Source organism: Pristiophorus japonicus, chromosome 14, assembly GCF_044704955.1.
Source record: "Pristiophorus japonicus isolate sPriJap1 chromosome 14, sPriJap1.hap1, whole genome shotgun sequence".
Taxonomy (NCBI): domain Eukaryota; kingdom Metazoa; phylum Chordata; class Chondrichthyes; family Pristiophoridae; genus Pristiophorus; species Pristiophorus japonicus.
Window position 1 is genome coordinate 168,692,223 of NC_091990.1, and position 288,358 is coordinate 168,980,580.

The following is a 288,358-nucleotide window of genomic DNA, read 5'->3' on the forward strand; positions in this document are numbered from 1 at the left end:
CCACTGAGCCATCTGAACAGCTTATTTTCAAGTAGTCACTGTTTGTTCTGATTTCTAACTGTTGAAATATGTCCCAGTTAACTAGCCAGAGTAGATGGACCAAATGGGTTCTCTTATAATGTTTCTTTCAATTTTAAAATCATTTTGGTCAGCTTCTAAAATGTAATGAATAGGTAGTTTGAATAGCTACTAACAAATGACTACTGCCAGTTAACTTCCTGCATCTAACAGTGATTCTAACCTGTGCCATCAACTCTCGAAACTTCCAATTTAAAGCAACAGACAGTGCTTCGGGCATCTGCATTTTTAGTTGTCTGCCCCAAATTTTCAGCAACAATCACGATATTTTTGGGTGTCCAGTTTTCTCGCCTGCTCTTTGGAAGTTGCTGATTCGTGCTGGGATGTGGATCCACAGGCACCCTCGTGCACCTTGCCCAAGTGGCCATTCTTGATGTGTGAGCCCAGACAATTGTGCATCCGGAGACCATTCATCTGTTGGTGAGGCATCACTGATCAGCCTCACACTGTCCTCACCTCATGCTCTCACACACACTTGCACTTGTCATCAAGACTACCTGGATAACAATCCCAACTGCTGTTCCCTTCCCTAGCCAAGGCCACCGAGCTCATTGTAGTGCCACTGCTGCCCTGGACACCAGTTCTTTTGAAAGCCTGCCTTGCTCAATGTCATTTATGACCAATTTCCCTTCCATTTGTTCCAATATTTTAACACCTTTGCTCATAAGCACTAGCATTACTTTGTGACTGCTCTGTTAATGTTTCTATCGGGGGTGGGGAGAAGGGAGGTTGTGTCACAAATGAGTGCCATTCTGATTTGGTGGCTCTCGGTGACATGTCAGTATTGCACGCAGTACAGACAAGTTGAAAAAGGACTTGAGGAAATGAATGCGATGTCAATACTGCATAGCATTATTCTTTTTTAACCTGAGCTATAGTTTACAATTTAGAAAGATTACTAGCAACATGTAGTGGCAGAAAAGCAGAACAGTGGCAATTATTTTCCTTAATTTTCCATGTTCATTATGTATAGCGACATCGTAACAGTGCTTATGCCGATTTCCCCTCTTCAGTATTTCTAGTCAAATTCTAAAACTTCTTTTCGTAGATGTTTATGATAGCAATAGCAAAGTTATGAAATCTTTACAAATGCCTTTATAATGCCACTACACATAGCATAGCAACCAGAGTAATAACCGCGCCCCCCCCCCCCCACCCATAGAATGTTCTGAAAAAATGAGATTACATAAAGAAACGTTTTTAGCAGTAAACTTGAGTGCTGACCATGCTTAACACAAAGTAACAACATATTCCAATATCCAACAACATACAATCCAAAACTGAGGATATCCATGCAGTAAAAGAGTACGCTGGAACCAAGTATCATCTGTCAACACTGCAAAGTGCCTTCTAATATGGTGAGAAGTTGAAATTCACAAACACTGCAATCCTTTTGATTTCCAGGCTAAGTGGAGGATTTGCGCCAAGCAGCGGCCGAATTCTTCGAGAATCATATGTTCTGCGACTGAGAGGGAATGATAAGCTTTCTCTGCCTCTTCTGCCTGGGCCAAGAGGCAGCCACAAGTTGCATCGATGACGTCCCAAGTGACAAAGGTAAAAGGATACCTGTCAATAGTCCAAAACAGTTAACAAAGCAATGGAAGACATGAGCACCTCAGTTTATGCAATCACTCCTTTGATGAAACGTCACAGCAACATAACACGTGCCATCATATCAAGGGTCAGATCTAGGATTGTGGAACTGGGATCCTGTTTATATCATGGAACTTCTTCCAGAAAATATTTACACAAGAGAAATTACTACAAAATTGTGTTCTGGAAAAAAAGGTTTATATCGGGGCGAGCAATAGTAAAAGTACATTATTGCAATGTACAAGCAGACTCAGCTTGATACACTTGTGGCCACTTGACGCAAGTGTCATCAGCGACATGTTGCTTTCTGAAGCGCAGTGTAACTTTCTCCAACAACAGGGTCATGTCCAATAGTAACTGTTTCTTCAAGGTAAAGTGGGCAGAGGGGTCTGTCCAGATTCCCATTGCCTAATATTCAGAAGCCCAAAAATAGACTGGAGAGCGAATTGGTGCAGTAATGATATTACCCACTTTCAGTCTTCGACCATCTTTTTTAAATTTAAAATAAAAATGTTTAAACTAAGAAATAAATGCATTATGTATCCTAAAAAACAATGGCCTGGATTTTGCGGTTGGCGGTGTAACTATGGATTACGCTGCCACTATCCAAACGGAACGCGCACTTACCTGATGGGGACCCTCCTTTGAGAACTTGCTGGCAGATCCTGGTGAAGGGCAGCGTAGGATCCCTGGGTCCCACTGTGTACCAAAGTGTATCTGGGGTCATTTGGGCCAGTGCTCCAATTAGCAAACAGAAGGACTCTCATTATTTATAACATAGATCTTTATGCACATTAAATCCCGGAAGGCTCTAGTAATGGGGGTTTGTTTTTTTCCTTCCCTCCACTTTCTGCACAGATTTTTTTTAAGCTTATGCTCCACATAAATGCAAAAAACACCTCAATGTAGCAATCGCTGCCTTTTCATAGACAAAATCCTAAAATGCTTCAATTTTCGGCCTGATAATAGTTTTTAAAATTACTTGGATTTGTCAGGAAGTATCCCCTTATGCTGTGCAAACAGACATAATGCTTGTTTGCTTTAGCCATAAAATCATCAGGCTAATTGCTGGGTAGTTGGAGGGCAATTAGCCCAACCTGTCAGTGCAAATCATCTGTTAAGTCAAAACTTGACAGATCGCAAGTTCGGGATTTAGCACATGATTTAAGAACATAAGAACATAAGAAATAGGAGCAGGAGTAGGCCATATGGACCCTCGAGCCTGCTCCGCCATTCAATAAGATCATGGCTGATCCGATCATGGACTCAGCTCCACTTCCCTGCCCGCTCCCCATAACCCCTTAATCCCTTATCATTTAAGAAACTGTCTATCTCTGTTTTAAATTTATTCAATGAACCAGCTTCCACAGCTCTCTGAGGCAGTGAATTTCACAGATTTACAACCCTCTGAGAGAAGAAATTTCTCCTCATCTCAGTTTTAAATGGGCAGTCCCTTATTCTAAGATCATGCCTCAAGTTCTAGTCTCCTCCTCTGCATCCACCTTGTCAAGCCCCCTCATAATCTTATACGTTTCGATAAGATCACCTCTCATTCTTCTGAATTCCAATGAGTAGAGGCTCAACCTACTCAACCTTTCCTAAGTCAACCCCCTCATCCCCGTAATTAACCTAGTGAACCTTCTCGGAACTGCCTCCAAAGCAAGTATATCCTTTCGTAAATATGGAAACCTGTAGATATCGTCCAATACTGCACCTTTTGTTTCTCTGCTGGCTCAGTTGGTAAAGTCAGCACATAGCTGAGCTATACAGCCCAAGAAGGCTTTATTTTAAAATTTAGCACTTCAATTTCTGTGGTTAGCATCTTTGCCCCTGGGCTAGGGAGGGCAAATCAGCCAGGATTACTATCCAGAGACACTTGCTAGCAAGTGCCTGTGATATCTTCACAGAGCACAGCACACACAGCTTCCTAACATGGCAGGCAGCTCTCTCGGAAGTCTCCGGAAATCTGCTTATTATTAACCCTGCACTTGCAGTACACAATACGTCCACATCCACAGTGTGGCGCTACAAACATTACAAGCTTACAGACGTTGCACTTCTCTCTCCTTAATGAAAAAGTTATAATAACAAACATCATACATAACTTTCATTTTTATACATAACACAGGATATAAACTTTTATTTTCCATATTTACAAATTTAACTTTACCACTTGTTTTCTGTTTCGAAGAGGTTACCTTCGCTCTCGAACAGAACCTTCCAAACATGGTGTTGATTTCACACTCATTCGAGGCTCATCCTGAGAAACGTTTTCCTTCACGGAATTTCCTTGATTTTCATTTGAACTCACTCTAACTTCAGGCTCTGTTTTCCTGACTCAGACTCAGACTTTCATTCTGATTCTCTCCTGGATTTGTTTCCAGTACATTGGATGTAGGATTTGCTACTGGTATATCAAAACTATCTGATGAGTCAGAACTAATTGAATCATTCCCACCTTCAACTCCTTCCATGTCTGTAGGTAAAATATGATCAATATGAACAAACTTAACCTGTCCATTATCAAACATCTTTACCAAATATGTGCGAGGACCACATATCTTCACCACTCTTCCTGGTAACCACTTTAACCATTTGTGGTGATGGTTCTTCACTCTCACCTTCTAATGTAATTTCACACTTCTCTCTTTTACTCTACCTCCATCATGATTCTCTTTCTGTCTTAATTGTGTCTCTTCTACGGACTGTGCCAAGTTTGGCTTTAACAACGAGAATCTGGTTCGTGGCTGTCGTTTGAAAAACAACTCTGCTGGTGTTCTACCAGTAGTTGTATGAGGAGTATTTCGATATGTAATCAAAAAATTAGCCAATTTGTGATCCAATGACAACTGTCGTTTCCTTGGATTTGGATCTAACATTTGTTTTATGAGGGCACGTTTTACAATTTGTACAGTGCGCTCTGCTGCACCATTCGAAGCAGGGTGGTATGGTGGAACCTTGGTGTGTTTCACACCATTTTTGCTCATGAATTGTGCAAATTCTTCTGAACAAAATTGTGGTCCATTATCTGAAACAATTTCTTCAGGGAGGCCAAATGCAGAAAATAATTTTCGTAAAAGGTCCAATGTTTTACTTGTTGTTAATTTTCCACATTGGAAACACCTCAACCCACTTCGAATGGCTATCAATCACAATGAACAATTGTTGTCCTTCTAACTCAGCAAAATCAATATGTAGCCTTTGCCACACCCTGGGAGGCCATTTCCATGGCTGTAATGGTATTGGTGGTGATTGCTTGCTTACCGATTGACATGTCGTACACTGACTCATGATGTACTCTATATCTTTATCAAGACCTGGCCACCATAAATAATTGCGTGCAAAACTCTTGGTCAAGCACATTCCCAGGTGCTGGTCATGGAGGTATCTTAATAATTTGGACCTGAATTTATTTGGTATAACCACTCTTGCACCCCACATGATACAATCTTTATCTACTGATAATTCATTCCTACGAATGAAGAATGGATGTGTATCTTTGTTTGTTACCTGGTTTGGCCATCCATTTGCAATATACTCATACACCTTTGACATCACTGGGTCACGTTTGGTTGCTCTACCAATCTCTTCAGCTGTGACTGGCAGTTCATCAATGTATGAAAAATAAAACACTTCTTTCCTATCGGTGTAACTTGTGATGGGGAAGGCAATCTAGAAATTGCATCAGCATTACTGTGATCAGCTGATCGTCTGTATTCAATATCATATGTATATGCTAACAAAATCAAAGCCCATCTCTGCATTCGGGCTGCAGCTAATGTTGGAACTGGGGACTTTGGATGGAGGATTGCTGTTAGGGGCTTATGGTCTGTAACGATGGTAAACTTACAACCATACAAGTATTTGTGAAACTTCTTGACCCCAAAAATTAATGCCAAAGCTTCCCTTTCAATTTGTGCATAATTACTCTCACTGGCACTGAGAGTGCGTGAAGCAAAAACAATTGGTCTCTCCTCCCCACTACTTAATACATGAGAGATTACTGTCCCAATTCCATACGGAGAGGCATCACATGCTAGCTTAATCTCCTTAGATATGTCATAGTGAACTAACATGGTGCTCTCTACCAATTTGTTTTTACACTCCTTGAATGCTGTATCGCATTCTTTTGACCACTTCCAATGGACCTGTTTTTTCAAAAGTTCATTCAGTGGATGTAATACTGTAGCCAAATTTGGTAGGAACTTCCCATAATAGTTCAAAAGACCCAAGAATGAATGAAGTTCAGTGACATTCCTGGGAGTGGGTGCATTTCTAATTGCATCCAATTTTTCCATGGTTGGATGTAAACCATCTTTGTCTACTCTGTACCCTAAGTACTCCACTGAGTTTTTAAATAACTCACACTTACAAGCAGACACTCGTACTTTGTGCTTCTCTAGCCGTTTGAGGACTTCATTCAATATGTTATTATGAATTTGCCTATTTGGTGCTGAAATTAGTATGTCATCCAAATAACATACTACCCCTTCAATACCTTGCAAAATCTGGTTCATCACCTCTTGGAATATGGCAGGGGTGGAACACACTCCAAACGGTAGCCTATTAAACTGATATAGGCCTAGATGAGTATTTATAGTCAAACATGACTTGGACTCCTCATCTAGTTCAAGCTGTAAGTAGGCATTTGTAAGATCCAGTTTTGAGAAGATCTGACCACCTGTCAGTGTTGTGAACAAATCTTCTATATTTGGCAATGTATTGGGGACATTACCCTCTAGAACCTGGTTTACGGTTACTTTATAATCACCACACAATCTTACCTTACCATCAGACTTAGGTACAACAACAATGGGTGTAGCCCAGCTACACCGATCTATCTTACAAATAATGTTCTCAGTCTCTAGTCTTTTGAGTTCTTGCTCAACTTTCTCCTTGAGTGCATATGGTATGGAATGTGGCTTGTAGTTAACCGATCTAGCGTCCTTCTGTACCCTGGCACTCGCCTTGAAGCCTAAGATCAGACTGCCTGTTTCACAGAACACCTTCGGATACTTCTTGATAACCTCATCCGTTGATGAAAATCTCGCTTCCACACAGAAAATCTTACTCTAATCCAGCTTCAGTGAGCTCAACCAATTTCTTCCTAGTAAGGCAGACTTGTCTCCTTTCACTACTATTAGAGGCAAGTTCTGAAATTGATCTTTATATTTCACCGGTACGGTGATACGACCTACTACAGGAATTTTCTCTCCCGAGTAGCCTCGCAGCTCTATCTTGGATTTCTCCAGTTGAAAATCACGCAATTTGTCACGATATAGTGACTCCGGTACTACACTCACGGATGCACCCTTGTCAATTTCCATTGGTATCTTGAATCCCGCAACATCTATGTGGATTTTGATGCTTTCCGAATCGCTGTCCGTTAACCTCGTGCTCCTGATGACGTGTAATTCTAACATCTCCTTGTCCTGTTGTTGTTCTTCCAAGCTATGTAGTCTCTTTGGATTTCTACTCATAGCTTTGAACACTGGACTCATAGCTTTGAAAGCTGGTTTACCCTTCAGTCGGCATGCCTTCGCAAGATGCCCAGTCTTTCTACAGAAGAAACACTCTGCCTTCATGTATGGACAACTTTGAGCAATGTGTTGTCCCAGGCACCTATAGCACGACTTCGACGCTCTGGTAGAATTTCCAATTTCTGAGACTTTGGGTCCCCATCGTCTTTTACTTTGAACCTGCAGGTGATTTACCTCGGTTGACTGACGACCGTAATTATTATTTAATTCTCGGGAATATTGTTCGGCCATGCCCATCGACCTCTCTGTCTGACAAGCAAACTCAAAAGTCAAGTCATCCATCGTCAATAACTTCCTTCTGATCACATCATTTTTCACCCCACAAACAAAATAATCCCGTAATGCTAGGTTTTGAAAGTTTCCAAAATTATCGTGCATCGCTAACTTCTTTAATGCTACGATTTAATCACTGATACTTTCATCGGCCTTTTGATTCCGAATCCCTAAAGGATAGCTTTCAGTAATTTCTAATGGTTTTGGGTTATAGTGCTGCTCTAGCTTCGTTAAAATCTCTTTAAGCGTTGTGTCCTTTGGCTTGTCAGGCACAAGCAGATTTACAAGGGTTTCGTATAATATCGGACCTGCCTCCGATAAGAAGATCGCTTTCTTACGTTCCAACACAGCCCTGTTCTAGACTGCATTGTCTGGAACTTCGATTATGTTATTTGCAGTGAAATACATTTCTAGCCGATCCACGTACGCTTTAAAACGTTTCCGGTCATGTCTATATTCTCCCAAATGTCCTAATACACCTGCCATTTTAATCTCTAGCTGTTCACACCATGTGCTGTATTTTACCTCGGATTTTGTAGCTTTTTTCCAAAGACAGAAACTTCCAAAGTCTCTCTGTCAGCTGGCTGAATCCTTCACCAACAAAATTTTAGCTTTAAATCATCTGAAAAATCCCATCTTCCGAAAAATCCCATCTTCCGTCGCCAAATGTGATATATTCACAGAGCACAGCACACACAGCTTCCTAACATGGCAGGCAGCTCTCTCGGAAGTCTCTGGAAATCTGCCGGTTCTGTTTATTATTAACCCTGCACTTGCAGTACACAATATGTCCATATCCACAGTGTGGAGCTACAAACATTACAAGCTTACAGACATTACAGTGCCCATGGCTTGTACATCTGATATTTGCAAGAAGCTTCCCTCTACCCCTTAGTTGAATAGCCTGCTGATGTTCACAATCGAGGCTCAGACATGAAGAATGGGCACAGACCAATGCACTGGTGGGCTGCTATGATCTCTGGAAATGTACCCCAAGAGTGAGAATCTTGGGGATAGATGGGTAGAATATTGGAGTGGGAAAATAATTTTTTTAAAGTTACCTTTCCCTGTTCACTTTCACTTGCTCTCTGCAGTTGAATATTTCAGGAAAGAGTTTAGTCCGAGGCTGACAAAGGCTCATGTCACTATGGTCAGGGATATTCATCAGCGTCCTCCTCTCGGGACTCTCCTCATAATTTCTGCATCCAATACACTTGCAAATAGAGGAGCACATTATTTTTGCCTGACAAAAAAAGGACATCACAATGAATAAAATCAATTATACCCCACTCAATGACCGCTCATGAAATAACAACACAGGAAAGTCCATTATCATTTAATTCCCCACAAATGAAATGGAGAATATTAAACCAGTTCGTTAGACCTCTGAATGTAACTTAATCTTGGAGATTCACAGCACAATCAACAAATTGTTGACTTCAACTTTCCCCGGTGATTTAACACAGGCTGTCAATTAAAGGAGAACTGTTGTCATGATAAGGGGTTTGATAGAATACTAGTTCTTCAAATTGGAAAGAGAGCCATGCATTCTCTTCATTACAAGTCTTTCAAACATGATTTAACAGTGCATTTCAATGTAATTTGCATACTTAAATATTTAGCTACTACACTGGCCTACATGCATGCTAAACTCCAGAAGCAGCATGCTGTAGACAGCTAAGTGATCCCGCAACCAACGGATGAGATCAAAGCTCTGCAGTCCTGCCACATGCAGTTGTGAATGGTGGTGGACAATTAAATAACTAACGGGAGGAGGAGGCACCATGAATATCCACATCCTCAATGATGGGGCAGCCCAGCACGTGAGTGCAAAAGACAAGGCTGAAGTGTTTGCAACCATCTTCAGCCAGAAGTGCTGAGTGGATGATCCATATCGGCCTCCTCCTGAGGTCCCCACCATCACAAAAGCCAGTCTTCAGCCAATTCGATTCACTCCATGTGATATCAAGAAATGGCTGATCGCACTGGATACAGCAAAGACTACGGGCCCCGATAACATCCCGGCTGTTGTGCTGAAGACTTGTGCTTCTGTTGCGTATGCAATAACTCAATAGGCTTAGTACCGCAAACTCAATCAGGTGCGACCTGACTACTTTATTAGTTCTCAAAGTGAGGAATAAACATGGAGGCTTTCTTTATATACAAGGACTGCATGTATGTATCTGTGGCCCAATGACCTCTGATGGTCGCTCCCCCTAGTGGCAGGTAAACCCAGGCATACATACTGTAGTGTATGGAGAAAGAGTCAGACTGAACACTGTGAGCTCAAAGTAAAGTGTGACCTTAGTCTTTTATTGCAGGTCTCCAGAGTGCCTCACCAACCTGTGAAGCCTCCGTAAATACCTGTGCTCCCAAGGGATTATGGGATCCCTTGGGACTCCAGGGGATGAGCCCTCTGGTGGCTGTACAGAGTAAATACAAGTCCACTTTTATAACACATACATTACAGCTTCAGAACTAGCTGCGCCTCTAGCCAAGCTATTCCAGTACAGCTCCAACACTGGCATCAAAGTGGAAGATTGCCTGGGTAAGTCCTGTTCACAAAAAAACAGGACAAATCCAATCCAGCCAATTACCACTCTCAATCATCAGCAAAAGAGATGGAAGGTATCATTGACACTGCTATCAGGTGGCACTTAATCACCAATAACCTGCTCACCGATACTCGGTTTGGGTTCCACCAGGACCACTCTGCTTCAGACCTCATTACATCCTTGGTCCAAACATGGACAAAAGAGCTGAATTCCAGAGGCGAGGTGAGAGGGACTGTCCTTGACATTAAGGCAGCATTTGACTGAGTGTGGCATCAAGGAGCCCAAGTAAAATTGAAGTCAGTGGGAATCAGGGGGAAAACTCTCCACTGGCTGGAGTCATACATAGCACACAGGAAGATGGTTGTGGTTGTTGGAGTCTGTAAATTTCTATGATTTCTATGATCTACAAGATGCACTGCACCAACTCGTCACCTCCCAAACCCGCGACCTCTACCACCTAGAAGGACAAGGGCAGCAGGTGCTTGGAAACACCACCATCTCCAATTTTCCCTCCAAGTCACACACCATCCTGACTTGGAAATATATCGGCCGTTCCTTCATCGTCGCTGGGTCACAATCCTGGAACTCCCTCCCTAACAGCACTGTGGGAGCACCTTCACCACACGGACTGCAGCGGTTCAAGGCGGCGGCTCACCACCATCTTCTCAAGGGGCAATTAAGGATGGGCAATAAATGCCGGCCTTGCCAGCAACACCCACATCCCGTGAATGAATTTTTAAAAAATCATGCATGGAGAAAAGAAATATGAGAACATTACAAAAGCAAAATACTGCTGTTGCTGAAAATCTGAAATAAAAACAGAAAATGCTGTAAACACTCAGCAGGTCAGGCAGCAGAAACAGAGTTAGCATTTCAGGTTGATGACCTTTCATCAGAACTGGAAGATGTTTGTGATGGTTAGTTTTTAAGAATCAGGTAAAAGCGGGGCAGGATATTAACCAAAGGGAAATGCCTGTGATAGGGTAGAGAGCAGGAGTAATTACATGACAAAAGGGATGGTGATATGCAAGGCAAATGGGACAAGTATAAAAACAACAGATTTGTCCAGAGCAGGTGTAAATAGTTACAGCAGAATTGCGGAGGGGGAGGGAAGCATGGTAAATCAGCGAGGGTTGTCGTGGTCCAGGAATATAGCTGAAGTAAAGAATGTAAACTGCAGGGGTGCGGAGCATCCGGACGGCCTTGTACCAATAGAGGATCCCCAGCCCAAGCACCAGCCCACACCTCCTCCAGTGACTCTGGATCAGCCTGCCTCCATTACCAGCACATGCTGTCCAAGAGAAAATCAGAACAGTGGTTGAGGTCGAAAGTTGTTCAACTCAATGCCCTTTTCCCCCACAGTTTTCTCCCCTCCTTCTGAAGGTAATGATTCCTCCTGGGGTAATTCTCCACTCTCACTCAAGTGGCTATTCTTCATGGATGAGGTTAGACGGTGCTTCCTGCTCTTGCGTTAATCTGGAGAGTTTAATGTACTATTTAATTTACTATGCTTCCAGATTCCACCCAGTCCTCACCTTTTATAGTCCACCTCTGATTCTTCCCATGTCTCTCTCCATCTTTGATAATGGGCTTTCCACGGACATGTATTACAAGTCCACACGCTCCCACAACTACCTGAATTCTGCTTTTTCCCATCTTGCTTTCTGTAAATCTCTATCCCTTTCTCTCAGTTTCTCTGTCTCTCAGTGAAGTTTTAAATTTCTCCAATTGTTGGGGAAAAAGTCGGGGTTTAGTTAAAATGCAGCAACTCCATTTCCCAGCCATCCGCAATTTTAACGCTGTTGGCTTTGGTGGCGGATGAGGCCGCCCTGAACTCTGGCAGGAGTCTCATTACTAAATGCAAATTGGATAGAATTTTAAGCTGCTCCTGAGGGGGTTGCCCAGCATTGCTGCCCTGCCAGGTGAAGTTGTCAGGGAGCCAGTGAGGTCACAAAGGTAAGTTTTTTTTTAAACTTTCCTTAGTGGGACCTGGAGGAGCAAGAGTGTTCTTCTAGGCCCCACAAGGAAAGTCTGGGCCTCTCCCTTTGCTTCCCCACACCCACAAGATCATTGCAACGCCTCCCTCCTGGACTTAACTGGCTATCGGCAGCCTTCTGACACTGACAATTTTTGTGCCCCCCCCCCCCGTTGGCCAGCTATCGTTTCCCACCAGAAACATCCAAGCAGCTGATTGGCGGCATTCAAACTCCTGCCATTCGCTCCCGCCAGTTAACCGCTGGGATTTAAAATTGGCCCCTTTGTCACATTTGTTCTGATTACTCTAAACCAATAAGGGAATAAGGGGTTATGGGGAGCGGGCAGGGAAGTGGAGCTGAGTCCATGATCGGATCAGCCATGATCGTATTAAATAGCGGAGCAGGCTCGAGGGGCCGTATGGCCAACTCCTGCTCCTATTTCTTATGTTCTTATGTACTCCGCTTTTTGCACCGGAGTTTATAAAATATTCGGAGGTTTTCTCCCACAGTAGTTAACTGTATTTGCTCTATTTCCCGGGCCTGTGCTCTTTCTCCTGCACCCTCCTCTCACAACAATCACTTGGGAATTTTAATGTGCAAGAGTGCATGGATTTAGGTGCAGGTGAGAGGTTAAAGTTGGCAAAATTGCGAGCTTGTCTGGAAGCCGGCTCAAACCTATCAACTTCCGCGTTTAACTCAGACATGTGAGGCTGCTTGAGCGCATCCTCCTCGGAGAGGCAGGTCGCGTATTAACATATGCTAATTGCTGAACTGGAGCGATATTTCAATACCCCTTTAAGTTTAATGGCGCATCCACAGAGTTTCCGGGTTTCCTGAAACTCGCCAGTGAAACCACTCTAGCCCTCTGGTCTGAACACTGACTTTAATTAATTCAGATTTTCGGTATATTCTCTATTTTCTCGACAGCAGGGAATGGTTGTGATGTGAGATGAGTCTTTCTGCATCTGGGGAAACTAAGACGGTTTGATGTTTGGTGCGGAGACCCTTTGTCAAAACACTGTGCTGGCAGTGGGGTCCTGACCTATTTTGTTTTACCCTATTTTGCGGTTTTAATTTCAAATCGACTGCAATTGCAGTACTTTATTTTTCTCTTTCTCCATTTCCGCCCATTTTCTTGCCCTTTTATTTGGATGAGCCTCTCCCGTTTTATGGCTTTTCATCATCTCACTGATCTTTTATATCATTAGTAGTTTTCTATTAAGCAGTTTGTAGGTCATTCAGCACACCAACTCTCTCACTGTTAAAGCCTCCCTGATAAAGTGCAACATCTCCACTGACACCTGGGAATCCCTGGCCAAAAACCGCCCTTAGTGGAGGAAGTGCATCCGGGAGGGCGCTGAGCACCTCGAGTCTCATCGCCGAGAGCATGCAGAAATCAAGTGCAGGCAGCGGAAGGAGCGTGCGGGAAACCTGTCCCCCCCACCCCTTCCCTCAACGACTATCTGTCCCACCTGTGACAGGGACTGTAGCTCTCGTATTGGACTGTTCAGCCACCTAAGGACTCATGTTTAGAGTGGAAGCAAGTCTTCCTCGATTCGGAGGGACTGCCTATGCTGATGATGATGATCTCTTGCTGTGATTGGTGTAACTGTCGATCCTATCCCCTCAACCCCCCCACCCCCTCTCTGTTTGCCACCCTTGTGCTTGCTTCTCGTTTTGTCTTCAGTTCTGAAAAAGGTTCCAAATACAAAATGTTTAAACCTTCTTTTCTCTTTATGTTAAGTCCTGACTCTAATGTACTGACTTACACGTGACACATGCTGAAGTCAAGGTCACTCAGGACCTGCACCTTTAATTCCAGCTCTCCAGTGCTGCACTTGCCTGAGACCTCCCTTTATATACCTCAGTGGGACAGGTATGGAATGTCTCCTGCAAGTGCACCCCTGGTGATAAGGTATGCTTATTGTTACAGGTCATATCCAATTACAGTCATGCATAGCATGGTAAGATACAGTTATATACAGTAATGTGAGATACATGACATCACCCTCCCCCAAGGTCTTATTGCCTTTATAGATTCAGTCTCTCAGGTGGTCTGCGCTCTCGCGTGGAGCGTCTTTTTGTGGTTCAGTTGTTTGCCTTGGTGCCTGTTTTTCGTTCGGTGTGATTGCTGGTATCTCGCCTGGGCTGTCTGTTGAGACTGCCCTTTCCTCAGGTTGTTCCACCTGTCTGTCCACCAGGTGTGGTGTGAGTTCCACATTGTAGTCTGCCTCTGGTTCTTCAGTATTATCAGTGAATCTACTTTTTACTTGGTCTACATGCCTCCGGCAGGTTTGGCCATTGTCCATTTGTACAACCAGTAGCCTGTTTCCCTCTTTGTCTGTTACTGTCCCTGAAAGCCATTTGGGACCCCGGCCATAGTTTAGCACAAACACTTTGTCTCCTATCTCATTCCACCTCCCCCTCGAATTTCGGTCATGGTACTCAGTTAGCTTTTGACGCTTAGCCTCAACAATTTCATGCATGTCTGGGAGGATTAATGAGAGCCTGGTCTTTAAGGTTCGTTTCATCAATAGTTGCGCGGGGGGAACCCCAGTCAACGAATGCGGACGAGATCTGTATGCCAGCAGCAGTCGCGACAGACGGCTCTGCAGCGTGGGACCTTGGATTCTGAACATGCCTTGTTTAATGATCTGCGCTGCTCGCTCAGCCTGGCAATTGGAGGCTGGCTTGAAAGGTGCCGTCTTAATGTGATTTATTCCATGGTCAACTATAAAATCGTGAAACTCTGCGCTGATGAAGCACGGACCATTATCACTGACCAATATGTCAGGAATGCTGTGCATTGCAAACATGGTTCTAAGGCTCTCCACAGTGGTGGAGGTGGTGCTGAGTTTAAAATGGTGCACTCGATCCATTTTGAAAATGCATCAACGACTACGAGGAACATTTTGCCCATGAATGGGCCCGCATAGTCTACATGCACCCGTGACCACGGTTTGGTGGGCCAGAGCAGGGGCTTAGGGGGGCCTCCCTGGGGGCATTACTGAGTTGGGCACAAAAGGTGCACCGGCGGACTCAGAGCTCCAAGTCCATGTCAATGCCAGGCCACCAGACATGAGATCTGGCTATGGCCTTCATAAGGACGATCCCCGGGTGCTCGCGATGGAGCTCCTGGACAAACGCCTCCCTGCCTCGTAAGGGCATAACTACTCAGCTACCTCACATCAGGCAGTCTGCCTGTCGTGAGAGTTCATGCATGCGTCTAAGGAAGGGTTTGACCTCCTCGGGGCAGGTAACGCGAGCCTCTGCCCAGTCACCGGTTAAAACGCATCTTTTAACTAGAGATAACGTGGGGTCGCTGGTCGTCCAGGCTCTGATTTAGCGAGTCGTCATGGGCGAACCTGTGGATTCAAAGGCATTGATTGCCATGACCATCTCACAGTCCTGTTCGTCGGACCCTTCTGTGGTCGCCAGGGGTAGCCTGCTGAGCGCGTCGGCACAGTTGTCTGTGCCTGGTCTGTGCCTTACCGTGTAGTCGTAAACCGCCAGTATGAGTTCCCACTACTGAATGCGCGCCGAGGCGTTGGCGCTGATTGCCTTGCACTCGGATAGCAGGGACATGAGGGGTTTGTGGTCGGTTTCTAATGCAAACTTGGCCCCAAAAAGGTATTGGTGCACCGTACACACATGTGAGCGCCTCCCTCTCAACCATACCATACCCGCGCTCTGCCCCCGAAAGTGACCTGGAGGCATAAGCAACAGGCTGTAATTTATCTGCATCATTGATGTGCTGTAAAACGCACTCGACCCCGTACGCTGACACATCACATGTAAGAACGAACTTTTTACCTGGGTCAAAAAAGGCTAAAACACTCTTGGAACATAGAAGGTTGCGTGCCTTATTGAAGGCGCGATCTTGGGCGTCCCCCCAAAACCAATCGCACCCCTTTCTGAGTAGCACGTGGAGAGGCTCCAGCAGCATGCTCAAGTTCTGCATAAAGTTCCCAAAGTAATTGAGCTTCTCGAGAAAGGCGCACAGTTCCGAGACATTCCGGGGCCTCGGTGCCAGGCGAATCGCTTCGGTTTTGGATTCGGTTGGGCGGATTCCATCAGCCGCAATCCTTCTGCCGAAAAATTCAACCTCAGGCGTGAGAAACAGACACTTGGATTTCTTAACTCGATCCAATCGACTTAGTACTTCCTCAAGATTGCGGAGATGAGAGTCGGTGTCCCTGCCCATGATGAGTATATCATCTTGAAACACAACCGTCCCTGGGATGGACTTGAGTAGACATGTTGCGCTGGAATATAGCAGCTGCCGACCTGATGCCGAATGGGCATCAATTGTACACAAAAAGGCCTCGATGTGTGTTGATGGTGGTGAGTAGCTTAGACTCTTCAATCAGTTCTTCCGTCATATATGCAGATGTGAGGTCAAGTTTCGAGAAAAGTTTTCTTCCAGCCATCGTGGCAAATAGGTCCTCCGCTCTGGGCAGTGGGTATTGGTCCTGTAGGGAGACTCTGTTTATGGTAGACTTGTAATCCCCACAGATTCACACGGATCCATCAGGCTTCATGACGGGGACGATGGGGCTTGCCCAGTCGCTGAATTCCACGGGAGAAATTATGCCTTCCCGCAGAAGCCGGTCCAGTACATTTTCAATATTTTCCCTCATCACATAAGGCACAGCTCTAGCCTTGTGATGGACCGGTCCGGCATTCTGTGTGATGTAGATTCTAACTTTAGTTCCTTTGAAGGTGCCCACACCTGGCTGAAAGAGATGTTCAAAATGGCTTAGAACTGTTGAGCAGGAGGTCCGTTCCTCTGACGACATGGCGTGAACATCATCCCATTTCCAATTAAGTTCTGCTAGCCAGCTTCTCCCCAATAGGGTGGGAGATCCCCGGGGACAATCCACAGGAAAAGTCTGTGCACCATCCCTTTGTGTGTGACTGAGAGCATGGCGCTGCCAAGGACTGGGACGATTTCTTTAGTATAGGTCCTTAGTTTGGTGTCAATCTTTGTGAGTTTTGGTCTGTTGCTTTTGTGCGGCCACAGCTGTTCAAATTGTTGAACGCTCATGAGGGATTGACTGACCCCCGTGTCCAGTTCCATGTTGACGGGTATCCCGTTGAGTAGAACCCTCATCATAATTGGAGGCGTTTTGGTGTAAGAACAGTGGACATTGATCGTGTTAACACACTGTACCTCGGCGTCTCGTGCACTGTTCCAACTGTCTTCTGGTCCGCTTTCCGATCCTTCCGATTCGTATACCAGCCGAGCTGCTGTTTTTCTGCACATGTGAGCCAGATGCCCTGTATAGTTGCAGTTTCTGCAAACGGCATGCTGAAATCGACACACCCTGGTTGAGTGCCTTCCCCCACCTCTCCAACATAGACCGTTTCCATTGTTTCCGAAGGATGAGCTGCGTCTGGCTGATCTCCCTTGAGCTTCTCTCAATCTGTTGTTGATTGCTCGCATTGTGGGTTGATGAGGTGTGATCGGCCGTTCATGTGGCCCTTGATTTTGATGGCTTCTGGTGCTACTGTCTGCTGTTGAAGGCCTGCTCTCCTGCCTTTGTCTGTGCGTGGGGGTAGCGGTTTGTTTCACAATGTGAACCCCTTGTTCCGATGCCTCGTTGGTTGTCATGCCGAAGTATAGATCAGCCTCGTTTCTTCTTCGCCTGCCAAGAACGTCTGTGCGACCAGTGCTGCTGCCTCTAGAGTCAAGTTCTTAGTCTCTATAAGCTTTCGGAATATGCCTGCGTGGCCTATTCCTTCAATTAAAAAAGTCTCTCAGTACTTCTCTCCTTAGTTCATCGGGCAACTCACATGAACTAGCCAGCCTCCGAAGTTCCGCCATGAAGTCGGGTATGCTTTGGTCCACACAGCGTCTGTAGTTGTAGAACCTGTGTCTGATCATGTGTAGGCTGCTCGCTGGCTTCAGGTGGTCTCTCACCAGTGTGCTCAACTCCTCGAACGACTTGCTTGCTGGTTTCTCGGATGCCAGCAGGTCTTTCATTAAAGCGTATGTTTTCGAGCCACAGCTGGTCAAGAGATGGGCTCTTCGCTTGTCTGCCTTATCGTCGCCCAGCCAGTCTTTGGTCACAAAGCTTTGCTGGAGCCTTTCTATAAAGTCATCCCAATTGTCTCCAGCATTGTATTTCTCATCTGAGCTGTTGGTAGCCATTCTGTGGATTCTGTGATCCCATAACTCGTCGCCACTGTTAAGTCCTGACTCTAATGTATTGACTTACACGAGACACATGCTGAAGTCAAGGTCACTCAGGACCTGCACCTTTAATTCCAGCTCTCCAGTGCTGCACTTGCCTGAGACCTCCCTTTATATACCTCAGTGGGACAGGTTTGGAGTGTCTCCTGCAAGTGCACCCCTGGTGGTAAGGTATGCTTATTGTTACAGGTCATATCCAGTTACAGTCATGTATAGCATGGTAAGATACAGTTATATACAGTAATGTGAGATACATGACACTTTACACATCTATATTTTCTATTTCCATTACTGCCTCTACTTACTTTCTGGGCACTACATCTAGGCTAACGCTCTCTTGTCTTCAGTACTAGGATCTTTAAAAAGTTAGTTATCGGGGGGGGGGAAAGAAAGTTCTACTTTATCTTTCACCCAATCCCTTGTGGTAGCTCACCTCGTAACATTCACAATAATTTTTCAGACATCCTGAGCGTTTGCAGTTGCAGCCCTTGTTATGTCGCAGTTTGATTTCTCCCAGCATCCCTTTGCCTATTTTTGGTCTGAAGGCTTCTGGATTCCGATCCAAACACGCCTGAAACAGCAGGAAGATGTTACTTGTTAGAAACCAAAAAATGTTCTTATCGTTCTTTCACCTGCCTCGTAACCAAATAAATTGCACACAATGCTACCTGCAAGCCAGAAATATATACATGCCAGTTGTCTGCATGTCACACAAACTTCAGTTGTTCTCGAGCAGTGTCCTGTTGTCCCACATTCGTGAAACATTGGTATCATTCTCCACTGCTGCTTCCAGAAATGGACAGCACTGCACACCGTGGGTGTGAATTCTCACCAGATCAGGAATTCACACCCGCGGTGTGCAATGGTCTTCAATGCCCGAGAGCTGCATCAGCAGGAGGTAGGAGCTGGGTGGGATCCAGGGGCATCATGTCTGCTGCTTGGAAACCAGGTATTGACATGAATTATTCTCAGCTGATCGCTACAGTAGCGGCACATTGATTGAGTGTAGACACTAGAGTTCCCGAATATGCTCAAGTTATGGCCAGGGGCACGCACAGCCAGATAGGTGCCACCAGTTATACCCTGGAGCCTGGGGAGTCCTAAGATTTGAATGATATGGGGTCCCTCTCGTGGTGCTATTCTTTGTTCATGGGGTATGTGACAAATTGGTTTGTTTTTGCTTACAATACAGTACTTAACTGCTTTATACATCGGTGCCATGCTGACAAATTTAACTGCAAAGGGAGCAGGGTTGGATGGGTGTAATGGTTACGCCATTTGGAACGGCACAGGCTGAAAAGACCAGCAAGTCTTTACCTTCCTTCTTTATTGTATGTTGGTATTCTATATTACATGTGGGGAAATCTGTTTGTAAAGCCACATTCGGCTCTGGGACCTGGTTTAAATCCTGCCCAGAGTAATCGGATATTAAATAGCCTTAAAGCTAAACAAATTGTTTGAAATAACTGTTAGCTAACATGGCAGGGCAGCTGTGGCCCGTTGCATGCACACCCTGTGCCACATGGGAACTCCGGAACACTTTGCGTGCCCTGGAAAACCACAAATGCAGGAAGTGCCACCAACTGCTCAAGCCCGAGCTCAGAGTTCCAAAGCTTGAGGAGTGGTTGGTATCACGACAGTGCAAATGGCTAACACGTTTTAGGAGGTCGTCACCATAGCTACCGGGAGTTCAGGAAGAGAGGGAGTGGATAACGATCAGGCAAACTAGGAGGAACAGGCAGGCAGTGCGGGAATATCAGTAAGGGTGATGACACCTTGGGGTGGAGTGCAGTCAGAAGCAAATCCACAGCATCATGGGGAGACTCAGCTGCACAGAGGGGTCACAACTGAAATTGTATTAGGGGATTCGAAAGTCAGGGGATAGACAAGCGTTTCTGCAACCACAGGCACGAGTCCTGAATGGTGTGTTGCCTCCCAAAGCAAGCGCTCTACTCGGAACTCCTTCACAGCAAACGAGCCAAAGGTGGGCAGAGGAAACGTTACAAGGACACCCTCAAAGCCTCCCTGATAAAGTGCAACATCCCCACCGACACCTGGGAGTCCCTGGCCAAAGACCGCCCTAAGTGGAGGAAGTGCATCCGGGAGGGCGCTGAGCACCTCGAGTCTCGTCGCCGAGAGCATGCAGAAACCAAGCGCAGGCAGCGGAAAGAGCATGCGGCAAACCAGTCCCACCCACCCTTTCCCTCAACGACTGTCTGTCCCACCTGTGACAGGGACTGTGCTCTCGTATTGGACTGTTCAGCCACCGAAGGAATCATGGAAGCCAGTCTTCCTCGATTCCGAGGGACTGCCTATGATGATGATGATGATGTTGCTTCCCTGGTGATCGGGTAAAAGATATTACTGAACGGATGCAGGATATTCTGCAGAGAGAAGGGGAACAGCCAAAAGTTGCAGTCTGTGTTGGAACCAATGTAGGAAAAGGGTTGAGGTTTTACAGGCAGAGTTTCAGGAGCTAGGAAAAAGAACAGGACCGCAAAGGTGGAGTACTCCCAGTGCCACATGCGAGTGCTTACAGAAACATGAAGGTCGTGCCGGTGAATGTGTGGGTGGAGAAGTGGTGCAGGAGGGAGGGCTTCAGATTCCTGGGGCTTTGGGACCAGTTCTGGGGCAGGAGGTTAACGAGTACCATGGCGGAGGATTTAAATTCATTTGGTTGGGGGAGGGGAACCAGGACATAACAGCCGAGACAAGGTGCATAAAAAACTAGGCAGGAAAAACAGCATCAGAATAAAAAATAGTGTAGAATGAGCAAGAATTAAGCGGTAGGAAAAAGCAAAGCAGGCTAGCATCGTGTTGGAATACATGGGGCCTTCCGAGAAGGCCTAATACCACCGGAATGCGGCGGCCATGCGGCGGTGTCGAATGGCCACCGATTATTAGTCGAATAGCCGCCGCTTGAGAAATTCTCCTCGGTGGTTTATACCGGCGGTTCCCGCTGCTGCCTAACCCTCCTCAATGTGTCATCAAAGCGGGCACCACTGATGTCATGCCCCACAAGCAAAACTGACCGTAGAAAATCTTCCAGCCACCACTCAGTGCCTCCGTCAGTGCACTGTGTTTGCAGAGTGTGTAAAATGGCGGTGTGGCCACCATTAAAAGGGGAGGGCGCACTGCCGCGGCCGTGGCCGCCATCTTTTTTTTTTGCCATCCGACTGCCAGGTCGACCCGACAATTATGCCCCCGGCTTTGGCCGGGCCGCCAACAGGTAGCATGGCATCCTCGCTGATGACTGACAGCGCTGGACACTCCGCCCACCCCCACTTCCGCCCCTCTTATGGCTAAAAACATGATTAAGAAAAGGAAGATAGACTATGAAAGTAAACTAGCACAAAATATAAAACAGATAGAAAACGTTTCTATAGGTATATAAAAAGGAAAAGAGTGGCTAAAGTAAATGTTGGTCCCTTAGAGGATGAGACCGGAGAATTAGTAATGGGGAACATGGAGATGGCAGAAACTCTGAACAAATATTTTGTATCAGTCTTTATGGTAGAGGACACTAACAATATCCCAACAGTGGATAGTCAAGGGGCGATAGAGGGAGAGGAACTTAACACAATCACAATCTCTAAGGAGGTGGTACTCAGAAAGATAATGCGACTAAAGGCAGATAAATCCATTGGACCTGATGGCTTGCATCCTCGGGTCTTAAGAGAAGTAGCGGCAGGGATAGTGGATGCACTGGTTGTAATTTCCCAAAATTCCCTGGATTCTGGGGAGGTCCCAGCAGATTGGAAAACTGCAAATGTAATGTCCCTATTGATATGTCCTTACTATACAGCAAAAAATGCACACGAGGCCCATACTTGAGAGAAGGTCACTCTGTGACCAGTTACCTTTATTACCAAGACCTCAAGTGATCAAGGTGGGTGGAGCTTTCCCTCTTATACCTGGAAGTCCAGGTTAGGAGTGTCTCCCACAAGTTCACCCCTTGTGGTCAATGTTCTCAAGGTGTACAACTTAGGTCAGCTTATACATGGGTTACAATGATAGTTGAATACGTGACATCACCTCCCCCCCAAAGTCTTATTGGGATCACAGGTTAAGTCTCTCTGGTGGTTTACGCTCCCTTGTAGAGCGCCTGAGTTGGGGCTCTGGTTGTTGGGCGCTGGCCTGAGTGTCTGCTGTTTGTGGTGCCTCAGGCCTGTCCAGACTGCCCACAGTGACTGGGCTCTCCTCCACTTGGTTCTGGTGTTCGGTCACCTGTGGTGGAGTAAACTCTACGTCGTGTTCTTCCTCTGCTTCTTCTATGGGGTTGCTGAACCTCCTTTTAGTTTGATCCACGTGTTTGATTTGTCCATTGGTAAGTTTAACTACCAAAACTCTATTCCCCTCATTGGCAATCACAGTGCCTGCAAGCCATTTGGGCCCTGCAGCTTAATTAAGGACAAAAACAGGGTCATTGACATCAATACATCGCGCCCTCGCATTCCTGTCATAGTAGTCACATTGTGACTGACGCCTGCTCTCAATGATTTCTTTCATAGTAGGGTGTATAAGGGATAACCTGGTTTTCATTAGCAGCTCTGCGGGTGGAACCCCTGTGAGCGAGTGTGATCAGGATCTATTGGCCAACAGGAGGTGTGATAAGCGGCTTTGTAGGGAAACCCCTTGGATTCTGAGCATCCCCTGTTTGATTATCTGCACTGCTCGTTCCGCCTGGCCGTTTGAAGCCAGCTTGAACGGTGCCGTTCTGACATGGTTGATTCCATTGCCTGCCATGAAGTCCTGGTTTCAGTGCTTGTGAAGCATGGGCCATTGTCGCTGGCCAAGACATCCGGTAGACCATGGGCGGCGAACATTGCCCGTAGACTTTAACCGTGGCAGAGGATGTGCTTGAATTTAAAATGGCACACTCAATCCATTTGGAGTAGGCGTCTACTACAACCAAAAACATTTTTCCCATGAAAGGACCTGCATAGTCCACATGGATGCGTGACCATGGCTTGGCAGGCCAGGACCAGGGGCTAAGGGGGGCTTCCCTGGGTGCTTTGCCCAGCTGAGCACATGTGTTGCACCTGCGAACACAAAGTTCCAGGTCTGCATCTATCCCTGGCCACCAAACGTGTAACCTGGCAATTGCCTTCATCATGACAATGCCCGGGTGCTCATTGTGAAGTTCTCTGATAAACACCTCTCTGCCCATCTGGGGCATGACTACTCGGTTTCCCCAAAGTAGGCAATCGGCCTGAATCATGAGTTCATCCTTGCGTCTATGAAACGGTTTAAATTCTTCAGGGCATGCCCCGTACGTGGCTGCCCAGTCCCCATTTAGGACACATTTCTTAACTAAAGACAGTAGCGGGTCTTTATTTGTCCAGACTTTAATCTGACGGGCGTCACAGGTGAGGCTTCGCACTCGAAAGCTTCAACAGCCATGACCATCTCAGCATCATGCTCAGTTGCCCCCTCAGTGGTAGCTAGTGGGAGCCTGTTGAGTGCATTGGCGCAGTTTTCAGTGCCCGGTCTGTGCCGAATTGTGTAGTCATAGGCGGCTAACGTAAGTGCCCACCTCTGTATGTGGGCCGATGCGTTTGCATTTATGGCCTTGTTGTCGGTCAAAAGGGACGTTAGTGTTTTTGATCTCTCTCCAGCTCAAATTTCCTACCAAACAGGTATTGGTGCATTTTTTTTACTGCATATACACATGCTAGGGCTTCCTTTTCTACCATCCCGTTGCCCCTTTCTGCCTGGGACAGACTTCTGGAGGCATAAGCTACCGGCCTGTAACTGACCATAGGCATTCGCATGCTGCAACACACACCCGACCCCATAAGACGACACATCGCACGTTAACACAAGGTTCTTACACGGGTCATATAACGTTAACAGTTTGTTGGAGCATAACAAATTGCGTGCTCTATCAAAAGCCCTTTCCTGGCTGTCCCCCCAGACCCAATCACGACCTTTGCGTAGGAGCACGTGTAGCGGCTCTAACAGCGTGCTCAATTTGGGAAGAAAGTTACCAAAATAGTTCAGGAGCCCCAGGAACGAACGCATCTCTGACATATTGTGGGGTCTGTGTGCTCTCTGGATCACTTCCGTTTTGGATGCAGTAGGTCTGATCCCGTCTGCTGCTACCCACCTCCCCAGGAATTCTACCTCTGGAGTTAGAAGACGCACTTCGCCTTTTTCAGTCGCAGCCCTACCCGGTCCAGTCTGCATAGCACCTCCTCCAGGTTGTGGAGGTGTTCTTCAGTATCACAACCTGTGATGAGGATGTCGTCTTGAAAAACCACCGTCCTTGGAATCGACTTGAGGAGGCTTTCCATATTTCGCTGAAAGATCGTGGCGGTCGAACGAATCCCGAAAGGACATCTGTTATACTCAAACAACCCCTTGTGTGTCGTGATGGTGGTCAGCTTCTTCGACTCACTCGCCAGCTCCTGGGTCATGTAAGCTGAGGTCAGGTCCAATTTTGAAAAAAGTTTGCCACCGGACAGCGTCGCAAAGAGGTCCTCTGCTCTCGGTAGCGGGTACTGGTCTTGGAGTGACACCCAATTGATGGTGGCCTTGTAATCGCCACATATCCTGACCGACCCATCCGCCTTGAGCACCGGCACGATTGGGCTCACCCAGTCACTGAATTCGACTGGCGAGATGATGTTTTCCCTCAGCAGGCGGTCCAATTCGCATTCTATCTTTTCCCGCATCACGTACGACACCGCTCTGGCCTTGTGGTGTACTGGCCTGGCGTCCGGGTTTATGTGGATCACTACCTTGGCCCCATGAAAGTGCCGATGCCGGGTTGAAATAATGAGTCAAATTTGTCCAGGACCTGTGAGCATGATACTCACTCCACAGAAGAAATTGCATTGACATCGCCCCATTTCCAGTTCATGACAGCAAGCCAACTCCTCCCCAGTAGTGTGGGACTGTCCCCCGGGACAATCCAGAGTGGCAACCTGTTCTTCGAATCTTTGTGGGTCACGACTACCGTGGCGCTGCCTAGCACCGGAATGATCTCCTTTGTTTGTGTCCGTAGCTGTGCGTCAATCGGCAATAATTTTGGCCTCCTGGCCTTGGATACCCACAACCTTTCAAACTGTTTGATACTCATCAGGGACTGGCTGGCCCCCGTGTCTAGCTCCATTAATACTGGGATACCACTGAGGAACACTTTCATCATTATCGGTGGCGTCCTGGCATGTAAACTGTATATGTGCTCCACATGAACTCGCTGAACTTCAGCTTCCAGCAATTTTCCCCAGTATTCATTTGACCTCGTAGGGCTTACATCAGGCCCGTCCTCCTCGTACATCAACCTGGCTGCAGGCTTCCTGCACATACGCGCCAAGTGACCGCTGACGTTGCACTTTCTGCAGGTATATTGCTGATAGCTGCAAGCTCTGGCTGGGTGTTTGCCACCACACCTCCAGCATGAGCTGGAGGCCCCATTGTTGGAAACAAAAGGTCCATTACCAGTCGATCGTCTCTGACTGTCTCTGTGACTGTCCTTAAGCGCACCATTAACAGGTGTTGATGGCCCCATTACTGGCCGCATTATCCATTGCGATGGCATGAATCGCCGTTCAGCTAGCCATTGTCTCTGTTGAATTCCCCCTTTGGGTTCGACTACATGCTGCGGCATGTCCGGTTGTCCCTGTCTGCCTAGAGAACTGTGTGTCGCGTTAACAATGTTGACTCCCTGGTCGTTTGCCGCATTTGAGCCAAGATTTTTGTCATACATCATTCTGGTCTCTTCCTCCCCTGAGATAAATGTCTGGGCTATCAGAGCCGCCGCTTCCAAGGTCAAGTCTTTGGTCTCAATCAGTTTCCTGAAAACCCCAGCGTGCCCGATGCCCTCAATGAAAAAGTCTCGCAGCATCTCCGCTCTGCATGCATCTGGGAATTTACATAGGCTCGCCAGTCGCCGGAGATCTGCCACGAAGTCTGGAACGCTTTTCCCTTCTCGCCGCCGGTGCGTATAAAACCGGTGTCTTGCCATGTGCATGCTGCTCGCCGGTTTAAGGTGTTCCCCGATCAACTTACTGAACTCTTCGAACGTCTTGTCCGCCAGCTTCTCTGGCGCTAGAAGGTCCTTCATCAGGGAGTACGTCCTGGATCCACAAACCGTCAGGAGATGAGCCCTGTGTTTGTCGGCCGAATCCTGTCCCAACCATTCCTTAGTGACAAAACTTTGCTGTAGTCTCTCAATAAAGTCGTCCCAATCATCACCAACACAGTACCTCTCTTCTGTGCTGCTAGTGGCCATGCTTGCGTCGTTTAATCCCAGTTTTTTGTCGCCAATGATATGTCCTTACTATACAGTATAAATGCACACGAGGCCCATACTTGAGAGAAGGTCACTCTGTGACCAGTAATCTTTATTACCAAGACCTCAAGTGATCAAGGTGGGTGGAGCTTCCCCTTTTATACCTGAAGTCCAGGTTAGGAGTGTCTCCCACAAGTTCACCCCTTGTGGTCAATGCTCTCAAGGTGTACAACTTAGGTCAGCTTATACATAGGTTACAATGATAGTTGAATACATGACACCTATTTAAAAAAGGAGGCAGACAAAAAGTAGGAAACTATAGACCAGTTAGCCTAACATCTGTGGTTGGGAAAATATTGGAGTCCATTATTAAAGAAGCAGTAGCAAGACATTTGGAAAAGCATAATTCGGTCAGGCAGAGTCAGCATGGATTTATGAAGGGGAAGTCTTGTTTGACAAATTTGCTGGAATTCTTTGAGGATGTAACGAAGAGGGTGGATAAAGGGGAACCAATGGATGTGGTGTATTTGGACTTCCAGAAGGCATTTGACAAGGTGCCACATAAAAGGTTACTGCACAAGATAAAAGTTCAAGGGGTTGGGGGTAATATATTAGCATGGATAGAGGACTGGCTAACGAACAGAAAACAGAGAGTCGGGATAAATGGTTCACTCTCTGGTTGGCAACCAGTAACTAGTGGGATGCCGCAGGGGTCAGTGCTGGGACCCCAACTATTTACAATCTATATTAACAACTTGGAAGAAGGGACCGAGTGTAACGTAGCCAAGTTTGTTGACGATACAAAGATGGGAGGAAAAGCCATGTGTGAGGAGGACACAAAAAATCTGCAAAAGAACATAGACAGGCTAAATGAGTGGGCAAAAATTTGGCAGATGGAGTATAATGTTGGAAAGTGTGAGGTCATGCACTTTGGCAGAAAAAAATCAAAGAGCAAGTTATTATTTAAATGGAGAAAGATTGCAAAGTGCTGCAGTACAGCGGGACCTGGGGGTACTTGTGCATGAAACACAAAAAGATAGTAAGCAGGTACAGCAAGTGATCAGGAAGGCCAATGGAATCTTGGCCTTTATTGAAAAGGGAATGGAGTATAAAAGCAGGGAAGTCTTGCTACAACTATATAAGGTATTGGTGAGGCCACACCTGGAATACTGCGTGCAGTTTTGGTTTCCACATCTACGAAAGGATATCCTTTGGAGGCATTTCAGAGAAGGTTCACTAGGTTGATTCCGGGGGTTGACTTATGAGGAAAGGTTGAGTAGGTTGGGCCTCTACTCATTGGAATTCAGAAGAATGAGAGGTGATCTTATCAAAACGTATAAGATTATGAAAGGGCTTGACAAGGTGGATGCAGAGAGGATGTTTCCACTGATAGGGGAGACGAGAACTAGAGGGCACGATCTTAGAATATGGGGCCACCCATTTAAAACTGAGATGAGGAGAAATTTATTTTCTCAGAGGATTGTGGATCTGTCGAATTCGCTGCCTCAGAGAGCTGTGGAAGCTGGGACGTTGAATAAACTTAAGACAGAGATAGGCAGTTTCTTAAGGGGATAAGGGGTTAAGGGGAGCGGGCAGGGAAGTGGACCTGAGTCCATGATCGGATCAGCCATGATCGTATTGAATGGTGGAGCAGGTTCGAGGGGCCGTATGGCCTACTCTTACTCCTATTTCTTATGTTCTTATTTCTTATGATTAATGAGGGACAGCCAGCATGAATTTGTTAAAGGTAAATAGTGTCTGATTAACCTGCAGTAGATGTGTATATGGACTTTCAAAAGGCATTTGATAAAGTATCACATAACAGACTTGTTCAAAAAATAGTACATAGGATTAAAGTGGTAATTTGGGTATGTAATTGGCTAAGGGATAGAAAGCAGAGGACAGTGTTCTTTTTCTGACTGGAGAAAAGTATGCAGTGGGGTCCCCCAGGAACCTAGGACTATATATATACCTCTATATGTTTTTTGACCTGGACTTGGGTATAGGCAGTACAATTTTGAAGTTTGCGGATGAGACAAAGCTAAACAATGTAGTATGTAGTGAGGAAGAGAGTAGCAGAATTCAGGAGGACATAAATAAACTGGTAAAATGGGCAGATGCAATTTAATGCGACGAAGTCTGAAGTAGTGCACAACATGGTGTGGTGGAACAAGGTGGAGAGGCAGTATCATCTAAATGGTACTATTTTGAGGGAGGTGCAAGAGCAGAGAGATAGTCACAAATCGTTGAAGGTGGCAGGGCAAGTTGATAAGGTGGTTAAGAAAGCGTATGGAGTACTTGGCTTTGTAAATAGGGGCACTGAATACAAAAACAAGAAAGTCATGCTAAACCTTTACAAATCTCTGGTTAGGCCTAGTTAGGTGTACAATTCTGGGCATCATACTTTAGGAAGGATGTCAAGGCCTTGGAAAGGCTACAGAGGAGGTTTACTAGGATGATACCAGGGATGAGAGGCTATGGGCCTGAATTTGTGGTCGGAGGCTTCCCGCAGGCGAATGTCTCCAAACCGCAAGAAAAGTACGAACCTACCTGATGATCCCGGAGGTTCGAACACCTGCGTTGTTGGATCTCTACACGTTCGCATGTGTAAAGGCCCACGTGTTCCAGGGCACATGCGGTCGGCAAGGGCCCCGGGACCACGTGGGCCAGACCAACCAATCAAAAATGGGGAGCCCCATTATGCTTACGGGGATTCCATTTACGTATGGAATGGCCATAAGCATGAATAGGAATCCCCTAAAAAATACAATTACACGATCGTTAAATAAAAATAAATCATTACATGATTAACACAATTAATTAAAATACAATTAAATTAAACATTTAAAACAAAAATAAAATGTTTTGAAAAATAAATGTAAATGTTTTAAAGGGGCTAAAAATAACATATTACTAATTTCAAAGTTTTTTTATGTTTAAATAATTTTTAAAAATAATTTTAATATTTATTTAAACTCTTACACTGGTAAAAGGCGGCCATACACCTTCTTGTAGCGGGCGTAAGAGATTCACGGGCACTCACTGGGCAGTAGTTGGGCAAATAACGCAACTCCCCGCCAGCATTTCCCGGGGATGCAGTGGATCTGTCAAGCTGAAACTTGACAGATCGCAAGTTCCAGGTTTTTGCGCGTACGCACGCATGCCGAACCCAGTCACAGGGCCCAGAAACTCTGGGCATGTGTGTATATGGAAAGATTGGAGAAGCTGGGATTGCTCTCCTTCGAGCAGAGAAGCTCAGGGGAGATTTAATAGAGGCGTTCAAAATTATGAGGGGTCTTGATAGAATAGTTGGGGAGAAATGGGTTTCTATTGGCAGGACAGTTAGTAACCAGAGAACACAGATTTAAAATAATTGGCAAAAAAGCCAGGGGAGAGCTGAGAATTTTTCTTTACTCCGTGAGTCATAAGGATCTGTAATGCATTGTCTGAAAGGATTGTGAAAACAGATTCAATAATAACTTCCGGATGGGAATTGGATCTCTACTTAAAAAAGGAAAAAGATGCAGGGCTATGGGGAAAGAGCAGTGGACTGGGTCTAATTGGTAGCTCTTTCAAAATGATGATTTTTTTTTGATAGAACAAGTAAGGAGAAACTATTTCGTCCAGCAAGTGGGTCGATACCAGAGGTTATAGATTTAAAATAATTGGCAAAATAAGTAGAGGGGAGGTGAGGATACATTTTTCACACAAAGATCTGGAACCGACTACCTAAGAGTAGTGGCAACAGATTCCCTAGGAAATGTCAAAAGGCAGTTGAACATGTACTTGAAGAGGACTAATTTACGGGGTTATGGGGAAAAAGCTGGAGTGTGGGACTAGACTGGACAGCACAAACAACACGCCAAATGGACTTCTTCTGTGCTGTAAGGTTATGATAATATTAATTCTATGCTATCCTATACTATTAATAATATAATTCTAAAAGAATAATAAAGAGAGGGAAGATAAATTATGAAAGTAAACTAGCACGAAATATAAAAACTGATAGTAAAAGTTTCTACAGGTACATAAAAAGGAAAAGAGTAGCTAAAGTAAACGTTGGTCTCCCAGAGGATGAGACTTGGGAATTAATAATGGGGAACAGAGAAATGGCAGAGACTTTGAACAAATATTTTGTATTGGTCTTCACGGTAGAAGACACTAAAAACATCCCAATAGTGGATAATCAAGGGGCTATAGGGAGGGAGGAACTTAATACTATCACTCTCGCTAAATAATGGGACTAGAGGCAGACAAGTCCCCTGGACCTGATGGCTTACATCCTAGGGTCTTAAAAGAAGTGGCTGCAGAGATAGTGGATGTATTGGTTGTAATCTACCAAAATTCCTTGGATTCTGGGGAAGTCCCAGTAGAATGGAAAACTGCAAATGTAACGCCCCATTAAAAAAAGGAGGCAGACAGAAAGCAGGAAACTATAGACCTGTTAGCCTAACATCTGTCGTTGGGAAAATGCTGGAGTCCATTAAGGAATCAGTAGCAGGACATTTGGAAAAGCATGATTAATCAAGCAGAGTCAGCATGGTTTTATGAAAGGGAAATCATGTTTGACAAATTTGCTTGAGTTCTTTGAGGATGTAACGAGCAGGGTGGATAAGGGAGAACCAGTGGATGTGGTGTATTTGAATATCCAGAAAGCATTCGATAAAGTGCCACATAAAAGATTACTGCATAAGATAAAAGTTCACGGGGTTGGGGGTAATATATCAGCATGGATAGAGGATTGGCTCGAAAACAGAAAACAGAGAGTTGGGATCAATGAATCATTTTCCGGTTGGCAAACAGTAACTAGTAGGGTGCTGCAGGGATCGGTGCTGGGTCCTCAACTGTTTACAATCTATATTAATGATTTGGATGAATGGACTGAGTGTAATGTAGCCAAGTTTGCTGATGATACAAAGATAGGTGGGAAAGCAAATTGTGAGAAGGACACAAAAAATCTGTAAAGGGATATAGACAGGCGAAGTGAGTGGGCAAAATTTTGGCAGATGGAGTATACTGTGGGAAAATGTGAGGTTATCCACTTTGACAGCAAAAATAGAAAAACAAATTATAATTTAAATGGAGAAAAATTGCAAAGTGCTGAAGTACAGAGGGACTGGGGTCCTTGTGCATGAAACACAAAATGTGAGTATGCAGGTACAGCAAGTAATCAGGAAGGCAAATGGAATGTTGGCCTTTATTGCAAGGGGGATAGAGTATAAAAGCAGAGAAGTCCTGCTACAACTGTACAGGGTATTAGTGAGGCCACACCTAGAGTACTGCGTATAGTTTTGGTCTCCGTATTTAAGGAAGGATATACTTGCATTGGAAGCTGTTCAGAGAAGGTTCACTAGCTTGATTCCGGAGATGACTGGGTTGACTTATGAAAATAGTTGAGTAGGTTGGGCCTATACACATTGGAGTTCAGAAGAATGAGAGGTGATCTTATCAAAACATATAAGATAAGGGGCTCGACTAGGTGGATGCAGAGAGGATATTTCCACTCATAAGGGAAACTAACACTAGAGGGCATAGTCTGAGAATAAGGGGCCACCTATTTAAAACTGAGATGAGGAGGAATTTCCTCTCTCAGGATTGTAAATCTGTGGAATTTGCTGCCCCAGAGATCTGTGGAGGCTGGGTCATTGAATATATTTAAGGCAGAGATAGACAGATTTTTGAGTGATAAGGGAGTAAAGGATTATGGGAAGTGGGTAAGGAAGTGGAGCTGAGGCTATGATCAGATCAGCCATGATCGTATTAAATGGTGGGGCAGGCTCAACGGGCCATATGGCCTACTCCTGCTCCTATTTCTTATGTTCTTTTAATACAAATTTTATCTGTATGCTGGCAGTAGATATAATATGGAAAATAAATTTGGACAGTAATCCAGTTCCTTGTGGGCTTTTGCTCAAAGTCAAAATGGCCTGTGACTCAGCAAATGCTACAAAATGGCCAGTGTAAGGGTGCTCTTCTGAGATTAATGCTGAAGTAAATCTCTGGGGCAGAAATAGGAAGTGCTTTATTCGGCATCTAACTGCCTAATCCACGAACCCTTTATGCGAGTACTGGGTGTCCTAAAAGGAAAATATTTCCTTCCCCAGCACTAACTTCCCTCATATTAATGAGCTCAATAATCACAAAACAATCCTCCTTCCTATCTAAAAGGCAGCATTAGTGTGCAAAATTAAAGCACATGGTATTGGGGGCAATGTATTGACGTGGATAGAGAACTGGTTGGCAGACAGGAAGCAAAGAGTAGGAATAAACGGGCCCTTTTCAGAATGGCAGGCAGTGACTCGTGGGGTTCAGTGCTGGGACCCCAGCTATTTATAATATACATCAATGATTTAGACGAAGGAATTGAAGGTAATATCTCCAAGTTTTCAGATGACACAAAGCTGGGTGGCAGTGTGAGCTGTGAGGAGGATGCTAAGAGGTTGCAGGGTGACTTGGACAGATTAGGTGAGTGGGCAAATGCATGGAAGATGCAGTATAATGTAGATAAATGTGAGGTTATCCACATTGGTGGCAAAGACAGGAAGGCAGAATATTACCTGAATGGTGACAGATTAGGAAAAGTGCAATGAGACCTGGGATTCATGGTACATCAGTCATTGAAAGTTGACATGCAGGTACAGCAGACGGTGAAGGCGGCAAATGGCATGTTGGCCTTCATAGTGAGAGGCTTTCAGTATAAGAGCAGGGAGGTCTAACTGCAGTTGTACAGGGCCTTAGTGAGGTCTCACCTTGAATTTTGTGTACCGTTTTGGTCTCCTAATCTGAGGAAGGACATTCTTGCTATTGAGGGAGTGCAGCGAAGGAGAGATCATAGCTTGATCTCTGATACCACCAAGTTCTAAACTCTACATCAGTTTGGGGTTAATACCGGGTGAAGTGAAATTGGTTCAGTCACCCACCTTGCAGACAAGAGTTATTGTCTCGACTAGAGTGAAATAGGGAAACAATAACATGAAGAGTGTGATTTATACTGTCACATACACAAATAAAAATACACAATACAACCTGATAACATCTTCTGCGTGTCCTCTAGGTGGCAATCTATAGACAAGGAGTTGCTTTTGCCAGCATCAACAATGTCAATATTCACCAGACTGATTCCCAGGATGGCAGGACTGACATATGAGGAGAGACTGGATCAACTAGGCTTATATTCACTGGAATTTAGAAGAATGAGAGGGGACCTCATAGTAGCATATAAAATTCTGACGGGGTTGGTCAGGTTAGATGCAGGAAGAATGTTCCCAATGTTGGGGAAGTCCAGAACCAAGGGTCACAGTCTAAGGATAAGGGCTAGGCCATTTAGGACCGAGATGAGGAGAAACTTTTTCATTCAGAGAATTGCGAACCTGTGGAATTCTCCAGAAAGTTGTTGAGGCAAGTTCGTTAGATATATTCAAAAGGGAGTTTGATGTGCCCCTTACGGCTAAAGGGATCAAGAGGTATGGAGAGAAAGCAGGAATGGGGTACTGATGTTGCATGATCAGCCATGATCATATTGAATGGTGGTGCAGGCTCAAATGGCCGAATGGCCTGCTCCTGCACCTATTTTCTATGTTTCTTTGTTTCTATATTTCTATTATGGCTCAGGAATTTCAGACACCAATGTGCTGTGCCACAGAAGGAGAGATCATAGCTTGATCTCTGATACCACCAAGTTCTAACCTCGACATCAGTTTGGGGTTAATACTGGGTGAAGGGAAATTGGTGCAGTCACCCGCCTTGCAGACAAGAGTTATTACCTAGACTCAAGTGAAATAGGGAAACAATAACAAGAGTGTGATTTATACTGTCACATACACAAATAAAAATACACAATACAACCCGATAACATCTTCTGAGTGTCCTCTAGGTGGCAATCTATAAACAAGGAGTTGCTTTTGCCAATGTCAACAATGTCAATATTTTCACATTACAACATCCGAAATGGAATTCTAACTTTGCCAGCTTTTTTTATGACTCTTCAATTGAACAAATATTTGAAGTAACAAAGGATTTAAGAGGAAGCACATTTTACTGAATTGTTCCATAATTCTAGATGTTATTGAGGGCCCCCTGTTTTATACTCCAGAACCACTCGTCAGAAATGGCTTGGGAGCTGATATTTTGGGATCAAATTTTGCTTCCCACCCCCCCCCCCCTCCCCGTGTGACATGAAGAAGAGGGTCAGATTCAGCAGGAACGCTGCTATTTCATCTGTAATGTAGCTATGAATGACTCCACGAGGCAATGTGTTGTACTCAAACTGTAGTGGTCCTTTATTCCAAACTCCAGAGTGAGGCAGCCGCATGGTGGCTCCCTTTTATACAGCCCCTGCCACCAGGGCAGGAAACCCCGGTCTCCACCAGTTGCACCCTCTGGTGGTGCCAGCATGTATATACACACAGTGTAAACCTCATTGATTAGTACATCAGCTAAACAAGTCTCCATCCTGTGCAACTATAAAGAGAGTATATCTATAGTCTGAATATATAACGGCTGTGTTTCCAGGATTTCCTCCTCTCCCCCCTCCTCCCAACTGCACTCCTCTACTCCCTTCCTGCAAATATCGTGGCCTTAGTGCAGCACCCCTTTTATTGTGATACTATGAAATTCCACTGAAGCACTAGAACACCCTGGAATCGTTCAGGAAACAGTGGAATGATTGAGGGTGGGGAATATTAAGTTCTTTCTGGACGGGCTGAGCCAGATGGACTGAAGCGTTTTTCTCGTCTGTGCTCTTCTCAAGGCCTCTTCATTCACGATGTTATTAGAGCTCAGCTTTATGTTGTCACAGTAAGAGCAGTGCTACACAAAATGTCTGCTCTCAGGTCAGCTCTGAAGTATAACACAAGGTAACAAGTGCTGATTGAGAGACAGTGGTGATTGAGAGCGGTAAATGTATCGGTGCCTCTTTATATAACATCTCAGATTATGGAGCATTTACGCAGAATGTACTCCCCTTTAAACAGGTTATCAAATTTATCACACAGAGCAGTTGCAATGGCCTGAAGGTATATATTTCTTGGCAGTTCAAGTGAAAAGATATTGAGGTCAAACACTATCACACACCACATTCTGGTGTCAGTGAATCAGGATTAGCTAACAAAGATTTTTCTGGCTGAAGCTGAGACAGTGTGACTAAGCTGACATATAAAGCTGGCACAGTCTTACCTTAATAGCTTTAAACCTTTCTGCTTCATGCTCAAAGTTGTTAAAACAGTTAGTGCAGTTGCAGTTACTACAAAATTCTCCATTGGCAAAGCAATCGCAGTACCTGCAGCATAGAGGGGAAACAAAAGGGAAACGAATATACCACAATAGGTAAGGTGTCAGTAAGGTTTACAGGGAAGAACAGTGGAATACAGAACTAATTTTAAAATATACTTTTGTAATATAAGGAGGCATTTTCGTAAACTCTTTAGTTACATCTGTTTTGTCTGGAGATACAATGGTATACTTGTTTTTTGTAGGCTATTTTGTATTTTTCTTCCTTTCTGCTCTTTAGGTTTCTTCTGTATAAACTATTTCCGACCTCAGGAAGTAAACACACAATTTTCTCTTCCTGGTCTGCCAATTGCACTCTGTAATTCTGAAAACCATTACTCTTGTCCAGCTGACTAACAGAAATAGGTGGTGGTGTAAAATGTTATCCAAACATTTGGAATCTTTAATATGTCATGTCAAAAGTTTTCATTAATGGACTCTTCCACACTATAAATATCAGGACACTATCCTCCTGACCTTGATGACATCACTTATAGAATCATAGAAAAATTACGACACTGAAGGAGGCCATTTGGCCCATCGTGTCTGTGCCGATTGAAAAAGAACTACCCAGCCTAAACCCACCTTCCAGCACTACGTCGGTAGCCCTGTATATTACGACTCTTTAAGTGCACATCCAAGTACCTTTTAAATGTGATGAGAATTTCTGCCTCTACCACCCTTTCAGGCAGTGAGTTCCAGACCCCCACCACCCTCTGGGTGAAAAAATGTTTCCTCATCTCCCCTCTAATCCTTCTACCAATTACTTTAAATCTATGCCCCCTGGTTATTGAACCCTCTGCCAAGGGAACTAGGTCCTTCCTATCCACTCTCTCTCTCGGCCCCTCATAATTTTATACACCGCAATTAAATCTCCCCTCAGCCTCCTCTATTTCAAGGAAAACAACCCCAGCCTATTCAATCTTCCCGCATAGCTAAAGATTTCCAGTCCAGGCAACATCCTCGTAAATCTCCTCTGCACCTTTCTAGTGCAATCACATCCTTCCTGTAATATGGTGACTAGAACTGCACACAGTACTCAAGCTGTGGCCTAACTAGTGTTGTATACAATTCTAGCATAACTTCCCTGCTCTTGTATTCTATGCCTCAGCTAATAAAGGAAAGCATTCCGTATGCCTTCTTAACCATCTTATCTACCTGTCTTACTACCTTTAAGGATCTGTGGACATTTACTCCAAGGTCCCTCTGTTCCTCCACATCTTTCAGTATCCTCCAATTTATTGTGTATTCCCTTGCCTTGTTGCCCCTCCCCAAATGCATTACCTCACACTTTTCCGGATTGAATTCCATTTGCCACTTTTCTGGTCCAACTGACCAGTTCATCAATATCTTCCTGCAGTCTGGAGCTTTCCTCCTCACTGTCAACCACACAGCCAATTTTTGTATCATCTGCAAATGTCTCTACCATGCCCCCTACATTTAAGTCTAAATCATTAATTTTTACGACAAAAAGTAAGGAACCGAGTACTGAGCCCTGTAGAACCCCACTGGAAACAGCCTTCCAGTCACAAAAACTCCCCTCAACCATTAACCTTTGCATCCTGCCACTGAGCCAATTTTGGATCCAATTTGCCACTCACCTTTGGATCCCATGGGCTTTTACTTTTTTGATCAGCCTGCCATGTGAGACCTTTTCAAAGCCTTGCTAAAACCCATGTAAACTACATCAAATGCACTGCCCTCATCAACCCTCCTTGTTACCTCCTCAAAGAACTCAATCAAGTTAGTCAGACATGACCTTCCCTTAACAAATCCGTGATGGCTGTCCTTGATTAATCTGTGTCTTTCTAAATGAAGGTTTATACTGTCCCTCAGAATTGATTCCAGTAATTTGCCCACCACTGAGTTTAACTAACTGGCCTGTAATTTCTTGGTTTAATCCTTCCTCCCTTTTTGAACAATGGTACAACATTAGCAGGTCTCCAATCCTCTGGCACAACTCCTGTAGCTAGGGAAGATTGAAAAATGATGGTCAGAGCCTCTGCAATTTCCTCCCTTTCTTCTTTTAGTAGCTGCGGATATACTTCACCTGATCCTGGCAATTTATCTACTTTCAAAGATGATAAACCCCTTAATACTTCCTCTCTTACTATGTTTATCTTGTCCAATATTCCACTATCTTCCTCCCAAACTTCAACATAGGGATCGTTGCCCTCTTTTGTGAAGACAACCGCAAAGTATTCATTTAGTACCTTACCCACATCCTCCTCCTCCACATATAGATCACCATTTTGGTCCCGAATAGGCCCTACCCTTTCCTTAGTTATCCTCTTGCTCTTTATGTAATTGTCAAACATCTTTGGGTTTTCTTTGATTGCCAGTATTTTTTCATGCTCTCTTTTTGATTTCCTAATTTCCTTCTTAATTTCACCCCTGCACTTTCTATACTTTCTGCAGTATTGAGCTCACAATATCTGATATAGGTTTCCTTTTTTGCCTTTTCTTACCCTGTATGTTACCAGGGGGCTCTAAATTTGGCATTTCTACCCTTTTTCTTCCTGACTTCCATGATGTCACTCTTGTGTTCAAACAGCCGGGCAAATTGCTGCTCGACCTCTGCCTCCTGGACAGCCCAGCTCTTTACTGGGTCACCAATTTAACTCTTAATGCAGAGGGAGCAAGATACTTGGCAGCCAATGCTAATCACAGGTCCAAACATGGACATACAATGAATGAGATGCATACATGTGACCACAGCTACATTTACCAACATTCAGCAGGAGTCTCACACATGAGATTGCAATCTGACAGCCTCTCACCTCAAGGTGAGAGCATGCAGAAATTAAGCGCAGGCAGCGGAAAGAGCGTGCGGCAAACCAGTCCCACCCTCCCCTCCCCTCCCCTCAACGACTATCTGTCCCACCTGTGACAGGGACTGTGGTTCCCGTATTGGACTGTTCAGCCACTTAAGGACTCATGTTAAGAGTGGAAGCAATTCTTCCTCGATTCCGAGGGACTGCCTATGATGATGATGGTGATGCTCTCAGGGCCAATAACTCACTTGGTCCTCTTGGTTTCTCTTATTCAAAAATGAGAGAAAACAAAACCAATCGAGGTAAGGCTATCCTAGCATCCTTAGTGCTGGTGAAAAGGCTTGCTAAAAACACTACAGTATTGTTCGATGAACAACACTGAAGGTTTGTTTCTTTGTCATCCATATTTCTGTGCAAAGATTGAGCAACAGCATTTTCCATACACACTTACAGTTTGAGGCACTGGGACTTGGTGCAGTTACAAGGCTTTTTAGACCTTGAGTCTGTTGTCAGTATTGGCAATCTGAAAGAAACAAACCAGATCTCACAATGCGTTTGCTTATTATTTCCACAAACTGAATTGTTCATAGTATATTCAATCAGGAGAGCCATGTAACTGTTTCCATTGTTCGATCTGAGCAGGCAAGGATCCCTGTGAATATGTTCAGTGTGCGATGATACTGGCAATTATCCCAGCGATTGACAGCATCATGACATACAAAAAATACTAATTAAAGAAATTATTCATAATGAAAACATTTTCTTAACTGAATAGATCAAAATAATACTTTAATAACCATAACTAATTTTTTGATTTCTATCAGTTTGCATGATCTTAACCACCAAATCCTTTTTTCGAATTTCTCTCCCTTCCCCTGAAGATGGTGGGGTTGAAATTGCTCCTCTCCTTAAGGCCTGTTATCACCACGCTGCAGAGTGGAGTGGCTGCCGACTTTCCGTGGAATGGCCGCTGTTAGCCCAATTGCCTTTCCGAGGTTTTTCAGCGGTGCCCCGATCTACCCCCCCCGCCCCCGCCAGCGACATTCCCCTTGGAAAATCTTTGGCCCACCCGGTGGTGCCAAAACCTGTTTTTTTCCCGTTGGTCCAGTGAGGCTGTGGCCTTCTGCAATGGCTTTCCTTAAAGGGGAGGGCGCACTGCTGCTGCCGCCATGTTTTTTTTGTCGGTCAGCTGCCATGTCGGCCCAACAAATATACCCCCCCCCTCGGATTTGGCCGGGCCACCAACAGGCAGCCTGGCACCCCCCCCCTCTTGAGCGCCAGGCCACTGGCCTGGCCGAAACCTTCCCTGGTGGCCCAGTGTACTGAAGATTTTAAATCGCGAAGGCTCTCCCCTTTAAGTGAAGGGGAGAGCCATGTTGATATGGCGCCGTGATGACATCATCGTGGCGGTCACTCCAACCCTCAGGTGTTGCCACCGTCACATATCCGCCCCTCTCGTGTCGTCACCGCTCCCATTAAGAGCGACTTCCGGATCCAAATTAAAAAAAACAACAAAGAGCGGAATTTCGCTCAAGAGGCGACCTCAACCACAGCTGTGGTAAAAAGCATTGAACCGGGGTGCGTGCGCCCCGTTTCAGGCGGGGGGGCAATTTCTACCCCGATGACTCTGACTGGATTGTGGCTCCATGGGCAGGTACCAGTATTCCATCACTACCTCATTAAAGTGGTTGTCCTTCATTTGTGGGTGTGGATAGAGACTGTTAGCAGGCTATATTCAACTGGGGAGCACCACAGACTGTCTGCGACATTCACTCGCGTGCAATTTCCAGAACTCGATAGTGATCAGGAGCAGGAATGACGACTGATTTATCCTCTCCTTAGCTTAAGGATACGGAGGTCAATTGTAGCAGCCCAACTGCTGTCACAGCTAGGGTCAGTTAACTCGGCACCAACTGGCCATTGATCCTGGGACCCTCCTGGTCAATATGGTTCATACCACAACACATAAGGATTTTATTCACTGAGCCATCAGGAGAGCAATCACCAGTCAATGATTTTAACTATTATTTCTCTCCCTTGTTCCTCTTGCCTGCAGGTTCTAAGTACAAACTCCAGCCGACTATATTTAAGCAGGGGTCATGCTCCTAGGCCTCCACTGGCCATTAGGAGGTTCACAAGAGTGGGCAGGGGTCACTCTATCTCTGACTTTGTCTCCCTCCCTATTTGGAAACACCTTGCTTTGCAGTGTGTAAAAAATGTGCAAAATAGTGCAATGAAGATTTTGGAAAACGTATTACAATGACTGGGACATGAGGAGTTGACTTTTTAAAATTAATTCCTTTACGTGTTATCTTAATGTAAAGAAGTAGACAGAGAAAAAGAGGGAGACAGAATCAGGGAGATAGAAACATAGGGACTGGAGTAGGCCATTCAGCCCCTCAAACCTATTCCGCCATTCAATTAGATCATGGCTGATCTGTATCATAACGGTTTTTATCATTCATGGGATGTGGGCGTCGCTGTCATAACCACCATTTATTGCCCATCCCTAATTGCCCTTGAGAAGGTGGTGATGAGCCACCTTCTTGAACCGCTGTAGTCCTTGTAGTGAAGATACTCCCACAATGCTGTTAGTGAGGGAGTTCCAGGATTTTGTACCAGCAACGATGAAGGAACGCGATATACTTCCAAGTCAAGATAGTGTGTAACTTGGAGCGGAAGATAGATAGACTAAGTGAGTGGACAATAAGGTGGCAGATAGATGCTTTGTGGTCTCCTAATGGCTTACTGTCCCACCTAGCTTTTTATTGTTAGCAAACTTGGATACATTACACTCGGTCCCTTCAACTAGGTCATTAATATAGATTGTAAATAGCTGAGGCCCCAGCACTGATCCCCACTAGTGACAGCCTGCCAATCTGAAAAAGACCCGTTTATCCCTACTCTGTTTTCTGTCCGTTAACCAATCCTCTATCCATGCTAATATATTACCTCCAATCCCATGAGCCCTTATCTTGTGTAATAATTTTTTATGTGGCACCGTATCGAATGCCTTTTGGAAATCCAAATATACGACATCCATTGGTTTCCCTTTATCTACGCTTCTAGTTATATTCTCAAAAAACTAATACATTTGTCAAACACGATTTCCTTTTCAGAAAACCATGTTACATTAGAACATAAGAAATAGGAGCAGGAGTAGGCCATTTGGCCCCTCGAGCCTGCTCCACCATTTAATAAGATCATGGTTGTTCTGATCTTGGCCTCAACTCCACTTCCCTGCCCGCTCCCCATAACTCTTCACTCCCTTATCATTTAAAAATCTCTCGATCTCCACCTTAAATACATTCAATGACCCAGTCTCCACAGCTCTCTGGGGCAGAGAATTCCACAGATTTACGATCTTCAGAGGAGAAATTCCTCCTCATCTCAGTTCGAAATGGGCGACCCATTATTCTGAAACTAATTCTAGATTCCCCCACGAGGGGAAACATCCTCTGTGGATCTACCCTGTCAAGCCCCTTCTGTTGACTCTGCCTAATCATGTTAGGATTTTCTAAGTGCCCTGATACGACTTCCTTATTAATGGATTCCAGCATTTTACCAACATAGAAACATAGAAACATAGAAAATAGGTGCAGGAGCAGGCCATTCAGCCCTTCTAGCCTGCACTGCCATTCAATGAGTTCATGGCTGAACATGAAACTTCAGTACCCACTTCCTGCTTTCTCGCCATACCCCTTGATCCCCCGAGTAGTAAGGACTTCATCTAACTCCCTTTTGAATATATCTAGTGAATTGGCCTCAACCACTTTCTGTGGTAAAGAATTCCACAGGTTCACCACTCTCTGGGTAAAGAAGTTTCTCCTCATCTCGGTCCTAAATGGCTTACCTCTTATCCTTAGACTGTGACCCCTGGTTCTAGACTTCCCCAACATTGGGAACATTCTTCCTGCATTAAACCTATCTAAACCCGTCAGAATTTTAAACGTTTCTATGAGGTCCCCTCTCATTCTTCTGAACTTCAGTGAATACAAGCCCAGTTGATCCAGTCTTTCTTGATAGGTCAGTCCCACCATCCCGGGAATCAGTCTGGTGAATCTTCGCTGCACTCCCTCAATAGCAAGAATGTCCTTCCTCAAGTTAGGAGACCAAAACTGTACACAATACTCCAGGTGTGGCCTCACCAAGGCCCTGTACAACTGTAGCAATACCTCTCTGCCCCTGTACTCAAATCCCCTCGCTATGAAGGCCAACATGCCATTTGCTTTCTTAACCGCCTACTGTACCTGCATGCCAACCTTCAATGACTGATGTACCATGACACCCAGGTCTCGTTGCACCTTCCCTTTTCCTAATCTGTCACCATTCAGATAATAGTCTGTCTCTCTGTTTTTACCACCAAAGTGGATAACCTCACATTTATCCACATTATACTTCATCTGCCATGCATTTGCCCACTCACCTAACCTATTCAAGTCACTCTGCAGCCTCATAGCATCCTCCTCGCAGCTCACACTGCCACCCAACTTAGTGCCATCCGCAAATTTGGAGATACTACATTTAATCCCCTTGTCTAAATCATTAATGTACAATGTAAACAGCTGGGGCCCCAGCACAGAACCTTGCGGTACCCCACTAGTCACTGCCTGCCATTCTGAAAAGTACCCATTTACTCCTACTCTTTGCTTCCTGTCTGACAACCAGTTCTCAATCCACGTCAGCACACTACCCCCAATGCCATGTGCTTTAACTTTGCACATTAATCTCTTGTGTGGGACCTTGTCGAAAGCCTTCTGAAAGTCCAAATATACCACATCAACTGGTTCTCCTTTGTCCACTTTACTGGAAACATCCTCAAAAAATTCCAGAAGATTTGTCAAGCATGATTTCCCTTTCACAAATCCATGCTGACTTGGACCTATCATGTCACCATTTTCCAAATGCGCTGCTATGACATCCTTAATAATTGATTCCATCATTTTACCCACTACTGAGGTCAGGCTGACCGGTCTATAATTCCCTGTTTTCTCTCTTCCTCCACTCGATAGGAACTGATCCAGAGTCAATGGAATGTTGGAAAATGACTGTCAATGCATCCGCTATTTCCAAGGCCACCTCCTTAAGTACTCTGGGATGCAGTCCATCAGGCCCTGGGGATTTATCGGCCTTCAATCCCATCAATTTCCCCAACACAATTTCCCGACTAATAAAGATTTCCCTCAGTTCCTCCTCCTTACTAGACCCTCTGACTCCTTTTATATCTGGAAGGTTGTTTGTGTCCTCCTTAGTGAATACCAAACCAAAGTACTTGTTCAATTGGTCTGCCATTTCTTTGTTCCCCGTTATGACTTCCCCTGATTCTGACTGCAGGGGACCTACGTTTGTCTTTACTAACCTTTTTCTCTTTACATACCTATAGAAACTTTTGCAATCCGCCTTAATGTTCCCTGCAAGCTTCTTTTTGTACTCCATTTTCCCTGCCCTAATCAAACCCTTTGTCCTCCTCTACTGAGTTCTAAATTTCTCCCAGTCCCCGGGTTCGCTGCTATTTCTGGCCAATTTGTATGCCACTTCCTTGGCTTTAATACTATCCCTGATTTCCTTAGATAGCCACGGTTGAGCCACCTTCCCTTTTTTATTTTTACGCCAGACAGGAATGTACAATTGTTGTAATTCATCCATGCGGTCTCTAAATGTCTGCCATTGCCCATCCACAGTCAACCCCTTAAGTATCCTAGCCAATCTATCTTAGCCAATTCACGCCTCATACCTTCAAAGTTACCCTTCTTTAAGTTCTGGACCATGGTCTCTGAATTAACTGTTTCGACTGATGTCAGGTTAACTGGCCTGTAGTTCCCTGTTTTCTCTCTCCCTCCTTTTTTGAATAGCGGTGTTAGATTTGCTACCTTCCAATCCGTTGGGATTGTTCCAGAATTTCGGGAATTTTGAAAGATCAAAACCAATACATCCACTATCTCTGCAGCCAACTCTTTTAGAACTCGAGGATGTAGTCCGTCAGGTCCAGGAAATTTTTCTCTACTATTATGAATTACATTAAGTTCCTCATCCTCATTTGGCCCTTGATTCCCGACCATTTTAGGAATGCTTTTTGCCAGATATAAAATATTTGTTTCATGTTTCTGCCATTTCCTTATTCCCCATAATAATTTCTCCTGCCTCAGCCGCTAAGGGACAAATATTTATTTTTGCTGCTCTCTTCTTTTTTACATACAGGTGCAGCGTCGAGAATCCAGCGTTCCGGAATCCGTAATGTTCTGAAATCCGGACTCCGGGATGATCGGTAACAGGGCCATCCGGAATCCGGACCTGGTGACCCTCGGGGCCCCGCCACTGGCCCACCCTGACATCCTCGGCAGGAATTCCTCCACGCCCCCCCCTCTGCTTTCTGACGTTCCGAAATCCGGAAATGCCCGAATCTGGGCTCAAGTGTTTCCGGATTTGTGACGTCAGAAAGCAAATCGAAAATCCAGAAAAGCCCGGAATCCGGAACAGCCTCGGTCCCGAAGGTTCTGGATTTTAGGTGCTGTGCCTGTTTTTGTAGAAACTCTTACAATCTGTTTTTATATTTCTTGTTCGTTTTCTCTCAAAGTCTATTTTTTTCCCTTTTTATCAGTTTTTTGGTCATCCTTTGCTGATTCCTGAAACTCGCCCAATCCTCAGGATTACTAATATTATTTCCAACATTCTAAGCTTTTTCTTTCAAACTGATGCAATCTGTAACTTCTTCAATTAGCCATGGATGGATCACTTGTTCTGTGTAGTTTTTGTTTCTCAATGGAATGTATTTTTGTTGGGAATTATGAAATATTTCTTTAAATGCTAGCCACCGCTTATCTATTGCCATACCTTTTAATCTATTTTTCCAATCTACCTTAGTCAACTCGCCCTTCATACCTATGTAATTGGCTTTATTTAAGTTTAAGACTCTAGTTTCGGACTTAGGCAAGTCAAACTCAAACGTAATGTGAAATTCTATTGTATTATGATCACTCTGCCCCAGAGGATCATTTACTATGAGATTGCTAATTAACCCTGTCTCATTACACAGTACAAGATCTATAATAGCCTGTTCCCTGGTTGGTTCCATGATGTATTGTTCAAGGAAACTGTCCCAGATGCATTCCATGAACTCGTCCTCTAGACTACATTTGGCAATTTGATTTGTCTAGTCGATATGAAGATTAAAGTCCCCCACAATTATTGCATTACCTTTGTTACAAGCTCCTACTTCTTGATTAATAATCTGTCCAACGGTATAGCTACTGTTAGGGGGCCTATATAATACTCCCACCAGCGTTTCCTGCCCCTTGTTATTCCTTATCGCCACCCATACTGATTCTACTTCCTGATCTTCCAAGCCGAGATCCTTTCTCTCTACTGTCCTTATGTCATCCTTTATTGTCAGGGCTACCCCACCTCCTTTACCATTCTGCCTGTCTTTTCGAAAAGTCAAGTACCCTGGAACATTTAGTTCCCAACCTTGGTCACCTTGCAACCATGTCTCTGTAATGGCTATTAGATCAAACCCATTTATCTCTATTTGTGCCACTAGTTCATCCATCACATTACTAATGCTTTGTGCATTCAGATAAAGAGCCTTTAATTTAATTTTTCCCTGCTTTGACTTTATTCTCTGCTGCCCTGCTACCATTAAAACTCTTTGTCCCTTCCTGTCACACTCTGCTTATTCTTACCCACATCGCTACACTGCTCTATTGCATTGACCTTTCTCTTTACATATCTAAATTTCCCCTCACCTGACTCATCTAAATGAGACTGTCAGATTAGTGCAATTTTGTACTGTGGGTTCATGTTCATGAGGAACTGGATTGAGATTGCTGAACTTTAATTCACCTAGATTGTAGCAGTTAAACTTTCCAATAAATTGGCAATATTTTTTATATAAAGGCAGTCAGGAACCACCTTATTTTTTTCTCAAATTAAAACTTCAGTACTACTTAGTCCCGCCTAAACAGGTCATAATAAATCTAGACTCAACCTGTATTAGTTTCTTTGTTAAAACACTAAACATGGCCTCTTAATACCTTCTTTAGATGTCAAAGTATTTACTCTTAACATTGCCTTCACAACACTACTAATTTAAGATGCCGCATTACACGAACTTACCTTGTTAGAGATATAGTGGGAGGGATATGGACACGAGCCTCTGAGGCGAGATTGCCATTTTCAGGGATTGGACCACCAGGAGCTTGCTGTAGCTGTTCAAAGCAAGATCAGGTCATTGAAATACAGTGCTAAACATTTTTTAAATTCCATTATTGCATGTATTTTAAACATATTTATATATATATTTTTTAGATCTGCTGAGTTTAATTCAATCTCACTCTGAAGTTGTGGAATTGAGAATAGATTGAGTGAGAGTCTGTAAAAGAAAGCTCCAAAGAAACATATTTTACTGAAGTGTGTAGCCGGGAAAACTAAGGGTAATAGTGCAGCATGGCATGTCCAAGCTCTAACAGGGCTTCACATCTACAATTCCTCAAATGGGAGGTGCTAAGCTTAAAGCAGAAGGGAAGCATTCAAAATAAGAAGCAGAATCACAGGTGTACTACCTAGCACTGAGTAATAGAGTGACATTGCCAGTAACCGGATAGCATTGTATTGCCGTCCTGTGTAACTCAGCAGTTCTCTCAATCAGCAAGTGTGAATTGCAGAAAAGGGTGTCAATTTTCCCCAAAGCATTTTTTCGGCCTGGTTTTTTGGGGCCTAAGTACGCCAAAAAAAATTCTAAGTTACCCCGTTGGATTTCTTCATTTTGGCGTGGCCTAACCCGACCTTTAGTTTTGGGGATGGAGCCTTGATCTGCGCAAAAAGATCAGGCTGCCATGGTAACCAGAGACACAATGCGAGCTGAGGCTGCAAAGTGAGGCATACAGCCAGCTCCCAACACATTAAAAGAATTGAAAAACACATAGCAACAACTTACCTCCAACCCCGCCCGAAGGGCTTGCTGGTCCGGTCCCATTCTCAGTTCTCGGTCCTCTCTCTCTCTCTCTCTCTCTCTCCCTCTGTGGCGAGGTTGGAGGTAAGTTGCTGTTATGTGTTTTTCAATTCTTTCAGTGTGTCCGGGCATCTGCTGCGCCGATTTCCTTACCTGCGCCGATTTCCTTACCTCTCAGGAAGGTTTTTCTGCAGAGGCCACATACGCTGGCCTAAGCAGAACTGGAGTAACTCTCAGCTGGCCAAACTTCCCTAAATGGCCAGAATTGGTGCGGGTGGCTGGTTACGCCCCCTTTGGCTGAAAAAAAAACTGACCTAAAAAAATCGTAACTAACTGAGTTACACTGGTGCAAGTTGATTGGGGAAACTGGAGATTTTCAACTTTGGCCAAAAAGAGCAGCCTGCTCAAAAAAAACGGTGCAAACCACTGGGGGAAATTGAGCCCATAGTAACTGGCCAATGGCTCAGATGGTATATATATGGTGTGGCTACTGAACAACACATAACAATGTCCCACATTCGATCTCTGATTTGTGGTGAATTAGTTGATTTCAGTCAGAGTGGAAGCAGAGGCAGTACAATTGGCCAAAGAACCTGTGAGCTAGGGAGCAGAAAAGATCTGCCAGGTTACCAGCTCTTAATAATTCCTGTTGGAAAATGCATAATAGGTCAGACAAAGCAGGACCAGGCTCCATTGTAAAGTCCTAGCCCCTGACAAGAGTCACTATCCAGGCACAGAGGTGAGGTATCAGAGAGCAGCAGGATCCACAGAACTGTATGTCACCATGAGTCAGAATCCTCAGAAAAGGAGAAAATTGAAGGACTAAAAAAGGAATGAGGAATATTAATATTATTTATATTTGCACCTACTAGTTTACTGAAGTTAAAAGCTGAATTTTTTTTTCACTTTTTAAATGACTAAGAGCAAACCTCTCGCATCGAAAGCTGCTGTTTTAAAATTGCTTTCAAAATGTTTTTTTGTAATAGTTACTGCGCGGCCCCCGGCCTGCGAGCACCATTGGAGCAGGCCGGGGAGCAGAAGGAGCAGCATGGAGGTGTACCACTCCAGGGAGCAGCACGAGCTGGAGCAGGAGAGCAACGGCAGTGAAGAGTGACGTCATCAAGGTCCAGGTCGGTGATTGCAGTGCGGGCAGGTACAGCAGGAGCGGCGAGGTCGGGGCGAAGGAGCGGCGAGGTCGGGGCGAAGGAGCGGCGAGAGACTGTAGAGGGACATGATCGGGACCCAGGAGAGGCGTGAGTTCGTGGCCAGAAGATGCGAGGGCCCAGGGGCAGCACGGGCCAGTCCACACTGCAATATGTGTGCGCACTAGGTCCGTGCAGCAGAGCTGGTCTCCGATAGCCTTGCTACTGGACCAAGACCTAGCTCTGTCAAGCCCGTGTGGTGGCTGGTGTGCAACGGTCACCACACAGTAAAAAAATCCACGCATAGACATCTTCCACCCTTCAAGATTTAGTTCGGACCTGGAATATTAGGTCCATCATTGAAACACCTGTGAACTTTTTGACGTGGAAGCAAGTCATCCTCGATTCGAGGGACTGCCTATGATGACGATGACTGGCTATAATGGCCTAAATCTAGCTGGAGCAGGCATCACGCAGCGTGCATCATTAGTTAGACTTTTTCTTGCACCCTACAGCTCAAAAAGTACGTTACTGGAAGTAAGAGCTAATAAAAGCATGGCGAGGGTAACAGGGCATCTGGGACCATAGTGAACAACAGGACCAAGAGTCTATCGCATTAATTAATGAGATTTAAGAAAAAGAAACATAGGAACAACTGAGAAAGAGGGTTAATTAGAGCCAAACTAGGTACAGAAAGAGAAATAAAGAGAGGGAAGGAAAGATTGGATTATGAGAGAGAGAGAAAAAAAAGAGACAGAAAGGAAAAGTAAGAAAATATTAACATGTTTTAAACTTAAACTACATACAGGAATGAGACTCAATAGTTTAAATTGTTCCTTTTCTGGACCAGAGAAGTTGATTGGCATTGCATTAACAGTTCTCACTAAAAGGGTACTTACGCTGTTAAGTACCAGCTCTAACTTTCTGGGGCAAGTTTAATTCCAGTTTAATGTGCAAATACAGGAAGTTTGTCAAAATAACTCGGGGTGTTGAGAGCGACCTGCCATTTGTGCGAAGCTAACGGCGGAGTGGCGTAAAGCAACCAGCAAGTTCTACCGATTCGCAACTCATGGGGCTAGAAATATGGTTCTCACCAAAATTACAGTTATCGCATCGCTATCGCCATGAGGCCATAAATTCAGGCCTTAATTTGTGCAGCGGTAAAAATCGGCATTGCACGAGGATTTCGGCAACTGCAGTCCAAGGTCGATACCGCGGCGAGTTAGACCCAGGGAGGACGGAAAAACACTTAAAATAAATTGGACAAAACACAAAAAGAAAATTCACAAAATATTTACAAGACACATATCTGGGGAATCGCTGCAAAAGAATTAAAATATAAAAACATTAACTTATCTTTTTTGCAGGTCTTCATACTTACATGAAGGGCTGCAATGCAGCTTTTTCCCTGTCGGCCTTTTTCGCACAAAATACGGATGTGCGCAGAGACAAATTTTTGGCGAAGGCGATATTTCGAGGCTTGCATGGCGGCGGTCCTCTCTCCAGCGGTATTTGAAAAGCACCGCCGCAAAACTTCACCAAATTTTCCGCCGACCGGGTTTTCACCACAAAAGGTGAAATGGCGCCAAAAAGCCGGTTGCAAAATCGCCGAACTTCCAGCCCATGGTGTATCTCTTCGCCTGAACTTGCTGGCTGCTTTGCACATTATCAATGGCGTGCGTTGTGAACATGATATTATTTTCCCCTCAAAATTTGGGCCAGTACTTCACACGCAAGTTGAGAGAACGGTAACATAGTGGTTATGTTACTGGACCAGTAATCCAGAGGCCTGGACTAATGATCCGTAGACATGAGTTCAAATCCCACCACAGCAGCTGGTGAATTTAAATTCAGTTAATTAAATAAATCTGGAATAAAAAGCTAGTGTCAGTTATGGAGATCGTGAAACTACCGGGTTGTCGAAGAAATCCATCTGGCTCACTAATGTCCTTTAGGAAAAGAAATCTGCCGTCCTTGCCTGGCCTGGCCTATATATGACCACAGCAACGTGGTTGACTTTTAACTGCCCTCTGAAAAGGCCTAGCGAGACACTCAGTTGTAGCAAACTGCCACGAGAAATAATAAGAATAAACCATGCGCACTGCAGTGGTTCCACCTTCTCAAGGGTAATTAGGAACGGGCAATAAATGCCGGCCTTGCCAGCGACGCCCACATCCCAGGAACAAATTTTAAAAATACAAATCCAGGCAAGCAATGATTATATTTGCTCCCCTCCTTTCCTGAAGGTGTTGATTTTTGTTCACAATGACCATTCTTCCTGTGTGAGCTTAGACAGTGAAGGATATATTTTGTGATTGGTTCCAGTCTATTTACAAATGTTAATGGGACGTAACCAATCAGAAAAATAAGACCTGCTATGGCAGATTTCTATCCTTTTAGCCCGCTAATGAATGTTCTGGTTAGGTCTTGCACTGACAGCAGAAGCACCCACCAGTTTGATGTTAATGTTTAGATGTTTATGTAATTCCCCAGCTTTCACTAGGAAAATGTTGTGTCAAATTTGCCTGTCACCTCAAACAGACTTTTAAGGGTCACGGATCTTGATTTAAACACAGTGGAAATGTAGGCAGGATCCGTTTATTTGCTGTATTCAGTTGGGTCACTCATTTTACAACCGTATTAAGCTATCCAGAAGTTACCAGAATGCTTGCATATGTGGATTGCTGCAGATAATTGGGGCAGGAATCCGTTTGAACAATGGCATATCCTCCTTGGGTGCCTTGAATCACATTGTGCTATATGTAGGTAGGCAAGTGCTTGTAGGATGTCGTATTTGCTACATGACTTGCGTTATAATTAATTGCTTTAATATTATTGATAATTGCAAAAATAATTATGCATATCACAGTTTATTTCCATTATATTAATATTTCTGGGCTCTGAAATCCGTCTTGCTTACCTGTGTTAGATATTCTGTAGGCACCACAGTGTATGCCAAATTGCCCTTGTTCAGTGCTGGGACCTTTGCAGAGCCAGCCGTTAAATTGGGGAGGTTGGGCCTGATTGATGGAAAGAAAATTGGAGAGGCACACTGCTGAGAGAAAGGCTGGGCCACATTTACTGCTGGACTCTGTCCCTGAGAATTTATTTCCAGAAAAGATCAAGGTGAAGGAAAGTTTATTTCACTTTTAATTATGTACATTGACATGTTTTGACGCACATTGCATAATGATATCTGACTGTCTGGCAAACCATCAAAGTCCACCAAACACTTCAATAAAAACTGTGCTACTTTGATTCAAAAGCCAGTTAATTGACAAATTTAATACATATTTCATTGTTTCCAGCAGGGGTTAAATCACCAATAGAACCAGATGTTCCAGTTCCCATTTGCCACTATTAATTTTTTTTTCAAGTGAGAGCATTTCAAACAAATTGAATTGATCTTTTGGTGAGTTTTGTTTATTCCACTGAATAGAACAGGAAGGTTCTAATATAATACCAAGGAGCTCAAAAATACTACACCTGTGCTGGTATAGTCCTTACTACTAGGGGGATCAAGGGGTATGGCGAGAAAGCAGGAATGGGGTACTGAGGTTGCATGTTCAGCCATGAACTCATTGAATGGCGGTACAGGCTCGAAGGGCCAAATGGCCTACTCCTGCACCTATTTTCTATGTTTCTATGGTAGAACACCAGCACTGCCAACACTGCACGAGTCTGGTTCCAAATCTGGAGTGTAGAGATAGAAAATGAACTAGCCTCAAAAAAGTTTTTACCAAGTTTATGGAAATGTCATCTTTAGAATACAACTGTTCACAGTTAAACATTGTAAATTGTGAGGTTTCTTATCCCAGATTTAATTTCATTACATGTGGGCATGGATAAATTTCACAGGTTTGGGCCTTTTACCTTTGGTTGTTCACTCTCAGTAGCAATGAAAAAGGCTGCTATTAAACCGCACTGCTGGCCTGAGGCCAGTAACTGTTTAGTACAAAGCACAGCCAGCAATGCTCAAGTTATATTGCAAGCTGCACTGTGTTTGCGTGTTTATATGCATTTGCAGGGTTCACCTCACTGGTGGCTATTTTTTAATGTTAGGAGAAAGTGGTTGGAACATTGAAAAGCCTGTGGTAAGTTTGTAAACTGCCCAGGAGGTCCAATGAATGGCCGAACTACTTTTTAAACCCAGATTTTTACCACACTGAAGTTTTACTCCATTCAGCGCCAAGCCCAAATGATGTTAGACGTATTGTGTTCCTAACACAGATGAGACTGCACACAGGGAGGTTAAAGTAACAGTGACCTCAGTTTTTAATAAGACACTCCAGAGTGAGGAACAGGCCTTAGGGGCTGGCTTATATACAGTGCTCCCAAGGGATGCTGGGATCCCTTGCGACTTCAGGGGATGAGCTCCCTGGTGGCGGAACATGGGAGTGCATGCTTTACAGATACACAACATCACTGCCCCCCACGCAAAGCCAAAGTGAAAACTATTTACAAGGTGAGGTGATCGGGAGCCTTTCTTTCCCTGGTGGACCGCCTCGGTACAAATGTCTGTTCTGGTGTGTTGGCTGTGCCCTCGCTGGGCTGGCGTGTTGTTGGCCCTGCAGGGCTGCTAGGTGAGCCTGGCCTTGCTGGGCTGTTGGGCGTGATGGGTTCAATTTCCTGGTCCGGCGTGGTGTCGTTGATCCTTTGGGTGTGTGTTGTGGGTTCGAAAAAGATGGTGTCTGCTGTGGGTTGTTCAGGGCAGTCTGTGAACCGCAGCCTCGTTTGGTCCAGGTGCTTTCTGCAAATTTGTCCATTGTCTAGTTTGACGACAAACACCCTACTTTCTTCTTTAGCTATCACCGTGCCCGCGATCAACTTGGGACCATGTCCATAGTTTAGCACATACACAGGGTCATTCAGATCAATTTCCCGTGACACAGTGGCGCAACCATCGTTTACATTTTGTTGCTGCCGCCTGCTCTCTACCTGATCATGCAGGTTGGGGTGAACCAGCGAGAGTCTGGTTTTAAGTGTCCTTTTCATGAGTAGCTCAGCTGGGGGCGCCCCTGTGAATGAGTGGGGTCTCGTGCGGTAGCTGAGCAGTACTCAGGACAGGTGGATTTGGAGTGAGCCTTCTGTAAACTTGTTTAAGGCTCTGTTTGATGGTTTGTTCTGCCCGCTCCGCCTGCCCATTGGAGGCTGGTTTAAACGGGGCCGAGGTGACATGTTTGATCCCATTGCGGGTCATGAATTCTTTAAATTCGGCACTGGTGAAACATGGCCCGTTGTCACTGACCAGTATGTCAGGCAGGAAATGGGTGGCAAACATGGCCCTCAGGCCTTCAATGGTGGCGGTGGCGGTGCTTCCCGACATTATTTCACATTCAATCCATTTTGAAAAAGCATCCACCACCACCAGGAACATTTTACCAAGAAACAGGCCCGCATTGTCGACATGGATCCTCGACCATGGTCTGGAGGGCCAGGACCACAAACTTAGTGGTGCCTCCCTGGGCGCATTGCCCAACTGAGCACACACGCTGCATTGCCGTACACAGGACTCTAAGTCAGAGTCGATACCGGGCCACCACACGTGGGATCTGGCTATCGCTTTCATCATTACTATACCCGGGTGTGTGCTGTGGAGATCCGAGATGAACGTCTCCCTGCCCTTTTTTGGTAGCACTACGCGGTTGCCCCACAACAGGCAGTCTGCCTGAATGGACAGCTCGTCCTTTCGCCACTGGAATGGCTTAATTGGCTCTTCCATTTCAACGGTAGGTGCTGGCCCTGTTGAAATGCAGTTTTTTACTCGGGAAAACAGAGGATCTTGGCTGGTCCAAGTCCTAATCTGGTGAGCCATGACAGATCATTTATCATTTTTAAACGCTTCCATGACCATCAACAAGTCTGCGGGCTGTGCCACCATCAACAAGTTTGCAGGCTGCGCCATTTCCACCCCCGTGGTGGGCAATGGTAGCCGACTGAGAGCATCTGCACAGTTCTCGGTGCCTGGTCTGTGGCGGATGGTATAGTTATACGCTGATAGCCTGAGTGCCCACCTTTGTATGTGGGCTGAGGCATTAGTATTTATCCCCTTGTTTTCAGCGAACAGGGATGTGAGGGGCTTGTGATTGGTTTCCAGCTCAAATTTGAGGCCAAACAGGTACTGATGCATTTTCTTTACCCCGAACACACACACTAATGCCTCTTTCTCAATCATGCTGTCGACCCTCTCGGCCTTAGACAAGCTCCTGAAAGCATATGCGACAGGTTGCAACTTCCCCGCAACGTTAGCTTGTTGTAATACAAACCTGATTCCGTACGACGACGCATCACATGCTAACACAAGTTTTTTACACGGGTTATACAATACAAGCAGCTTGTTGGAGCATAAAATGTTTCTGGCTTTCTCAAAAGCAATTGCTTGGTTTTTTCCCCATACCCAGTTCTCACCTTTGCGCAATAACACATGTAGGGGCTCTAAAAGGGTGCTTAACCCCGGTAAGATGTACCAAAATAGTTGAGGAGTCCCAGTAACAACCGCAGCTCCATGACGTTCTGTGGCCTGGGCGTGTTCCTGATAACCTCTGTCTTGGCGTCTGTGGGCCGAATACTGTCCGCCGCGATCTTTCTCCCCAACAACTCCACTTCTGTTGCCATGAAGACGCATTTCGACCTCTTCAGCCGCAGCCCAACGCGATCCAGTCGCTGGAGGACCTCCTCCAGGTTTTGTAGTGCTCGGCGGTGTCCCGACCCGTGACCAATATGTCGTCCTGAAAGACTTGAGTAGGCTCTCCATGTTTCTTTGGAAGATTGCTGCAGCCGACCGAATTCCAAACAGGCATCTGTTGTAGATGAACAGTCCCTTCTGCGTGTTGATGCAGGTGAGGCCCTTCGAAGACTCCTCCAGCTCCTGCGTCATGTAGGCCGAAGTCAGGTCGAGCTTGGTGAATGTCTTGCCTCCTGCCAGCGTCACAAATAGGTCGCCTGCCTTAGGTAGCGGGTATTGGTCCTGTAGCGAGAAACGATTAATAGTTACTTTATAATCGCCGCAAATCCTGACCGTGCCATCACTTTTGAGTACTGGAACAATCGGGCTGGCCCACTCGCTGAATTCCACTGGGGAGATGATGCCCTCGCATTGCAGACTGTCCAGCTCGATTTTCATTCTCTCCCTCATCATGTGAGGTACCGCTCGCGCCTTGTGGTGAATGGGTCGTGCCTCTGGGACCAAGTGGATTTGCACTTTTGCCCTGGAAAAGTTTCCAATGCCTGGTTCAAAAAGGGAAGGAAATTTGTTAAGAACCTGGGTACATGAGGCCTCATCGACATGTGATAGTGCTCAGATGTCATCCCAGTTCCAACAGATTTTGCCCAGCCAGCTCCTTCCAAGCAGTGTGGGGCCATCACCCGGGACAATCCAGAATGGCAGTTCGTGCACCGTGACCTCGTAGGTGACCTTGACCATGGTGCTGCCCAGGACAGTAATAAGCTCTTTAGTGTACGTTCTCAGTTTCGTGTGGATGGGACTCAGGGCTAGTCTGAATGCCTTGTTGCACTACAATCTCTCAAACATCTTTTTAATCATGATGGATTAGCTAGCGCCAGTGTCCAGTTCCATGGCTACGGGTAAGCCATTCAATTTTACGTTTAGCATTTCGTCGAAAATGTGTGCACCCCGTGTACTTCAGCATCTGCCTCCTCTCTCTGAGGCTCGAAATTGCTTTGATCCAGCATGGACCGATCTTCCTCTGCCACGTGGTGGTTAGCAGGTTTTGCAGAACTTGCAGCTTGTTTGCAAGCTCGTTGGAGGTGCCCCATTGTTCCACAGCTCTTGTAAACATACCCTTTGAAGCGGAATGAATAGGCTGAATGGAAACCTTCACAACGCCAACAATGTGTGAATTGCCTTGCATTCATCCTTTCTTGCGAACTCTGAGTCATCTGGGTCAACTGAGGACTGCTGGCAGTTGCAGACTCGTGGGTTCTGCCCTGTACATTTCTGCTTGCAAACACAGTTCCAGTTAATTTATGAACATTGCTAGCACTTGTGTGCTGAGAGATTTGTTTGGTGTTATCACTGGTGGACATAAATGCCTGTGCTATCGCAATGGCCTGACTGAGGGTCGGTGTCTCTACAGTCAAAAGTTTTCGTAGGATGTTCTCGCAGCCAATGCCTAGTACAAAAAAGTCTCTGAGCATTTGCTCCAGGTAGCTATCAAACTCACATTGTCCTGCAAGTCGCCTTAGCTCGGCGATGTAGCTTGCCATTTCCTGACCTTCAGATCGCTGGCACGTGTAGAACCGATACCTCGCCATCAGCACGCTCCCCCTCGGGTTAAGATGCTCCCAAACCAGTGTACACAGCTCCTCATACAACTTATCTGTGGGTTTCACCGGAGTCAGAAGATTCTTCATGAGGCTGTAGGTCGGTGTCCCGCAGACTGTGAGGAGGAACGCTCTCCTTTTTGCAGCGCTTCCTTCTCCGTCCAGCTCGTTGGCTACAAAGTACTGGTCTAGCCATTCGACATAGGCTTCCCAGTCCTCACCCTCCGAGAACTTCTCCAGGATGCCCACAGATTGCTGCATCTTTGCGTTGGATTCGTATTCTCTTCGCCAGTTATTGTGTTCCTAACAGAGATGAGGCTGCACACAGGGAGGTTAAAGTAACAGTGACCTCAGTCTTTAATAAGATACTTCAGATTGAGGAACAGGCCTTAGGGGCCGGCTTATATACAGTGCTCCCAAGGGATGCTGGGATCCCTTGGGACTTCAGGGGATGAGCTCCCTGGTGGCGGAACATGGGAGTGCATGCTTTACAGATACACAACAAGATGGATTCTTGGAAAGATCATTGTAGCCTTTCATTGCTTGCCCACTGACACCTGGGAGTCCCTGGCCAAAGACCGCTCTAAGTGGAGGAAGAGCATCCAGGAGAGCGCTGAGCATCTCGAGTCTCGTCGCCGAGAGCATGCAGAAATCAAGCGCAGGCAGCGGAAAGAGCATGCGGCAAACAAGTCCCACCCACCCTTTCCTTCAACGACTCTCTGTCCCACCTGTTACAGGGACTGTGGCTCTCGTATTGGACTGTTTAGCCACCTAAGAACTCATTTTAAGAGTGGAGGCAAGTCTTCCTCGATTCCGAGGGACTGCCTATGATGATGATGATGGGGCTTGAGTCGGTTCCAGATTTCTATCAAAGCGAGAGTGCTCGTGTAACAGCCTAAGTTAGATAGATCCACTTTAGTGTAAATTATACATTATGGGGTATATTTTCAACTTGCTGCCTGGGCATAGAACTGCCATTGTGGGCTGGCCGCCCGTTATTGAAACTGTCTGATTTGCGGAGAGTTTCCATCACCAGTGTTCATCAGCGAGATCTCCACTCAGGTTGAAAATTAAAAATCTATCCAATGCATTTGCAGTGCTGTCTCATTCCGGTGTCTCATAAATTAGGATAAATAGAGTGCTAACCTAAAGGTATTATTTAAAATATCTGGTTATGAATTTCAGCAATAGAATAGTCATCTCATTTAAAACATTTGCATCAGCTACATTTCGCGCTGAGGGCCCCAGAGAATAATGACATTTTTTTCCATATACTGACGGACACAAAGACAGCATTGAGTGGTGCATCAGGTGAGCTCTGTGCGACTATTGGTATCACGTGATGACTCACCCAACAGCTGAGCAGTTGTAAAAGTAGCTGATGAAAAAGCTCATTGCACAGCTGAAATAACAAAGGTGAGCCTGGTGCTGGCGGCCTGCAGATCTGCTGTTCAATCAGCTGTTTTTTCTGAATGCTGATCTTGCCGGGTGGTTCATGAAGTGATACAAAAGGCTCACAGTTCAAGCTGTATCCTTCAATTGAAAATAATAACTGCAGCACTTGCAGAGTTTGTGAATACAGCAAAATAACTTTTTAACATGAATATAACCGGTTTTATATCATTTCTGTGTAACCTGTGTGCCACTGAAGTCAGATACAGAGACGCACGCACATGCACACACGCACACACATACCTTTGTGCTATGTAATAATTTTCATGCTGATTTTTATAGCCCAACATTTGGTGCAAAAAGAGTACCTCGACCTCATTCTGCTTTAGCTGCACAGCTCTACTTATTCACATCTTTGAAAGGGGCTTTCATAATGGAATAATGTTGTGTTTGCTCCACTAGGTCCCGAACTACATCGTGAAGGGTGGAAGATGCCCGTGCGTGAATCTTTTTAACGTGTGGTGGCTGTTGCACACCAGCCACCACACGGGCTTGACAGAGCTAGGTCTTGGTCCAGTAGCAAGGATTACCCAAGACGACTGGAGACCTGCTCTGCTGCACGGACCTAGTGCGCACACATATCGCAGTGTGGGCTGGTCTGTGCTGCCCCTGGGCTCTCGCCTCTCCTGGGCCCCGATCACATCCCTCTACAATCTCTCGCCGCTCCTTCGCCCCTCCTGCTGTGCCTGCCCGCACTGCAATCAGCGACCTGGCTTCGCAGCCGTCGCCCTCCTGCAGCAGCACGTGCTTCCCCCTGCAGTGGTATGCCACCGCACGCTGCTCCCTCCGATGGCCCCGGCCTGCTGATGGTCTTGCAGGCCAGGACCGAAGCACCACAGCACATATGTAAGCACCTACACATGATGCAGTCTATGGGGCCAAAATTTCCCTCTTTCCTTCAGGCCTGTGACCACCACAAATCGGCGGCCACGCTGTGGAGTGAAGTGGCCGCCGACTTTTGGTGGAATGGGCGCCGTTAGCCCTTTAACTGAAGGGGAGAGCCGTGGTGACGCGGCGCCGTGATGACGTCATCGTGGCGGTGACTCCGGCGGAAGTTGGGAGTGGGTGCAGAGTCACCGCCGTGTCTTTGCTGCTCAGGTGTCGTCACCGCCCCCATTTACACCAACTTCCGGATCACAACAAAAAAAAACAAGGAGCGGAATTTTGCGAAAGAGTCGACCTGAACTGCAGCTGCGGTAAAAACCATGGAAATGGGGTGGGGGCGCCCCATTCCAGGCGGGGGGCAGTTTCTACCCCTATGTGTCTTTGCATATATACAGAAGAACAGACTTTCAGTGAAAAACTAGAGTACTGTGCAAGAGGAGTGACTAGTCTGAAAGACAACATTATTAATGTGCCTCACACATGCGGAGAAGGTGAAAATAACAAGGGCCTAAATTAAATAAAAAAACGTTTTTATAATCTGCAATCTTATAGCTAGCTTGAAGAGACTTTAAATTGGTAAGAATATCTCTATTGGTGTCTCTAAATAATAGGATCATCACTAGAGACAGACTCTCAATGGAGACTATTGTATTTACAACCAGTCCCAATTTACCATTTCTAATTTCACCCTCTATACCCACGGCAAAACATCGAGTCGTAACCAAATGCAATTGAGGCTAAATGGCACGGACCATCAGTTTCATTGACAGAATGCCATCTTCCAATTCGAACTCATCATCATAGGCAGTTCCTCGGAATCAAGGAAGACTTGCTTCCACTCTAAAAATGAGTCCTTAGGTGGCTGAACAGTCCAATACGAGAACCACAGTCCCTGTCACAGGTGGGACAGATAGTCGTTGAGGGAAAGGGAGGGTGGGACAGGTTTGCCGCACGCTCTTTCCGCTGCCTGCGCTTGGTTTCTGCAAGCTTTCGGCGATGAGACTCGAGGTGCTCAGCGCCCTCCCGGATGCACTTCCTCCACTTAGGGCGGTCTTTGGCCAGGGACTCCCAGGTGTCAGTTGCACCTTATCAGGGAGGCTTTGAGGATGTCCTTATAACGTTTCCTCTGCCCACCTTTGGCTCGTTTGCCATGAAGCAGTTCCGAGTAGAGCGCTTGCTTTGGGAGTCTCGTGACTGGCATGCAAACAATGTGGCCTGCCCAGCGGAGCTGATTGAGTGTGGTCAGTGCTTCAATGCTGGGGATGTTAGCTTGGTCGAGGACGCTAACGTTGGTGTGTCTGTCCTCCCAGGGGATTTGCAGGATCTTGCGGAGACATCGTTGGTGGTATTTAGAATCCCCAATTCTAACTATTAATTGCGTGATAGCTAATTGACCCGGAATTTCTTTGGAGCTGCTCCTGCTTGCTCCACAGGTGCAATTTCGGTGGAAGTGTGGTGGAAATCCCATTTACACAAGTAAACAGTGGCGGAGTAGGAGCACTTCCTCGTCTCTGACAAAAATTTCTTCAATGCTTTTAGCAGCTACAGTGTGGCTCACTAGTGCTGCCATATCACTCCCTGATACCGCCGTCATGTATCAACAAGCAGCAGTGTGAGGAAATGGGCAAAGTACCAGCATCTTTCAAAGCAGCAGGAATATTATAAATTACATTATCATCAGGGAAGGAGTTGGGAGATTTTACAACAGATGGATGATATTACCAGCTGGGAATACGATACTTCATGTATTTTCATTTGTAAGTAGTTTTGAACCGTCAATTATGTCATGTCTGTACAGACTGCAAGTGAAGACTTGTTTTGCAACTTGCGTAAAGGGAGCAGTTCAGGAGATTTGGCAGATTTTTTTTTTCTTTGAGTGAATTTTATCTTCCTCCAGGTGAAGCATGCTAGTGTGAGTGCATGGAACGTTTTTCCACCCAGTGACAACCTCCACCACTCTGAGGTCTGATGTAGCACAACCAGTCATCGAATAGGCCTCCCTTCACTTTGGTCCAATTGCCTTCCCAGCATCCTCACAAGAGCATCTCCTATTTTACCAGTGTGATCATTTTATACTTCCCACATCAATTGTACTTGCAGTATCTCTGAATCAGCGCTGGGAATTTCCTGAGCAGTTTTCCCGATCGGCTGCCGTAACTTCAACGGAAACCCCGTTTACACATGTATCAGAGTTTCCAACAGTCTTCCACCATCATCATCAGAGGCAGTCCCTTGGAATCGAGGAAGACTTGCTTCCACTCCTGAAGTGAGTTTTTTGTTGGCTGAACAGTCCAATACTTCCACCAACGTTATGACAGCTGACTGGGAGAACCCTCGAGTAAATTCTCAGTTGAAATTTTCAGTTCAATGCCAAATTTGGGTCAGTTTGGAGAGTATGAACTGGATTGATACTGTGCTAACTCATGTTACATACAACTGTGACAATTAGCAATGGCTTTCACCCGATCAGTCTGAGCTGGATTTGAAGCCAGGCACAGGAACAGGAGTAGGCCTTCAAGCTAATCCACCATTCAATGAGATCATGGCTGATCTATATCCTCACTCCATTTACCCGTTGTGGCTCCAAATCCCTTAATCCCCTGACCTAAAATAACGATCTATCTCAGTTTTGCATTTTTCAATTGTACTAGCCTCAACAACTTTATGAGGGAGAGAGTTCCAGACTTTCACTATGCTTTGTGTGAAGAAATGCTTCCTACCTTCTCTCCTGAAGGGCCTAGCTCTGATTTTAAGGTTATGTCCCCTTGTCCTGAACTCCTCTACCAGGGTTAAACATTTCTCTCTATCTCCCCTATCAATTCCTTTCAAAATCCTAAAAACCTCAATCAAATCATCCCTTAACCTTTTATAAAACAGGGAATACTTGCCTAGTTATGTAATTGCTCCTCATAATTTAACCCTTGCAGCCCAGGTAACATTTTGGTGAATCTGCGCTGCACTTTCCAAGAGCAATATATCATTTTCTGAGGGCTGGTGGTCAGAACTGTACACAGTACTCCAGATGTGGTCAAAGCAAGGTTTTGTACAGTTGTAGCAACACTTCTGCCCCTTTATATTTTAGCCCTCTAGATAGAAATGCTAACATTCCATTTGTCTTTTTTGATTAGTTTTTGTACCTGACCACTACATTTTCATGATCTGTGCATCTGGTCCCCTAAATCTCTTTGGACCGCCACTGTTCCTAGCTTTAAATCATTTAAAAATATTCAGATCTGTCCCTTTTTGGTCCAAAATGGATGATTTCACATTTTCCTGCGTTGAAATCCATCTGTCACAGCTTTACCCACTCACTTAATCTGTCAGTGGCTCTTTGTTATGTATTGCCCCGGTTTACATTACTATGGCACCAATCCTTGTGCCATCTGAAAACTTGGATATACGGTTCCCTATTGTGTTATACTGGCCCCTTTCTATTTCTCATCTAAATGCTACCTGGCTGGGAAGTCTAGAACAAGGGCTTACAGTCTCGGGATACGGGGTAGGAAATTTAGGACCGAGATGAGGAGAAATGTTTTCACGCAGAGGGTGGTGAACCTGTGGAATTCTCTACCACAGAAAGCTGTGGAGGCCAAGTCACTGAATATATTTAAGAGGGAGATAGATCGATTTCTAGATACAAAAGGCATCAAAGGGTATGGGGAAAAAGCGGGAATATGGTGTTGAGATAGAGGATCAGTCATGATCATATTGAATGGCAGTGCAGGCTCAAAGGGCCGAATGGCCTACTACTGCTCCTATTTTCTATGTTTCTATGTTTACCCCTCGGCGACATCATCCATAAACACATCAGGTTCCACATGTTGACAACACTCAGCTCTATCTCGCCACCACCTCTCTGGACCCTCCGCTGCCTCTGATTTGTCACACTGCTTCTCCGACATCCAATAGTGGATGAGCAGAAATTTCCTCCAACTAAATATTGAGAAGACTGAAACCATTGTCTTTGGTCCCCGCCACAAACTCCGTTCTCTGGCCACCGTTTCCATCCCTGGCAACTGTCTGAAGCTGAGCCAGACTGTTCACAACCTTAGTGTTGTGCTTGACCCCAAGCTGAGCTTCCGACCACATATCCGCTCCATTACCAACACTGGCTACTTCTACATCCGGAACATCGCCCGACCCCGAACCTGCTTTGCCTCAGCTCATCCGCTGCTGAAACCCTCACCCATGCCTTTTTTAGCTCTAGACTTGACGAATCCAGTGCTCTCCTGGCTGGCCTCCCATATTCCACCCTATGTAAACTTGTGCTCATCCAAAACTCTGCTGTCTGTATCTACTCTACTTGCTCCGTCTCATTCACCCATCACCCCTGTGCTTGCTGACCTACACTGGCCCCCAGTCCAACAACACCTCATCTATGTTTTCAAATCCCTCCAAGGCCTCGCCCCTCTCTATCTCTGTAACTTTCTCCAGCCCTATAAGCCTTCGAAATCTCTGCACTCCTCCAAATTAGGGGGCCGTATTTCACCGTCCCCGAAGGGACAGCTACCGTGGAGTTTGGGCGGTCGACCGGAAAAATCGATGGGCCGTCGCGGTCGGGTACTTTTCCCTCCCCGAGCCATATTCAGCTCGACGGGGGATTTGAGCGGTGTTCACTTCCGCCGGAAACGATGCGGTGAAGCCGCTGTAAAGGAAGGTTTCCAGCGGTGGGCTCTGCAGCGTGCGGGCCGCTGGAAAGGGACTAACACAGCGACATTCACCGAGGGAAAGGTCGAACTTTTCCCGTCAGTGCCCCCGCGAGGTTTCCGATGCGGTGCTCGAACACAACACCACTGGGGCCCTTTGGTCGGTAAAAAGTTTTATTACTTAGTGTTTTTATTTCATTTTCCAGCATCCGCAATATTTATCCCTTGATATAGTTTTATTAATTGTTTTGGCTCCATTAAACCTGCTGAGTGCTGCTCAGAGGTTTGCACATACCCCGGTACTTTTGTACAACTTTCAGGTCTGACTCTTTAGCGGAGGCCTGTGGGCTGCAGAGACCTGCTTGGCAGGGTTCACCCTGAGGATGGGAGGAGTGTTGGGAGGGTGACACCTGGTCAGAAGCAGGAGAAGGCGTCGCCGTCAGCACCGTGCAGACAGGCAGCGGGCAAAGGAGGCAGCAGCCATGATTCGTTCATCCTGCGCCAGACCAGTGTACCAGCCGTCTTCACCGGCCCGAATCGGGGTTGCGGTTGGCTGCTTGGGGACAAGGGATATCCCCTGTCCACTTGGCTGCTCACTCCACTGCGGAACCCCAGGGCAGCGCCAGAGCATGCCGACAATGACGCTCATTGTGGCACCAGGTGCATCATCGAGCAGTGTATCCTTAAGCTGAGGTTCTGGTGCCTGGACTGCTCTGGTGGCACCTTTCAGTACTCTTCTCAATGAGTCTTCATAATCGTCGTGACCTACTGCATGCTGCACAACCTGGCCATCATGAGGGGACAGCCGCTGGAGGTCGAGCCAGCAGTAATACCTGAGGAGGAGGAGGAGGAGGCACAGGAGGAGGAGAAGGAGGAGGAGGAGGAGGCGCAGGACGAGGAGGAGGATCACCGTCGCCCCAGAGCTAGGAAGCGTCGACCCATTGCCACCCTGGAAGGGCCGGGTGCAGACTGGCCAGCACCCTCCTGGGAGGGTGCGTCCTCACATATATAGAGGTGCCCGACACCTCCCCTGCAATCTCCCTCCATGCATTATGTACTGGCGGTCTGCCAGGTCTCCTCACGTCAGGAAACAGTATTCTTCTTGGCTCTCCTTGCACCAGCCATCCTTCCAACCTCCTTCCCCACCCTCCTCAGAGCCTTGTTGCAAACCCTGCTCTTTAAAAAGGCCAGGGAGCAGCTGGCTCATTAGAAACCCTTACCTGCATGCTGAATTTCTTAGAGGGTGATAACACTCCAATTAAGACAGTCACATCGATGAAAAATCCACTTTGGAAGGGTTCGTTAGCATTGGACACCATTTGTTCACTTTGGGAGCTGAATATGGGGGTGGCCCAGCCACGAAAATGTTTTGCCGCTAATGGCCACAAAAGGATAGGGGGAGCACCAGCTTTCCAGCGGCACTGAATTTCGAGCTCGAGGTCTCTTGCACACCCGCAATTTTAATCGCTTCACCATTGACTGCCGTGTTTTCAGCTGCCTTGTCCCTAAGCTATGGAATTCTCTCCCTCAACCTCTCCGCGCCTCTACCTCTCCCTCCTCCTGTAAGATGCTCCTTAAAACCTACCTTCCTGACCAAGCTTTTGATCATCTGTCCTAATATCTCCTTCTGTGGCTCGGTGTCAAAAATGCTTTTACTGATATTGCTCTTGTTAAGCACTCTGGGACGTTTTGCTATGTTAAATCCCCTATATAAATGTAAGTTGTTAAAAAGTCATTAATAAATATAGTTAATATTTGAGGGGCCAGCATAGATCCTTGTGAGACTCCACTATCACTTCCTTCCAATTTGAGTACACACCCATTATCCTTAGTCTCTGTGGTTTACTTGCCTAAAAAATCTCCTAACCAGATGAATAATTCGCCTTTAATTCCTTGAGATTTAATTTTTGCTAACTGTCTCTTATATGGAACCTTATTGAATGCCTTCTGAAATTCTATATAGACCATAGACATTCCCCAGACTACTACTTTAGTTACTTCCTTAAAAAATTCAATTAGTTTCATTAGACATGACCGACCGTTTGCAAATCCATGTTGACTCTCTCTAATCAACTCAAATGTCTCTATTCGTGCTCAGTCAATCTGTCCTTAATTATAGATTCCAATAAATTCACCAACACAGATGTTGGACTAATAGGTCTATAATTTCCTGGTTTCTCTCTCTCCCACCTTTCTTAAGTAATGCACTTACATTTGTAATTTTCCAATTTAAAGGGATAATTCCTGAATTGAAAGCACTTTGGAAGAATATGGCTAAAGAATCTGCAATTTCCTCACCTACTTTCTTTAAAACCCCGGGGTGAAAACCATCAGGTCCTGGGGATTTGTCAATCTTTAGTGCCATTATTTTTTGAATACTGTTTTCTTGCTTAAGTTAACATTGGGGAGTTCCAGTCCTTGATTCATTAGTTTCCCTGTGGTGTGAAGACTGACACGAAGTAATTATTCAACAAGTTTGCCATTTCCTTATTTTCATTAGCCATATTCCCTCCATCGGTTTTTGAAGGGCCCACATTAGCCTTATTGTAGTTTTACCCAGTAACAGTTTTGACCATTTTGCTGTCGTCAGTCTCTGTCTGATTCTGTTAAAGTCAGAATTATCAAAATCTAGAACTGTTTTACATTTTTCCTTATCAAACCTAACATTGAATTCGATCATATTATAATTACTGTTTGATAAACGTTCCCTTACTGTTAGATTATTAACAGTAAGGGAACATTGATTTTCTTCTAATATATTAGTAAAGCTTTTTGTGTTAATCTGGATCTACACAATTCTTTGTATTTTAAATATGCTCTTTCCTTCAGTTTTATTTAATCATTCACCTCTTTTGTCAACCATGGCTGTTTTATATGGTAAGTAGAGCTCTTACTCCATAGGGGTTATGTTTCGCTTAATACTAGTCATTTATTCAGCTAAATTTGTTTTTAAACACCTCCCACTGTTCATCTGTAGTCTTACCCAATAACAGTTTTGACCAGTTTGCTGTCGTCAGTCTCTCTCTGATTCTGTTAAAGTCAGCCGTATCAAAATCTAGAATCATGGGGCTGGACTTTCCACTTAATGGCCAATGTTCCAGCCTTAGCGATGTTTCAGCCTTCAGGATCACTGGAAGATCGCCCATTTTTGGAATCGTTATTTTTCGGCTTTTTTTTTTTGGGGGGGGGGGGGGGGTGGGTGGCGATGCGAAATGGGAAGCAAGGCTTCCCGAGCAACGGCCTTCTGCGCATGCGTTTTTTTTGCAAGCAAGTTTTCCCGCGATTTGGGAGGTCAGGGGTTATCCACACATGCGCAGAAGGCAAAGGGAGGGGGCGAAAGAGAGAAAGAGAGAGAGGATGGAGAGAGAGGAGGAAGGCAGAGTGAGAGAAAGAGATAAAAGAGACACAAAAGATATAAAAAGAGATAAAGATAAGAGAAAATGTCATCATCAGACAGTGAAATTAGTGTGCATGATGTGGAGGGGGGGAGGAGGAGGGCAAAGCCCTTCTCGGATAAGGCGATCTTCTGTGGAAAGTCTAGTCCTTAGTGACTGTTATGTTTCTCCTTTTCAAACCTAACATTGAAATCGATCATATTATGATCACTGCACGATTAATGTTCCCTTACTGTTAGATTATTAAATAAGTCAGGCTCATTATTAAATCTAGTTTGCTGTGATGCCTCTCCACAGTTAAGTATCCCACTATGCTCACTATCTAGATGCATCAGGGGTGAAAGGACAGCGTATCCAACATTTAGAACAACCCAGTCCCCCAAGATTGACCTGGTTTGTCAGGCGATGCCCTCAGAAGTTTGACATTGTTTGCAGATATTTTTATTGTACAGCTTTGAAGCAAATGTTGATACTGAAAATATAATATAGTCAAGAATCTGCTGCACTTTGTAATAGCACCAGCAAGGTAATTCACAGATGACGTGTAACACATTGAACATGTGGCCATAGCAAGGAGACGCCTGGATAAATAGCATTTGTGTCCACAATCCACATGCACAGTTCCCATTTCTAAACTGTGCTAATATGGCACAAGGGGAGGGAGCAGCTTCCAGTTGCATCATCATCATAGGCTCTTCCTTGCAACGAGGATGATTTGCTTCCACGCCGAAAAGGGATGAGTTCAATGAAGGACCTAATATTCCGGATCCTGAACTACATCCTGAAGGGTCGAAGATGCCTGTGCGTGGATTTTTTTAACGTGTGGTGGCCGTTGCACACCAGCCACCACACTGGCTTGACAGAGCTAGGTCTTGGTCCAGTGGCAAGGGTTAACCAAGACGACTGGAGACCTGCTCTGCTGCACGGACCTAGTGCGCACACATATCGCAGTGTGGGCTGGCCCATGCTGCCCCTGGGACCTCGCCTCTTCTGGGCCCCGAACTCACGCCTCTCCTGGGCCCCGATCACATCCCTCTACGAACTCTTGCCGCTCCTTCGTCCCGACCTCGCCGCTCCTGCTGTACCTGCCCGCACTGCAGTCAGCCGCTGCCCTCCTGCAGCAGCGCGCGCTGCTCCCTGCAGTGGTATGCCACTGCACGCTGCTCCCTCCAATGGCCCCGGCCTGCTGATGGTCTTGCAGGCTGGGACCGCGCCGATTTCCAGGCTGGGCCACTGCACGCTGCTCCCTCTAATGGCCCTGGCCAGTTGCACAGTAGCACTGGATGCGGACTTGGAGCAGGCTGCCCATCCACTCTCGACTGAGCACAGTGCATTGTGTGGAAAAACCCAGAGGAGGTAAATGGAATCTCATTAGTAAATAATCACCTCGGCAGAGTACAGAGAGGAAAATGGGTGGGCAGGGTCAGAAGCCTGTAACAAAGCCAGTCCTATTTTCTGTGCATGGATGGGAAAACAAGTTAGCTGTCTTATGAATATGTGCTCCTTCCTCCGTGTACTGACCTCAGACACAATGCCAGCAAGGTGCTACAGGGGTACCTCGGAGTCTCTGGGTTACAGAGGGGGGATAAATCAGTCAGGGTTCCCAGCCATAGCCATAATCCAGTGGAGTTGATTGGGCTTTGCTGTGATGTCTCTCCACAATTGAATATGCGACTATGCTCACTGTCGAGGTGCACACACAGGACTCTCATGAGAGGCGAAGAGAAAAGTGAAAGCCAAAAATAGAACATAAAAGACAACGCTCTGCCGCTAGCCTAATTGCATGTCTGTCTCTGCTCCATCTGCTTGGTTCAATTGCTAATGGCACAGTGATTTCTGGCTTCAGTACAGGGCTTTTGCAGTGTCAGTGCACATAATAGGGACAAATGAATGCAGCAGCTTTCTGGATAACAACCTGACAAAAAAACATCTTAAGGGGCCATCAAGCATTCAAGCAACTTGACAAATTATCAAACCATGTATTGTGAGGTTTGTCATGACAGATTATCTTCCATGACCTATCTTTTTTTCCCTTCCATTCTGAAGATATGGACTTATGAGGGACAATTTTCCAATCTTTCACTGTTGACACGGAGCCTCGCCCACCTGAAATGTATATTGAAAATCTGGGCGCATACTGAGCGTGATTTTGCAATTATCATGATGGGGAAATGTGCCTGAATTTCCAATATGCATTTCTGTTGTATGAGGCTCCCTGCCAACAGTGCAGTCAGCAAATTGTGTGAGAATATGTTGTGGTTTCACAAGTGACAGCAGCCCTCAATACATTGCCCAAGGTCGTATCCTTCATATGTGTGCCCAGACAATGAGTTTCTTCAATACTCTAATAATGCATCTTCAAGAAAGAGGCTGTCTGGACTTTCACAACCTAAAATATCTCTTGCATAAAGCTTCTGAAGTTCTAAGTGACTTGGCAAAGTGAAAAAAATTTTGAGTTCTTGTAAGATTTTTTTAGTTTTGGGCATTTAGTGGACGATTTGCATCTTGCCTATTTTGCCCAGATTTTGTTTTCTGTGGAGCTGCTGTTGCAGCTTTATGATCCAGGTAAAAGTTCCATAAGTTGGTCTAAAATGGTAACCATTTCCAGAAAATAGGTTTGGTAATACACACTGCGATATGTGTGCGCACTCAGTCCGTGCAGCAGAACTGGTCTCCAGTCGTCTTGGGTAACCCTTGCCATTGGACCAAGACCTGGCTGGTGTGCAACGGCCACCCCACGTTAAAAAAATCCACGCACAGGCATCTTCCACCCTTCAGGATATAGTTCGAGATCTGGAATTCTGGGTCCTTCATTGAAACACCTGTGAACTTTTTGACATGGAAGCAAGTCATCCTCGATTCGAGGGACTGCCTCTGATGATGATGATATTCAACAATGGAAAAAATTATAACCAAACTTGATTCTCCTTTCATCCATCCTATGTTGACGTGTATATTCCAACAGGGATCACTGTATTGTAACCGAGTGTGGAAACCAGCTCATTTTGCCATTTATCGCTCAGGATCACTAAGGCCTATTAGAGTGCCCCATCTGTTGTCCAGTTGAGATTAACTAACTCAACATGGAATGGGTATCAAACCGTGGTGCAATACTGGGTGCTGCTTTTACTCAGTAGACAACGGATATTTCACTGGGGCCAAGGGCGCCTAAGATGGAGGCTAGAGTGTGTTCAGCCAATAGCAGCTGCAGAGGTATCCTGGTGAAGTTTGAAAGTGCAATTGTAAACGATTTGAGTGGAGAATTTTCTTCCAGGGTTTTCCGGTTAAATTTTTTCCATACGTTTAACAAACATATATACTTGTGTAGGATCAATTCTCAATGCCTCCTTTCTAGACTGAAAAGCCTACGGCGGTGAAATTCCCTCCCACCAGCGCAGCGTTAAGTGAAGAAAGCGACGGCCGCTGCTCTTCCACCAGCGGGTCCTACGCGCACTCCATTTTTGGCGTTCCGGTAGCGCTACCATTCTAAAGCAGCGCCCTGAAAAGAAATGGCGGAATGATGACGTCAACTGGCGTCCAATGCCAACTTAACATCCGCACTGCGCACTTCGACCTTAGCACTGAGTTCAGCGCTGAGCCCTAAGCCATGCCAGGTAAACCCAGCGTGCAATCAGACTGACAGAGATGTTGTCAGCACCACTTAAAAGGGACACGCACATCTTTCAGGTAAGTTTGCATTTAAACTTTTGGACTGTTTTTATTGTTGATATTATTGAAGTAGTGGCTTACTGCAATAAATGTTAAAAGATTTTTTAAGTGTGTAGCGAGTGCTGCTCGAGGCTTGCAAGGCCTCAGATGGTAAAGGAAGGCCTCCGAAAATACAGAAAATGCTGGAAATACTCAGTAGGTCAGGTAACATCCATGGAGAGAGACACAGAGAGTTTACGTCTCAGGTCGAGATGCTGCCTGACCAGCTGAGTATTTCTAGAATTTTATGCCGTCATTTCAGATTAACAGCATCCGCTCGCAGAGGGAAGAAGCCAAGGAGGAGGAAGCCGAGGAGGAGGAAGCCGAGGAGGAGGAAGCCGAGGAGGAGGAAGCCGAGGAAGAGGAAGCCGAGGAAGAGGAAGCCGAGGAAGAGGAAGCAGAAGGAAGAATGCAACCCAGACAGCCCCTTTTTTGGCCGGAATATCCAGTTGGAATCATCCGCCTGCGGTCTCAGTGACACAATCCCAATTCCCCTTTCAACATTAGTCCCACACCTTTCCTTCCCTTCCCTCCGTTACTAACTATCACAGCGTCCTCTTGGCCATAATACTTGAAATAAAAGCCAGCACAAAGCAAACTTTTCAATCCAACTTCATACATCAATCCATCCAATATGACATCTAGAAAGTAACGCATCACCCTTATGCATTCGCTTAGTGACTGTCTTGTGCGTGCCTTGGCCTAGCCTACCCCAGCATGGCTGGTGGAAGGCTGCTGACTTTCAGTAGGGGACACTGTAAATGGCTTTGCTGTTCGACCTTGAGGAACTGGTGGCTGGGAGTGTCAAAAAATCATCATCACCATCACCATGGAGTTGTGACGATGTACAGAAGACATATCAAGTCGTTGGAGATATATTACCAACGATGTCTCCACAAGATCCTGAAAATCCCCTGGGAGGACAGACGCACCAACATCAATGTCCTTGCACAGGCCAACATCCACAGCATTGAAGCACTAACCACTCTCGATCAGCTTCGCTGGGCAAGCCACATAGTTCGTATGCCAGACAAGAGACTCCCTAAGCAATTGCTCTATGCGGAGCTCCTTCACAGCAAACGAGCCAAAGGTGGGCAGTGGAAACGTTACAAGGACACCCTCAAAGCCTCCCTGGTGAAGTGCGACATCACCACTGACACCTGGGAGACCCTGGCCGAAGACCGCCCGAGGTGGAGAAAGTGCATCCGGGAGGGCGTTGAACTCTTCGAAACTCAACGCTGCGAGCGTGAAGAGGTCAGGCGCAGGCAGCGGAAGGAGCATATGGTAAATCAGTGCCACCCCACCCCCCCCTTCCTCCGACGAATATCTGACCCACCTGTGACAGGGTCTGTGGCCCTCGTATTGGACTGTTCAGCCACGAAATAACTCATTTTAGGAGTGGAAGCAATTCTTCCTCGATTCCGAGGGACTGCCTATGATGATGTGGTGAGGGGAGAGTGGGAAAGCAAGAGGTGCATGCCAGGAGGAGGATAACATACGAGGATACCAGCATTTGTATCCTTTCAGCCCCACCGCTGGCCAAGGGCTCAGCCATGCCTCTGCCAAGAATGGCAACCATCTCCTCCAAAGGGATGAGATGAGGCTAGAAATGGGAGATGTGCCTCGTGATTGGTGCAGATTGTTGATACGTGAGTGATTATGTGGGGGTGGAGCCGTGCTTTGAGCAGGGTGTGAGGCAAGTGACACAGTTGGTAGGAGGGGAAAGCTCTTCAAGATGCATTCGCTGACCTTGACCGCTCATCTGAGGTCATGAAGCTTCTTTGGCCTGGTTGTGGGGCGGGACACTGCTGGCAGTGACGGCCTCGATGATCTGGTCCCACATTGTTCTTTCTGGGGGGCCTTCTGGCCCCTATGGGTAGAGGATCTCTCTTGCATTGTTGACCCCCCCAGCACAAAGCTGGAGTGCTGCATGTGAGACCCTGGCTGCCCCTTTCCTGGCTTGCTGAGCCATTTGTGTTAGTGTTGAAGCACTTTTAACATTTTTTTTTTAGGTGCGGAAGATAATTCAGCTTAAAGAGCTGAAGATGCCATTTGGGATTTATTTTTCATGTTTAAGGGGTTTTTTGAAAGGCCGTAAGAGATGAAAGATACATTTTTTCCTCTTGATTTTAATTAGTTTTGAAAGCATTGCCCCTTTAAATCATAGCCTTTTCAATTGGCCACAATTCATTGCGCACACCATGGAAAGAAGCTGCAATGCCATTCCTGGACGGGAACTTTGGATTGGAAGCCTCCACTAACGCAACCAAGAGTGCATTACACAGTATGTTAGCGCTGCACGACAAATCTCCAGGCCCTAGCATGAATTTCTCTCTGGTACCATTTTCAGCGGCCTTAAACCCGAGGCCACGGTGACACCGGCAGGTTTCTGTCAATGTCCAATTTTTCCCCCTACGTTTTCCCAGTGTTTCCTCATAACTCAGTCATGTGACACTAGGCATCATCCTTATGTCTCATCTCTGTACTGCCTTCAGTGCTTGAATGTCTCTCTCGTTTCTTGGTGACCAAAACTGGATTTAGTACGCAAAGTGAAGTCTAACTAGAGCACTATACATTTTTATCACAACCTCCTCTGAATTATATTGTAGTGTTGCACTGATGTAATTCAATATCCCAATGATTTTACTGTTGGCAGCTATGAAAATGCCATCAAACAGAAGCTTCACCACTCCAGAGACTTGAACACATGAATCTCGGCTGACACTCCAGTGCAATGCTGAGGGAGTGCTGCACTGTCAGAGGTGCCGCCTTTCGGATGAGACGATCAACCAACGTCCTGTCTGCCCTCTCAGGTTGATGTAAAAAAGATCCCATGGCACTATTTCGAAGAAGAGCAAGGGAGTTATCCCCGGTGTCCTGGCCAATATTTATCCCTCAATCAATATAACAAAAACCGATTATCTGGCCATTATCACATTGCTGTTTGTGGGAGCTTGCTGAGCACAAATTAGCTGTTGCCTTTCCCGCATTACAACAGTGACTACATTCCAAAGGTACGTCATTGGCTGTAAAACATTTTGAGACGTTCGGTGGTCATGAAAGTGCAACAGATGGCACTCTTCTGTAATTGGAGATAACTATATTGTAAGGACAATGTAAAGGCATAGGTCCTACGAGTACAAAAACTCATCTGTCGCTACCATTCAAAAATTAGGTAATTTAACAATAACTTTCTAATAAACAAAACAGAATTATTCTGACCTTACCTGTTGTATGTTCAGGCCTGAAGCTTGTGGTGTTGACATAGGTAACACTTTCCCCAGGTAACCAGTTACTTGATTAAAAAAACAATAGTCTGGTTAACAATAAAGCTCTGCCATGCAATAAGCTTTGATATTCAGATATAAGTAGTCACCGACCCACAGATTGTATTGAAACCATGTAGGATATCTCAGTTAGTATCATAAATAGATATTTTGTACTAGTGAGTAATTCAGTATTTCTGCAATAATCCTATACTATGAAATAATACAGCCAAACTACATTCGCACACTTAGAACCTTATTTTCCCTTTTTCCTCTTCCCATCCTGTAGTTCCTTGTGAGGGTCAGGATCCATGGGCCCAACTTTGCCCAACCCCTTTTTTCGGCGCACTTACCTTAAGTGCGTCGGCTTTGCGCGCTGGAAAGGGCGCCGGAAAAAAGGGGCCCCATCCTGGCCGCTCTTCGGAGTCCCCGGAGTCGTGGCGTGGCGTGGAGACTGAAGGGGGGAGGGTGGAGCAACAAGCCAGCGCGGAAAGTACTGCCGGCACCTGCGCGCATGCTCAGTGAGTGCTGCGCGCATGCTCCTCGCCCTCCCAGCATGTGCTGCGGGCTGTGAGCAGGACCCGATGCTCGCAGCCCCTATCCTTGGCCGAAGGGACGCCCGATCTCGCCCCACCCTATCCCCAGCCGAGTGGCCTCCCGCACTGACCAGCCAGCCCGCTGAGTTCCCGGGCCGAGGTAGGACTTCGGTTTTATTTTTTATTTAGTGGTTGTGCTTGAGAGTTTTGATTCGGGGTAGGGGGCGGTGGGGAGAGGAGGAGAGTTTTGGGGAGTGAGGGAGAGAAAGAGTGTTTTGGGGGGGGGGACGGAGAGAGAAAGAGTGTTTCGTATACCAGCATCTCGCTCTCTCTCTCTCTCTCTCTCTGGCAACAGCCCCCCCCCCCGCGACATCGTGACCAGCAGCTCGCATTTCTCCGGTAGGATTTGCTTCAGTTTTATTAGTATTTTAATTGTTTGAGCTTTTCCTTGCAATGCTTGGTGCTTGGTTGTTGAGGTCCCCTCCAGTTCCCTTCTCTCCCCTATCCCTGCCCTAATGTCTGCCGAATGTGCACTGCTTTTCCTTCGCTGCCTCCAATGTTTTTCAGAACTGGCCACATACGCTGACCTAAGTGGATCTGGGGTAAGTTTTAGCTGGCCAAAGTGGCATAAATGGCCAAAACTGGCATAAGTGTCTGGGAACACCCCCTTTTGAAGAAAAAACTGACCAAAAAAAAATCGTACCTAACTGACTTACTCTGGAGCAAATTTTGGGGGGGGAAATGGTATTTTTTAAACTTACACCAGAAAAAACAACTTACTCCAAAAAAATTGATGCAAGACATGGCCAAAATTGGGCCCATTGGGTGTCAGCAGGTTCCAGTACCTTGTCGATAAGGCTCACTTTCATGTGTAAGAATAGACACTGGTTTTTGGGAAGTTATTAGACTCTGAAGGCAATCACAGGTAATCCTGATACTGTCTCCAAGCTGTGAATCTTGACTGCTTTGTTATAGGTTATCAAGCCAGGCAGCTGATCATGATGAGTCACACTGCACACAAATTATTAAGGCCTCTAAATTGGGTGATATTTGTTTGATGGAGGACTTTAATTTTCCAGGCATTCATTGGCACAATGGCAGATCATTTGATGTTGTGGGCAGTGCAGCTGAAAGATTTGTAGAAGTTGTACATGCCTGTTTCCTAACTCAGCATGTTAATGAGAAAACCAGGGTAGTCATAGACTAGATCTAGGGCCCAAGTTTCCACATGATTTGCGCCTGATTTTTAGGAGCAACTGGTGGAGAACGGACTATCTTAGAAATTGCAATTCTCCACATTTTTTTTTCTGCAGTTCTAGTCAGGTAGAACAGTTCTACTTTGGAACAGAATTTTTTCTTCAAAAGGGGGCGTGTCCGGCCACTGACGCCTGATTTGAAAGTTTCCACAGTGAAAACGTACTCCAAACTAAAGTAGAATGGAGCAAGTGAAGATTTTTGTAGAACTGAAAAAATCTGTTCTACACATTAAAAAATCAGGCACAGGTTACAAATTAGGCGTCCAGAACGAGGTGGGGGGGGAAAGGGAACTCATTAAATTCTACAATAAATCCTTATTTATACTTCTACAAATATTATACAAATAAATCAACCTGAATAAACATTTATAAGCAAAGAAAAGATTAAATAAACCATCTTCCTACCTGTGTGAAAGTGCTTCAGGCACGGAGAATTCTGCAAGCGTTCGTTCCCGCGGGGGGAGGGGGAGAAGGGAACAGCCGTTTCGTTCCCGTGGGGGATGGGGGAAGGAGACAGTGAGAAGGCTGCAAGTGCTAATGTGCTTTTATTTTAAAAATGTTCAAAAATTAAACAGCTACAAAGAACTACAAAAATGGCCGAGTGCCAATGTTTTTTTCACACTGAGCATGCGCGAACGCTCCAACGCGCATGCGCAGCGTTGCCGGCAGGAAAAAAAACTAATTTAAATAGTACCCGCCCCCTCCCACTTACAAAATCGGCGCGGGTCTAGGCTCCGCCCCCCCTGGGCGCCACGCCAGGCAGACAAGGAGCTGCAGAACGCTCCAGAATTGCGAGTTTTTTTTTAGGCGCCGTTTTAGGCGCGAAAAACGGGCGCCCAGCTCAGAGGGGCGCCCGTTTTTTATCGTGTGGAAACTTGGGCCCCTAGTGTTTAGTAGCAAACCCATTGCAATATCAGACCTCATGTAGCAGAACATGTGGACAACAGTGACTATAATATTATTAGCTTTCAAAGGGCTAATAGAACAAAAGGTGATGAGAATCTAATGTTAATTCCAGATTTTAACATAGCTAACTTTACTAAAATGATAGGGGGCTTGAATCAATTAGTCAAGCCTACTAGGTGGAGATTCTGAAATAAATGGCATATCTTTAAGAATATATTATTGCACAAAGAAACCATGTATATCGATAAAGTCTTAACAAGAGCACATCAAGAATAAACCAAGGTGGCTGCCTGATCGTGTACAAAGGCAAATTAGATGTAAACAAAATATTTTCATAGATTTAAAAAATATAATTCACAGGAAACCAAAAAGACAAAATAATCAACTATCCTCTTCTCCATTGATCTGATAGCAGATAATAGCAGCTTTTGTTTCCTTTAATTACGCGTAATTAAAGGAAACAAAAGCTGCTATTATCTGCTATCAGATCAATGGAGAAGAGGATAGTTAATTATTTTGCTGAGCTGAGATGGGATTTGGCCAAAGTGGACTGGAAACGGCTACTGGATGGTAAATCAGTGTCAGAGCAGTGGGAGGCATTCAAGGAGGAGATCCTGAGGGTTCAGAGCAAGTATGTTCCCTTAAAAAAAAGACGGGGCTAACAAATCGAGAGCCCCCTGGATGTTAAGGGACATACAGGGTAAGATAAAGAAAAAAAGGGAAGCTTATGACATATACCGAGAACTGCAGAAACTCTGGAGGAGTATAAGAAGTGCAGGGATGAAATTTGAAAAAAGATATTTGAGGAAAGCAAAGAGAGAGCATGAAAAAATGTTGGCAAGTAAAATCAGGGAAAACCCAAAGATGTTTTATAAATACATTCGAGCGATAATTAGAGAAAGAGTGGGGCCTATTGGAGAGCATAAAGAAAATCTGTGTGTGGAGGCGGAAGATGTAGATATGATTCTTAATGAATACTTTGCATCTGTTTTCACAAAAGAGAGGGGCGATGCAGACTTTGCAATGAAGGAGGAGGAGTGTGAAATATTGGACGAGGTAAACATAGTAAGAGAGGAAGTATTAAGGGGTTTAGTAGCTTTGAAAGTGAATAAGTCCACAGGCCCGGATGAAATGTATCCCAGGCTGTTAAGAGAAGCAAAAGAGGAAATAGCAGAGGCTCTGACCATCATTTTCCAATCCTCTCTGGCTACAGGTGCGGTGCCAGAGGACTGGAGGACTGCTAATGGGGTACCTTTGTTTAAAAAGTGATAGACCGAGTAATTACGGCTAGTCAGTCTAAACTCAGTGTGGAAAAATTATTGAAAAAATTCTGAGGAACAGGATAAATCGTCATTTGGAAAGACATGGATTAATCAAGGACAGTCAGCATGGATTTTTTTTAAAGAGAAGGTCGTGTCTGACTAACTTGATTGAATTTTGAGAGGAGGTAGCCAGAAGGGTCGATGAGGGCAGTGCGTATGATGTAGTGTACATGGATTTTTGCAAAGCTTTTGATAAGATCCCACATGGCAGACTGGTCACGAAAGTAAAAGCCCATGGGATCCAGGGCAAAGGGGCAAGTTGAATCCAAAATTGGTTCAATGGCAAGAAGCAAAGAGTAAGGGTTGATGGATGTTTTTGTGACTGGAAGGCTGTATCCAGTGGGGTTCCGCAGGGCTCAGTGCTGGGACTGTTGCTTTTTGTGGTATATATCAATGACTTGGACGTGAATATTGCGGGTATGATTAAAAGGTTTGCAGATGACACCAAAATAGTTTGTGTGGCTGATAATAAAGAAGAAAGCTGTGGACTGCAGGAAGATATCAATGTACTGGTCAGGTGGGCAGAACAGTGGCAAATGGAATTCAATCTGGATAAGTGTGAGGTAATGCATTTGGGGAGGTCTAACAAGGCAAGGGAATACACATTAAATGGTATGACACTGAAAAGTGTGGAGGAACACAGGGACCTTGGAGTGCAGGTCCACAGATCCCTGAAGGTAGCAGGCCAGGTAGATATGATGGTTAATGTTGTGTATCTGTAAAGCATGCACTCCCATGTTCCGCCACCAGGGAGCGCATCCCCTGAAGTCCCAAGGGATCCCAGCATCCCTTGGGAGCACTGTATATAAGCCGGCCCCTAAGGCCTGTTCCCCACTCTAGGGTGTCTTAATAAAGACTGAGGTCACTGTTACTTTAACCTCCCTGTGTGCAGTCTCATCTGTGTTAGGAACACAATAGTTAAGAAGCCATTTGGAATACGTGCCTTTATTAGTTGAGGCATAGAATACAAGAGCAAGGAGGTTATGCTTGAACTGTATAAAACACCGGTTAGGCCACAGCTAGAGTACTGCATGCAGTTCTGCTCACCACATTACAGGAAAGATGTGATTGCACTGGAAAGCTTGCAGAGGAGAAGAATTTTGACTGGACTGCAGAATTTTGGCTATGAGGAAAGATTGAGATACTGGGTGTGTTTTCTTTGGAATAGAGAAGGCAAAGGGGAGACCTTATTGAGGTTTATAAAATTATGAGATGCCTAGATAGAGTGGATAGGAAGGACCTGTTTCCTTTGGCAGAGGGGTCAACAACCAGGGGGCATAGATTTATAGTAATTGGGGGGGAGGTTTAGAGGAGATATGAGGGGAAATTTCTTCACCCAGAGGGTGGGGGTCTGGAACTCACTGCCTGAAAGGGTGGCAGAGGCAGGAACCCTCACCACATTGTAAAAATATTTGGATGTGCACTTAAAGGGCCGTAACCTACAGGGCTACGGACGAGCTGGAAAATGGGATTAGACTGGATAGCTCTTGGTCGGCCGTGCGGACACAATGGGCCGAAATGGCCTCTTTCCGTGCTGTAAATTTCTATGATTCTATGATTCTTTAATAAACACAGTAGAAATGGTAAAGGCTTTTTTGATACGTTAGGAGTCAGAGGTCCATTATACACTGTATTGGGTCATTGAAATATTCCCTGGGACAGATACGCATGGACTCCCAGGACATGGCAGAAGTACTAAATGATTAGAGTACTGGGCAGCATCCACAGGACTATTCAACAGAAAACAAAACATATCATTTTCTCTTGTAAGGACCATGTTGAGGCCTCATTTAGAATACTGTGTCCAGAGGTGGCACAGTCACAAGGTGGCTGTTATTGCAGACTTGAAAAATGCTTAGAGGAAACCGATAAGGGATTAAAGGGTTATGGGGAGCGGGCAGGGAAGTGGACCCGAGTCCATGAGTTGAATCAGCCATGATCGTCTTAAATAGTGGAATGGCCTGCTCCTGCTCTTACTTCTTATGTTCTTATGAATGCCACAAGATTGATTTCTAGCTGAAAACATCCTGGCCCAGAAATTCCTTGCCTTATCACCACGAGTTAGCACCGCAATCCCACAAAAAAAGGAGGCTGCCATTCTAACGCCCTCTCTGTTGCGGGACTCTGCATTCGCCAGTGTAGTGAGAGCCTTAACGTTGCCAACAGCAGAGCTAGCCCTGGAGATGCAAATATTGAGAGCGCGATATCACTCGACGTCCAACTTGGACCTTAGCGTTGAGTTTAGCACTACGTCCTAAGCTCGCTCTGAAAAGCGAGCGTGCAGCAGACTGACAGAGACGCTGTCAGCAATTCCTAATGGGACACACACACCTTTCAAGTATGTTTGCATTTAAGCTTGTGGACTGGATTCGTTTTATTTTATTGAAGTAGTGACTTGGTGCAATACAGTGTGTAGGGAACGCTGCTGGATGCTTGCAAGACTTCAAATGGTAAAAAAAGACCTCTGAGAAAACCAAAAATGCTGGAAATATTCTGCATTTGTGGACAGAGAAACAGAGTTCACATCACAGGTCAAGATGCTGCTTGATTTGCTGTGCATTTCCAGCATTTTCTTCTTTTATTTCTGATTTCCAGCATCCGCTTGCAGAGGGAAGAGGAGGACACAGAAGAGAAGGAAGAAGGAAGGATGCAACCCAGACAGCCCCTTTCTTGCCGAAATATCCGGAATGGAATCTTCCGCCTGCGGTACCAGTGGCCACAACCCCAATTCCCCTTTCAACATTAGTCCCACACCTTATCTTCCCTCTGTTACTGACCATCACAGTGTCCTCTTGGCCACAATGCTGATATAAAAAGGCACCACAAAGCAAACTTTCCAATCTAACTTTATACATCTATCTATCCTATATGATATCAAGAAATCAACTCATCACCCTTTTGCATTCCCCTAGTTAACTGTCGTGTGTGTGCCTTTGCTTATCCTACTGATCCTAATTATCCTACTGATACAGTGGCTGCAGAACGGCTGGTGGAAGGCTACTGACTTTCAGTGGGGGGACACTTCAAATGGCCTTGCTGGTCGACCTTGAGGAGCTGGTGGCTCGGAGTGTCAAATCAAATGATGGTGTTTTTTCTTCTTCAATCTCCTCTCCCTCTTCTTGGTCAACCACTGGCTGGACAGGCTGTATTTCTTGGGTATGTGAAAAGAGGAAGGCACAAGGGTGGAGTTGAGTTGAGAGGAGGGCAGGAAAGCAAGAGGTGCATTCGAGAAGGAGGAGAACATATGAGGATATCAGCATCTTGTCTCCTCTCAGCCCTGCCGCTAGCCAAGTGCTCAGCCATACCCCGGCTAATAATGGCCTGCACCGTCTCCTCTAAGGGGGTGAGGTGAAGCTAGGAATGGAAGGTGTGCCTTGTGTTTGGTAAAGATTGTTAGTAGGTGAGTGATTGGGGGCGGGGGAGTTGTGCATTGAGAAGTGTATGAGGCTTGTGGTGCAGTTGCTAGGAGAAGGCTCTTGAAGATGCATTCACTGACAACCATTGGACTGAGGTCATGAAGCTTCTTTGGCCTGGTTGTGGGGCCGACACTGCTGGCAGTCACGGCCTCGATGATCTGGTCCCACATCGTTCTTTCTGGAGGGCCCTGTGGGTCGAGGACCTCTCTTGCATTGTTGACCCCCAGCACAAAGCCAGAGTGCTGCATGCGAGACCCTGGGTGCTTCTTCCTTGACTTGCTGAGCCATTTGTGTTAGTGCTGAAGCACTTTTAGCATTTTTTTATGTGCGGGAGGCAATTCAGCTTTAAGAGCTGAAGACTCCCATTTGGGAATTCTTTTTTCATGTTAATTTTTTTTCAGAAGGCAGTTAAGTTGTAAGATCTAAAAATTCCTTATTTTTATTTTTTTCATTTCAAAAGCTGTTCCCCTTGAAGGAAGCAATCTGCTTTCTGAAATTACAGCCTTGCTTTAAGAGAAGGCTGTTCTTGCTGCAATGACGCTCCGTCCACGCTACATTGGGGCCTCCTGCCGGGACTAACACCAACTGAATGACTTTGCATTGTTAATTTAGCGCTGGCCTAATGTTAATTAGCCACCAGCCTGCAGTGGCACCGGCAGGTTTTTACTGGTCAGATTTCTAGGCACTTATTTAACCAGATGATCTTTCTACTTTAGAGAAACCTAGACTTGGGGAGGATTTGATCCAGGTCTGTAAAATAATGGAGACAAGATTGTATCCACACGAACAAATAATTTCACATTTATAAATTAAGTATGGGTACTGTCATGTATGTACTTTTGGGATCACTAGCCACTAGATGGTGTCACTGTTGGAGGCCATTGGGCTGCATGCACGTGTGTGCAGCCCAAGTATAAAAGGCCACCCACTTTGTATACTACTCACTTTGGGCCTTAATAAAGCAGAGCTAAGGTTACACCTCTTGGAGTTAAACAGTTATTGCATACACAACAGGTACAACGAGATTAGATGTTAAATGGTTCTTTTCTCAGAGAATAGCAGACATACAGAACAACTTTTAGGCCTGTGTGGTGAGTGCTGATTCACTTTATATCTTCAAAAAAAAAAGCTAGATTTAATTTGGTTTTTCGCTTGTCACATGATTACATGGACCCGTGTGTGTAGGAAATGTTTTAATCATGAAGCATAAGTCATTACAACTATATGGGATAGGCTGGATGGAGCAGCTGGTCTTCTCCTGTATGTCATTTTTTGTATGTTTATATGAAGAGAAGGCACTCGAGATTATGGATGTGGAGATGACAGAGCGAGTGGGGAAAAGCGAGCTTAAGGGCCTTACTTTTCAATCACTCAACTTATTGGCCCTGAAATTGTGACCTCTCCGGGTGCGTACGATCTGTGCACGTGCCCGAAGAAGCCCCGCAAGTTCCGGGTTTAGGCGCTCAAAGTGCATGCACCTGAAACCGCCACTTGCGATCTGTTAAAATGTCTTTGACATAATTGCAGTTGATCTTTGACAGATCGCACGCATCACCGGGAAAAGGGCCTCCATGGGCGGAGAGCCCAGTGAATGTTCTTTAAACTCTGATGCCTGGTAAAAGCAGGCAAAAGCAAGGAAAACCCAAAGATGTTTTATAAATACATAAAGAGCAAGAGGATAACTAAAGAAAGAGTAGGACCGATTAGAGACCAAAAAAGGAGCATGCATGTGAAGGCGGAAGACGTGGGTATGGTTGTTAATGAATACTTTGCGACTGTCTTCACAAAAGAGAGGGACGATGCAGACATTGTAGTTAAGGAGGAGGGGTGAATTATTAGTTGAGATAAACATAGTGAGAAAGGAAGTATTAAGGGGTTTAACTTCTAACTTCTTTGAAAGTAGATAAATCACCAGGCCCGGATGAAATGTGTCCCAGGCTATTAGAGAAGCAAGGGAGGAAATAGAAACATAGAAATTTACAGTGCAGAAGGAGGCCATTCCGGCCCATCGTGTCTGTGCCGGCTGATGAAGAGCCACACAGCCCTTGGTCAGCAGCCCGAAAGGTTACATATAAACCTATGAACAATGGTGGAAAGGCAGGAGAAGCTCTGATCATCATTTTCCAATCCTCTGTAGCTACAGGTGTGGTGCCAGAGGACTGGAGGATTGCTAACATTGTTTAAAAAGGGATAGACCGAGTAATTACAGGCCAGTCAGGTGGTGGGCAAATTAATCGAAAAAATTCCAATAGAAGTAAAAGCCTATGGGATCCAAGTGGCATGTTGGATCTAAAATTGGCTCAGTGGCAGGAAGCAAAGGGTAATAGCCGACGGATGTTTTTGTGACTGGAAGGCTGTTTCCAGTGGGGTTCCGCAGGGCTTTGCGATGTGATCGGGACCCGGGCGAGGTGTGAGTTCGGAGCTCAGAAGAGGCGAGGGCCCAGGGGCAGCACAGGCCAGCCCACACTGCGATATGTGTGCGCACTAGGCCCGTGCAGCAGAGCTGGTCTCCAGTCGTCTTGGATAATCCTCGCCACTGGACCAAGACCTAGCTCTGTCGAGCCCGTGTGGTGGCTGGTGTGCAATGGCCACCACATGTTAAAAAAATCCACGCACAGGCATCTTCCACGCTTCAAGATTTAGTTTGGGATCCGGAATATTAGGTCCTTCATTGAAACACCTGTGAACTTTCTGGCATGGAAGCAAGTCATCCTCGACTCAAGGGACTGCCTATGATGATGATAATGGAGTAGTAGGCCCCTTGCTTTTTGTGGTACATATCAATGATTTCGACTTCAATGTAGGGGGCATGATTAAGAAGTTTGCAGATGATATAAAAATTGGCCATGTGGTTAATAGTGGGCAGAAAAGTGGTAAATTAAGTTCAATCTGGAGAAGTATGAGGTGCATTTGGGGAGGGCTAACAAGGCATGGGAATATACAATAAATGGTAGGACACTGAGAAGTGTAGAGGATCAGAGGGACGTTGGAGTGCATGACCACAGATCCCTGAAGGTAGCAGGACAGGTAGGTAAGGTGGTTAAGATGGCATCCGGGATATTTTCTTTTATTAGCTGAGGCATAGAATACAAGAGTAGGGAGGTTATGCTTGAACTGTATAAAACACTAGCTAGTGCATACAATTCTGGTCACCACATTACAGGAAAGATGTGATTTATGAGGATGTTGCCAGGACTGGAGAATTTTAGCTGTGAGGAAAGATTGAATAGGCTGGGGTTGTTTTCTTTGGAACAAAGGAAGCTAAGGGGAGACTTGATTGAGGTGTATAAAATTATGAGAGGTTGAGATAGCGTGGACAGGAAGGATCTATTTCCCCTAGCAGAGAGGTCAATAACCAGGAAGCATCGATTTAAAGTAATTGGTAGAAAGATTAGAGGGGAGTTGTGGAGAACTTTTTTCACCAAGCTGGTGGGGGTCTGGAACTCACTGCCTGAAAGAGTATTAGAGGCAGAAACCCTCACCACTTTTAAAAAGTACTTGGATATGCACTTGAAGTGCTGTAACCTACAAAGCTACGAACCAGTAGCTACAAAGTGGGATTAGGATGCATAGCTCTTTTTCGACTTTCATTGATATGATGGCCTCCTTCTGTGCCGTAAATTTCTATGATTCTTTGAGTGCAGTGCCAATGGCTAGTTGTGTCGCTCTTCATTTTTGATGGTGAAGAATGTAATGGTGCCCAAGGAAGAAAAGGGAGGTTGTGTTAACTTGCCTGCTCTGGTCAGGCCATTGAACACCTTGTGGCGTTGGTCTGCAAGTTTGAGGAATGAGGGACATCTCCTGCCGTGTGGCGAGTGTTTCTGGCGGAGGAGTTGCGAGAGGTCGTGGCGGAGGTGTGGGAAATGAGGTTTCGGGGCCCAGAAGAGCCGAGGGCCCAGGGGCAGCACGGGCCAGCCCACACTGCGATATGTGTGCGCACTAGGTCCGTGCAGCAGAACAGGTCTCCAGTCGTCCTGGTTAACCTGATGTCACTGGATAAAGGCCTAGCTCGGTCTAGCCCGTGTGGTGGTTGATGTGCAACGGTCACCACACGTTAAAAAAAATCCACACACAGGCATCTTCCACCCCTGGAGTTCAGGACTAGAATAGCGGGTCCTTCATTGAAACATCAGTGAACTCATCCCTTTTGACATGCAAGCAAGTCATCCTCGTTCGAGGGACCGCCTGTGAGGATGATGACATGGTATGAGAGAAATTTACTTGGGGGTCCCTCTGCTCAGTCTCCCTGAGGAGGGTTTGGAGGTCAGTCTCATTGAAATTGTGTGCTCTTTTTATTCCCCTGCATTACCCTTGTGCATTTTGGGTTCTCTGTGCCAGATCCTTCAGTGGAAGATATTCTCGAAAATCACACACGAGCCGTCCTGTGCAGCTAGCTGCTTGAACTGAGTAATCTAAACACTTTCCGACTTTCCTGCTGCTCCCTTGCCAGCTGCTGAATCTTCACCCTGAATTGGCTTTTTCAAAGCTCCACTCTCAATTTCGAGTACCCTCCGCAAAGAAACTCTTCTTACGCAGGATCTGTGCTAAAGAACCAACTGTGGATATTTAAATGAGATGACCCCGCAAATGATAATGGGGTCAGCTGTGCATAGCAGTGGTGGGTACAACTCCAGACTCATTGGTGCAAACCCAGTCCAATTCACCATGTGAAACTGTGGAGCCATCTTCTTTTCCTCTAGGTATCCACCAAGAGGGGGTGTCAAGTGCCACCAACAAGCCCCAACCAAACGTCGAAACTCTTATTATGGCAAACATCAGCATTGGTAATGGTGGAGGAGGTTAATTAGTGAAGTTTCAGGAGGCAGCATTTGGTGAAGTATTGAGCATGTGTTGAGGAGGAGAAGGTGTAGGTCGATTTGAACAAGCTGCAGTCTTCTGGCCGGAGGCTCCTTCAACTTCTGAGCCCAGCGATTCAGAGCTCACCGGACCTGCATTCAGATATAGTTTGGTAGCTCATGGTCAACATTTGATGGGTCTGTTCCCGAACAGACTTCTGACCATGCTGAGAATTTGGTGAATGGCAGGAGTTCGCACCAATTATTGATTTGCTCTCAAGGTGATGCCACATCTGTATCAAAAAGCCACCCAGCTCAAATGAGAACACATGCATGATCAAGTATACAGGTTCAGACACTCAGTACCTATAGTTAGTGCTCACAGTTACAAGGCCATCACCCGATCAAGAACAAGGAGGTAATGGATCATCTCCAAGAAGCATGCAGCTGTGAGACTGGTTAGGTGCAAAGATAACTCCTGGTTTTGTTAAGGATTTTATTCAGGCACTGGTTATTACCCTATGTCAAGTCCCCTTTGTTGTGCTATTAGATTCATTGAAAGCCCTTAGGTATTGCATTTATATGCCTCAAGCCTCTGCACCCAATAATATGGTGTTGCAGCAATGCATCAGACACTTCCAAACACGTTGTCAGTCCCCATGTGTATGATACCGCAATTCCATGTTTGAACCCCTCCAATCAGGTTTCTGCCCCAGCCACAGTACTGAAATGGCCCTTATCAAAGTTACAAATGACATTCTATGTGACTGTGATCGTGGTAGCCTCCTCATCATTCTTAACCTATCTGTAGCCTCTCCACCGTTGTCCAGCTGGGTGGGACTGCACTCGCCTGGTTCCATTCTTATCTATCGAAGCATAGCCAGAGAATCTCCTGCAACGGCTTCTCTTCCCACTCCCGTTCTATTACTTCTGGGGTCCCCCCAGGATCTATCCTTGGCCCCTTTCTATTTCGCATCTACACACTGCCCCTTGGTGACATCACCCGGAAACACAACATCAGGTTCCACTTGTACACTGATGACACTCAGCTCTACCTCACAATCACCTTTCTTGGCCCCTCCACTGTCTCTAATTTGTCACGCTGCTTGTCCGACATCCAGTATTGGATGAGCAGAAATTTTCTCGAACTATATTGTGAAGACTGAAGCCATCTTTGGTCCACGTCACAAACTCCATTCCCTGATCACCATTTCCATTCCTCTCCATGAGCCTTGGTGTGGTGTTTGACCGTGAGATAAGCTTCTGACCACATATCCGCTCCATCACCAAGACTGCCTACTGCCAGCTCCGAAACATCGCCCGACTCCGACCCTGCCTCAGCTGCTGAAACCCTCATTCATGCCTTTGTTACCTCTAGACTTGACTATTCCAATGCTCCCCTGGCTGGTCTCCCATCTTCCACCCTGCATAAACTTGTGCTCATCCAAAACCCTGCTGCCCTTATCTTAACTTGCATCAAGTCTCGTTTAACCATCACCCCTGTGCTTGCTGACCTAACCTGTATCCTGGTCTGACAACACCTCAGTTTTAAAATCCTCATCCTTGTTTTCAAATCCCTCCATGGCCTCTCCCTTCCCTATCTCTGTAAGCTAAACAAGACTTTAAGATCTCTGCGCTCCTTCAATTCTGCATCCTCGATTTTAATCGCTCCATCATTGGCGGCCGTGCTTTCAGCTGCCTTGGGCTTAAGCTCTGGCATTCCCTCCCTAAACCCTCCCGTGCCTCTACACCTCTCTCCTTCTTTCAGATGCTCCTTAAAACCTACCTCTTTGACCAAGCTTTTGGTCATCTATCTGATCTCTCCTTCTGTGTCAAAACTTTTTATTGATAATACTCTTGTTAGCCTTAGGACATTTTGCTATGTTAAGACCCCTATATAAATGCAAGTTGTTTTTGTTGTTATATGGTGCTCTCTTGGATGAGTATAAGAAAATCAAATTACATGGGTTTTATTTGAATCAGCACACTCAATTTGGCAATGTAGAGGTTTATTTATTTATACTGACAGACACTTATTGATAATTTAAATGTACGTTTCTGATGCAAATATCAAAGGATAAACAACACAGTAAATATTGTAGCATAACATTTGCTCATGATACCAGACTGTGTGGCTAGGTGATGCTGAGAGGTTGTAGCCCCGGCCTGGCGTGTCTAGAACTAGGGGGCACAGTCTCAGGATAAGGGGCAGGCTGTTTAAGACAGAGATGAGGAGAAATTTCTTCACTCAGAGGGTTGTGAATCGTTGGAATTCTCTGCCCCAGAGGGCTGTGGATGCTGAGTCTCTGAATATATTCAAGGCTGAGATAGATAGATTTTTGGAGTCCAGGGGAATCAAGGGATATGGAGATCGAGCGGGAAAGTGGAGTTGAGGACGATGATCAGCCATGATCTTATTGAAAGGCGGAGCGAGGTCGAGGGGCCATATGGCCGACTCCTGCTCCTATTTCTTATGTTCTTATGTTCTTGTGACTAGTATAGAAATAGATTACATTCAAACCGATTTGGACCAGTTAATCAAATGGGCTATGAAATAGCTGCTGAACTTCAAAATGTATATAAATATAAGAAGCTGTTCCGTGGAGCATTAAAAAAATCTGTTGGCAAAAGTAGCAAAGGATGACTAAAAAAAAAATAAAGAGAGAGAGAAGATGGATTATGAGAGTAAACTAGCAAGAAATATAAAATCAGTTAGTCAGAGCTTTACAGGTATATAAAAAGGGAAGAGAGTCGCTAAAGTAAATGTTGGTCTCTCAGAGGATGAGACTGGGGAATTAATAATGGGGAACAGGGAAATGGCAGAGACTTTGAACAAATATTTTGTATCGGTCTTCACGGTAGAGGACACTAAAAGCATCCCAATAATAGATAATCAAGAGGCTATAGGGAGGGGGAACTTAAAACAATCATCATTAAAGAAAAAGAACTCGGTAAAATAATGGGACTAAAGGTGGACAAGTCCCCTGGACCCGATGGCCTGCATCCTAGGGTCTTAAAAGAAGTGGCTACAGAGATAGTGGATGCATTGGTTGCAATGTACCAAAATTCCCTGGATTCTGGAGAGATGTCAGCGGACTGGAAAACTGCAAATGTAACGCCCCTATTTAAAAAAGAAGGCAGACAGAGCAGGAAACTATAGATCAGTTAGCCTAACGTCTGTCATTAGGAAAATGCTGGAATCCATTATTAAGGAAGCATTAGCAGGACATTTAGAAAAGCATAATACAGTCAAGCAGAGTCAGCATGGTTTTATAAAAGGGAAATCATGTTTGACAATTTTTCTGGAGTTCTTTGAGGATGAAACCAGTGGATGTGGTGTATTTGGATTTCCAGAAGGCATTCGATAAGGTGCCACATAAAAGGCTACTGCACAAGATAAGACCTCACAGGGTTGGGGGTAATGTATTAGCATGGATAGAGGATTGGCTAACTAACAGAATTGGGATAAATATGTAATTTTCCGGTTGGCAAACGGTAACTAGTGGGGTGCCACAGGGATCGGTGCTGGGGCCTCAACTATTTGCAATCTACATTAATGACTTGGATGAAGGGACCGAGAGTAATTTAGCCAAGTTTGCTGATGATACAAAGATGGGAGGGAAAGCAAGTTGTGAGGTGGATGCAAAGAATCTGCAAAGGGATACACATTAAATGGTATGACACTGAAAAGTGTAGAGGAACAAAGGGACCTTGGAGTGCAGGGCCACAAATCCCTGAAGGTAGCAGGCCAGGTAGATAAGGTGTTAAAAAAGGCATATGGAATACTTGCCTTTATTAGTTGAGGCATAGAATACAAGAGCAAGGAGGTTATGGTTCAAATGTATAAAACACCGGTTCGGCCACAGCTGGAGTACTGTGTGCAGTTCTGATTACCACATTACAGGAAAGGTGTGATTGCACTGGAGAGGGTGCGGAGGAGATTTACAAGAATGTTGCCTGGACTGGAGAATTTTGGCTATGAGGAAAGAATGCAGATGCTGGGTCTGTTTTCTTTGGAACAGAGGAGGCTAAGGGGAGACCTGATTGAGGTGTATAAAATTGTGAGGGGCCTGGATAGAGGGGATAGGACAGACCTGTTTCCTTTGGCAGAGGGGTCAACAACCAGGGGGCCTAAATGTAAAGTAATTGGGGGGAGGTTTAGAGGAGATATGAGGGGAAATTTCTTCACCCAGAGGGTGGTGGGGGTCTGGAACTCACTGCCTGAAAGGGTGATAGAGGCAGAAACCCTCACCGCATTTAAAACATACTTAAATGTGTACTTGAAGGGCCGTAACCTACGGGGCAACGGACCAAGAGCTGGAAAGTGGGATTAGGCTGGATAGTCTTAGTCGGCCGGCGCGGACACGATGGGCCGTAATGCCTGCCTTCCATGCTGTAAATTTCTATGATTCTATGAGACAAGCTAAGTGAGTCGGCAAACATTTGGCAAATGGAGTATAATGTGGGAAAGTGTATCCACTTTGGCAGGAAAAATAAAAAAGCAAATTATTATTTAAATGGAGAGAGATTACAAAATGCTGCAGTACATAAAACACAAAAGGTTAGTATGCAGGTACATCAAGTAATCAGAAAGGCAAATGGAATGTTGGCCTTTATTGCAAGGAGGGTGGAGTATAAAAGCCGGGAAGTCTAGCTACAACTGCACAGGGTATTGGTGAGGCCACACCGAGAGTACTGCATCCAGTTTTGCTCTTCGTATTTAAGGAAGGATATACTTGCATTGGAGGCAGTTCAGAGAAGGTTCACTAGGTTGATTCCGGAGATGAAGGGATTGACATGAAGATAGGTGATCTTATTGAAACATATAAGATACTGAAGGGACTCAACAAGGTAAATGCAGAGAGGATGTTTCTACTCGTGGGGGAAATCTAGAACTAGGGGCCATAGTTACAGAATAAGGGGTCGCCCATTTAGAACTGAGATGAGAGGGCTGTAAATCTGTGTAATTCTCTGCCCCAGAGAGCTGTGGCGGTTGAGTTAATGAATATATTTTGCTGCTTTACATTGGTTGGTAGTGTCAGTCATGGCTCAGTTGATTAAACTGTTGCCTCCGAGTCAGAAGGTTGTGGGTTCAAGTCCCACTCCAGAGACTTGAGCACAAAAATCTAGGCTGACACTCCAGTGCCGTGCTGAGGGAATTGTAGGTGATGTCTTTCGGATGAGCTCTCAAGTGGACATAAAAGATCCAATGGCACTATTGCGAAGAAGAGCAGGGGAGTTATCCCCGAAATCCTGTCCAATATTTATCCCTCAATCATCATCACTAAAACAAATTAGCTGGTCATTATCACATTGCAGTTTGTAGGAGCTGGTTGCACGCAAATTGGTTGCTGCATTTTCTATTGTGTTCCTAACACAGATGAGACTGCACACAGGGAGGTTAAAGTAACAGTGACCTCAGTCTTTATTAAGACACTCCAGAGTGAGGAACAGGCCTTAGGGGCCGGCTTATATACAGTGCTCCCAAGGGATGCCAGGATTCCTTGGGACTTCAGGGAATGTGCTCCCTGGTGGCGGAATATGGGAGTGCATGCTTTACAGATACACAACATCACTCCCCCCCCAAAGGCAAAGTGAAAACTACTTACAAGGTGAGGCGGTCGGGAGCCTTTCTTTCCCTGGTGGACCGCCTCGGTACAAATGTCTGTTCTGGTGTGTTGGCTGTAACCTCGCTGGGCTGGCGTCTTGTTGGCCCTGCAGGGTGCTCGGTGACCCTGGCCTTGCTGGGCTGTTGGGCATGTTGGGTTCGATTTCCTGGTCCGGCGTGGTGTCGTTGATCCTTTGGGTGTGTGTTGTGGGCTCGAAAAAGGTGGTGTCTGCTGTGGGCTGTTCAGGGCAGTCTGTGAACCGCAGTCTCGTTTGGTCCAGGTGCTTTCTGCAAACTTGTCCATTGTCGAGTTTGACTACAAACACCCTACTCCCTTCTTTAGCTATCACCGTGCCCGCGATCCACTTGGGACCATGTCCATAGTTTAGCACATACACAGGGTCATTCAGATCAATTTCCCATGACACAGTGACGCGACCATTGTTTACATTTTGTTGCTGCTGCCTGCTCTCTACCTGATCATGCAGGTTGGGGTGAACCAGAGAGAGTCTGGTTTTAAGTGTCCTTTTCATGAGTAGCTCAGCCGGGGGCACCCCTGTGAGCGAGTGGGGTCTCGTGCGGTAGCTGAGCAGTACTCAGGACAGGTGGGTTTGGAGTGAGCCTTGTGTGACTCGTTTAAGGCTCTGTTTGATGGTTTGTACTGCCCGCTCTGCCTGCCCATTGGAGGCTGGTTTAAACGAGGCCGAGGTGACATGTTTGATCCCATTGCGGGCCATAAATTCTTTAAATTCGGCACTGGTGAAACATGGCCCGTTGTCACTGACCAGTATGTAGGCAGGCCGTGGGTGGCAAACATAGCCCTCAGGCTTTCAATGGTGGCAGTGGCGGTGCTTCCCGACTTTATTTCATATTCAATCCATTTTGAAAAAGCATCCACCACCACCAGGAACATTTTACCGAGAAACGGGCCCGCATAGTCGACATGGATCCTCGACCATGGTCTGGAGGGCCAGGACCACAAACTTAGTGGTGCCTCTCTGGGCGCGTTGCTCAACTGAGCACAGGGGTCACAGTCTGAGGATAAGGGGTAAGCCATTTAGGACCGAGATGAGGAGAAACTTCTTCACCCAGAGAGTGGTGAACCTGTGGAATTCTCTACCACAGAAAGTAGTTGAGGCCAATTCACTAAATATATTCAAAAGGGAGTTAGATGAAGTCCTTACTACTCGGGGGATCAAGGGTTATGGCGAGAAAGCAGGAAGGGGGTACTAAAGTTTCATGTTCAGCCATGAACTCATTGAATGGCGGTGCAGGCTAGAAGGGCTGAATGGCCTGCTCCTGCACCTATTTTCTATGTTTCTATGTTTCTATACGCTGCATTGCCGTACACAGGACTCTAAGTCAGAGTCGATACCGGGCCACCACACGTGGGATCTGGCTATCCTTCTCCGTCCAGCTTGTTGGCTACAAATTACTGTTCTAGCCGTTCGACATAGGCTTCCCAGTCCTCACCCTCCGAGAACTTCTTCAGGATGCCCACAGTTTGCTGCATCTTTGCATTGGATTCATATACTCATCGCCAGTTATTGTGTTCCTAACACAGATGAGACGGCACACAGGGAGGTTAAAGTAACAGTGACCTCAGTCCTGATTAAAACACTCCAGAGTGAGGAACATACCTTAGGTGCCGACTTATATACAGTGCTCCCAAGGGATGCTGGGATCCCTTGGGACTTCAGGGGATGCCTTCCCTGGTGGTGGAATATGGGAGTGCATGCTTTACAGATACACAACATTTTCTACATTACAACAGTGGCTATACTCCAAAAGTACTTCATTGGGTATAAAGCGCTTTGAGATATCCGATGGTGGTGAAAGGCATTATAGAAATGCAAGTCTGTCTTTCTTTGTAATGTAGGAACTTTGGGCCCAAGTTTCCACATGATTCGCACCTGATTTTTAGGAGCAACTGGTGGAGAACGGACTATTTTAGAAATCGCAATTCTCCACATTTTTTTTTCTGCAGTTCTAGTCAGGTAGAACAGTTCTACTTTGGAACAGAATTTTTTCTTCAAAAGGGGGCGTGTCCGGCCACTGACGCCTGATTTGAAAGTTTCCACAGTGAAAACGTACTCCAAACTAAAGTAGAATGGAGCCAGTGAAGATTTTTGTAGAACTGAAAAAACCTGTTCTACACATTAAAAAATCAGGCGCAGGTTACAAATTAGGCGTCCAGAACGAGGGGGGGGGGGGGAGGGGGGGGGGAACTCATTAAATTCGACAATAAATCCTTATTTATACTTCTACAAATATTATACAAATAAATCCAACCTGAATAAACATTTATAAGCCAAGAAAAGATTAAATAAACCATCTTCCTACCTGTGTGAAAGTGCTTCAGCCAGGGAGAATTCTGCAGCCGTTCGTGCCGCTGAGCAGGAGGGGGAAGAGAGAGAGAGAGAGAGAGAGAGAGGGAGGGAGAGGGGGAGAGAGGGGGAGAGAGGGAGAGAGAGAGGGGAGGGAGAGAGAGAGAGAGAGAGGGGAGGGAGGGAGAGAGAGAGAGAGAGGGGAGGGAGAGAGAGAGAGAGAGAGAGGGGGGGGAGGGAGGGAGAGAGAGAGAGAGAGAGAGAGAGAGAGAGAGAGAGAGAGAGAGAGAGGGGGAGGGAGAGAGAGAGAGAGAGTGGGGGGGGGGAGGGGGAGGGGGAGGGAGAGAGAGAGAGAGGGGGAGGGAGGGAGAGAGAGGGGGAGAGGGAGGGAGGGAGAGAGAGGGGGTGGAGGGGGGGGAGAGGGAGAGAGGGGGGGAAGGGAGGGAGGGAGAGAGAGGGGGGGAGGGAGGGAGAGAGAGGGGGAGGGAGGGAGAGAGAGAGAGGGGGGAGGGAGGGAGAGAGAGGGGGAGGGAGGGAGAGAGAGGGGGGGAGGGAGGGAGAGGGGGGGAGGGAGGGAGAGGGAGGGGGGGAGGGAGAGAGAAGGGGGGGAGAGAGAAGGGGGGGGAAGAGAGTGGGGGGCGGGTCGGGGAACAGGAGCGCGGGTCGGGTCAGTCGGCGGGGGGGGGGGGAGCGGGTGTCTGGTCGGCGGGGGCGGGGGCGGGTAGCGGGTGTCGGGGGGGGTAGCGGGTGTCGGGTCGGGTCTGGTCGGCGGGGGGGGGAGCGGGTGTCTGGTCGGCGGGGGGGCGGTGGGGGGAGCGGGTGTCGGGTCGGGTCTGGTCGGCGGGGGCGGAGGGAGCGGGTGTTGGGTCGGGTATGGTCGGGAGTGGGCGTCTGGTCGGCGGGGGGGGGGGGGAAGCGGGTGTCGGGGGGGGGTAGCGGGTGTCGGGTCGGGTCTGGTCGGCGGGGGCGGAGGGAGCGGGTGTTGGGTCGGGTATGGTCAGGAGTGGGCGTCTGGTCGGCGGGGGGTGGGGGGGAAGCGGGTGTCGGGTCGGTGGGGGCGGGAGGGGGGAGCGGGGGTGGGGTCGGGTCTGGTCGGCGGGGGGTGGGGGGAAGCGGGTGTCGGGTCGGTGGGGGCGGGAGGGGGGAGCGGGGGTGGGGTCGGGTCTGGTCGGCGGGGGCAGGGAGCGGGTGTCGGGTCGGTGGGGGCGGGGGGGGGAGCGGGTGTCGGGTCGGGTCTGGTCGGCGGGGTTGGGGGGGGTGGGGGAGCGAGTGTAGGGTCTGGTCGGGGGGGGGAGCAGGAGCTGGCCGTGGGAGGAGCCTTATTCACGCAGCCCCAGTGAGGCCATTGGGCCAGGGCTAGGGGCTGCGTGCTTCGGGCCCCTCCCACACAGTTCGGCGCCTGGAGCTACTGCACTTGCGTGCCGACTGTAGCGCGCATGTGCAGAGGACCCGGCACTGTTTTCAGCGCAGGGACCTGGCTCCGCCCCCCCCCCCCCACTGCTCGTGCTGACTGCGCCGAGTGCCAGAGGACGTGTAAGTAGGTGGAGAATACCGAGGATTTTTTTAGGCGCCGTTTTAGGCGCGAAAAACGGGCGCCCAGCTCGGAGGGGTGCCCGTTTTTTTTCTTGTGGAAACTTGGGCCCTTTATGCTGGACTCATGTTAACTCCAGAGAGTGGAACTATCAAAACTCGGTTCTCTTGCAATTTGAGTTATCCATTCAGATATAATTACTACAAAACTGTTACACAAAAGATGGCAATCATCATCAATGGGGATCAGATTGGAGAGGCTAGGTTCACCTTCCAACATACACATATGTTACCTTACTTTATGCAAATCATCCTTTTACGTTATTGACACTACCTTTGCCTAGGAATGAGGTGACTTGCTCTGCTGTTAGATATCTTCTATTTATTATGTACTGTACCTTCACCTGGATGCATTGCAGTGTTTTCCATTGAACCAGCCAGTGAATTAAACTGGACGCACTGGCCTTTGTTGTCCATCAACTGACCCGGAGGAAGGACATGGACCGCTTTCAGTTGCCCTGGATTTGTACTATTTATGACCAACATCTGAGTATTACCCTTCAGCTGATACAAAACCTACATAATGAAATGGAAAATAAAACTGATCAATATTTTTAGTCATGTCCAAGTGAACAGAAGATTTAAATTCATATCAAAAAAGATAAATACAGATTTGAATGGCTACTGAACCCATCCCTAACTCACTCCACCCAGAAGAACTTACAATCCTTCATCACTACCCTACCTACAAGCCCATTCCTCGTGTTGATCATTCGGTACAAAGAACTTTCTGATATCAGCCCGAAATTTGTATTTTGCCGATTGAAAGTTGCCCTGTTGTCTTGCTGTTATGGTTTAAGACAAAGCGATAAAGTAAATGTTATTCAATTAAATAGTAGAGGTACTTGCAAAAATTCTGATGTTGAAACAAAAAAATGCATATAAATATAGAATAATGGTAGGATTACATAGAAATGATGCAATCAGGAGGTTTAGTATCAGTCACGATGGGACGTGTTCTCTGGTCTAATTGCAGTCATTGTGAGGTTGCTGCTCTTCTCGTGCACCAGTAACACCAAGTATTTAAATGAAGATCCCTGCACGCATTGTGAGTAGGGAGCATCATAGATGGTCCCTCGAATGAGGATGACTTGCTTCCACAGGCATTCACAAATGTTTCAATGAAGACCCAATGTTCCAGTCCTGAACTCCAATTGAGGGGGTGGAAGATGCCTGTGTGTGGATTTTTTTAACGTGTGGTGGCCGTTGCACACCAGCCACCACTCGGGCTCGACAGAGCTAGGTCTTGGTCCAGTGGCAAGGGTTAACCAGGACGACTGAAGACCTGCTCTGCTGCACGGACCTAGTGCGCACACATATCGCAGTGTGGGCTGGGCCCGTGCTGCCCCTGGGCCCTCGCCTCTTCTGGGCCCCGTACCCTCATTCACTGCACTTCCGTCACGATCTCTCGCTGCTCCTCCGCCACAAACATTTGCCGCACCGCCACCTCGATCCCTCACCGCTCCTCCGCCACAAAAATACTCGACGCTCTGCAAATAATTGTTTGCACAAAGTGTAAAGTCCTGTCCCTGCAGTACAGATTCACACGAGGCACATACTGGAGTCAAGGTCACTCAGGACCTGCACCTTTATTACACAGCTCTCGAATGCCACACTTGCCTGAGACCTGTCCTTATATACCTGTCTGGGACAGGTATCCAGGGACAGGCACCCCTGGTGGTAAGGTAAGCTTGTGGTTACAGGTCATCTCTAGTTACAGTCATGTATAGCATGGTAAGATACAGTTATGTACAGTAGTGTGAGATACATGACACAAAGTATTATAGGAACCACAAGGCCAGGAGGAGAAGAGGACACCACGCATGGGCTCCCAGTGCTGGAGAAGCATCCAGCGGCGTGTCAATTTCTTCTGCAGTTTCTGACCTTAACTCCGTCCTGTTAATTTTGTAATCGTCGTACTCGTAATTGTCCTCCGAGTCCGGGCTGGCGGTGAAGGACGAGTGTCCTTCCAGGGAGCAGAACCTGTCCATGTTCTCCTTGACCACCTCGCAGAAGGGCCGCTCCACCCCATCGCAGGTGCAGGTATTGAGCAAGATCCCACTGGAGATAGCCAGCAAGTGGTGGACGGTGCCCTTGCAGCGGCGGCTGTTGAAGAGCTGGCCGCAGCCGGACAGGTTGTCCTTCAGGGCCACACTGGTATCAACAGGCAAGATAAATGGCACCAGCCATTTAAGGACTGCTCATTGCTGCTTTAAAATTGCCTTGGTCTTTGATGTGCACTCAGATATCTTCTGTACAATCTCATCATCATCATAGGCAGTCCCTCGCAATTGAGGAAGACTTGCTTTCACTCCTGAAGTGAGTTCTTTGGTGGCTGAACAGTCCAATACGAGAGCCACAGACCCTGTCACAGGTGGGACAGACACTCGCCAAGGGAAGAGATGGGTGGGACTGGTTTGCCGCACGCTCTTTCCACTGCCTGCGCTTGACCTCTTCACGCTCTCGGCGTTGAGATTCGAACAATCGCACAATCTACCATGCCAACAAGGAAGGAGCAAGATTGTTTTTTGTTGAGAATGTTACTTTGGAAGTCTTGCTGCAATGTGGTCCTGACAAGAAAGGTGCTCGTTGTTGGAGCTAAGGATAGCCTCCAATTCGCACCAATGCGCACAGTAGCAGGGTGGAGGTGGCAGAGCAGTTGCATGCAGTATCATATGTGCATGGAAGATAGCAGCAAATGAGGAAGACATTTTCAGGACTCATGAATATTGCCACGGTGAGTGTTTTGCCACGTTGTCCACTTGTGATATATTGCCTTACACCGAATGCCAACAGTTTACTCGCACCTCGTGCTGAATCACACGCTGAGCAAACACAGTAATCAGGCAACCATTCAGCTGGTTGGTAAATGCACAGGAATGACCATGTTGGTGCAGAGCATAGTGCCCAAGTGGTACAGAAATACATTTTTAATGCTGCAGATAAATATGCAAGTTGGACCACTAACCATGCAGTCAACACAAGCTATTAGCAACATTTTATGTTGATGGATGCTAGATTGCACATATAGGTGACAATTCCTACTCCTTTCGAATTCTAAAATGTGTCCCTTTCATATCTACATGCAGGAGAAAGCTGCATATAACAGGCACAAACAAATGAAGATGGTAGGGGTTCTCATTCCTAAGACCACTGACTTCCTGTGAGCTAGGGCTAGAAATGTAGAAACATAGAAAATAGGTGCAGGAGTAGGCCATTCGGCCCTTCGAGCCAGCATCACCATTCAATAAGATCATGGCTGATCATTCACCTCACTACCCCCTTTCCTGCTTTCTCTCCATACCCCTTTATCCCTTTAGCCGTAAGGGCCATATCTAACTCCCTCTTGAATATATCCAATGAACTGGCATCAACAACTCTCTGTGGTAGAGAATTCCACAGGTTAACAACTCTCTGAGTGAAGAAGTTTCTCTTCATCTCGGTCCTAAATGGCTTACCCCTTATCCTTAGACTGTGACCCCTGCTTCTGGACTGCCCCAACATCGGGAACATTCTTCCTGCATCTAACCTGTCCAGTCCCATCAGAATTTTCTTTGTTTCTATGAGATCCCCTCTCATTCTTCTAAATTCCAGTGAATACAGGCCCAGTCGATCTAGTCTCTCCTCATATGTCAGTTCTGCCATCCCGGGTAGACAGTAGAGAGAGTGGGGAAGGATAGGCTCAGAGGCCTCCTTAAGGTCATGGCTTGTACCATCTTTTGGTTTTTATTCTTACTCACTCGTTCAAATTTTTGCAGTACATTACCACATCTTGGCATGTAAACTGTGTTTAAAGGGATGTCTTCCTGGCAACACCATAAAATATGTTTTTCTTTTGATCCTCTTGGTGCCCATCGCTCACTCTAAAGATCCAGGGCTCCCACTCTGGGGGAGAACTTTGGTTAGTTGCGAGAGGATTCACTCATTGAATGAGTGAGGAGCAAAGCAGGTTGCATTGGAGGAGCATGAAACTGTGCCCAGAGGGCCAACTTCAGTGTTCCTTCAGACACTAAGCCAAGAGCTTCAGATCTCACAGAATTTGCAAACAAATAGAGTTGGGTATTTGAGTTTCAGCATTTCATATATGTCATATCTTCAGAGCACAGTAACACACAACCTGTGAGATGGCTGCAAGTTCCAGAATCACCTGACCTGCTCATCAGGTGACCTGCTTTTTATTAAACAGCACTAGCTGCAGTAATACAGGTGTCCACAGTATGGAGCTACAGACATTACAATATAGATATTTGAGAGTGTGCTAAGAATGCTACAAAGTTGGTGAGCAACAATGGAGGAGTCTGCTACCCGCAGTGCTATATAAACATCTAAATGACCTGCCGATCACAGTGGAGAGGATGGCCAGTCTCCGCCCTACTGCAGTGGGCAGTGCATTCACCGAGGTCCTGGCAGACATACGAGGCAATTTGAACTCACCAATAAGGGGAAAAGGGGCAGGTGAGCATTTGGAGCAGCTCCATTCCCACCGATCTGTGATCTTAACGCCGCTGCTTTTGGTGACACATGAGCCTCCCGCCAGGTGAAGCTGTCGGTAAGCCAACATGGCTGAATAGAGGCAAGTCAAAATCCTCCTCTGAGCCCCTTAAGAAAATTCTGAGCCTTTGCTGCCCCAGGCGCCAACCGCGAGACCCTCGCAACAACCCCACCCAGACTTGCAGTCAGCAGCCTTCTTCTGGACCGTCCAATTTCCTTCCCCCTCCCTGCTGTCACTTTCCGCAGGAAACAGCCACGCAGCTGAGCATCAGCAAATGACTCACATTCCCGCATGGGATTGCTGTCCACTCCTGCCAGCATCCAGCCGGAAGTTACATTCCACCTTATAGTTTCAGTAATGAAACCTCTGAATGGGACTATAGAGATCTTAGATAGCAATATACAGCAGGCTGTTTTGTCTTGATTCAACATGCCGGGAAGTCAGGCTGAGACAAGTATAATGAATGGTTTAGTGACCCCCACAGCTGCCCAGTGGTATGGTCCCTTGTAGATCACTTGACCCCTCCTCTTTTATAGGGGGCACTTGTGAAACTTATGATTTTAAAGCCCCCCAAAAAATACAAAAAAAAAACAAACAACAAAAAAAGGGCATTTGAAAAGTATCTGGAGTGTCCCCCAGATTGGGAGGGGCACTTGATCTAACTGTCTATTTTGTTCCCCCCCCCCCCCTCCCAAAAGAGTTGTAGATCACTTGAGAGGTGGAAGCTGGAGGGACTGGAGTGCATCATCACTCCTGGCAACCACATTTTAATTTGATGTTAATGTCCAAAGTTTAATTTGTTTAAATTGTCGGTTTTAGTGCCCCCCCCACCCCATCTTTAGTCAGGGGGCACTTGTATAATTTGTGTTTTTAGTGCCCTCAAAAAAAAAATAAGGGGGCACTTGTTTGAAAGTGTTTGGAGTGTTCCCCCCCCCCTCCCTCCCTCCCATTTAATCAGGGGGCACTTGATTTAATGATTTAATTGTTCACAACAAAATAGTTGTTGATCACTTGAGGTCCTGAGGGAGTGTTGAGAAGCAGGAAAATAGCCATAAGTTAGCACTAATGATAGTTGTCTTTCAGAGTGATGCCACATCTGTGCTGCACATCTTTCTTTTCACATTATTCCAGATGTGCTAGCTAGATTGCAGGACCAGCACACAACAGAAGTGACATCAGTTGCAGCCACCATATCAGTACATATGCTGCCACCAGTTGCAGCACCATTCATTGTACTAGGGCAAGGAAATACCAGATCCGTCCATCTCCAGTAGGGCTGGGAGATAGCTCCCACACTTCCTCCTCACATACAAGAAACACTCAGTTCAGGAGCCAAAGACACACACTTTACACTTTCACAGGAGGGAAGCAACAGGGTAAGGAATGTTGAGCACAAGTACATCACATACGGGAAATAAAATTGTGTTAACTGGAATTAAAATGTGCTGTGACCATTTGGGATGAGGTTATATGAAATTGTAGTGCAGGAGCGCCATTTTATATAAGGCTGGGGGATACGGTTAGGATAGATTAATTCCATTTTATTGGGCACATCTAAAAATGATTGCACTTTTGGTATAGCCACTTAAGTAAAGATGTCATCAATGAGAGCGTATTTGAATAATTTTCCTGTCTGAATGCGAGCTTCTGTATGCATGGCCTCGGGATCTGGGCCAATGTCTCTTGTTCAATGCGTTGTGACTAGGCTTCTTCTTCCACAGCAGTGTCTCTATGGATGACAAAGTTGTGCAAGAAGCAAGTGACCAGAGATATCTTGAAGACCTTCAAGTTGCTACATTGCAATCTGTTGAGGAATAGAAACCTTTGCATTTATATCTCAATATTCTGCTCCACCATAATCCTGGTGTGCCCAATGATGCCTACCTGATGTTAATTCTTTGGGGATGGATGGGGGCAGGGGGGGGGGGGGGGGGAGGAAGAGTGGCGATGAAGGAAGCAGTAACTTATGCAGCTCAGCGAGTTGATGGCAGTAGGCAAGATCTACTGACCTATAGGCCGGAATTTTAATTTGGAGGCGGGTTGTGAGTGGGCGAGGGGCTAGAGAAGGGGTTTCTCGCAGACCCTGTCAAATTTAACAGCAGGGCCTGATAACATTTCAAAGCTCGCTTTCCCGCCAGCAGCCAGCCAGAGGGAGAGTCCGGCTGGCTACAGGTGGATAGGCTGTGGCATAAACAAGCAGGGTTCAAGGAAAGCATGGAACTCACCATACATTCCTTCTTTAAGTTTCAAAATTAAAGTTTCCAGCCATTTAATCATCGTTCATGCATATTAGGTACAGCGTGTTTAAGAACATGCAAGCAAGCATAAAAGCTTTTCAAAGTGATTCATACTGAAGACATAAAAATTAATCTAAAGAAGTGGAAAATATTGTGCAGCTCTCACTGAGGATAAATAGAATAAAAATCACTTAAAAAATAGTCACAATAAAACACCTGAGAAACAACTTTCTTTCCTACTGCGCCTTAAATGCAGGATCAATTTTCCACATGTTTTGAACCAGTGTAAATTTAGGAAATTTGGTTATTTAGCTTAGGGAGTAGTACCACTTTAATGAGCATGGATTGATACTTGAGGTTGTGTGATCATGAAAGGCATCAGGAGCCTGAATCACTGTATAGCAATCAGGAGTGTAACTCCAGCTGATTTTCCCTCTGCAAAAGACACTGAGGCATTTGCAATGTCCCAGTGGTGCAATCAACTAGCTCAGTGCAGACCATGGATTGAACCGGGGACATTCTAGTGCGTGTAGATCTGTACCACATCAGGCAGTGAATTTACCTTCCGAGTTATTGGTGGGAAGGGGCAGGAAACCTATGCCATGATGAAATACGGTCCACTTAGATTAAAAAAGAAAAATGTTACAAATTATTGCTCACTTATTGTGAAGGTCAGAGCACTAAATCTCGATTGTTTACTTGCTGTCCAAGATCTCTCACTTCAATGCAAATTGACGCCTGCAGTCACAAGTGCTTACTCTCTTTGTACACTCACTCACCTGGCATAAGTTATGGCTGGAAATAGGAAAGTCACATCCAGGTGGATGGAAGGGCTGAAGAACAGCAGTTAATGGTCTTAAGGGTTGCTAAAAAAAATGAAATAAATACAGATATATTAACAGTAATTGGTTCATATGGTTGTCTTTTAAACAATCCCACTAATCAGTTCGAGCATTGCCTAATCTTATAAGTTTATGGAATGTGATCAAGTCCTTAGGGGTCAGGTTTTTCAACCAAAGTTTCCTGGTTTTAATTTATCCCCCTTCCCCCACTGCCAAAAGTTCTCACACAAGTATCCCCTTGAGCAGGGTATTCACATTAATTTGGCTCCAGTTTATCCAACTGCTAAACAGATACCAGCATTAGAAAGTCAACAGGAGTGATGTGTAAATGACTAGCACCTGTCCGCAGGAATTACATACTCCTGGCCCAACTAATGAATGAGAGAAAGTCACACCCCTTATGCCAGCCTTTGATTAAAATCTAGCCGCAGGAAGTTCTGACTTTAATCAGTTAATGAACAACTTGCTAGTAAGGCATTTATTGCCCACCTACTTCAATAAGTGTATTAATCAATAACTAGAATCAGATCAGTTATTATCTATATTTTCCATTGCGTTGCACAAAGACAGTTGTCCAATATAAGTTTTGTTTTATGTGCAATTTGACAATGAAGTTGGGAGAAAGACTTCAAAAACTCATTCCACAGAGTACGCTGTTGCAATTGGCTTAGCAAAATTGAATGTTAACTATTGTCAGTCATCGTAGGCGGTCCCTCGAACGAGGATGACTTGCTTCCATGAGTTCACAGGTGTTTCAATGAAGGACCCGATGTTCCAGTCCTAAACTCCAATTGAGGGGGTGGAAGATGCCTGTGCGTGGATTTTTTTAACGTGTGCCGACCGTTGCACACCAGCCACCACACGGGCTGACAGAGCTAGGTCTTGGTTCAGTGGCAAGGGTTAACCAAGACGACTGGAGACCAGCTCCGCTGCACGGACCTAGTGCACACACGTATCGCAGTGTGGGCTGACCCATGCTGCCCCAGGCCCTCGGCCCTCAGTACAGCATGATCAAAACTCATGATAACAGGAAGTAAAGTTTGTGGACAGGAAGTATACACCCAAGGCAAGATTTTTAATAAAAAATGATTGGTCAGCTGGATTGTTTGTCATTTTGCTAATAATCAATTGATTTTGTACTACTGATTTTAAGTGTGCGATTCACAATGGTAGAAATGAAAGGAAGACATTTATATTGTCTGAGGTACCAAGCTCAGTTACTGTTGGAAGGTGTCATTTGGAAGGGCAGAGGATGGGCAAGAGTCAATGCATGATCTGGTGGAGACGGATCACTGGGGAGAAAAATTAAGGATTTAAAAACCCCAGCTACTTCTAGCTAATCTTTCTCAGTTTTAAGTGGTTCTGGTGGCTTCATTTCCCTGCAACCCCGTTAGGGATATTCTATCAATGGGTGTGCATCTCTACTATTTCAGTCTTACCTCTGTTAATTTATGCTAATAATGATTATTTATTCTTAGTCTTCTTGTCACACTGTGTGCTTTTATATTCCAATAGAAGCAGTAAGTCAAATGCATATTTCATCACCACTGATTCAAGTGACTTTTTTACTTTACTATTCAGGCTGACAGCTTAGTGGAAGAGCTAACACAAAATTATTTGAAAAATTATATATAAATGTCTTTTACACTGGTGCAAAATTAGTAAACTTGACAGTTGAGATTAGCATGGAAGAGCAAGCAAAGTCATTAATGCTGTATTGATTAACTATTAAATAGACAGGATTAATATCTATTTAATACTAAGGATAAGAACACACAAATGGTCAAATGGTATATGGATCATAGTCACCGAGATTACCAAGGGACTGGCACTGTCTCTGAGAGGAGAGCCCTGCTCCATGGAAAGATGATGTGGTGGTGAGATCTGCCTGTTCATTTCATCTGTCAAGGTGTCAGATATTGGACTGTCCTCTTTAGATTCAGTGGCGATGCTTGCTACAGCCTCTCTGATTTCTGCCTAAAATCAGTAATCGGTTACTGTTAACTTCACGTCTCACCAACATCAGTTAGCACATTCATTTTGCATTTCCAGGGCCAACAATTATTTACACCATTTTCATCATTTTTCTAAGTGTCTAACACCACCTATTTCTCATGTAAGGATCTACATTGAAGAGAGTTAGGGCAGAGCAAGCGCAGGAGATGCAACACCTGCCCTTTTACCCCCCTCCCTTCCTACCATCCAGGGCTCCAAACACTCCTTCCAGGTGAAACAGCGATTTACTTGTATTTCATTCAATTTAGTATACTGTATTTGCTGCTCATGATTTAGTATCTACATTGGGGAGACCAAACGCAGATTGGGTGACTGCTTTGCAGAACATTTCCGTTCAGTCCACAATTATGACCCGGGCTTCCGGTCGCTTGTCATTTTAATTCTCTATCCCACTCCTGCTCTGACCTCTCCGTCCTCAGCCTCCTGCACTGTTCCAATAAAGCTCAACGCAAGCTCGAGGACCAGGCCTCATCTGTCTATCAGATACTTTACAGCCTTCTGGACTCAACATCGAGTTCAACAATTTCAAATCATAACCACTGCCCCCATCTTTTCAGACATCAGCTAGTGGTAATGATTCTGCTTCATTTACACCTCCTTGAGACCCATCTTTTGTCTCTTTACTTGTTCCATTAACATTCCCTTTTGCCTCATCATCATCCCTTTTATCATGTATTCTCTCTTGCCTTCCATCCTATCATAGACCTTCCCTGTTGTTCTTTCCTCCCCTCCTCCCTTTCCCTGGCTCTGTACTTGCTTAAAACCTATTACATCTCAAACTTTTTCCAGTTCTGATGGAAGGTCATCGATCTGGCACATTAACTTTCTTTCTCCCTCCACAGATGCTGCCTGAGTATTTCCAGCATTTTCTGTTTTTAATTCTCAATAGATATGGACTCACAAACCCCGCTGAATATACCATTAATTGCATTCTATTTACAATCCCACGCACAGAGACCACACAGTGACTGGTGTGGGAAATGGAAAAATGTCACAGTAATACAGTAGCTGTAACTGAAGCAAGTTGTTGGGGCAGAGTAGAATCAACTTTACTCTGCATCTAACTGTGGTACCTGAACAGAACATAAGAACATAAGAAATAGGAGCGGGAGTAGGCCATTTGGCCCCTCGAGCCTGCTCCGCCATTCAATAAGATCATGGCTGATCTGATCTTGGTCTCAACTCCACTCTCCTGCCCGCCCCCCATAACCCTTGACTTCCTTATCGCTCAATGACCCAGCCTCCACAGCTCTCTGGGGTAGAGAATTCCAAAGATTCACGACCCTCTGAGAGAAGAAATTCCTCCTCATCTCGGTTTTAAATGGGTGACCCCTTATTCTGAAACTATGCCCCCTAGTTCTAGATGCCCCCACGAGGGGAAACAGCCTTTGTGCAGCTAGAGAGCCTGGAGGGGGGAAAAGAGAGAGAGAGAGCCGGGGCGGGGGGGTGCCAAGAGAGACGGGGTTGCGGGGGGGGGAGAGAGACACGGATGTGGGGGATCGGAGGGGAGAGAGGGAACTCAGGGCAGACGGATCACGTTCTTTCAACCCCCTTTACAACCACGCCCGATTTCTCGGAAAACTCAGTGCATGCGTTACAAGGGATTTTGGCTAGGGGAGGGATACGCTTGCACTGGAGTAAGGGACTTCGGCTGGACTTGGTGGCTTTTGGGGAGAGCTTTCCTCTATGGCTTCTGAAGTCAAAATAGATGCATCCATTCTGGAGAAGTCCCAGTGGATTGAAAAACCGCAAATGTAACGCCCCTATTTAAGAAGGGAGGCAGACAGAAAGCAGGAAACTATAGACCAGTTAGCCTAACATCTGTCATTGAGAAAATGCTGGAGTCCATTATTACGGAAGCAGTAGCAGGACATTCTGCCTGCACTAAGGGAACACGTAAAAGGAGCACATTATACATTGAGCAAAATGTACTGAGCCCACTTTCACCACACGTTGCAAGGGTTGATAAAAATTGAGTTGACTGATATAAAAGAACTGTCAGGACATTCCAATATGAGTCAGATTAAGGTAGTTGGAGAGAAAATATTTTGTATTTTTGGGTCTAGATCTGTGACTGGGCCCAATGGGGCTGAGGCATTTTTGGCATAGATATTAACATAAAAACATAAGAAATTGGAACAGGAGTAGGCTGTACGGCCCCTCGAGCCTGCTCCGCCATTCAATAAGATCATGGCTGATCCGATCATGGACTCAGGTCCACTTCCCTGCCCGCTCCCCATAACCCCTTATCATTTAAGAAACTCTCTATTTCTGTCTTAAATTTATTCAATGTCCCAGCTTCCACAGCTCTCTGAGGCAACGAATTGCACAGATTTACAGCCCTCTGAGAGAAGAAATTTCTCCTCATCTCAGTTTTAAATGGGCGGCCCCTTATTCTAAGATCATGCCCTCTAGTTCTAGTCTCCCCCATCAGTGGAAACATCCTCTCTGCATCCACCTTGTCAAGCCCCCTCATAATCTTAAACGTTTCGATAAGATCGCCTCTCATTCTTTTGAATTCCAATGAGTAGAAGCCCAACCTACTCAACCTTTCCTCAATTAACCTAGTGAACCTTTTCTGAACTGCCTCCAAAGCAAGTATATCCTTTTGTAAATATGGAAACCAAAACTGCATGCAGTACTCCAGGTGTGGCCTCACCAATATTCTGTATAGCTGTAGCAAGACTTCCCTGCTTTTATACTCCATCCCCTTTGTAATAAAGATCAAGATACCATTGGCCTTCTTGATCACTTGCTGTACCTGCATACTATCCTTTTGTGTTTCATGCACAAGTACCCCCGGGTCCCGCTGTACAGGCAGCACTTTGCAATCTTTCTCCATTTAAATAATAACTTGCTCTTTGATTTTTTTTCTGCCAAAGTGCATGACCTCACACTTTCCAACATTATACTCCATCTGCCAAATTTTTGCCCACTCACTTAGCCTGTCTATGTCCTTTTGCAGATTTTTTGTTTCCTCCTCACACATTGCTTTTCCTCCCATCTTTGTATCATAAGCAAACGTGGCTGCATTACACTCAGTCCATTCTTCCAAGTCATTAATGTAGATGGTAAATAGTTGGGGTCCCAGCACTGATCCCTGCTGCACCCCACTAGTTACTGGTTGCCAACCAGAGAATGAACCATTTATCCCGACTCTCTGTTCTCTGTTAGTTAGCCAATCCTCTATCCATGCTAATATATTACCCCTAACCCCGTGAACTTTTATCTTGTCCACGGTCTGCAGTAACAAGACTCTGGCAAGCAAGCAACATGCACATATTATATCTCTCTTGTCCTTGGTTGTTTTAAGGAGCCAAGCAGTCATGGTCAAATTGGATAAATATAGTCTCCCAGAAGCCATCTATTTAGTCTTCTTGTCTCTTGAAATAATGGTGGCACTATGAATTGGAATAAAATGAAGGAATGATGAAGTGGTTTCCGAGTCTAGCTGCAGGAGTGTGCAGTGTTCAGTGATGGCCTCCAATAAATGTGTCTGCATGTAAGTATCTTCAGAAATGGCTGGATATTATTGCCAGGTCCAATAAAAGATGGTGCAAGGTAGGTTACAAGTGATTAGTTAAGATGCAAACGGACATGTCTGGCATGCATCCATTGACACTCATCCTCTTCCACAATCTGCACATACAAATGGATTCCCAGAGGGATAACCATTACTCTTATTTAGGCAAAACACAATGAATTATCTCTGGGGAAACCGACACAGATGGTTGATGGGATCCAGCTTTGAGAAACTCGCAATAATTGTTTTTTACAAAGGCAGCTAATTGATGGAAACAAATAAAGCAGCTACTCAGAAGTTCAAAACAAATGAATCCACTAGAAATAGAATAGGAAGGACTAAACATATGGGAAGGCACACATAGCACTTATTTTCTGAGTAGCTGAAGTGTTATTCAAGTGCACCAATGTTATTATAGCATAATTGTCTAATTACCATATTTTTAAGGGCTAAAATGAGGCTAATGCGCAACAAATGTGTAATCTCTACGTACCACAGGTGCTTTTCCATCACATGATAGGAAGAGGAGTAGGCCATTCAGCCCTGCGTTCCGATTTCACCGTTCTATTCGATCATGGCTGATCTGTACCTCAACTTCATTTACCTGCCTTTAATCCACATCCTTGGTACCCTTACTAACAATCTCAGTCTTTAAAATTTCAATTGATTCATTGTCCACAGAGTGGCCTGCACAGAGCGATCTTAAACGGAGTGCTTCTAAACACACTATTAAAGTTAGGAATTTGGAGAGATGGGGAATTTGGACCTGAGGGGGGAGGAGGTATTGCTTTTTGTCTCCAATACTTGTAGTGTTTTGTGTTACAGGCAAATATTTAATTTAATCTACCTATAACTTAAACAAAATCTAGTAATGAATTAATAAACTAAACTATAAGACAAGTTAATGAAATACATATACTTTAATTAATTAAATAACTAAAACAAGGTTAATTAGGGATGGGTATGCAGGTGGTGCACCGCAACAGCAACATGTGGGAGTTTGTGGAGAGCATTGCGATCCCGGATGACCACGTCTGCAGTCAATGTCTGCATCTCAAGAAACTTCAGCTCAGGGATGTTGAACTGGAATCCGTGGTGCAGGCATTGCAGGCATCAGAGAGGGGAAGAGTTATCTAAACATTTTGATCCAGGAGACAGTCACACCCCTTCGGTTAGGTCATGGTACAGGCCTGGTTAGTGGTCAGGGACAGATGACTGCAACTCAGGCAGGTAAGCTGTTGTGTATGGAGAAAGAGTCAGCCTGAACAATGTGAGCTCAAAGTAAAGTGTGACCTTAGTCTTTTATTGCAGGTCTCCAGAGTGCCTCTCCAACCTGTGAAGCCTTCTTCAATATCTGTGCTCCCAAGGGATTATGAGATCCCTTGGGACTCCGGGGAATGAGCCCTCTGGTGGCTGTACAGAGTAAATACAAGTCCACATATATAACAACACGCCCCCCCCGCCGAAGTCAATAGTATAACTATTTGCAATGTGAGTCGATCTGGGGCCCTTCTTGCCCTGGTTGATCGTCTCAGTGTGAAAGCTGGAGTTGTTGAGTCATTTGTTGGGCCCTCGCTGGGCTGCTGTGCAGCTGGCCTTGCTGGGCTGCCTGGTGTGTTGGGCCCTGCAGGGCTGCTGTGGATGATGGGTTTTGCTTCGAGGTCAACCGTGGTGCCGGTTGCCACTGGTGTGTGTGTTGGGGGATCAAAAAAGCTAGGGTCCAAGGTGGGTTGCTCAGGATAGTCCGTGAATCTGAGTTTGATTTGGTCCAAGTGTTTCTGGTGAATGAGTCCATTTGAAAGTTTGACCCGAAACACCCTGCTCCCCTCTTTGGCCACGACAGTGCCAGGAAGCCACTTGGGACCTTGTCCATAATTTAATACAAATACAGGATCATTGACTTCAATCTCGTGTGACACATTTGCGCTATCATGGTATGAACTTTGTTGAAGCCACCTGCTCTCTACCTGTTCATGTAGATTAGGATGAACTAATGAGAGCCTTGTCTTAAGTGCTCTTTTCATGAGCAGTTCAGCAGGTGGGATCCCAGTGAGTGAGTGTGGTCTCGTGCGGTAGCTAAGCAGGACTTGGGATAGGCGAGTCTGCAGTGAGCCTTCAGTTACCCTCTTCAAGCTTTGTTTGATGGTTTGCATTGCTCTCTCTGCCTGACCATTGGACGCTGGTTTAAACGGGGCAGATGTGACATGTTTGATCCCGCTACGGGTCATGAATTCTTTGAACTCAGCACTGGTAAAACATGGCCTGTTGTCACTCACCAGGAGATCGGGTAAGCCGTGTGTGGTAAACATAGCCCGCAAGCTTTCAGTGGTGGCAACGGACGTGCTAGCCGACATTATCTCACATTCAATCCACTTGGAGTACGCGTCTACAACCACAAGGAACATTTTACCCAAGAACGGGCCTGCATAGTCGACGTGTACCCTAGACCACGGTTTGGAGGGCCAAGACCATAAACTTAGCGGCGCCTCTCTGGGTACATTGCTTAACTGCGAGCAACTGAGTTGATGTGGTATATTTGGACTTTCAGAAGGCGTTCGACAAGGTCCCACACAAGAGATTGATGTGCAAAGTTAGAGCACATGGGATTGGGGGTAGTGTACTGACATGGATTGAGAACTGGTTGTCAGACAGGAAGCAAAGAGTAGGAGTAAATGGGTACTTTTCAGAATGGCAGGCAGTGACTAGTGGGGTACCGCAGGGTTCTGTGCTGGGGCCCCAGCTGTTTACACTGTACATTAATGATTTAGATGAGGGGATTGAGTGTAGTATCTCCAAGTTTGCGGATGACACTAAGTTGGGTGGCAGTGTGAGCTGCGAGGAGGATGCTGTGAGGCTGCAGAGCGACTTGGATAGTTTGGGTGAGTGGGCAAATGCATGGCAGATGAAGTATAATGTGGATAAATGTGAGGTTATCCACTTTGGTGGTAAAAACAGAGAGACAGACTATTATCTGAATGGTGACAGATTAGGAAAAGGGGAGGTGCAAAGAGACCTGGGTGTCATGGTACATCAGTCATTGAAGGTTGGCATGCAGGTGCAGCAGGCGGTTAAGAAAGCAAATGGCATGTTGGCCTTCATAGCAAGGGGATTTGAGTACAGGGGCAGGGAGGTGTTGCTACAGTTGTACAGGGCATTGGTGAGGCCACACCTGGAGTATTGTGTACAGTTTTGGTCTCCTAACCTGAGGAAGGACATTCTTGCTATTGAGGGAGTGCAGCGAAGGTTCACCAGACTGATTCCCGGGATGGCGGGACTGACCTATCAAGAAAGACTGGATCAACTGGGCTTGTATTCACTGGAGTTCAGAAGAATGAGAGGGGACCTCATAGAAACATATAAAATTCTGACGGGGTTAGACAGGTTAGATGCAGGAAGAATGTTCCCAATGTTGGGGAAGTCCAGAACCAGGGGTCACAGTCTAAGGATAAGGGGTAAGCCATTTAGGACCGAGATGCGGAGGAACTTCTTCACCCAGAGAGTGGTGAACCTGTGGAATTCTCTACCACAGAAAGTTGTTGAGGCCAATTCACTAAATATATTCAAAAAGGAGTTAGATGAGGTCCTTACTGCTAGGGGGATCAAGGGGTATGGCGAGAAAGCAGGAATGGGGTACTGAAGTTGAATGTTCAGCCATGAACTCATTGAATGGCGGTGCAGGCTAGAAGGGCCGAATGGCCTACTCCTGCACCTATTTTCTATGTTTCTATGTTTCTATTACACCTGTGAATGCAGGACTCTAAGTCCGCATCAATACCAGGCTACCACACGTGGTATCTGGCTATCGCTTTCATCATTACAATGCTTGGGTGGTACTGTGGAGGTCATTGATGAAGGTGTCTCTGCCCTTCTTAGGGACCACTACTCGATTGCCTCACAGAAGGCAGTCTGCCTGTATAGACATTTCATCTTTGCGCCGCTAGAACGGCTTTATCTCTTCCTGCATTTCCACTGGGATACTGGACCAGCTCCCATGAAGCACATAGCTTTTGACTAGAGATAATAAGGGGTCCTGGTTTGTCCAAGTTTTAGTCTGCCGGGTAGTGACGGGTAATTGCTCAAATGCTTCCATAACCATGGCTAAATCTGTGGGTTGTGCCATTTCCACCTCCGTGGTAGGCAATGGCAGCCTACTGAGAGCATCAGCACAGTTTTCTGTGCCTGGCCTGTGGCGGATGGCATAGTTGTGGACAACGTGAACGCCTATCTCTGGATGCGGGCCGATGCGTTGGTATTTATCCCTTTACTCTCGGAAAACAGGGATATAAGTGGCTTATGGTTAGTTTCCAATTCGAATTTTAGCCCAAACAGGTATTGATGCATTTTCTTTACCCCATAGACACACGCTAACGCTTCTTTTACAATCATGTTGTAGGCTCTCTCAGCCTTAGACAGACTCCTGGATGCATAAGCAACTGGTTGCAGTGTCCCGAAATCATTAGCTTGTTGCAATACACACCCGACGCCATATGATGACGCATCACACGCTGATACCAAACGCTTACATGGATCATACAACACAAGCAATTTGTTTGAGCATAACAATTTTCTCGCTTTTACAAAGACATTTTCTTGGCTTTTGCCCCAAACCCATTCGCCCCCTTTTCGTAGTAAGACATGCAGTGGTTCTAGCAGTGTGCTGAGACCCGGTAAGAAGTTACCAAAGTAGTTCAAGAGTCACAGAAATGACCGCAACTCCATCACGTTCTGTGGCCTCCGTGCGTTCTTGATTGCCTCCGTCTTTGCGTTGGTGGGCCTGATGCCATCCACCGCAATCCTCCTTCCCAGGAACTCCACTTCAGGCGCCAGGAAAATGCACTTCGAGCGTTTTAACCTAAGCCCCACGTGGTTGAGTCGACTAAGAACCTCCTCCAGGTTCTGCAGGTGCTCGACTGTGTTCCGACCTGTGACCAAGATGTCATCCTGGAAGACCATGGTTTGCGGGACTGACTTCAGTAAACTTTCCATGTTTCTCTGCAATATCGCTGTCGCTGATCGGATTCCAAAAGTGCATCTGTTATAAACAAAAAGACCTTTGAGCGTGTTGATGCAGGTGAGGGCCTTCGATGATTCCTCCAGTTCCTGCGTCATGTAGGCTGAAGTCAGATCCAGCTTCGTGAATGTCTTTCCTCCCGCCAGCATTGCAAAGAGGTCATCGGCTTTTGGTAGTGGGTATTGGTCCTGCAGGGAGAAACGATTGATAGTTACTTTGTAATCGCCACAGATTCTGACAGACCGTCTCCCTTGAGGACTGGGACAATAGGACTGGCCCACTTGCTGAACTCGATCGGTGAAATGATGCCCTCTCGTTGCAGCCGGTCTAGCTCGATCTCTATCCTTTCTCTCATCATGTACGGTACTGCTCTCGCCTTGTGATGAATGGGTCACACCCCCGGAATTAGGTGGATCTGCACTTTTGCTCCTTGGAATTTCCCGATGCCTGGTTCGAACAGCGAAGGAAATTTGTTTAAGACCTGGGCACACAAAGTGTCGTCAGCGGGCTATAGCGCTCGGACGTCGTCCCAGTTCCAGCGTATCTTTCCCAGCCAGCTCCTGCCGAGCTGCGTGGAACCATCGCCCGGTACCACCCAGAGTGGTAGCTTGTGCACTGCTCCTTCGTAGGAGACCTTTACTGTAGCACTGCCGATTACAGGAATCAGTTCTTTTGTGTAAGTTCTTAGTCTCGTGCGAACTGGAGTTAAGACTGGCCTGGAGGCCTTGTTGCACGACAACCTTTCGAAAGTTTTTTTGCCCATGATGGACTGGCTCGCACCCGTGTATCGTTCCATTGACACCGGGAGTCCATTTAGTTCAACATTCAGCATTATCGGGGGACAATTCATGGTGAATGTGTGCACCCCATGTACCTCTGCCTCCTCTATCTGAGGCTCTGGATCGTAGTGATCCTCCGTGGGTCTGTCCTCCTCTGCAATGTGGTAGTTTGCAGGTTTAACAGGCTTAGCAGCTCGCCTGCACACTCGTGGAGGTGTCCCATTGTTCCACAGCCTTTGCAAACGTATCCTTTGAATCGGCATGAATGGAAACGATCAACCCCGCAGCGCCAATAAGGTGTTAATGGCCTTGCATTCATCACCCTTGATGGTGGACTCTGAGACATCTGCGGACGTGTAGCTGCACGTATGTGTGACCTGCCCTGTACGTTACGATTCAAAAACAACATCACTTTGTTCACAGTACTTGTAGCAGCACTTGTGTGCTGAGAGATTTGCTTTGTATTGTCACTGGTGGCAATGAACGCCTGGGCTATCACTATGGCCTTACTCAAGGTTGGGGTCTCTACAGTCAAAAGCTTGCGAAGTATGGTTTCATGGCCAATGCCAAGTATGAAAAAGTCTCTGAGCATGTGCTCCAAATGTACTTCAAATTCGCAATGTCCTGCAAGGTGTCTTAGCTCAGCGACATAACTCGCCACTTCCTGGCCTGGTGTAGAACCAGTACCTCGCCATCAGAATGCTTTCCTTCGAGTTCAAATGTTCTCGGACCAGTGTGCACAAATCATCGTACGATTTCTCTGTGGGTTTCACTGGAGTAAGCAGATTCTTCATGAGGCCATATGTTGGTGCCCCACAGATGGTGAGGAGGATTGCTCTATGTATGGCAGCGCTCTCTTCCCCATCTAGCTCATTGGCCACGAAGTATTGGTCGAGTCGTTCCACAAAAGTTTCCCAATCATCTCCCTCCGAAAATTTCTCCAGGATGCCCACTGTTCTCTGCATCTTTGGGGTTCGCGATCTGTATCTCGTCGCCAATTGCTGTGTATGGAGAAAGAGTAGACTGAACACTGTGAGCTCAAAGTAAAGTGTGACCTTAGTCTTTTATTGCAGGTCTCCAGAGTGCCTCTGCAACCTATGAAGCCTTCTTAAATACCTGTGCTCCCAAGGGATTATGGGATCCCTTGGAACTCCGGGGAATGAACCTTCTGGTGGCTGTACAGAGTAAATCCAAGTCCATATATATAACATAAGCAGAATCAGGTGAAGTACTGGAGGAGCCTCGGCCTTTGCCCTTATCCAACAGGTATGAGGTTAGTGCCGCCTGTGTGGATTAGGGCAAAGTCTGCAAGGTGGATGAGCAAACTGACCACGGCACCGTGGTACAGGAGGTCATTGAAGTGGGGAGAGTGAAAAGGAATGTTGCGATGGAAGGGGCAATACAGTCAAAGGGATAGATATTGTTCTCTGTAGCTACGACCGGGAGTTCTAAAGGTTGTGTTGCCTGCCCAGTGGCAGGGATATCTCCTTGCGGCTGGAGAAGAATTTGGAGTGGGAGGGGGAGGATCCAGTTGTCGTGATCCACAAAGGAACTAACGATATAGGTAGAACTAGGAATGAGATTCTATTGAGTTTGAGGAGTTGCGGTCTAAATTAAAATGCAGAAACTCAAAGGTAATAATCTCTGGATTATTACCTGAGCCACGCGCCAATTGGCATAGGGATAAGCAGATCCGAGAGTTAAATGTGTGGCTCAAAGAGTGGTGTGGGGGGGAAGGGGATCAGTTCATGGGACACTGGCACCAGTACTGGGGAAAGAGGGAGCTGTTCCGTTAGGACGGGCTCCCCTTAAACCGGACTAGAACCAGTGTCCTGGCAAATCGAATCACTGTAGATTGGGCTTTCAACTAAAAAAGGGTGGATGAGAGATCAGGTGAGGGGAAATGTATAAATATAAAGAGAAAAGTCAAGGCAATGGAGCTTTGTGGCAATTTGGGTAAAGATAAGTATGTGACAGGAAGGGACAGAGAGTTTAAAGGTAATTGTGCATCAGCGAATAAGATGAAAGCAGGGAACAATGGTAAAAGGTTAAAACTAAAGGCTCTTTACCTGAATGCACGAACATTGTAACAAGAGAGACGAATTAGGGACACAAACAGAGATAAATGGGTTTAATCCAAGAGCCATTACAGAAACATGGTTACATGGTGAACAACGTTGGGAACTAAATATTCCAGGGTACTTGACATTTCGAAAAGACAGACAGACTGGAAAAGCATAGATGGGGGGGCTGCGGCAGGTAGCCCAGATGATAAAGGATGACATAAGCACAGTAGTGAGAAAGGATCTTGGCTCGGAAGATAAGAATGTAGAATCAGTATGGATGGAGATAAGAAATAACTATGGGCATAATACACTGGTGGGAGTGGTTTATAGGCACGCAAACAGTAGCTACACCGTTGGACAGAGTATTAATCAAAAAATAATAGGAGCTTATCACAAAGGTAACACAATAATCGTGGGAAGCTTTAATCTTCACATATGCCGGGAAAATCACATTGGCAAAGGTAGTCTGGAAGATGAGTTCATGGACTGCATTTGAGACAGTTTCCTAGAACAATACGTCATTGAACGAACCAGGGAACAGGCTATTTTAGGTCTTGTATTGTGTAATTTGACAGGGTTAATTAGTAATCTCATAGTAAAGGATCATCTGCAGAAGAGTGATCATAATATGATAGACGGCCACATTGGGTTTGAGAGTGAAATACTTTAATCCTAAACTAGAATCTTAAACTTAAATACAGCTAATTACATAGGTTTGAGGGGCGAGTTGGCTAAGGTAGATTGGGAAATTAAATTAAAAGGTATGACGGTAGATAGGCAGTGACGAATACTTAAAGAAATATTCCAAAATTCTCAACGAATATACATTCTATTGAGAAATTAAAAAAACCATGGGAAAAATGATCCATCCGTGGCTATCTAAAGAAGTTAAGGACAGTATTATATTAAAAGAAGAGGCTTATAATGTTGCAAAGAATATTTGTCAGCCTGTGGATTGGAAGAGCTTTAGAAACCAGCAAAGGATAACCAAAAAATTATAAAAAGGGAGGAAATAGTGTTGTGTATCTGTAAAGCATGCACTCCAATGTTCCGCCACCAGGGAGCTCATCCCCTGAAGTCACAAGGGATCCCAGCATCCCTTGGGAGCACTGTATATAAGCCGGCCCCTCAGGCATGTTCCTCACTCTGGAGTGTCTTACTAAAGACTGAGGCCACTGTTACTTTAACCTCCCTGTGTGCAGCCTCATCTGTGTTAGGAACACAATAACTGGTGACGAGAATACGAATCCAACGCAAAGATGCAGCAAACTGTGGGCATCCTGGAGAAGTTCACGGAGGGTGAGGACTGGGAAGCCTATGTCGAATGGCTAGATCAGTACTTTGTAGCCAAGAGCTGGACAGAGAAGGAAGCGCTGCAAAAAGGAGAGTGGTTCTCCTCACAATCTGCGGGGCACCGACCTACAGCCTCATGAAGAATCTTCTGGCTCCGGTGAAACCCACCGATAAGTCGTATGAGGAGCTGTGTACACTGGGTCGGGAGCATCTTAACCCAAGGGAGAGCATGCTGATGGCGAGGTATCAGTTCTACATGTGCCAGCGATCTGAAGGTCAGGAAGTGGCGAGCTACGTTGCCAAGCTAAGGCGACTTGCAGGACAATTCTGAGTTTGATGGCTACCTGGAGCAAATGCTCAGAGACTTTTTTGTACTGGGCATTGGCCACGAGACCATCCTACGAAAACTTTTGACGAGAGACACCGACCCTCAGCAAGGCGTTTATGTCCACCAGTGATGACACCAAACAAATCTCTCAGCACACAAGTGCTTGCAATGTTCATAAATTAACTGGAACTGTGTTTGCGAGCAGAAATGTACAGGGCAGAACCCACAAGTTTGAAACTGCCAGCAGACCTCAGGTGACCCAGATGACTCAGAGTCCCCAACAAACGATGAATGCAAGGCAATTCACACCTTGTTGGAGTTGTGGAGGCTTCCGTTCAGCCTATTCATGCCGCTTCAAAGGGTATGTTTGCAAGAGCTGTGGAACAGTGGGGCACCTCCAACCAGCTTGCAAATGAGCTGCAAGCTCTGCAAAACCTGCTAACCACCACGTGGCAGAGGAAGATCGGTCCATGGTGGATCAAAGCAATTTCGAGCTTCCTATGCTGAAGTACACGGGGTGCACACATTTTCGATGAAATGTCCACCTATAATGCTAAATGTAAAATTGAATGGCTTACCCATAGCCATGGAACTGGACACTGGCGCTAGCCAATCCATCATGAGTAAAAAGATGTTTGAGAGACTGTGGTGCAACAAGGCATTCAGACAAGCCCTGAGCCCCATCCACATGAAACTGAGAAGGTACACCAAAGAGCTTATCACTGTCCTGGGCAGCGCCATGGTCAAGGTCACCTACGAGGGCACGGTGCACGAACTGCCACTCTGGATTGTCCCGGGCGATGGCCCCACACTGTTTGGAAGGAGCTGGCTGGGCAAAATCTGCTGGAACTGGGATGACATCTAAGCGCTATCACATGTCGATGAGGCCTCATGTACCCAGGTTCTGAACAAATTTCCTTCCATTTTTGAGCCAGGCATTGGAAATTTTTCTGGGGCAAAGGTGCGGATCCATTTGGTCCCAGAGGCACGACCCATTCACCACAAGGCATGAGCGGTACCTCACATGATGAGGGAGAGAGTGGAAATCGAGCTGGACAGGTTGCAGCATGAGGGCATCATTTCCCCAGTGGAATTCAGCGTGTGGGCCAGCCCGATTGTTCCAGTACTCAAAAGTGATGGCATGGTCAGGATTTGCGGTGATTATAAAGTAACTATTAATCGTTTCTCGCTACAGGACCAATACCCGCTACCTAAGGCAGACGACCTATTTGCGACGCTGGCAGGAGGCAAGACGCTCACCAAGCTCGACCTGACTTCAGCCTACATGACGCAGGAGCTGGAGGAGTCTTCGAAGGGCCTCACCTGCATCAACACGCACAAGGGACTGTTCGTCTGCAACAGATGCCCGTTTGGAATTCGGTTGGCTGCAGCGATCTTCCAGAGAAACATGGAGCGCCTACTCAAGTCGGTATCAGGCACGGTGGTCTTTCAGGACAACATATTGGTCATGGGTCGGGACACCGCCGAACACCTGCAAGACCTGGAGGAGGTCCTCCAGTGACTGGATCGCGTAGGGCTGCGGCTGAAGAGGCCGAAATGCGTTTTCATGGCAACAGAAGGGGAGTTTTTGGGGAGAAAGATCGCGGCGGACGGCTTTCGGCCCACAGACGCCAAGACAGAGTCTATCAGGAACGCGCCCAGGCCACAGAACGTCACAGAGCTGCAGTCGTTCCTGGGACTCCTCAACTATTTTGGTAACTTCCTACCGGTGCTAAGCACCCTCTCAGAGCCCCTACATGTGTTATTGCGCAAAGGTGAGAACTGGGTATGGGGAAAAAAACAAGTAATTGCTTTTGAGAAAGCCAGAAACATTTTATGCTCCAACAAGCTGCTTGTATTGTATAACCCGTGTAAAAGACTTGTGCTAGCATGTGACGCATCGTCGTACGGAGTCGGGTGTGTATTACAACAAGCTAATGTTGCGGGGAAGTTACAATCTGTCGCCTATGCCTCCAGGAGCTTGTCTAAGGCCGAGAGGGCCTGCAGCATGATTGTGAAAGAGGTATTAGCATATGTGTTCAGGGTAAAGAAAATGCATCAGTACCTGTTTGGCCTCAAATTTGAGCTGGAAACCGATCACAAGCCCCTCACAAGGCGATAAATACTAATGCCTCAGCCCACATACAAAGGTGGGCACACGCGCTATCAGCGTATAACTATACCATCCGCCACAGGCCAGGCACCGAGAACTGTGCGGATGCTCTCAGTCAGCTACCATTGCCCACCACGGGGGTGGAAATGCCGCAGCCTGCAAACTTGTTGATGGTGGCGCAGCCCGCAGACTTGTTGATGGTCATGGAAGCATTTGAAAATGATAAATCACCTGTCACGGACTGCCAGATTAGGACTTGGACCAGCCAAGATCCTCTGCTGTACCTAGTAAAAACTGTGTACTGCATGGGAGTTGGGCTAGCATCCCCGTTGACATGGAAGAGCCAATCAGGCCGTTCCAGTGGCGAAAGGATGAGCTGTCCATTCAGGCAGACTGCCTGTTGTGGGGTAACCGCGCAGTGCTACCCAAAAAGGGCAGGGAGACGTTCATCTCGGATCTCCACGGCACACATCCGGTATAGTAATGATGAAATCGATAGCCAGATCCCACGTGTGGTGGCCCGGTATCGACTCTGACTTCGAGTCCTGTGTACGGCAATGCAGCGTATGTGCTCAGTTGAGCAACGTGCCCAGAGAGGCACCACTAAGTTTGTGGTCCTGGCCCTCCAGACCATGGTCGAGGATCCATGTCGACTATGCGGGCCCGTTTCTCGGTAAAATGTTCCCGGTGGTGGTGGATGCTTTTTCAAAATGGATTGAATGTGAAATAATGTCGGGAAGCACTGCCACCGCCACCATTGAAAGCCTGAGGGCCATGTTTGCCACCCACGGCCTGCCTGACATACTGGTCAGTGACAACGGGCCATGTTTCACCAGTGCCGAATTTAAAGAATTCATGACCCGCAATGGGATCAAACATTTCACCTCGGCCCCGTTTAAACTAGCCTCCAATGGGCAGGCAGAGCGGGCAGTACAACCATCAAACAGAGCCTTAAACGAGTCACAGAAGGCTCACTCCAAACCCGCTTGTCCCGAGTACTGCTCAGCTACCGCACGAGACCCCACTCGCTCACAGGGGTGCCCCCGGCTGAGCTACTCATGAAAAGGACACTTAAAACCAGACTCTCGCTGGTTCACCCCAACCTGCATGATCAGGGAGAGAGCAGGCGGCAGCAACAAAATGTAAACGATGGTTGTGCCACTGTGTCACGGGAAATTGATCTGAATGACCCTGTGTATGTACTAAACTATGGACATGGTCCCAAGTGGATCGCGGGCCTGGTGATAGCTAAAGAAGGGAATAGGTGTTTGTAGTCAAACTAGATAATGGACAAATTTGCAGAAAGCACCTGGACCAAACGAGGCTGCGGTTCACAGACTGCCCTGAACAACCCACAGCAGACACCATCTTTTTTGAGCCCACAACACACATCCAAAGGATCAACGACACCACCCGGACCAGGAAATTGAACCCATCACGCCCAACAGCCCAGCAAGGCCAGGCTCACCTAGCAGCCCTGCATGGCCAACAACACACCAGCCCAGCGAGGGCACAGCCAACACACCAGAACAGACATTTGTACCGAGGCGATCCACCAGGGAAAGAAAGGCTCCCGACTGTCTCACCTTGTAAATAGTTTTCACTTTGACTTTGGTGGGGGGGGGGGGGGGGAGTGATGTTGTGTGTCTGTAAAGCATGCACTCCCCCTCCCATGTTCCCCACCAGGGAGTGCATACCCTGAAGTCCCAAGGGATCCCAGCATCCCTTGGGAGCACTGTATATAAGCCGGCTCCTAAGGCCTGTTTCTCACTCTGGAGTATCTTATTAAAGACTGAGGTCACTGTTACTTTAACCTTCCTGTGTGCAGCCTCATCTGTGTTAGGAACACAATAAATAGAATATTAGTAAACTAGCAGGAAATATAAAAACAGATTACAAGAGCTTCTTCAAGTATGTAAATAAGTAGAGAGTAGCAAAGATAAGTGTTGATCCCTTCGGGGCTGAGACAGGAGAAATGATAATGGGGAATAAGGAAATGGAAGAGACTTTAAACAAATATTTTGCATCTGTCTTCACAGTAGAATAAGCATACCGGAAATAATGGGGAACCAAAGGGCTAATGAGTGCGGGTCGTAAAGTAATTAGTGTCAGTCGAGAAAAAGTACTCAAGAAACTAACGGGACTAAATGCTATCAAATCCCCTGGGCCTGATGCCTACATCCTAAGGTTCTAAAAGAGGTGGCTGCAGAGATGCATTGGTTTTGATCTTTCAAAATTCCCTAGATTCGAGAACATTCCCAGCAGATTGGAATGTAGCAAATGTAACCACGCTATTCAAGAAAGGAGGGAGAGCGAAAATTGGGAACTGCAGGCCAGTTAACCTGACATCAGTCACCGAGGAAATTCTGGAATCCATCATTAAGAAAGTGGTAACAGGCCACGTAGAAAACCATAACATGACTAGGCAGAGTTAACATGGTTTTATGAAAGGGAAATCATGTTTAACAAATTTATTCAGAGTTTTTTTGAGGATATAACTAGCAGGGTAGATAAAGGGGAACCAGTGGATGTAGTATATTTGGATTTCCAAAAGGCATTCAATCAGGTGCCGTGTAAAAGACTGCTACACAAGATAAGGTCTCATGGGGTTGGGGATAATATATTAGCATGGATAGGGGATTGGTTAAAACAGAGAACAGGTCTAAACAGCTCACTTTTTGGTTGGCAGGTTGTAACTAGTGGGTGCTGCAAGGATCAGTGCTTGGGCCTCAGCTATTTACAATCTATATTAATGACTTAGATGAAGGGACCGAGTGCAATGTATCCAAGTTTGCTGACAATACAAGGTTAGGTGGGAAAGTAAGCTGTGAGGAGGACACAAAATGCCTGCAAAGGAATATAGACAGGTTAAGGGAGTGAGCAATAAGGTGGCAGATGGAGTATAATGTGGGGAAGTGTGAGGTTATTCACTTTGGTAGGAAGAATAGAATAACAGAATATTTTTAAAAGCGAGAAACTATTAAATGTTGGGGGCCGATTTTGATCAAGGCCTCCGCTCCCCAAGTGCCGCCGATGGCCACCGAGGTACCGGACAGTACTTTGGGCGGGATATTCATCGCCGAGATCCCTCGAAGGTCGGCGGGTGGCAAATGGATGATAGACGACGACAATCTGGGCAGCAGCGGGCGGGAGGTCTCATTCTCAGCGGCAGAGGCACTTGCCGCCCAAGTGCCGCTGAGGATGGCGTTGGGCCCACAGGGCTGAACAGCTGGAAAAAAAAAATCACCGGTAAAAAATGAAAAAACTATTGGAAGACCTTCAGGGGACCCCATCCAGGTAAGTCGCTGTGGAAAAAAAAAATGTTCACTAACCTTTTTTTCAGGATCTTCATACTGACCATCGGGGACAGACCAGCCTCCAGCCAGCGGTCCACCCCCGTTCTCCCGCCGGCATGAATATGGGAGCTCGGCGGGTGGGAGGTCAGTTGTGCCACTCGGCCGTCCGCTGACGTCAGCGGGCGGTTCCCGGCGACTCTCCCCTCCCGCCCGCTCCAGGACACCTCGAAAGTGGCACTGGGCGGATCGTCCAGAGGAATGTTGGCGGCAGTCGGCAACAGTGGGCGGTGAGTTGATCAATTTTGTCCCCAAGGTGTTCAGAGAGATTTAGGGGCTAGATTTTCAGGTTTGGCGATTTTGGGGCGTCAATCACGGCGGGGCAGTCCTGATAGCGTCTGGAAAAAGTTTGCGACTCCCTCTGTAAAATTCAGCCGAAACTGAGGTTCAATGATCGGGGGCGCTAAATCAGGCGTTACACACCTGTGCATGGCCGCCCAGTCGTAAACCATGGCGCAAAAAATGCTCTGGACTTTGCGCATGCGCAGATGTGCTCAAGGCTTCCCGGGCCCAGGTGAAAGTTTAGGGCACATCGGTTTTGTTTGCGCATGCGCAGCTCCACCGGCCCACTTCGTTCAGAGCATGAGAAATGGGGCAGCTGGAGAGCACGCTCTTCTCTGCAACGGCCGCTGAGGCCCAAGTTCAGGCCATTGAGAGGAGGCGGCCTGCACTGCATCTAGTGGGAGGAAGGAGGTCCGTGCCAAGGGTATTCAAAAAGAGTTGGAGGGGGATAGCCTCGAGGTGTCAGCGCCAGACATGGTGGCTAGAACTGCCACCCAATGCGCAAAGAAGTTTAACGACCTAACGAGGGTCGTCAGGGTGAGTACCCTTAACATTTATGGACCCATGCCATGATTGCAAGATTACTGTCTCACACGATATAAAGTCTTTGATGGAGCTGCTCCTTCTCTACATGTTCCAGGCCATGGTGTGGGTTGTTAAAGCCACGAGAAAGCTGGAGGTTCACTTCACCAGCATGCCCTGTGCATTCAGGCATCGCAGACCCTCTTGTCCCCTAATCATTGTGACCCCTCCTTGCACTCCCCTTCCATTGTTGATAGTCATTGCCCAAACGCAGATTATAATGAACACATTTGCACTTCCAGACAGTGGCAGCTATTCTACTATCGAAGGCACATGTGGCACAAGAGGAGCTGCGCATTTACTCAACACTTCTTTATGCTCTTATTATAGGTCAAGTTAGCGCATAATCGGCGTGAGCACCAGTGGACCAAAGCCGGAGAGCCTAATCTGTCGGACCTCCCGTGGTAGAGCAGTGAGTGTCGGCCCTCATGGGCACCCCAGAGTGGCCGGCAGCGAGGATGAGCCCCCTACGGGTAGTGACAGTATGTGAATGGCTGTTGCGATTGATGTGACTTCCTTGACCCCCTAATATCAAGTATACTAGCCCCTTCACATATAGATGCCACCTTCCTCTTACCCGCCTGCCCTCTCCCCTGCTGCTAGCCACACGTCTGTTGCTTTGTGTTTACAGATGACCAGCCAGAAGTGCAGCAGCCTTCCCATGGGCCGTCGACATCTGGGTCATGGGGGAGATGATGAGGGAAGAGACGACAGTGTGCTCCCTGAGAGAGAGAGACCCCATCAGTCCCACCGAGCGGGGACACAACATCGGCGGGGTGGGGAACGTCTCCTTTGAGGGCTTTGATGAGTCTGAGGTTCCTGGCCCCAGTGGCCTACAGCAACGCCGAGCGGGAGGGGAAGCTCGGAGGGTGAGTCGGCCCAGTAGTCCTGCTCAGAGACAGGCAGATGTGGACCTGGAATTGGTGGCTATGTCCAGGGAGAGCACGTAAATGCACCGCAACCTCATGGGTGCATCGGGTAGGACCTCGCAGACCATCACTTGTTGTGAGTGTGGCGGAAGCAGCCTCAAGCATTGCCCATTCATCTGAAGACTCCAGCCAGCCCATCCTTGGGTGCTCACAGAGGCAGATGGGCTCCAGCAGTGATAGTGGAGTCCCAGAGGGGATGGCGCGTTCCATGGGTGACTCGCCAGCAGTGATCGCATTGCAGGCACAAGCCATGCAACAGCTAGGTGATGCCATGTGATCACTAACTACTGCCTTCCTCTCCGTGTTCCCCACAGTCCGACGAGGAAGTGATAGTGCCGAAGCAGGCCAGCAAGCTGTGGTCACACATCGTGCTCTGGATGCTGAGGCTCAGCCCCACATGATTAACTTCTTGCAGCATTGGGTGGCAGTGGTCCCCTGGGAATGGAAGGTGCTGCCCTTCCTCAAAGTGACAGCATTCCCGCTCCCACCATCGCCACTCCGACCTTGCACCTGACGCAGTCCACACCCGAGCCATCACAGACTGTTGCTGCGATGCTGAGGCGGAGGAGTCCGCAGCCAGGCCTTCCAGGCCCAGAGCTGGACCAGGGCATCGTCTGGCCCACACATAAAGCAGCCTTGCTATGGGCACTGAAGCCTCATTGAGGAGGAGCAGTAGGCATGGGAGGGGGGGGGGAAAGGTTAGGGGAGGAAAGCTCAGGCCAAGTCGAATTAAGGACGAGGACTACATTGGGAACATGCACTGAAAATTGTTACTGCCGCCTGTAAATAGTTATGGTACATTGCTGCACTTCATTGTTGTTGAGTGCATTGCAACAGGACGTTGTATTTTTTTGTGGGGGGGGGTTTTGTTTGTTTCAGGAAAATGTTACTTTGGCTGTTTGCCATTGGCATCTTGTGTATCATTGCAAACTTCACCGGAGATATACCATTATGGTGGCACATAGCACAGGCAGTATTAGCTGCATCCATCAGCTTCCTCCATTCAAGAGAACTGATCCATTATGAGCTGCCGACATGCGGCTCTTGGTCCGGCAGCATCTCCCCGCTGCCTCCCCTGTGGCTCGCCATTCAGTGCCTCCCCGGCTCCTGTTCATCATGCTCCTCCTCGTAAGGTGGCCCTGCAATCCCCACCGGCAATGCCTGGCCCTTCATGATGGCCATGTTGTGTAGCATGCAGCACACCACAATGAACTCCGGCACCTGTTGAGCGGAGTATTGAAGGCTGCCTTCAGAGCAGTCCAGGTATCGGAAACGTTGCTCGAGCACCCCTATTGTATTTAGATGATGTTGTGGGTGGCTGCATGGCTCTCACTGTAACGCTGCTCCGCTTGTGTGATGGGGTCACAGAGTGGGGTCATTAGCCAGGTGGCTAGGCCGTATCCTTGGTCCCTGAGCAGCCAGCGGTTCCCGTGGTGGCTGAAACAATCGTGAGACAGTGCTCTCGTGCAGGATGAAAGCATTACGTGCGCTCCCTGGGTAGCGGCCATTCACTGCGAGGATGCGTTGCGTGTAGTCGCACACCAGCTGCACGTTTCGGGAGTGGTATCACTCTCGGTTTCTGAATACCTCTGTGTAATGGTTCTCGCAGGCCACGTGTGTGCAGTCAATGGCTCCCTGAACCCTCGAGAAGCTCGCAATTCTGCCGAACCTACATGCCCGCTCATTCTGGCTCTCCCTGCTCATTGTGAAGGTTATGAAATCCATTCTGCAGCATATTGAGAGATGCTGCATTTGTCCTACGCTGCAGCCTGGAAAGAGCCGGAACATAGAAGGCCAGTGCCACAGTCACCTTCAATGCGACAGGCAGTGCAGTCCTGTTAGCGCTGTGAGGCTGCAGGTCTTTCTGTAGGAGATGGCATATTTCTGTCAGCACTTCCTTTTGGAAGTGCAGCCTTCTCACACACTGCTGCTCAGAGAGCTGGAGGTATGAGTGTTGGTGCCTGTAAACCCGTGGTGGGTAAGGCCTCTTCCCCAGACGTCTTTGGCCTCTCCTCATCCATGGGCCAACATGGCCAAGAGCCCTTCTATCTTGATGCCGCCTAGCAAAAGCATGGAGCAGGATGTGCTGGCGAACTAGTAAAGCCCCCATTAAATTATTTCACTAAAGTTGTAAGGACACTGTAATGGCAGATAAAACTACCGCTTTAAAGTCTGAGCTTCACACAGTGTGCTATGCGCAAACGTTGCAGTCAACGTGACCTCCGATTTAGGATCTTCCTCCCTCAATTTAAACACGCGGCAAATAGCCCCTACTCCATTATGGGCCCGCCTGGCTTTTCAGGCGTCACTTGTGACGGACGTTCAATGCGGTGTTAGCACCTAACTTTGCAACTGGGGCACTAGTGGAACGTTGCACAACGATTGACGTCATGATCTAAATGAAACTACAGGGCGGGGCAGTAAGTTTTTGCACCGCCGGAAACGCTGAGCCGAATTTGCCGGCCGGGCGCTAAAAGCTGACCGTCTAGCGGTAAGCATTTAGACACCCTTTACCGCCGCTCCAGGATGCTAACAGAGGTTCTACGCCCCCCACCTACAACACTCTCCCCTCCATCCCGCGCCCCCGTCTCCCCTCAACTTCCCTCCGTCTCCCCGCACAGGCTCCCATCTTCGGGGCGTTAACCTTCTGGGGCAGGGAATTTTAGCCCACAGCGTGGAAGTACTGCTCCCACCGCAGAATTGGCCTGACCACCCCTCAATAGAAGCGGAGTGAAATTTTCCACACTCCACTTCCTTTGGGGGCATTTACCGGGGCACGACTGGATGCTCCTGTGACAGTTCGAATTGATGCTCTCCACTCTGTCCTGTGACAGTGAGAACTGGTGCTCTCCACTCTCTGTCCTGTGACAGTTTGAACTGGTGCTCTCCACTCTCTGTCTTGTGACAGTTCGAACTGGTGCTCTCCACTCTCTGTCTTGTGACAGTTCGAACTGGTGCTCTCCACTCTGTCCTGTGACAGTTTGAACTGGTGCTCTCCACTCTCCCGTCCTGTGACAGTTTGAACTGGTGCTCTCCACTCTCTGTCTTGTGACAGTTCGAACTGGTGCTCTCCACTCTCTGTCTTGTGACAGTTCGAACTGGTGCTCTCCACTCTGTCCTGTGACAGTTTGAACTGGTGCTCTCCACTCTCCCGTCCTGTGACAGTTTGAACTGGTGCTCTCCACTCTCTGTCCTGTGACAGTTCGAACTGGTGCTCTCCACTCTCTGTCTTGTGACAGTTCGAACTGGTGCTCTCCACTCTGTCCTGTGACAGTTCGAACTGGTGCTCTCCACTCTCTGTCTTGTGACAGTTCGAACTGGTGCTCTCCACTCTGTCCTGTGACAGTGGGAACTGGTGCTCTCCACTCTCCCGTCCTGTGACAGTTGGAACTGGTGCTCTCCACTCTCTGTCCTGTGACAGTTGGAACTGGTGCTCTCCACTCTCCCATCCTGTGACAGTGGGAACTGGTGCTCTCCACTCTCTGTCCTGTGACAGTGGGAACTGGTGCTCTCCACTCTCCCATCCTGTGACAGTTGGAACTGGTGCTCTCCACTCTCCCATCCTGTGACAGTGGGAACTGGTGCTCTCCACTCTCCTGTCCTGTGACAGTGGGAACTGGTGCTCTCCACTCTCTGTCCTGTGACAGTTGGAACTGGTGCTCTCCACTCTCTGTCCTGTGACAGTGGGAACTGGTGCTCTCCACTCTCCCATCCTGTGACAGTGGGAACTGGTGCTCTCCACTCTCCCGTCCTGTGACAGTGGGAACTGGTGCTCTCCACTCTCCCGTCCTGTGACAGTTGGAACTGGTGCTCTCCACTCTCTGTCCTGTGACAGTTGGAACTGGTGCTCTCCACTCTCTGTCCTGTGACAGTTGGAACTGGTGCTCTCCACTCTCCCATCCTGTGACAGTGGGAACTGGTGCTCTCCACTCTCCCGTCCTGTGACAGTGGGAACTGGTGCTCTCCACTCTCCCGTCCTGTGACAGTGGGAACTGGTGCTCTCCACTCTCTGTCCTGTGACAGTTGGAACTGGTGCTCTCCACTCTCTGTCCTGTGACAGTTGGAACTGCAGCACTTTGCAATCTTTCTCCATTTAAATAATAACTTGCTCTTTGATTTTTTTCTGCCAAGGAGGATTGACAGGGTAGATGCTGAGAGGTTGTTTCTCCTGGCTGGAGAGTCTCAAAGTAAGGGCCATAGTCTCAGGATAAAGGGAAGGACGTTTAAGACAGGGATGAGGAGGAATTTCTTCACTCAGAGGGGTGTGAATCTTTGGAATTCTCAACCCCAAAGGGCTGTGGATGTTGAGTCGTTGAGTATATTTAAGGCTGAGATAAATAGACTTTTGGACTCCAGGGGAATCGAGGGATATGGGGATCGGGAAGGAAAGCGGAGTTGAGGTCGATGATCAGCCATAATCTCATTGAATGACGCAGCAGGCTCGAAGGGCCGAATGGTCTACTCCTGCTCTGAATTCTTATGTTCTTAGTTCCACTACCTTTTGTGTTAAAAAGTGCCTCCTAATTTCACTCTGAAGTGGCTGAGCTCTGATTTTAAGATTGTGACCCTTCGTTCTGGGTTCCCTCATCAGAGGAAATAGTTTCTCTGTATCTATCCTATTGAATCCCTTTATCATTTTAAAGACCTCGATTAGATCTCCCTCAATCTTCTAAACTCAAGGGAATACAAGCCAAGTTTATGCAACCCGTCCTCATAATTTAACCCATTAAGCTCCAATGCCATTCTGGTGATTGTGTGTTGCCAATAACAACCTTCCTGAGGTGTGGTGCCCAAAACTGAACGCATTACTCCAGATGAGGTCTGACCAAGGCTTTGTGCAACTATTATTATACAATCTTATGGCATGATCTGTGCCCATAATGGCTCCCGTATGAATTAAATATCAGTTGGATGCCCAAAGCTTAATTTTTAATGAAACAATGCAAATTGTAAATGCGCAAATTCTTGCGAAAGTTAAAATTCAAAGTTTCACTTTCTGCTTATGAGAATCTTACTTTCCACTGTTTCTTGTTAAATGTTTTAAAATTAGATTTCCATCTTCCAGAAAGTATGATTTACCCGAGAGTTATAACTTTAATAGTAATAACACTTGTCTGTGAGTCTTCCCCAAGCAACTTGCAATTCAGAAATAAAGAAATCAAGTAAAAGTTAACTGCTTAAGTTCTCTTGTTTTTAATGCATAAGCAACTATTCTGCATTCAAGAATGAGTGTAGCTATTCTTGTAATAGTCATCATCATAGGCAATCCCTCGGAATCGAGGAAGACTTGCTTCCACTCCAAAAGTGAGTTCCCAGGTGGCTGAACAGTCCAATACGAGAGCCACAGTCCCTGTCACAGGTGGGACAGATAGTCGTTGAGGGAAGGGGTGGGTGGGACAGGTTTGCCGCACGCTCTTTCCGCTGCCTGCGCTTGATTTCTGCATGCTCTTGGCGATGAGACTCGAGGTGCTCAGCGCCCTCCCGGATGCACTTCCTCCACTTAGGGCGGTCTTTGGCCAGGGACTCCCAGATGTCAGTGGGGATGTTGCACTTTATCAGGGAGGCTTTAAGGGTGTCCTTGTAACGTTTCCTCTGCCCACCTGGGATCGCCTGCCGTATAGGAGTTCCGAGTAGAGCACTTACTTTGGGAGTTTTGTGTCTTGTTTGGAGTCTTGTAATAGTATGTCACCTGAAAATGATGTGGGTTATGGGAGAGTCCTGAATGCCAGTTGATTTGGACTTTCCATGAGAATAAAGTCTGACCTGTTGCTCTTAAAATGGTTGACACTTTATCCATTAGCTCTGGATCCTTTCTCATTTCAGTTTTATAAAGCAGTTCAAGTGTAAGGTTGGTGTTGCTAGGGTAATGCCACATATTCATATCTAATCTGGAAGTACTTAGGGCTTGAAATTCGGAACCGCAGTTTTTGAGACGGTGTCACCAGCTGAGTGCCAATTTTACCGCCGGCGTTAGGTACAGGCTTCAACGGCCAAATTCAATTTTTACGCCCAAAGACGAGAGAGCAGCGCTAAAAAGTGAGGTCGCACACTCATCCTCGGGCGGGAGCTCAGGAGGCCGATTGAATTGCGCATTGGGAGGCGAAGGCCGTGCTCGCTGGGAAACAGGAGGAAAAGGGAAGAAAGAAAAAATCTCAAACTTCTCCGACCGACACGCAAACTTCCCCACTGCTACAACTAATGAAAAGAAGATGAAATAAATCAAGAAAGAAATCTGACCTTGATCTCTGGGCAAATACGCCCGAGCACCGCGATGTTACATAAGAACATAAGAAATAGGAGCAGGAGTATGCCATACGGCCCCTCGAGCCTGCTCCGCCATTCAATAAGATCATGGCTGATCCGATCACGGACTCAGCTCCACTTCCCCGCCCGCTCCCCATAACCCCTTATTCCCTTATCGTTTAAGAAACTGTCTATTTCTGTCTTAAATTTATTCAATGTCCCAGCTTCCACAGCTCTCTGAGGCAGCGAATTCCACAGATTTACAACCCTCTGAGAGAAGAAATTTCTCAGCATCTCTGTTTTAAATGGGTGGCCCCTTATTCTAAGATCGTGCCCTCTAGTTCTAGTCTCCCCCATTAGTGGAAACATCCTCTCTGCATCCACCTTGTCAAGTCCCCTCATAATCTTATACGTTTCGATAAGATCACCTCTCATTCTTCTGAATTCCAATGAGTAGAGGCCCAACCTACTCAACCTTTCCTCATAAGTCAACCCCCTCATCCCCGGAATCAACCTTGTGAACATTCTCAGAACTGCCTCCAAAGCAAGTATATCCTTTCGTAAATATGGAAACCAAAACTGCATGCAGTATTCCAGGTGTGGCCTCACCAATACCCTGTACGACTGTAGCAAGATTTCCCTGCTTTTATACTCCATCCCCTTTGTAATAAAGACCAAGATACCATTGGCCTTCTTGATCACTTGCTGTACCTGCATACTATCCTTTTGTGTTTCATGCACAAGTACCCCCAGGTCCCACTGTACTGCGGCACTTTGCAATCTTTCTCCATTTAAATAGTAACTTGCTCTTTGATTTTTTTCTGCCAAAGTGCATGACCTCACACTTTCCAACATTATACTCCATCTGCCAAATTTTTGCCCACTCACTTAGCCTGTCTATGTTCTTTTGCAGATTTTTTGTGTCCTCCTCACACATGGCTTTTCTTCCCATCTTTGTACCGTCAGCTTTGCCCAGGCAGTATGGATGCCTTGCAGTTAGGCGTCCAAACAAACCAAGTAAGAGGGGCCTTGCACCCTGGATGACGTCACCACATGGGTGGCATTAGACGGCGCAGTGTTACCTCTTGGCTCCTCGACCAAAAAGCCGACCGAATTTGTCCGGAGCCATGGACGCCGTTTAACACCGACGGTAGGCCTTTGCTGCCCATTTGCCGCCTAGCAACGGTGCTAATGGGCGGTGTTATGAAGGGAATTTCGACCCCTTAGTGTTATCCTGTGGAATGATGGAAAACAAAATTTCCACAGTGAACAAAGGCCCTGCCCCTTCATCATTGAATGTTATACTTACTGATTGCTCAGGTAATTCCATACTGTTCTTGTAGGAAGCAGTCGCTCCAGTGCAGCAATCTAATTCAAAACATAAAAAACTCACCATCACTGTAAATGCAGAAAACAACAGTGAATCACCACATGAGGAATAACAGGAGGCTATCTGAGAAAAAATACACAAACACACAAAAACACACACTTCCCTGCACACTCCCCATAACCCTTCACTCCTTTATTGCTCAAAAATCTATCTCCACCTTAAGTATATTCAATGACCCAGCCTCCACAGCTCTGGGGCAAAGAATTCCACAGAGTTACGACCCTCTGAGAAAAGAAATTCCTCCTCAACTCAGTTTTAAATGGGTGGCCCCTTATTCTAAGATTATGCCCTCGAGTTCTAGTTTCGTCCATGAGTGGAAACATCCTCTCTGCATCCACCTTGTCAAGCCCCTCATAATCTTATACATTTCATAGAAAATAGAAACATAGAAAATAGGTGCAGGAGTAGGCCATTCGGCCCTTCGAGTCTGCACCACCATTCATTAAGATCATGGCTGATCATTCACCTCAGGAACCCTTTCCTACTATCTCTCCAAACCCTTTGATCCCTTTAGCCGTAAGGGCCATATCTAACTCCCTCTTGAATATATCCAATGAACTGGCATCAACAACCCTCTGCGGTAGAGAATTCCACAGGTTAACAACTCTGAGTGAAGAAGTTTCTCCTCATCTCGATCCTAAATGGCTTACCCCTTATCCTTAGACTGTGACCCCCTGTTCTGGACTTTCCCAACATCAGGAACATTCCACCTGCATCTAACCTGTCCTGTCCCGTCAGAATTTTATATGTTTCTATGAGATCCTCTCTCATCCTTCTAAACCCCAGTGAATACAGGCCCAGTCGATCCAGTCTCTCCTCATATGTCAGTCCTGCCATCCCAGGAATCAGTCTGGTGAATCTTCGCTGCACTCCCACAATAGCAAGAACATCCTTCCTCAGATTAGGAGACCAAAACTGAACACAATATACCAGGTGAGGCCTCACCAAGGCCCTGTTCAACTGCAGTAAGACCTCCCTGCTCCTATACTCAAATCCCCGAGCTATGAAGGCCAACATGCCATTTGCCTTCTTCACCGCCTGCTGTACCTGCATGCCAACTTTCAATGACTGATGAACCATGACACCCAGGTCTCGTTGCACCTCCCCTTTTCCTAATCTGTCGCTATTCAGATAATATTCTGCCTTCGTGTTTTTGCCACCAAAGTGGATAACCTCACATTTATCCACATTATACTGCATCTGCCATGCATTTGCCCACTCACCTAACCTGTCCAAGGCACCTTGCAGCCTTTTAGCATCCTCCTCACAGCACAAACCGTCACCCAGCTTAGTGTCATCTGCAAACTTGGAGATATTACACTCAATTCCTTCATCTAAATCAGTGATGTATATTGTAAATAGCTGGGGTCCCAGCACTGAGCCCTGCAGCACCCCACTAGTCAATGCCTGCCATTCTGAAAAGGACCCATTTATCCCGACTCTCTGTTTCCTGTCTGCCAATCAGTTCTCTATCCACATCAATACATTACCCCAATACCATATGCTTTAATTTTGCACACCAATCTCATGTGTGGGACCTTATCAAAAGCCTTTTGAAAGTCTAAATACACCACATCCACTGGTTCTCCCTTGTCCACTCTACTAGTTACATCCTCAAAAAATTCTAGAAGATTTGTCAAGCATGATTTCCCTTTCATAAATCCATGCTGACTTGGACCGATCCTGTCACTGCTTTCCAAATGTGCTATTTCATCTTTAATAATTGAATCCAACATTTTCCCCACTACTGATGTCAGGCTAACTGGTCTATAATTCCTTGTTTTCTCTCTCCCTCCTTTTTTAAAAAGTGGGGTTACATTAGCTACCCTCTAGTCCATAGGAACTGTTCCAGAGTCAATAGACTGTTGGAAAATGATCATCAATGCATCTACTATTTCTAGGGCCACTTCCTTAAGTACTCTGGGATGCAGACTATGAGGCCCTGGGGATTTATTGGCCTTCAATCCCATCAATTTCCCTAACATAATTTCCTGACGAATAAGGATTTCCTGCAGTTCCTCCTTCTCACTAGACCCTCGGTCCCCTAGTATTTCCGGAAGGTTATTTGTGTCTTCCTTCGTGAAGACAGAACCATAGTATTTGTTCAATTGGTCTGCCATTTCTTTTTTCATTATAAATTCAACTGATTCTGACTGCAAGGGACCTATGTTTGTCTTCACTAATCTTTTTCTCTTCACATATCTATAGAAGCTTTTGCAACTAGTTTTTATGTTCCCAGTAAGCTTCCACTCACACTCTATTTTCCCCCTCCTAATTAAAACCTTTGTCCTCCTCTGCTCAATCCTAAATTTCTCCCAGTCCTCAGGTTTGCAGCTTTTTCTGGCCAATTTATATACCTCTTCCTTGGATTTAACACTATGCTTAATTTCCCTCGTTAGATAAGATCACCTCTCATTCTTCTAAACTCCAATGAGTATAGGCCCAACCTACTCAACCTTTCTTCATAGTGCTCAACAAAAATATATTCCAGTGAAAAAGAAGGGCGGTAAGAGAAGGGATAACCAGCCGTGGATAACCAAGGAAATAAAGGAGAGTATCAAATTAAAAACCAATGCGTATAAGGTGGCCAAGGTTAGTGGGAAACTAGAAGATTGGGAAAATTTTAAACAACAGCAAAGAATGACTAAGAAAGCAATAAAGAAAGGGAAGATAGATTACGAGGGTAAACTTGCTCAAAACATAAAAACAGATAGTAAAAGCTTTTACAGATATATAAAACGGAAAAGAGTGACGAAAGTAAATATTGGTCCCTTAGAAGATGAGAAGGGGGATTTAATAATGGGAAATGTGGAAATGGCTGAGACCTTAAATAATTATTTTGCTTCGGTCTTCACAGTGGAAGACACAAAAACCATGCCAAAAATTGCTGGTCACAGGAATGTGGGAAGGGAGGACCTTGAGACAATCACTATCACTAGGGGGTTAGTGCTGGAAAGGCTAATGGGACTCAAGGTAGACAAGTCCCCTGGTCCTGATGAAATGCATCCCAGGGTATTAAAAGAGATGGCAGAAGTTATAGCAGATGCATTCGTTATAATCTACCAAAATTCTCTGGACTCTGGGGAGGTACCAGCGGATTGGAAAGCAGCTAATGTAACGCCTCTGTTTAAAAAAGGGGGCAGACAAAAGGCAGGTAACTATAGGCCGGTTAGTTTAACATCTGTAGTGGGGAAAATGCTTGAAACTATCATTAAGGAAGAAATAGCGAGACATCTAGATAGGAATAGTGCAATTAAGCAGACGCAACATGGATTCATGAAAGGGAAATCATGTTTAACTAACTTACTGGAATTCTTTGAGGATATAACGAGCATGGTGGATAGAGGTGTACCGATGGATGTGGTGTATTTAGATTTCCAAAAGGCATTCGATAAGGTGCCACACAAAAGGTTACTGCAGAAGATAAAGGTTCGCAGAGTCAGAGGAAATGTATTAGATAGAGAATCGGCTGGCTAACAGAAAGCAGAGAGTCGGGATAAATGGGTCCTTTTTGGGTTGGAAATCGGTGGTTAGTGGTGTGCCACAGGGATTGGTGCTGGGACCACAACTGTTTACAATATACATAGATGACCTGGAAGAGGGGACAGAGTGTAGTGTAACAAAATTTGTAGATGACACAAAGATTAGTGGGAAAGCGGGTTGTGTCGAGGACACAGAGAGGCTGCAAAGAGATTTAGATAGGTTAAGCGAATGGGCTAAGGTTTGACAGATGGAATACAATGTCGGAAAGTGTGAGGTCATCCACCTTGGGGAAAAAAAACAGTAAAAGGGAATATTATTTGAATGGGGAGAAATTACAACATGCTGCGGTGCAGAGGGACCTGGGGGTCTTTGTGCATGAATCCCAAAAAGTTAGTTTGCAGGTGCAGCAGGTAATCAGGAAGGCGAATGGAATGTTGGCCTTTATTGCGAGATGGATGGAGTACAAAAGCAGGGAGGTCCTGCTGCAACTGTATAGGGTATTGGTGATTCTGCGTGCAGTTTTGGTCACCTTACTTAAGGAAGGATATAGTAGCTTTGGAGGGGGTACAGAGACGATTCACTAGGCTGATTCCGGAGATGAGGGGGTTACCTTATGTTGATAGATTGAGTAGACTGGGTCTTTACTCGTTGGAGTTCAGAAGGATGAGGGGTGATCTTATAGAACATTTAAAATCATGAAAGGGATAGACAAGCGAGAGGCAGAGAGGTTGTTTCCACTGGTCGGGGAGACTAGAACTAGGGGGCAGAGCCTCAAAATACGGGGGAGCCAATTTAAAACTGAGTTGAGAAGGAATTTTTTCTCCCAGAGGGTTGTGAATCTGTGGAATTCTCTGCCCAAGGAAGCAGTTGAGGTTAGCTCATTGAATGTATTCAAGTCACGGAGATAGATTTTTAACCAATAAGGGAATTAAGGGTTACGGGGAGCAGGCGGGTAAGTGGAGCTGAGTCCACGGCCAGATCAGCCATGATCTTGTTGAATGGCGGAGCAGGCTCGAGGGGCTAGATGGCCTACTCCTGTTCCTAATTCTTATGTTCTTATGTTCTAATCACCTCATCTCACGAATCAACGTAGTGAACCTTCTCTGAATTGATTCCAATGCAAGTATATCCTTCCTTAAATATGCAGTACTTCAGGTGTGGCCTCATCAATACCCTGTACAGTTGTAGTAGGACATCTCTGCTTTTGTACTCTATCCCCCTTGCAATAAAGGCCAACATTCCATTTGCCTTCCTGATCACTTGCTGTACCTGCATACTAACTTCTTGCGTTTCATGCACAAGGACCCTCAGGTCCCTCTGTACTACAGCATTTTGTAATTTCTCTCCATTTAAATAATAATTTGCTTTTTTATTTTTCCTGCAAAAGTGGATAACCTCACATTTTCCCACATTATACTCCATCTGCCAATTGGTTGCCACTCACTTAGCCGATCTATATCCCTTTACAGATTCTTTGTATCCACCTCGCTACTTGCTTTCCCACCCATCTTTGCATCATCAGCAAACTTGGCTACATTATACTCGGTCCCTTCATCCAAATCATTAATATGGATTGTAAATAGTTGAGGCCCAGCACCGATCCCTGTGGCACCCACTAGTTACAGTTTGCCAACCTGAAAATGACCCATTTATCCCGACTTTCTGTTTTCTGTTAGTTAGCCAGTCCTCTATCCATGCTAATATATTATCCCCAACCCGTGAGGTTTTATCTTGTACAGTAACCTTTTATGTAGTACCTTATCGAATGCCTTCTGGAAATCCAAATACACCACATCCATTGGTTCCCCTTTATCCATCCTGCTCGTTACTTCCTCAAAGAACTCCAGCAAATTTGTCAAATATGATTTCCCTCTCATAAAACCATGCTGACTCTGCTTGACTATTTTATTCTTTCCAAATGTCCTGCTACTGTTTCCTTAATAATGGGCTCTAGCATTTTCCCAACGACAGATTGGAAACGACTGGTCTATAGTTTCCTGCTTTCTGTCTGCCCCTTTGTTTAAATAGAGGTGCTACATTTACGGTTTTCCAATCCGCTGGGACCTCTCCAGAATCCAGGGAGCTTTGGTAGATTGCAACCAATGCATCCACTATCTCTGCAGTCATTTCTTTTAAGACCCTGGGAGTTGTGCGGTCCTCTGGCCTTTCCACCATCTGTACCATATGAGAAGAGACCACTACAATTGCCTGCACATGAAATGTTTGCTCCCAAATCATAAATGTTTTAAAGCCTGAGTCCTTGAGATCTTGATTCTTGGGCCCCTCAACCAAGGGTGGCTTTTTCTGCCTTCTTTCAGGACAGATAGCTGTTTCCTCATGTTTCCTCCTCGCTCCTCCTGCTCACTGGTGCTCTTATAATTCACCAAGTGATAGCTTCGCTGTCTCAGTAATGACTTTATCCTGAACTGATGTATCTGGGCTGGGTACATGAGTAAGCATCGTGCTATTATGGGATGGGTGAATCAGGTGAAGAAAGTGTCATTCTTCAGATGCATTTTTCTGTAAGTGTTCCGCACATGTGAGGAACACAAGGCCCATTCATTTTAGGAAGGTGCTCTCTAACCTGTGAATTGGAAGATATAACTGTGCAATAGCAGGAGGCTTTCCAAGTCAGTAGAATACCTGAAGACAGTTATTGTAAGCACGTTTGTACAGGCTCTCCATTTCATTACTAATCTGATCCCGACAGCTTTCCTCCAACTCCTCCCTCTCCCACAGGCTCACTTATATGTTTGTCAAAGAGTTGCAGAGCTTTCTCCAAAGATTTCAACTTGCCACAAACAAATTCATAATGTCATTATCTTTTGCCCAGATGTCTGTAGACATTTGCTTGTGAAATCAGGTGCAGGAAATGCAATAGTCTCTTCATTTGTCAGACAAGCATTTCAGGAAATATGCAGTGGAATGGTAGCAAAGGAGGTGATTGTGGCGATCACTTCTGCCTATTAAGGGTCACATTAAAAAAAAATGATACCATGTGGTCCAGGATAGTGTGGAGATGAGTCCTGCTTCCAAAGGTCTATCAGCCTCTGCATGGGCACTTGTACCTTCACTTACCTTGGCCAAGCTGATCATTGAAAAGTTTATGGCACTGTATGGTTGGTAGAGTGGCACTGACTGCCAGTGCTTTCTCCCTCCAAACTGCCTGCATATCCTTTTTCTGAGGCATAACTGCCTGGGTGTCAAATAGTCATCATCCTCTTGCTATTATCTCTGCCAGCATTATCGCCACTGCAGCTTCTGAGAATCCTGAGGCCTTGATCATTACAGACCCTCCCAGATGGCGCACATCTACCATCACTTTTCAATGTTCAAGTGCAGCTCCAGATCTCTGTCTTTCTCTGCCCCGCATCTGAGTGACCCGCTGTGATTCTGGTCATTGAAGCACTGACCACACTCGATCAGCTCCGCTGGGCAGGCCACAATGTCCGCATGTCAGACACGAGACTCCCAAAGCAAGCGCTTTACTTGGAACTCCTTCACGGCAAACGAGCCAAAGGTGGGCAGAGAAAACATTACAAGGGCACCCTCAAAGCCTCCCTGATAAAGTGCAACATCCCCACTGACACCTGGGAGTCCCTGGCCAAAGACCGCCCTAAGTGGAGAAAGTGCATCCGGGAGGGCGCTGAGCACCTCGTCGCTGAGAGCATGCAGAAATCAAGCGCAGGCAGCGGAAAGAGCGTGCGGCAAACCTGTCCCACCCACCCTTTCCCTCAATGACTATCTGTCCCATCTGTGACATGGACTGTGGTTCTCGTATTGGACTGTTCAGCCATCTCAGGTCTCATTTTAAGAGTGGAAGCAAGTCTTCCTCGATTCCGAGGGACTGCCTATGATGATGTTGGTCATTTTGCCTGCAGCAAGCCTTTAACTGCAGCAGCCTCCCCCAACTACCCTCCCTCACAGTGGTGGAGATGTAGTCAAGAGTGGGATTCTTGCTGAAATCTTGCCCTGTATATTAAATGAGACACCACCAAGGAAAATATTTTATGGTGCTAACGCGATCTTCTAGGCAAATGGAAGCTCTGCCCTGCTGTTCTAATGATAAAATCATGAAAATCTAGACATACCTTTCAGCGGCAATGATAGGGACTCACTGGGAAGGTGGCAATGTTTGCAGGCAATGTTGACCCCAGGATGTTGATGGTGGGGGATTTGGCGATGGTTATTGTCATGTATTCAACCAGCAATGTAACCCATGTATAATATGACCTAAATTGTAGACTGTGAGAACAATGACCATTAGGTGGTGAACTTGTGGGAGACACGCCTAACCTGGACCTTCAGATAGACAAGAGGAAGCTCCACCCACTTCCTGGCACTTGAGTGCTAAGGAATAAAGGACAGGTCACAGACTGAACTTCTCTCAAGCATGGGCCTCGTGTGCATTTATACTGTACAGTAAGGACATATCAATGGCGACGAGAAACTGGGATTTAAACCACGCGAGCATGGCCACTAGCAGAACAGACGAGAGGTACTGTGTTAAGGAATGGCTGGGACAGAGATTCAACATTGTTAAAGCAGCACACAGTTCTCCAGGCAGACAAGGGCAATCGGGCATGCTCCAACATGTAGTCGAACCCAGAGGGAAAGTTCGACAAAGACAATGGCAAGCTGAACGGCGATTCACGCCATTGCAAGGGACAATGCGGCCAGTAATGGGGCCATCAACACCTGTTAATGGCGCACTCAAGGACAATAACAGGGGCAGTCAGGGACGATCAACTGGCAAGGGACCTTTTGTTTCCAACAGCAGCTCATGTTGGAGGCGTGGAGGCACACACTCAGCCGGAGTTTGCAGAGATGAGCAAAATACCTGCAGAAATGAACGCTGGGGGAAATCGCTGGAAGCTGAAGTTCAACGAGTTCATGTGGAGCACGTATACAGTTCATACACCAGGACGCCACCGATAATGATGAAAGTGCTCCTCAATGGCATCCCAGTATCAATGGAGCTAGACACGGGGGCCAGCCAGTCCCTGATGAGTATCAAACAGTTCGAAAAGTTGTGGGCGTCCAAGGCCAGGAGGCCAAAATTATCGCCGATTGACGCACAGCTATGGACATACACAAAGGAGATCATTCCGGTGTTAGGTAGCGCCACGGTAGTCGTGACCCACAAAGATTCGGAGAACAGGTTGCCACTCTGGGTTGTCCCGGGGGACGGTCCCGCACTACTGGGGAGGAGTTGGCTTGCTGTCATGAACAGGAAATGGGGCAATGTCAATGCAATTTCCTCTGTGGAGCGAGTATCATGTTCACAGATCCTGGACAAATTTGACTCACTATTTCAACCCGGCATTGGCACTTTCATGGGGGTCAAGGTAGTGATTCACATAAACCCGGACGCCAGGCCAGTACACCACAAGGCCAGGGCGGTGCCGTACATGATGCGGAAAAAGATAGAAGGCGAATTGGACCGCCTGTTGAGGGAAGGCATCATCTCGCCAGTCGAATTCAGTGACTGGGCGAGCCCAATTGTGCCAGTGCTCAAGGCAGATGGGTCGGTCAGGATATGTGGTGATTACAAGGCCACCATCAATCGGGTGTCGCTCCAAGAGCTACCGAGAGCGAAGGATCTCTTTGCGACGCTATCCAGTGGCAAACTTTTTTCAAAATTGGACCTGACCTCAGCTTACATGACCCAGGAGCTGGCGAGTGAGTCGAAGAAGCTGACCACCATTACGACACACAAGGGGTTGTTTGAGTACAACAGATGTCCTTTCGGGATTCGCTCGGCTGCCGCGATCTTCCAACGACATATGGAAAGTCTCCTCAAGTCGATTCCAGGGACGGTGGTTTTTCAGGACGACATCCTCATCACGGGTTACGATACTGAAGAACACCTCCACAACCTGGAGGAGGTGCTACGCAGACTGGATCGGGTAGGGCTGCGACTGAAAAAGGCGAAGTGCGTCTTCCTAGCTCCAGAGGTAGAATTCCTGGGGATGAGGGTAGCAGCAGACGGGATCAGCCCTACTGCGTCCAAAACGGAAGCGATCCAGAGAGCACCCAGACCCCATAACACGACGGAGCTGCGTTCGTTCCTGGGGCTCCTGAACTATTTTGGTAACTTTCTTCCCAAATTGAGCACGCTGCTAGAGCCGCTATATGTGCTCCTACGCAAAAATCGCGAATGGGTCTGGGGGGACAGCCAGGAAAGGGCTTTTAAAAGAGCACACAATTTGTTATGTTCCAACAGTCTGTTAATGCTATATGACCCATGTAAGAAACTTGTGTTAACGTGCGATGCGTCGTCCTATGAAGTCGGGTGTGTGTTGCAGCATGTCAATGCCAAAGGTCAGTTACAGCCGGTAGCTTATGCCTCCAGAAGTCTGTCCCAGGCAGAAAGGGGCTACGGGATGGTAGAAAAGGAGGCGCTCGCATGTGTATATGCGGTAATGAAAATGCACCAGTACCTGTTTGGCAGGAAATTTGAGCTGGAGACAGATCACAAACCCCTAATGTCCCTTTTGGCCGACAACAAGGCCATAAATGCAAACGCTTCGGCCCGCATACAGAGGTGGGCACTCACATTAGCCGCCTATGACTACACAATTTGGCACAGACCGGGCACTGAAAACTGCGCCGATGCACTCAGCAGGCTCCCACTAGCCACGACTGATGGGGCTACCGAGCATGCTGCTGAGATGGTCATGGCTGTTGAAGCTTTCGGAAGCGAAGGCTCACCCGTGACAGCCCGTCAGATTAAAGTCTAGACAAATAGAGACCCGCTATTGTCTAGTCAAGAAATGTGTCCTGAATGGGAACTGGGCAGCCACGTACAGGGCATGCCCTGAGGAATTTAAACCATTTCACAGGTGCAGGGATGAACTCTCGATTCAGGCTGATTGCCTCGTGTGGGGAAACCGCGTAGTCATGCACCAGATGGGCAGCTAGGTATTCATTAGCGAACTCCACAATGAGCACCCGGGCATTGTCATAATGAAGGCAATTGCCAGGTCACACGTTTGGTGGCCAGGGATAGACGCAGATCTGGAACTTTGTGTTCACAGGTGCAACACGTGTGCCCAGCTGGGCAATGCGCTCAGGGAAGCCCCCCTTCGCCCCTGGCCATGGCCCGCCAAGCCTTGGTCACGCATCCATGTGGACAATGCAGGTCCTTTCATGGGAAAAATGTTTTTGGGTGTAGTAGACGCCTACTCCAAATGGATCGAGTGTGACATTTTATTTTCAAGCACATCCTCTGCCATGGTAGAAAGTCTACGGGCAATGTTCGCCGCCCACGGTCTACCGGACATCTTGGTCAGCGACAATGGCCCATGCTTCACAAGCACTGAATTCCAGGACTTCATGGCAGGCAATGGAATTAACCATGTCAGAACGGCACCATTCAAGCCAGCCTCAAACGGCCAGGCAGAACGAGCAGTGCAGATAATCAAACAGGGATGCTCAGAATCCCAGGGGGTTCCCTACAAAGCTGCTTATCACACTTCCTATTGGCCTATAGATCCCGACCACAATCGCTCACAGGGGTTCCACCCGCAGAGCTGCTAATGAAAAGGACGCTCAAAACCCGGTTATCCCTTATACACCCACCATGAAAGAAATTGTCGAGAGCAGGCGCCAGTCACAATATGACTACCATGAAAGGAATGCGAGGGCGCGATGTATTGATGTAAATGACCCTGTTTTTGTCCTCAACTACGCTGCAGGGCCCAAATGGCTTGCAGGCACTGTGATTGCCAAAGAGGGAAATAGGATTCTGGTCGTTAAACTTACCAATGGACAAATCTGCCGCAAACATGTGGATCAAACAAAAAGGAGGTTCAGCAACCCCATAGAAGAAGCAGGGGAAGAACACAATGTAGAGTTCACTCCTCCACAAGTGACCGAACACAGGAACCAAGTGGAGGAGAGCCCAGTCACTGTGGGCAGTCCGGACAGGCCTGAGGCACCGCAAACAGCAGACACTCAGGCCAGCGCCCAACAACCGGAGCCCCAACTTAGGCGCTCTACAAGAGAGCGTAAACCACCAGAGAGACTCAACCTGCAGCGATGTCCCGGGGCTGTGATGATTGACCTCCAACAACCACAACCATCTTCCTTTGTGCCAGGTTTGACTCCAGCCAGTGGAGAGTTTTCCCCCTGATTCCCATTGAATTCAATTTTACTTATGCTGCTGATGCCACGTCACTCAAATGCTGCCTTGATCTCAAGGGCAGTCACTCTCACCTTGCCTCTGGACCAAGGCTGTAATGAGGTCTGGAGCCGAGTGGTCCTGGCAGAACCCGAATTGAGCATCGGTGAGCAGGTTATTGGTGAGTAAGTGCAGCTTGATAGTACTGTCGACGACACCTTCCATCACTTTGCTGATGATTGAGAAGAGACTGATGGTGTGGCAATTGGCCAGATTGGATTTGTCCTGTTTTTTTGAGGGCAGGACATACCTGGGTAATTTTCCACATTGTCGGATAGATGCCAGTGTTGTAGCTTGGCTCGAGGCGCAGCTAGTTCTGGAGCACAAGTCTTCAGCACGACAGCTGGGATGTGGTCACGGCCCATAGCCTTTGCTGTATCCAGTGCGCTCAACTGTTTCTTGCTATCACGTGGAGTGAATCGAATCGGTTGAAGAATAGCTTCTGTTATGGTGGGGAGGCTCCAGACCTCATTACAGCCTTGGTCCAGAGGCAAGGTGAGAGTGACTGCCCTTGAGATCAAGGCAGCATTTGAGTGACGTGGCATCAGCAGCATAAGTAAAATTGAATTCAATGGGAATCAGGGGGAAAACTCTCCACTGGCTGGAGCTTCTGTTGAGGAGGAGGGTGAGATGGATCATTCACTCGGCATTTCTGGCTGAAGATGGTTGCAAATGCTTCAGCCTTGTCTTTTGCACTCGTGTGCTGGGCTCCATCATTGAGGATGAGGATGTGAATATTTGGTACATCAATATTTGTACAAGTGTCCTACACAAAAATTGAAAACCACAGGTCTAAAGCACAGATTGACATATTTATCTGTATAAATGTATATCACCAGCCACTGCAGAGGCTGGGAAGCAGTGAATTGGCAGTGTTGTTATGTGAATAAAATATTGATTTGGAATCCACCCTCAGATTATTTTATGATTATTCAATGAAACATGGTGATAAAAAATGAGTAACTTGACATTGATGTCAACTATGGCACCTACTATCAAAGCATCCCATGTCAGACTATAATGTTATCATCCAAAACTAACATTGTAGTACCTGTATATTAAATTATAAAATGTAAAGAAATGGATGGAGTAATAATAAATTTGGTTCTGTGGTTTATGACATTATCTAAACAATTTCTATGATGCTTCTTATAATAATTCTTAGCACATCCTCACAATTGCCCACATTAACTGAATACTCAACTGAAGACTGTGGAATATATCTTTTATTCCGTTCACAAGAGGAGCTTTATGACTCAACAATTATCTTACCTATTGATTGATCTATCAGACTGCCTCAAAAGATGGATCTGTTGAAAATAGTTTTCAATTGTAACAAGAAAACTTCAAACTGGTTAACAAATGGTCGGAATTACTCTAATGTGGATGATAATTGAAGACTTTATGGGGCCGAAATTTCTCCTTTCCTTAAGGCCTGTTAACACCGGAAATCAGTGGCCCCGCTGCGAGTGGAATGGCCGCCAATTTTTCATGTAATGACCGCCATTATCAAATTCCGCTCCTGCGGTATCCAGCAGTGACCCGTTCCCCCCACTACCGCTCCGCTGCTGCCAAGCCATCCTAAATGCGTTATCAAAGTGCGCACCGCTGATATTCCGCCCCCACGCCAAAATTCCATCAAGAAAATCTACCTCCCGCCAGGCGATGCCAAAAGCTGGTTTTCTAAGGCAGTCCAGTCAGGCTGTGGCCTTCTAAAATGGTGGTGCGGCTCCCATTAAAGGGGAGGACACACTGCCGCTGCCGCTATGTTTTTTTTTTGTCGGACGACTGGATTGTCGGGCCGACAATTATGCCCCCGGGTTCGGCCAGACCGCCAACAGGCAGCCTGGCACCCACTCTTGGATGCCAGGCCGCTGGCCCGGCCGATACCCTCCCTGGTGGCCCAGTGGATCGAACTTAAAAAATCGCGAAGGCTCTCCCCTTTAACTGAAGGGCAGAGCCGTAGTGACGCGGCGCCATGATGACTGACACCAGCGGACACTACACTCCACCCCAACTTCTGTCCCTCTATTGTGCTCATCGCCGCATATCCACCCCCATTGTGAGCGACTTCCGGACCGCCGGGAAAAAAAAGCCAAAGAGCGGAATTTCGTTCAAGAGGCCACCTCGTCCATCGCGGCGATAAAAACACTAAAAATGGGCTGCGGCACCCCGTTTCTAGCAGGAGGCAATTTCGGACCCTATGCCTTTTGTTTCCTTGGATGGCTCATGAGTATCCTTGTTATATTCTTTTATTGATTCCATAAAGAAGGTGAAGACAGCAATAGCAAAGAGGCTGAAGGTGGAAAGACCCGAATGTAATACTGTCAGAAAAGGCAACTTCCACAGCAGCAAACTGAGAAAATACTATATTACACATACTGTGCCTGTTTGAATCTCTCTGTTTGTCATTCATGTTGGAGGACTTGTGGTAGTCTCTTCTCTAACTTGGGAATGTGCTTTAGATTTTAACAACCTGAGCTTTGATCATTGGAAATCAAATTTATCATTATGACTTCTGATGATGTTAACTTTCTAGTATTCTTGGACTCCTGCTAGGGATCTCTCTATATCCTGAGAGGGGTACAGTTAACTGACTTGTTTAATACAAGTTGCTGTATCAAAGAAGTGGCTGCAGAGATAGTGGATGCATTGGTTGTAATTTCCCAAAATTCCCTGAATTCTGGAGAGGTCCCAGCGGACTGGAAAACCGCAAATGTAACACCCCCATTTAAGAAAGGAGGGAGACAGAAAGCAGGAAACTATAGATCAGTTAGCCTAACATCTGTCCTTGGGAAAATGCTCGAGTCCATCATTAAGGAAGTAGTAGCAGTACATTTAGAAAATCATAATGCAGTCAGGCAGAGTCAGCATGGTTTTATAAAAGGGAAATCATGTTTAACAAATCTGCTGGAGTTCTTTGAGGATGTACGGAGAAGAGTGGATAAAGGAGAACTAGTTGATGTCGTATATTTGGATTTCTAGAAAGCATTCAATAAGGTGCCACTCAAGAGGTTACTGCACAAGATAAAAGCTCACATGGTTGGGGGTAATATATTAGTGTGGATAGAGGATTGGCTAACTCACAGAAAACAGAGTCGGGATAAATGGGTCATTTTCAGGTTGGCAAACTGTAATTACTGGGGTGCTACAGGGATCAGTACTGGGGCCTCAACTATTTACAATCTATATTAATGACTTGGATGAAGGGACCGAGTAGCCAAATTTGCTGATGATACAAAGATAGGTGGGAAAGCAAGTTGTGAGGATGACACAAAGAATCTACAAAGGGATATGGATAGGCTCAGTGAGTGGGCAAAAATTTGGCAGATTGATTATTAATGTGGGAAAATGTGAGGTTATCCACTTTGACAGGAACAATAAAAAAGCAAATTATTAATTAAATGGAGAGCGACTACAAAATGCTGTAGTACACAGGGATCTGGGGGTTCTTGTGCATGAAATGCAAAAAGTTAGCATGCAGGTGCAGCAAGTAATTAGGAAGGCAAATGGAATGCTGGCCTTTATTGCAAACGGGATGGAGTATAAAAGTAGGGCAGTCCTGCTCCAACTGTACAGGGCGTTGGTAAGACCACACCTGGAGTACCGCGTACAATTTTGGTCTCCTTATTTAAGGAAAGGTATACTTGCATTGGAGGCAGTTCAAAGAAGGTTCACGAGGTTGATCCCTGAGATGAAGGGGTTGTCATATGAAGGTGGAATAGGTTGGGCCTATACTCATTGGAGTTTAGAAGAATGAGAGGTGATCTTATTGAAATATATAAAATTCTGAGGGGACTTGACAGAGTAGATGCAGAGAGGCTATTTCCCCTCATGGGGGAATCTAGAACTAGGGGGCATAGTTTCAGAATAAGGGATTGCCCATTTAAAACAGAAATGAGGAGGAATTTTTTCTCTCAAAGGGTCATGAATCTTTGGAATTCTCTACCCCAGAGAGCAGTGGAGGCTGGCTCTTTGAATATATTTGTGGAGAGACAGATTTTTGAACGATAAGGGAGTCACGGGTTATGGGGAGCGGGCGCGGAAGTATAGTTGAGGCCAGGATCAGATCAGCCATGATCTTATTGAATGGTGGAGCAGGCTCGAGGGGCCAAATGGCCTACTCCTGCTCCTATTTCTTATATTCTGATGTTGTAATGTGATATTACACAATGCTGGCATCATATTCTGCCAGAATCCTGTACTTATGTATTTTCACCAGTTAGGTTAAGAGGTATTTTAGACTCAGTTATTGGAACATTGTGAAGGGTTGATGAATGCAGGAGACCCGGCACAGATACGATAAGCTAAATGGCCTCCTTTTGTGCCATAAACTTCTATCATTCTATGATTCTTTGAGACACTTGGCTCAAAAAGAAACTTTGGATGTTTTCCAAATGGAATTGAGTTAAGGGAACTGTTGACTGAGTTATGGATATTTGTACATTCTCCCCTCAGAATAAGTTTATCGTGATCGCTTTGACTGATGTCCTACACAGAAATAGATTCAGAATTCCCTGGTTCCCCAGGAGGACACCTGACCTTAAATCTTCTTCCCTCTTGTCTCACCTTCTCATTCCCTCTTGTTTCCTCGAAGCATTTAACACAGAAAATTACATTGAATTTTATAGCAGAGAAACAGGCCATTTGGCACAACAGATCTATGCCGGTATTTATGCTCTACACGAGCCTCCTCCCACCTTACTTCATCTCACCCTATCAACATATCCTTCTATTCCTTTCTCCCTTATATACTTATCGAGCTTCCTCTTAATTGCATCTACACTATTCGCCTCAACCACTCCAGGTGATAGTGAGATCCACATTCCCACCATTCTCTGAGTAAAGAAGTTTCTTCTGAATTCCTTATTTGATTTATTGGTGAGCATCTTATATTTATGGCCCCTAGATTTGGACTCACCCACAAGTGAAAATATCTTCTCTATATCTACTATATCTAACCTCTTCATAATTTTAAAGACTTATATCAGGTTACCTCTCAGTCTTCTCTTTTCGAGAGAAGTAAAGAGTCCCAGCCTGTTCTGTATTTCCTGGTCGTTGTACCCTCTCAATTCTGGCATTGCCTTGTAATCTTTTTTGCACTTTCTCCACTGCTTTCATATCCTTTTTGTAATATGGAGACCAGCACTGTGCACAAAACTCTTAAGTGTGGTCTAACCAAGGTTCTACATACATTTGACGTAACTTTTCTGCTTTTGAGTTCTATGATAAATAAATTCTAAATAAATATTAAAATGCTAGAAAATACACAGCAAGTCAGTCAATGTCTGAAATAGAATGGTTAACATTTTGGGTAGGATCCTTCATCAAAATTGGAAATGTCAGGGGTGAAGTTACTTTCTAAAACTGATCAAAACAAAAGAGAACGGTCCTTCCTTCCTATTTTAACTTGTTAAACTGCAACATAAATTGACCTGATTGCCCATCAATCTTTGTTCTTCAAGCTTCTGATTGGCTAAAGAGGTATATTTGGAACCAGTTTTCAACCAATCAAACCTCACCTTTTAAGTTCCAATCTTCAAAAATAGGAAGACGAAGAATGTAAATAAAAATATAGCTCCTTTAGAGAAATACAATGCAGTAAAGATCAGTTAAGTTAAATTACAAGATCACAACATTATTGCAGATGAGGAAGGCCATTCAGGCTATCTTAGTTCATCCATCCAGAAAGACCCTTGGGGAGAAAGGTCCTACCTTATCGCCACCCGTCAGTGCAGCATAGTGTGGAGAAAGCGGTGGCCACCGCTCATCCGCAAGCTGGTGGCAGGTCCAGCGGCGTCCACCATTTCCGTGGTCCTGGTAGCACTGCCACTAAGTAATATCGCCCTGAAAAGAAAAATGGCGCTGTGGTGACGTCACGCCGACGTAACGTCACCACGGTGAACTTCGACCCTAGCCCTGACTTCAGCGCTGGATCCTCAGCACGCCAAGTAAACCCAGCGTGCAAGTAGGCAGACAAAGGCGCTGTCAACACCTCCTAATGGGACACACAGATCTTTCAGGTAAGTTTGCATTTCAAACCTTTGGACTGGGGTTTCTTGATTTTATTGAAGGAGTGGCTTGCTCCAATACATGTTTAAAGTTTTTTTTAAGTGTGTAGGGAGTGCTGCTGGATGCTTGCAAGGACCCAGATGGTAAAAGAAGGCCTCTGAGAAGACAGAAAATGCTGAAAATAATCAGTAGGTCAGGCAACATCCATGGAGAGAGAAACAGAGCTCACATCTCAGATTGAGATGCTGCCTGACCTGCTGAGTATTTCCAGCATTTTATGCTGCCATTTCAGATTCATTTTGCTCGTGGAGGGAAGAGGAAGAAACTGAAGAGGAAAAAGCAAAAGAGGAAGAAGCAGAAGAGGAGGAAGCAACCCAGACAGCCCCTTTCTGGCCGGGATATCCGCAATGGAATCATCCACTTGCGGTCTCAGAGACCTAACCCCCAATTCCCCTTTCAACATTAGCCCCACACCTTACCTTCCCTCTGTTACTAACCATCACAGCGTCCTCTTGGCCACAATGTTGAAATAAAAGCCAGCACAAAGCAAACTTACCAACGCAACTTTATACATCTATCCATCCAATATGACATCAAGAAATCAACTCATCACCCTTGTGCAGTCCCTTAGTGACTGTCTTGTGTGCCTTTGCCTATCCTGATGTCACACAGTGCTACCCAGAGGCTGGAAGGCTGCTGACTTTCAGTGGGGGGAAACTGCAAATTTCTGGTCGACCTTGAGGAGCTGATGACTGGGAGTGTCAAATCGAGTGACAGTGTTTCTTCTTCTTCTTGACCTCTCCCTCTTCTTGGCTAATCACCAGTTGGGTAGGCTATATTTCTTGGGTGTGTGAAATGAGGAAGGCACAAGGGTGGAGTTGTGGTGAGGGGAAAGCAAGAGGTGAATACGAGGATACCAGCATCTTGTATCCTATCTGCCCGCCGTTGGTCAAGGGCTCAGCCATGCCCCTGCCAAGGATGGTCAGCACCGTCTCCTCCAAGGGACTGAGCTGAGGCTAGGAATGGGAGATGTGCTTCGCGATTGCTACAAATTGTTGGTAGGTGAGTGATTGGGATGGAGAAGTCGTGCATTGAGCATTGTGAGAGGCAAGTGATTCAATTGGTAAGAAACGGCTTTTGAAGATGCATTCACTGACCTTGACCAGTGGTCTGAGGTCATGAGGTCTCTTTGGGCACTGGAGCAGGATGGTGTTGGGCGACACTGCTGGCAGTGACATGGGCCCACATCATTCTTTCTGGAGGGGGCCTCCTGGCCCCTGTGGGTGGAGGACGTGTCTTGCAGTATTGAGTCTCTGCACAAAGCTGGAGTGCTGTGTGCGAGGCCCTGGGTGCCTCTTCCCTGGCTTGCTGAGCAATTTGTGTTGGTGCTGAAGCACTTTCCCCAGTTTTTGAGGTTCAGAAGGGAATTCAGCTTTAAGTGCTGAAGACTCCCATTTGGGACTTCTTTTTAATGTTAGTTTTTATTTGAAAGGCAGTAAGGGCTGAAAAATATATTTTTTTAAATTTGATTTTAATTTTTATTAGTTCTGAACGCATTGCCCCTTTAATTCCTAGCCCCTTTGATTGCCCACAATTCATTGCAAACTCTGCAGCCTCGCTCCCAGAGACTGTAAGAAGCTGTAACACCGTATTGGACAGGAATTCCTGGTCAAATGCCTCCACTAACACCAACAGGAGGGCGTTACACTTTATGTTAGCACTGGGCTAAAAATCTTTACATTCAATGTATTAATCAGCCTTTTTTCAAAAATAACTTCCTAATATCAGTGCTAAAAAAATGTTTTACTAGTTTGAATCCATGTCCCTCTGTCCCACTCTTGCAATTTAATTTAAAGTAACATTCCAGATTTAACTTTTCCATTGAAACAGTTCACAGCAGTGAGGACGAGGAGGATTGGAAATGGCAGACATGCTATAATGCAGTGCATTTGAGGCAGGTGTAGCTAAGCCCTCTTGCCTGCCTGCCTGACCCAGTAACGTAACCATGCATAAAGTATTCAAGTTGAGATTGACTGCTCTGGCTACATCCTTCCACTATGACTTTTGAGGGCCTTCTCTGCTCATGCCCAAACATGGTCTGCATCCTTTGGCAAACTTGGGCTCGCTGCACTTCCACTGCTGCCTCCGAAAACCTGAGGCGCAATGTTCTACCGCAAACCTCTGTGACATTAGCAAATTATTTTTACTCCTGGTTTCAAACAAAATGTTTATTGCTGATGCCTGTCCATTTGAGTTGCTGTAAGCGTTTCCTATCTCCAAATTGGAGATCACATGGCTCCAGTTGGGGTGGAGTGTAGAATGTTTCAGTATAAGGGGTGTTGCAGTGGTGTGGGGCGGACTGGTTGGGCTGGGTGCTCTTTGCCTTTCCGTTATTGTTCATGGGTTTGTATGTAATCTTTAGGGCTGCTGACCGAGGACCGTGCAGCTCTTTGTCGGCCAGCACAGACACGGTGGGCCGAAATGGCCTGCTTCTGCGCTGTAAATTTCTATGTTTCTATGTTTCTATTCCAATCAGAGGTGTTAACAATGCGAGGAATTCCTCCTGAATATTCTAATTGGGTCTACTTTGGAAACCGGCAGGGTCAGAGCTCGTGCAGTCGGGTGAGTAAAAGTCCCAGCCACCACAGTTTTGATGGTGATCGTAGCAAGGAGAAAAATCTGGGCTCGAGTACATAATCAGTTGTTGAACAAGGCCTGAAGGTTATTTACCGAATCCCGTGAGTCTAAACAAACCAACAATTTTAACCACAGTCTCACTATAATGCATCATCTGTTTCACTTATGTGACCAGTGTGCCATGGCTGACACTCCTGAAGATAAAACATGGCAAAAAACGTTAGTGGGAGTTGTGTACAGACCTCCAAACAGTAGTAGTGATGTTGGGGAGGGCATCAAACAGGAAATTAGGGGTGCATGCAATAAAGGTGTAGCAGTTATAATGGGTGACTTTAATATGCACATAGATTGGGCTAACCAAACTGGAAGCAATACGGTGGAGGAGGATTTCCTGGAGGGCATAAGGGATGGTTTTCTAGACCAATATGTCGAGGAACCAACTAGGGGGGAGGCCATCTTAGACTGGGTGTTGTGTAATGAGAGAGGATTAATTAGCAATCTCATTGTGCGAGGCCCCTTGGGGAAGAGTGACCATAATATGGTGGAATTCTGCATTAGGGTGGAGAATGAAACAGTTAATTCAGAGACCATGGTCCAGAACTTAAAGAAGGGTAACTTTGAAGGTATGAGGCGTGAATTGGCTAGGATAGATTGGCGAATGACACTTAAGGGATTGACTGTGGATGGGCAATGGCAGACATTTAGAGACCGCATGGATGAACTACAACAATTGTACATTCCTGATTGGGGTAAAAATAAAAAAGGGAAGGTGGCTCAACCGTGGCTATCAAGCGAAATCAGGGATAGTATTAAAGCCAAGGAAGTGGCATACAAATTGGCCATAAATAGCAGCGAACCTGGGGACTGGGAGAAATTTTGAACTCAGCAGAGGAGGACAAAGGGTTTGATTAGGGCAGGGAAAATGGAGTACGAGAAGAAGCTTGCAGGGAACATTAAGGCGGATTGCAAAAGTTTCTATAGATATGTAAAGAGAAAAAGGTTATTAAAGGCAAACGTAGGTCCCCTGCAGTTAGAATCAGGAGAAGTCATATCGGGGAACAAATAAATGGCAGGCCAATTGAACAAGTACTTTGGTTCGGTATTCACTAAGGAGGACACAAACAACCTTCCGGATATAAAAGGGGTCAGAGGGTCTAGTAAGGAGTAGGAATTGAGGGAAATCTTTATTAGTCGGGAAATTGTGTTGGGGAAATTGATGGGATTGAAGGCCGATAAATCCCCAGGGCTTGATGGACTGCATCCCAGAGTACTTAAAGAAGTGGCCTTGGAAATAGCGGATGCATTGACAGTCATTTTCCAACATTCCATTGACTCTGGATCAGTTCCTATCGAGTGGAGGGTAGCCAATGTAACCCCACTTTTTAAAAAAGGAGGGAGAGAGAAAACAGGGAATTACAGACCGGTCAGCCTGACCTCAGTAATGGGTAAAATGATGGAATCAATTATTAAGGATGTCATAGCAGCGCATTTGCAAAAAGGTGACATGATAGGTCCAAGTCAGCATGGATTTGTGAAAGGGAAATCATGCTTGACAAATCTTCTGGAATTTTTTGAGGATGTTTCCAGTAAAGTGGACAAGGGAGAACCAGTTGATGTGGTATATTTGGACTTTCAGAAGGCTTTCGACAAGGTCCCACACAAGAGATTAATGTGCAAAGTTAAAGCACATGGGATTGGGGGTAGTGTGCTGACGTGGATTGAGAACTGGTTGTCAGACAGGAAGCAAAGAGTAGGAGTAAATGGGTACTTTTCAGAATGGCAGGCAGTGACTAGTGGGGTACCGCAAGGTTCTGTGCTGAGGCCCCAGCTGTTTACATTGTACATTAATGATTTCGATGAAGGGATTAAATGTAGTATCTCCAAATTTGCAGATGACACTAAGTTGGGTGGCAGTGTGAGCTGCGAGGAGGATGCTATGAGGCTGCAGAGTGACTTGGATAGGTTAGGTGAGTGGGCAAATGCATGGCAGATGAAGTATAATGTGGATAAATGTGAGGTTATCCACTTTGGTGATAAAAACAGAGAGACAGACTATTATTTGAATGGTGACAGATTAGGAAAAGGGAAGGTGCAACGAGACCTGGGTGTCATGGTACATCAGTCATTGAAGGTTGGCATGCAGGTACAGCAGGCGGTTAAGAAAGCAAATGGCATGTTGGCCTTCATAGCGAGGGGATTTGAGTACAGGGGCAGGGAGGTGTTGCTACAGTTGTACAGGGCCTTGGTGAGGCCACACCTGGAGTATTATGTACAGTTTTGGTCTCCTAACTTGAGGAAGGACATTCTTGCTATTGAGGAAGTGCAGCGAAGATTCACCAGACTGATTCCCGGGATGGTGGGACTGACCTATCAAGAAAGACTGGATCAACTGGGCTTGAATTTACTGGAGTTCAGAAGAATGAGAGGGGACCTCATAGAAACATTTAAAATTCTGACGGGTTTAGACAGGTTAGATGCAGGAAGAATGTTCCCAATGTTGGGGAAGTCCAGAACCAGGGGTCACAGTCTAAAGATAAGGGGTAAGCCATTTAGGACCGAGATGAGGAGAAACTTCTTCACCCAGAGAGTTGTTAACCTGTGGAATTCTCTACCACAGAAAGTAGTTGAGGCCAATTCACTAAATATATTTAAAAGGGAGTTAGATGAAGTCCTTACTACTAGGGGGATCAAGGGGTATGGCGAGAAAGCAGGAAGGGCGTACTGAAGTTGCATGTTCAGCCATGAATTCATTGAATGGCGGTGCAGGCTAGAAGGGCTGAATGGCCTACTCCTGCACCTATTTTCTATGTTTCTATGTTTCTATAACCAATGGTATTCTTTGGCATTGTGGGGCACAATGAGAACTACTTGCACCACAACCTTTGAACTGTTTGCACGATTGCAATAATTTTCTTGGCAGAAGAAACGACTGACCCCATTTGCCGTATTCAACCTAAAAACAACTAAAACGTCTGATACACAGACTTGCAGAATAGTTTTTAAGCACAATGACTAACACACGGTGACTCCCAGAACCTAGGAAACTTAAATCAACTGTTGGCCGATTTCTGGAGCACACTGTCCCTCACAACTGAAGACTATCAATTCCCTCAGTGGTACCTACGGTAAAGCAGCCTGTAGATTATGAAGCTATAAGGTTATAGATTGATGGGGGCTCCCTGGAGCCATATGGTTTTCAGGGCCAAAAGACTGCCTCTGTAACTCGTAACTGCCCTGGTCACATTTGTTCTTTGTAGAATTTCATTGCAGACTGACTTGGGATAGAGAGATTGATTTTATTGTCTACCTTCAGAGTGAGTTGGTGAACAGGGTGGCTGTGTGGCTTCAGGTGGTTGCCCAGTAGAAATGTATTTACCAACACCAACATCGGAAGAAATGAATGGACCTTTAATCACCTGAAATAAATCAGAGCATGAACTCAGTGGTACATCGTCAGACATGAGAAATTGTGCTCAACAATTGATTACATTTTTCTAACACTGTTATGAACCAGAATTGTGAACCTGTGGAATTCTCTACCTCAGAAAGTTGTTGAGGCCAGTTCGTTAGATACATTCAAAAGGAAGTTAGATGTGGTCCTTAAGGCTAAAGGGATCAAAGGGTATGGAGAGAAAGCAGGAATGGGGTACTGAAGTTGCAAGATCAGCCATGATCATATTGAATGGTGGTGCAGGCTCGAAGGGCCGAATGGCCTACTCCTGCACCTATTTTCTATGTTTCTATCTCTGACAAGAGGGTGGGCAAAGAATTGGACATAGGGTTCAATCAGTATCAGTCTTGAGATGTTATTTGAGTAATCACCACTACTACCTTCCTTCCCACCTTCCTTCCATCCTTGTGGGGAAGAGCTCTTCAAAGCACTACTTGAACTGATGCTTACAACTGCGGGTATTAGCTCCCATCATACCCCTTCAACTTACCAGTCCACCATTTACAAGAACATAAGAATCTTTAGGAAGAGGAAAAAAGCTAATCAGCCCAACATGAAAACTGGGAATTCCCGCTGATATGTCAAAAAACGATGAAATGAATAGCAATGTACAAGTCAAAATTTAGGGGCCGATTTTCAGCAAGGCCTCCGGCCGCCCAAGTGTCGGTGATGGCCGCCGAGGTACTGGACGATACTTTGGGCGGGATATTCATGAAGAAGGTCCCTCGAAGGTCGGCGGGCGACAAATGGACGACGCGCGCCGCCAATCTGGGCGTCAGCGGGCGGGAGGTCTCATTCTCAGCGGCAGAGGCACTTGCCGCCCAAGTGCCGCCGAGTCGGGCCCACGGAGGGTCGAAGGCCTGCAAATAAAAATCACCAATCAAAAATACAAAAACTATCGGAAGACCCTTCAGGGGACCCCAGGTGAGTAAGTCGCTGTTGAAAATGTTTTTAAAAATGTCCACTTACCTTTTATTCAGGTTCTTCAGACTTACCATCAGGGACAGACCAGCCTCCAGCCAGCGGCCCACTCCCGTTCTGCCACCGACTCCTGCCCGCAGGAATCTGGGAGCTCGGCGGGCGAGAGCTCAGTTGCGCCACTCGGTACCTGCGCTGACGTCAGCGGGCGGTTCCTGGCGGCTCTCCCCTCCCGCCCGCTCCAGGCCGCCCCGAAAGTGACACTGGGCGGATCTGCAGGAGGAATGGCGACGGGAGTGGGCGGCATTCGGCAGTAATGGGCGGTGGTCTGCTGAAAATCGGTCTGCACTCTTCTAAAGTGAGTGGCCTGTTACCCTATCCCTTCCAATTCTCCCTATTTCAATGTTCTTTAAGCATATTCCATTTAAAATTTGATGACCAACCAAAGATTAATGTGATAAAGTAAACACAGATTTGAACAGAACAGACTCTAATTTTGGTTCCAAAAACATGCTGTAATATACAAGGTATGCCCTACGCAATGTTTCTTAAATTAGGAAACTAATGCAGGATGAAATGGAGTCACCTGCTCACAATATATGCAGTGGCCTCTTATCTGTGCTCGGTTTATTTAACTGCTTTTACAATGCTCATGGCAACTAGTTCACTCTTCTCAGCCAACCGGTTGCAACTCCAAAGTAAATTCAGTAAAAACAAGTCTGCCTGGCTGCCAGCCTCAGCAAATCCTGGCAAATATACTTTTGGATGGCAGATGCCTGCACGGCATGTCCAAGAGACTTTGGGGCTGAAATTCAACCACCCGATAAGGCCTCTCTGGCGGCCATGCGGCCGTGTTGAATGGCCACCGACTTTTCATCGAATGACCGCTGCTCGCAAAATTCTCCTCGGGGGTTTTTCCGGCGGTGCCCCGCTCCCCCCATTTCCGCTCCGCTGCTGCCGAGTCCTCCGAAGTGCGTCGTCAAAGTGCGCCCCGTCGAAGTCCCACTCCGGAAGCGAAATTCAGCTGGGAAAATCTTCCGGCTGCTGGCCAGTGCCCCCGACAGTTTTTCTGTCGGTGTACTGTGTTTGAAATGGCGGTGCGGCCGGCATCTTATTTTTGTCCCTCGGCCAACTGCCAGGTCGGCCCAACAATTATGCCCCCGGGTTCGGCGGCACCGCTAACAGGCAGCCTTGGGTGCCAGGCCACTGGCCCGGCCGAAACCCTCCCTGGTGGCCCAGTGGACCTAATTTAAAAAGATGCAGAGCTCGTAGCGGCACTCCCCTTTAACTGAAGGGGAGAGATGTGGTGATGCACCGCCTCCCAGAGCTGATGACTGACGGAGATTCTGTCCCACCCCACTTCTGCCCCCTAAGACAGAGATAGACAGTTTCTTCACCGATAAGGGAATAAAGGGTTGTGGGGGCAGGGAAGTGGACCTGAGTCCATGATCAGATCAGCCATGATCGTATTAGATGGCGGAACAGGCTCGAGGGGTCGTATGGCCTACTCCTGCTCCTATTTCTTCTGTTCTTATGCTCTTATTAGTGGCACAGTGAGTAGCCACAAGTCACAGGACTTCCTTTCCGGCACAGAAGACCTAATTTAAACTCGATTGGTGTTGTACGGTTGAGGGTCGAGGTAGGCAGTACACCATCTGCATCATGGCAGGTTTGGGAAATATAAACTCCCGGGCTTCATGTGTATAGAATTAGTGAGACTCCAATCTGAAACCGGTGGGCGGGGGTCGCCAGTGACTGAAGGACAAGCACTTAGCACAATCGTAGGCGGGGTTTAGGGAAGGCCTCCTGGTCACGGCGGGGAAGCCCAGGGCAGGGTCAAGAACATCCTCTTTCAAAGGCACCACAATCTCCAGAATGTTGTTAATTATTCTGAGTTCCAATGTCAGGCTTTCCACGATCAACTTGCTTTATTTCACACGTGTTATTTTCAGTGTGGGTACTACTTTGCAATGCATAACATTTCCCCCGTACATCTCTAGTCATTGCTAGTTTTACTGTGTTGCAAATAAAAGTCACCAACCCAGTTTTGAAACAAGTAGTTTGGTTTAAGAGCTATTTGCAAGTTTCTAAAATGTAAAGCATTTGTGTAGAAATGGCATTGAAAAACTTATTAACTAATTCCTCCACATCATAGGACACATATGTAAGTGGAACAAATGAACCTCTATTGTAAGAAACAGACATTGAGGATTGAAATTATGCTGTGTAATATTAATATTGAATGTATTAATGTAATGGTATGGAATTCTTTTGTCTTCTATTTTAACAAAAACAGTTTAAAATAAGTGGGTAACACAGGGGTACCCAACTGTAGATGGCTCTAGCCATCTGTCCCATGAAATGTACTATTTACACTTCTATTTCTTATTTGCTTGTGCATCCTTCTCGACCTGTCTGCAGCCTTTGACACGCCTCTCCACCATCGTCCAGCTGGGTGGGACTGCACTCGCCTGTTTCCATTCTTATCTCTCTAATCGTAGCCAGAGAATCTCCTGCAACGGCTTCTCTTCCCACTCCCGCATCGTTATCTCTGGTGTCCCCCAAGGATCTATCCTTGGGCCCCTCCTTTTTCTCATCTACATGTTGCCCCTCGGTGACATCATCCGAAAACACAGCGTCAGTTTCTACATGTACTAATGACACCCAGCTCTACCTCACCACCACTTCTCTCGACCCCTCCACTGTCTCCAAATTGTCAGACTGCTTGTCCGACATCCAGTTCTGGATGAGCAGAAATGTTCTTAAAATTGAATCTTTGGAAAACCGAAGCCATTGTTTTCGGTCCCTGCCACAAACTCGGTTCCCTAGCCACTGACTCCATCCCTCGCCCCAACCTCTAGGTCTGAGGCTGAACCACACTGTTCTCAACCTTGGTGTCATATTTGACCAAGAAATTAGCTTTCGACCACATATCCACAGCATAACTAAGACCGTATATTTCCATGCCCGTAACATCGCCCATCTCCACCCTTGCCTCCGCTGCTGAAGCCCTCATCCATACCTTTGTTACCTTTAGACTTGACTATTCCAACACCTTCCTGGCTAGCCTCCCACATTCTACCCTACGTAAACTAGAGGTGATCCAAAACTCAACTGCTCGTGTCCAAACGCATCAAGTCCCGTTCACCCATCACCCCTGACCTACATTAGCTCCCGGTTAAGCACCGCCTCGATTGCAAAATTCTCATCCTTATTTTCAAATCCCTCCATGGCCTCACCCTCCCTACCTCTGTAATCTCCTTCAGCCCCCCCACCAACCCCCGGGACCAAGATATCTGCGCTCCTCCAGTTCTGTCCCCTTGCGCAGTCCTGATTTTAATCGCTCAACCATTGGTGGCCGTGCCTTCTGTTGCCTAGGCTCTAAGCTGTAAAATTCCCTGCCTAAACCTCTCTGTCTCTCTATATGCTGCCCTTGGTGACATCATCTGCAGACATTGGGTCAGCTTCTCCATGTACACTGAGGAAATCCAGCTTTAACTCTCCACCACCTCCCTTGACCCCTCCACTGGCTCTTTGGTGTCGGTCTGCTTGTCCGCTATCCAGTCCTGGAGGTACCACAACTTCTTCCAGTTCAACACCGGGAAAACCAAAGTCATTGTCTTTAGTCCCCGAAACATACTCCATACTCTCGCCACCAATTCCACCCCGTCCCTGGCCGCTGTCTCGGACTGAACCAGACTGTTCATAATCTTGGCATCCAATTTGACCCTGAACCTGAGCTAAGCTTCTGACCTGACCTTCCATCACAAAGACCACCTACTTCCATCTCTATCTCATCATACATCTCTGCCCTTGCCTCAGCCCACCTTCTGCTAAAACCCTCATCCATGCCATTGTCATCTCCTGACTCGACGATTCTAATGCTTCCCTGAACAGGCTCCCATCCTCTCCATTTTGTAAACTTCTGCCCATTTAAAATTCTGCTGATGATGGTGCTTCTGCTCTCCATGAAATTAAGTAGAAAGACAATGAAGCAATGATACAGCTTGGTGGTCCATCCAGATCTGGTTGTTGGCAGCCAACCTGGTCAATCACTCAGTATGCCTTGAAATTTAGGCCTGAAATTGGAGAGGCGGTGATGAGGATAAGAGGCCATCCGGGATGTCAGTAAGATAAGACCACTGAAGGTGGAAGCAAGGCAGTTGTGGAGCAGACTGATGGAGGCATTGGACTACAGAAAGTCGAGGCTAATGTTTGAGATGAAATAAACATGTAACTCATCCATTAAAATAGCAAAGTAATAATTGTCATTTGCACAAAAGTACAATTGCTCCTCTTTGTTGATGAGTGTGGCTGACTTTCAAATACTGAAGAGAGGTTGAGAAGGATGAGGAGGGATAGTGCACCAAGGTCACAATTGCAAAGGGTGTAATTTATGACTTTGATTCGGGGTTTACAGTGCTGTGGCAGTGGTGGAAACCTGACTGGAGAGATACAAACAAGAAATGTTCTTGGCTTGTCCACTTCCTCCATCAATCATTAGATCATTACTACACTCTCCAACTACCTGCTCGACAATAAGATCCAGATGAGACAACATTTCTTCCCGATTAATGTTTACAAAACCAAAGCCCACCTCTTCAATTTCTGCCAGTACCTGCTGATTCTGGCCTTGACCATCAATCTCGGTGGCTGAAGGCACGGCTGCCTGTATGCCATAATATACCATGGCATGAGAAAGTGTGCAATCCCTTTTTATGTTTATTCAATTAAAAAGCATCGAGCTATGGCTTAAATGCTAATAACTCTAGTGGTATTGCTCTGGTCATGATTCTGCAGTCTGACAGCCTGATCACATCACACTAATAGTGTAGAAAGTGAGTTAAGGCTTGGACTGGTCTGTTCATCACCAATGTCATTCCATGCATGCATAAAAAAAGAAACTATTCACATTTCTGTGTTAACAGAACAAAATATTAACAAGCAAAAATAGGACTAGCCTTGCTTCACTGTTATAAAGTGTGAAATTAACTGATTAGTTGGCATTATTTAGTCATTACCGACTCTTTTAATTTATTTTATAAATATATTTATCCAATAGCTTGTCTCCTCGGTCTGAAAGATATTTAATTATAATATATACATCTGGATGTTATAAGGGAGATTCCGCGATCCTACACTGCTAACTAGGAGCCACACTTGCTGGACATTCAATGACAGCACAAAGGAAATGATTAAAAACCAGTTAATTTATTTATGCAACAATAACCTAATAAATAGCAGTGAATCACAGGGGGAACAACTTGTGGCGTTACCGTCCCCCTGAGGCACCCAGGCATGACGCCACGACCAACTCCCGCAAAATTCCGCAGGAGTTTAGCGACGGCAGTAATCGGTAGCGGCCCGCCCCGCTCCGCTGGCGATGATGACATTTGGGCAAATCCGGCCTGCCGCTCCATCTGTTTGTCCCTCATCATTGGGAAGAAGATGTACTGGACCCTTCTCCTGTACAGTGCATCTGTGACCTGCCGGATGCACCAATGTGCCGAGAATTGGGAGATGTTGCCAATGTCTGCAGTGACAGGCTGGAAAGACCCTGTGGCGTAAAAAATTCAAGGCGATGGTGACCTTGGTCTCCACAGTGAGGGCGGTCCTGAGGCATGTTTGAGGCTACAGATCTTCTCGCAGGACAGTGCAGAGCTCCATGAGTACATCTGTCCGAAATCGTAGCCTTCGCAGGCATTGTTCAGTGAACTGGAGGAAGGAGAACTGAGGTCTGTAGACCCTTTGAGAGTCTAGCCTCCTTCCCCCACGTCAGCGTTGGCCACTTCCCCTGGCAGCTGCCTGCTGGCCATCTCCCTGGTCCTCCTCATTCTCGGGCTCCTGTGGAGGCTCTTGCTGGAAAGGCTCCTCTCCTAGTATTTGGAGGGGGGGGCAGCATCCCTCGCACTCCTCCTGATGCCATCTCCCTCCTGGCCACCCTCTCTAGCTGCAGGTCTGCGCACATCTGCACGCCTTTCTCTCGGTTGTGCAGCCACGGCTGCTGCCTCCCTTGTCCGCTGCCTGTCTGCACGGTGCTGACGGTGACACCTTCTCCTGCGTGCTACCCTGCTTCTGACCAGGTGTACCAGGTTTCGCCCTCCCAACACTCCTCTCATCCTCAGGGTGAACCCTGCTAATTAGGTTACTGCAGCCCACAATGAGGTCTACAGGCCTCCACTAAAGAGTCAGACCTGAAAGTTCTACAAAAGTCTATAAAGACATCTGAGCAGCACTCAACTGTTTAATAAATTCAAATGAAAACTTAATGAAACTATTTTCTTGGCAAAGGGCCCCAATCGCGGCAAAACTCCAGCGGTGTCGCGTGCAAGCACCGACTCGAATACCTTGCGGGGGCACTGCCTGAAGAAGTCCTACCATTTTATAGTTGAAAATCGCTGTGGTGGCCGTTTTCCAGTGGCCCGCCTGCTGTTTCCCTCACGGCTGAAAATTATCCTTTATTTTGACTTCACCCCGTCGTTTCTGGCGGAAGTGAGCACAGCTCAAAACCTCCCGCCGAGCTGAATATGGCTTGGGGAGGGGAAGGTACCCGACCACGGCGGCCGATTGATTTTTTCGATTGGCCACCCAAACCCCGTGGTAGCCGTCCCTTCGCGGACGATGAGTCACAGCCCCAAAGTCTCTTGATTAGCAGACCAAAACTGCACACAATACTCAAGATGTGGTCTCACCAAGGCACTGTACAGCTGCAGTAAGACCTCCCTGCTCCTATACTCAAATCCCCTCGCTATGAAGGCCAGCATTATATTTGCCTTCTTTACTGCATGCTGCACCTGCATGCCTACCTTCAATGACTGATGTATCATGACACCCAAATCTTGTTGCACCTCCCCTTTTACTAATCTGTAACCATTCAGATAATAATCTGCCTTCCTGTTTTTGCAACCAAAGTGGATAACCTCACACTTATCCACATTATACTGCATCTGCCATGCATTTGCCCATTCACCTAACCTGTCCAAGTCCCCCTGCAGCCTCCTAGCAGCTCGCACTGCCACCCAGCTTAGTGTCATCTGCAAACTTGGAGATATTATGTTCAATTCCTTCATCTAAATCATTAATGTATATTGTAAATAGCTGGGGTCCCAGCACTGAACCCTGTGGCACCTCACTAGTCACTGCCTGCCATTTTGAAAAGGATCCATTTATTCCCACTCTTTGCTTCCTGTCTGCCAGTTAGTTCTCTATTCACGTCAATACATTACCCCCAATACCATGTGCTTTAATGTTGCACATTAATCTCTTGTGTGGGACCTTGTCAAAAGCCTTTTGAAAGGCCGAATACACCACATCCACTGGTTCTCCCTTATCCACTCTACTAGTTATATCCTCAAAAAATTCTAAAAGATTTGTCAAGCATGATTTCCCTTTCAGAAATCCATGCTGACTTGGACCAATCCTGTCACTGCTTTCCAAATGCGCTGCTATTTCATCTTTAATAATTGATTCCAACATTTTCCCCACTACTGATGTCAGGCTAGCCAGTCTATATTTCCCTGTTTTCTCGCTCCCTCCTTTTTTAAAAAGTGGGATTACATTAGCTACCCTCCAGTCCATAGGAACTGAACCAGAGTCTAGAGAATGTTGGAAAATGACTACCAATGCATCCACTATTTCTAGGGCCACTTCCTTAAGTACTCTGGAATGCCGACTATCAGGCCCTTGGGATTTATCGGGCTTCAGTCCCTTCAATTTCCCTAACATCATTTCCTGACTATTAAGGATTTCCCTCAGTTCCCCCTTCTCGCTAGACCCCTGGTACCCCTAGTATTTTCTGGAGGTTATTCGTGTCTTCCTTAGTGAAGACAGAACCAAAGTATTTGTTCAATTGGTCTGCCATTTCCTTGTTCCCCATTATAAATTCCCCTGATTCTGACTGCAAGGGACCTACATTAGTCTTCACGAATCTTTTTCTCTTCACATATCTGTAGAAGCTTTTGCAGTTAGTTTTTATGTTCCCTGCAAGCTTCCTCTCATACTCTATTTTTCCCCTCCTAATTAAACTTTTAGTCCTCCTCTGGTGAATTCTAAATTTCTCCCAGTCCTTAGGTTTGCTGCTTTTTCTGGCCAATTTATATGACTCATCCTTGGACTTAACACTTTCCCTAATTTCCCTTGTTAGCCACGGTGGAGCCACCTTCCCTTTTTAATTCTTACGCCACACAGGGATGTACAATTGTTGTCGTTCATCCATGTGATATTTAAATGTCTGCCATTGCCTATCCAGCATCAACCCTTTAAGTATCATTCTCCAGTCTATCCTAGCCAATTCACGTCTCATACCGTCGAAGTTTCCTTTCTTTAAGTTCAGGACCCTAGTCTCTGAATTAACTGTGTCACTCTCCATCTTAATGAAGAATTCTACCATATTATGGTCACTGTTCTCCAAGGGGCCCCGCACGACCAGATTGCTAATTATTCTTCTCTCGCTACACAAGACCCAGTCTAGGATGGCCTGCTCTCTAGTTGGTTCCTCGAAATATTGGTCTAGAAAACCATCCCTTATACACTCCAGGGAATCCTCCTCCATCGTATTGCTACCAGTTTGGTTAGCCCAATCTATATGCAGATTAAAGTCACCCATGATAAATGCTGTACCCTTATTGCACGCAGCCCTAATTTCCTGTTTGATGCCATCCCCAACCTCCCTACTACTGTTTCATGGTCTGTACACAACTTCCACTAATGTTTTCTGCCCTTTGGTGTTTCGCAGCTCAAACAATATACATCTACATCATCCACGCTAATGTCCTTCCTCACTATTGCGTTAATCTCCTCTTTAACCAGCAACGCTACCCCACCTCCTTTTCCTTCCTATCTGTCCTTCCTGAATATTGAATACTCCTGGATGTTGAGTTCCCAGCAGAACCATTTTAGTAACAATAAATACGGTCACAGAAATATTTCATTAAGAAGAAAAAATGTAAATTAGTTTTAATCTTTTTTTTAAGTTTTATAATTCTCAATGGAACAGTCTGCTTCTTTGATATTTTGGGGTACAGACTATTGTTATATATGTGGACTTGTATTTACTCTGTACAGCCACCAGAATGCTCATCCCCTGGAGTCCCAAGGGATCCCATAATCCCTTGGGAGCACAGGTATTTAAGGAGGCTTCACAGGTTGGAGAGGCACCCTGGAGACCTACAATAAAAGACTACGGTCACACTTTACTTTGAGCTCACAGTGTTCAGTATGACTCTTTCTCCATACACAACAACTGGCGATGAGATACAGATAGCGAACCCAAAGATGCAGAGAACAGTGGGCATCCTGGAGAAATTTTCAGAGGGAGATGATTGGGAAACTTTTGTGGAGCAACTCGACCAATACTTCGTGGCCAACGAGCTATATGGGGAAGAGAGCGCTGCCAAACGAAGGGCGATCCTCCTCACCGCATGAAGAATCTGCTCACACCAGCGAAACCCACGGAGAAATCGTACGACGATTTGTGCATACTGGTCCAAGAGCATTTGAACCCGAAGGAAAGTGTTCTGATGGCAAGGTACCGGTTCTACACCTACAAAAGGTCTGAAGGCCAGGAAGTGGCGAGTTATGTCACCGAGCTAAGACGCCTTGCAGCACATTGCGAATTTGAATGACATTTGGAGCACATGCTCAGAGACGTTTTCGTACTTGGCATTGACCACGAAAACATACTCCGTAAACTTTTGACTTTAGAGACCCCAACCTTGAGTAAGGCCATAGCGATAGCCCAGGAGTTCATTGCCACCAGTGACAATACGAAGCAAATCTCTCAGCACACAGGTGCTGCTACAAGTACTGTGAACAAAGTGATGTTGCTTTTGAATCGTAACGTACAGGGCAGGTCACACATACCTGCAGCTGCACGTCCGCAGATGACTCAGAGTCCACCATCCAGGGTGATGAATGCAAGGCCATTAACATCTTGTTGGCGCTGCGGGGGTAATCATTATTTCCATTCATGCCGATTCAAAGAGTACGTTTGCAAGGGCTGTGGAACAATGGAACATCTCCAACGAGTGTGCAGGCGAGCTGCAAAGCCTGTGAAACCTGCAAACCACCATGTTGCAGAGGAGGACAGATCCACAGAGGATCACGATGAACCAGAGCCTCGGATCGAGGAGGCAGAGGTACATGGGGTGCACACATTCACCATGAATTGTCCCCTGATAATGCTGAATGTTGAACTAAATGGACTCCCAGTGTCAATGGAGCTGGACATGGGCGCAAGCCAGTCCATCATGGGCAAAAAAACTTTCGAAAGGTTGTGGTGAAACAAGGCCTTAACTCCAGTTCGCATGAAACTAAGAACTTACACAAAAGAACTGATTCCTGTAATCGGCAGTGCTACCGTAAAGGTCTCCTACGATGGAGCGGTGCACAGGCTACCACTCTGGGTGGTACCGGGCGATGATCCCACGGTACTCGGCAGGAGCTGGCTGGGAAAGATACGCTGGAACTGGGACGACGTCCAAGCGCTATAGCCCGCTGACGAAACTTCATGTGTCCAGGCCTTAAACAAGTTTCCTTCGCTGTTCGAACCAGGCATCGGGAAATTCCAAGGAGCAAAAGTGCAGATCCACCTAATTCTGGGGGTGCGACCCATCCATCACAAGGCGAGAGCAGTACCGTACATGATGAGAGAAAGGGTAGAGATCGAGCTAGACCGGCTGCAAAGAGAGGGCATCATTTCACCGATCGAGTTCAGCGAGTGGGCCAGTCCTATTGTCCCAGTCCTCAAGGGAGATGGCACCGTCAGAATCTGTGGTTATTACAAAGTAACTATCAATCGTTTCTCCCTGCAGGACCAATACCCACTACCAAAGATCGATGACCTCTTTGCAACGCTGGCGGGAGGAAAGACATTCACGAAGCTGGATCTGACTTCAGCCTACATGACGCAGGAACTGGAGGCCCTTACCTGCGTCAACACGCACAAGGGTCTATTTGTTAATAACAGATGCCCGTTTGGAATCCGATCAGCGGCGGCGATACTCCAGGGAAACATGGAAAGTTTACTGAAGTCAGTCCCGCACACCGTGGTCTTCCAGGACGACATCTTGGTCACAGATCGGAACACAGTCGAGCACCTGCAGAAACTGGAGGAGGTTCTTAGTCGATTCAACCGCATGGGGCTCAGGTTAAAATGCTTGAAGTGCGTTTTCCTGGCGCCTGAAGTGGAGTTCTTGGTAAGGAGGATTGCGGCGGACGGCATCAGGTCCACCAACACGAAGACAGAGACAATCGAGAACGCACCGAGGCCACAGAACGTGACAGAGCTGCGGTCGTTTCTGGTACTCTTGAACTACTTTCGTAACTTCTTACCAGGTCTCAGCACACTGTTAGAACCATTGCATGTCTTACTACGAAAAGGGGATGAATGGGTTTGGGGCAAAAGCCAAGAAAATGCCTTTGTAAAAGCGAGAAAATTGTTATGCTCAAACAAATTGCTTGTGTTGTATGATCCATGTAAACATTTGGTCCTAGCATGTGATGCATCATCATATGGCATCGGGTATGTATTGCAACAAGCTAATGATTTCAGAAAACTGCAACCGATTGCTTATGCATCCAGGAGTCTGTCTAAGGCTGAGAGAGCCTAAAGCATGATTGAAAAAGAAGCGTTAGCATGTGTCTATGCATGTACCAATGCATTGGGCCGCATCCAGAGATGGGCGCTCACGTTGTCCGCATACAACTACGCCATCCGCCACAGGCCAGGCACAGAAACCTGCGCCAATGCTCTCAGTAGGCTGCCATTGTCCACCACGGGAGTGGAAATGGCGCAGCCCGTACACCTAGTCATGGTTATGGAAACATTTGAGAGTGAGCAATCACCAGTTACTGCCCGGCAGATCAAAATCTGGACAAGCCAGGACCCCTTATTATCTCTAGCCAAAAGCTATGTGCTTCACGGGAGCTGGTCCAGTGTCCCAATAGAAATGCAGGAAGAGATAAAGTCGTTCCAGCGGCGCAAAGATGAACTGTCTATACAGGCCGACTGCCTTCTGTGGGGCAATCGAGTAGTGGTCCCCAAGAAGAGCAGAGACACCTTCATCAATGACCTCCACAGTACCCACCCAGGCATCGTACTCGATGCGGACTTAGAGTCCTGCATTCACAGATGTAATACATGCTCGCAGTTAAGTAATGTACCCAGGGAGGCACCTCTAAGTTTATGGTCTTGGCAATCCAAACCGTGGTCTAGGATAGACGTTGACTATGCAGGCCCGTTCTTGGGTAAAATGTTCCTTGTGGTTGTAGACGCGTACTATGTGAGATAATGTCGGCTCGCATGTCCGCTGCCACTACTGAAAGCCTGCGGGCCATGTTTGCCACTCACGGCTTACCCGATGTCCTGGTGAGCGACAACGGGCCATATTTCACCAGTGCTGAGTTCAAAGAATTCATGACCCGTAACGGGATCAAACATGTCACATCTGCCCCGTTTAAACCAGCGTCCAATGGTCAGGCAGAGAGAGCAGTGCAAACCATCAAGCAAGGCTTGAAGAGGGTAACTGAAGGCTCACTGCAGACTCGCCTATCCTGAGTCTTGCTCAGCTACCGCACGAGACCCCACTCACTCACTGGGAACCCACCTGCTGAACTGCTCATGAAAAGAGCACTTAAGACAAGGCTCTCGTTAGTTCACCTGATCTACGTGAACAGGTAGAGACCAGGCATACCATGATTGCGCAAATGTGTCACACGAGATTGAAATCAATGATCCTGTATTTTTATTAAATTATGGACAAGTCCCAAGTGGCCAAAGAGGGGAGCAGAGTATTTCGGGTCAAACTTTCAAATGGACTCATTCACCAGAAACACTTGGACCAAATCAAACTCAGATTCACGGACTATCCTGAGCAACCCACCTTGGACCCTAGCTTTTTTGATCCCCCAACAAACACACCAGTGGCAACCGGCACCACAGTTGACCACGAAGCAGAACCCATCATCCACAGGAGCCCTGCAGGGCCCAACACACCAGGCAGCCCAGCAAGGCCAGCTGCACAGCAGCCCAGCGAGGGCCCAACAAATGATTCAACAACACCAGCTTTCACACCGAGATGATCAACCAGGGCAAGAAGGGCCCCAGATCAACTCACATTGTAAACAGTTACACTATTGACTTTGGGGGGTGGGCGGCGGGGGGAGTGTTGTTATTTATGTGGACTTGTATTTACTCTGTACAGCCATCAAAGGGCTCATCCCCTGGAGTCCCAAGGGATCCCATAATCCCTTGGGAGCACAGGTATTTAAGGAGGCTTCACAGGTTGGAGAGGCACTCTGGAGACCTGCAATAAAAGACTACGGTCACACTTTACTTTGAGCTCACAGTGTTCAGTCTGACTCTTTCTCCATACACAACAACTATGAATTCACTTCTCTGCCTATGAACCTTTACAATGAAATATACTTTGCATCACATCTATCTCCAACACTGGGCTCAATTTTCCCCAAGCCTGTTTTCTGGCATATTGCCAGAGTTATGCCCATTTTTCGAGGCCAGAAATGCGCCGGAAATATTTTGCCAAAGTTTCCCCGATGTATAATTCGAATTTGGCGGCGCACAGCGTGTCCAGTCGCCTCGGGGGGTGGAGCCTGCTGATGGCACCGAAAAACTATGCCGCACCTTCTGGGCGTGCACAACAAAAAAAGTGACGTTACAATGGACACGCATGCTCAGTTGGCAATCGGTCATTTTTAAAGAGCCAGTTGTGTGTGTGAGAAGGCGTGCTGTGTGAGAGCATTGGAAAATCAGAGCTGCAGCAATGCAAGATGCAACGCTGTGCAAGGACCAACATTTTCTTGCAGGATGAAGTGGAGGCACTACTTACTGTGATTGAGAACAGGTGGCAGGAGCTGGACACCAGCACAGTTCCACCCAAAGAAATGAAGAAACGCTGGAACCAAGTTGCAGAAGATTACTGTGCAATGGTGACCACCCCGAGGTCTGGAGGCCAGTGCAAAAAGAAGTGGCAGGACCTTGGTCAAATAGTTGCTGTAAGTAATATTTTCATTTATTCAATGCCAATTGCAATTTTAAATGTCCCACCCAGCAGAAATACACCCTCTCTAAAAAGTTAGGTTTTCACCTTTGCAGTAGAAAGTGGCACACAACAAACGAGAAAGAACTCGAACAGGGGGAGGCCCGGCAAATCTGCAGCCACTGACACCCTTGGATGAGAGGGTCGCTGCTTTGATGGGTCTTGCCTGGAGAAAAGCAACCAGCACGGCACAAGCTGGTCCCACACTCGAGGGAGAGGGTAAGTCCTGCAAATTCCACAGTCTGGCTTTGCTAAATGTTAAGTACTGCGCGGGCTAGCCATGCTTCGGTTCACGGGGATGTCTCCGTCAGCTACGCTTCGGTTGATGCAATGTGGTCCTTCAAATCAGCCTGCTGCCTGCGCTCTCCTCTGCTGCTAACCAGTTGTCTGTGTTCTGTTATATTTTGCAGAACTTGAGGCCGATCCTGACGATGTCGAAGAAAATTCAGACGAGGACCAGCCTGAACAGGATAACATCTTCGAATCCAGCCCTCCAGACCAAGCCCCATGGGGGTGAGATGGAGGGGATGGAGCTGGATGAAGCCCCCACTGTTTTATTAATTTTGGAGGAGGTGCCACTCATTGCAGTGACAGCCCTTTCCGTGACTAGTGGTTTGAGTGCTGGTGGGATATTCCATGGTTTCCTACTGTCCGAGGCTGCGGGTCCCAGTGGTGTGGTGCAGCGAGGCACACCCAGGGCCCCACCTTCCGAGGCTGCGAGTCCCAGTGGTGCAGTGCAGCGAGGCACACCCAGGGCCCCACCGTCCGAGGCTGCGGGTCCCAGTGGTGTGGTGCGAGCCACACCTGTGGGGAGGAAGGGAAGGAGAGCTCGACTGTGCTCTCCTGAGGTGCAGGATCTAACTGATGTGGTTCAGATGATGGCAATGAGTGGGGAGAGCACTGACCTTACGCGATCAGTCCTGGACACCATCAGTGGGGTGGGTGACGAGGTAACAGGACTGTCAGGAGAAGTAACAGCAATCTCATTGAATAAATGAGGGAGGGAATGCCACAGGTAGGTGGATGTGCTGTCAGTGAACATGAGGGAGGGAATGTCAGAGATGGTGCAAACACCATCAGTGAACATGAATGTCACAGGTAGTTGAGACAGTTTTGCTCAACATGAGGGCGGGAATGTTGCAGGTCGTTGAGACACCGTCGGGGCTCATGAGGGACGGCATGTTGGAGTTAGCTGCTGCAATAAGGGAACACGCTCAGACCCCGCGCCCATTGACAGAATCAACTGCCACTCCCACTCCAATCCTCACACCAGCCTCTGAAGAGCCCCAAGCCGGGCCCTCCACATTGCTGCCTGCTGCCCCCACCCCTCCCAACAAGTGCGCACGACCCGAGATCTTAGAAAGAATAAGCTCAATACCAACCCCAGCAACACAGCGCCACAGCCTGCGGGCAGGGGTGGTGGAGAGTCTAAGAACAAGCGTGGCGGGTGGTCTTAGAATAAGGTGGAGGACAGATGGGTGCAGCCTTTCTTTGCTGCTGTTGTTGTTGTTATTATTATTATTGTTACTGTTGTAACTGTTGTTCTCAAATTAAAAGATTTTTGTAAGTTATGTAAATTTACAAGTTTAAAAATTAGTAAGTGATCTTAAAGTTTGTAAGTGACACTAAAGTTTGTAAGTGATCGTAACTGAAAACTTTAAAGTTTGATACAAAAATAATTTTATTAAAGTTAATTACAAAGAACTGTTTTTTAAACTTTTGAATAATATATTTTACATTAAATCTGAATCAGTTCCATTATTTGTTCCATTATTAACACAACTTTTGAAGTAAACAAGAATCATTTCCATCATTTGTTCCATTAACACAACACAACATTACGGAACAGGTCCAAACAGTAAACATGGTCCATGTGGAATAGTTGTTGCTGAGCCTTCAGGCAGCAATGTGTTCACGGATGAGCTGCTGGTGCAAGGCTCGAACAATCGTTAAAGGGGCACGATGGCCAGCCCTTCTCCGCCATCGTGCTCTGGGTTCAGGTACTTGCATGGCTTCCTCCTCCTCATCCTCCCGCTTGTCTTCTGCATCTTCCTCATTATTATCATCAGCCACTCTCACCTCAGGTGGCTCTTCTCCTACCAGCTGCTGCTGCCTCATGATGGCTAAGTTATGCAGCACACAACAGTGAACTGACGGACAATCTCAGAGGAGTATAGCAAGTAGCCTCCACAATGCTCCAGGCTTCGGAAACGCTGTTTCAAGATGCCAATGGTACGCTCTAAGATGCTGCACGTCGCAATGTGCGACATGTTGTATTCCCGGTCAGCTTCCTTCCGGATTACACGTAGGGGTGTCATGAGCCAGGCCCCTTTGTCTCCCAGTAGCTATCTCTGCCCTTCTGGCTGCTGCTGAAACATAGCAGATATAACGCTCTCGCATAGGATAAACGCATCATGGGTGCTCCCAGGGTATCTTGCATTGACTGACATGAATCAATTTATGTCATCACACACGAGCTGTACAATAATGGAGTGGAAGCTTTTTCTGTTCCTGTACATCTCAGAATCCTCCAAAGGTGCACGCATAGTGTTGTGGGTACAATCAATGCAGCCTTGTACCTTTGGGAAGCCAGCAATCCTGGAGAAGCCCACAACCCTGTCACACATTGCCTGGGCGGTCATGGGGAACTTTATGTAGTCAGAGTAGGAATCGCAGGATAGCGCAGATGAATACGTGGCTTGAGCAGTGGTGCAGCAGGGAGGGATTCAAATTCCTGGGGCATTGGAACCGGTTCTGGGGGAGGTGGGACCAGTACAAACCGGATGGTCTGCACCTGGGCAGGACCGGAACCAATGTCCTAGGGGGAGTGTTTGCTAGTGCTGTTGGGGAGGAGTTAAACTAATATGGCAGGGGGATGGGAACCAATGCAGGGAGACAGAGAGAAACAAAAAGGAGGCAAAAGCAAAAGACAGAAAGGAGATGAGGAAAAGTGGAGGGCAGAGAAACCCAAGGCAAAGAACAAAAAGGGCCATTGTACAGCAAAATTCTAAAAGGACAAAGGGTGTTAAAAAAAACAAGACTGAAGGCTTTGTGTCGTAATGCAAGGAGTATCCGCAATAAGGTGGATGAATTAACTGTGCAAATAGATGTTAACAAATATGATGTGATTGGGATTACGGAGACGTGGCTCCAGGATGATCAGGGCTGGGAACTCAACATCCAGGGGTATTCAACATTCAGGAAAGATAGAATAAAAGGAAAAGGAGGTGGGGTAGCATTGCTGGTTAAGGAGGAAATTAAGGCAATAGTTCGGAAGGACATTAGCTTGGATGATGTGGAATCTATATGGGTAGAGCTGCAGAACACCAAAGGACAAAAAACGTTAGTGGGAGTTGTGTACAGACCTCCAAACAGTAGTAGTGATGTTGGGGAGGGCATCAAACATGAAATTAGGGGTGCATGCAATAAAGGTGCAGCAGTTATAATGGGTGACTTTAATATGCACATTGGGCTAACCAAACTGGAAGCAATACGGTGGAAGAGGATTTCCTGGAGTGCATAAGGGATGGTTTTCTAGACCAATATGTCGAGGAACCAACTATGGGGGAGGCCATCTTAGACTGGGTGTTGTGTAATGAGAGAGGATTAATTAGCAATCTCGTTGTGCGAGGCCCCTTGGGGAAGAGTGACCATATATGGTGGAATTCTGCATTAGGATGGAGAATGAAACAGTTAATTCAGAGACCATGGTCCAGAACTTAAAGAAGGGTAACTTTGAAGGTATGAGGCGTGAATTGGCTAGGATAGATTGGCGAAGGATACTGAAGGGGTTGACTGTGGATGGGCAATGGCAGACATTTAGAGACCGCATGGATGAACTACAACAATTGTACATTCCTGTCTGGCGTAAAAATAAAAAAGGGAAGGTGGCTCAACCATGGCTATCCAGGGAAATCAGGGACAGTATTAAAGCCAAGGAACTGGCATACAAATTGGCCAGAAATAGCAGCGAACCCGGGGACTGGGAGAAATTTAGAACTCAGCAGAGGAGGACAAAGGGTTTGATTAGGGCAGGGAAAATGGAGTACGAGAAGAAGCTTGCAGGGAACATTAAGACGGATTGCAAAAGTTTCTATAGATATGTAAAGAGAAAAAGGTTAGTAAAGACAAACGTAGGTCCCCTGCGGTCAGAATCAGGGGAAGTCATAACGGGGAACAAAGAAATGGCGGACCAATTGAACAAGTACTTTGGTTCGGTATTCACTAAGGAGGACACAAACAACCTTCCGGATATAAAAGGGGTCGGAGAGTCTAGTAAGGAGGAGGAACTGAGGGAAATCCTTATTAGTCGGGAAATTGTGTTGGGCAAATTGATGGGATTGAAGGCCGATAAATCCCCAGGGCCTGATGGACTGCATCCCAGAGTACTTAAGGAGGTGGCCTTGGAAATAGTGGATGCATTGACAGTCATTTTCCAACATTCCATTGACTCTGGATCAGTTCCTATGGAGTGGAGGGTAGCCAATGTAACCCCACTTTTTAAAAAAGGAGGGAGAGAGATAACAGGGAATTATAGACCGGTCAGTCTGACATCGGTAGTGGGTAAAATGATGGAATCAATTATTAAGGATGTCATAGCAGTGCATTTGGAAAGAGGTGATATGATAGGTCCAAGTCAGCATGGATTTGTGAAAGGAAAATCATGCTTGACAAATCTTCTGGAATTTTTTGAGGATGTTTCCAGTAGAGTGGATAAGGGAGAACCAGTTGATGTGGTATATTTGGACTTTCAGAAGGCTTTCGACAAGGTCCCACACAAGAGATTAATGTGCAAAGTTAAAGCACATGGGATTGGGGGTAGTGTGCTGACATGGATTGAGAACTGGTTGTCAGACAGGAAGCAAAGAGTAGGAGTAAATGGGTACTTTTCAGAATGGCAGGCAGTGACTAGTGGGGTACCGCAAGGTTCTGTGCTGGGGCCCCAGCTGTTTACATTGTACATTAATGATTTAGACGAGGGGATTAAATGTATTATCTCCAAATTTGCGGATGAACTAAGTTGGGTGGCAGTGTGAGCTGCGAGGAGGATGCTATGAGGCTGCAGAGCGACTTGGATAGGTTAGGTGATTGGGCAAATGCATGGCAAATGAAGTATAATGTGAATAAATGTGAGGTTATCCACTTTGGTGGTAAAAACAGAGAGACAGACTATTATCTGAATGGTGACAGATTAGGAAAAGGGGAGGTGCAAAGAGACCTGAGTGTCATGGTACATCAGTCATTGAAGGTTGGCATGCAGGTACAGCAGGCGGTTAAGAAAGCAAATGGCATGTTGGCCTTCATAGCGAGGGGATTTGAGTACAGGGGCAGGGAGGTGTTGCTACAGTTGTACAGGGCCTTGGTGAGGCCACACTTGGAGTATTGTGTACAGTTTTGGTCTCCTAACCTGAGGAAGGACATTCTTGCTATTGAGGGAGTGCAGCGAAGGTTCACCAGACTGATTCCCGGGATGGCGGGACTGACCTATCAAGAAAGACTGGATCAACTGGGCTTGTATTCACTGGAGTTCAGAAGAATGAGAGGGGACCTCATAGAAACGTTTAAAATTCTGACGGGGTTAGACAGGTTAGATGCAGGAAGAATGTTCCCAATGTTGGGAAGTCCAGAACCAGGGGACACAGTCTAAGGATAAGGGGTAAGCCATTTACTACCGAGATGAGGAGAAACTTCTTCACCCAGAGAGTGGTGAACCTGTGGAATTCTCTACCACAGAAAGTTGTTGAGGCCAATTCACTAAATATATTCAAAAAGGAGTTAGATGAAGTCCTTACTACTAGGGGGATCAAGGGGTATGGTGAGAAAGCAGGAATGGGGTACTGAAGTTGCATGTTCAGCCATGAACTCATTGAATGGCGGTGCAGGCTAGAAGGGCCGAATGGCCTACTCCTGCACCTATTTTCTATGTTTCTATGTTTCTATGTTTCCTCAGGGTATATAGTGCAGCAGTCACCTGCCGAATGCAGACATGTGTTGCATGTTGAGAAATGGCATGCACATCCCCAGTTGTAGCTTGAAAGCATCCAGAGGCATAAAATGAAAGTGCAGCTGTAACCTTCACTGCAACTGACAAAGCAGTCCTCCTGACGCTTCTACATTGCAGGTCAGCTTTCACGAACTCACAGATCCCAGTTACAACTTCTTTGTGGAAACACAGCCTGCGTCACTCAGTTGCAGATACAAACGCCTGTCTCGATATAGCCGACGTGGGTAAGGCCTCTGCCCAGGACCCTATGGGCTCTGATGTTCCTCATGCGATGACGTCGAATCAATTGTCTCCTACGCAGCACCATCATGCAGAAAGCTCGCACAAGGTATGGGATTGTCAGTATTGCGTCCATAGTTAAATTTCAACTTTGCAAGAAGCTCAAAATGGCAGGAAGGCAGGCAGGACAGGTTCTTTGTTCTCTCTCACCAAGGTCTGTATGGATGGACCACTCCCAGGTCTTGTGACTTCTCCTGCCCGCCCCCCCCCCCCATTCATTGCAGTCTTGTGACTTCTCCCCTTCTCTCTCACTCCCCCCTCCTCCCCAAAACTCATTGCAGTCTTCAGAAGCCTTCCGATCGGCACCTGGCTTTCTGGGCTCAGTGCAGAAGGCTTCGGATCAGTCGGCACCTCCCTCTCTCTCCCCGAGCTTGTTTTCCAGCCGAGCCCCTAGCCCGTGTCCAGGCGCGGGGCCGATTCTGCCGGCCAAAGCTACAACCCTCTAGCCCTGCTTGAAGACGTTCGGTGCTGGTGTGTAAGAAAAAAAATGAATTCTAAAAAATTTCTATCTACTACATTGACAGGTAAAAAATTTTGAACTTTATTATTGATTTTTCGAGTGTTCTTGACTCCCTCCAAAATCTTCGATGAAAAACAATGACATCTTTCAGCGCCGATTTGTCAATGTGCGCTGTTTACTGCTAACTCACCAGAAGATTTTTCAGGAGTGGCCAGATACGCTGACCTAGTAGGAAATATTTTTGGCCAAACTACAAAAAAATTATGAAAACCAGCGCAGATATGAGGGAATGCCCCCTATTACATCAAAAAAAAAACTCACCTAGAAAAATCGTAACTAACTCAGTTACGCCGGCGCAGATTTCAGGGGGAAACTTTGAAAAAAATAAATACACCAGAAAAAGCGGCACGCGCCAAAAAAATGGCGCAAATGACCCGGGAAAATTGAGTCCATTGTTTTTATACCTCGAACCATAAGGAACATCATGGAAGATTATTGTTCAAAGATATATCTAGTTTGAAAAATAGAATTTGGTTATAACAGAGGGCCATAACCTGCTTTGAGGTCAGATAAGTGTATAGTTTTTATGGGCCCAAGTTTGCCCCCAGGGTTCGAACGGCACGCCTCCGTGTGGTGCGCCGACTTTTTAGAACAGAAGCGATGCCTATTATTTACCTTCGTATTCTCCCCGCAGTCCCGGTGCTGAAAACAATGCCGGGACCTCTGCACATGCGTGCTAGAGTATGCGCGCATGTGCAGTAGCTCCTCGCGGCCCGAATCTCTGCAGGCTGTGTGGGAGGGGCCCGAAGCACGCTGCCCCAGCCCTGGCCGAATGGGCTCCCCCGATGCCGCGTTCATGTGAACAGGACCCCAATGGCCCTAGCAGCATTATTTCACTGGCTATGAGTATGTGTGGGCGCATGCTTTGATTTAAAGTATCTTGAATATTTTATAACAAGATTGGGATCGTTACAGCATAACTTGCCGAAGGCATTATTGTCAACCAGCAAGTAAAAGGCAGGAGATGCTCGGCAACAGGGTTAATGTGCGTGTGGGGCACATGAAGCATTCAGAGAGCGGGGATGGCTTCCAGCACCGTGTGAAAGCGAAGGAACAGGCCAAGAGGGGGCGAGGCAGATGGGGACCTGGCTCAAGCTGAATTACCAAGCTGGCTGAGGCCAGAAAAACAAACTTTGAACGAACCAAGGCAAACAACCAACTGCTGCTGGCACCAATCCAATATTGGTGCGTCCCGTTATTTTGTTGACCAAATCGAATACATTTCGTGCGTGTGTGTGTCTCTCTCTATCTCAAAAAATTCCCCCTCCCCCCCCCAATTAAGATGCCACATTCACTACCCACCACTCCCAGCCCCTCACACCGCCCTCCCCCGCCCCCCCAGCCTGCCGCATTGAGCCTTCTCCCTCCCTCCCCCCACGGTTCAGATGCCGCGTTTTCCCGCACCTATCCCAGGCCGGAGGGACTCCCGCACAGCCAGCCGCTGCCGAGTTTAGTTGAAGGTAGGATTTACTTCAGTTCTTTATTTTTCAATGAATGCTTATTACTTTTTGTGCTTTATTTAGTGCTTGGTGGTGCTTTAAATGTAGTTACTTGCGCCGATTCCTTAACTCTAGGTAAGGTTTTTCTGTGCGGACAGAAGTGGCAACATACGCTGGCCTAAGTTAGTTTGGAGCAACTATTTGCTGACCAAACGTCAAAAACAGGCATAAGTGGCTGGAAACGCTCCTTTTGAAAAAAAAATGAAACTAAAAAAAACCTAACTAACTCACTTACACTGGTGCAAATTAAATGGCCAGAATTGCAACTAAAAAGATACTCCAGAAAAATCAAGTTGCTCCAAAAAAAACGGAGCAACTCCTGGGGAAATTTGGGCCCTATGTTCATAGGCAGTCCCTCGGAATCGAGGAAGACTTGCTTCCACCCCTGAAGTGAGTCCTTAGGTGGCTGAACAGTCCAATACGAGAACCACAGTCCCTGTCACAGGTGGGACAGATAGTCGTTGAGGGAAAGTGTGGGTGGGACTGGTTTGCCGCACGCTCTTTCCGCTGCCTGCGCTTGGTTTCTGCATGCTCTCGGCGATGAGACTCGAGGTGCTCAGCGCCCTCCTAGATGCACTTCCTCCAGTTAGGGAGGTCTTTGGTCAGGGTCTCCCAGGTGTCAATGGGGATGTTGCACTTTATCAGAGAGGCTTTGAGGGTGTCCTTGTAACATTTCCTTTGGCTCGTTTGCCATTTTATATTATATAGTACATGACTTTTGGTTTACTGGGAAAATGGCCATTTTCTTATCAGCCTTATTGGATATTTGTATTCTTGTTAAACCACTTCTGTGGACAAATAAGTTAATTATTTTCAATGCGCCCATCTAACTACCATACCTAATTATGTGTGACGTGCGTGCGTACTAAACAGCTGCAGGAACCCAATGCAGAATATCTGTGCAGAAATAACTGGATTTTTAGTGGAAAATAGATGTGCCTTCTCTCTCCAAAACACCATGCCAAATCTTCTAACAAGGTCTGCTAAATAAGCCTCAAGTCAACTAAAATTAAACAGGGCCGACATTACCGTGCAATTTTAGGAGCGCAAATTGGGACAGAGCCCATTTGTGCTCGGTGCCTGCCGCATTTTCAGCTCGATAACATCTGGGGGGGTGGGATGCTTCATCCAACCACCCCTACAGCAACCTAGATATTTAAATTGCATGGTAATAACAGCATGGCGTCACATACCCTAATTCCTGTCATTAACACCCCCACTGCAACTTATTACCAGATAATTGAGGCATTGTGACTTGCAAAGATCGACTGATTTTCAGATAATTGCTACATTTAAATTGCTTACTGTCTTGACAATTTTAATCCAGGTTTGCCTGCAAACTTTTTGGAAGCTTTCCCCGCCCCCCCCCCCCCCCCACCCCGCCGCCCCCCAATACTGGAAGATACCAAGTTGAACTTTACAGATTTGACTTAATTTTACAGCACCCACACAGAGTCAAGGATACTGTTGAATACGGGTTTCCCACACACTATTGATGGAAGAGGATGGGAAGAGGTGAAGAGCGCAAAAGTCGAGTCTGGCAGTATCAAATAAAGGTCATTCAAACCACAACGATCCCGTTGACCCGAATATAGCTCTATAGACTTAGGAGATCTTATGAGGGTATGAGTGAGCGGATGCGCCTTTGCAGACATAGATTCACAAAGGAAGCCCTGGATGGTCTGTGCCAGTTTCTACACAAACCTGCAGCCCAAACCAAATCCCTGAAAGGCTTTGTAAGAGTTATCATGCCACCCAAATTGCAGCTTCTGGTGGTTGTGGGATTTGTGATCGCGTGTTGTTCCTGGAGAACCAGGTCCAGAAGCTGGAGGAATCTCGGGGGAAACCGGGTAAATGAGGACATTGTTAGCATTTGTGGGATAAACCCAATTCTGCACCCAGAGCTTTGTAGTAAAAGGTTGGAACCTGGTAATTTTATATGTGTCTATTATTTATTAAAAATGAATTTCCTAATCCCAAACCATCCCCTTGGTGGTGCATTATCAATAAAACAGTTGTACTGAACAAATCTTGTCCTTATGTTGTTTGTAAAGCAGAGCTGGTAAGGACTACGCCTGTGCTGTATGATTACAGCCATTGCATAAAAGCCCAAAATTTGGAAAAGAGTTTATATGAGAAAACACTGGCAAGTAAAATCAAGGAAAACCCAAAGATGTTTTATAAATACTTAAAGAGCAAGATGATAACTAAGGAAAGAGTAGGACCTATTCGAGACCAAAAAGGTAACCTGTGCGTGGAAGCGGAAAACATGGGTATGGTTCTTAATTAATACTTTGCGCCTATCTTCACAAAAGGAGAGAGACATTGTGTTGAGGAGGACTGTAAAATTATGTGGTCATTATCACATTGTTGTTTGTGGTGTCTGAGATCTCCTGGCATAATCTACTCCTTCCAGATATGAGAGAAAAGGTCATGTATCTGCGCCAGTAGTGCTTCTCCGCCATGTTTTAGTGCTTCGGTGGGGATTCCATCTGCTCCTGAGGCCTTGTTGTTCTTCAGTTGTCGGATGGCCTTTTCAACCTCGTGCCGGGCTGGAGTTGTGCTGAGATGGTGGCAGGTAGCATGCTGCGGGATGGAGTCAAGGACACTCACTTTGAAGACAGAGTCTCGGTTGAGGAGATCCTCGAAGTGCTCCTTCCAGCGGGCACTGACTGCCTCTCTGTCCTTGATGAGCATTTCTCTGTTTTTGGGCAGTAGTGGGGTGGGGCCTATGGAGCGTCCTCCTCCATTTCGGCTGCCCCAAAAGTTTTGCGCCATCCTACGCCTGCTCCACGACAACATGCAACTTGAGGAATGGTGCAAGGGGGAGAGATTCAAATTCCTGGGACAGAGGAACCGGTTCTGGGGGAGGTGGGACCAGTTCAAACTGGACCGCCTGCACCTGGGCAGGATCGGAACCGATGTCCTAGGCAGAGTGTTTGCAAGTGCTGTTGGGGAGGGTTTAAACTAAAAAGAAAGGGGGATGGGAATCTATGCAGGGAGGCAAAGGGAAGTAAAAAGAGGACAGAAGCAAAAGGTAGGAAGGAGAAAAGCAAGAGCGGAGGCCAGAGAAATCAAGGGCAAAAATCAAAAAGTGCCACATTGCAACATAATTCTAAAAGGACAAAGAGTGTTAAAAAAAACAAGCCTGAAGGCTCTGAGTCTCAATTTGACGGGCATTCGTAATAAGGTGGATGAATTGACTGCGCAGATAGCTGTTAACAGATATGATGTAATTGGGATTACGGAGACATGGCTCCAAGGTAACCAAGGCTGGGAACTCAACATCCAGGGGTATTCAATATTCAGGAAGGGCAGACAGGAAGGAAAAGGAGGTGGGGTAGCGTTACTGGTTAAAGAGGAGATTAACGCAATAGTAAGGAAGGACATTAGTGTGGATAATGTGAAATGTATATGGGTAGAACTGCGAAACACCAAAGGGCAGAAAACATTAGTGGGAGTTGTGTACAGACCACCAAACAGTAGTCGGGAGGTTGGGGATGGCATCAAACTGGAAATTAGGGACACGTGCAATAAGGGTACAGCAGTTATCATGGGTGACTTTAATCTGCATATTGATTGGGCTAAAGAAACAGATAGCAATACTATGGAGGAGGATTTCCTGGAGTGTATAAGGGATGGTTTTCTAGGCCAATATGTCGAGGAACCAACTAGAGAGCAGGCCATCCTAGACTGGGCCTTGTGTAATGAGAAAGGATTAATTAGCAATCTGGTCGTGCGGGATTCCTTGGGGAGGAGTGACCATAATATGGTAGGATTCTTCATTAAGATGGAGAGTGACACAGTTAATTCAGAGACTAGTGTCCTGAACTTAAAGAAAGGAAACTTCAATGGTATGAGACGTGAATTGGCTAGGATAGACTGGAGAATGATACTTAAAGGGTTGACGGTGGATAGGCAATGGCAGACATTTAAATATCACATGGATGAACTGGAACAATTGTACATTCCTGTGTGGCGTAAGAATTAAAAAGGGAAGGTGGCTCAACCATGGCTAACAAGGGAAATTAGGGAAAGTGTTAAATCCAAGGAATAGGCATATAAATTGACCAGAAAAAGCAGCAAACCTGAGGACTGGGAGAAATTTAGAATTCAGCAAAGAAGGACTAAGGGTTTAATTAGGAGGGGGAAACTAGAGTATGAGAGGAAGCATGCAGGGAACATAAAAACTGATTGCAAAAGTTTTTATAGATATGTGAAGAGAAAAAGATTCGTGAAGACTAATGTAGGTCCCTTGCAGTCAGAATCAGGGAAATTCATGATGGGGAACAAGGAAATGGCAGACCAATTGAACAAATACTTTCGTTCTGTCTTCACTGAGGAAGACACGAATAACCTCCCAAAAATACTAGGGGACCTAGGGTCTAGCGAGCAGGGGGAACTGAGGGAAATTCTTCTTAGTCAGGAAATGGTGTTAGGGAAATTGAAGGGATTGAAGGCTGATAAATCCCCAGGGCCTGATAGTCTGCATCCCAGAGTGCTTAAGGAAGTGGCCCTAGAAATAGTGGATGCATTGGTGATCATTTTCCAACATTCTGGTTCAGTTCCTATGGACTGGAGGGTAGCTAATGTAACACCACTTTTTAAAAAAGGAGAGAGAGAGAAAACAGGGAATTATAGATTGGTTAGCCTGACATCAGTAGTGGGGAAAATGTTGGAATCAATTATTAAAGATGTAATAGTAGTACATTTGGAAAGCAGTGACAGGATCGGTCCAAGTCAGCATGGATTTAGGAAAGGGAAATCATGCTTGACAAATCTTCGAGAATTTTTTGAGGATGTAACTCGTAGAGTGGACAAGGGAGAATCAGTGGATGTGGTGTATTTGGACTTTCAAAAGGCTTTTGACAAGGTCCTACACCAAGAGATTAGTGTGCAAAATTAAGGCACATGGTATTGGGGGTAATGACTTGACGTGGATAAAAAACTGGTTGGCAGATAGGAAGCAAAGAGTGGGAATAAATGGGTCCTTTTCAGAATGGCAGACAGTGACTAGTGGGGTGCCGCAGGATTCATTGCTAGGACCCCAGCTATTTACAATATACATTAATGATTTACACGAAGGAATTGAATGTAATATCACCAAGTTTGCAGATGACACTAAGCTGGGTGGCAGTGCGAGCTGCGAGGAGGTTGCTAGGAGGCTGCAGGGGAACTTAGACAGGTTAGGTGACTAGGCAAATGCATAGCAGATGCAGTATAATGTGGATAAGTGTGAGGTTTTGCGGGCAAAAACAGGAAGGCAGATTAACTGAATGGTGACAGATTAGGAAAAGGGGAGGTACAACGAGACCTGGGAGTCATTGAAGGTAGGCATGCAGGTACAGCAGGCAGTAAAGAAGGCAAATAGCATGCTGGTCTTCATAGCGAGGGGATTTGAGTATAGGAACAGGGAGGTCTTACTGCAGTTGTACAGGGCCTTGGTGAGACCACACCTTGAATATTGTATACAGTTTTGGTCTCCTAATCTGAGGAAGGACATTCTTGCTATTGAGGGAGTGCAGCGAAGGTTCACCAGACTGATTCCCGGGATGGCAGGACTGACATATGAAGAAAGACTGTATCGACTAGACTTATATTCACTGGAATTTAGAAGAATGAGAGGGGATCTCAAAGAAACATATAAAATTCTGACGGGATTGGACAGGTTAGATGCAGGAAGAATGTTCCCGACGTTGGGGAAGTCCAGAACCAGGGGACACAGTCTAAGGATAAGGAGTAAGCCATTTAGGACCGAGATGAGGAGAAACTTCTTCAGTCAGAGAGTTGTGAACCTGTGGAATTCTCTACCATAGAAAGTTGTTGAGGCCAGTTCATTAGATATATTCAAAAGGGAGTTAGATGTGGCCCTTATGGCCAAAGGGATCAAGGGGTATGGAGAGAAAGCAGGAATGGGGTACTGAAGTTTCATGATCAGGTATGATCATATTGAATGGTGGTGCAGGCTCGAAGGGCCGAATGGCCTACTCCTGCACCTATTTTCTATGTATCTATGTTTCTATGCAAGCCGTGATCCTAACCAATTGATCCACCACAGACCCAATCCACATCCAGACCGGAGTCAAGCAGGGCTGCGTCATTGCGCCAATCCACTTCTCAATCTTCTTTGCTGCAATGCTCCATCTCACACTCAACAAGCTTCCCGCTGGAGTGGAACTAAACTATAGAACCAGTGGGATCCTGTTCATCCTTTGTCGTCTCCAGGCCAGATCCAAGACTGTCCCATTCTCTGTCGTCAAGCTACAGTACACGGACAACGCTTGCGTCTGCGTGCAGAGGCTGAACTCCAAGTCATCATCAACATCTTCACCGAGGCGTACGAAAGGATATGCCTTACACTAAACATCCGTAAGACAAGGTCCTCCACCAACATGACCCTGCCACACAGCACTGCCCTCCAGTCATCAAGATCCACGCACGCCCCCGACTCGCCCACCCCCGACACCGCGATGGACAACGTGGACCACTTTCCATACCATGGGAGCTTATTATCAGCAAGGGCAGACATCGACAATGAAGTTCAACACTGGCTCCAGTGCACCAGCGCAGCCTTCAGCTGCCTGAGGAAGAGTGTGTTCAAAGACCAGGCCCTCAAATCTGGCACCAAGCTTATGGTCTACAAGGCTCTAGTGATACCCGCCCTCCTATGGCTCAGAGACGTGGACCATATACTGTAGACACCTCAAACCAATGGAGAAATACTACCAACAATGTCTCCGCAAAATTCTGCAAATCCCCGTTAGTGTTCTCGACCAGGCCAACATCCCCAGCATTGAAGCACTGACCACACTCAACCAGCTCCGTTGGGCAGGCCACATTGTATGCATGCTTGACACAAGACTCCCAAAGCAAGCGCTCTACTCGGAACTCCTTCACGGCAAGCGAGCCCCAGGTGAGCAGAGGAAATGTTTCAAGAACACTCTCAAAACCTTCTTGATAAAGTGCATCATCCCCACCGACACATGGGAGCCCCTGGCCAAAGACCGTCTTAAGTGGAGGAAGTGCATCCGGGAGGGCGCTGAGCACCTTGAGTTTCATCGCCGAAATCAAGCGCAGTCAGCGGAAGGAGCGTGCGGCAAACCAGACTCCCCACTCACCCTTTCCCTCAACCACGTCTGTCCCATCTGTGACTGAGACTGTAATTCCCATATTGGACTGTTCAGTCATCTAAGAACTTACCTTTAGAATGGAAGCAAGTCTTCCTTGATTTCAAGGGATTGTCCATGATGAGCGCTTGGGTCGTAGGCCGTCTTGACTGCGCTGAAGAATCCTCGCACGTCGTGATTGTCGGCTAGTTGCTGGATTTCTTGAGCTTTCTCCACCCACCATCTATTCTTTAGGTCGTGGGTTTTCTGTTGGACCCTGCCCTTCAGGCATTGTAATCGTGACCATCTTCAAGAAAGGTGACAAGTCCGACTGCAGTAACTACAGAGGAATCTCCCTGCTGTCTACCACCAGGAAAGTCATTGCAAGAATCCTCCTGAATTGCCTTCTTCTTGTGGCTGAAGAACTCCTCCCACTAAGGGGCACAATGGACATGATCTTCACGATGTGGCAGATACAAGAGAAATGCAGGGAACAGCACCAACCCATGTACATGGCCTTCTTTGACTTCACAAAAGTCTTCGACACTGTCAACCGTGGGGGATTATGGAGCATCCTCCTCCGATTCGGCTGCCCTCAAAAGTTTGCAACCATCCTTCGCCTGCCCATGATGACATGCAAGCTGTGATCCTGACCAACGGATCCACCACAGACCCATTGCATGTTCGGACCGGGGTCAAGCAAGGCTGTGTCATCGCACCAATGCTCGAGCTTCCTTGCTGCAATGTTCCAACTCACCCTCAGTAAGCTCCCTGCTGGGGTGGAGCTAAATTACAGGACAAATTGGAATCTGTTCAACCTCCGCTGCCTCTAGGCCAGATCCAAGGTTGGCCCATCTTCCATCATCGAATTACAGTATGCAGATGATGCCTGTGTCTGCGCACACTCGGAGGCCGAACTCCAAGCCATCGTCCACACCTTCATCGAGGCATACAAGAGCATGGGCCTTATACTAAACATCCGTAAGACAAAGGTCCTCTGCCAACCTGCCCTGCCACACAGCACTGCCCCACTGTTATCAAAATACACAACAAGGCCTTGGACAACGTGGACCATTTTCCATACCTCGGGAGCCTACTGTCAACAAGGGCAGACATTGACGCCTTCAGTGTACCAGTGCAGCCTTCGGTCGCCTGAGGAAGAGAGTGTTTGAAGACCAGGACCTCAAACCCGGCACCAAGCTCATGGTCTACAGAGCAGTAGTGATACCTGCCCTCCTCCATGGCTCAGAGATATGGACGATGTACAGCAGGCATCTCAAAACACTGGAGAAGTACCACCAACGCAGCCTCCGCAAGATCCTGCCAATCCATTGGCAGGATAGGCGCACCAACGCCAGTGTTCTCGCTCAGGTCAACATCCCCAGCATCGAAACATTGACCACATTCAATCAGCTCCGCTGGATGGGCCACATCGTCCGCATGCCTGACACAAGACTCCCAAAACAAGTGCTCTATTTGGAGCTCTGACACGACAAGCGAGCCCCAGGTGGGCAGAGGAAACGCTTCAAGGACACCCTCAAAGCCTCCTTGAAAAAGTGCAACATCCCCACCGACACCTGGGAATCCCTGGCCCAAGACCGGCCAAAGTGGAGGAAAAGCATCCAGGAAGACGCTGAACACCTCAAGTCTCTTGGCCGAGAGCAAGCTGAAGCCAAGCGTGACAGTGGAAGGAGCGCGCGGCAACCCAGGCCCCCCACCCACCTGTCCCTTCAACCACCATCTGCCCCATCTGTGACAGAGACTGTAGGTCCCGCATTGAACTCTTCGGTCACCTGAGCATTCATTTTTAGTGTGGAAACAAGTCATCCTCGACTCCGAGGGACTGCCTATGATGTTGTTTGTGGGAGCTTGCTGTGCGCATATTGGCTGCCGTGTTTCCTACATCACAACAGTGACTGCACTTCAAAAGTACTTAATTGGCTATAAAGCACTTTGGGGCGCCCTGAGGTTGTGAAAGGCACTATATCAATGTAGGTCTTTCTTTCTTTCTGTCTTCAATGTGCTTTGTCCTGTGAGGCCCCAACAATCTTTCACCCAGTTTCTTCATTTGGTTCAGAAGGTCCTCAAGGTCTGTATGGGAAAGATTGTGCACTCTGGCACTCTGTTCTTGGGCCTTTCGGTGCCTGGGAATAGGTTGGTACTGCTGGCACATTAGACGATAAGGCTGTTGAGAAGTGACTGAGGTCCTGAATACTCTGCTGCCTGCTCTGAAAGTCTTGAGGCAGCATGAAGGTACTTTGGAATTAAGTCGGTACAGTTTAACATGCTGACTGAAGCAGAAGGACAAAAGCCTGCTTACTATCTCGGAAGCTGTTGCAACCTTAAGTTGCTGCAGGCTTTTAATTACTGCATCAACAGGTTTTGGCACCCCCACCCCCACCCATCACCACTGTCATGTATGTAACCACAATGTAACACCACTGTATTACTGTATACACTCAATCTAGATGCACACCTTAACCACAAGGGGTGAACTTGTGGGAGACACTCCTTACCTGATCACACAGGTATAAAATGGGAGGTCCCACGCAGGGTCATCGTCTTTGGAGTCCTGTGAATAAAAAGTTAAGGTCACAGAGTGACCTTGTCCCCAGAATGTGCCTCGTGTGGTTTCATGCTGTAGAGTAAGGACTTTACATTGGCGACGAGAAACGGGAATTCATGACCCACGAGAATGGCCACTGGTAGCACAGAGGAACGGTACTGTGTTGGGGAAGACTGGGACGATTTTGTCGAGAGGCTTCAGCAAAACTTTGTTACGAAAGAATGGCTGGGGGATGCAGCGGCCGACAAGCGAAGGGCTCATCTCATCTTTTGACCAGCTGCGGACCAAAGACTTACGCGTTCATCAAGGACTTACTAGCACCCGAAAAGCCGGCAGACAAAACCTTTGAAGAACTTAGCAAATTGGTCGGGGAGCACCTCAAACCAGCGAGTAGCATACATATTGCCCGACACAGATTCTACACCCACCGACGTCGTGAAGGACAGAGCATACCGGACTTTGTAGCGGACCTCCGGCATTTGGCCAGCCTCTGCAAGTTCACATACGCCTGCAGGGGGGAGATGCTAAGGGACTTCTTTATCGAGGGCATCGGTCATGCAGGAATTTTCTGCAAGTTAATTGAGACCAAGGACTTGACCTTGGAAGCGGCGGCGTTGATAGCTCAAACTTTCATGGCGGGGGAGAAAGAGACAAAAATAATATACGCACGCAATTTTGCCTCTAACGCGGCGATGGATCAGGGAGTCAACATCATCAATGCAACTCAGAGCCCCGCAGGCAGGCAGGGGCAGTCCGACATTCCCCAGGCAGCAATAGACCCTAGAGTAGGATTTCAACAGAGACAATGGCAGGCTGAACGGACATTCACGTCATCACAGTGGACAATGCGGCCCGGGATGGGGCCATTGACACACTAATAGGGTACTTAAGAGCAGTCAAAGGGACAGTCAGCGCGGAATGCCTGGCCATAGTCCCTTTGTTCCCAACAATGGAAACTTTAACTCATGCTGGAGGTGTGGGGGAAAACACTCAGCTAAATCTTGCAGATTTCAACAGCTTTTCTGCAGAAACTGCAATCTCAGTGGCCACTTAGTTCGAATGTGCAGGAAGTCTGCAACCAGACTAATATATGAGGCGGATGGACCAGAAGAGTGTTCTGTGAGGCAGGATGACTTTTGGGGCAAATCGATGGACGCCGCGGTTCAGTGGGTCCATGCGGCGAATATTCACAGTTCATACACCAGAACGCCACCAATGATGATGAGGGTTTTATTGAACGGTATCCCTGTATGCATGGAACTGGACACTGGGGCCAGCCAGTCACTCATGGGCGTTCAGCAATTTGAGAAGTTATGGCCACTTAAAGCCAGTAGACCCAAATTGAGACACAATTACGGACTTAAACTAAAGAAATCATTCCGTGCTAGGCAGTGCAATGTTGGCTGTCACACACAATGGCTGCCGCTCTAGATTGTCCCGGACAATGGTCCCGCACTGTTGGGGAGGAGCTGGTTAGCCGAGATGAACTGGAAATGGGGGGATGTTCACGCAATGTCATCTGTGGAGTGAAGTTCGTGCTCACAAGTCCTACAACAATTTGCTTCACTTTTCCAACCTGGTGTCGGGACTTTCAAAGGCACTAAAGAAGTGATACACATCACCCCGGATGCCAGGCCAGTGCACCACAAAGCTAGAGCGGTGCCGTATGTGATGCGGGAAAAGATCGAGAGCGAATTGGACCGGCTGTTGAGAGCGGGCATCATCTCGCCTGTTGAATTCAGCGACTGGGCGAGCCCTATTGTTCCTGTCCTAAAAGCGAATGGCTCTGTCAGGATCTGTGGCGACTACTAGGCCACCATCAATCGGGTGTCCCTTCAAGATCAATAACTGCTCCCAAGAGTGGAGGACCTCTTTGCCACGCTGGCAGGCGGCAAGCTGTTCACCAAGTTGGACCTCATTTCAGCCTATATGACCCAGGAACTGGCCGACGAATCTAAGCTACTGACCACCATCACCACGCACAAGGGACTGTTCGTTTATGACAGGTGCCCGTTTGGCATTTGATCAGCGCCTGTGATTTTTCAATGAAACATGGAAAGCCTGCTTAAATCCATTCCTGGAACGATCATATTCCAGGACGACATCCTCATCACAGGTCGAGACACCGAGGAACACCTCCACAACCTGGAGGAGGTGCTACGCCGACTGGACCGGGTAGGCCTGCGACTCAAGAAGTCTAAATGTGTGTTCTTAGCTCTTGAGATTGAGTTTCTGGGCAGGAGGGTTGCTGCAGATGGGATTCGACCCACCGAATCCAAAACAGGGGCGATCCGATGTGTTGCACCCAGACCCTGAAACACATCGGAGTTGCGTTCATTTCTGGGACTGTTGAACCATTTCGGGAACTTTCTGCCGAACGTGAGCACGTTGTTGGAGCCGCTACACGTGCTCCTGCGTAAGGGTTGCGATTGGTTTTGGGGGGACTGTCAGGAACGGGCTTTTGATCGGGCGCGAAATCTACTTTGTTCAAACAAGTTGTTGACCCTGTACGACCTCTGTAAAAAATTGCTTCTGACATGTGATGCATTGTCCTATGGGGTTGGGTGCTTGTTGCAGTAGGGCAATGCGGAGGGTCAACTACAACCTGTTGCTTATGCCTCCAGGTTGCTCTCTCAAGCAGAATGGGGATATGGGATGGTTGAGAAGGAAGCGCTTGCATGTGTCTATGGTGCAAAAAAAATGCATCAGTACCTCTTTGGTCGGAAGTTTGAATTAAGAGACGGACCACAAGCCATTAACATCCCTGTTGTCAGACAGCAAGGCTATCAATGCCAACGTGTCAGCTCGCATACAGCGATGGGCTCTCACGGTGGCTGCTTATGACTATTCCATCCAGCACCGGCCCGGCACTGAAAATTGCGCTGATGCGTTCAGCAGGCTTCCACTGGCCACCACTGAGGGGGCAGCGAGCAAAGCGCGAGATGGTCATGGGTGTCTATAGTCCTTACTACTTGTTTCTATAGTCCTTACTACTAGGGGGATCAAGGGGTATGGTGAGAAAGCAGGAATGGGGTACTGAGGTTGCATGTTCAGCCATGAACTCATTGAATCGCGGTGCAGGCTCGAAGGGCCGAATGGCCTACTCCTGCACCTATTTTCTATGTTTTCTATGTTTCTATGTGTCAATGACTTTGACAGCGCAGGCTCCCCCATCACAGCCCGCCAGATCAAAATCTGGACAAACAGAGATCCCCTCCTATCCCTGATTAAGAATGTGTCCTGACTGGGGATTGGGCGCCTGCACACGGAGCATGCCCTGAGGAGGTCAGACCATTCCACAGACGGATGGATGAGCTCTCCATCCAAGCCGAATGCCTACTATGGGGCAGTCAGGTAGTTATTCCCCAGAAGGGCAGGGAGGCATTCATCAGGGAACTCCACAGCGAGCACCCAGGCATTGTGCTGATGAAGGCCATTGCCCAGTCACACATTTAGTGGCCTGGAATTGATTCAGACCTGGAACACAGTGTTCGCAGGTGCACGACGTGTGCCCAGCTGGGTAATGCCCCCACGGAGGCCCCGCTCAGCCCGTGGCCCTGGCCCACCAGGCCATGGTCACGCATTCATGTTGACTACGCGGGCCTGTTCATGGGTAAGATGTTCCTTATTGTGGTAGATGCGTACTCGAAATGGATCGAGTGCATCATTCTGAATTCATGCATGTCATTCACCACCGTGGAAAGCCTACGTGTGATCTTTGCAACCCATGGCTTGCCGGACATCCTGGTTAGTGATAATGGCCCGTGTTTCACAAGCTACGAATTCCGTGAGTTTATGTCGGGCAATGGCATCAACCACGTCAGGACTGCGGCGTTCAAGCTGGCCTCCAATGGCCAGGCGGAACGTGCGGTCCAAATTGTTGTGTCCTTACACTCTACTGTAAATCAACACGAGGCACATACTGCAGATAAGGTCCCTCTGTGACCTGTACTTTTATTCACAGGACCAAGGAGTGATGACCCTGCATGGGACCTCCCTTTATATACCTGGATGACCAGGTGAGGAGTGTCTCCCACAAGTTCACCCCCTGTGGTCAAGGTGTGCATTTCTTAGGTGTATACAGTGTTGTTACATGAAGGTTACAGTTACATGAAGATTACATACATGACATCACCTCCCCCCCTCCCCCCCCCCCACAACGTCTTTGGGTCAAAGATTGAGTCCTTCAGGCGGTTGATGCTCTCTCGTGGAGCACCGCAGTTGGGGCTCTGGTTGTTGAACCTTGGCATGCGTCTCTGTCACCTGTGGTGATTCCGGCTCGTCCAGGCTGGCCGGAGGGACTGTTCTTGTTGCTCATTCGCTGGCGGTGGTGTGGGCAACATCTCATGATTTTTCTCAGGTTCCTCAGTGTCCATGCTGAATCTTATTCGTCTACATGAATACGTGACCATAGCTTGGTGGGCCAGGGCCACGGGTTGAGCGGGCCTCCCTGGGGGCATTGCCCAGCTGGGCACACGTTTTGCACCTGTGAACACAGTGTTCCAGGTCTGCATCAATTCCCGGCCACCATACATGTGACCGGGCAGTGGCCTTGATTAGCACAATGCCAGGGTGCTCGCTGTGGAGTTCCCTGATGAATGCTTCCCTTCCCTTCTGGGGCATGACTACCCTGCTGCCCCACAGTAGGCAGTCGGCTTGGATGGAGAGTTCATCCATCCATCTGTGAAACGGTCTGACCTCTTCAGGGCATGCTCCGTGTGCGGGCGCCCAATCCCCAGTGAGGACACATTTCTTAATCAAGGATAGGAGGGGATCTCTGTTTGTCCAGGTTTTGATCTGGTGGGCTGTGATGGGGGAGCCTGCGCTGTCGAAAGCATCGACAGCCATGACCATCTCAGCACTTTGCTCCGCTGCCCCCTCAGTGGTGGGCAGTGGAAGCCTGCTGAGCGCGTTAGCGCAATTTTCGGTGCCTGGTCGGTGCCGTATGGTGTAGTCATACGCAGCCAGCGTGAGAGTCCATCGCTGTATGCGAGCTGACGCATTGGCATTGACAGCTTTGCTGTCGGACAACAGGGATGTTAATGGCTTGTGGTCCGTTTCTAACTTGAACCTTCTGCCAAAAAGGTACTGGTGCATCTTTTTCACCCCATAGACACATGCGAGTACTTCCTTTTCAACCATCCCATATCCCCTTTCTGCTTGGGAGAGCGACCTGGAAGCATAAGCCACAGGTTGGAGTTGGCCCTCATCATTACTCTGCTGCAACATGCACCCAACCCCATAGGATGATGCATCACATGTCAAAACCAATTTCTTACAGCGGTTGTACAGGGTCAACAGCTTATTAGAACAAAGCATGTTCCGCACCCAATTGAAAGCCCGTTCTTGACAGTCCCCCCAAATCCAATCACAACCCTTTCGCAGGAGCACGTGTAGCAGCTCCAACAATGTGCTTAAGTTCGGCAGAAAGTTCCCGAAATAGTTCAATAGTCCCAGAAATGAACGCAACTCCGATGTGTTGCCGGGCTTGGGCGCGCGACGGATCGCCTCCGTTTTGGATTCGGTCGGCCGGATCCCGTCTGCGGCAACCCTCCTGCCCAAAAACTTGACCTCTGGGGCCAAAAACAGACACTTGGACTTCTTTAGTCGCAGGCGTATCCGGTCCAGTCGGCGTAGCACCTCCTCCAGGTTGTGGAGGTGTTCCTCGGTGTCTCGACCCGTGATAAGGATGTCGTCCTGAAATACGATTGTTCCGGGGATGGATTTGAGCAGGCTTTCCATGTTCCTTTGAAAGATAACGGCTGCTGAACGAATGCCAAATGGACACCTGTTGTAAACAAACAGCCCCTTATGCTTGGTGATGGTGGTCAGTAGCTTGGATTCTTCGGCCATGGGATTAAAGAGGCAGTGGCTACATGAATGTGAAATTGGTTAAGGGACAGAAAGTAAATAGTGGTAGTGAAAGGTTATTTTCCCGACTGGAGTGTGCAGTGGTGTCTGCCATTGGTCGGTGTTGGGACCACTGCTCTTTTTGATGTAGATTAATGACCTGGACTTGGATATACAGGGCATCATTACAAAGATTACAGGAGACACAACACTTGGAAATGGAGTAAACAGTGAGGATAGTGACAGACTTCAGGACAGACATGTGGCAGACAAGCCGCTATATATAAAACTACATGAGTTTAAAAATGGCTTTTACCATTTTAGTAAAATGTCCGTCATTCAGCTGGAATTTTATAAAATATGCTTTGCTTTCAATGAAATACAAGCTCTGCAAATCCTCAGTGAAAGACTGAGCTACTGGAAAAGATGTTCCGTTAATCCGTGGCAGATGAAATTTAACAGAGAAATGTGAAGTGAATCATTTTGGTAGGAAGAATGAGAAGCACTATCAACTAAAGAGAGAGACCTGGAGGCATGCGTATGCAAGTCTTTGAAGGTTGTTAAAAAGTTACATGGGATCCTTGGCTTTATAAATAGAGGCATAGAGTACAAAAGCAAAGGAGTTATGCTGAACCTTTATAAAACACTGGTTAGGCCCCAGCTGGAGTACTGTGCAACATTTTGGGCACCACACTTTAGGAGGGATGTCGAGGCCTTAGATAGGATGCAGATGAGATTTATCAGAATGGTGCGAGTGATGAAAGCCTTCAGTTACATGGAGAGATTAGATAAACTGGGTTTGTTCTCCTTGGAGCAGAAAAGATTAAGGGGAGATTTGATAGATGTGTTCAAAATCATGAAAGGTTTTGATAAGAGTAAATAAAAAACTGTTTCCTGTGGCACAAGAGTCAGTAACGGAGGACACAGATTTAAGGCAAGTGCCAAAAGAACCAGAGGCGACATGAGAAGAACAAATACACAGTGAGTTATGATCTGGAAGGCACTGCCTGAAAAGGAAGTGGAAGCAGATTCAATAATAACTTTCAAAAAGAAATTGGATAGATACTTGAAGGGGAAAGAGCAGGGGAGTGGGACAAGTGGGTAGTTCTTTCAAAGAGCTAGCACAGGCACAATGGGCCAAATGGTGTCCTTCTGTGCTACATCAAGTCTAAGCACAGAAATCAGCATTTGGCTCAACTGGTCTATGCCGGCGTTTATGCTCGACACGAGCCTCCTCCCACCTTTCTTCATCTCACCCTATCAGCAGATCCTTCTATTCCTTTCTCTCTCAGATGCTTATCTAGCCTCCCCTTAAATGCATCTATGCTATTTGCCTCAACCACTCTCTATTCCACATTCTTACCATTCTTTGGGTAAAGAAGTTTCTTCTGAATTCTGTATTGGATTTAGTTGTGACTATCTTATATTTATGACCTCTAATTTTGGACTTGCTCAAGTGGAAACATTTTCTCTACATCTCTATGCCTACCTTATCAAACCCTCTCATTATCTTAAAGACCTCTATTAGGTCACTTCTCAGCCTTCTCTTTGCGAGAGAAAAGAGTCCCAGTCTGTTCAGCCTTTCTTGATAAGTATATCCTCCCAGTTCTGGTACCATCCTCGTGAATCTTTTTTGCACCTTCTCCAATGCCTCTATATCCTTTTTATAATATGGAGACCAGAACTAAGCACAGTACTCTCCTGGTCTAACCAAGGTTTGATATATGTTTAATGTAACGTCTGTGCTTTTCAATAGAGATGAATCCCAGTGCTTGATTTGCTTTTTTATGACATTAATCATTGTCACTACTTTTCGAATGGCCTCCTTCTGTGCTGTAAGATTCTATGATTCTACAATTGCAAACCCAGTATAATTAAAACCATAGCCTTTTGACCCCCAATTTCTCCACCGAATGCAGTGATTCATCATCATCATAGGCAGTGGCTCGGAGTCGAGGATGACTTGCTTCCACACTAGAAATGAGTTCTCAGGTGACTGAGGAGTCCAATGCAGGACCTACAGTCTCTGTCACAGGTGGGACAGGTCGTGGTTGAAGGAACAGGTGGTAGGGTGCCTGGGTTGCATTGCGCTCCTTCTGCTGTCGACGCTTGGCTTCAGCTTGCTCCCGGCGAAGAGACTCGGTGTTCAGCGCCTTCCCGGATGCTTTTCATCCACTTTGGCCCGTCATGGGCCAGGGATTCCCAGATGTTGGTGGGGATGTTACATTTTTTCAAGGAGGCTTTGAGGGTGTCCTTGAAGCATTTCCTCTGCCCACCTGGGGCACGCTTTCTGTGTCCGACCTCCAAGTAGAACGCTTGTTTTGGGAGTCTCATGTCAGGCATGCAGGCAATGTGGTCCATCCAGCAGAGCTGATCGAGCGTGGTCAGTGCTTCGATGCTGGGGATATTGGCCTGAGCGAGACCACTGACGTTGGTGCGCCTATCTGCCAGTGGATTTGCAGCATCTTGTGGAGGCAGCAATGGTGGTACCAATGTCCTGGGGGAGTGTTTGCTAGTGCTGTTGGGGAGGAGTTAAACGAATATGGCAGGGGGATGGGAACTGATGCAGAGAGGTGGAGGGAAATAAAAGGGAGACAGAGGCAAAAGATAGAAAGGAGAATAGTAAAAGTGGAGGGCAGAGAAACCCAAGGCAAAAAACAAAAAGGGCACATCACAGCAAAATTCTAAAGGGGCAAAATGTGTGAAAAAGACAAGCCTGAAGACTCTGTGCCTCAATGCGAGTAATATTTGGAATAAGGTGGACGAATTAACTGCACAGATGGGAGTTAACGGATATGATCTAATTGGCATCACAGAGACATGGCTCCAGGTTAACCAAGGCTTGGAACTCAACATCCAGGGGTATTCAACATTTAGGAAGGATAGACAGAAAGGAAAAGGAGGCGGGGTGGCTTTGCTGGTAAAAGAGGAAATCAATGCAATAGTAAGGAAGGACATTGGCTTGGATGCTGTGGAATCGGTATGGGTGGAGCTACGGAATACCAAAGGGCAGAAAATGCTGGGAGGAGTTGTGTACAGACCACCGAACAGTAGTAGTGAGGTTGGGGACAGCATCAAACAAGAAATAAGGGATGTGTGCAATAAAGGTACAGCAGTTATCATGGGTGACTTTAATTTACATATAGATTAGGCTAACCAAACTGGTAGCAATGTGGTGGAGGAGGATTTCCTGGAGTGTATTAGGGATGGTATTCTTGACCAATATGTCGACGAACCAACCAGGGAGCTGGCCATCCTAGACTGGGTGATGTGTAATGAGAAAGGACTAATTAGCAATCGTGTTGTGCGAGGCCTCTTGGGGAAGAGTGACCATAATATGGTAGAATTCTTTATTAAGATGGGGAGTGACACAGTTAATTCAGAAACTAGGGTCCTGAACTTAAGGAAAGCTAACTTCGACGGCATGAGGCGTGAATTGGCTAGAATAGACTGGCAAATGATACTTAAAGGGTTGACGGTGGATAAGCAATGGCAAACATTTATAGATCACATGGATGAACTTCAACAATTGTACATCCCTGTCTGGAGTAAAAATAAAACAGGGAAGGTGGCTCAACCGTGGCTAACAAGGGAAATTAAGGATAGTGCTAGATCCAAGGAAGAGGCATATAAATTGGCTGGAAAAAATAGCAAACCTGAGGACTGGGAGAAATTTAGAATTCAGCAGAGGAGGACAAAGGGTTTAATTAGGATGGGGGAAATAGAATATGAGAGGAAGCTTGCCGGGAACATAAAAACTGACTGCAAAAGCTTCTATAGATATGTGAAGAGAAAAAGATTCGTGAAGACAAATGTAGGTCCCTTGCAGTCAGATTCAGGTGAATTTATAATGGGGAACAAAGAAATGGCAGACCAATTGAACAAATACGTTGGTTCTGTCTTCACGAAGGAAGACACAAATAACCTTCTGGATGTACTAGGGGACCGAGGGTCCAGTGAGAAGGAGGAACTGAAGGATATCCTTATTAGACGGTAAATTGTATTGGGGAAATTGATGGGATTGAAGGCCAATAAATCCCCGGGGCCTGATTGTCTAAATCCCAGATTACTTAAGGAAGTGGCCCGAGAAGTAGTGGATGCATTGGTGATCATTTTCCAACAGTCTATCAACTCTGGATCAGTTCCTATGGACTGGAGGGTAGCTAATGTAACACCACTTTTTAAAAAAGGGAGAGAGAAAACGTGTAATTATAGACCAGTTAGCCTGACATCAGTAGTGGGGAAAATGTTGGAATCAATTACTAAGGATGAAATAGCAGTGCATTTGGAAAGCAGTGACAGGATCGGTCCAAGTCAGCATGGATTTATGAAAGGGAAATCATGCTTGACAAATCTTCTGGAATTTTTGGGAGAATATAACTAGTAGAGTGGAGAAGGGAGAACCAGTGGTTGTGGCGTATTTGGATTTTCAAAAGGCCTTTGACAAGGTCCCACGTAAGAGATTGGTGTGCAAAATCAAAGCACATGGTATTGGGGTAATGTACTGGCGTGGATAGAGAACTGGTTGGCAGACAGGAAGCAGAGAGTCGTGATAAATGGGTCCTTTTCGGAATGGGAGGCAGTGACTAGTGGAGTGCCACAGGGCTCAGTGCTGGGACCCCAGGTCTTTACAATATACATCAATGATTTGGATGAAGGAATTGAATGTAATATCTCCAAGTTTGCAGATGACACTAAACTGGATGGCGGTGTGAGCTGTGAGGAGGATGCTAAGAGGCTGCAGGATGATTTGGACAGGTTAGGTGAGTGGGCAAATGCATGGCAGGTGCAGTATAATGTGGATAAATGTGAGTTTATCCACTTTGGTGGCAAAAACATGAAGGCAGAATATTATCTGAATGGTGGCAGATTAGGAAGAGAGGTGCAACGAGACCTGGGTGTCATGGAGCATCAGTCATTTAAAATTGGCATGCAGGTACAGCAGGCGGTAAAGAAGGCAAATGGCATGTTGGCCTTCATAGCTCGGGGATTTGAGTATAGGATCAGGGAGGTCTTACTGCAGTTGTACAGGGCCTTGGTGAGGCCTCACCTGGAATATTGTGTTCGGTTTTGGTCTCCTAATCTGAGGAAGGATGTTCTTGCTATTGAGGGAGTGCAGCAAAGGTTCACCAGACTGATTCCAGGGATGGCTGGACTGATATATGAGAGAGACTGGATCAACTGGGCCTTTATACACTGGAGTTTAGAAGGATGAGAGGGGATCTCATAGAAACATATAAATTTCTGACGGGACGGGACAGGTTAGATGCGGGAAGAATGTTCCCGATGTTGGGGAAGTCCAGAACCAGGGGGACACAGTCTTAGGATAAGGGGTAGGCCATTTAGGACTGAGATGAGGAGAAACTTCTTCACTCAGAGAGTTGTTAACCAATGGAATTCCATGCCACAGAGAGTTGTTGATGCCAGTTCATTGGATATATTCAAGAGGGAGTTAGATATGGCCCTTATGGCTAAGGGGATCAAGGGGTATGGAGAGAAAGTAGGAAAGGGGCACTGAAGTGAATGATCAGCCATGATCTTATTGAATGGCGGTGCAGGCTCGAAGGGCCAAATGGCCGACTCCTGCACCTATTTTCTATGTTTCTCCAGTGTTTTGAGGTGCCTGCTATACATAGTCCATATCTCTGAGCCATATAGGAGGGCGGGTATCACCACTGCTCTGTACAGCATGAGCTTGGTGCCGGGTTTGAGGTCCTGGTCTTCAAACACTCTCTTCCTCAGACAACCGAAGGCTGCACTGGCACACTGAAGGTGGTGTTGGACCTCATCGTCGATATCTGCCCTTGTTGACAGTAGGCTCCCGAGGTATGGAAAATGCTCCATGTTGTCCACGCTGACCGAATGCAGTGATTATTGCTGTCTAAATAGCCAGTTGCTTTTCCTAATATCAAAACTTTTGAAATATTGATAAAACTGAAACTGTGCGCTTGAGAAAGAACGGATGTGACACAGACAGCTGTATATTAATTACTCCACAAGTCATACTGAGCAAATACGAGTTAAAATCACAACTGATTCTGAAAATCTTCATATTTATTCTAATTGGATTATATTTGTAATACTTGTAATCTATTTGTAATACTTGTAATCTATTTGTAATGCATTCAGTTAAAATGGTTAGTTTTAATGACCCTTTTTAAGCTTTTTCTCCTTTAGCCATCACAACTCGCCCCGAGGCCGACTTCTGCTTATTTCCTTCTTCAATGTATTCCTCCATTTTTGATGGCTGCTGTTTTTCCAGCTCCACCACCATTCCTGATTCCAGTCTTGGGCTATTAACATTAATGGAACAATTACGGCCCAACTTTGTCACACTTGGCAAAGCTAAAGTGCTCAGAAGTCTCTATCACCACTCCCAAGTCTCTCTCCAGGACCGTGAACCTTCAATTGACCAATATAATGATGCTGCCACAGGGCGATTGCTTGGCCTATAAGTCACAACTAACGTGCTTGATGGTCTTACCCTGTTGTGAACGACCAGTCATTTTTAAATTCTATCATTTGACTCTATGAATGGTGCTTATCTGTATGATGCCAAATCAACATTTTTCTTTTTGGGAAACAGCTCGACTGATGGTAGTCTCATGCTCTTTGCAACCAGCAAGGCCTGGCTGAATCCCAGTTTAATTTTAGCAGTACGCTGTCTGTCTCAGACAAGTGAAAAGTGTCATGACTTTTAGGATAAGATTACTTTGAACAACCATAGTTTCTTTGCATAGAGCAAACTCATGAAAATCTTAATAAATTTGTGCTAACGATAATATCGGCAGCCCCTGCCTCTGTTGCATGCCAGACTCGAGATTCCCAAAGCAAGCGCTCTACTCGGAGCTCGTTCACGGCAAACGAGCCAAAGGTGGGCAGAGGAAACGTTACAAGGACACCCTCAAAGCCTCCCTGATAAAGTGCAACATCCCCACCGACACCTGGGAGTCCCTGGCCAAAGACCGCCCGAAGTGGAGGAAGTGCATCCGAGAGGGCGCTGAGCACCTCGAGTCTCATCGCCGAGAGCATGCAGAAACCAAGCGCAGATAGCGCAAAGAGCGTGCAGTGAACCTGTCCCACCCTCCCCTTCCCTCAACAACTATCTGTCCCACCTGTGACAGGGACTGTGGTTCTCATATTGGACTGTTCAGCCACCAAAGAACTCACTTCAGGAGTGGAAGCAAGTCTTCCTCGATTCCGAGGGACTGCCTATGATGATGATGATGATGATGTCTGACTCAGTGATAGAAGGAGATTCTTTGAAGTGAAAATTAAATTCTATTTGATACGTCAGTTGCCTAGCCTGCCGAGAGAGCTGGAATCTTGACCTTTACCCTTTCAAGTTCAGTTTCACAAATAGATGGATGTGGAATGTCTAGATGTAGTATTCGGAGTTAGGTATGCTTGACACTTATCACTTTAAGTATGAGCCTCTCAGCTTGCAGGAGTTTGACCTTGTACTTAAAGTTACGCTTCTGATTCTACATCGGGCTCTAATGAAGTTGCTTTGGGTTCAATAGAACTGTTACGTTTTCTTAAACATTACATTGATGTCCCACTCTCTCCTGTTGGAGCTTGGAGTTATCACATAACCTGTTAAATATCAACATGGCAGCACTTCATATTCTAACCTTCACTCTTAAAACCTGGAATTTCCCAGTCAAAACAAGAAAGGTCCTTTTGTGTCTAAGCAGAGAGAAGGTCAGTGTTACAAGAAACCTACCTCAATACAATTGAACACAAAAAACTGAAACGTGATTGGATTGATCAAACAATTTATGCTTCTCACTGTTCTAGTCAGATGCAAATGTATCGCAGAAATAAGGGAGAGAAGCAGGACATCGGCAATATATCAACATGATTAGAAACATAGAAACATAGAAAATAGGTGCCGGAGTAGGCCATTTGGCCCTTCTAGCCTGCACCGCCATTCAATGAGTTCATGGCTGAACATGCAACTTCAGTACCCCATTCCTGCTTTCTCACTATACCCCTTGATCCCCCTAGTAGTAAGGACTACATCTAACTCCTTTTTGAATATATTTAGTGAATTGGCTTCAACAACTTTCTGTGGTAGAGAATTCCACAGGTTCACCACTCTCTGGGTGAAGAAGTTCCTCCTCATCTCGGTCTTAAATGGCTTACCCCTTTTCCTTAGACTGTGACCCCTGGTTCTGGACTTCCCCAACATTGGGAACATTCTTCCTGCAGCTAACCTGTCTAAACCCGTCAGAATTTTAAACGTTTCTATGAGATCCCCTCTCAGTCTTCTGAACTCCAGTGAATACAAGCCCAGTTGATCCAGTCTTTCTTGATATGTCAGTCCCGCCATCCCGGGAATCAGTCTGGTGAACCTTCGCTGCACTCCCTCAATAGCAAGAATGTCCTTCCTCAAGTTAGGAGACCAAAAATGTACACAATACTCCAGGTGTGGCCTCACCAAGGCCCTGTACAACTGTAGCAACACCTCCCTGCCCCTGTACTCAAATCCACTCGCTATGAAAGCAACATGCCATTTGCTTTCTTAACCGCCTGCTGTACCTGCATGCCAACATTCAATGACTGATGTACCATGACACCCAGGTCTCGTTGCACCTTCCCTTTTCCTAATCTGTCACCATTCAGATAATAGTCTGTCTCACTGTTTTTACCACCAAAGTGGATAACTTCACATTTATCCACATTATACTTCATCTGCCATGCATTTGCCCACTCACCTAACCTATCCAAGTCGCTCTGCAGCCACATAGCATCCTCCTCGCAGCTCACACTGCCACCTAACTTAGTGTCATCCGCAAATTTGGAGATACTACATTTAATCCCCTCGTCTAAATCATTAATATACAGTGTAAACAGCTGGGGCCCCAGCACAGAACCTTGCGGTACCCCACTAGTCACCGCCTGCCATTCTGAAAAGTACCCATTTACTCCTACTCTTTGCTTCCTGTCTCACAACCAGTTCTCAATCCATGTCAGCACACTACCCCCAATCCCAGGTGCTTTAACTTTGCACATTAATCTCTTGTGTGGGACCTTGTTGAAAGCCTTCTGAAAGTCCAAATATACCACATCAACTGGTTCTCCCTTGTCCACTCTACTGGAAACATCCTCAAAAAATTCCAGAAGATTTGTCAAGTATGATTTCCCTTTCACAAATCCATGCTGACTTGGACCTATCATGTCACCTCTTTCCAAATGCGCTGCTATGACATCCTTAATAATTGATTCCATTATCTTACCCACTACCGATGTCAGGCTGACCGGTCTATCATTCCCTGTTTTCTCTCTCCCTCCTTTTTTAAAACGTGGGGTTACATTGGCTACCCTCCACTCCATAGGAACTGATCCAGTCAATGGAATGTTGGAAAATGACTGTCAATGCATCCGCTATTTCCAAGGCCACCTCCTTAAGTACTCTTGGATGCAGTCCATCAGGCCCTGGGGATTTATCGGCCTTCAATCCCATCAATTTCCCTAACACAATTTCCTGACTAATAAGGATTTCCCTCAGTTCCTCCTCCTTACTAGCCCCTCTGACCCTCTTATATCCGGAAGGTTGTTAGTGTCCTCCTTAGTGAATACCGAAACAAAGTACTTGTTCAATTGGTCCGCCATTTCTTTGTTCCCCGTTATGACTTCCCCTGATTCTGACTGCAGGGGACCTACGTTTGTCTTTACTAACCTTTTTCTCTTTACATATCTATAGAAGCTTTTGTAATCTGTCTTAATGTTCACTGCAAGCTTCTTCTCGTATTCTATTTTCCCTGCTCTAATCAAACCCTTTGTCCTCCTCTGCTGAGTTCTAAATTTCTCCCAGTCTCCGGGTTCACTGCTATTTCTGGCCAATTTGTATGCCACTTCCTTGGCTTTAATACTATCCCTGATTTCCCTTGATAGCCACGGTTGAGCCATCTTCCCTTTTTTATTTTTACGACAGACAGGAATGTACAATTGTTGTAGTTCATCCATGCGGTCTCTAAATGTCTGCCATTGCCCATCCACAGTCGACCGCTTAAGTATCATTCGCCAATCAATCCTAGCCAATTCACACCTCATACCTTTCAAAGTTACCCTTCTTTAAGTTCTGGACCATGGTCTCTGAATTAACTGTTTCATTCTCCATCCTAATGCAGAATTCCACCATATTATGGTCACTCTTCCCCAAGGGGCCTCGCACAACGGGATTGCTAATTAATCCTCTCTCATTACACAACACCCAGTCTAAGATGGCCTCCCCCCTAGTTGGTTCCTCGACATATTGGTCTAGAAAACCATCCCTTATGCACTCCAGGAAATCCTCTTCCACCGTATTGCTTCCAGTTTGGTTAGCCCAATCTATGTGCATATTAAAGTCACCCATTATAACTACTGCACCCTTATTGCATGCACCCCTAATTTCCTGTTTGATGCCCTCCCCAACATCACTACTACTATTTGGAGGTCTGTACACAACTCCCACTAACGTTTTTTGCCCTTTTGTGTTCTGCAGCTCTACCCATATAGGCCCCAAGTTTCCACATGATTTGCTCCTGATTTTTAGGAGCAACTGGTGGAGAACGGAGTATCTTAGAAATCAGAATTCTCCACATTTAAGTTTTCTGCAGTTCTAGTCAGTTAGAACAGTTTCACTTTTGAACAGAATTTTTTTTTCAAAAGGGGGCGTGTCCGGCCACTGACGCCTGATTGCAAAGTTTCCACAGTGAAAACGTACTCCAAACTAACTTAGAATGGAGCAAGTGAAGATTTTTGCAGGCCTGAAAAAACCTTGTCTACACATTAAAAAATCAGGCGCAGGTTACAAATTAGGCGTCGGGAACGAGGTGGGGGGCGGGGAGGGGGAAGGGAAGTCATTACATTCTACAATAAATCCTTAGTTATACTTATACAAATATTATACAAATAATTTCAACCTGAATAAAAATTTATAAGCAAAGAAAAGATTAAATAAACCATGTTCCTACCTGTGTGAAAGTGCTTCAGGCAGGGAGAATGCTGCAGGAAGCCTCACAAGTTGAGGCAGCCATTCCCGCGGGGGGGGGGGGGGGGGGGAGGGGATGCAGTAAGGGCCCGACCGACCGCAGCGGGGGGCAGATAGGGAGGAGGCAGCCGTTCCCGATGGCGGGGGGGGGGGAGGGGAGGAGACAGTGAGAAGGCTGCAGGAAGCCTCAGAAGTTGAGGCAGCCATTCCCAACGGCCGTCGGTCGGGCCCGTCGGGAAACGGCTGCCTCAACTTGTGAGGCTTCCTGCAGCCTTCTCACTGCTGCAAGAAGCCTCAGTGCTGATGGCAATGTGCTTTTATTAAAAAATGTTAAAAAATTAAACAGCTACAAAGAACTACAAAAATGGCCGAGTGCCAATGTTTCCTTCACACTGCGCGTGCGCGAACGCTCCAACGCGCACGCGCAGGGTTTCCGGCACGAAAAAAACTAATTTAAATGGTACCCACCCTCTCCCACTTACAAAATCGGCACGAGTGGTAGGCTCCGCCCCCTGGGCGCCGCGCCAAGCAGACATGGAGCTGCAGGGTGCTCCAGAATCGCGCGTTTTTTTTCAGGCGCCGTTTTCGGCGCGAAAAACGGGCGCCCAGCTCGGAGGGGCGCCCGTTTTGTAGCGTGTGGAAACTTGGGGCCATAGATTCCACATCATCCAAGCTAATGTCCATTCTAACTATTGCATTAATCTCCTCTTTAACCAGCAATGCTACCCCACCTCCTTTTCCTTTTATTCTATCCTTCCTGAATGTTGAATACCCCTGGCTGTTGAGTTCCCAGCCCTGATCATCCTGGAGCCACGTGTCCGTAATCCCAATCACATCATATTTGTTAACATTTATTTGCAGTTAATTCATCCACCTTATTACGGATACTCCTTGCATTAAGACACAAAGCCTTCAGGCTTGGTTTTTTAACACCCTTTGTCCTTTTAGAATTTTGCTGTACAGTGGCCCTTTTTGTTTTTTGTCTTGGGTTTCTCCGCCCTCCACTTTTCCTCATCTCCTTTCTGTCTTTTGCTTTTGTCTCCTTTTTGTTTCCCTCTGTCTCCCTGCATTGGTTCCCATCCCCCTGCTATATTAGTTTAACTCCTCCCAAACAGCACTAGCAAACACTCCCCCTAGGACATTGGTTCCGGTCCTGCCCAGGTGCAGACCGTCCGCTTTGTACTGGTCCCACCTCCCCCAGAACCGGTTCCAATGCCCTAGGAATTTCTATCCCTCCCTGCTGCACCACTGCTCAAGCCACGTATTCATCCGAGCTATCCTGCGATTCCTACTCTGACTAGCACGTGGCACTGATAGCAATCCCGAGATTACTACTTTTGAGGTCCTACTTTTTAATTTAGCTTCTAGCTCCTTAAATTCGTTTTGTAGGACCTCATCCCTTTTTTTTACCTATGTCGTTGGTACCAATGTGCACCACGACAACTGGCTGTTCTCCCTCCCTTTTTAGAATGTCCTGCACCTGCTCAGAGACATCCTTGACCTTTGCACCAGGGAGACAACATACCATCCTGGAGTCTCGGTTGCGGCCGCAGAAACGCCTATCTATTCCCCTTACAATTGAATCCCCTATCACTATTGCTCTCCTACTCTTTTTCCTGCCCTCCTGTGCAACAGAGCCTGCCACGGTGCCATGAACTTGGCTGCTGCTGCCCTCCTCTGATGAGTCATCCCCCTCAACAGCACTCAAAGCAGTGTATCTGTTTGCAGGGGGATGACCACAGGGGACCCCTGCACTACCTTCCTTGCACTGCTCTTCCTGATGGTCTTCCATTCCCTATCTGGCTGTGGACTCTTCACCTGCGCTAAGACCAACTCGCTACACGTGATACTCACGTCATTCTTAGTATAACGAATTAGTTATGTTCAGAAGCAAAACTTGACCAGACAACTGTGGAGTCATGGAGTCATTATCTTCTCAATTCTGGTAACATTGTAAATCTTTTCTGCACTTTCTCCAGTACTCAGTATCCAGTGCTCCAAGTGTGGTATAACTAAGAGTCTATGTAAATTTAACAATATCTGCCTGCTTCTGTATTCTGTTCCTCTAGAAATGAACCCCAGTACTGTTTGCACACTTTATAGCCTTATCAACTTGTGTTGCTACTTTTAGTGATTTATGTACTGTACCCCATTTAGCTTTTTAACTTCCAAGGAATAAGTGGCCTTCTTATTCCTCCCATCAAAATTAACCAGCTCACACTTCATTATATTGCATTTCTTTGCCATTCATCCTCCCATTCTGCAATCCTATTTATATCTTCCTGTATTTTAGTGCAGTCTGAAAATTTCCTATTCTGCATATAAATACAAGTTGTTGTTTGTTGTTGTTCTTGGGGTACTAAGCGATTGTTAACTACTTATTTTCCAAGACCTAAAAAGCCCCAATAAAAATCCCCCTTGACAAATGGTTAGGTCCTGGACAGCAGATCCAAGCTATACAGCTATTGGATCTGTATCTTCATTTGTCCTACTGATATGTTGGTCGGCTGTCGAACTCTTGATGAGCCATAGTCATACATTTATACACATGACTTATACAAACATGCTAACGGTACATCAAGAATATGTCATGATCATCAGTATAATTAATAAATGATGTCCAGAAGCAAAGCTTGACCAGACAACTGAGGGGTAATGGGGTCATGAGTGGGTTATAATCAGCCTCTTCCTTGAAGATTATTTTTATCACGCCACACTCCTGGCCATATATTTTATTTAGATCATCTGAAGTAGTTTGACAACTTTAAAAAAACATACAAATATGTATTATCTATTTAGCTTATGGACATCAGTTGTGACGTTACTTCATCGCTGTGATATATGGCAAACCTGATTACAGTGACACTTCAGTTCCCATGGCACCACTGTGCACACGCACATGGCACACAAGTAGCATGTTTCGCAAGGTGAGCTCACTTGTTATATATTCAAAATGTTAAGTGATCAGATTCTAAAGGTACTGCACCAGTAGGTGGCACTGTCAATGTGACGTCAGTGTAACATTACATTCCAAATTGCAAACAAAATAGGGTACCAGCTCATGTTATGTGACAGCCCAAACGAAACCCTAAATTCTAAGCATTCATACCTCAAAGAAAGCAGTGATTGTAGCAGCACAGGAAAAATCATAGAAGTCACTCGTGCTATAAATCATTTTTAGCATTCTAATCCGGTGATCGTGGCAAGTAAAAAGCGAAAGCTGAAAATATGTGAGAAAAACATTTAAGGACTGACACAGAGTAATTAATATAAAGTAGTGCAAATGTATGGCAGAAATAAGGGAGAGAAGCAGGACATCGGCAATATATCAAGATGATTAGTATAACTAATTAGTTATGTCCAGAAGCAAAACTTGACCAGACAACCGTGGAGTCATGGGGTCATGAGTATCCTCTCAATTCTGGTAACATCACTGTAAATCTTTTCTGCACGTTCTCCATATCCTTTGTGTATATGGAGACCAGAACTGCACACAGTGCTCCAAGTGTGGTATAACTAAGATTCTATATAAATTTCACAATACCTGCCTGCTTCTGTATTCCGTTCCTCTAGAAATGAACCTCAGTACTGTTTGCACACTTTATAGCTTTATCAACCTGTGTTGCTACTTTTAGTGATTTATGCTTGAAACTATCATTAAGGAAGAAATAGCGGGACATCTAGATAGGAATAGTGCAATCAAGCAGACGCAGCAGGGATTCATGAAGGGGAAATCATGTTTAACTAATTTACTCGAATTCTTTGAGGATATAACGAGCATGGTGAATAGAGGTGTACCGATGGATGTGGTGTATTTAGATTTTCAAAAGGCATTCGATAAGGTGCCACACAAAAGGTTACTGCAGAAGATAAGGGTACACGGAGTCAGAGGAAATGTATTAGCATGGATAGAGAATTGGCTGGCGAACAGAAAGCAGAGAGTCGGGATAAATGGGTCCTTTTCAGGTTGGAAATCGGTGGTTAGTGGTGTGCCACAGGGATCGGTGCTGGGACCACAACTGTTTACAATATACATAGATGACCTGGAAGAGGGGACAGAGTGTAGTGTAACAAAATTTGCAGATGACACAAAGATTAGTGGGAAAGCGGGTTGTGTAGAGGACACAGAGAGGCTGCAGAGAGATTTGGATAGGTTAAGCGAATGGGCTAAGGTTTTGCAGATGGAATACAATGTCGGAAAGGGTGAGGTCATCCACCTTGGGAAAAAAAACAGTAAAAGGGAATTTATTTGAATGGGGAGAAATTACAACATGCTGAGGTGCAGAGGGACCTGGGGGTCCTTGTGCATGAATCCCAAAAAGTTAGTTTGCAGGTGCAGCAGGTGATCAAGAAAGCGAATGGAATGTTGGCCTTCATTGCGAGATGGATGGAGTACAAAAGCAGGGAGGTCCTTCTGCAACTGTGTAGGGTATTGGTGAGGCCGCACCTGGAGTACTGCGTGCAGTTTTGGACACCTTACTTAAGGAAGGATATACTAGCTTTGGAGGTGGTACAGAGATGATTCACGAGGCTGATTCCGGAGATGAGGGGGTTACCTCATGATGATAGATTGAGTAGACTGGGTCTTTACTCGTTGGAGTTCAGAAAGATGAGGAGTGATCTTATAGAAACACTTAAAATAATGAAAGGGATAGACAAGATAGAGGCAGAGAGGTTGTTTCCACTGGTCGGGGAGACGCGAACTAAGGGGCACAACCTCAAAATACGGGGGAGCCAATTTAAAACCGAGTTGAGAAGGAATTTCTTCTCCCAGAGGGTTGTGAATCTGTGGAATTCTCTGCCCAAGGAAGCAGTCGAGGCTAGCTCATTGAATGTATTCAAGTCACAGATAGATAGATTTTTAACCAATAAGGGAATTAAGAGTTATGGGGAGCGGGCGGGTAAGTGGAGCTGAGTCCACAGCCAGATCAGCCATGATCTTGTTGTTTGGCAGAGCAGGCTCGAGGGGCTAGATGGCCTACTCCTGTTCCTAATTCTTATGTTCTTATGTACTGTACCCCATTTAGCTTTTTAACTTCCAAGGAATAAGTGGCCTTCTTCATCAAAATTAACCAGTTCACACTTCATTATATTGCATTTCTTTCCCATTCATCCTCCCATTCTGCAATCCTATTTATATCTTCCTGTATTATAGTGCAGTCTGAACATTTCCTATTCTACATATACCTTATCACACTCTTTCATAATTTTAAATACCTCTATTTGGTCACTCTTCAGCCTTCTCTTTTCTAAAGAGCCCCAGCCTATTCAGCCTTTCTTTATAAGTATATCCTCTCAGTTCTCTTCTTCTCTTACGCAGTCCCTCGGAGTCGAGGATGACCTGCTCCCACATTAATATGAGTTCTCAGGTGACAGATGAGTCCAATGTGGGATAAACAGTCTCTGTCACAAGTGGGGCAGATGGTGGTTGAAGGGATGGGTCGGTGGGGTGCTTGGGATGTCATGCACTCCTTCCGCTTGGCTTCCACTTATTCCCGGCGAAGAGACTCGAGGTGTTCAGCGCCTTCCCGGAGCTTCTCCTCCACTTTGAGCGATCTTGGGCCAGGGATTCCCAGGTGTCGGTGGGGATGTTACACTCTCTCAAGGAGGCTTTGAGGGTGTCCTTGAAGCGTTTCCTCTGCCCACCTGGGGCTCGCATGCCGTGTCGGTGCTCTGAGTAGAGCATTTGTTTTCAGAGTCTCGTATCGGGTCTCTTGGGTCCCGACCTCGCTCCTGGGTCCCGACCTCGCTCCTGGGAGAAGACACCACCGGCAGCAACGGGAATAAAAGCAGCTAGCCAATGCAGGGAGCAGCACGACACGTCCTGAGAGGGGGACAAAATCAATGTGTGACATCACCGGAATCCAGATAGCTGATTGGTTGCATATCTCGGAGCAAGGTCGAGGCCCAGAAGCAAGGTCGGGAGGAGCAGCGAGGTCGAGCGAGGTCCGGAGAAGCGAGATCGAAGCCCAGCAGCGAGGTCGGGAGGAGCGGGGCCCGGGAGAGGCACAGCGAGGTCGGGACCCAGGATCGAGATCGAGACCCAGCAGCGAGGCCGGGAGGAGAGGGGCCCACGAGAGGCGCAGCGAGGTCAGGAGTTAGGAGTAGGGTTGGGACCCAGGAATGAGGTCTCAGTCAATCATCTTGTCAATCATTTTTGCACGTTACGTTTAAAAATATATATAATATATAAATATATATATCCTTTTTATAATCACGGACTTGAGCGAGAGCAGCAGCAGCAGCAACATAAAGAGCGGGAGAGGAGGTCCAGGACACAGTAGAGGGAGAGTGAGTGAGAGGGAGCGAGGGAGAGCGAGGGAGAGCGAGGGAGAGAGAGAGAGGGAGAGAGAGGGAGAGAGAGGGAGGGAGAGAGAGGAGAGGGAGGACATCAGCATTGATGCTATGAACAAAGAAGATGATAACTTACGTCTTGAATAAAGCAATGTGACTGAGTACTGTAGACGTGAGTAAGTGTGACCTTAGTCTCTTTATTCTAACTCCAGAGTACAGGTACAGCATGGGAGACCTGCTTATATACAGTGCTCCCAAGGGATGCTGCAATCCCTTCGGACTCCAACAGATATGCCTTCTGGTGGCGGTAGAATGCTGGTTACATAGGGTTGCATACATAATAATAACAGTCTAAACAAGAACTGTTGCAATAAAGATACTAATTTGACCGCAAATGTTTTGCGGGTCTCTGCCAGTGGTAAAATATTTTACAGGCATGTGAATAAAAAAAAGGTCAGGATGGGAATAGGGCCACTAAGGGATGGACAGGATAATACCACAGGCATCATTAGAGATGGCACAGATGTTAAATAACTACTTTGTGTCAGTATTTACCAGGGAGATAGAACAGGTGGGCATGACATCGGATGATGAGATCAGTAAAAGAGGGCTAGAATTTCCATTGCATTGCCGCCCGGTTTCTCGGCGGTATTGGCCGTTTTGGGCGAGAACCAGGTCGGGGAAAATTTCCACAGCTGAGTTCCGCCGGCAGTTTCGAAGTACAACTGGGGAGTGGACTGCCAGTATGCACCATCCATAGACCGCCGTCGCCCAATTTTTGGCTCAGCAGTGACCCGCAGGTAAGTGTAAAAATAATGACCACGAGAAGCAGTGGAGCTGGGCAGTGCTGGGCAGTCAGTGAGTAGCCCTGAAAAAAAAAGGTACATAAGTGGGTTTTTGCTAATTATTTTTATATTCTCTTGCAGTGATTTATGTGAAAAGGGTCCCGAGAATATTTTTCTGATTTTTTATTTTACGTTTTTTGAAAAAATATTTTGTGTTTTTCTCCTCCTAGGCCCAATCCGCAGCCTCGGTGTAAATTTTAGTGATTATCGCTCATTTTTTTTTAAACGCCCAATCAGCCCAAGATTCTATTTTCTGCCGAGAATCGGGGTATAAGGTCCATTTTTTTTTTTGCTGGGCGGATTTAAACATTTTTTTAATGGAATTTTTCACCGCAGATAATTTGAGAACCTTAGCGGTATTTTGGGCGGCAATCCGGCGACGGCGGACTTTTTGGAAATTCTAGCCCGATATGACTGCATTTAAAATAAAACAAGGAGATATATTAAATAAACTAATCAAACTCAAAGACGATAAAACCCCTGGTCTGGACAAATTACATCTGCGCATTTTAAAAAGAACCCAGGGAAACCCTCTCCAAACATTCTTACATCTGCACTTATGAAATCCGAACTGTCCAGCCATTGGCCCTCCATTCACCAAGACATTTTTGCGATCTGCTCAACCGCACCCTTACCACCACCGGTGGTGCCCTAGTCCCTATTAAAAGGACGTGCTTATTTGCACTAGCAAAATGCACTGATTGGGTCTCCATAATCACATGACCTGATTCCTGATTGGTCCCCTTGGAGGATAAGAAACACCCAACAGTTTCTCTGCAATTAGAACCGCCCAGCCCAACCTCTCGATGACTTTGCAAAGTGTAATTCGAGCCATTCTGACAGCTGAGTCGAGACAGGAGCTCCCCTTACCTGCCCAAGTTCCCAACCCCTCCCCCCCGCCCAAGTCCTGACCCCTCCCCCCCCCCGCAGCACAGCTCGGAAAGCAACACAGCTGGGAGGGCAGTCAGCACAGCTCAGAAAAGCACAATGCAGGCCCCACTTCTGATTTCGGTTTGTGGAGTCTGCGCATGTGCAGGAGAATGGGGGCGTTGTCCAGATGGGCAGCGGTGTGCATGCGTAGGCATGGGGGGTGGAGTCCAGAGCGCACAGGCACAGGACACTCAAAAAACTAGTGCAAATAATCACTCTGCTATTAAAACCATTACTCTCTCTCATCCTGGCCATTCCCCCGGTACAGTCCTCATCTTCACTCACTCAAGTCCAAGGGGCGCAGACTTGAACGGATATGGCGGACAACTGGTTTGGCCATTCACCACCAGATCTAGCTGGACCACATAAAGCATTATCGGGTCCTACTCTTGTCTGCCAAAACTGCTCACGGTTCCAGAATCTTTCTGGGATGCAAAGATAACTCCCGGCTACTATGCTCTACTGCTAACCGTCTTCTTAAACCCCTCTTCCCTGTCTCCACCAAACTCACTTCCAACAAGTGCGAGGAGCTCATGGATTTCTTTGTCTCAAAGATTGAGACCATCCAAACAGCAGCCTCTGCCACTAACCTCCTTCCCCTAGCCCACCGGGCCAAACTTCCTCTGAGGTTCCCCCCTGCCTTAGCCCTGAACTCACATCTTTCCCCAGTTTCTCTCCGATCTCTCCTCTTGACCTCTCCACGCTCATCCTGTCCATGAGATCCACTTCCTGCTCCCTTAACCCTATTCCCACCAAACCGATCACCCAACTTCCTTTTCTGGCTCCCATGTTAACTGACATTATTAATGGTTCTCTCTCCTCAGGTACTGTCCCCATCTCCTTCAAATCTGCCATCATCCTCCTCAAAAATACCCTTGACCCCCGCTGTGCTTGCAAACCACTGCCCCAACTCCAACCTCCCTTTCCTCTCCAAAGTCCTTGAACATGTTGTTGCCTCCCAAATCTATGCCCATCTTTCCTGCAACTCCATGTTTGAATCCCTACAATCCGGTTTCCGCTCCTGCCACAGAACCAAAATGGCTCTCATCAAAGTCACAAATAACATCCTTTGTGACTGTGATAAATCCCTCCTCGTCCTTCTTGACCTGTCTGCAACCTTTGACACAGTTGACCACTCTCTTCTCCAACGCCTCTCCACCGTCATCCAGCTGGGTGGGACCATTCTTATCTATCTAATCGTAGCCAGAAAATCACCTGCAACGGCTTCTCTTCCCATTCCCACATCGTTACCTCTGGTGTTCCCCAAGGATCTATCCTTGGCCCCCTCTTATTTCTCATCTACATGTTGCCCCTTGACGACATCATCCGAAAACACAGCGTCAGTTTCTACATGTACGCTGATGACACCCAGCTCTACCTCACCACCACTTCTCTCGACCCCTCCACTGTCTCCAAATTGTCAGACTGCTTGTCCGACATCCAGTACTGGATGAGCAGAAATGTTCTCCAATTAAATATTGGGAAGACCTAAGCCATTGTTTTTGGTCCCCACCACAAACTCAGTTCCCTAACCACCGACTCCATCCCTCTCCCTAGAATCTGTCTGAGGCTGAACCGGATTGTTTGCAACCTTGGTGCCATATTTGACTCTGAAATGAGCTTCCGACCACATATCCACTGCATAACTAAAACCGTCTATTTTCACCTCCGTAACATTGCCCGTCTCCGCACCTGTCTCAGTTCATCTACTGCTGAAACCCTCATCCAATCAGCCGGTCCGGACAGCGAGCAGTCGAGGGGGTTTTTCAGCCCGACTGCCTCCCTCTCTTCCGCGGTTACATCCGAGCCAGGGTGTCCCTGGAGATGGAGCACGCGGTGTCCACCGGTACGCTCGCGGCTTTCCGCGAGAGGTGGACGCCGGAGGGACTGGAGTGCATCATCACCAAATTTTAAGTTGATCATTTATGTCTAAAGTTTAATTTGTTTAATTTTCCGGTTTTAGTGACCCCCGCCCCCCCCCTGCTTTTAGCCAGGGGGCACTTGTATAATTTGTTTTTAGTGCCCTACACCCTCCCTCTAAAAAAAAAAGGAGCACTGGAAAAAAAATGTATTTTGGAGTGTGACCCCCTTGCAGGGGGCATTTGTTTAAAGTGCACAACTAAAATAGTTGAAACCCTCACCCATGCCTTTGTTACCTGTATAGATTTAACTATTCCAACGCACTCCTGGCTGGCCTCCCACATTCTACCCTACATAAACTTAAAGTCATCCAAAATTCGGCAGCCCGTATCCTAACTCGCACCAAGTCCCGTTCACCCATCACCCCTGTGCTCACTGACCTACATTGGCTCCTGGTTATGCAACGCCTCGATTTCAACATTCTTATCCTTGTTTGCAAATCCTTCCATGGCCTCGCCCCTCCCTAGCTCTGTAATCCAGCCAGCCCCACCCCACCACTGCCCTGAGATATCTGCCTTCCTCTAATTCTGGCCTCTTGAGCATCCCTGATTATAATCGCTCAAACGTTGGTGGCCGTGCCTTCTGTTGCCAAGCTCTGGAACTCCCTCCCTAAACCACTCCGCCTCTCTACCTCTCTTTCCTCCTTTAAGACGCTCCTTAAAAACTACCTCTTTGACCAAGCTGTGGCCAAAAGCCCTAATTTCTTATGTGGCTCAGTGTCAATTTTTTGTCTCATAACACTCCTGTGAAGGGCCTTGGAACGTTTTACTTATATTAAAGGTGCTGTATAAATACAAGTTATTGTTGTAGGGAAGAGATAGCAGAGACATTACTACATATATTTAGTAAGTTGTTAGAAAAAGGTGTAGTGCCAGAGGACTGATGGATAGTTAACATAATACCTATATTTAAGAAGGGAGATAGAACATGTCTAGGGAACAATAGACCAGTAAGCTGAACATCGGTGGTTGGAAAAAGAATGGAATCCCTACTAAAGGAGAAAATGGAAGACCATCTAGAAACCAAAAATATAACAATAAATAGTTAGCATGGATTTCAAAAGGGAAAGTCTTGCTTGACCAACCTAATTGAACTTTTTGCGGAGGTAACAGAGAGAGCAGACAAAGGTAATGCAGTAGATGTAATTTATCTAGATTTTCAAAAGGCCCTTGATAAGGTACCATGTAATAGACTGATGAATAAGGTCAGAGAAGGCGGAGTCAGAGGACAAGAAACAGAATGGCTGGCTTCAAGACAGAAAGCAGAGAGTAGGGGCAAAGAGTAACTATTCACAATGGCAGAAGGTAGGAAGTGGTGTTTCCCAAGTATCAGTGCTGGGGCCACTGTTGTTCACAATTTATAGTAATGATTTAGACTTTGGAATCATAAACACAATATCTAAAGTTTACAATTTGTTGCAGTAAACTTGGAGAATGGGCATTATAATTGGGAAATGAAAGTCAACACAGATAAATGCGAGGTATCACATTTTGGTAAGAAGAATATGGAGGTTACATATTACTTGGAAAATCAGAATCTAAATGGGCGAGAGGAGCAAACGGATCCCTGAATACAAATACACAAATCACTAAACGTTGCGACACAGGTTGGCTAGGCCTTAAAAAAGCAAACCAAGCACTAGAGTTTATTTCTAGAGGGTTAGAATTGAAAAGTAGTGAAGTGATGCTAAACCTGTATCGAACCTTGGTTAGACCACACTTGGAGTACTACATACAATCCTGGTCACAATATTATAAAAAGGATATAGAGGCACTGGAGAGGGTACAGAGAAGATTTACAAGGATAATACCAGAAATGTGAGGGTATATCTATCAGGAAAGGATGAACAGGCCGAGTCTCTTTTCTCTTGAAAAGAGAAGGCTGAGGGATGAACTATTAAAAGGTCTTTAAAATCATGAAAGGTTTTGATAGAGTAGATTCAGAGAGAGTGTTTCCACTTGTGGGGAAGAGCAAAACTAGAGGCCATCAATATAAGATAGTCACCAAGAAATCAAATAGGGAATTCAGAAGAAACTTCTTTACTGAGAGTGGTGAGAATGTGGAACTTGCGAATAGTATCGATGCATTTAAGGGGCAGTTAGAAAAGCATATGAGGGAGAAAGGAATCGAGGGTTATGCTGATAGTTAGATGAGGACAGACAGGAGGAGGCTCAAGTGCAGCATAGATGCCGGCAGGGACTGGATGGGCTGAATGGCCTGTTTCTGTGTCGTGTATCCTACGTATTAACATGGAAACCAGAACTGTGCATTTCCCACTTGCTGCCAATCTGAGTAACTTCCCTCAACGCCTACCCTGTTTTCTTGCCACCGTTCAATCCATTCTGCTACCTGGCCCCTTACTCCACACATCCTGATGTTTATCATGAGTCTCTTATGTGGCACAATATCAGTGGTCTTCTGAAAGTCCATGTATACCACATCCATTCATATCACTTTTTCTATTACTTCTTCAAAGAATTCAACATGGTGGGTAAAACAGCGTCATTAAATCGAGACCTTGATTATGTGAGCTGCCTCTTACCTATCTGTAATGATACCTGAATACCATCTTGACAATCCTCCCATTACAGAAAGCAGTTAGAAGTGAGGAATGTTCAGTCTTATAAATATTTGATTTCAATAAGCAGCTGTGAAAAAGATTAATTCCCATCCAAGTCTAATACCCAACTCGTGCTTTAGTTTTCCTCAAAATAGATTTCAAGACATTGCCACGGTGGTAGTTAACATTTTAGATCCATGTCATATTTCTAGTTAAAAGTATTTCAGAAACAAAAAAACCTGAAGAATGCAGGATCCTACAATTACAAATGATAATCTTCTTCAGAAATTTAGCAGCCTGAATGTGTGCTCGGCGTACTTTTCATTAACCTTGCCTATTGTTGAAAATACAGTGAGGCAGCAAACATTACCAGTAAAAGTATGATCCTGCAAATCTCCAGCTTTACTTCATTCTCAAAATTTAAACTGGCTGTTACAATATTAAATATAACTTTCTGCCATAGGCTATATGCATGTACTTATTTCCACTCAGATCGAGTAATCATTTATAGGAGAGGATTCTAATGTATTCTGCTACCTGCATTTCAATCTTTGACATCAAAATCATTAAATTTAAATGATGCAATAGGGCAGTAGTATTGGTCCTCTGTTAAAACATCAGCCTGGAGAGCAATGATAAGCTCTGGTTTCTTTTCTTTAAACCCCTCTTCCTGACACCTTCACCCTCACCACCAACAACTGTGAGGAGTTGAGAGACTTAAAACATAAGAACATAAGAAGTAGGAGCAGGAATAGGCCATTTGGCCCCTCGAGCCTGCTCCGCCATTTAATAAGATCCTGGCTGATCTGATCATGGGCTCAGCTCCGCTTCCCTGCCGGCTCCCCATAACCCTTGGCTCCCTTATCGCTCAAAAATCTGTCTGTTTCCATCTTAAATATATTCAATGACCCAGCCTCCACAGCTCTCTGGGGCAGAGAATTCCACAGATTTACAACCCTCAAAGAAGAAATTCCTCCTCATCACAGTTTTAAATAGGCGGCCCCTTATTCTGAGACTATGCCCCCTAGTTTTAGTTTCCCCTATGAGTGGAAATATCCTCTCTGCATCTACCCTGTCGAGCCCCCTCATTATCTTATATGTTTCGATAAGATCACCTCTCATTCTTCTGAACTCCAATGAGCAGAGGTCCAACCTATTCAATCTATCTTCATAAATCAATTCCCTCATCTCCGGAATCAACCTAGTGAACCTTCTCTGAACCGCCTCCAATGCAAGTATATCCTTCCTTAAATACAGAGACCAAAACGGTACGCAGTACTCTAGGCCTCACCAATACCCTGTACAGTTGTAGCAGGACTTCCCTGCTTTTATACTCTATCCCCTTTGCAATAAAGACCAACATTCCATTGGCCTTCCTGATCACTTGCTGTATCTGCATACTAACTTTTTGCATTTCATGCACAAGGACCCCCAGGTCCCTCTGTACTGCAGCATTTTGCAATTTTTCTCCATTTAAATTACAATTTGCTTTTCTATTTTTGCTGCCAAAGTGGATAACCTCACATTTTCCCACATTATATTCCATCTGCCAAATTTTTGCCCACTCACTTAGCCTGTCTATATCCCTTTGCAGATTTTTTGTGTCCCTCTCAATTTGCTTTCCCACCCATCTCTGTATCATCAGCAAACTTGGCTACATAACACTCGGTCCCTTCATCCAAGTCATTAATATAGATTGTAAATAGTTGAGGCCCCAGCACTGATCCCTGTAGCACCCCACTAGTTACTGTTTGCCAACCGGAAAATGACCCATTTATTCCAACTCTCTGCTTTCTGTTCGTTAGCCAATCCTCTATCCATGCTAATATATTCCCCCCAACCCTGTGAACTTTTATCTTGTGCAGTAACATATTATGTAGCACCTTATCGAATGCTTTCTGCAAATCCAAATACACATCCACAGGTTCCCCCTTATCCACCCTGCTTGTTAAATCCTCAAAGAATTCCAGCAAATTGTCAAACATGATTTCCCTTTCATAAAACCATGCTGACTCTGCTCGATTGAATTATGCTTTTCCAAATGTCCTGCTACTGCTTCCTTAATAATGGACTCCAGCATTTTCCCAACGACAGATGTTAGGCTAACTGGTCTATAGTTTCCTGCTTTCTATCTGCCTCCTTTTTTTAAACAGGGGCATTACATTTGTGGTTTTCCAATCTGCTGGGACCTCCCCAGAATCCAGGGAATTTTGGTGGATTACAACCAATGCATCCACTATCTCTGCAGCCACTTTTTTAAAGACCCGAGGATGTACGCCATCAGGTCCAGGGGACTTGTCCGCCTTTAGTCCAATGATTTTGCCGAGTACTACTTCTTTAATGATAGTGATTGTTTTAAGTTCCTCCCTCCCTAAAGCACCTGGATTGTCCACTATTGGGATGTTTTTAATGTCTTTGTTCAATATTTGTTCAAAGTCTCTGCCATTTCCCTGTTCCCCATTATTAATTCCCCAGTCTCATCCTCTAGGGGACTAACATTTAATTTAGCCACTCTTTTCCTTTTTATGTACCTGTAGAAACTCTTACTATCTGTTTTTATATTTCATGCTAGTTTACTTTCATAATCTATCATCCCTCTGTTATTTTTTTAGTTGTTCTTTGCTGGCTTTCCCAATCCTCTGGCCTCCCACTAGTCTTGGTCACTTTGTATGCCCTTGTTTTCAATTTGATGCCATCTCTTATTTCCTTAGTTAGCCACGGATGATTATCCCTTCTCTTACAGTCTTTCCTTCTCATTGGAATATATTTCTGTTGAATTATGAAATATCTCCTTAAATGTCTGCCATTGCTCATCAACTGTCCCACACCTCAAATCTATTTTCCCAGTCCACTTTAGCCAACTCTACCTTCATACCTTTGTATGACACAAGTTTGAGATCCAACTTTCTCACCCTCGAACTAAATTTGAAATTCAACCATGTTATGGTCCCTCATTCCGAGAGGATCCTTTACTAGGAGATCGTTTATTAATCCTGTTTCACTGCACAGTTCCAGATCTAAGATAGCCTGCTCCTGGTTGGTTCTGCAACGTACTGTTCAAGGAAACTATCCCGGATACACTCTATGAACTCTTCCTCAAGGCTACCCTGGTCAATTTGCTTTATCCAATCAATATGAAGGTTAAAATCGCCCATATGGCATACACCTGCTATTTCTTATGTTCTTATGATTATTGCCGTTCCTTTTTTACAAGCCTACAATATTTCTTTATTTATACTCCGTCGAACAGAATAGCTAATGTTAGGGGGCCTATAGACTACGCCCATCAGTGACTTTTTCCCCTTATTATTCCTCATCTCCACCCAAACTGATTCAACATCTTGATCTTCTGAGCCAATATAATTTCTCACTTACGCACTGATCTCATCCTTTATTAACAGAGCTACCCCACCTCCTTTTCCTTTCTGTCTGTCTGTCTTTCCAAATTGTCAAATACCCCTGAATATTTAGTTCCCAGCCATGGTCACCTTGCAACCATGTCTCTGTAATGGCTATCAGATCATACCCATTTGTATCTATTTGCGCTGTCAACTCATCTATTTTGATATGAATGCTGCGTGCATTCAGATAAAGAGCTTTTAAATTTGATTTTTTAACCATTTTTTCCTGCTTTGACCCCACTTTTTGATACACTTGAAATGTTTATACATTCTGTTCCTTCCTGACATGCTCTGGTTTTCATTTCCCCCAGTGCTACCCTGCTCTATTGCCTTCTCATTACTCTTTGACTTTTTACATTTCCGCTAACCTGAACCCTCCCCCACCCTCCCAACTATTTAGTTTAAAGCCCTCTCTACAGCCCTAGTTATTCGATTCGCCAGGACCCAGCACGGTCTAAGTGGAGTCCGCCCCAACAGAACAGCTCCTTCTTACCCCAGTACTGGTGCCACAAACCCATTTCTCCCACACCAGTCTTTGAGCCACGCATAGAAGTCACCATATAGAAGCCATCATATAGTCACCAGCCTCTGATGGCTCCACCAAGCCAAACCTCCCCCACCACCTCCCTGCCTAGTCCTAAAACTGCATGCTTCTCCAGTTTCTCGATCTCCCCATGTCCCCTCAGAACTCAGCTTGGCCATAACACCCACAACCTGATCCCTTTACCCAAATTCCCTTCTTGTCTGCATTGCTAGCTGCTGATGTAAATGGTTCCACTTTCCAAACTATCATCATCAACACCCGCTTCAAGAAAAACCATGCTTGAATGCAAACTATCACCCAATCTCCAATCTCCCTTTCTTTGGTTCTTACAAATGTTGTTACCTACAAAATCAATGGCCATCTTCACTACAAAGCCACATTGAAATCTTTCTAATTGGGTATCGATCCCAGCACAGAAATGGCTCTAACCAAAGTCACAAATCCTGTGTGACTATGACTGCAGTATATTATTGATTCCTCAACCTCTCTGCAGCCTGTGACATGGTCAACCACACCATCCTCCTCCAATGCCTTTCCTCCCGGGGCCTGATAGCCTGCATCCCAGAGTACTTAAGGAAGTGGCCCTAGAAATAGTGGATACATTGGCGATCATTTGCCAACAGCCTATTGACTCTGGATCAGTTCCTATGGACTGGAGGGTAGCTAATGTAACACCAGTTTTTAAAAAAGGAGAGGGAAAAAACAGAGAATTATAGACCAGTTAGCCTGACATCAGTAGTGGGGAAAATGTTGGATTCAATTATTAAAGATTAAAAAGCAGCACATTTGGAAAGGATTGGTCCAAGTCAGCATGGATTTATGAAAGGGAAATCATGCTTGACAAATCTTCTGGAATTATTTGAGGATGTAACTAGTAGAGTGGACAAGGGAGAACCAGTGGATGTGGTGTATTTGGACTTTCAAAGGCTTTTGATAAGGTCCCACACAAGAGATTGGTGTACAAAATTAAAGCACATGGTATTGGGGGTAATGTACTGACATGGATAATGAACTGGTTGGCAGACAGGAAGCAGACAGTCAGGATAAACGGGTCCTTTTCAGAATGGCAGGCAGTAACTAGTGGGGTGCTGCAGGGCTCAGTGCTGGGACCCCAGCTATTTACAATATACATTAATGATTTGGATGAAGGAATTGAGTGTAATGTCTCCAAGTTTGCAGACGGCACTAAGCTGGGTGACGGTGTGAGCTGTGAGGAGGACGCTAAGAGGCTGCAGGGTGACTTGGACAGGTTAGGTGAGTGGTCAAATGCCTGACAGATGCAGTATAATGTGGATAAATGAGAGGTTATCCACTTTGGTGGAAAAAAACAGGAAGGCAGATTATCTGAATGCTGACAGATTAGTAAAAGGGGAGGTGCAACGAGTCCTGGGTGTCATGGTATATCACTCATTGAAAGTAGGCATGCAGGTACTGCAGGCAGTAAAGAAAGCAAATGGCATGTTGGCCTTCATAGCGAGAGGATTTGAGTATCGGAGCAGGGAGTTCTTACTGCAGTTCTACAGGATCTTGGTGAGACCACACCTTGAGTATTGTGTGCAGTTTTAGTCTCCTAATCTGAGGAAGGGCATTCTTGCTATTGAGGGATTGCAGCGAAGGTTCACCAGACTGATTCCCGGGATGGCAGGACTGACATATGATGAGAGACTGGATCGACTGTGCCTGTATTCCCTGGAGTTTAGAAGAATGAGAGGGGATCTCATAGAAACATATAAAATTTTGACGGGATTGGACAGGTTAGATGCAGGAAGAATGTTCCCGATGTTGGGGAAGTCCAGAACCAGGGGTCACAGTCGAAGGATAAGGGGTAAGCCATTTAGGACCGAGATGAGGAGAAACTTTTTCACCCAGAGAATTGTGAACCTGTGGAATTCTCTACCACAGAAAGTTGTGGAGTCCAGTTCGTTGGATATATTCAAAAGGGGGCTAGATGTGGCCCTTACGGCTAAAGGGATCAGGGGGTATGGAGAGAAGGCAGGAGTGGGGTACTGAGATGAATGATCAGCCATGATCATATTGAATGGTGGTGCAGGCTCGAAGGACCGAATGGCCTGCTCCTGCACCTATTTTCTATGTTTCTATGTCTATATCTGATAGCTGCCAGAGCATCTCCAGCAATGGTTTCTCTTCCTGTCTCTGCAATGTTCTCCAGAATCCCTCTAGGATTTGCCCTTGGCTACCTTCTCTTCCTCATCTACACGCTGCCTCTTAAAAACATCATTCGCAGACTTGGGGTCAGCTGCCACAGGTCTACCGTTAACACTGAGTTCCATCTCTCCAACACCTCACTTGAGCGGTCTGGTCTACTGCCTCTGTGTTATTAGACTACTTCTCAAACATCCAGACTTGAATGACTCATCATTTCCTCTTTGGCCCCCGCCACAAACTCTATACCCTTGCTACCAATTGCATTCCCCTCGCTGTCCAGTTTCAGGCCAAACCAGATTGTTACCAATCTTGGTGTCCTTTTTGTTTCTAAGCCAAGATTCTGATCCCATATACTTTCAATTTCCCAAAACAGCCTAATTCCACCTCCTTAATATCTCCCGTCTCAGCCCATCTGCCACTGAAATCCTAATCCATGCCATTGCCAACTCCAGACTCAACTTCATCTCATCCAAAACTCTGGTGTCCACATGCTATCCCGCACCAAATCACACTCAGCCATCACACCTGTACTTGCTGACCTATATTGGCTCCCAGTCTCCCAACATCTCAAATTTAAAATTCACATCCTCATGTTTAATTTTTTTTGGTGAGCTTTCTCCTCTTTTTCTCTGCCATTTGGCCCCACACTCTAGAATTCCCTCCCCCTTGCTCACCAAGCTAAACCTCCCTCTACCACCCTCCCGCCTCGGTTGCACTGACAAGGCTTGTATTCACTTAAGTATAGAAGATTAAGCGGTGATCTAATTGAGGTGTTTAAGATGATCAAATGATTTGATAGGCAAGAAAGAAACTATTCCATCTAGTAGGGGAGTCTAGAACAAGGGGCTATAACCTTACAATTAGAGCCAGGCTGTTCAGAGGTAATGATAGGAAGCACTTCTGCACACAAAAGGTAGTAGAAATCTGGAACGCTGCTGAGGTTAGGTCAATTGAAAAATGCAAAACTGAGCTGGATAGATTTTTTTAGGTAAGTATATCAAGGATATGGAGCAAAGGCAGGTAAATGGTGTGGAGGTACGAATCAGCCATGATCGAATAGAATGTCGGAAAAGTCTCAAGGGGCTGAATGGCTTACTCCTGCTCCTATGTTCTTGCCCTTGACTTTTCTATGTTCTTAGGTATATATTGCAAAAATCAACAGTTTCATGCCATTATAAATTCCTGGGGCCGCTCTTCACTGCTGAAAGTGCAGTGGAACAGGACTGCTAACCAACAGTCTACAGCATCTCTCGTCCCAAAACAAACCCTGGATTGGGGCATTTGCATTTGGGGCTGGCACCCATCTGCAAAGTTACTGAGCGTCTACATAAAAACATAAGAAATAGGAACGGAGTAGGCCACATGGCCCCTCGAGCCTGCTCCACCATTTAATAAGATCATGGCTGATCCAATCGTGGACTCAGCTCCACTTCCCTGCCCGCTCCCCATAACCCCTTATCGTTTAAGAAACTGTCTATTTCTGTCTTAAATTCCACAGCACTCTGAGGCAGCGAATTCCACAGATTTACAACTCTCAGAGAGAAGAAATTCCTCCTCATCTCGGTTTTAAATGGACGGCCCCTTATTCTAAGATCATGCCCTCGAGTTCTAGTCTCCCCTATCAGTGGAAACATCCTCCCTGCATCCACCTTGTCCAGCCCCCTCATAATCTTATACGTTTTGATAAGATCACCTCTCATTCTTCTGAATTACAATGAGTAGAGGCCCAACCTACTCAACCTTTCCTCATAAGTCACCCCCGGAATCAACCAAGTGAACTTTCTCAGAACTGCCTCCAAAGCAAGTATATCCTTTCGTAAATATGGAAACCAAAACTGCACGCAGTATTCCAGGTGTGGCCTCACCAATACCCTGCATAACTGTAGCAAGACTTCCCTGCTTTTATACTCCATCCCCTTTGCAATAAAGGCCAAGATACCATTGGCCTTCCTGATCACTTGCTGTACCTGTATACTAACCTTTTGTGTTTCATGCACAAGTATCCCCAGATCCCGCTGTACTGCGGCACTTTGCAATCTTTCTCCATTTAAATAATAACTCATACTTTCCGACATTATACTCCATCTGCCAATTTTTTGCCCACTCACTTAGCCTGTCTATGTCCTTTTGCAGATTTTTTGTGTCCTCCTCACACATTGCTTTCCCTCCCATCTTTGTATCATCAGCAAACTTGGCTACATTACGTTCCCTTCTTCCAAGTCGTTAATATAGATTGTAAGTAGTTGGGGTCCCAATACTGATCCCTGTGGCACCCCACTGGTTACTGGTTGCCAACGAGAGAATGAACCATTTATCCCGACTCTCTGTTCTCTGTTAGTTAGCCAATCCTCTATTCATGCTAATATATTACCCCCAACCCTGTGAACTTTTATCTTGTGCAGTAACCTTTTATGTGGCACCTTGTCAAATGCCTTCTGGAAGTCCAAATACACCACATCCACTGGTTCCCGTTTATCCACCCTGTTCATTACATCCTCAAAGAACTCAGCAGGGCGGCAATAATTGTGCTGCAGACTGTACCACAGCATTAATGAGGCTGGTTATGCTTGGCATTGAGGGCAGAAACTTTACAGAGTTAAAACATGTAAAGTTGCTGCTTTCCCAATGACAATCAATCACTCTATTAGGAAATTAGCAGTTGTAGGGCCCACTTTTGTCAGGATCCGATCTTGACACCCAAGTATAACTCCATAATACAGGTATATTTAACGTTGGGGTAGATACGGCTGTGCCTCAGTGGGCAGTCAGAAGCTTATGGGTTCAAGTCCCACTCCAGTGACTTAAGAGGGAGTACTGCACTGTCAGAGGTGCCATCGTTTGGATCAGACGTTAAACCGAGGTCCCGTCTGATCTTTCAGGTGGGCGTGAAAGATCCCATGGCATTATTGTGACAGAGCAGGGGAGTTAACCCCGGTGTCCTGCTAATATTTATCCCTTAATCAACATAACAAAAACAGAATGGCTCTGAAATTCCGGTCGAACAAATGCCTCCGACCGGAGAATTTTTACCAATTTACCTGGTGGTCCCGGAGGTACCCCGGATTCCGGTGGGGAGGCCTTCTCTTCCCACGCTGCGGAGCGCGCTCCCATCCTCCAGGTTCCAACGCAGACAGTGCAGTCACGTGTGACTGTACAACCAATCAGGTAAAGTATTCCACAGCATTTTCATTAATAGCAATGAGAACTCCGTATCTACCAGTTCTCATTGCTATTAATGAGAAAACACACTAAACATAATAAAAAATTAAAAACACACCTCATAATTAAAATTAATTGAAATTAAAGTTAATAAATGTCTTAGAAAAAAATATAATTTTCCGATTTTTTTTTAAAGTATTGTCATTAGGGTTAAAAATAAACTTGCCTTAGTGGGCAGGGTTTTTAAACATTAAAATGTGTTTTTTAAATTTAATTTTTTATATATTTTTGTATGTTTTAAAACTCTTAGGCTGGTAAAAGTAGGCTATGCACCTGCTTTTACCAGGCGCAAGAGTTTTCAGGACATTCGCTGGGCAAGCGATGGGTAAATACCACAATCTTGCCCATGTAAATGTGCTGGCTGCGGGGAAAAGGAGGAGCTGGACAGATCGGAAAAAATGGCTTTTGGCACGTGCATTGCACCGAAAACCGGCTTTTGCGATGCCTTCCCGGGTCCGTACACAATCCGTATGGACCCAGGGAGGCCGGAATTTCTGCCCCACTATCTAGTTGTTATCACACTGCTGATTGTGGGAGCTTGCCGTGCGCAAATTGGCTACCGCGTTTCCCACATTACAACAGTGACTACACTTCAAGAAATACTTCATTGGCTGTATATCGCTTTGGGATGTCCGGTGGTCGTTAAAGGCGCTATATAAATGCAAGCCTTTCAAGTCTTTCTTTAAATGAGGTGAAACCGGCTAGATTTTCTTTGGATGATATCATTCCACTAATTCTGGCTTTTGCTCTGATGTTTGCATCTGGGTGGTGACTACAGGCAGAATTTGTCAATTTACAAAAATAGGGGCCGAGACCTGGAGGAGCCAAGTCCCGCCGTGTTTCTGGCCCAATTGTACAACTGCTGCAGCTCTCCCCTCACCGAGCCAGGATTTTAGACCTAAATTATCTTGTTTCCACACTGCCTTTGAAACAATATGCTGACTTTTTGCTACTGTGAGGCTAATTTCCTACCGGTATCATTCTCACTTGATGAGGAAGGCCATGTTCCTGAGTCCAGTTACCCACAGGAGTTAATGGCATGATCGAAGTATTTCCATGGTCTCCTGTGAATGATGACAGGAGGTGAACATAGTGAGAATGAAGCTGTGAAGGGGTTTGAGTGGGAGATGGTTGTGAAAAAGGACATGATTCCTGCTCTTCATCCATCATTTCATCGTCGAGACAAGCTTCATCTGACTCCTGTGACTCAGTGCAAGCATCATCCAAATGCTGCCCTGATTGAGAACTGTCTACATCCTCTCTCTGAGTTACCGACTGAAGCACTATTTGTACCCCATTTCTATAATCATGTTGTCCACAGTCGATTTCCATTGCTTCCACATCTGTCAGATCTACGGTGTCAGAAGTAAATTGAGTGTCCTGGCTAGACAGCGCATCAAAAGGCTGTGAATTCTGACTGCTACTGAGTAATACCAAATCTGGCAACTGTATTTCCTCATGGATAGGTTCAGTGCCTTCTGCTCCATTGGTAGTCATTCCTATTGTCTGCTTATAGATGATTTGGTCTCGATGTAGTCAGGCTTTTTTTCAGTATTTCTATTATATCATAAAGAGGAAGCTAATTTGGCTTTATAGATTTCATGCTGCCAATTATCCTGCAGAAAATGTAATGAGATTTAGTACATCATTTCACAGGAAACTTGAAAATGCTAAAAATAAAATCAGCAGTGCTTTAATTGATTTCTTTTTTGAAGGGTGCAAGATACTTATTTTCTGTTCTGGGTTCCTTGATCACATACCAACAATTCAGTGGGTGTGTGGTATTGCAAATCTCCCCCTCGCTCCCCCAAAGTCTCCACCCAAACTTATTTGGGTATATGCTCAAAATAAATCATAAAACCTCTGTCCTACCAATGGGTTCTAGGGATCTGAGGCTAGGGAGATGAACCAGTTATGGTTTTATCTCGAAATTAAGGTTCACAAACACTGGTAGAAGTGACATTCTGGTATTCTAACTGATGGACGGCTGTTGGTAGTTTAGGTCTGAAATTGGCACCTTGGAAATGGTCACCCTGCTAACACGAGCATCTATGGGCAGAAAGTGAAGGGATTGTCCCACAGAAAACAAACCCACTCACCCTCCTCACACGGCGGGTGTACTCCACTCACCCTCCTCACACGGTGGGTGTACTCCACTCACCCTCCTCCCTCCCTGTCCCCGGGCTGAGCAAGCAGCCCACGCACAGTCCGGTGATGCTGCGCTTTGCCCCGATGGCAATGACAGGCCGCTCAGGCCTCAGGAGCACACCAGGACAGGCGGGCCTGCTGGCCTCCCTTCCCCGGCGGGCCCCGCAGCCGCCATACTTGGGGCGGATCGGAGAGAGATTATTTTTAACAGGCTTCTCGACACAGGAACAGGCTATTCGGCCCACCCAGTCCTTGCCGGCGTGTATGCGCCACTCGAACCAAATATATATATTTTTAAATTTCTATAACAACGAAAGCCCACGGGACCGGCGGAGATCAGTCCGTCCGAACAACGGAGATTATCTCAGGAATTCGATTCTGTTCAGTGCTTCAATAAACACTGCAAGTTATGACAGGAAACTCACACAGCTCGGTGAGGCCAGACCTGGTCACTTTCACTCGGCCGTCACACTGACCCGAAACCTACACCTTTGGCGCTCGCGAACCGCCCCGCCCCGCCCCCAGGCCCGCTCCCAGCTCCTGCCCCGCCCCCAGGCACGCTCCCGCCCCACCCCCAGACACGCTCCTGCCCCGCCCCCAAGCACACTCCTACCCCGCCCCCAGGCACGCCCCTGTCCCGCCCCCAAGCACACTCCTACCCCGCCCCCAGGCACGCCCCTGCCCCGCCCCCAGGCACGCCCCTGCCCCGCCCTCAAGCACACTCCTACCCCGCCCCCAGGCACGCTCCCGCCCCACCCCCAGACACCCTCTTGCCACGCCCCCCAGACACGCTCCTGCCCCGCCCCCAGGCACGCTCCTGCCACGCCCCCAGGCACGCTCCTGCCACGCCCCCCAGACACGCTCCTGCCACGCCCCCCAGATACGCTCCTGCCCCGCCCCCAAGCACACTCCTACCCCGCCCCCAGGCACGCTCCCGCCCCACCCCCAGACACCCTCTTGCCACGCCCCCCAGACACACTCCTACCCCGCCCCCAGGCACGCCCCTGTCCCGCCCCCAGACACCCTCTTGCCACGCCCCCCAGACACGCTCCTGCCCCGCCCCCAGGCACGCTCCTGCCCCGCCCCGCACCACTCCCGCCGCTTGCGAGCCGTTGACCGTTGGTGGCGCCCAGTGACCGTCCCCCCCCCCCCCCCACCCCCCAGTGAAGACGCGCATCTCCACAGAAATAAATGATACCTACTTGTTGAAAAAAGGAGCACGAGTTCGGAAGATAATGCTGCACTGATACCAACACTGCTTCTCACGTTTCAATAGGCCCGCGTCAGTCAGCGAGGGAGGGGCTGCTGAGCTCTTCCGAAGAAAGTGAATTTGAACTTTTTATTTTTCAGAAACGCTTGAGTGATGACTTCTCAGGTGCACCACTATAGAGGCAGTATGTTTCACAAGAAGATCTGCAAAGCCTGGAAACAAGCACCATATCATCATCATCATCATAGGCAGTCCCTCGGAATCGAGGAAGACTTGCTTCCACTCTTAAAATGAGTCCTTAGGTGGCTGAACAGTCCAATACGAGAACCACAGCCCCTGTCACAGGTGGGACAGATAGTCGTTGAGGGAAAGGGTGGGTGGGACTGGTTTGCCGCATGCTCTTTCCGCTGTCTGCGCTTGGTTTCTGCATGCTCTCGGCGATGAGACTCGAGGTGCTCAGCGCCCTCCCGGATGTACTTCCTCCACTTAGGGCAGTCTTTGGCCAGGGACTCCCAGGTGTCAGTGGGGATGTCGCACTTTTATCAGGGAGGCTTTGAGGGTGTCCTTGTAATGTTTCCTCTGCCCACCTTTGGCTCATTTGCTGTGAAGGAGTTCCGAGTAGTGCGTTGCTTTGGGAGTCTCATGTCAGCCATGCAGACAATGTGGCCGCCCCAGGGAACTGATCAAGTGTGGTCAGTGCTTCAATGCTGGGGATGTTGGCCTGGTCAAGGACGCTAACGTTGGTGCATCTGTCCTCCTAGGGGATTTGTAGGATCTTGCGGAGACATCGGTGGTGGTATTTCTCCAGCACTGGACGACGTGGACCATTTCCCATACCTCGGGAGTCTCTTACCAACGAGGACAGGCATTGTCGACGAGATTCAACACCACCCCCAGTGCAGCCTTCGGCCGCATAAGGAAAAGAGTGTTCAAAGACCAGACCCTCAAATCTGTCACCAAGCTCATGGGTCTACAGGGCTGTAGTAATACCCACCCTCCTGTATGGCTCAGTGGAAGAAGCACTGTGGGTAGCAAAGACACAGAATGTACTCTGGGTGGGGGACTTCAATCTCCAGCACCAAGTGTGGCTCAGTAGCACCACTACTGACCGAGCTGGCTGAGTCCTGGAGGACATAGCTGCCAGACTGGTCCTGCGGCAGCCGGTGAGAGAACCAACACAAGGGACACTTGACCTTGTCCTCACCAATCTACCTGGTAGCACTGGCCCGTCTTCACAATGAAGACACCCTCCATCCTATTATGTGGCACGACCACCGTGTTAAATGGGACTGGTTCAGAACAGATCTAGCACTTCAAAACTGGGCATCCGTGAGGCGCTGTGGGCCATCAGCAGAATTGTATTCCACCACAATCTGTAACCACATGACCCGGCATTTCCCCTCACTCTACCATTACCATCAAGCTATCCCTGGTTCAATGAGGAATGCAGAAGAGCACGGCAGGAGCAGCACTAAGCGTACCTAAAAATGAGGTACCAACCTGGGGAAGCTCCAACACAGGCATGCTAAACAGCGGAAGCAGCATGCTATAAACAGAGCTAAGCGATCCCACAATCAGCAGATCAAATCAAAGCTCATGACCCAGCATTTCCCCTCACTCTACCATTACCATCAAGCTATCCCTGGCTCAATGAGGAATGCAGAAGAGCACGCCAGGAGCAGCACTAGGCGTACCTAAAAATGAGGTACCAACCTGGGGAAGCTCCAACACAGGCATGCTAAACAGCGGAAGCAGCATGCTATAAACAGAGCTAAGCGATCCCACAATCAGCAGATCAAATCAAAGCTCTGCAGTCCTGCCACATCCAGTCGTGAATGGTGGTGGACAATTAAACAGATAACGGGAGGAGGAGCCTCCATGAATATCCCGATCCTCAATGATGCAAGTGCAAACGACAAGGCTGAATGAAGCATTTGAAACCATCTTCAATCAGAAGTGCTGGATGATCCATATCAGCCTCTTCCTGCCATCCCCACCATCACGGAAGCCAGTCTTCAGCCAATTCAATTCACTCTACGTGATATTAAGAAACGGCTGAGCGCACTGAATACAGCAAAGGCTGTGGAACCTGACAACATCCCCACTGTCGTGCTAAACACTTGTGCTCCAGAACTAGCCGTGCCTCTAGTCAAGCTGTTCCAGTACAGCTACAACACTGACTTCTACCCAACAATGTGGAAAACTGCCCACAAAAAGCAGAACAAATCCAATCCAGCCAATTACTGCCCCATCAACCTACTGTCAATACCAGCAAAGTGCTGGAAGGTGTTGTCAACAGTGCTATCAAGCGGCAATTACTCACCAATAACCTGCTCACCGATGCTCAGTTTGGGTTCCGCCAGAACCATTCGGCTCCAGACCTCATTACAGCCTTGGTCCAAACATGGACAAAATGCTGAATTCCAGAGATGAGATGAGAGTGACTGCCCTTGACATCAAGGCAGCATTTGAGCAAATGTGGCATCAAGGAGCCCTAGTAAAATTGAAGTCAATGCAAATATGTGGGAAAACTCCCCACTGGCTGGAGTCATACTTAGCACAAAGGAAGATGGTTGTGGTTGTTAGAGGCCGATCATCTCAGCCCCAGGATATCGCTGCAGGAGTTCCTCAGGGCAGTGTCCAAGGCCCAACCATCTCCAGCTGCTTCATCAATGACCTTCCCTCCATCATAAGGTCAGAAGTGGGGATGTTCGCTGATGATTACAGTGTTCAGTTCCATTCACAACTCTTCAAATAATGAAGCGGTCCATGCCCGCATGCAGCAAGACTTGGACAACATTCAGGCTTAGGCTGATAAGTGGCAAGTAACATTCGCACCACACAAGTACTAGGCAATGATCATCTCCAACAAGTGAGAGTCTAACCACCTGCTCTTAATATTCAATGACATTACCAATGATGAATCCCCCACCATCAACATCCTGGGGAGGGGCTCACCTTTGACCAGAAACTTAACTGGACCAGCCACATAAATATTGTGGTTATAAGAGTCGGTCAGAGGCTGGGTATTCTGCGGCGAGTGTCTCACCTCCTCACTCCCAAAAGTCCACCATCTACAAGGCACAAGTCAGGAGTGTGATGGAATTCTCTCCACTTGCCTGGACAAGTGCAGCTCCAACACTCAAGAAGCTCGACACCATCCAGGACAAAGCAACCCGCTTGATTGGCACCCCATCTGCCACCTTAAACATTCACCCCCTCCATCACCGGCACACTGTGGCTGCAATGTGTACCGTCTTCAAAATGCACTGCAGCAACTCGCCAAGGCTTCTTAGACAGCACCTCCTAAACCCGCAACTTCTACAACCTAGAAGAACAAGGGCAGCAGGCATGGGAGCACTGTCGCCCTCCAAGTTACACACCATCCTGACTTGGAAATATATCGGCTGTTCCTTCATCGTCACTGGGTCAAAATCCTGGAACTCCCTTCCTAACGGCACTGTGGGAATACCTTCACCACAAAGACTGCAGTGGTTCAAGAAGGCGGCTCACTCCCACCTTCTCAAGGGCAATTAGGGATGGACAATAAATGCTGGCCTTGCCAGCGATGCCCATATTCCATGAATGAAGTTTTAAAAAGTACACGTAACTCCATCACTAATGAGTTGTTTAAGGTCACAAATGGGTGTTAATTGTGAAAACACAGGCTCTTTATGGACGACTAAGGTCATTTGGTCAATTCAAATTCAACCATGATACACTCCCACCCACAGTTGCAAGTTACTATTCCTTAAATAATTACTGATTCTGTCAGGAAGCCCATTCCAAGTGTTGATCACTGCAAGTAGAACATCCAGACATTAGTCCTAAAATGACCCTTTACTGGTTTGGACTTGTCCCCATATTCTATCATCACAGTTTAAAGTAGTACTCCAGTGTAACTTTTTACATACAGTTCCCATTTGAGAGATCTGTATAAGATCATCTCTTGGATGTGTCCTTCTCCAATCTTTCCACATAACTCTGACTTACGATTTTAGGGATCTTCTCCTCTTCACTGTCTTTAATCTCACCCTTGTTTCTCCAACCAGAACTGGGCCCACTCATATTTTATTTAATGTCTTCTGTAATTTCTGGCAAAGTCCTTTTATTCCACTGCCCCTTCTAGTTTGGTATCTGCAAATTTGACAAATATGCATTGAGTTTTGGAATCCAAATTAGTGATGTAAATTAAAAACAGTAGTAGTCCCAATAAGTATCCCTGGGGCACCCAACTAAATACTTCCGCCCCGTGCCCCGCGCCCCCCCCCTCCCCCACATTCCAACATTACTCCTCTAACCAGATCCAATTGTTTTCTACCCTTCAGCCAAACATTGTTTGCTGAGTTCTGTCTGCTGGTTGTAAAAGTTCTATGTGAAATGACTGAACAGTTTTAATTGTGTACCCACTGGACATACGTCAGAGAACCAACCTAATATTAATTGGTTCTATTGTTAGCAAACTCACTTAGAGACAAGTGTGGGAAATATGTCATGTTGCTACAGTAAAGAATACTCTGAGATGGGGGCTAAAGCAAGTTGTGACAGAGTAGCAAAAGCACCCACTGCTGCAATATACATAAGAAATAAGAACAGAAGTAGGCCATACGGCCCCTCGAGCCTGCTCCGCCATTCAATACGATCATGGCTGATCTGATCATGGACTCAGCTCCACTTCCCTGCCCGCTCCCCATAACCGCTTATCCCCTTATCGTTTAAGAAACTGTCTATTTCTGTCTTAAATTTATTCAATGTCCCAGCTTCCACAGCTCTCTGAGGCAGCGAATTCCACAGATTTCTCCTCATCTTAGTTTTAAATATGCGGCCCCTTATTCTAAGATCATGCCCTCTAAGAACATAAGAATAAGAATTAGGAACAGGAGTAAACCATCCAGCCCCTCGAGCCTGCTCCGCCATTCAACAAGATCATGGATGATCTGGCCGTGGACTCCTCTCCACTTACCCGCCCACTCCCCATAACCCTTAATTCCCTTATTGGTTAAAAATCTGTCTATCTGTGATTTGAATACATTCAATGAGCTAGCCTCAACTGCTTCCTTGGGCAGAAAATTCCACAGATTCACAACCCACTGGGAGAAGAAATTCCTTCTCAACTCGGTTTTAAATTGGTTTCCCCCGTATTTTGAGGCTGTGCCCCCTAGTTCTAGTTTCCCCGACCAGTGGAAACAACCTCTCTGCCTCTATCTTGTCTATCCCTTTCATTATTTCAAATGTTTCTATAAGATCACCCCTCATCCTTCTGAATTCCAACAAGTAAAGACCCAGTCTACTCAATCTATCATCATAAGGTAACCCCCTCATCTCCGGAATCAGCCTAATGAATCGTCTCTGTACCCCCTCCAAAGCTAGTATATCCTTCCTTAAGTAAGGTGACCAAAACTGCACGCAGTACTCCAGGTGCGGCCTCACCAATACCCTGTACAGTTGCAGCAGGACCTCCCTGCTTTTGTACTCCATCCCTCTCGCAATGAAGGCCAACATTCCATTCGCCTTCCTGATTATCTGCTGCACCTGCAAACTAACTTTTTGGGATTCATGCACAAGGACCCCCAGGTTCTCTGCACCGCAGCATGTTTAATTTCTCCCCATTCAAATAATATTCCCTTTTCCTGCTTTTTTCCAAGGTGGATGACCTCACATTTTCCGACATTGTATTCCATCTGCCAAACCTTAGCCCATTCGCTTAACCTATCCAAATCTCTTTGCAGCCTCTCTGTGTCCTCTACACAACCCGCTTTCCCACTAATCTTTGTGTCATCTGCAAATTTTGTTACACTACACTCTGTCCCCTCTTCCAGGTCATCTATGTATATTGTAAACAGTTGTGGTCCCAGCACCGATTCCTGTGGCACACCACTAACCACCGATTTCCAACCCGAAAAGGACCCATTTATCCCGACTCTCTGCTTTCTATTCGCCAGCCAATTCTCGATCCATGCTAATACATTTCCTCTGACTCCGCGTACCTTTATCTTCTGCAGTAACCTTTTGTGTGGCACCTTATCGAATGCCTTTTGGAAATCCAAATACACCACATCCATCGGTACACCTCTATCCACCATGCTCGTTATATCCTCAAGGAATTCCAGTAAATTAGTTAAACATGATTTCCCCTTCATGAATCCATGTTGCGTCTGCTTAATTGCACTATTCCTATCTAGATGTCCCGCTATTTCTTCCTTAATGATAGCTTCAAGCATTTTTCCCACTACAGATGTTAAACTAACCGGCCTATAGTTACCTGCCTTTTGTCTGCCCCCTTTTTTAAACAGAGGCGTTACATTAGCTGCTTTCCAATCCGCTGGTACCTCCCCAGAGTCCAGAGAATTTTGGTAGATTATAACGAATGCATCTGCTATAACCTCCGCCATCTCTTTTAATACCCTGGGATGCATTTCATCAGGACCAGGGGACTTGTCTACCTTGAGGTCCATTAGACTGTCCAGCACTACCCCCCTAATGATAGTGATTGTCTCAAGGTCCTCCCTTCCCACATTCCCGTGACCAGCAATTTTTAGCATAGTTTTTGTGTCTTCCACTGTGAAGACCGAGGCAAAATAATTGTTTAAGGTCTCAGCCATTTCCACATTTCCCATTATTAAATCCCCCTTCTCATCTTCTAAGGGATCAACATTTACTTTAGTCACTCTTTTCCGTTTTATATATCGGTAAAAGCTTTTACTATCTGTTTTTATGTTTTGCGCAAGTTTACTTTCGTAATCTATCTTTCCTTTCTTTATTGCTTTCTTAGTCATTCTTTGCTGTTGTTTAAAATTTTCCCAGTCTTCTAGTTTCCCACTAACCTTGGCCACCTTATATGCATTGGTTTTTAATTTGATACTCTCCTTTATTTCCTTGGTTATCCACGGCTGGTTATCTCTTCTCTTACCGATCTTCTTTTTCACTGGAATCTATTTTTGTTGAGCACTATGAAAGAGCTCCTTAAAAGTCCTCCACTGTTCCTCAATTGTGCCACCATTTAGTCTGTGTTCCCAGTCTATTTTAGCCAACTCTGCCCTCATCCCACTGTAGTCCCCTTTGTTTAAGCATAGTACGCTCATTTGAGACACTACTTCCTCACCCTCAATCTGTATTACAAATTCAACCATACTGTGATCACTCATTCCGAGAGGATCTTTTACGAGGAGATCGTTTATTATTCCTGTCCCATTACACAGGACCAGATCTAAGATAGCTTGCTCCCTTGTAGGTTCTGTAACATACTGTTCTAAGAAACAATCCTGTATGCATTCTATGAATTCCTCCTCCAGGCTACCCCGTGCGATTTGATTTGACCAATCGATATGTAGGTTAAAATCCCCCATGATTACTGCCGTTCCTTTTTCACATGCCTCCATTATTCCCTTGATTATTGTCTGCCCCACCGTGAAGTTATTATTTGGGGGCCTCTAGTTCCAGTCTCCCCCATCAGTGGAAATACCCTCTCTGCATCCACCTTGTCAAGCCCCCTCATAATCTGACACGTTTCAATAAGATCACCTCTCATTCTTCTGAATTCTCTGACCTAAATGCTTAAGGCAGGGCTGAATTTTTTTTTAAAATGCACATTGTTATTTCCTTATCCCAACAGACCTCAGTTCTACGTATCTGTATAGCTGCTGATGTATCCAGATATATCAGTACAATTATCCGGAGAAGGCAAGAAGAACATCTGAAGCATGAAAAGGCCATCGATCCCATCCAAAGTCCATGTATGTTTATTCTATTATTTTTACCATTGTTACAGTTCAGGCATTCTCCCAACACTTTTGTGCTCACAGCAAAAAAGGTAGTTCCCATATACAGACCAAGTCTCAACAACAACAACTGGTATTTATATAGCATCTTTAACGCAGTAAAACATCCCAAGGCGCTTCACAGGAGTGTTATAAGACAAGAAAGTTGACATCGAGGCACATAAGGAGAAATGAGGGCAGATGACCAAAAGCTTGGTCAAAGAAGTAGGTTTTAAGGCGCGTCTTAAAGGAGGAAAGAGAAGTCGAGAAGCAGAGGTTTAGGCAGGCATTTCCGGAGCTTAGGGCCCAGGGAACAGAAGGCACGGCCACCGCTGGTTAGCGATTAGAATCGGATACTTGAGTGCAGAATTAGAGGAGTGCAGTGGGGTGTTGTGGGGCTGGAGGTGATTACAGAGATAGGATACAATATTTCTTGTGAACTGTGTCCAGTATGGAATGGCATGGCCAGTATTAACCATTACGGTATCAACAACTGGAGACCATGTAGGATGCCCGTTATGTTTTTCTCACACCGTCAAATCATAGAACCACGACTGGAGACCATTCGACTCATGGGGGGGGGGGGGGGGGCATTTTAACCCCCAAAAAACAGAGGGTTGGGGTTGATGGGAGGTTAAAGTATAAAAATTGTAAATCCAGACCCCCCAACCCATCTGGGTTTCATGGAGTCAGGAAGGTGGGTGGGCAGCCAACCCACTCCCAGGAGGCGAGTCAGCACTTGAGATATTATAATGAGGAGCCTTGAGTTTAATGTGCCCTGGTTTAACTGTGGCAGGCTGGGGATCCTGGGCCTCAGAGTTCCAGGCAACTGCAGTGAGGCGAGCACAGCCTCGGGGAGCAATGGGGCAGGAGGAGCAGGAGTGCTTCCTACCAGCTCCCCAAACATCCCCCCCCACCCAAGGTCGGGGCTCACACCTACCTGGGATTGCGGCCTCTTCACCAGCGTTCCCTGCTCGACTGGAATCCAGCCTGTCAGGCAGGGGAACCTGCCAGTGACAAAACGCTTATGCTGCGGAGTTAAAACACCACAGCCTATGGTGGAACCCGGACTTTCGGCTTTCCCCAAGCTGTACCGTGCCCCCGACTCCCGGTGGGTCTAAATGTTAAAATTTCGGCCATTGTGTCTGCCTGCTCATTTAACGAGCTAGCGAATTAGTCCCACACCCCTGTCCATTTTCCCATAGCCCTGCAATTGTTTCCCCCTTCAGGTATTTATCCAATTCCCTTTTGAATCTTCTTCCATCACCCTTTGAGGCCATGCACCCCAAATCATAACAGAATGGCTGCGTAAAAATAATTCTATTCACCTCGCCTCTGGTTCTTTTGTTCGCATGCCAGACACGAGACTCCCAAAGCAAGCGCTCTACTCGGAACTCCTTCACGGCAAACGAGCCAAAGGTGGGCAGAGGAAACGCTACAAGGACATCCTCAAAGCCTCCCTGATAAAGTGCAACATCCCCACCAACACCTGGGAGTCCCTGGCCAAAGACCGCCCTAAGTGGTGGGAGTGCATCCGGGAGGGCGCTGAGCACCTCGAGTCTCATCGCCGATAGCATGCAGAAACCAAGTGCAGGCAGCGGAAAGAGTGTGCGGCAAACCAGTCCCACCCAACCTTTCCCTCAATGACTATCTGTCCCACCTGTGACAGGGACTGTGGTTCTCATATTGGACTGTTCAGCTACCAAAGGACTCATTTTAAGACTGGAAGCAAGTCTTCCTCGATTCCGAGGGGCTGCCTATGATGACGGTGATGATGATGGTTCTTTTGCCAAATAGCAGAAAATACAGCACCATCAGATCAGTGCATACAGACTAAAATGAAAGTTGGATTTATTTCCAGGTTTTATACTATATAGATGCAATGAAACACAGCAAAATACTGAGAGTACAATACTCAAAAACAGTAAAAGTACAATCTGTCCACAAGGTGTTAAATCTATCCTTTGTAACACATTTTTTTTACAAAGTTTCATAAATAATAGAACTTTTTGATAAATACTCTTTTGTGGATCTTCAATATATGAACGATGTGAATTTTCAGAACACTCATGCTGAATTCTGGGTGTACAGTTTGTCCTTTGGGTCAGTGGAGAAGCCCAAGCTCTTTTGACGCTTGGACCTATTTAGCAAGGCCCTGGCAAACGAGGGCGTGAATGAGTATTCTGCTGCAACTCGCCAGTCTGCCAGTGGAGGAATTTCAGCTGGCTCAACGCCGAGCCAACTTGTTGGTAGGTAGGTATGGAGAAGAGGGATCGATCATGGAGGGAGAGGCAAGACCAGGGTGGCAGTGGCCCACAGTTTGTTTTTATGAAACCCAGAGGAATAGTCCTGCTTTGCCTGGGGCCCAAAATTCCACATTGCCTTTATTTGGCGCTATTTCAGATTAACAGCCGTTTTTTAAGTGCGAAATAGCGCCTAAAATAAAAGTCCAAAGTTTCGCCCAAATTGTTTTTGATTTTGGCGCAGTGCAGAAACACGTTTGGTTTTATGGGTGGAGCTAATTGTTAGCGCCGAAAAAGAGGCTCATTTTCTGCACATGCGCTAAAAAAAAAATCCTCCCGTTTTCTACTTGACGAGTCTGCCATTTCTCAAGAGCTTTTGAGCAGATATGTGGGTACCTGAAATCGGAACTGCAAAACTAAAAAAAGGAAACACAGTTGATTTTGGCTTGACACCTGTGGTGCGAAAAACATAGGAATCCATTAAAACCAAAACGTACAGCGAATAAGGCGGATGAGCTAAGAGCACAGGTAGCCACTTGGGAGTACGACATTATAGCCATGACAGAAACATGGCTGAAAGGGGCAGGTTTGGCAGATCAATATTCCTGGCTGCAGGATTTTTGGACAAGATTGAGAGGGGGGTAAAAGGGGGTGTCTGGTTGCGGTACTGATTAAATCAACTATTACAGCGGTGAGGAGGGATGATGTGTTAGAGGGATCATCAAATGAGGCCATATGGGTCGAATTGAAAAAGAAAAAAGGGCGATCACACTGCTGGGCGTGTATTATAGAACCCCCAAACAGTGGGAGGGAGATAGAGAAGCAAATATGCAGGCAAATTGCTGTGAAGTCCAAAAACCATAGGGTAGTAATAGTAGGGGATTTTAACTATCCAAATATTGAGAGGGACAAATTTAGTGTGAAGGGTATAGCGGGTGCGGAATTCTTGAAACGCATTCAAGAGAACTTTTTTAGTCGGTATGTAGCAAGCCCAGCACAAGAGAGGGCGGTCTTGGATTTAGTTTTGGGGAATGAAGCTGGGCAGGTTGAAGGGGTATTAGTGGGAAAGCACGTGAGTGCCAGTGACCATAATTCAGTCAGATTCAAGTTGGTTATGGATAAGGACAAGAATAGGCCTGGAATAAAAGTTCTGAATTGGGAAAAAGCTAATTTTGCTAAGTTAAGGAGTGATTTGGCTATAGTGGACTGGAAACAGCTACTTGTGGGTAAATCAGTGTCGGAACAATGGGAGGCATTCAAGGAGGAGATCCGGAAGGCTCAGGCCAAACATGTGCCCTTAAAGAAAAAGGTTGGGGAAAATAATTCTAGAGCCTCCTGTATGTCTTGGGACTTACGGGGGAGGGTTTAAGAAAGAAAGGGATGCTTATGTCATATACCAACGGCTAAATACTTTAGAATCTTTAGAGAAATATAGAAAGTTAGGAGGCAAAATTAAAAAGGATATTAGGAATGTTAAGAGAGAGCACGAGAAATTCTTGGCCAGTAAAATTAAGGAAAACCCTAATATATTCTATAAATATAGTAAGAGTAAGAGGGTAACTAAAGAAAAGGTAGAACCTATTAGAGACCATGAGGGTAATCTTTGTGTGGAGGGGGAAGATGTTGGTAGGGTTCTTAACGAATACTTTACATCTGTTTTCACAAAGGAAAGGGGCAATGCAGATACTGCGATCAAGGAAGAGTGTGATATTCTGGATGAAATAAATATAGTGAGAGAGGAAGTATTGAGGGGTTTAACAGCTTTGAAAGTGGATAAGTCCCCAGGCCTGGATGAAATGCATCCCAGGCTGTTGAGCGAAGCAAAAGAGGAAATAGCAGAGACCTTGACCATCATTTTCCAGTCCTCTTTGGATCTGGGCATGAAGGATTGGAGGACTGCTAATGTAGTACCCCTGTTTAAGAAGGGAGAAAGGGATACGCCGAGTAATTACAGGCCTGTCAGCCTAACCTCAGTGGTGGGAAAATTTTTGGAAAAAATCCTCAAAGACAGGATAAATCTGCATTTGGAAAGGCAGGGATTAATTAGGGACAGTCAGCACAGATTTGTTAAGGGACAATCGTGTCTGACTAACCTGATTGAATTTTTTGAGGAGGTAACCAAGAGGGTCGATGAGGATGGTGCAATGGACTTTAGCAAAGCTTTAGATCAGGTCCCACATGGTAGACTTGTCATGAAGGTTAAAGCCCATGGGATACAGGGCAAAGTGTCAAGTTGGATCCAAAATTGGCTTGGAGGAAGGAAGCAAAGGGTAATGATTGATGGATGTTTTGTGACTGGAAGGATGTTTCCAGTGGGGTTCTGCAGGGCTCAGTACTGGGTCCCTTGCTTTTTGTGGTATATATCAACAACTTAGATTTGAATATAGGGAGTATGATTAAGAAGTTTGCAGACGATAATAAAATTGGCTGTGTGGTTGATAATGAAGAGGAAAGTCATGGGCTGCAGGAGGATATCAATCTACTGGTCAGGTGGGCAGAGCAGTGGCAAATGGAATTTAATTCAGCGAAGTGTGAGGTGATGCACTTTGGGAGGGCTAATAAGGAAAGAGTATACACATTGAGCGGTAGGCCACTTAATAGTGTTGATGAACAAAGGGACCTTGGAGAGATTGTCCACAGATCCCTGAAAGTAGCAGGCCAGGTGGATAAGGTAGTTAAGAAGGTATACGGAATGCTTGCCTTTATTGGCCAAGGCATAGAATATAAGAGCAGGGAGGTTATGCTTAAATTGTATAATACTTTGGTTAGGGCACAGCTGGAGTATTGCGTGCAGTTCTGGTCGCTGTATTATAGGAAGGACGTGATTGCACTAGAGAGGGTGCAGAGGAGATTTACTAGGATGCTGCCTGGAATGGAGAATCTTAGTTATAAGGACAGATTGGATAGGCTGGGTTTGTTCTCATTGGAACAGAGGAGGTTGAGAGGAGACCTCATTGAGGTGTACAAAATATTGAGGGGCCTGGACATAGTGGATAGTAAGGGTCAATTTCCATTGGTGGAGGGGTCTATTACGAGGGGGCATAGTTTTAAGGTGGTTGGTGGAAGGTTTAGAGGGGATTTGAGGGGGGGCTTTTTACGCAGAGGATTGTGGGAATCTGGAACTCGCTGCCTGGAAGAGTGGTAGATGCAGAAACCTTCACCACTTTTAAGAGATGGTTGGATGGGCACTTAAAGTAGGGTTATGGACCTAGAGCTAGTAATTGGGATTAGACTGGATGACCTTTTGTTGAACGGTAAGTACTGCAGGGAATAGAATACGGCCAGGGTGATCTCCTGGACTAGTTTCGATCACCTGGATGGGTCGGAGAGGAATTTGCCCAGATTTGCTCTCCCTAAATTGGCCTGGGTTTTTATCTAGTTTTTGCCTCTCCCAGGAGATCACATGGCTCCGGTTGGGGTGGCGTGTAGAATGTTTCAGTATAAGGGGTGTCGCAGTTGTGTGAGGCAGACTGGTTGGGCTGGGTGCTCTTTGCCTTTCCGTCATTGTTCATAGGTTTATATGTAACCTTTGGGGCTGCTGACCAAGGGCCGTGCGGCTCTTTGTCGGCTGGCGTGGACATGATGGGCCGAGATGTCCTCCTTCTGCGCTGTAAATTTCTCTGTTTCTATGTTTCTAAAACCAAAAAGGGGATAGACAACTTAATATCCTAAAAATGCAGTATGAATCTGAAAGGAGAAGGGCCAAGAAATTTAGCGAAGACGACAATGATGCCCTGGTGGATGCCATTGAAAGAAGATGGCAGCAGATTGGAAACAAGGGTGCCAGTAAACTTAAACCCGCGGCAATGAATAAAGTTTGGGACCGTGTCACAGAGGAGTTTTCGGCAGTGGCGTCCATCCAGAGGGACAGCAAGCAGTGCCGCAAGAAGTGTCAGGACCTTGGCCAAGCAGTTCACGGAAGTAATATTTTTATGTATGCACTGCAATTACTAGAATTGTAAATCTGACTTTCTATGTGTGCCACTACAGCAGAAGGCCCCTCTCTTAAAAAGTTGTATTTTCATCTTTGCAGAAGAAGTTGTCGCACAACAATCGAGAGCGGACAAAAACTGGTGGCAGTGTGCCACATATGCACCCACTAACATCCTTAGAAATGATTGGTGTGATTGGTGCTGGCTCCAAAATATCGACCACCCTTGCACAAGCTGGGCGCAGGTTCCAGAGAGAGGGTAAGTCCTGCAAATTCCACAGTCTGGGTTGGCTAAATGTTAAGTACTGTGTGGGCTACGCTTCGGTTTAAATAGGATGTACTCTCCGTCGGCTACGTTTCGGTTTATGCAATGTGCTATCATTCATCGTGGTCCTTCAAATGAGCCTGCTCATGTCACCCAGCCTCCTCCCCTGCTGCTAAGCATTTGTATGTTCAGTAATATTTTGCAGATGTTCATCCATTTGTTATGTATGTAATTACATAATACTTGCCACCAGAGGGCACGACTGTTGGAGTTCTAATGGTCACCTGCACTCACGTGCAGGGCGAGTATAAAAGGTTGGCTGCCATGTTGTTTAGGGACTCTGGAGTTGTTATAAAAAAGACTAAGGTCACGTTAAGTTTAGCTCACAGTACTCAGCCTTGTGGAGTTTTTGTATACATAACAATTGGCGACAAGTAACAGAATACGAACCTTCTCGCAACCATGGCTGCGGTTGGAATATTAGAGAGATTCATAGAGGGTGATGATTGTGAAACCTTCATTGAGCGTCTCGACCAGTACTTCGTGGCCAATGAGCTGGAAGGAGACAATAACGCAGTCAAGCGCAGGGCGGTTCTGTTGTGTATCTGTAAAGCATGCACTCCCATGTTCCGCCACCAGGGAGCATATCCCCTGAAGTCCCAAGGGATCCCAGCATCCCTTGGGAGCACTGTATATAAGCCGGCCCCTAAGGCCTGTTCCTCACTCTGGAGTGTCTTAATAAAGACTGAGGTCATTGTTACTTTAACCTCCCTGTGTGCAGTCTCATCTGTGTTAGGAACACAACAACTGGCGACGAGTATACAAATCCACGCAAAGATGTAGCAAACTGTGGGCATCCTGGAGAAGTTCTCGGAGGGTGAGGACTGGGAAGCCTATGTCGAACGGCTAGGTCAGTACTTTGTAGCCAACGAGCTGGACGGAGAAGGAAGCACTGCAAAAAGAAGAGCGGTCCTCCTCATGGTCTGCGGGGCACCGACCTACAGCCTCATGAAGAATCTTCTGGCTCCGGTGAAACCCACAGATAAGTTGTATGAGGAGCTGTGTACACTGGTTCGGGAGCATCTTAACCCGAGGGAAAGCGTGCTGATGGCGAGGTATCGGTTCGACACGTGCCAGCGATCTGAAGGTCAGGAAGTGGCGAGCTACATCGCCGAGCTAAGGCGACTTGCAGAACAATGTGAGTTTGATGGCTACTTGGAGCAGATGCTCAGAGACTTTTTTGTACTGGGCATTGGCCACGAGACCATCCTATGAAAACTTTTGACTGTAGAGACACCGACCCTCAGTAAGGCCATTGCGATAGCACAGGTGTTTGTGTCCACCAGTGATAACACCAAACAAATCTCTCAGCACACAAGTGCTAGCAATGTTCATAAATTAACTGGAACTGTGTTTGCGAGCAGAAGTGTACAGGGCAGAAACCACGAGTCTGCAACTGCCAGCAGGCCTCAGGTGACCCAGATGACTCAGAGTCGGCAACAAAGGATGAATGCAAGGCAATTCATACCTTGTTGGCATTGTGGACGCCTCCGTTCAGCCTATTCATGCCACTTCAAAGGGTATGTTTGCAAGAGCTGTGGAACAATGGGGCACCTCCAACAAGCTTGCAGATGAGCTGCAAGCTCTGCAAAACCTGCTAACCACCACGTGGCAGAGGAAGATCGGTCCATGGTGAAACAAAGCAATTTCGAGCCTCAGAGAGAGGAGGCAGATGCTGAATGAAGTACACGGGATGCACACATTTTCGACGAAATGTCCACCTATAATGCTAAATGTAAAATTGAATGGCTTACCCGTAGCCATGGAACTGGACACTGGCACTAGCCAATCCATCATGACTAAAAAGATGTTTGAGAGACTGTGGTGCAACAAGGCATTCAGACCAGTTCTGAGCCCCATCCACACGAAACTGAGAACGTACACCAAAGAGCTCATCGCTGTCCTGAGCAGCGCCATGGTCAAGGTCACCTACGAGGGCACGGTGCACGAACTGCCACTCTGGATTGTCCCAGTTGATGCCCCATACTGCTTGGAAGGAGCTGGCTGGGCAAAATCCGCTGGAACCGGGATGACATCCGAGCGCTATCACATGTCGATGAGGCCTCATGTACCCAGGTTCTTAACAAATTTCCTTCCCTTTTTGAACAAGGCATTGGAAACTTTTCTGGGGCGAAGGTGCGGATCCACTTGGTCCCAGAGGCATGACTCATTCACCACAAGGCGCGAGTGGTACTTCACATGATGAGGGAGAGAGTGGAAATCGAGCTGGACAGGCTGCAACGCGAGGGCATCACCTCCCCAGTGGAATTCAGCGAGTGGGCCAGCCTGATTGTTCCAGTACTCAAAAGTGATGGCACGGTCAGGATTCATGGCGATTATAAAATAACTATTAATCATTTCTCGCTATAGGACCAATAACCGCTACCTAAGGCAGACAACCTATTTGCGACGCTGGAAGGAGGCAAGACATTCACCAAGCTCGACCTGACTTCGGCCTACATGATGCAGGAGCTGGAGGAGTCTTCGAAGGGCCTCACCTGCATCAACACGCACAAGGGACTGTTCATCTACAACAGATGTCGTTTGGAATTCGGTCGGTTGCAGCGATCTTCCAGAGAAACATGGAGAGCCTACTCAAGTCGGTACCACGCACGGTGGTTTATCAGGACGACATATTGGTCACAGGCCGGGACACCGTCGAGCACCTACAAAACCTGGAGGCAGTCCTCACACGACTGGATCGTATAGGGCTGAAGAGGTCGAAATGCGTCTTCATGGCAACAGAAGTGGAGTTGTTGGGGAGAAAGATCGCAGCGGATGGCATTCGGCCCACAGACGCCAAGACAGAGGCTATCAGGAACGCGCCCAGGCCACAGAACGTCACGGAGCTGCGGTCGTTCCTGGGACTCCTCAACTATTTTGGTAACTTCTTACCGGGGTTAAGCACCCTCTTAGAGCCCCTACATATGTTATTGCGCAAAGGTGAGAACTGGGTATGGGGAAAAAAACAAGTCGTTGCTTTTGAGAAAGCCAGAAACATTTTATGCTCCAACAAGCTGCTTGTATTGTATAACCCGTGTAAAAGACTTGTGCTAGCATGTGATGCCTCGCCGTACTGAGTTGGGTGTGTATTACAACAGGCTAACGTTGTGGGGAAGTTGCAACCTGTCGCCTATGCCTCCAGGAGCTTGTCTAAGGCCGAGAGGGCCTACAGCATGATTGAGAAAGAGGCATTAGCATGTGTGTTCAGGGTAAAGAAAATGCATCTGTACCTGTTTGGCCTCATATTTGAGCTGGAAACTGATCACAAGCCCTTCATATCCCTGTTCATTGAAAACAAGGGGATAAATACTAATGCCTCAGCCCGCATACAATGGTGGGCACTTGCGCTATCAGCGTATAACTATACCATCCGCCACAGGCCAGGCACCGAGAACTGTGCGGATGCTCTGAGTCGACTACAATTGCCCACCACGGGGTTGGAAATGGCGCAGCCTGCAAACTTGTTGATGGTGGCGCAGCCCGCAGACTTGTTGATGGTCATGGAAGCGTTTAAAAATGATAGATCACCTGTCACGGCCTGCCAGATTGAACTTGGACCAGCCAAGATCCTCTGCTGTCCCTAGTAAAAAACTGTGTACTGCATGGGAACTGGGCCAGCATCCCCGCTGAAATGCAAGAGCCAATCAAGCCGTTCCAGCGGCGAAAGGACGAGCTGTCCATTCAGGCAGACTGCCTGTTGTGGGGTAACCGCGTAGTACTACCCAAAAAGGGCAGGGAGACATTCATCTCGGATCTCCACAGCACACACGCAGGTATAGTAATGATGAAAGCGATAGCCAGATCCCACGTGTGGTGGCCCGGTATTGACTCTGACTTAGAGTCCTGTGTACGGTAATGCCGCGTATGTGCTCAGTTGAGCAACTGGCCCAGAGAGGCACCACTAAGTATGTGGTCCTGGCCCTCCAGACCATGGTCGAGGATCCATGTCCACTATGCGGGCCCGTTTCTCGGTAAAATGTTCCTGGTGATGGTGGATGCTTTTTCAAAATGGATTGAATGTGAAATAATGTTGGGAAGCACCGCCACCGCCACCATTGAAAGCCTGAGGGCCATGTTTGCCACCCACGGCCTGCCTGACATACTGGTCAGTGACAACGGGCCATGTTTCACCAGTGCCGAATTTAAAGAATTCATGACCCGCAATGAGATCAAACATGTCACTTCGGCCCCGTTTAAACCAGCCTCCAATGGGCGGGCAGAGCGGGCAGTACAAACAAGTCACAGAAGGCTCACTCCAAACCCGCATGTCCCGAGTACTGCTCAGCTACCGCACGAGACCTCACTCGCTCACAGGCGTGCCCCCGGCTGAGCTACTCATGAAAAGGACACTTAAAACCAGACTCTCACTGGTTCATCCCAACCTGCATGATCAGCTAGAGAGCAGGCGACAGCAACAATATGTAAACAATGGTCGCGCCACTGTGTCACGGGAAATTGATCTGAATGACCCTGTGTATGTCCTAAACTATGGACATGGTCCCAAGTGGATCGCGGCTACGGTGATAGCTAAAGAAGAAAGTAGGGTGTTTGTAGTCAAACTAGACAATGGACAAATTTGCAGAAAGCACCTGGACCAAACGAGGCTACGGTTCACAGGCTGCCCTGAACAACCCACAGCAGACACCACCTTTTTCGAGCCCACAACACACACCCAAAGGATCAACGACACCACCTCGGACCAGGAAATTGAACCCATCACGTCCAACAGCCCAGCAAGGCCAGGCTCACCCAGCAGCCCTGCAGGGCCAACAACACGCCAGCCCAGCGAGGGCACAGCCAACACACCAGAACAGACATTTGTACCGAGGCGGTCCACCAGGGAAAGAAAGGCTCTCGACCGCCTCACCTTGTAAATAGTTTTCACTTAGACTTTGCGGGAGGGAGTGATGTTGTGTATCTGTAAAGCATGCACTCCCATGTTCCCCACCAGGGAGCACATCCCCTGAAGTCCCAAGGGATCCCAGCATCCTTTGGGAGCACTGTTTCTAAGCCGGCCCCTAAGACCTGTTCCTCACTCTGGAGTGTCTTAATAAAGACTGAGGTCACTGTTACTTTAACCTCCCTGTGTGCAGTCTCATCTGTGTTAGGAACACAACAGGTTCTTCTCACCGTCTGTGGACCTAAAATATACGGCCTCATCAAGAATCTGCTCGCACCGACAAAACCAACGGAGAAGGAATATACAGAGTTGTGCACGCTGGTTCAGGACCACCTCAAGCCGAGGGAGAGTATCCTCATGGCCAGGTATCATTTTTACATGCACTTTCGCTCCAGGGGCCAGGACGTGGTGGATTATGTCACCGACCTGAGACGCCTCGCGGGACCTTGCGATTTTGGAGCTGCGTTGGGGGAAATGCTGCGGGACTTTTTCGTGCTGGGCAGCAGCTACGAGGTCATTCTTCGAAAGCGGCTGACTGCCAAAACCCTAGACCTGAGTCGGGCCATCACGATTGCCCAGGCATGCATGTGCACGGACGATAACACTAAACAGATATCTTCTCAACATCAAAGCTCACCGGCAAGTAATACACATAAAATGACGTCGCTAGCAGGCTGAACTGCATGTGGCAGGCCTATATGTCTGCAGCTGCAAGACCTGTGATGACTCAGAGTCCGCTATCGGGGGTGAATATGAATCCATTAGCACCGGGTTGGACTGTGGGGGTAATCATCGGGCCCATTAATGTCGATTTAAGCACTACTTGTGCAAAGGCTGCACAACAATGGGGCACCTCCAGCGAATGTTCAAACTTGCTGCGACATACCACGTGGCAGAGCTGATCGATCCGGCGCGGATCAAACAGCACAGGCAACTCAACCCGAGGAAGAAGAGTATGGGGTACATACCTTCATCACCAAGGGCCCTCCTATAATGCTCAAAGTCAAATTAAGTGGAGTTCCAGTATCCATGGAGTTGGACACAGGTGCGAGTCAGTCAATAATGAGCCAGAAGGCTTTCGAGAAACTGTGGGGCAATAAGGCACAAAGGCCCAAATTGATTAATGCAAAGCTGCGTACCTACACCAAAGAGCTCATACCAGTCATTGGAAGTGCGGCAGTGAAGGTATCGTATGATGGAGCAGTGCATGACCTATCATTGTGGATTGTTTCAGGCAATGGCCCAACGCTGTTCGGCAGAAGCTGGCTAGAAAAGATTAGATGGAATTGTAACGACATCAAAGCACTACCTTCAGTGAATGACGCCTCGTGTGCACATGTGCTGAACAAGTTTCCCTCGCTATTCGAACCAGGCATCGGCAACTTCACAGGCGCTAAGGTACAGATCCATCTCGGCCCCGATGCACGGCCCATCCATCACAAGGCTCGGGCGGTTCCATACATGATGAGGGAGAAAGTCGAGATCGAACTGGACAGACTCCACGCAAAGGAATCATATCGAGTTCAACGAGTGGGCCAGTCCAATTGCTTCGGTGTTGAAAAGCGATGGCATGGTCAGAATCTGCGGAGACTACAAGGTAACGATTAACCGAGTCTCACTACAGGACCAGACCCCGCTGCCCAAGGTGGATGACCCGTTTGCAACGTTAGAGGGGGGGAAGTCGTTCATCAAGTTGGACCTAACCTCCGCCTACATGACACAAAAGCTAGCTGAATCTTCGAAAAGACTAACGTGCATCAATACACACAAAGGGCTGTTTATATACCACAGGTGCCCTCTCGGGATTCGCTGGGCTGCAGTCATTTTCCAGAGAAATATGGAAAGTTTGCTGAAATCTGTTTCGCGCACCGTTGTGTTTCAAGACGACATCCTGATCACTAGTCGTGACACCATCGAACACCTACACAACCTGGAAGAAGTTCCAAGTCACCTAGACAGAGTGGGACTCAGGCTGAAATGCTCCAAGTGTGTTCCTGCTGCCAGAAGTCGAATTTTTGGGGAGAAAGATTGCAGCAGACGGCATTAGGCCCATGGATTCAAAGACAGAGGCCATCAAGAATGCACCCAGACCACAGAATGTGATGGAGCTGTTTTCGTTCCTCGGACTCCTCAACTATTTCGGTAACTTTCTCCCCGGGTTGAGCACGTTGTTAGAGCCTTTGCACATGGTGCTATGTAAGGGTGTCGACTGGGTTTGGGGAAAATCCCAAGTCACAGCCTTTGAGAAGGCCAGGAACCTGCTATGTTCAAATAAGTTACTTGTACACTGACCCATGTAAATGTTTAGTGCTAGCTTGTGACGCCTCATCGTACGGGGTCGGCTGTGTGTTACAGCAAGCCAATGTATCGGGCAACCTCCAACTGGTTGCATATGCATCTAGAAGTCTGTCTAAGGCTGAGAGAGCCTATAGTATGGTCGAGAAAGAGGCGTTAGCATGTGTATATGGGGTTACGAAAATGCACCAATACCTATTTGGACTTCGGTTTGAGCTTGAAACTGACCACAAGCCACTCATTTTGCTGTTTTCAGACAGCAAAGGCATAAACACCAATGCTTCATCCCTCATGCAAAGATGGGCACGAACATTTTCTGCTTATGACTATGTTATCCGCCCCAGACCAGGCACTGAAAACTGTGCCGATGCTCTCAGCCGGCTACCATTACCCACCAATGGAGTTGAAATGGCGCAGCCCACAGACCTGCTACTGGTCATGGATGCTTTTGAGAGCAAAGGGTCATCCGTCACGGATCGCCAGATCAGGACGTGGACCAGCCAGGATCCTCTGCTATCATTAGTAAAGAGTTGCATCCTAAAAGGGAACTGGTCAGCCGCCCCCAGGGAAATGCAAGATGAAATTAAGCCGTTTCACCGACGCAAAGATGAAATGTCCATCCAGTTGGATTGTCTCTTATGGGGTAATCGCGTGGTTTGGCCAAAAAAAGGCAGGGAAACGTTTATATGCAACCTACACAGTATCCACCCAGGCATTGTCATGATGAAGGCATTTGCCAGGTCGCATGTTTGGTGGCCCTGCATTGACTCGGACTTGGAGTCATGCGTGCATCAGTGCAACACTTGCTCGCAACTGAGCAATGCACCAAGGGAGGCTCCACTGAGACTGTGGTCATGGCCCTCCAAACCGTGGTCCAGGATCCACGTAGATTTTGCCGGCCTCTTTCTAGGAAAGATGTTTTTAGTCGTAGTGGACGCTTACTCCAAATGGATTTGAATGCATAATCATGTCTTCCAGCATGTCCACAGCCACCATTGAAAGCCTCCGGGCCATGTTCGCCACCCATGGCTTGCCTGACGTCCTTATCAGCGACAATCACCGCGTTTCACCAACTCGGAATTCAACGAGTTTATGACCTCCAATAGCATCAAGCATGTCAGGTCTGCTCTGTTTAAGTCCAAGTCTAACGGTCAAGCGGAGCGGGCAGCCCAAACAATCAAGTAGAGCATCAAACGTGTGACGGACGGTTCCCTGCAGACCCGCTTGTCTCGCATTCTGCTCAGTTACTGGACGCGACCCCACTTGCTCACCGGGGTTCCCCCAGCAGAATTGTTAATGAAGAGAGCCCTCAAAACCAGGCTCTCCCGAGTCCACCTGGATCTTAATCATCACATGGAAACCCGGCGACACCGACAGAATATGTACCACGATCGCGCGGCTGTTTCATGTGACATTGATGTTAACGACCCTGTGTTTGTCCTGAATGTTGGCACAGTCCCAAGTGGGTTGCTGGCACTGTTTTGTCCAAGAAAGGGAATAGGGTATTTAGAATCAAACTGTTAAATGGCCAAACGTGCATAAAGCGTTTAGATCAGACCAAATTGCAATTTACTGACAACCGGGAACGACTTGAAGAGGACATCAGCATCGACGATCCACCAACACACACCCAACCAGCAATCGACCTCGCTGTCAATCACGAGGATGAACCCACTGTTCCTGACAGTCCGGTCAGACCAGCCGCGGTGCAGTGCAGCAATGGTCCAACCAACTCACACACGCCAGGGTTTGAACTTATACGATCAACCAGGGAGCGAAGGGCTCCGGATCGTCTTAACTTGTAAATAACTTGTACCGAAGACTTTGGCGGGTGCGGGGGGGAGTGATATTATGTATGTAACTATGTAATACTTGCCACCAGAGTGTGCAACTGTTGGAGTCATAATGGTCATCTGCACACACATGCAGGGCCAGTATAAAAGCTGCCATGTTGTTTAGGTACTCTGGAGTTGTAATAAAGAAGACTACGGTCACACTAAGTTTTGTTCACAGTACTTAGCCTCGTGGAGTTCTTGTACACATAATACCATTAATGAAGGACAACCCCCGCCGCGGAACCACAACTAGAAGTGGATGATGAGCATGACAACCTCGTCCATTTTCAAGATTTTCCACAGCACGATGAGGAAGAGAATCAGGGGAAGCAGGAAGACGGCGATGTAACTCATACGGTGATATTGCATTTGGAGGATGTAGTGCCGAACAGGCATGTACCAAGCCCTTTCGAGGCCGCTACGACCGACGGGACATTTTGTGGTTGTCCAGCCTCTGAGGTTGTGGCGGGACCCAGTGGGTTGCAGCACACCACAACATCATTGGCAGACCCTCGAAACGAGAATGACTTGCTTCCACGCCAAAAAAGGATGAGTTCACAGTTGTTTCAATGAAGGACCTAATATACCAGGTCCTGAACTACATAGTGTAGGGTGGAAGATGCCTGTGCGTGGGTTTTTCTAATGCGTGGTGGCCATTGCACAGCAGCCACCATACCCAGGATATGGGTGACGAGGGGGAAGGAGAGCTCAACAGCGTTCTCCTGAAATGCATGATACACCGGAGGTGGCAGAGCTCATGGAAATGAGTGGGGAGAGCATTGAGCTAACCAGATCGCTCATTGAGACCATGGGTGGGATGAGGGGAGAAATAGCGGCACTGTCGGCAGAAGTAGCAGGACTGTCGGGAGGAATAGCAGCAACATTGTCGGGAGGAGTTGCAACACTGTACGGAGGGAGTATCGGAGATAGCTGCTGCAACACCCAGGCTGTCATTGCCGAGTGACAATTTACGGCATCAATTGATGCCACTCCCACTCCAATCCCCAGACCAACCTCAAGTAATGTGCAGGTTAATCCACAGGCCGAAGAGGCCCAAGCTCGGCCTTCCGGATTGCCCTCTCCTGGATCTGTCCACCAAGAAGTGCAGCAAAATTATGAGACAGTAACAAATACCTTGGGCTCACCAGGAATAGGGCTAAGGCTGCGCCAACGGGCAACGGTAGTGGCACGTGTAAGAGGGGCGAGGGCAAGAAGGACGCATGGCGCGGCGCTGTTTAAATAAGGGGGAGGAGAGATGGCTGCAGCTAAAGTTTGTTTGCTGCTGTTGTTTTGCTGTTTTATTGTTATTTAAGTTATTTTAATTGAAAAATGTAATACAAAATGGTCTATTAAAGTTAAGTACAAGTGTACAAATGTTTAATAAACTTAATTCTTTTTTCAAGTAAACCCAAATCATGTACATTATTTTCTCAAGTAAACCAACACAACATTATGTACATAATTTTTTCAGAATAACAGGTGCAAATAGTCAACATGGTGGGACACAATAATAAATTTAAGACAGAGATACACAGTTTCTTAAACAATAAGGGAATAAGGGTTTATGGGGAGCAGGCAGGAAAGTGGACCTGAGTCCATGATCGGATCAGCCATGATCGTATTGAATGGCGGAACAGGCTCGAGGAGCAGTATGGCCTACTCCTGCTCCTATTTCTTATAGAAACATAGAAAATAGGTGCAGGAGTAGGCCATTCGGCCCTTCGAGCCTGCACCTCCATTCAATATGATCATGGCTGATCATTCCTTCAGTACCCCTTTCCTGCTTTCTCTCCAAACCCCTTGATCCCCTTAATCGTAAGGGCCATATCTAACTCCCTCTTGAATATATCCAATGAATTGGCATCAACAACTCTCTGCGGCAGGGAATTCCACAGGTCAACAACTCTCTGAGTGAAGAAGTTTCTCCTCATCTCAGTCCTAAATGGCTACCCCTTATCCTAAGACTATGTCCCCTGGTTCTGGACTTCCCCAACATTGAGAACATTCTTCCCGAATCTAACCTGCCCAGTCCCATCAGAATCTTATATGTTTCTATGAAATCCCCTCTTATCCTTCTAAATGCCAGTGAATAAAGGCCCAGTTGATCCAGTCTCTCCTCATATGACAGCCCAGCCATCTCTGGAATCAGTCTGGTGAACCTTTGCTACACTCCCTCAATAGCAAGAACGTCCTTCCTCAGATTAGGAGACCAAAACTGAACACAATATTCCAGGTAAGGCCTCACGAAGGCCCTGTACAACTGCAGTAAGACCTCCCTGCTCCTATACTCAAAGCCCCTAGCTATGAAGGCCAACATACCATTTGCCTTCTTCACCGCCTGCTGTACCTGCATGCCAACTTTCAATGACTGATGTACCATGACACCCAGGTCGCGTTGCACCTCCCCTTTTCCTAATCTGCCACCATTCAGATAATATTCTGCCTTCGTGTTTTTGCCCCCAAAATGGATAACCTCACATTTATCCACATTATGCTGCATCTGCCATGTATTTGCCACTCACCTAATCTGTCCAAGTCACCCTGCAGCCTCTTAGCTGTCCTCCTCACAGCTCACAACGCCACCCAGTTTAGTGTCATCCGCAAACTTGAAGATATTACACTTTATTCCTTCATCCAAATCATTAATGCATACTGTAAAGAGCTGGGGTCCCAGCACTGAGCCCTGCCTGCCAATCTGAAAAGGACCCGTTTATCCCGACTCTCTGCTTCCTGTCTGCCAACCAGTTCTCTATCCACGTCAGTACATTATCCCCAATACCATGCGCTTTGATTTTGTACACCAATCTCTTATGCGGGGCCTTGTCAAAAGCCTTTTGAAAGTCCAAATACACCACATCCACTGGTTCTCCCTTGTCCACTCTACTAGTTACATCCTCAAAAAATTCCAGAAGATTCGTCAAGCATGATTTCCCTTTCATAAATCCATGCTGACTCGGTCCGATCCTGTCACTGCTTTCCAAATGGGCTGCTATTTCATCCTTAATGATTGATTCCAACATTTTCCCCACCACTGATATCAGGCTAACCGGTCTATAATTCCCGCTTTCTCGCTCTCTCCTTTTAGCTACCCTCCAGTCCATAGGAACTGATCCAGAGTCGATAGATTGTTGGAAAATGATCACCAATGCATCCACTATTTCTAGGGCCACTTCCTTAAGTACTCTGGGATGCAGACTATCAGGACCCGGGGATTTATCGTCCTTAAATCCCATCAATTTCCCTAACACAATTTCCCACCTAATAAGGATATCCTTCAGTTCCTCATTCTCACTAGACCCACTGTCCCCTAGTACATTCGGAAGGTTATTTGTATCTACCTTTGTGAAGACAGAACCGAAGTATTGATTCAGTTGGTCTGCCATTTCTTTGTTCCCCACTATAAATTCACCTGAATCCGACTGCAAGGGATCTACGTTTGTCTTTAATAATCTTTTTCTCTTCACATATTTATAGAAGCTTTTGCAGTCAGTTTTTATGTTCCCTGCAAGCTTCCTCTCATACTCTATTTTTCCCTTCTTAATTAAACCCTTAGTCCTCCTCTGTTGAATTCTAAATTTTTCCCAGTCCTCAGGTTTGTTGCTTTTTCTAGCCAATTTATTTGCCTCTTCCTTGGTTTTAACACTATCCTTAATTTCCCTTGTTAGCCATGGTTGAGCCACCTTCCCAGTTTTATTTTTACTCCAGACAGGGATGTACAATTGCTGAAGTTCATCCATGTGATCTTTAAATGTTTGCCATTGCTTATCCACCGTCAACCCTTTAAGTATCCTCTGCCAGTCTATTCTAGCCAATTCACGTCTCATACCTTCGAAGTTACCTTTCCTTAAGTTCAGGACCCTAGTTTCCAAATTAACTTTGTCACTCTCCATCTTAATAAGGAATTCTACCATATTATGGTCACTTTTCCCCAAAGGGCCTCGCACAACAAGATTGCTAATTAGTCCCTTCTCATTACACATCACCCAGTCTCGGATGGCCAGCTCCCTGGTTGGTTCCTCGACATATTGGTCTAGAAAACCATCCCTAATACACTCCATGAAACCCTCTTCCACTGCATTGCTACCAGTTAGGTTAGCCCAATCTATATGTAGATTAAAGTCGCCCATGATTACTGCTGTGCCTTTATTGCACACATCCCTTATTTCTTGTTTGATGCTGTCCCCAACCTCACTACTACTATTTGGTGGTCTATACACAACACCCACTAGCGTTTTCTGCACTTTGGAATTCTGCAGCTCCACCCATACCGATTCCACATCACCCAGGCTAATGTCCTTCCTTACAATTGCATTGATTTCCTCTTTAACCAGCAACGCCACCCCGCCTCCTTTTCCTTTCTGTCTATCCTTCCTAAATGCTGAATACCCTTGGATGTTGAGTTCCCAGCCTTGGTCACCCTGGAGCCATGTCTCCGTGATGCCAATCACATCGTATCCGTTAACTACCATCTGCACAGTTAATTCGTCCACCTTATTCCGAATACTCCTCGCATTGAGGCACAGAGCCTTCAGGCTTGTCTTTTTAACACACTTTGCCCCTTTTGAATCTTGCTGTAATGTGGCCCTTTTTGCTTTTTGCCTTGGGTTTCTCTGCCTTCCACTTTTACTATTCTCCTTTCTATCTTTTGCTTCTGCCCCCCTTCTATTTCCCTCTGTCTCCCTGCATAGGTTCCCATTCCCCTGTTATGTTCTTATGTAAAAGATATAGCGCTCTCACGTAAGAAGAAAGCATCATGGATGCTCCCTGTATATTTTGGCATCTACTGCCATGATATGCTGCATATGGTCGCAGACGTCTGCATGTTTAGGGAATGGAATCCTTTTCTGTTCCGGTGAACCTCCGAATCATCTAAAGGTGCTCGCAGGGCAATGTGCATACAGTCAATGGCAGCCTGTACCTTAGGGAAGCCAGCAATTCTTGTGATGCCTATAGCCGTTTTACGCTGTGCCTCCCTGGTCATCAGGAACTTGATGAAGTCATCCCTGCGTACATACAGTCACCTGGCGAATGCAGCCATGAGTAGCATGCTGCAAGATGCAGCATACGTCCCCAATTAATGCCTGAAAGGAGCCGGAGGCATAGAAGGCAAGTGCTGCAGTCACTTTCACCTCTACGGGCAGTGCAGTTCTCCTCCCGCTTCTAGGCTGTATGTCCGCCTTTACAAGCTGGCATATCTCTGCAACCACTTTTCAAAAGCGCAGCCTTCTAACACGCTCTGCCTCACTCAGGTGCAGGTATGAGTGCCTCTTCCTGTACACATGATCTGGGTAAGGCCTCCTCCCCATCAGTCTGCGAGCTCTCTAATGCCTCAGATGTTGCTGTCGAGTTGTTGTCTCCTTCAAAAAGCAAGCATACAATATGCATGCAGCAGATTTGGCACTGTTAGAATTACCCCCATTGCTTAAATTTCCTTCACAACAAATTCAATACTCACGAAAAGCAAGCACAGCCTTCCCTCCAAAAGGTTGATGTCCCGGTCAATTGGACCCACTCTATGCATGCGCAACACTCACCGCGAAGCTTTTAGGTTTCCAGGGTAACACAACGCACAATTGCAAGTCGGCAGAGATTTCGGCCAGAAATACAACAGAGAAAATCAACACTGGGGGCAAAATGTACAAATTAAATGTTTGCACTGAACTGTTAATGTCCCGTCTCCTCCGCTGCTCACTGGGCTTGAGGCACACAGGGTCGGTACGGTGGCCGGCAGGATCGCTCCCTCTGCCGGACACAGGAGCTCGGTGCTTGGCTTGCACCTACCCCCGCCCCCCCGGGCTTCTTTGGAAGCTGAGCACGGAGCCCCTGTGTCTGGCCGAGGGAGCGATCCTGCCAGCCGGCGCGCCGACTCTGTGTGCCTCGAGCCCGGTGAGCAGCGGAGACGGGAGGTCGAAAGTTCAGTGGTGGAACTTAAGCATCTCTTGCAATTTCACTTTGCAACTGCAATAAAGTTTGTCTTTACCCTCCGCACATTTTAAGTAGTTTATATGTAATATAAGTTTTTTTCCCCCGCTCCAAAAACTATAACTCAGCTCTGTTTCCCAAGATGGCGTTGGTAACACCAATCTCGATGGGACTCTGATTTGGTAACGTAAGGTTTTACAAAGTGGTCCCCAGCGCCATTTAAAAAGAAAATCCTTATTGACAAAACTCGCAAAAATGGCGTTAGGGGTGGGTTTGTCCCCGAGTGACGTCATAAAAATGGTACTTAAAAAAAATGATTGTTATTTGTTAAGTATGGCATTATACCCTTGCCGAAACTTGCAAAATTAAGTTAGCTCCAAAAAACACTGTTAGCCCCCCAAAAAATTGAGTTAAATGGTGGTAAATTTTGGGCCCCTGGACCCGTAAAAACGAAATCAAAAAGATTTTGGGCTATTTTCTGAAATTACCACCAGGAGCAAATAAGAGAAGCATGCTTGGTACACTCCTTCCATTTGCCCCTTAGAATTTCAATCGGGATTCTCTGTATGTCACATGACACCGATTTGCACATTAATGGGGCTTACCACCGCAAACTCGCCTTTCAGAAGACCCATTTCAAGATGGTAACGGCCACGTGTCAGCATAAATGGGGTGGTAAGTGATCCAACTACATTTTCAGCCCATTGCCCTTGCGTCAGGCGGGTCGAGTTAAAATCGGGCACTTGATCTCTAGCTACAACGAACACCTATGGGGTATTCAGACTCAAAACAGTTCAAAATCCTTTGGTCAAACCTGACAATTATCCTCAAAAAATGACACAATGGTCAGGGATATTGAACATCATACCAATGAACAGATGTTCAGATAGCTACTAATATTTTGACCATGCATATTTTAATTAACACCTTCAACAAATATTCTCTATTCTGACTAATTTCCAGAAGAAACAACCTGATTTTGTTCAATAAACATCTCATACTCTGTTCTCCATTTTGAAATTTGGATAATGAGGACAGCATCCATTTTAACTGTAATTTCCCTATTTGTCACAAGACAAAATCTCTTAATTTTGTCATACACACCCACCATCAGCTGTTGACACTCCTACTTTAAGGAGTACTAAGTTCCTTCCTCTATCTCCCCTAAAATAAAAAGCAATATCACTATAACTCTCAAGTCCTTTTACAACAGTAAGTGATCCCGTATAGAAAACAAGGGTTTTCACATTCCAGTTTGATGTTAAACACTATGGATGGCCAGTAAATGTCTATGCACTGCAATTAAGTTTTAAAAGATCTGAATATAAATTTTTATTCATCTTTCCGGGTCATGCCATAACTGCAGCTGGGGGGGGGGGACAGGTGAGAAACTTGCTTCCAGACCTCTCTGAAGTTGCTCATAGAAGCTGTCTGAAAGCATACTTTCTGAGACTCTGTTTTCCCTCCTCTAGGTGTGGAAACTGCTGATCTACATTTTCACCTGAAATTGGAACATCATCATCATAGGCAGTCCCTTAGAGTCGAGGAAGACTTGCTTCCACTCTTAAAATGAGTCCTTAGGTGGCTGAACATTCCAATATGTGAACCACAGTCCCTGTCACAGGTGGGATAGATAGTCGTTGAGGGAAAGGGAGGGTGGGACAGGTTTGCCGCACGCTCTTTCCGCTGCCTGCGCTTGGTTTCTGCATGCTCTCGGCGACGAGACTCGAGGTGCTCAGCGCCCTCCCGGATGCACTTCTTCCACTTATGGCAGTCTTTGGCCAGGGACTCCCAGGTGTCAGTGGGGATGTTGCACTTTATCAGGAAGGCTTTGAGGGTGTCCTTGTAGCGTTTCCTCTGCCCACCTTTGGCTCATTTGCCATGAAGGAGTTCCGAGTAGAGCGCTTGCTTTGGGAGTCTCGTGTCTGGCATGTGAACAATGTGGCCTGCCCAGCGGAGCTGATCAAGTGTGGTCAGTGCTTCAAGGCTGGGGATGTTGGCCTGGTCGAGGACACTAATGTGATGTGTCTGTCCTCCCAGGGGATTTGTCGGATTTTGCGGAGACATCGTTGGTGGTATTTCTCCAGCGACTTGAGGTGTCTACTGTACATGGTCCATGTCTCTGAGCCATACAGGAGAGCGGGTATTAGTACAGCCTTGTAGACCATGAGTTGGTGGCAGTTTTGAGGGCCTGGTCTTCGAACACTCTTTTCCTTAGGCGGCTGAAGGCTGCACTGGTGCACCAGAGGCAGTATTGAATCTTGTCATCAAATCTGCTCTTGTTGATAAGAGGCTCCCAAGGTATGGGAAATTGTCCACGTTGTCCAAGGCCGCACTGTGTATCTTGATGACTGGGGGGCAGTGATGTGCGGCGAGGACAGGCTGGTGGAGGACCCTTGTCTTATGGATGTTTAGTTAAAGGCCCATGCTTTCGTATGCCTCAGTAAATATGTCGACTATGTCCTGGAGCTCAGCCTCTGTATGTGCGCAGACGCAGGCGTCGTCCGCATACTGTAGCTCGACGACAGGGGTTGGGTGGTCTTGGACCTGGCCTGGAGACGACGAAGGTTGAACGGGTTCCCACTGGATCTGTAGTTTAGTTCCACTCCAGCGGGGAGCTTGTTGACTGTGAGGTGGAGCATGGCAGCGAGGAAGATTGAGAAAAGGGTTGGGGCGAGGACGCAGCCCTGTTTGACCGCAGTCCGGATGTGGATTGGGTCTGTGGTGGATCCGTTGGTAAGGATCCCGGCCTGCATGTCGTGGTGGAGCAGGCGGAGGGTGGTGACGAACTTTTGGAGGCATCCGAAATGGAGGAGGGCGCTCCATAGACCCTCGCGGTTGACATGTCAAAGGCCTTTATAAAGTCGAAGAAGGCCATGTATCAGGGCTGGTGCTGTTCCCTGCATTTTTCCTACAGCTGTCACGCTGCAAAAATCATGACCGTTGTGCCCGTAGGGGACGAAATCCGCACTGCGACTCCAGGAGGAACTCCTTGCCCACAGGGAGAAAACGGTTGAGGAGAACTCTGGCGACGACTTTCCCAGTGGCTGATAACAGGGAGATTCCTCTAAAGTTGCCGCAGTCAGACTTGTCCCCTTTTTTAAAGATGGTCGTGATCACTGCATCTCTGAGATCACCCTGCATGCTCTCCTTCCTTCAGATGAGAAAGATGAGATCATGCATTCGCGGAATACATGCACCTGAAATTGGAACGCAGCAGCATGAATGGTCAAACCTGTCTCCTATCATTGTTCTGACATTGCGTGTTGATGGTCCAATGTGCTTTATCACCTCCCTGCTCATACTGCCTTTAATTTCTAAACAGGTACAATTAGTTCGGCTTATAGATTTATTTGGCCACTTACTTCAGTGGTAGCATCTATGAATCATTCTGCAAGAGCTTGTCTATACTGTTGAAATAATGTACTAAAAGGTCATAAAAGAGTGATACATTCGGCTGTAATTATAATTGGGTTAATTCTAACTTGTAGAACAGCCATTGGGAAAACAACATCAACAATGGAGCACACTGTGTTCTTGGTAGAAGAGAGAACTGGTTAATGTCTATCTAACGCTACAATAAACATTAGGTTTTGAATGGCCTCAGGCTTTCTTCAGCTGTTACATAAATTTATAAGACCTAAAAAAAGACTTGCATTTATATAGTGCCCTTCACGACCTCTATACGTCCCAAAGTAATTTACAGCCAATGAAGTACTTTTGATGTGTAGTCACTGCAGGAAAAGCAGCAGCCAATTTGCGCACAGCAAGCTCCCACATAGGTGGAGTGGGTGCGGAGACACAGACATGCTGTCATCTGGAGCGAGGACAGCGGGTCGCTCTCCCATTGAGCCAATGCCACTCTCATGAGGCTGTGTCTCCGCACTCACACAGCTCTTGTACCAGGGATTAGATACTTCAGTTATGTGGAGAAGTTAAAGAAGCTGGGATTGTTCTCTTTAGAGCAGAGAAGGTTAGGGGGACATGCAATAGATGTGTTCAAAATTACAAGAGGTTTATTAGAGTCGATAGGGAGAAACTGTTTCCAGTGGCAGGAGAGTCAGTAACCAGAGGACACAGATTTAAGATAATTGGCTGAAGAATCAGAGAGTAAATTAGGAGAATGTTATTCATGCCATGAATTGTTATGATCTTTCCAGTTGTCCTGGTTAACCCTTGCTACTGGATAAAGGCCTAGCTCTGTCAAGCCCATGTGGTGGCTGGTGTGCAACGGTCACCACACGTTAAAAAAATCCACGCACAGGCATCTTTCACCCTTCAACTGGAGTTCAGGACTGGATCATCGGGTCATAGAAACATAGAAACATGGAAAATAGGTGCAGGAGTAGGCCATTCGGCCCTTCGAGCCCGCACCACCATTCAATATGATCATGGCTGATCATGCAACTTCAGTACCCCATTCCTGCTTTCTCTCTATCCCCTTGATCTCTTTAGCCGTAAGGGCTACATCTAACTCCCTTTCGAATATATCTAACGAACTGGCCTCAACAACTTTCTGTGGTAGAGAATTCCACAGGTTCACAATTCTCTGAGTGAAGACGTTTCTCCTCATCTCGGTCCTAAACGGCTTACACCTTATCCTTAGACTGTGACCCCTGGTTCTGGACTTCACCAACATCGGGAACATTCTTCCTGCATCTAATCTGTCCAATCCCGTCAGAATTTCATATTTTTCTATGAGATTCCCTCTCATTCTTCTAAATTCCAGTGAATATAAGCCTAGTCAAACCAGTCTTTCTTCATATGTCAGTCCTGCCATCCCGGAAATCAGTCTGGTGAAACATTTGTGAACTCGTGGAAGCAAGTCATCCTCGTCTACGATGATGATGATGTTATGATCTGGAGTGCACTGCCTGAAAGGGTGGTGGAATCAGGTTCAATAATAACTTTCAAAAGGGAATTAGATAAATACTTGAAGGGAATAGAATTACAGGGCTATGGGGAAAGAGCAGGGGAGTGGAGTTTATTGAAGAGCTCTTTCACAGAGCCGGCACAGGCACAACGGGCCGAAGTGGCCTCCTTCTGTGCTGTATGATTCGGTACGGGAACAGAGTGCAGGAGTGATGTGAGGCTCTAGAAGCTCCAGTCAACACTGGCCCCCAGACCGAGGATGGCAACAGTCTGAGCTTCCATAGCAGTTATGTGAGGTAATTTTTATTTGTGGACGGAAACTTATCTTTATTTAAGACTACATAAGTCAACAGATTCACTAATAATGCAATAAATGTTCTGCTTCTGTGTTCCTGGTACACACCAACTGTGATCAAGGAACTTACAGATTCAATAGTAACCTTCAAAAGGAATTGGATGAATACTTGAAAGAGAAATGGTAGCGTAGTGGTTATGTTACTGGACTGGTAATCCAAGGCTTGGAGCTATGAGTCCAAATCCCACCATAGCAGTTAGGGAATTTAAATTCTGGAATTAAAAAGCTAGTATCAGTAATGGTGAGCAGGAAACTACTGAATTGTTGTAAAAACCCATCTGCTTTAGGGAAGGAAACCTGCTGTCCTTACCCTTTCTGGCCTCATCATAGGCGGCCCCTCGAAGCGAGGATGACTTGCTTCCACGCCAAAAAGGGATGAGTTCACAGGTGTTTCAATGAAGGACCTAATATTCCAGATCCCGAACTACATCCTGAAGGGTGGAAGATGCCTGTGGGTGGATTTTTTTAACGTGGGGTGGCCGTTGCACATCAGCCACCACACGGGCTTGACAGAGCTAGGTCTTGGTCCAGTGGCAAGGGTTAACCAAGACTAACTGGAGACCAGCTCTACTGCACAGACCGAGCACGCACACATATCACAGTGTGGGCTGGCCTGTGCTGGCCTGGCCTATATGTGACTCCAGACCCTGAGCAATGTGGTTGACTCTTAAATGCCCCCTGTAATGGCCTAGTAAGCCAACCAGTTATCAAGAAAGCGACTCACCATGTTTGGGATTAGGGATGGGCAATAAATGCCAGCAACATCCACAACCAATGAATAAAAAAAAGCATTGCAGGGATATGGGGAAAGAGCGAGTGCGACTAACTGTACTTTTCTATAAATTGTGCTTTGCCCAAGCTATGATTAACTTCAAGAAGCAGAAGATGTAAGCTTAAATGTCAGCTGTGGCTCAGTGGGTAGCACCCTCGCCTCTGAGTCAGAGGGTGTGGGTTCAAGCCCCACTCCAGAGACTTGAGCACAAAAATCTAGGCTAGTAACAAGTGCAGTGCTGCACTATTCGAGGTGCCGTCTTTAGGATGAGACCTTAAACCGAGGCTCTCTCAGGTAGACATAAAAGATCCCATGGCATTATTCTGAAGAAGAGCAGGGGAGTTATCCCTGATGGACTTGCCAATATTTATCCCTCAACCAACATCACTAAAACTGATTATCTGGCCATTATCACATTACTGTTTGTGGGAGCTTGCTGAGCGTAAATTGTCTACTGCGTTTCCTACATTACAACAGTGACTTCAAAAAGTACTTCACTGATTGAAAAGCACTTTGGGCCGGCCAGTAGTTGTGAAAGGCATTATACAAATACAAGTCTTTCTTTTTTTTCTTTTTAAGGCAGGCCAACAAAGACAAGAACCAGTTGATAATGAGGAAAATGATTGGTGGTATCATAGGGTTGAAAAGTGGCTTTGGATGACCAACGATGTCTCCGCAAGATCCTACAAATCCCCTGGGAGGACAGACGCACCAACATTAGCACCCTCGACCACACCAACATCCCCAACATTGAAGCACTGACCACACTTGATCAGCTCCGCTGGGCAGGCCACATTGTTCACATGCCAGACACGAGACACTCAAAGCAAGCGCTCTACTCGGAACTCCTCCACGGCAAACGAGCCAAAAATGGACAGAGGAAACGTTACAAGGACACCCTCAAAGCCTCCCTGATAAAGTGCAACATCCCCATTGACACCTGGGAGTCCCTGGCCAAAGACCACCCTAAGTGGAGGAAGTGCATCCAGGAGGACGCTGAGCACCTCGAATCTCATCGCCGAGAGCATGCAGAAACCAAGCGCAGGCAGCAGAAAGAGCATGCGGCAAACCAGTCCCACCCACCCTTTCCCTCAACGACTGTCTGTTCCACTTGTGACAGGGACTGTGGCTCTCGTATTGGACTGTTCAGCCACCTAAGGACTCATTTTTAGAGAGGAAGCAAGTCTTCCTCGATTCCGAGGGACTGCCTATGATAATGATGGATGGGTCAGGGAGGAGACCAGTAGACGGGAACACAATGAGGGTCGGGTTGGGGGCGATGTTTGACGAACCATGAATTTGAGATGAGCCATTACAGTTTGGATACGATTCTCCTGGACCCTTCTCACAAGGCTGTTCGACTCTACTTCCCATAATACTGCCAGATCCCATTAGCACTCAGTTATGCCAAACTCTACCTCCAATGCTCCAAAATCCATTCCCCAGACTTCTCCACACATTGATTACAGGACCCCTCACAGTGCTCACAAACTCCTATACGACATTCACAGAGCTCCCTCATGCAAAAAAAGACCCAGTACTCTCAGATGTTGAGACCTCTTGCTCCAAGATCCCAGAATCTGTATGCCAGTGATCCAAATGCCTGCTCCACTGACACTAGATCTTTCCTATCTAATGATCCCAGAAAGTTGTGATAACCCTTCCAATGCCTCCAGACACGCAGCCCCATTCCCAGTGCTCCCAGGGCCGCTCATAATGCTGTTAACTCAATGTCCTGGTAATAGACCTTGGTTTAAGAAAGAAAGAAAAAACTTGCATTTATATAGCACCTTCTGTCATGTATCCTATATGGCTACTGTTGGTATTATCACAAGGTGTGTCACAAGAGGGCACAGCAGTAGGAGACTTGTAGGTTACCTGTACATGTGTGCCTGGCCTAGTGTAAAAGGCAGGCCACCATGTGTGATCCTCACTCTGGAGTTAACAAATAAAGGACTAAGGTCACTACAGTTCAAGTACAACACATTGCCATGTGGAGTCATTACTTGTGCATCTAAGGACACAACAATTGGCGACGAGATTATGAACTTTCACGCGAAAATGGCTACCCTTGGTACGTTGCAGCAGTTCGCCGATGGTGATGATTGCGTCACCTTTGTGGAGAGGCTCGAACATTTCTTCACAGCAAGCGACCTGGCAGAAGACGACCCGGCTACACTGGTTGATAAGCGCAGAGCTATCTTGCTAACCAGTTGTGGGCCCACCGTCTAAGGCCTCGTCAGGGACTTGCTGACACCAGCGAAGACAATGACCAAGACGTACAAGGAGCTTGTAACCTTGATCCATGAGCAACTCAAGCCCAAGGAGAGCATCCTCACAGCCAGACACCAGTTCTACATCCACCGATGGCCCGAAGGCCAGGAAATCGCGAAATACGCCACAGACCTCAGGAGGCTGGCGATACCGTGCGAGTTCGTCAACCACCTCAACAAAGTGCTGCGGGATATTTTGTCTTTGGAATTGGCCATAAGGGCCTTCTTCATAAGCTACTGTCGGCAGAGACCACAGTCACACTGCAGAAGGCCATCTCCGTGAGCCAGGCATTCATCACCTCAACCTGCGGCTCTAAGCAGATGACTCCCCCTCAGGACTCAAACCCGGCAAGTACAGTGCACAGAGTGGCGCCATTTAGAGGCTGGACTGTAGAGCGTGAACCCTCTCAGGGAAGAGAGAACAGGCCCCCCCGAGTCCCTTAACTCCGAGTCCGCCAAGGGGGGCTAATCGAGTAGCTCCATGCTGGCATTGTGGAGGGAATCACAGGTAATATGTCCTTACTATACAGTATAAATGCACACGAGGCCCATACTTGAGAGAAGGTCACTCTGTGACCAGTTACCTTTATTACTAAGACCTCAAGTGATGAAGGTGCGTGGAGCTTCCCCTTTTATGCCTGAAAGTCCAGGTTAGGAGTGTCTCCCACAAGTTCACCCCCTTGTGGTTAATGTTCTCAAGGTGTACAACTTAGGTCAGCTTATACATGGGTTACAATGATAGTTGAATACATGACAACAGGGCTCACCAGTGCCGCTTTAAAGACTATGTATGCAAAGGTTGCAGCACAAAGGGCCACCTCCAGCGAATGTGTAAGAGAAATATGACTCACTGTGTCGATGAAGAGTCATGAATCCAGCGCGGATTATGAAACGAGAGGCAGCTCAGCCCCACGATGAGGTATATAGCATGTTTACCTTTACCACTGAGTGTGCCCCGCTGAAGATGGAAGTCGAGATAGATGGCGTTCCAGTCTTCATAGAAGTGGACATGGGGGCGAGCCAGTCAGTCATGAATCAAGAAGCCTTTGAGAGGCTATGGGACAATCAAGCTGAACGACCCAAGTTGGTTCAGGCAAAGCTGCGCACCTACACCGATGAAATTATCCCAGTCATTGGTAGTGCGAATGTAAAGGTACTCCATGATGGCGTGGTGCACAAGTTACCTCTGTGGATTGTTGCATAGAAACATAGAAACATAGAAAATAGGTGCAGGAGCAGGCCATTCAGCCCTTCTAGCCTGCACCGCCATTCAACGAGTTCATGGCTGAACATGAAACTTCAGTACCCACTTCCTGCTTTCACGCCATACCCCTTGATCCCCCGAGTACTAAGGACTTCATCTAACTCCCTTTTGAATATATTTAGTGAATTGGCCTCAACTACTTCCTGTGGTAGAGAATTCCACAGGTTCACCACTCTCTGGGTGAAGAAGTTTCTCCTTATCTCGGTCCTAAATGGCTTACCCCTTATCCTTAGACTGTGACCCCTGCTTCTGGACTTCCCCAACATTGGGAACATTCTTCCTGCATCCAACCTGTCCAAACCCGTCAGAATTTTAAACGTTTCTATGAGGTCCCCTCTCACTCTTCTGAACTCCAGTGAATACAAGCCCAGTTGATTCAGTCTTTCTTGATAGGTCAGTCCCACCATCCCGGGAATCAGTCTGGTGAATCTTCGCTGCACTCCCTCAACAGCAAGTATGTCCTTCCTCAAGTTAGGAGACCAAAACTGTACACAATACTCCAGGTGTGGCCTCACCAAAGCCCTGTACAACTGTAGCAACACCTCCCTGCCCCTGTACTCAAATCCCCTCGCTATGAAGGCCAACATGCCATTTGCTTTCTTAACCGCCTGCTGTACCTGCATGCCAACCTTCAATGACTGATGTACCATGACACCCAGGTCTCGTTGCACCTTCCCTTTTCCTAATCTGTCACCATTCAGATAATAGTCTGTCTCTCTGTTTTTACCACCAAAGTGGATAACCTCACATTTATCCACATTATACTTCATCTGCCACGCATTTGCCCACTCACCTAACCTATCCAAGTCACTCTGTAGCCTCATAGCATCCTCCTCGCAGCTCACACTGCCACCCAACTTAGTGTCATCCGCAAATTTGGAGATACTACATTTAATCCCTTCGTCTAAATCATTAATGTATAATGTAAACAGCTGGGGCCCCAGCACAGAACCCTGCGGTACCCCACTAGTCACTGCCTGCCATTCCGAAAAGTACCCATTTACTCCTACTCTTTGCTTCCTGTCTGACAACCAGTTCTCAATCCACGTCAGCACACTACCCCCAATCCCATGTGCTTTAACTTTGCACATTAATCTCCTGTGTGGGACCTTGTCGAAAGCCTTCTGAAAGTCCAAATACACCACATCAACTGGTACTCCTTTGTCCACTTTATTGGAAACATCCTCAAAAAATTCCAGAAGATTTGTCAAGCATGATCTCCCTTTTACAAATCCATGCTGACTTGGACCTATCATGTCACCATTTTCCAAATGCGCTGCTATGACATCCTTAATAATTGATTCCATCATTTTACCCACTACTGAGGTCAGGCTGACCGGTCTATAATTCCCTGCTTTCTCTCTCCCTCCTTTTTTAAAAAGTGGGGTTACATTGGCTACCCTCCACTCGATAGGAACTGATCCAGAGTCAATGGAATGTTGGAAAATGACTGTCAATGCATCCGCTATTTCCAAGGCCACCTCCTTAAGTACTCTGGGATGCAGTCCATCAGGCCCTGGGGATTTATCGGCCTTCAATCCCATCAATTTCCCCAACACAATTTCCCGACTAATAAAGATTTCCCTCAGTTCCTCCTCTTTAATAGACCCTCTGACCACTTTTATATCCGGAAGGTTGTTTGTGTCCTCCTTAGTGAATACTGAACCAAAGTACTTGTTCAATTGGTCTGCCATTTCTTTGTTCCCCGTTATGACTTCCCCTGATTCTGACTGCAGGGGACCTACGTTTGTTTTTACTAACCTCTTTCTCTTTACATACCTATAGAAACTTTTGCAATCCGCCTTAATGTTCCCTGCAAGCTTCTTCTCGTACTCCATTTTCCCTGCCCTAATCAAACCCTTTGTCCTCCTCTGCTGAGTTCTAAATTTCTCCCAGTCCTCAGGTTCGCTGCTATTTCTGGCCAATTTGTATGCCACTTCCTTGGCTTTAATACTATCCCTGATTTCCCTAGATAGCCACGGTTGAGCCACCTTCCCTTTTTTATTTTTACGCCAGACAGGAATGTACAATTGTTGTAATTCATCCATGCGTTCTCTAAATGTCTGCCATTGCCCATCCACAGTCAACCCCTTAAGTATCATTAGCCAATCTATCTTAGCTAATTCATGCCTCATACCTTCAAAGTTACCCTTCTTTAAGTTCTGGACCATGGTCTCTGAATTAACTGTTTCATTCTCCATCCTAATGCAGAATTCCACCATATTATGGTCACTCTTCCCCAAGGGGCCTCGCACAATGAGATTGCTAATTAATCCTCTCTCATTACACAACACCCAGTCTAAGATGGCCTCCCCCCTAGTTGGTTCCTCGACATATTGGTCTAGAAAACCATCCCTTATGCATTCCAGGAAATCCTCCTCCACCGTATTGCTTCCAGTTTGGCTAGCCCAATCTATGTGCATATTAAAGTCACCCATTATAACTGCTGCACCTTTATTGCATGCACTCCTAATTTCCTGTTTGATGCCCTCCCCAACATCACTACTACTGTTTGGAGGTCTGTACACAACTCCCACTAACGATTTTTGCCCTTTAGTGTTCTGCAGCTCCACCCATATAGATTCCACATCATCCAAGCTAATGTCTTTCCTAACTATTGCATTAATCTCCTCTTTAACCAGTAATGCTACCCCACCTCCTTTTCCTTTTATTCTATCCTTCCTGAATGTTGAATACCCCTGGATGTTGAGTTCCCAGCCCTGATCATCCTGGAGCCACGTCTCCGTAATCCCAATCACATCATATTTGTTAACATCTATTTGCACAATTAATTCATCCATCTTATTGCGGATACTCCTTGCATTAAGACACAAAGCCTTCAGGCTTGTTTTTTTAACACCCTTTGTCCTTTTAGAATTTTGCTGTACAGTGGCCCTTTTTGTTCTTTGCCTTGGGTTTCTCTGCCCTCCACTTTTCCTCATCTCCTTTCTGTCTTTTGCTTTTGCTTCCTTTTTGTCTCCCTCTGTCTCCCTGTATAGGTTCCCATCCCCCTGCAATATTAGTTTAACTCCTCCCCAACAGCACTAGCAAACACTCCCCCTAGGACATTGGTTCCGGACCTGCCCAGGTGCAGACCGTTGCAGGTGATGGACCAACACTGCTCGGCAGAAGGTGGATGGAGAAGATCCATTGGAAGTGGGAAGACTTCAACCCTCCAGCGATTGACATCCTCCATGTTCGGAGGCACAGCAAGCCCTCACTTGAGGGTGGACCTGGCACCAGAGAGCAGACCAGCACAGCACCCGAGGCACAGTCCGCTCAGCATGACTGCGTGGAGATGATCCAGCGGAGTCCTGCCATTGGAGTCTGGAATGTACGTTCGGTTCGCGAACGCACCTTCCAGGCTCCAGTGGCAGGACCCCAGAGGAAGAAAATTGGATCCAAAGGTGGCAGAACCCGAGGAGAAGAGGATCACTGCAGTCGACATCGTGGATGGAGGAAAGATGGCGCCCAATCCACGAGGTGAGTAGCTGAAGAAAAAGATGGCCACGGCCAGACCACAAGATGCAGCGCTGATGGAGCAGCATGTGGCACCAAACGGAGAAGAGGATTGGGGTAAAGAAAGCAAGGCTCTCTTGAAGGAGGCCTGCATCCCACTACAATTCGAGCAATGTAATAGCAACTGGAAGTTAGAGACAAAATGTGTAACTGACGATCAGAGTTGTGTTCATGCAATAAGCAAGGAAAAGTTGCACGATCATGTAAAATATGTAACTGATGATCTGAATTGTGTACATGCAACCAGCGAGGAAAAGTCACGCGATCGCGATCGGAACTACAGAGCATCCATCATAAGTAATGAAAAGTTGTGCGATGTAGGATTTCAACTGCAGCAGTCAATGCAGCGGTCAGACACCCATCGGGAGCACACAGGTCCAGCGAGCTACCCAATGCTGTAGCCTGCATCCCGGGGACCAGAGTCATGTACCATGGAGTGTGGCCACAAGCAGCCAACACACACGAGCTGCAGAGCAAGTGACCTCAGCAGGGCAATGGCACTGGTATCGATACCCTGCCCCTGATTGGCTCCACCTCTCAGGCACTCGATGGCACCAACCACCACAAGCCTGAAAGAGCAGACTGTGCTAAGGTACAGTCCTCAGACCCCATCGCCACCAAGGCCATACCCATAAACAAAGGGTCATCCACTACAGTTCCCCCAAAGGGGACCGGGACCAGCCAGGATCCCAAACCAAACAACGCCCAGGCCAACGAGTCAGCAGTCCCCTGTGCACTGCTAGGCGACAGCTCCTCAGGGAGCAGCAGCGACCCAAGGCGCAAAGAAAGGCCAGGGAGGTCACAGGCATCTGTGAACCTGCCCGACGCCAGGAACCACGGCAACAGCCCCAAGAGCAGGCCAGCTCTGGGCACCATGCCACCACCAGACTGCAGGGACACCATCCAGCAGTTCTGGAACTAGTTTGTCCTTACGCTCCGGTCACTTGCCTCACAACGGAACGACAAATGTAATGTAACCTTGTTTTTCTGAACTTGAATGTATATGAATGCAATGAGCCTCCGGCATAATCTATATGTGGAGGGGGCGGGGGTGAGAATGGAGTGGTCAGGGACGCACACAAACAGCAACCACCAGCAGGCTACTGCACCAACCACTCACCCAAGATTGAAACGACCTGCCATGGGTCAACCAGATAGAGCTAAGCCCAGAGCACAATCAATGCAGAGGCGATTTGCACTAAAGGCTTAGGGGAGAGTGATGTCATGTATCCTACATGGCTACTGTTGGTACTATCACAAGGTGTGCCACCAGAGGGCACAGCAGTGGGAGACTTGTAGGTTACCTGTACAGGTGTGCCTGGCCTAGTATAAAAGGCAGGCCACCAGGTGTGATCCTCTCTGGAGTTAACAAATAAAGGACTAAAGTCACTACAGTTCAAGTACAACACATTGCCTTGTAGAGTCATTACTAGAGCATCTAAGGACACAATACCTTCCATGATCTTAGGACATCCAAAAACATTTTAGAGCCAATGAACTACATTTGAAATGTAATTACTGTTGTAGCGTAGGGAAATGCAGCAGTCAATTTGTGCACAGTAAGGTCATACAAATAACAATGACATAAATGACAAGATAATCTTATTTTAGGTTGGTTGAGGGAATAAAAATTGTCGATAAAACCAGCAGAACTCCCTTGCTCATGTTCGAATACTGTCATCAGCTCTTATACATCCACCTGAGGGTAAAAGGGGGCTCAGTTTACCATCTGATCCAAAAGACACTACCTCTGATAGTGCAGTACTCCTGCAAGAGCGGCAAGAGTTCGTAGCGGGACGTAATCGGGGCCCAGGAGAGGCGAGGGCCCAGGGACAGCACGGGTCAGCCCACACTGCGATATGTGTGCATACTAGGTCTGTGCAGCATAGCTGGTCTCCAGTCATCTTGGTCAACCCTTGCCACTGGACCAAGACCTAGCTCTGTCAAGCCCCGTGTGGTGGCTGGTGTGCAACAGCCACCACACGTTAAAAAAATCCACGCACAGGCATCTTCCACCCTTCAACATGTAGTTCAGGATCTAGAATATTAGGTCCTTCATTGAAACACTCATGAACTCATCCCTTTTCAAAGTGGAAGCAAGTCATCCTCATTTTGAGAGACTGCCTATGATGTTGATGACTCCCACAATATCACAGTGAATTATCAGCCTCGATTATGTGTTCAGGTCTCTGAAGTGGGGTTGAACCCACAACCTTCTGACTTAGAGGAAGTAGTGCTACCACTGATCCATGTCACTTCTTTTAAAACCTCTGATTCCCCATGAGCAACAGTGATCTGCTAATCATTACAATAAACCTTGGTGAACGGAACATTTGGTACAAACAGATTTTGTTTTTACCCTTTTCAGGAATGGGAAAAAGTATGCTCCAGAGTTCATGGACATAGTTAGAGCTAATTCACTGGAATGGGGAGAGTGAGCGGCACCCCCAGCTCCGACCTACTGCTGCTCTGGACATTCGGTAACATTCAACAAGAGTCTAAGACCCGAGCTTACAATTGCGCATTCATGGAGGGTGCAGAGACCCACAGTGCAGAGGGTCACAGAAAAGTCCCTACCTGGAAAACAGCTCCACGTGCACACATGCAAAATCCAGCCTGCCAGGGGATCGTGCATGTGCATACATATTTACCAAACATCATCATCATAGGCAGTCCCTCAAAGCAAGGATGACTTGCTTCCACGCCAAAAAAGGATGAGTTCACAGGTGTTTCAATGAAGGACCTAATATTCAAGGTCCTGAACTACATCCTGAAGGGTGGAAGATGCCTGTGCGTGGATTTTTTTAATGTGTGGTGACCGTTGCACACCAGCCACCACACGGGCTTGACAGAGCTAGGTCTTGGTCCAGTGGCAAGGGTTATTTATCCAAGACGACTGGAAACCAGCTCTGCTTGGAGACCAAGCACGGAAGTGGCCGATAACCGGTGTCACTTTCGATAAAAGAGCTTAATTTTCATTTTAATCAGCCCTTGACTTTACTGGGCCAACAAGTACAACTAATTTGCAGAGTGGAGAGGAAGAAAAAAGAAATGAAAAAAATCCTCAATCTTGTGGAAACAGAGACTGAGTATGGCTGTCTGCAGACTCATTTTAACTGACCACTCCTGGAGTGCAGCGGGCAAATGATCCAAAACTCTCCTCGGTTGCTCAAGCTGTGATCGGTGTTATGTATGTATGTAAACCTCACCAATATGTAAGATTTGCCACTAGGGGGCACATCTGTGGGAGACCTGAGGGTCTCCTGTGCACCCTGGGGCAAGCAGGTATAAAAGGTGATACACCATGCTGCTTCCCCACTCTGGTGTCTGAATAAAGAGACTAAGGTCACAATAGTTTGCGCTTGCGATACAGTCCTGTGGATTTATTCTGAACATAACAATCGGGATATAATCATTAAATCCTGGAATCTTTAGGACAATCTGGGAGATTCTAAGACACATTAGCTAGTATGGTGGAGTCCATTACCTGCTTGTGTGAAGTTTTCAAGCATGACATTGAAACTATGCAATCAACCATAAAGCTTGTGGTTACTTCACAGCCGTTTGCAGCTGAGCTTCCTCCCAGCTGAGACTGCCGTGTGCGACACCAGTAGTAGCAACTCTCACGGATGCTGATACTGGAGCCATGCAGTCCCTGGGCTCAACCATCTCCTCTATCTTGGATAGGATGGGCGATCAAATGGATAGGGGCTTTACTGCTTGATTCTGCTCTCTGCACATCAGTGAAATTGATTAGTGGGGCAGTCGTGCAGTGGGACTGGAGGATTGTGCTATCTCTCACAGTAATAGTCAATACCTACTCCTGTGCTAAAAGCAAGCTGTGCAGACTTCCCCAGCAAATATTGAGTTGTTGTTGAGAACTTCAGGTCTGTTCTCCTGGGCCTGTGCACCGGGGAATGTTTTTCTGCAAGCACACCTCCTTATTTTTGCTTGTCTCCAGCCGCAGCTTTGTTTCTTCCTTCTCCTCCTTGTCCTCCTCCTTGTCCTCCTCTTCGTCTTCCTCCTCTTCTTCCTCCTTATTCTCCTCTTCTTCCTCCTTCTCCTCCTCTTCTAGGATGTACCCTCAAGAAGATAAAGGCACAGCAATGTAAATTTCTAAAATCTGACAACTTGAATACTAAAAGCTCATTTATAGTGCAGAGCCGACAATATCAGGTAATAAACTTGCTGGAACTGTAAGGAAACTATGTTTGTTTAAAGGTATTCTTTCTGGGGATATGGGCGTCACTTGAAGGCCAGCATTTATTATCCATCCCTAGTTGCACACTTTGTTCACTCTATTGAAACATGAACTATGAAATGAGACCTCCTTCCAAGTCTCTTGCATGAAATTAGTTTAATGCAGTCTTAGTGCAGTTCCTAATTTGTGTGATGTCACATTCGTTGTCCACAAATTGGCATTATATTGGTCAAAACATTTTGCAATACACAGCAGATAAGTCAACATTTTTAAGATGTAACGCTTTAGGCTGGAGCCTTCATTACAATTTACCTCAACTATTTTATCAATCTGACTTAGAGAAGCCACAAGGATGTCTTGTGCATGAAGTGGAAAACTGTTGTCGGTTCAATAATGAATGCTCTTCTGAATCTGAGATCAAAGCACTTTGTTGAGGTAATAAGGGGAGGTTTACTCCACATCTGACCATGCAATACTGGAATGCTTGATGCTGACATGGCAACAATAGTGGGAAAAGTCTTTCATCCCTGATATGAATAACAGTCATCTTAACGCAAAGCTCACCAAAAATATTAATTTCACAAAAGATATCTTTGTTAAAAATTAGGAGCTGCTGATAATGTGAATTGTGTTAACCTGACCTAAATCTATTGGTCCTAATACAGTACTCAGATATTTTTAGTTGATTAATAGACCCTTAGTAATGTGAATTATAGCTGGTCCAAGAAGCTTTTACTGATAAGATTTATCTATCCATCCGCATTCAGTAAGTTCCAAAAGAGCAATTTTAGAGTAATTGAAAAAGCATGCTGCCCAACTGAATCATTGTGGTCTTCTACCTCCCTAATCCAGCGGCACAAAGACAAATCGCAGCACCCCTACCACTGCCTCCAGTAAATTCAGTTAATTCAGCACAGATTGGCAATCAAAACTTAAGACTTTTATGGCTCATTAAATTAACTCACTTTAGCTCTGTCAAGCCTGTGTGGTGGCTGCTGTGCAACGGCCACCACACATTAAAAAAATCCACACACAGGCATCTTCAACCATTCAATATGTAGTTCGGAACCTGGAATATTAGGTCCGTCATTGAAACACCTGTGAACTCATCCCATTTTGCCGTGGAAGCAAGTCATCCTCGATACGAGGGACCGCCTATGATGATGATGATGATAATTGTCCATTTACATTTTGTTAAATTAATACATGCCAGTAAGCCACCATGTGCTAAAGTACAATTTTTGCTTATTTGTTTCCATGCATGTGTGATGTCCAACTGTATGTTCATGAGACTGGAACATCAAAAGGTAAATAAGATACAAATGTATTTTTAGCCTGTTAATAATACAATATTAATTAAACATTTAGATTCAGGGAAGCAGTAGTGAAGTAGATTACAACAATTTGCTTTCATCTTTGGCACCTGGATTCAAGTCCATCTCAGACTGGTGGGATGAAAGTATTCACAGATTTGTGACATATGTTCAATTGCCACTGGACCAAGACCTAGCTCTATCAAGCCCGTGTGGTGACTGGTGTGCAACGGCCACCCAACCCACGTTAAAAAAATCCACGCACAGGCATCTTCCACCCTTGAGGATGTAGTTATAGAAACATAGAAACATAGAAAATAGGTGCAGGAGCAGGCCATTCAGCCCTTCTAGCCTGCACCGCCATTCAATGAGTTCATGGCTGAACATGAAACTTCAGTACCCCCTTCCTGCTTTCTCGCCATAACCCTTGATCCCCCGAGTAGTAAGGACTTCATCTAACTCCCTTTTGAATATATTTAGTGAATTGACCTCAACTACTTTCTGTGGTAGAGAATTCCACAGGTTCACCACTCTCTGGGTGAAGAAGTTTCTCCTCATCTCGGTCCTAAATGGCTTACCCCTTATCCTCAGACTGTGACCCCTGGTTCTGGACTTCCCCAACATTGGGAACATTCTTTCTGCATCTAACCTGTCTAAACCCGTCAGAATTTTAAACGTTTCTATGAGGTCCCCTCTCATTCTTCTGAACTCCAGTGAATACAAGCCCAGTTGATCCAATCTTTCTTGATAGGCCAGTCCCGCCATCCCGGGAATCAGTCTGGTGAACCTTCGCTGCACTCCCTCAATAGCAAGAATGTCCTTCCTCAAGTTAGGAGACCAAAACTGTACACAATACTCCAGGTGTGGCCTCACCAAGGCCCTGTACAACTGTAGCAACACCTCCCTGCCCCTGTATTCAAATCCCCTCGCTATGAAGGCCAACATGCCATTTGCTTTCTTAACCGCCTGCTGTACCTGCATGCTAACCTTCAATGACTGATGTACCATGACACCCAGGTCTCGTTGCACCTTCCCTTTTCCTAATCTGTCACCATTCAGATAATAGTCTGTCTCTCTGTTTTTACCACCAAAGTGGATAACCTCACATTTATCCACATTATACTTCATCTGCCATGCATTTGCCCACTCACCTAACCTATCCAAGTCACTCTGCAGCCTTATAGCATCCTCCTCGCAACTCACACTGCCACCCAACTTAGTATCATCCGCAAATTTGGAGATACTGCATTTAATCCCCTCGTCTAAATCATTAATGTACAATGTAAACAGCTGGGGCCCCAGCACAGAACCTTGCGGCACTCCACTAGTCACTGCCTGCCATTCTGAAAAGTACCCGTTTACTCCTACTCTTTGCTTCCTGTCTGACAACCAGTTCTCAATCCACGTCAGCACACTACCCCCAATCCCATGTGCTTTAACTTTGCACATTAATCTCTTGTGTGGGACCTTGTCGAAAGCCTTCTGAAAGTCCAAATATACCACATCAACTGGTTCTCCTTTGTCCACTTTACTGGAAACATCCTCAAAAAATTCCAGAAGATTTGTCAAGCATGATTTCCCTTTCACAAATCCATGCTGACTTGGACCTATCATGTCACCATTTTCCAGATGCACTGCTATGACATCCTTAATAATTGATTCCATCATTTTACCCACTACTGAGGTCAGGCTGACCGGTCTATAATTCCCTGCTTTCTCTCTCCCTCCTTTTTTAAAAAGTGGGGTTACATTGGCTACCCTCCACTCCATAGGAACTGATCCAGAGTCAATGGAATGTTGGAAAATGACTGTCGATGCATCCGCTATTTCCAAGGCCACCTCCTTAAGTACTCTAGGATGCAGTCCATCAGGCCCTGGGGATTTATCGGCCTTCAATCCCATCAATTTCCCCAACACAATTTCCCGACTAATAAAGATTTCCCTCAGTTCCCCCTCCTTACTAGACCCTCTGACCCCTTTTATATCCGGAAGGTTGTTTGTATCCTCCTTAGTGAATACCGAACCAAAGTACTTGTTCAATTGGTCTGCCATTTCTTTGTTCCCCGTTATGACTTCCCCTGAATCTGACTGCAGGGGACCTACGTTTGTCTTCACCAACCTTTTTCTCTTTACATACCTATAGAAACTTTTGCAATCCGCCTTAATGTTCCCTGCAAGCTTCTTCTCGTACTCCATTTTCCCTGCCCTAATCAAACCCTTTGTCCTCCTCTGCTGAGTTCTAAATTTCTCCCAGTCCCCAGGTTCGCTGCTATTTCTGGCCAATTTGTATGCCACTTCCTTGGCTTTAATACTATCCCTGATTTCCCTAGATAGCCACGGTTGAGCCACCTTCCCTTTTTTATTTTTACGCCAGACAGGAATGTACAATTGTTGTAATTCATCCATGCGGTCTCTAAATGTCTGCCATTGCCCATCCACAGTCAACCCCCTAAGTATCATTCGCCAATCTATCCTAGCCAATTCACGCCTCATACCTTCAAAGTTACCCTTCTTTAAGTTCTGGACCATGGTCTCTGAAATTACTGTTTCATTCTCCATCCTAATGCAGAATTCCACCATATTATGGTCACTCTTCCCCAAGGGGCCTCGCACAATGAGATTGCTAATTAATCCTCTCTCATTACACAACACCCAGTCTAAGATGGCCTCCCCCCTAGTTGGTTCCTCAACATATTGGTCTAGAAAACCATCCCTTATGCACTCCAGGAAATCCTCCTCCACCGTATTGCTTCCAGTTTGGCTAGCCCAATCTATGTGCATATTAAAGTCACCCATTATAACTGCTACACCTTTATTGCATGCACCCCTAATTTCCTGTTTGATGCCCTCCCCAACATCCCTATTACTGTTTGGAGGTCTGTACACAACTCCTACTAACGTTTTTTGCCCTTTGGTGTTCTGCAGCTCTACCCATATAGATTCCACATCATCCAAGCTACTGTCTTTCCTAACTATTGCATTAATCTCCTCTTTAACCAGCAATGCTACCCCACCTCCTTTTCCTTTTATTCTATCCTTCCTGAATGTTGAATACCCCTGAATGTTGAGTTCCCAGCCCTGATCATCCTGGAGCCACGTCTCCGTAATCCCAATCACATCATATTTGTTAACATCTATTTGCACAATTAATTCATCCACCTTATTGCGGATACTCCTTGCATTAAGACACAAAGCCTTCAGGCTTGTTTTATTAACACCCATTGTCCTTTTAGAATTTTGCTGTACAGTGGCCCTTTTTGTTCTTTGCCTTGGGTTTCTCTGCCCTCCACTTTTTCTCATCTCCTTTCTGTCTTTTGCTTTTGTCTCCTTTTTGTTTCCCTCTGTTCGGGTTCTTCATTCGAAACACCTGTGAACTTGTCCTTTTTTTTGGCGTGGAAGCAAGTCATCCTCGTTTCGAGGGACTGCCTATGATGATGATATTCAATATGGTGGTAAACCATTTACACTGATTAACTAAATGATCAATTAATTGGAGTGGGAATCTGATTAACTTCAGTAACCTTGAAATTCTAAATCATTATGTGACTTACTCCACTGGTGTTGGAGATCATACTCAGATCAGGCCTTAATGTACATCAGGTGAGGGGACTAACGTCAATACAATTGAAGTTGTTATTAATAACCTGTCAGAATGAGGAAGGTAGCATAGTTTCTAAGGTCATGTCGCCAGGTCAGCTCTCAGGCTTGTCTGGAATCATATCCCCATTATTTTCAATGGAGTGCAGCCAGGATGCACATGGACATCTGGGACATCACCGGAGAGCCCAGCACAGTGGGAGTCTTGATATTATTTGTCTCCAAGCACATCATAAAATTGACTAAAGAAAAGAAAATATTTTTCTGCATAAAATTGCTTTGAATAACAGCTTTACCTTCCTTTTTAAAGTGAATGTACAACCATTCTGTTGTATGGAGAGACATCATGTACAAATACACCCTCATTAGTGCATGCTGCAACATATGTAACAAATGTTATATAAGTGCATTATTCATTTCGAATTATGACCTCACAATCCCTTGGTGAATCATCTCTTCAGGTTTCCTTTCATGGAGATGCGAAAGAGTAAACTTATAGGATAGGCATTGCAGACATCCACTCAGCCTGTACAGCTACTTCACAAAAATAAGTGTATATAATTGTGCTTTGGAGACACAAAAAACATATTTGTTGGGATGCATGTTTTCAACCACTTTTGTTCAATGTGGCAATGAAATCAGCATGCAAAGGTTTATGAAGAGCTCTACATATGAAGAGTTAAAGGCACGTGTCTTATGAAGGACATCATTCTATAAATAGAAATTAACTGGGGTATAAGGAATAGTTGATAATCAGGATGTGCTCTTAATGGAGTTAATCTCAGTGAGGCTCTGCACTTGTTATTTCCCAGGGTACAATCTTGATTAGAGAATAGTTTTAATCAGTAATTCAACTGACACCCACAAGGCTGATATTCAGATCTTGATCAAGGTCTGGCAAATAATAAGATGAGCATACTGTACACTGACAATAATGGACTGTACCAGATGTTGCTACAGGATTTCTTGGCTTTCCCCTTTGCGGGGTGGGGGATGAACAGGTGGAGGGTGACCAGAAGCTGGACCTACACCTACGCAGACATAAATCCAGTATCGGCAGGGTAATGACATAGAAGGAGGCACCCCTTAAGTTACATTTATGAAGTGCCCAGATGGAGGAGTGTCCAAGAAGCTGGTGGTTGGCTTGAGCCTGAACCTTCCTCAGGTCTGAGGGGGTCCCAGCAATAAGCAGAAGAGGACCCAAATATTGAGTACTTCATCATCATCATAGACGGTCCCTCGGAATCGAGGAAGACTTGCTTCCACTCTAAAAATGAGTTCTTAGGTGGCTGAACAGTCCAATACGAGAACCACAGTCTCTGTCACAGGTAGGACAGATAGTCGTTGAGGGAAAGGGTGGGTGGGACAGGTTTGCCGCACGCTCTTTCCGCTGCCTGCGCTTGATTATTGTATGCTCTCGCCGATGAGATTCAAGGTGCTCAGTGCCCTCCCAGATGCACTTCCTCCACTTCGGGCGGTCTTTGGCCAGGGACTCCCAGGTGTTGGGAGTGAGTACTTACCTTTCATCTTGTCACCCACCTGATCTTTGGACTTTTGTGTCTTCTGGTTGCTACTCTCCAGCAGCAGCCAGAAGGTCCTGAGACCAGAAACCAATACCACAGCAGTAGGTCTGTCACATCTGCAGCTATGTTCCCTTTTATTCCCCGTTTTTGCCTGTCAATTTTTTTTGTCTTATAATACACCTGTGGGATGTTTGGGCCTTGGGACATTTTACTATGTTAGAGGTGCTATATAAATACAAGTTGTTGTTGTCTTCCCACTTTTTTCCTTTCTCACTTGCTCTGTCTTTGTCTTTCACACTTGCTGACTCCCTCTTTCATTGTCTTAGCTGTCTTTTTTGATAAGACTTCCAAATCTTTCTCTCAATTTTGTCTCGATTGGATAGATTTTCATCTTGCTGCCCGGGCATAAAATGGATGATGTGGCTTGGCCACCTGTTGTAGAAACTGAACGATTTTAATTTGTTTCTATGTAAATGAAAATCGGCTGGTTTCTGTAATGGGCAGCAATCCACAATGCCATTTTTTTGCCTGGTCAGTAAATTGAAAATCTACTCCCATGGTTGTGAGAATTGGTACAAAGCTTTTTCAGCAAATATATATATATATATACATATTTATAAATAAAACCAAGCAGGATAAGTATTGCTGAGGAGTTGGCCACCAACTGTGTCATTGTGTCCCGAACAGGGACTAAAGGCTCCTGCTTGGCCATAACTTTTTCCTCCATTGTTCATCATTTTGAAGGGGTACTGTCTGTTCTCTAAAGGTGAATAACTTACAGAATCATAGAATGATTCTGCCCAACAAGTATTTTCTCCATATGAGCTAATCCCACTCCATTAATCACAACTCTCTTTTCCTCTCACCAAACTCCCCCTCGGCTTATTACTTTATCGAGGATACCACACACCTGATGTTATACATTGCTTCATTGGGATTAGGCTGGATCATCATAGGTGGTCCCTCAAAATGAGGATGACTTGCTTCCATGCTAAAAAGGGATGCGTTCAATGAGTTCACAGGTGTTTCAATGAAGGACCTAATATTCCAGATCCCGAACTACATCCTGAAGGGTGGAAGTTGCCTGTGCGTGGATTTTTTTAACGTGTGGTGGCCGTTGCACACCAGCCACCACACGGGCTTGACAGAGCTAGGTCTTCTTCCAGTGGCAAGGGTTAACCAGGACGACTGGAGACCTGCTCTGCTGCACGGACCTAGTGCGCACACATATCGCAGTGTGGGCTGGCCCGTGCTGCCCCTGGGCCCTCGCCTCTTCTGGGCCCCGAACTCAGGCTGGATAGCCTCTTGTTGGTGGGCATGGACACGATGGGTCGAAATGGCCTCCTTCCATGCTGTAAACTTCTGATTCTATGATTCTAAGACATAATGGAGAGGATAAGTAAGAATAAGAATTCGGAGCAAGAGTAGGCCATAAGGCACCGAGCTTGCTCCGCCATTCAATAAAATCATGGCTGATCTTCGACCTCAACTCCACTCTTCTGCTTGATCTCCATATCCCTTGATTTCCCCTAGAGTCTAAAAATGTATCTATCTCAGCCTTGAGTATACTCAATGACTCAGCATCCACAGCCCTCTGGGATAGAGAATTCCAAAGATCTACAACCCTCTGAGTGAAGAAATGTCTCCTCATATTCACCATGGAGGTAACTCTTAGCAAACTGTATACAGTATTACAGCTTTTAGAGATCTCAAAGCCAGAAACAGATCTTTCTAGACTGAGTAAATCTTCTAAACATAATAATATTCTTCGAGTGTAATTCATGCATATCATTGCAAAGCAACAATTGTTGAAAACTTCCCTCAGGAAAAAAAAATAAACCTTGATCATTCCGTATCTCATATCACACAAACCAATCAGCTTTCTCAATAATATCCAGAGCACTCACTCAAGACACTCAATTATTTTAATCGTATAGGTTATTATATTGTGATACACTGGTCAAGATGTTTCTTTATTGAAAAGTATGTTTACAAACAATAAGAGAAAACTTGTGGGGAAAAAAATTAAACAATTTTTAAGTCAATTCTGAATTTTTCCTTGCCCATAATCATTTTTGAAAATATTTATTGCAAGATTGTTTAATAAGTTATATTTTACTGAAGTACAGGTACTACAGAGCTTTCAGATAGTATGAATAAGAATCAGAAAAAGTTGCTTAGTCGAACCAGCTGAATCCAATCTGTTGTTTGAACTTGTATTGTATTTGGCCATCTTTTCCCCTTCCCCAGTAATTGCTTTAGATCCTTCTACTACAGCTCTAATCAATAACTTGCCCATTTTGCCTTTACTCTCTTGGGCATAAGATTTCCCCCCTTCCCTACAAGTTAGTGACATCAAAAACATTGTGGGAAGATTTCTTATATCTGTTATACTTAGTGTAATTATATATATATATGTGTTCTAAGAGCGGGTTTGTGGAGTCTGGTTTGGCTTTCTTCATTACATAAACAGTGTGGGCATCAGACACAACATAGAGGGAGTGAGTCCCCTGATTAAACCACAGAATATTGTTCGTGTAAATCAATTGTTACCCTGTAATTGTCAAGAAAGTCCAACCCAAAAATGCTTTATTCCATCAACTAAACGTGTTGCCACTGGCAGCCCTAGAGTTAATCAAGCACAACCAAAATCAAAACATACCTGTCGAATTTTATAGGCATCCTTAGTGGACCCCTCAAAGGCAGTTAAGGAAACTAATGTTCCTGTTATTCCGGGGGAGGGTTCAGCTTTTGGGATGTGGATGATTGTGATATCAGACCTGGTATCGCTGAGCATCATCTGACACTGGCCTCCACTGAAACTATTGCGTGTCCATGTCGACAAATCACTCACAGCTGGTGCACATGTACAAAAGTCATTAAAAAGCTCGTGGGATATGGGCTTTTATCTCCAGGGGGTTGAAATACAAAGGTGAAGAAGTGATGCTTCATTTGTATGGAGCCTTGGGCAGACCCCCACCTGGAGAATTGCATTCAGTTCTGGTCACCACACCCCAGGAAGGATATATTGGCCTGGAGGGAGTACAGTCCAGACTTACCAAAATTATTTGAGGGCTTAAAGGTTTGAGTTTTGAGGACAGCTTGCATAAATTTGGTTTGTATTCCCTTGAGTGTAGAAGGTTGAGGGGTAATCTAACCAAGGCTTTTAAAATGATAAAAGGATTCAATATAGTAAATACAGAAAACTATTTCCTCTGGTGT

The 288,358-nt window shown here is 46.4% G+C and overlaps 1 protein-coding gene across 1 annotated transcript; it reads right to left on the reverse strand.

The window, feature by feature from the left end:
• Nucleotides 1-3,004: 3,004 nt before the first annotated feature.
• Nucleotides 3,005-231,537, reverse strand: LOC139279543 (protein lin-54 homolog). Its single transcript, XM_070898671.1, has 14 exons — nt 231,452-231,537; nt 229,851-230,494; nt 157,076-157,184; nt 133,371-133,429; nt 105,362-105,520; nt 103,481-103,567; nt 96,311-96,488; nt 74,177-74,244; nt 46,604-46,695; nt 38,943-39,014; nt 35,625-35,727; nt 18,645-18,782; nt 8,546-8,727; nt 3,005-4,147 (listed from the first exon to the last, which is right to left on the reverse strand). Exons 2-14 carry the CDS (start codon nt 230,373-230,375, stop codon nt 4,132-4,134), a joined length of 1,788 nt encoding a protein of 595 aa, XP_070754772.1. The 5' UTR covers nt 230,376-230,494; nt 231,452-231,537; the 3' UTR covers nt 3,005-4,131.
• Nucleotides 231,538-288,358: the final 56,821 nt, after the last annotated feature.

Coding starts and splice junctions, on each gene's coding strand:
- LOC139279543 (XM_070898671.1), bottom strand. CDS start 230,375: ATGACTACCAATGGAGCAGAAGGCACTGAACCTATCCATGAGGAAATA. Junction 157,185..229,850: donor ATCAAGTGAGAATGATACCG/GTAGGAAATTAG, acceptor GATTTATTTCAG/GTGATTAAAGGTCCATTCAT. Junction 96,489..103,480: donor CCAGCCATAACTTATGCCAG/GTGAGTGAGTGT, acceptor TTCATTATGTAG/GTTTTGTATCAGCTGAAGGG.